The sequence below is a fragment of the Schistocerca cancellata genome, chromosome 1 (assembly GCF_023864275.1).
Source record: "Schistocerca cancellata isolate TAMUIC-IGC-003103 chromosome 1, iqSchCanc2.1, whole genome shotgun sequence".
In the NCBI taxonomy this organism is placed as follows: Eukaryota; Metazoa; Arthropoda; class Insecta; order Orthoptera; family Acrididae; genus Schistocerca; species Schistocerca cancellata.
In genome coordinates, this window is record NC_064626.1 from 256,449,280 (window position 1) to 256,737,637 (window position 288,358).

General features: G+C 40.1%; 1 protein-coding gene across 2 annotated transcripts; it reads left to right on the plus strand.

The window, feature by feature from the left end:
• Positions 1–11,724: 11,724 nt before the first annotated feature.
• On the plus strand, positions 11,725–232,699 carry LOC126170733 (probable ATP-dependent RNA helicase DHX34). 2 transcript variants are annotated; one of them, XM_049920748.1, is made up of 19 exons: positions 11,725–12,224; positions 17,455–17,692; positions 26,930–27,048; positions 38,122–38,288; positions 70,384–70,587; positions 71,256–71,388; positions 78,123–78,271; positions 79,732–79,936; positions 94,233–94,447; positions 106,843–107,037; positions 135,697–135,885; positions 154,836–155,078; positions 160,544–160,660; positions 170,408–170,574; positions 179,749–179,859; positions 193,698–193,819; positions 193,932–194,169; positions 199,706–199,833; positions 232,404–232,699. In XM_049920748.1, the coding sequence occupies exons 1-19, from the start codon at positions 11,957–11,959 to the stop codon at positions 232,529–232,531; spliced, it is 3,336 nt and encodes a 1,111-aa protein (XP_049776705.1). In that variant the 5' UTR covers positions 11,725–11,956; the 3' UTR covers positions 232,532–232,699. The 2 variants fall into 2 exon arrangements, with proteins under 2 accessions (XP_049776705.1, XP_049776706.1); XM_049920749.1 differs by having other exon boundaries at positions 12,096–12,220.
• Positions 232,700–288,358: the final 55,659 nt, after the last annotated feature.

Here is a 288,358-nt window from a genome sequence, read left to right on the forward strand (position 1 = left end):
TCCACAAGTGTGCCAGTTCGTCCTAGGGTTACATTAGTCCTACAAAAGCTACTGCCAATTGCTCTTCTGGGAGGATATTTTCAAGTCATTTAATTTTGTTTCTCTGCCATTTCGATAGTGAAAACCCATTTATGTTGAAGTGCATTAGAAACATATTTTTACTTCTTTGAATATTCTTAAGGGCATTTATTTTGAAAGGTTGTTTGTACTTTTTTCGATTCAGCTTTGTTACTAATTTTTATATTCTCATCTTTGTATGCTAGTTTCCCTTATTAAGTGTGAAGTCAGACATATTACTGCATAGACTAATGAATTTAGTTGAGCCTAACCTGTTTAGTTGTAGCCCATCTTGTCCTAAACATTTATTACTAATAAATTTATTCGAGTGCACTGCTCTCTGTATTGGCTGTCTATTTTGTCTATTTATTTGTCACTTGCTAACCTTCTGTGCAAGATGCCACTTACAATTAACTTTGATACTGGGTACACTTTTTCGACATCCATATTAGTCTTTGTGCTTCATTTACAATCTCTTCATCGCTGTTGTTTTGAAGCGAGCTTGTCCCAACATGAACGAATACAACTTTATAGTTTTCATTACCATTTCATTACCTGCATGATTTTTGAGTAATTAGTCAACATATCTGTCTTACATAGAAATAGGCTTAATTTGAGACACCCACTACTACTGTATGTTGAATATCTAGCTACAAGTAACGCAAAAGTAAGAGATCTCTGGAACAAGAACTGCCAACACATTGCAGATTACCAAGAATAGGAATCGTTCGAGAAATACAGCTGTGGTACTGTGGGTGTCGGATTTGATAGGAAAGTGTGGGCCAAATTAAACAGAAGCTGCACTGGATGTGGTCAGTGCTCTGACTCACACTATAAAAGGGATGTCATAGAGTCTCCCAGTTGTTACTGTGGTGAACTGAAACAATGTATCTCCAGATGTAAAAGAGAGGAGTGTGTCCTATGGTGTTGTAATGGCATGTGGAATGATTTTATGAATGCCTATGCCACAGTGGTGGAATGGATTAGGAACCTAGATATTAATATTTAGTCGATTTATTTTTGTTTTATTCAAATGACATTCATTACATATTATAAACATACTGCTTGTGTGTGCCATACAAATGACGATGATGAAGGAATTGGTTAACAGATGCACACTTATACCTAAACAGACATATCTTTTAGTATATGGTACTGCAACGTTTTTAATAAGCAAATCGACAAACATTAAGAAGTCCTTTATGGTGCTTTGTTGATCATTTTCTTGATTCTTTCCTCGTTTTTGAACTTTACTGCAAATCCATTTGTATCTGTTTGAGTTTCTTTGTCAGTTTCATTTTTTCCACTTTGCATTTCGCTTCTAACATTTTGTGGCTACTTTCCGTCACTGTTTCACTGTTTACACAAATCCATAAACTTTTTTCACTTAAGATTTCGTGTTTTCTGGTTTCAAGATTGCTACTTCTTTTCTGAGAGTTTTGATGTCACTATTTAGTAATCTGATAATTTCATCTTTTGAATTTACTGCAGTCAGAAGATCTCCACGTTCGTCACAATCACTTCACAACATAAGCAACTAAAATCGTTATTTACGAACTTCAGGTTCATATTTTGACATCTTTCATGGCCTAAGTTGCACTTCGCATATAAGATGCCTTTATCACTCTTACTTTTGTTTTCTTTACATGAAGAGTAGTTATAAAACTGCTTTTTAGTTAGTACTGAAGTGCTACCACACTGCCTTGTTGGTGTCATGTTGAAAAATGTTTATTTAATAAATAAAAAGACTAGTACTACAGTCTTCATTCATTTCTAAATACTGATCAGTAGAAACTTTATACATATATTAATTCATAATGTAATACATTTTGTGTACAGTACCTTTCCATTATGCATACAGTACCTTTCCATTTATGATTATGCACATTTATGCCACAAGAGGACCACACAAAACATTTACTTTACTTGATGTAGGACTTACTCAGGCACCACGTTTATTTCATCTTCTCACTGTGTATTTTCTTCCTTCTTCTGAGCAAGCTGTTCCTGTCTTGAATTTCTTGACCTCTTGGCTCATTTTCCACATAGGTACTTTGTGTCTGAATGTCTTTCTGTCTTGTGCACTTGAGTCTGTTACTTCAGCATCATCAAGTCTTTTCTAACTTCATCCTCATGAACTCCTTGCATTCCAGAATTTGTTTGTTTCTCATATATCCAGAATACTCTTGATATTCCCATGAACATTTTAGTTGACATTTCTTCATGTCATGTACTACGTAAAATATCTGTTAACTCTCTTGTCTACTCCACAATCTGCAGCCTTCTCCTGCCTTAGAGAGCCCTAAGGTTTTTCAGGTGATTCTTCTCTCTACTTTCTTGACATTTTCTAGCGCACCTTTCTGATACATAAACAATTTTTCTGATGTATATGAGATTTCTGAATTGATGACAGTGTTCTAATATCTCACTGCTACATTGCGTGGTAAGCATGGTTTATTTTAGATGTTTCCAATTTTCGAGAATTCTCTCAACACCTTTTAATTTCTCTGCTCACAAGCTTCTTTCTCTGTCCTATTTACCTATTTAATCTCCCCATGATACTTGATGAACTTGATCTCACAATATTCTGTCATAATATTTTTTCATCTATCTTTTTGGTTTCTGCTTTCTCAAAGCCTGTAGTCTAACCTTTTCAGCCTTCTCCTTCAGGAACTCAGTTTGCTTCAGCATTATCTTTGAGTATTGCACAATCATCATCATACCAGACAGCCAATCTCTAGTCATTTGATTTTTCTTCCTAGTTGTTTTGTCATTCCCTGACAACTTTGTTTAATAACATGTTCAAAAATAGTAATGAAATATGTTATTCTTATAGCCCTTTTCTGTAGTTTGAAAACGGTTTTAATATTTTGTGTATTTGTTCTATAGAAAACAATCCTTAGCTAAGAACTGAGTGTACATATGAATAATCTCTAACTAAAAGACACTGGCTATTACACACTGATAACATGACTCTAATGACATAACTAGGCTTACCATACGCCCAGGATTAGCCCAGACGTTCCTGGATTTTTTTAGTACTGTCCAGGTAATGTCTGGGATTGCAAAAATATCTGAGTTTTGACAATTTTATGAGTGGCTAGGAATTTCTTTTAATTTTAGAACTTTATGTTTGGTTGCAAGTTTTTAAACATTCTTTTATGCTCCTGCCTCTCAGCAAACCTTGAAGCAACTGTTGACTTCGATGGGAGGCGTGACTACTGGTTCCACCACAACTTTCCAACCACTGTTACTCATTAGACAACACAATAGGAGCAATATTTTTATGTTGTTTCATGTGTCAAGTAACTCACCTACATGTTTATGATAATTTTATTTCCATTCGTTTTCTGGCCTCATAGTTTAGCAATGAGCAAAAGAAAGTGCATGTTTAATCTAAACCTGCAACAGGAATATAAATTTCTGAAATTGTTTAATCACAATACTAATAAACATATTTATTGCACATCATGTAGGGAGAATTTACTGTTGCACATAAAGCAAAAGGTGTTTCCGAAGACCATATAAAATAGCTAAACATAGCAGTGTTATTGATGCTACTGCTTCACAAAACATAAGAGAATTTTTTAAATCGAAAGAAAGGAGTAACAGTGATCTGGAGTGTGCTGCCAACAAAGGAATTTTTAAGTTGTCAAAAAACTGGTTGAGTTTGCTATTTTTTGACTGGGACAGTTGAGAAAATGTTGTCAATTATTAGGAACATTTAGTCTGCAGAAAGGGACAGACATTTAGTTTCTACTATTTAACATCTGCTAAATGTTCAAACTATATGAGATCTTCCTTGTTTCGAATTTTAGTATGCAATTAAGACAAACAAACTATTTATGAATAAGGTTATGTGTAATGGAACACGCAGCTGATTAAATGAAGTTTAGTATTCCAGCACACTGTTAAGACTTTTCAGTAATATCAAAAATTTGTTCTTGCTTGGACACCAAAAATATTGTCACTTGTCCTGGAATGAACGCAAAAGCATATGGTAAGCTTAGGCACAACATGCTAACAACACGCAGTTTGTATCTTCAAGTATTCACACGAATTCAACTACGAATCGATATTCACTGCTAGTTAAATTGCTTTTTTATGCTGTTTATGCAGATACTATCTATATGCTATTGAACTGCGTCATTTTTACTCTTCAAACTGAAATTCGTGGTTTGTTCTTGGAAGGGGTCTGCCTTGACAAAACAATTTTTTCCTTTCTTCTATTCCCCAAACAAATTCAGTGTCATCAGTGCACTTCTATTTTCTTTCTTGTTACCACAGGCTGTTTTTTTTCTGTTCTGCATTACAGTTGTGTTCCTTTCACAGGCTGCCATTTTGTCCTGGTTTCCCCTTTATCTTCACTATGAAAAACAGCGACAGTTGAATTAAGTAGTTCAGTTTTTCAAAGTAAATATAAAGGGGAAAACAGTGGCAGTGGAAGTAAAATAGTTCAGTTTTTTATAGTAAAAATAAAGGGGAATCCTGAAAAAATGACAGATTGTGAAAAGAAAACAATTGTAATGCAAAACATAAAAACACAGAAAAACCACAGCACAAGGTAACAAGAATGAAAATTAAAGTCCACTGATATTACTGACACTACAGTGAAACATGCCTGAGTAATATAAGAAAAGAAAAAAACTGTTTCGCTCAAGGTGGACTCCTTCCAAAAACAAATTTATTTGTAAGCAAACATGGACAGAAGAGCTTCAATTTGAAGATGATGAAATTCATGGTGGTTGTTTTCTTGGCATCCACTGTAACTTTATTGTATTTTGACCAGTTGTTAACTCCCTACAGGATTTCATTTGCTTTCTCTGCAAGGAGCTCTCTTGCATTCTCTTGCATTTTCTCTTGTTGTGAACAGCAGAGAAAAAAATTCCACATAAATAAAGCTGCGTATCCACAGGCATGAATTTCTTACATGTGCATGCCCCCCTACCACCCTTACATGCAGGTTAGCGTTTCCATACGCCAAATTTGGAAACGCTACTTACACGACTTACAAGACGGCAGCGACTGAAATTTTCATATAGGAGTTGTCCAGCTTTTAGCAAAAGGGATTATAGTGATATTGACGAAGAAAAAAACAGACCCACAAGTGACGGGTAAGTAAATGGGCATCTCTTAGCAGTCATCTGGGTACCTCCAATACAATAAGTAAGGTTTTTGTCTCAACACTTCACCTTTGTTTTTATGTTTGGAGTTAATCAAGATTCTGTACATCACAATTGCTGTAATTATACCCTTATTTACCAGTAAAGTACTCAATTTAGTAAGCAATCTCGGTTCCGAGAGTTTCAGAACCTGTACAGAAAATTGTAATAGAGAGCAACATAAACATTATTTCTAGCGTTTTTATTGCTTATGCAAACCACACATTGCTTGTTGTACAAACATACAGCGATACCTGCAGACGTGGTGGTCCAGATTTATGTACACACCGGTACTTCTAATACCCAGTAGCACGTCCTCCTGCATTGATGCATGCCTGTATTCGTCGTGGCATACCATCCACAAGTTCATCAAGGCGCTATTGGTCCAGATTGTCCCACTCCTCAACGACGATTCAGCGTAGATCCTCAGAGTGGTTGGTGGGTCACGTCGTCTATAAATAGCCCTTTTCAATCTATACCAGTCATCTTCAATAGGGTTCATATCTGGAGAACAACCTGCCACACTAGGCGAGCGATGTCGTTATCATGAAGGAAGTCATTCACAAGATGTGCTCGATGGGGGCGCGAACTGTCGTCCATGAAGACGAATGCCTCGCCAATATGGTTGCAGTATCGGTTGGAGGATGGCATTCATGTATCGTACAGTCATTACGGCACCTTCCATGACCAACGGCGTACGTAGGCCCCACATAAAGCCACCCCAAAACAGTAGGGAACCTCCACCTTGCTGCATTCCCTGGACAGTGTGTCTAAGGCGTTCAGCCTGACCAGGTTGCCTCCAAACACGTTTCCTACGATTTTCTGGATGAAGGCATATGCAATGCTCATTGGTGAAGAGAACATGATGGCAATCCTGAACAGTCCATTCTGCATGGTGTTGGACCCATCTGTACCGCGCTGTATGGTGTTGTGGTTGCAAAGATGGACCTCCTCATGGACGTCGGGAGTGAAGTTACACACCATGCAGCCTATTGCGCACAGTCTGAATCGTAACAAGACGTCCTGTGGCTGCACGAAAAGCATTATTCAACATGATGGCGTTGCTGTCAGGGTTCCTCCGAGCCATAACCCGTAGGATGTGGTCATTCACTGCAGTAGTAGCTCTTGGGCGGCCTGAGCGAGACCTGGCATCGACAGTTTCTGTCTCTCTGTATGTCCTCCATGTCCGAACATCACTTTGGATCACTCCGAGATGCCTGAACACTCCTTGTAGAGAGCTCTTCCTGGCACAAAGTAACAGTGCGGAAGCGATTGAACCGCGGTATTGACTGTCTAGGCATGGTTGAGCTACAGACAACACGAGCCGTGTACCTCCTTTCTGGTGGAATGACAGGAACTGATCGGCTGTTGGGACTCCCTCCATCTAATAGGCGCTGCTCACGCAAGGTTGTTTACGTCTTTGGGCGGGTTTAGTGACATCTCTGAACAGTCAAAGGGACTGTGTCTGTGATACAATATCCACAGTCAACATCTATCTTCAGGAGTTCTGGGAACCGGGATGGTTTTTTTGATGTGTGTATATGTGCAATTATAGGGTGCACATATATCCAATACAAAATACTTTCAAATAATTCACACATGAAAAGAAATGACATTCCTTGATTAATGCTCCACTAAGTCCCTTATCTTAGGATGATAATAACTTTTCACACATATAAGCAAACGATTCTATATCTGTGCTGTCTTGGAGTAGAAAGAGAGTAGATTCACCTAATGGTAATTGCTGAAGTTCATAGTCAATGATGGGGGAATTGACATCGTGCAAGCGACTTTCAACTTTCGTAATTTACATATAAGTTGGCATGATAATGTGCAAGTTGGGTACTACCAAATGTAAACTGACGTCTGCGAGAGATGGTGAGGGATGCATGTATAAGAAATTCATGGCTGTGGAAACACGGCTTAATACTATTGGGAAAGTCGTATATGTATATCAAGAATATAATTATACCTAATGTGATATCCTAACGAACTCCTATATTTACTTCTTTTAAGCAGGGCTTGCAACATGCAACGAAAGTATTACCACAGCTAATGACATATAGCAGTTGCATGTATGAACTCCCAGTTGTCAGTGGCGCATCTTAAGAGACGCAACTTCCGTCATGCCACAAATTGCTGAACATGGCTGTACTATGTTACATCACTTTCCTTCCTCCACTGCTCTCTGGTGGCTTTATTTCGAGACACTAGTGTTGTGTCGTGGTCATCGTGCAGTAATTGCGGCTGTAATTCATTCGATTGCAGTGTGTTTTTATTTTATTTCTGAAAAAAGTCAAAACAATGTTCGGAAGGTACACTTCCACAGTTTCTGGAACTACAAGAAGAGCAACTTGCATTTAATTTTCTGTAGCTGTATGTGTGTGTGTGTGTGTGTGTGTGTGTGTGTGTGTGTGTGTGTGTGTGTGTGTGTGTCTGTGTGTGTGTGTGTGTGTGTGTGTGTGTGTGTGTGTGCATCATTTTCGAACCAATGATGTAGGTCTACCCCATAATCTTGATTTTTGGATGAATAAATAAACTTAATATTAAACCAAAAAACGACTAACTACTGTATAATTACAGATAGCATGCGAAAAATAGCCCCTGAGTGTGATGCAGCCACTGTTTAAAATTGGTTATTCGAAATGGGTATATCAACAAATACAATAATACTCTAAAATTTTCGAAGAGTGGTGCATCTGCAGATGATATTTACAACCCTGCTATTGTTAGCTTGCCACAGCGGACAACATTATCGTCTTGGAGTGTTATTTCTTTTCTAAACGTGTTTGTGGCCCCCGATTTATCCCTGTAAGAAGACCATTTTCGGATTTAACAGTTGGGTTTGGTCTTCCTTGTCTCTAACTCTTGTTGTTGTTGTTGTTGTTGTTGTTGTTGTGGTCTTCAGTCCAGAGGCTGGTTCGATGCAGTTCTCCATGTTACTCTATCCTGCGCAAGCTTCTTCATCTCCAATACCTACTGCACCCTATTTCATTCTGAATCTGCTTAGTGTATTCATCGCTTGGTCTCCCTCTACGATTTTTACCCACCACACTTACCATTATATTGGTGATCCCTTGATGCCTCAGAACTTGTTCTACCAACCGATACCTTCTTCTAGTCAAGTTGTGCCACAAATTCCTCTTCTCCCCAATTCTATTCAGTACTTCATCATTAGTTACAAGATCTATCCATCTAATCTTCAGCACTCTTCTGGAGCACCACTTTTCGAATGTTACTATTCTCTTCTTGTCTAAACTATTTATCGTCCATGTTTCACATCCATACAAATACTTTTAGAAAGGACTTACTGCACTTAAATCTATACTCGATATTAACACATTTCTCTTCTTCAGAAACGCTTTTTTTGCCATTGCTAGTCTACATTTTATATCCTCTCTAATTCGACAATCATCAATTATTTTGCTCCCCAAATAGCAGAACTCATCTACTACTTTAAGTTTCTCATTTCCTAATCTAATTCCCTCAGAATCACGTGATTTAATTCAACTACATTCAATTATCCTCGTTTTGCTTTTGTTGATATTCATCTTATATCCTCCTTTTAAGGCACTGTCCATTCCATTCAACTGCTCTTCCACGTCCTTTGCTGTCTCTGACAGAATTGCAGTGTCACCAGCAAACCTCACAGTTTTTATTTCTTCTCCATGGATTTTAATTCTTACTCCAAATTTTTCTTTTGTTTCCTTTACTGCTTGCTCAGTATACAGATTGTATAACATTGGGGATAGGCCACAACCCTGTCTCACACCCTTCCCAACTGTGGCTTCCCTTTCATGCCCCTCAGCTCTTAAAACTACCACCTGGTTTCTGTATAAATTGTAAATAGCCGTTCACTCCCTGTATTTGACCCCTGCCACCTCCGGAATTTGAAAGAGAGTATTTCAGTCAATATTATCAAAAGCTTTCTCTACATCTACCCATGCTAAAAACGTAGATTTTCCTTTCCTTAACCTATCTTCTGAGGTAAGGCGTAGGGTCAGTATTGCCTCACATGTTCCAACAATTTTACAGAATACGAACTGATCGTCCCAAAGGTCGGCTTCTACCAGTTTTTCCGACCGTATGTAGGGAATTCGTTAAGTACTTTTTGGAGCCATGACTTATAAGCTGATAGTATGGTAATTTTCACACCCGTTAACACATGCTTTCTTTGGAATTGGAATTATTATGTTCTTCTTGAAATATGAGGGCATTTCGCCTGTCTCATACATCTTACTCACCAGATGGAAGAGTTTTGTCATAGGTCGCTCTCCCAAAGCTAATGGAATGTTGTCTGCTGCTGGGACCTCGTTTCGACTTAGTTCTTTCAGTGCTCTGTCAAATTGTTCATGCAGTATCATACCTCCTATTTCATCTTCATCTACGTCCTCTTCCATTTCCATAACACTGCCATCAAGTATGTCGCCCTTGCATAGACCTTCTGTATCCTCCTTCCATCTTTCTGCTTTCCCTTCTTTGCTTAGAACTAGTTTTCCATCTGAGCTCTTGATATTCATACAAGTGGTTGGTTCTCTTTTCTCCACAGGTCTCTTTAATTTTCCTGTAGGCAGTATCTATCTTACCCCTAGTGATATATTCACCTACGTCCTTAAATTTGTCCTCTAATCATCGCTGCTTAGCCATTTTTCACTTCCTGTTGGTCTCATTTTTGAGACATTTGTATTCCTTTTTGCCTGCTCCATGTACTGCATTTTTATACTTTCTCCTTTCATCAACTGAATTCAGTATTTCTTCTGTTATCCAAGGATTTCTACTAGGCCTCAGCTATTTACCTACTTGATCCTCTGCTGCCTTCACTATATCATCTCTCAAAGCTACCCATTCTCCTTCTACACTTTTTTTCCCCTGTCCCTTTCAATCGTTCCCTAGCGCTCTCTCTGAAACTCTCTACGACCTCTGGTTCTTTCAGTTTATCCAGGTCCCATCTAATTAAATTCCAACCTCTTTGCTGTTTTTTCAGTTTTAACTACAGTTCAAAACCAATAGATTGTGGTCAGAGTCCACATCTGCCCCTGGAAATGTCTTACAATTTGAAACCTGGTTTCTAAATCTCTGTATTACCATTATATAATCTATCTGAAACCATCTAGTGTCTCCAGGCCACTGTTGCGTATACAACCTCCTTTCGTGATTCTTAAAATAAGTGTTAGCTATGATCAAGTTATGCTCTGCACAAAATTCTATCAGGCAGCTTCCTCTCTTATTCCTTATCCCCAATCCATATTCACCTACTATGTTTCCTTCTCTCCCTTTTCCTACTCTCGAATTCCAGTCACCCATGACTATTAAATTTTCGTCTCCCTTCACTACCTGAATAATTTCTTTTATCTCATCATACATTTCATCAATTTCCTCATCATCTGCAGAGCTAGTGGGCATATAAACTTGTACTACTGTAGTAGGTGTGGGCTTCGTGTCTATCTTGACCACAATAATGCGTTCACTATGCTGTTTGTAGTAGCTTACCTGCACTCCTATTTTTTATTCATTATTAAACCTACTCCTGCATTACCCCTATTTGATTTTGTATTTATAATCCCGTATTCACCTGACCAGAAGTCCTGTTCCTCCTACCATCGGACTTCACTAATGTCCACTATATCTAACCTTAACCTACCCATTTCCCTTTTTTAAATTGTCTAACCTACCTCCCTGTGTGATTAAGGGATCTGACATTCCAGGCTCCGATCCATGGAACGCCAGTTTTCTTTCTCCTGATAACATCATCCTGAATAGTCCCCACCCAGAGATCTAAATGGGGGACTATTTTACCTCCGGAATATTTTACCCAAGAGGACACCATCGTCATTTTACCATACAGTAAAGCCGCATGCCCTTGGGAAAACTTATGGCTGTAGTTTCCCCTTGCTTTCAGCCATTTGCAGTACCCGCACAGCAAGGCCATTTTGATTAATGTTACAAGGCCAAATCAGTCAATCATCTAGACTGTTGTCCCTCTTCAGGAACCACACGTTTGTCTCACCTCTCGATAGATTCCTCTCTGTTGTGGTTGCACCTGCAGTATGCCTATCTGTATCACTGAGGCACGCAAGCCTCCCTATCAACGATAAGATCTATGGTTCATGGGGAGCCTTTAACTCTTATCACAGCTCTAATGCCATAAGCTGCACAATAATATTAATATTAAGTTGACACCGTGTCGAAAGCTGCGCAGTTACGTAGAATTTGTGAAGTCCAGTGTGAACTGTAGCTCACGGTGCCACTATCGAAAGCCAAAAGCCGGGGCGCCACATTAGTTACATGTGTGAACCTGACTTTAGTTCTGATAGGCCTTTCGATAAAAGTTTATTCTTATTTGATGTGATTGTTACGTCTACTCTTTGTATGATTTCTGCTAAATATGACTGGAAACTATATAGCCCCAGTTGCTGATAGCAAAGTTCTTCTAGCAACTAAGTGTAGGAGAGTCTTGGAGGCTATTCCTCGGGAAAAGACGTATTCTTGGAACTAAGGTCTTTGTTTTTGTATACGCTACAGCTGTTACGTTTGTTTACCAACAAGTTATACTAGTAGAAAACAAAACGAAAGGCCAGTGATGTGAAAATAAAACAAGAAAAGGATAATAGTAATTGTTAATGCGTCACAGTGGCATGTTGTTTGTAGCTAAATAGCTTACTGAGGGATGTATCTTCTTTGCAGCAGTGTTTGAAACTTCTGTTTGCATTAATTCCTGAAACTAACAGCGAAAATAAATGAAACGAAGGCGACGCAGTCCATCAGAGGAACGCCCGTCCTGTAGTTATGATCGAAGACATAGTGATTATCATGAAAGGAAAAATGATAACACGAACAATGTTTCAGACAGCTTCAGTTTTGTTTCCCATCGTTCCTTGTTGGACAGAATTTTCTTTACCGACTCGGAGTACTCGTATAAAGAAGACTTCTGGAATTTCCTAAAGAAGTATGAAAATGTTGAACGCAGAACTAAACTGAAAATGAGTGGGAACACAGAGCAAGTAGGTACGTTTTGGACGAAAATATATTTTTCCGTTTGTTGATCTGTATATCAGCTTAATTGCTTAGAAGTGTTCGTTGATTGTGTCTGTCGCCTCGTCACTCTTACTGACTGACGTATGGGTTCACTACAAAATATTAAACAGTTCAATAGTATGACATTCCAGTTGTTGAGTTAGTTGTTTAATCACCCATATGTCATGTTTCAATGATATTTGACGTGTAAGTTAAAATTACAGCAATGAAACATAGTTACAAGTCAACACACATAATTATGTACAGTCTTAGTTTCCCAAGGACTTATGCATTGTCAGAAGTGTACTGCAAAATATACATACTTGCAAACAAAGTAGCTGATGATGTCAAACAGGTGTTATACTGTTCATTCATATCTCATTTAATCACTGGTTATTGCTTATATTGCACACATGTCTGTCTTAATAAATACCAATCAATATTGCTTTATACTACAGATGTTGGAAGATTGTATTATCCACTGCAATCTGAAATCCAGTAGCATGCAATATAATGTAGAAGTATATCAAGGAATGATGGAATGGATATATAAAACATTTCCATGTATGCCTGCTCTGTTTTAGCTACATAAACCAGAAGCTGGTATTTCACCCGTCACCTTTGATCCATAAAATCAGCAAGATGACTCTCGCCCCTATTTCGAGCTTATACAATGTAGCTACCATGACGTCACTCGTTACATGTTCAAAGGCAAATATTAACTCAAAAGTCAAGCATATGAAATTGTCAACATTCAACACAACCAGAAAATGCAAAAACGAAAACCATTTGTATCGTAAAATTTGCTTGAACTATATAGGCCTAGCTAAAACGAAGACGATGAGACCATTAACCCATAGACAACTCAAAAACCTAGTATCAGAAATTTCACTTGACATTCAAAGCTCAAACAAAGCCCTCAGCACCCAGAAGCCAACACCCAACGTAAGAACCTGGTACTGCAAATTGCACTTGACCTATACAGCTCATAGAAAGCACTCAGTACCGTGAACATACAAACGACTTGAAAATCCCATACTGTAAATTTTACTTGTCATGTATGGCAGCTAAAATGAACTTCACACAACAAAAATAACACATACAGTTCATCAAATCTGTTATCAAAACCTTCTTTTACCCTATCTATCTAAAATGAAATCCAGGTTCAGTAAACAAAAACTCGTCACATAATATTAAAAACATATCCTAACCAACAATGGTGAACCAATATCCTCAGTACTTACCAACCACAGCCCAGCACAATTACTAAACATTAAAACCCTGAAATGAAAACTTGCTTCGTCATGACTATCAGTATACACAAAGAACTGTAAACATATACACACATAGGATACTTATTATGATAAAAAACAAAGAAAACCACAAAAAATACCTACCACACAAAGCCACTGTAGCATAATTTGGTCTAACACAGACACACAAATGCACACACGAACGAAAAAGAAAAAAAAAATCATCTGCAGTTGGTCCAAGTAACTGTAGGAACTTAATATATGTTATTTTATGTTATTATTATATATTACTGTGCTATTATTATATATAATGCATAGGATACAACATATCTGTGCCCATTGGAACAAGCAATGACCTACTTATAAATTTCTGTGTCGTATCAATGACTGATAGAAAAAGGAAAATAATGTTAAATCTGTGACAACATGAACCATATGGCACCAACAGTCCTAAACACAAACATGACTCCATCACCCACAATACGCAAGATCAAAATAACTCACTAGCAAATCCATATAAACTCTTCCAATAACAGCCTGACACACCCAACTCACAACAGCTAATGACTCAATGACAAACAACTTCAAAATATAAACATCCAATACAAGAGAGCACCACCAAATCCTACAATACACCATCTTCGAACATGACCAGAATCAGAAACACAACACCACCATGACTTCACACTGTACAAAAAAGTTACATAACTGCTAAAAACAAATGGGTGGAACTTTCAGTTGACCCCATAGTAGTTATGAGATATACGATAACTGTATTGTGAAGTTTGTTGGTTTCAAATGCCTCTTTGATCTCACTGTGCAATTAATTATATAGTTTCAGTTTCTGGAAGAAAATACTATTTAGAGTTTTCATTTAGTCATTCTTAATAATTTCACTCTTGTTCCCTGACAGTGACTAGTTCTATCAGTGAATTAATATTTTCCTTAAATCTGCATTTAAAAAATGGTAAAAACACTCAGACGGTGGAATTAGTGTTGCCAAATATTTTTACTATGAGTCTGTGTGTTGTTTTTAGCTAGTAGGCATACTCTTTTTTATTGTTTGAAAATTGTGTCCATTTGACATTTGAACCCAAAAAACAAATCTGTAACTAAGAACTGGGTGTACGTAGAAATAGTACACTGAGGTACAAAAGTCATGGGATATCGATTTGGACATATACCAATGGTGATAGTATCGCATACACAAGATTAAAATGGCAGAGCTGTCATTTACGCTCATATGATTCATGTGAAAAGGTTTTCAACATGATTATGGGCATAAAACAAGAATTAACAGACTTTGAATGCGGAGTGCTACCTGGAGCTAGACGCATGGGACATTTCATTTTGGGAATTGTTAGAGATTTCATTATTCCAAGATCCACAGTGTCAAGAGAAAACTAAATGTCAGGAGTTACTTCTCACCATGGACAATATGGTGGTGTTTGCGTAAACTTGTCAGTGCTAACAGAAAAATCACGCTGTGGCCAGATGAGTCCTGATTTCCACTGAGTTTGTGTGTGGTGCAGATCCATGAAGCCATGTATCCAAGTTGTCAACAAGGCACTATGCAAGCTGGTGGTGGCTCCATAATGGTGTGGGCTGTGTACATGGAGTGGACTGGGTTCTCTGGTCCAGCTGAACCTATCATTAACCAGAAATGGTCATGTTCAGCTACTTGGAGACCATTTGCAGCCATTGATGGACATCATATTCATAAACAAAAATGCGTCACGTCACTGGGCTACAGTTATTTGTGGAGGGCTGAAGAACATTCTTTACTGTTCAAGCTAATGATTTGGCCACACAGATTCCCAACATGAATCCCACAGAACATTTATGGAACATAATCAAGAAGTCTGTTCATGCACAAAATCCTGCACCAAGAAGTCTGTTCATGCACAAAATCCTGCACCGGCAACACTTTCACAATTATTGATGGCTGCAGAGGCAGCACGAGTCAGTAATTTCTGCAATGGACTTTCAACAAGTTGTTGAGTCCATGCTGCATAGAGTTGCTGCACTGTGCTGGTCAAAAGGACATCTGACGCAATATTGAGAGGTATCCCTTGATTTCTTTCACTTCAGTGTATGTAAGTACAAGGGACATGTAGCTACACACTGATAACAGGACTCTGATAGCATAAGGTGCTGGTGACATTCTGTTTATTATTATCATCATCTTTCTGTACTCATTCCACTTCAAGTGGTAGGCCTACTTAATATCCATCCTTAAAAGATTTTTTGTTTATTACTCAGTGTATTGGTATCACTGTCTGTGTTTAAGACGACATCTTAATTTTTCTCTTCAAGCTGCAACTTATGTTTTTTCTTGTATATATTTTCGGTAGTAGTTTATTGCATATTGATCACTAACAATTATTTCCGAGATTTTAGTTGCCTTTCATTGTCAGGAGATTTTGTGTGTTATCTGTGTTTTCTTTTTATTTGATGAAATACAATCCCTTAAGAAGACTGGGACAATCTGAAGCATTTGATACTACTTCAACAACTCACATCCGAACTCTCAACTTTTAGCATAAGCTAGATATGAAACTATGTTACAGATCAGTGTGTTACCACATCTAAAGTTTCATCAACTCACAGCCAAAGTGGCACCTTCAGACCTAATGTAGACTTTGGGCTGTTCTGCAGATCATTCTACCATCACAGCCTACATCCAACCAATTAATACTGACACAAAACAAATATTGTCAGTGTTCTGTTCTCTTTCTGTTTGTTCACATATAGTGCCACATGCCATCTCTACATTGTAGGCTGAAGCCTGTATCTGGCATTGGTAGGTTCGATTGAGTTAAAGATTATTCCTCAGGAATGATAACATTTCTGGGTCAACCATATTTAGCAATACGATCCATCTGCTTTGACCTGTACTGTGTCTGTGTTATATTGTGTAATCTCATGGTGGCACAGTGTATTGAGACTGTATTGATGACATTATTATTGCTAACTGCTAGATTGTTAGATTTATGTGTATACTCACTTTGGTTGGTAATTATGGTTTTATGATTTGTTTTGAACTGTATTAAGTGTGGTATACACATTTACATGCATAATTGTGTGTTTCCTGTATATATAAATTAGGCTACTGTTAATTCAGTTTTTTTTTAATGAATGCATTGTGTTGTTAGTTGTGGGTAATTATGTTGGACTGTGATTGATAGGCATTGTGGAGTTTGTTTTATGTCCACTGTTGAGATTAGGTTTTCGATTTTAGTTATTTGAGCTAGCTTTAGTTTTGTGGTACCATACTGCGGACTCCACTTTAGCTCTGTGGTTCAAGTGAAGTGTTAGATACTGGATTTGTCAAATTCTGTATGGTTTTATGATATCATGGATTTTGCTTGAGCTTTATAGGTCAAATAAAATTTCTGGTACCAGGTTCTGGTACTATGTGTGGGTTTGTATGTCATGAAATTTGTTTGAGCTATATAAGCCAAGGACTGTTTCTCATGCCAGTTCTTTTTATCTCAGGCTTCTTAATTGTGGTTTTGTTGATTTATGAGTTTTTTGTTTGCTTGATCTGTGTGTTAGCATTTGTTCTTGTATTTCTTTGTTATTATAGTTGTCATATATTTAGTTTGTGCCCACCCAAAAACCCCTAGTTTCTACAATTGCCTCATTAGTTTTGTTTTATTTCTGTAGTTAAATATTTCTCACATCATCTGTGTGTGTTTGAGCTTGTAATTAGTGAGTCATGGTCACCATATTGTGTACACTTGAAATAGTGGAGTCCACCATCTTGATGATTTCGTGGGTCAAAGCCGATGGCTGGTATCATGGTCTTCAGGTGTGCCAGTATTTCAATGTTCAGTATACCTTGTTCGTGTCACTTGTCAGTATGTTACTATTCTGTTGACATGCTAGTGTGTTTTTAATTTTAGTTGTGTTTGGTGGAAAGTTATTTCACCCACTGAGAACTTATTTATTGTGTGTATGTACAGGTTCTGGCAATCGGAATGGTTTCAACAAGTTCCACTGTGTGTGTCTTTCACTTTCTCCGAAACTGAGGAAGCAAGTTCTGGAGATGGAAATGGTACATGATAAACAGCTTACACAAGAAAATATGGTACAGTTTCAGAATATTCTGTTGCTGTATCTGGACTTCAAACAGAAGGAGACATTTGCGAAACTTTACAAGTTGCGACAATCACAGAAGAATTTGCCTGTGGCACAATACAGGTAGTAGACAGTTACTTTTAAAACACTATTCTTTCTTTATTTAAAAGGCTACCATGTTCTGGTATAAATCACATCTGTGTAAATCATAAGCGTACTGGACAAAGAATTGATCATACCTAGAGACATCACCCTGATACTGCGTTAACACTGGCTTGAGCCTTGATGATGGCCTCAATTCAGTGAAGAAGAGAGTCCATAAGTTTCTTGAGGTTGAAGTTCGTTAGATCCCATAGAGCTACAAGATCATTTGGATGTTGATTGCTGCAATTCACCAACTATTCTGAATAGTCTGAAGCATTTTCTGCAGGATTAAGGCTGGGTGATTTAGCAGGCCAGTCAAGGTGGACAGTGTGCCTGAGTGTTCGTCAGACAAGGAAACCATGATCGCAGCCTTGATGTCTGCAGCATCTTATCATGAAAATGTAGATGAAAGGGAAACATTTGATCACAGACAATGTTTATTTAAACATTCTGATTGGTGTTCAAGGTAATGCAAATTGGGCCCAATTCATTGTACAAAAATACACCCCATACATCACGGAACCAACCCAGGTTCATAACTTTCTGAACAGCATGGCGGCGAGATGGTATGACATGGGCATACAAAAACTGCCACAGCGTCTACAAAAATGCATTGACAGGAATGGTGGTTATGTTCGAAAAATAGCTAAATGTTCAAGCTGTAAACTGATGTAAGCCATTGTAGAAATAAACAGGTTTATGTACTTATAAAAAAATAGAAGACCTTACTTTTGGGATTACCCTCGTATGGAACTGCAGGGCAGATATATTTAAAGATGCTTGATACCATGAGGTAATTAGGCTGGCAACTGGTGCATACTGGATCAGTGTGATACATAGTGTGCACCCTGAAATTGCTGTCCCAATTCTCACGATGAGGTGACATATCCTAATGTTGAACAATGCACTGAGAATTATGTCATTACTGACACATTAAAGTCTCTTATCTACCATGTAAACAGCTATTTAAAACTGGTACTGAACACAAGCAGTATGAAACTTCCTGTATGCTGGACTGAGACTTGAACTCTCAGTTTGGCACAAAGTTTTAATTTGCCAGGAAGTTTCATATCAGCTCTCATTCCGCTGCAGAGTGAAAATGTCATTCTTATAAGCAGTGTAATTTATAGTGTTTAATTATAGCAGCAAGAAACATTAAAGTGATAAAATACAGAAAGATATGTGAAATAATCTTATACGTCTTTATTAAGGAATTCATTTAAAGAGAAGAAACTTTTTCAAGCAAAAACTCTTTAGACTTGCTTGTAAATAATTGATTATTACTTCGGAGTAATATCACTTGGATATGACTTGAATACCAAGAATAGGTCTTCGGGCAAGAGTAGTAATCCGTGAACCATGACAGTAGCTTTAAAATTGCTACAAAGACGAAGCCTCCCATTGCTTATTTGAATCACTACCAGCAGCTTAGTCCATGCACTGACTGATACGGACTCAATGATAGCCAACAGCTGGCAGCAGTGAGAAATGGCTTGATGTATGTTGTCTGCCAACAGCTTCCAAACAGAGTTGGAGTTTTTGAAATGTGAAAGTGTACTTACTGTGCCTGCTAACTTCTGCAAGTTTCTTAAAAACACCGATTTTGATGGTGTTGCTGTGAACTCGAAAACTGCTAAATACCAATATGGGCAATACTAAAATTAGAATTTCCCCTATGATAAAGAATAATTAACATGCAATACTTGAACCACTAACACATCACCTTCTGTGGCTTCTAGCAGCATTTTTTGGAACTTTCTAGGACTTTGACCCTGAATTTAAGCCACACACATTTGTGGACCAGGAAAATCAGAAAAAGGTTGGCTTCCATTTGTGTAAATATCATATTTTTGTGCTAGTGTATTTTGAATTTGACCACATCCATAGCTGAATGATTAGCTTTGCTGCTTTCAGTGCAGTAGGACATGGGTTCGATTCCTGGTACCTCCTCAGTTTACCCCCATCCCCCTGTGGTAAGGAGGTCTGGAGCAGTGTCCATTCATCCTCATGGGCTCAAACGAGCAGCTGCTTGAATAAAGAAGCAGTGGTATCATCCAGATTCATCAATTGGTAACAATAGCTGGAGGGATTGATGACATGGTGATCACGTGTCCCATAATCATAGATTGTTTATCATGTGGCCTTGTTTGCAGGTAGCAGTCAGCCATTTGGAAGAAGCATAATGCCTAATTCATGAGTGATGTTTACATTTAAGTATGCTGCATCTTTTTGCACTAAAGATAAATTCTTCAGATCACTGTGTATGTCAGATTTCCTTATCGTGGTATGACTCATTAGTTTCATAATTAAAATATGGGTTTGGTTGTAAACATGCCTCTTCTGAATCAAAATAGGTTTTTTGCTAATTATGTCAAAGTTGTCAAGTGATAAGCTGAACAGTTTTTTGGGTCCTATTGATACATTCTGCACCAGTCTCACTCTTTATCTCCTCCTATCTTGTTTTGATTTTGTTATTAGGTTTATTAATTTTGGAGCTTAAACAGAAAATTTTAGATCCTGAAAAATTTTAATTATTATTTTACTTTACATTTTAAGTTACTTAGAATTTTACATTATGTTTTGTAGTGGCTTAATTGAGTGGAGTTGGCTGAATTTTTTGAATCAGTGTACAGCTCTCATTTTCTTTTGCGTGACACAATATAATGAAAAGGGTAGTAGCAGCTCACCATATAGCTGAGATGCTGAGTCGCAGAAAGGCACAACAAAAAGACTGTCGCAAAGCTAGCTTGTGGCCAACAACACCTTTGTCAAAAGTAGAGAATGTACACACATACACACACAAACTCACGCAAACGCAGCTCACACACACATGGCCACAGTCTCTGGCAGCTAGAGTGTGCCATGCAGTTTGTAAGGCGACAAGAGAAATGCAGGAAAGAAGAGAGAGAAGGACGAACACTTTGGTATAGTAATGCATTAGAAAATGGTAACAAACGAAAACAGCACCGAGTTAGGATGGAAGAAAAGCCGCCAAGAAAATCAAACTATGGGAAATCCAGGATGGAATGTAACAATGTAATGAGAAGAAGAGTAGCTACTCACCATGTAGCATACATGCTGAATTGCAGAAAGGCACAACAAAAAGACTGTCGGGGCTAGCTGCTACACACCATATAGCAGGGATACTGAGTTGCAAAAAGGGACAACAAAAAGACTGTTAGAAAATTAGCTTTCAACCAACAAGATCTTTGTCAAAAGCACACACACACACAAACACACACACACACACACACACACACACAGAGTCACACAGTCACACAAACGTAACTCACACACACATTACCATAGTCTCTGGCAGTTAGAGCTTGCCGAGCATTTTGCAAGGTGACAAGAGAAAAACAGGAAAGAGGAGAAAGAAGTATGGACACTGAGTATAGTGAAGCATTAGGAACTAGTAACAAAGGAAAATAGCACTGAGTTAGGATGGAAGAAAAGCCATCAGGCAAAATCCAACAATGGAAAATCGAGGATGGAGTGTAACTACATAATGAAAATAATAGGTGCCACTCACCATATAGCTGAGATGCTGAGTTACAGAAAGGTGCAACAAAAAGACTGTCAGAAAGTTGTCTTTCAGCCAACAAGGCCTTTGTCAAAAGTAGACAACATAGACACATACAAACAAACACACACACAACTCACACACACACAATCACAGTCTCTGGCAGCTAGAGCATGCCATGCATTTTGTAGGACAACAAGGGAAACACAGGAAAGAAGAGAAAGAAGTACAGTGATGCATTAGAAAATAGTAACAGAGAAAAACAACACTGGTTTAGGATGGAAGAAAAGCCGCCAGGCAAAATCAAAATATGGGTAATCCAGGATGCAATGTAATGAAGAGGATGGTAGCTACTCAACAAGTAGCGGACATGCTGAGTTACAGAAAGGCACAACAAAAATGTTGCTGGAAGGTTAGCTTTTGGCCAACAAGACACTTGTCAAAAGTAGACAACATACACACACTCACGCAAATGCAATTCACACACACATGTCCACAGTTTATGGGAGTTAGAGTGTTCCATGCAGTTTGCAAGGCGACAAGAGAAACACAGGAAAGAGGAGAAATAAGGGTGGATGCCAGGCATAGTAATGCATTAGGAAACAGTAACAAAGGAAAACAGCACTGACTTGGGATGGAAGAAAATCCGTCAGGCAAAATCAGACAATGGAAAATCCAAGATGGTATTGTAACAATATAATGAAAAGGATAGTTGCTACTCACCATATGGTGGAGATGCTGAGTTGCAGAAAGGCACAACAGAAACACTGTCAAAAAGATATCTTTTGGACAACAAGGCCTTACAAACGGCACGTCATGCTCTATGTTCCAGAGACAGTTGTCACGTGTGTGTGAGCTGTGTTTGCATGAGTGTATGCATGTGTGTATGTTGTCTACTTTTGACAAAGGCCTTGTTGGCCAAAAGCTATCTTTCCCGATAGTCTGTTTGTTGTACCTTTCTGCGAGTCAGCATCTCCGCTGTATGGTGAGTAGCAACTATCCTTTTCCTTATATTATTACATTCCATCCTGGTTTTTTCTTTCCAGGAATGTTTCATACCAGTGGTAATCCATTGCTTTTTGTTGGATTTTCCAGTTTGAGCCTTACCTATCTATTTTAGGAAGGTACTTTAAAATATTAATGCTACTTCATTCCTGAAAGAACTGTACTTGGACTTACTATTCTGTATGTTATACAAAGGCCTCCAATTTACATCTTGGACACGTGATTTAAAAATCCGGATAGTTTCATCATTAATTGTCTTAGGTACTTTGTAGTGGGGCCCAATTTTTTTCATTCTTTATCCGTCATGCTCATAGAGTCCATTCAGGACTTGCCTACTACATTTATCCCTTAATTTGGCCTGTTCTGTGAATATGTTGTCAATTATTGTGCTTGTACATGAAGTTATTTAAGTTGGGAAATCGACTACAAAGACTTTCTACATACAATCTTGCTTCTGTTGTCAGTTTCATTACTAGAATAACTTTATTTACCAGCAATCTGATTGACAATATATATTAACTGATCCTTTCTGGTCTGATAAGAGCTTCCAATCTAGGTAGAGTGAGGTTTCCCAAACTATATTCCATGGAACACTGTTATTCTGCAGGAAGTGAATATGTGCTCTGCGAAAATGTGATTTCTGTGTTATTAGTTATGATTTAAAATTGAAGTAGTCACTGAATAAAACAAGCTTTTCTCATTTTTAAAATATATTAACTTTCAAAATAAACAAGGTTTTCCAAGAGAGAATCAGAGCCTTTTTGTCAGAGAAAAAGTTTTGGAATCTCTGAGATAGAGGCATCAACTCTCAAGTGCTTAGGTGTCACTTGATTTATTAGTCCTTATGCCTCAATGTTATGATTTATTTGGTTACAGAAAAATAGTGCTGGTTGCTTCCCTCTGATTCATTGTCCAGTTCTCATGCTTCTCTGTAATTCTTGAAGGAGGACATGTAGTCCTACATTTACTTCACTTTCTTAAATATTTATTTCATGATTCAATTTCTGGAATTTTACTTTTTCAGCACTGCATTGTTTCAAAGCATCTCCACTTTGGCTATGGTTTTCTGAAGTCTCCCCACAAGATGATTCTTACCCATCCTGCTATTCTCTTCCAAAGTAGTTTTTGTTACCCTCCCAACCTGCACATTGCTCTTGTTACATCTTATGCCCCTCATCACCCTTTTCTTGAGCCTGCCTAAAACTAGTCCATTGCTCTTCGATGTCACTATTTACTCCTTTCCCACCACTGGTGACATTTATTCGATTAACTGGACAGTTATTTTTGTGGTTACCAGTTTACAAGTATACATGCAACCACTGTTAAGGTTTTATGATGACTTGGTGACCACTAAATTGTTAGTAAGGATGAATGGATGTAGTTTATATTTGTAACATAGAATAACTTCTCACAATGAACACATAGCAGCACGGCAGTCATGAACTTAGTGCCTATTTTACCATGTAGACATTCCTTTCAACCCCAGTACCTCATTACTTTGTGCTATCTCAAATGAACAAAATATCAACAGACGCTTGAACTCCAGGTCACATGCAACCTCTCATTCACAATTTTGCAAGTGTGAACTAACTGTGAGCAGTGTGCTTTGTGAAACCCTGAGTATCAAAGCTCAAGTGCTTCACTCACATTGTTGCATGTAAATGTTTCCCTCTCCTCCCTTCCCCTCCCCTCCCATCCTCATCCACATGTTACTTTCATGTAATGTTGTTCTTTCTGTCTTTGGCTGCTTCTTCACCTCTAATCTTATCGTCTCCCTCCCCTGCCTCCCTTCCACGTACATGCCCAGTTTTGTCTCATCTGTGTGTGTTGTTCCCCTGTATCTGCCTTTTTGTTTGTATTCATTGACTTACGAAGATTTCAAATACACTGAAGAGCAAGAAACATACACCTGCTTAATATTGTGTAGGTCCTCCGCAAGCATGGAGAAGTGCATGACGTGGCATGGGCTCAACTAATGTCTGAAGTAGTGCTGGAGGGAATTGACACCATGAATCGTGGAGGACTGTCCATAAAGCTGTAAGTGGAGATCTCTTCTGAACAGCACATTGCAAGGCATCCCAGATATGCTCAATAATGTTTATGTCTGGGGAGTTTGGTGACCAGCAGAAGTGTTTAAACTCAGAAGAGTGTTCCTGGAGCCACTCTGTAGCAATTCTGGATGTGTGGGGTGTTGCATTGTCCTGCTGGAATTGCCGAAGTCTGTCAGAATGCACAATGGAGATTAATGAATGCAGGTAATCAGACAGGATTTTACATACTTGTCACCTGTCAGAGTTGTATCTAGGCATATCAGGGGTCCCATGTCAGACCATCATTACAGAGCCTCCACCAGCTTGAATAGTCCCCTACTGACATTCAGGGTCTATGGATTCACGAGGTTGTCTCCATACCCATACACATCCATCTGCTCAATACAAATTGAAATGAGACTTGTCCAACCAGGCAACATGTTTCCAGTCATTAACTGTCCAATGTCAGTGTTGACAAGCCCAGGCGAGGTATACAGCTTTGTGTTGCGCAGTCATCAAGGGTACACGAATGGGCCTTCTGCTCTGAAAGCCTATATCGATGATGTTTCATTGAATGGTTTGCACACTGACACTTGGTGGCCCAGCATTTAAATCTGCAGCAATTTGTGCAAGTGTTGCACTTCTGTCATGTTGAATGATTCTCTTCAGTCATCATTGGTCACGTTCTTGCAAGATCTTTTTCCAGCCACAGCAATGTTGAAGTACCAGATTCCTGATATTCATAGTACACTCGTGAAATGGTCATACAGGAAAATCCCCACTTCATTGCTACCTCGGAGATGCTGTGTCCCATCGCTCGTGCGCCGACTATAACACCATGTTCAAACTCACTTAAATCTTGATAACCTGCCTCTGTAGCAGCAGTAACCAATCTAACAACTGTGCCAAACACTTGTTATATTATATAGACGTTGCCGACTGCCCCGCCATATTGTGCCTGTTTACATATCTCTGTATTTGAATATGCATGCCTATAACAGTTCCTTTGGTGCTTCAGTGTATCATATGTTAATGATGTATAATTGTTGATCCCCACGTAATCCCAGAATAGCCTTGTTTCCTCCTAATCTGTTCTGCCTTTCTTCTTCGTAACAAAACTTTCATTTGTGACTCATTTTATTTACTTGTAGCTTACATCTGCTGCCACCTGGTAAGTAAAACATTTCGTATTTTTTTGTAGTCCCTTTTTTGTGGCTGTAAATTGATAAAATATTTGTAATGGCATATATAAATGGGTGTTTTATTTACTTGCTACATAAAAGTAGTTTAAGAAACTGAGATACCAGAACCCTCTTTACAACCCACCTGGAAAAATATTGACTGTGTCATCTTGCACATAAAAAAAAAAAAGAAAAAAGAAAAAAATGTTTCTAAGATTGCTTTTGCATGGTTGTCACCTCTATTTTTTTTAACTGGTAAGGTACTGTGTGATATTAAATAACTGAATGCTGTTATGGCCTGAGACTGATGTTAGTCATCAGAAATTAAATGTTGGGCATATTAAAAAATAAAATATATTTGGAATTTTGTGAAACTATATATAAATATGGTGTGCAGTTAAGTTGTTATATATGCTATTGGGTTCATTTGATTACAGCTTCAGTGACATTGTCTGTAATCATACTGATTTTCTGAACCACTTTGAACTTTCTTTTATAGTAATGTCTGTAGTATCCTGCCCACTCGTCTATTATAGTGTGCCTAGGAAGCTATTTCTTGGATTTCTAGACAACAATTCAACCAAATCATATTAATGGAGTTTACTGCATTAAGTTAAATTGACTATACTTAACTTTGCTTTTTCACAAAGATGAGTCACAAGCAAATGGCGACAAGCAAATAATCAACGTCTTTCGGTATATACAGTTTCAATGCAAGCAAATAAATTAATCTTCTGTTCATCATCATAATGCCGGTGCTTGTCGTTACACTGGAACAACATCCATAATTATTTTGTTTCCACATGAACAGCAATGGTGGCCCCTGTCCCTGAGTATACATGGGACTAACCTACAATAACATGTATTGATGTGTTTCACATGTCATTATCCCAATATTGCAAGTACTCTGTGGCTGGCAGTGGCTCCCACTTCCCATATTCCATTTCCTCTGATTGTCTCAGTCACCTTCTTGTAGTCCTTTGGTATCCATTGCATCCTGGGCATCTTGACCCCAGCTCCTCCCAGGTTGCCTGCAGTTTCTTCTTTCTACTGGGGTTCACAGTCTCTTTTTCCATCAGCAATCCATCCATCCTTTCTAAACGTCCACACCATTTTAGACATTTTTTCTCTATGGTATCTGTTATTGATTTATTGACACCCTTAACCTCTCTTATAACAGTATTTGGTACACAGTCCAGATTGGAGATGCTTAAACTTCACCGCCAAAAGTCCATCTCTAATGCAAGCAACTTGTTTCTTTGACCCTTGTTCACTACCCCTGTTTCTGCTCCATATGTAGTGATGTTTTCAACAACTGAACAATCCATCACCTACTTGGTCCATTTTGTTATTCCAAAGTACAGTGTTCACACATCGCATTATCCTCGTGCCCTACCCTATTTTATTATCTATGTCATCTTCGCTTGTGTGTAATTCTATATCCATACTTTTGTTAGTAATTTTCTAATCCTTACAGATCAGAAATTGTTTCTGCTGTGCAGAATGAGAGAGTTGTTATTGTTGCTGGTGACACAGGATGTGGAAAATCAACACAGGTTCCACAGTTTCTGTTGAAAGCTGGCTACACAAAAATAGGTGAGACCAGAGTTTGAATCTCTGTAACTTATATTAACAGTTCACATTTTCATTATGTATATGTGACAACTTTATAGTTATGTTTCATAGAAAATTGGAGTGCTGAATTGATAACAGTGTTTGTATAAAAGACAGTTCCACCTCTTCTGCAGCTGTAAAATCTGAATATAGCCTATTGCACACATATTATAATGCAGCCATGCTTTTTAAAGATGTTGATTTATGTGGATCAAATGACCATTTATCAGATATGAAACTTCCTGGCAGATTAAAACTGTGTGCTGGACGAGACTCGAACTCAGGACCTCTGCTAACTGAGCTACCCAAGCACGACTCACGACCCATCCTCACGGCTTCAATTCTACCAGTACCTCGTCTCCTACCTTCTAAACTTCACAGAAGCTCTCCTGTAGGTTCTACAATCTCCATCCCCTGTGCTGTCACACTATTTTTCTCTTTAAATTTCTAATTCTTTCCTTATATCTTCTAACTAAATTGGTTCAAATTAATTATTTTTGCCAATTGTGTTTGAGTTATGCATGTGTGAATTGGTATGTATTTTGTTGTGCCTACATGTGATGAAAGAGTTAGTCCAGTAGCTAATATTATCTAGCAAAGTGTTTGTTGGACACTCGTCACCTCCTCTGTGCATTGAGGAGCAATCCATATTTTTCATATTGTTGTCATTCATCCAAAATTTTCCACTGTCCAAAAATATATTTATATGGCTGTATCTGTCATTTGTGAGGTTTTCTCTGCATGATTAGGTAACTGTATTTTTTCATTTTCTAATCAAGTCAAAAATTCTCTTCAGAGCCCAATATTTTGGCAGTTGTCCTACTTAGTTTCTTCAGGTGCTTTGAACAGATATTTTATATGTGCTTCCTGCTAGACACAACCAGCAGTCTCGCATGAGATCATTGGTCAGGACAACTGAATAAGAGGGCTAGATCAGACATCAAACAGGTGTGAGCAGAATGGAACTGTCATCTTAGCTAAAAATTCTAATACATACTATCATCTATCCAAGCAATTATTTGTATTCAAGAATTCCCCTACTCATACTGGCAGAATAGGTTATCAAAAATGGAGAGTTAATCTGCATTAAAAATGTTACTATTCTCGGTCAAACATTTTATTTCTGTTATTAGATTGTCAAACAGTTTTGCATCTTTGTATTTCACCCCTTTCTGTGCCAAAGTTAGATTCATTAGAGAGCAGTGCAGATCAACATTCCTTCTAGCACTGTATTTGTGAATACTATAATTACTCTCCAACTCAGATGTTTTGTGAAGAGTAAATTTCTTCAGTGATTAGAAGCACTGTAGTGAATACATTATTCCCAACTGCAACAATATATGGTTGTGAATCCCAAACAGAGCTCCATTATGCAGGAACTACTTTTTCATATGATTGGCCAAATTAACTTCTAATAATTCCAACAAAGAAGCATCCAGGAAACACAAGATGTCATCTTGAGGTGTCAGGCATTGTTGTGGATATCAGCATCATTCTTGCAACGATATTTTGAAAATGTGACTCATTATCTTCATCACATACTATGTGAGACTGCTTGTCAAGTGAAGCCAGTCCAGTATTTATACCTACGGCCTTCTTCCTTCAGGCATTCCATCTGCAGTCCAGTGAAGTACCCATAGGCGTTCCATTTCCATCTGGTGCACCAAGCCAAGCACTGGCATTCCAATTTCATTTTTGGCCCTGAATGCTTAGAGCCAACCATGGAGGGGGAAGGCTGTTGTATAAATACTGTTCCACTCAATGAGCAATCTCAGGTAGTATCTGTGAAGATAACAAGTCATGTTGATATCCAGCAGAATACCTGATTCCTCAATACCTGAAGATGTCAACAGATCGCTGGGAAAGCCTGATGAATCACACACAACATTACTTTCTTATCAGCCTTAGTGAGAGCACAGGTAGCCCTATGACATAATACCAAACCAGATGATGACATTAAATTTTTGGTTGTACACTTGTAATTTTGTGTGTGTGTGTGTGTGTGTGTGTGTGTGTGTGTGTGTGTGTTTTCTACTGCCCTGTTGAAACATACTGAGCGATATGACATAGTGGTAAGATATTGGACCCTTACTCTGGAGAATGGTGGTTCAAATGCCCATCCAGACATCCTGATTTAGGTTTTTGTGATTCTCCAAAATCACTTATGGTGTATGCTGGGATGCTCCCTATGAAATGGTGCTACCAGTTTCATTACCCCATCCTTTTCCACCTTATTTTGTGTTCCATCTCTAAGGTTCTCATCATCAAAGGTACATTAAATATGAAATATTCTTGAATAATGGTGATCTTGCATGTGATGGCTTGCAATGAAGTTGCTAAGCCCAGCCTCTCTGGTAGTCACCTAACAACAATGCTTGCAATATCTGCATGTGAAAGGAATGGAAATGGTTTCTGTTCAGTACTCAACCAGTGGATTCTAGTGTCTTTAGAGACTTGGTGCTTATTTTTTTGGTTTTATGCATCAGTTTGCACTAAATTCTCTCCATCCTCTACACAGTATGTCCTCTGCCCTGGCCACTAAATCTTAGAAGAGCCACAAATGAACCACATTCTGTCAAGAGTCTTTCAATGAGTAAAAATGTTTTTGGTAATGGGAAAAGACTTGGGAATTTTTTTTAAAATGATTGTCTTACAAAATCTGCTCCTCCTACATGCAAGTTCATAGAAGAAGTGTGTACTGTCATAATTATTGTTTGTCTAAGTAACACAATACCAGATGAATCATCAGCCACTCTTTCTGTTTACAACTCAGTCTTCACATGACACGAGAATGTACATCTTTCACTGACAGGAACGTTCTTATAAAATTGCTCGTGAGGTTCTCTTTTTTTCCCAGCTGTCACAATCATGGTGTGTCGTATGATGCATCTGTGTGAGAATAACTAGTCCAAATCTGGAGGTTCTTCACTGCCTTATTAAATAGTTAATGTTGCTCACAATCTATGATAAGATGGGTTTTTCCCCATATCTTCCCAGCTGATGCAAATCAGGACTGCAATATGTTGTGATGCATCTGTGGGAGAATAACTAGTCCAGTGCATATTCATCTATTTTTCCCGTCGATCTGTAACTTGCATTTTCTGTCTTTCTGTCATGTTTTTCACTGAATTCCTCTCCCACTACTTTTCAGCAACCTCACACACTATCTAAGACTGCTGCAAATCTTATTCAAAATGCAGCAAGATTTACGTCTAAAGCTAGATGACTTGCAAATGACAAAAACAGTATTTACTTTATGTAAAAGAGTTGAAATTCAGTCATCTTATAAACTGTTTTGGATCTGCAGGGGAAAAAAACACAAAATAAAAAGTAAATGCTCATTCCAAGCCTCTGGCATTTAATCAGGCCACCAAATCCACACCACCTCTGGATATACTTACCTTAGTTTGTGTTTTTTCATCCATTGTTACAAGTCTACGGATTTAAATGATATCTGGGTTTGATTTTAGATCCAGGCAATTGCCATTTTAGGAACTCTGTGAACTTCAGCTTATTTTGTTAAGAAAATGCATGTAGTTGTTGCTCACCTAGAATTGCTGCAACAGTATAAACCACACAATCATACAGTGTTTGGTCACTGACTTAAAAGACTGAAGTCACCAATGTCAGTTTGAATTTGCAAATCTGCAGTGCAAACAGTCTTATGCTGATTAACTGATTCATGACATTGTCATTAAGTGGCCTCCAGACATCGAGGTGTCCAACATTACACAATGCATCATATTGGAAATTTGAGCTTAGTTCCCATACTTGCTGTAAATAATGATGGATTAAACATGGAGCCATCTTTTCGCAAGTGCACACATTAGTGGTTTGCTTTAACACCCAAACATGTTTCACCACAGTTGTGGCATCCTCAGTGGGATTTTTTATTTTATTTTATATTGTTTGTATCCAACAGTTGCCAATGGGTAACTGTCACAAATCAACATTAGTACACTATGTCATCATTGCAGTATTTGACTAGTCCTGAGAGCTGTGACTGGTTTGTATTTGTGTGCCATATAATTTTTTATTGTTATTGTGTAATTGGACTGATGTTTTCCTCACAAATGAGCAAGAGAAAACATCAGCCCAGTTTGGAAAAAAAAGGACACGTTTGGTGCAAAAATACAAACCAGCCACAACCCAAGAGTAGCCAAATACTGCAATGAGGACGTGGTGTACCAATTTAAATCTGTGGCTGTTTTTCATTGGCAACCACAGGAAATAAACAATGTAGAATAAAAGAAAAGTAAAGGAAAAACCCACAGAGAATGCCAAAACAATAGTGAAATATGTTTGGGTGTTAAAGTAAAACAATAATTTGTGTACTTGGGAAAAAAATGCAGAGCCATCCATAATTCATTACTAGACAGTGTATTTGCTTTGGTACAGTCACACAAAATTCTGGCTGCAGAATAAAACCTACTGGATAGTTATACAAGTTGCTGCACTGGAGCAGCTGCAAGAGACAGGGCTGCGACCCACCGCAGCTGGTGCAAATTAACACAAACCATTTACCTTGCAACAACAGTGGGAGCCTTAGTGAAGCAGGTTCTTGCATCATCAAATACAAGGATCAGCAGCACATTTGTGATTGTTCACCAATGTCTACCTCATCTTCAGAACCTGAGCATTACATTCTGTCTTGCTGCAAGTTGTTGTCTTGCCCAAATGCTTCCACTCCCACTCAAGGTGGCACTCATTGCAGAATTGCCCCTACAAGAGACTAGAATGCCATTATTGACAGAAAAGATCATATATGTGCTCTCTGTATGAGCGAGCTGCAAGGAGTAGGAATATGGCTCAAGTGCACTCAATTCAGGTGGCTGAAAATCTGACAGAGTGCACCCCTCAGAAGTTAATAATTGCCTTACAAATATATTCCAAAGCCATTACTTTTCAAGTAGATACTGGTTACTCAGTAACTGTGGTAAATTGGGACACATGTATTAGACTGTGCTCACCTGCACTGTGCATGTTGATAAAATATAGCTGCCAGCAAATGCCCATAAAAGGCAGTTTTTGAATAGAGGCCTTTTATGCAAACATAACCCAGTGTTTAATATTTCTTGTAGCTCCTGTGTCAGGCACTTAGAATATTTTCAGCTTGGATCCCTTTGCAGATTTTAGTTTTACACTGCAAGATAATATTAGTCTGACATCAGAAGCCATCCCATTTTAGAACTTAAATCATGTACACAGGAATCTTGAAGATGCATTAAACAGTGGGATGCGATGCTTCAACTTTGTAACAGTTTTAAAGCTACTGCCACAGTTCATGGATTCCTACTATGGTCTGAAGACCTATTCTCTAAAGTAAAAGGTGGATAATGCCTTTAACTATTGATTTTTCATATGCGTATCTCAGAGTACCAGTTGATGAAGAATCACTGAAAATGCTAATAGTCAAAATACTGTTTGGACCATATAGATACAAACATTTAGCGTTTGACATAACTTGTGAACCAGTAATATTCCAGTGCTTCTAGGAAAACTGCTTCAGCCAGTATGCTTTTGTGCTGCTTATCTTGATGGTATCATAATGAATAGAACTACACACCAAGAGGACCAGCAGAATCTACATGCATTATTTATTATTCTGCAGCAGGCAAGCTTGAAGTATGATTTGTGCAAACCCTTGTTACTGGAGGCCAGTAACCTGGCCTCCAGTAACTAGGTTTTGTTCTCAGCAAAGAAGGCATTGCTTATACACAAAAACATGTCAAAGCTATCCATAAGTTGCCACTATGTCTCCATTGAAGGATCTACAGTCAAGTCAAAGACAAACATTACATGAGATTTATTCCAAAAAAATTGCTGGCATATCAATCCCTTCAAATCAACTTTTAAGAAAGGAGCTAAATTTCTATGGTTACCCTAATAAACAATGTATTTCTGCAGCTGAAGTCAGCCTTAAAATCTGTCCCTTGGATAGCCACATATGTTCCTTGAAAAATGCTTATTGTTGCAACGAACACCTCTTGCTTTGGCATGGAGGTGATGTTTTCACAGAAGGATAGTAAAGGAATTGAGCACCCTATCACCTTTACTTCTATGATTCTTTTAACAGTCCAGAAAAACTATTTGTAGATTGAGAAAGAAGCTCTTGCTGTTATAGAAAGAAGCTCTTGCTGTTATATTTGCTCTTCAGAATTTCCACATCTATTTGTACCATTACGTAGGTTAAGTTTATTACGAATCACAAGTCTTTGGAGCTGTAAGTCCAGCTTCCTAAAATAAAATCCCAGAGACTTCAACTGTGGACCCCATTTTTAATTAGATGTAACTATTAAATTTTGTATTGACTCACCAGCAAAGATGCAAATGCTGACACATTATCCTGGCTTCCAGTGGGGCTGGAACTGGAGTTCAGCACCCGAGAGATCTCATGTTGCCAACTAAATGGTGATTAGCTCTGACTGTGCAAACTTTCCCTGTTACAGCTTTACAGATAGCATTACTGACAATGTGAGACCCATTCTTGAAAACCGTATCCAACGGTTGGCAACAGAAATGCCTAACATGCTGGCCCAGTTCTTTGGACATTTTTTTCAGTGCACCATCACCTCATGATAGCACAGGGCATTTTATTGTTGAGCTCAGAAGGCAATGACTATCAAGTGGTGGTACTACCCCCATTACATCAACCAGTCTTGAAGATACTCCACCAAAGCCATCAGAGAGTCATGAAGCTATTGACGTGCCTTGTGGCCAGGTATTGAGTTTGCATTAAGTGTTCTCACCCCTTTATCAAGCCATCAGTGATGGAGCCTTGACAATGATTGCATCACCATTTCTCAGGCCATGTCTTAAACTGCATGTGGCTAAGCAGGATAACCACAGTCTTCAAAATCTCATTGTGATACTTATGCATAAGACCACAGCTGAAGCCACGATAGTGGGATTATCGAAGATTTTTTTTAATGAGGAGCTTCTGCAGGCTATGGTTTCTTACAATGTCACACAGTCTACAGCACAAGCCTTGCAGTATTTCTATACCCAAATTGTTATTAAGTACCTTCTAACTTGTGCAATCCATCTGCAATAAAATGAAGAAGCCAAGTGCATGGTGCCTATCTTTACATCTACATCTACATGGTTACTCTGCAATTCACACTTAAGTACAGAGGATTCATCGTACTATTTTCATACTACTTCTCTACCATTCCACTCTTGAATGGCGTGTGGGAAAAAGGAACACCTAAATCTTTCTGTTCGAGCTCTGATTTCTCTTATTTTATTATGATGATCATTTCTCCCTATGTAGGTGGGTCTCAACAAAATATTTTCGCATTCGGAAGAGAAAGCTGGTGATTGAAATTTCGTAAACAGATCTCGTCACAAAGAAAACCACCTTCATTTCAGTGACTGCCACCCCAACCCGCGTATCATATCAGTGACACTCTCACTCCTATTGTGTGATAACATGAAACGAGCTGCCCTTCTTTGCACTTTTTCGATGTCCTCCGTCAATCCTGCCCGGTAAGGATCCCACACCGCACAGCAATAATCCAGCAGAGGATGGACAATCGTAAAGTAGGCTGTCTCTTTAGTGGGTTTGTCGCATCTTCTAAGTGTCCTGCCAACAAAGCTCAATCTTTGTTTTGCCTTCCCCACAATATTATCTGTGTGGTCTTTCGAATTTAAGTTGCTAATAATTGTAATTCCTTCGAATTGACAGCCCTTAGATTTGTGCGATTTATCGTGTACCCAACATTTATCAGATTTCTTTTAGTATCCATGTGGATGACCTCGCACTTTTCTTTGTTTAGTGCCAATTGCCACTTTTTGCACCATACAGAAATTCTCTCTGGTTCATTTTGTAATTGGAATTGATCGTCTGATGATTTTACTAGACGGTAAATTACAGCATCATCTCCAAACAATCTAAGGAGGCTGCTCAGACTATCACCTAGATCATTTATGTAAATCAGGAACAGCAGAGGACCTATGACACTACACTGTGGAATGCCAGATATCACTTCTGCTCTACTCAATAATTTACCGTCTGTCAGGAGAATATGAAGCAACCTGTCAAGTATGCCACCACAGAGGGAAGTACTGACCAATTTTTTTAGTACTTACAGGGCCATGCTTCAGGGTGCCAAGAACTCCGCACAGGTACTCCACGGATGTCAGCTAAGGATCCTGTTACACCTTATGTGACTGATGCCAACACTTCTGACCTCCCAGCACAACAGGAAGTACAAGAGAGGGACTCCAGTGTCGGCCCAGACATCTAGTCACTGCACAGCCAGGACGGAAGCTGTCATCACTTAGTTCAGCTGTCACATGTTCACTGTCAGTTCTGATGGTGGTGTCTGGCACAGTGACTTAACTCCATCATTGTCTCCGCCAAATCCCGCCCACATACAGCACTCCCTTGATGATGTCAACCCACTGGAGATAGTGCTAAAGCTGCTATTGTTACTAGTTCCTCCGCAAAGCAGCAGACATAAATTGGGCTGCTTTTGTCCAAACATGCACAATTTGGTGGGAAGGAATGCTGTATCAGAGGGACCCAGTGATGAGGGGCCTAGCTACGTTATTGATGAGCACAATTCAGTGGGATGGCACTGACAGACACCAGAATATGGAGGAAACAGCACAATTAGCAGTCCACACATCCAAGTATTCACCAATAACAACAATCAGGTGCCTTTGCTAACACCAGATCACTTGTTTTCAAGAGCTTGTTTGCATGTCAGTTATTGCCTGCAATCCACATAACTTCAACTTACACCTCCCTAAAGACTTGGATTTAAAAGTGTTATTCTACCAGATGACATCAGATTTCTTGCCTGGTATTCTCCCTGTTGATTCTGATAGTGAATCACCTTTATTCCCTGCTTTTGGCATCCTGACCACATGGAGTGGCTGCGAGGTTAGAGGTGCCATGCCATGAACTGCATGACTCATCCCGCCTGAGGTGTGAGTCCTCCCTCGGGCATGGGTGTGTATGTTTTCCTTAGTGTAAGTTAGTTTAAGTAGTGTGTAAGTCTATGGACCGATGACCCCAGTAGTTTGGTCTCTTAGGAATTCACACACGTTTGAACATTTTTGAATTTTGTCAACCCAGTTAGCTTCTGTTTTGAGCATGGATTTGTCTCTGAAGATTTCTTGAAACAATATTTGCATGTGTGTGTGCGAGCTACAGATCATCTAAAGTGTAGTTTCAGCAACCACAACAACAAAATTCAGATTACACTGAAAGCCAATTTTGGTAAGATTCAGTACATAAAAATAAAAATTGGAGTTTCTCACAGGTTGCCAATTCTGTCTGCGTGTTGATCATGTTTATAATATGAAACTTCGTGGCAGATTATAGCCGTGTACCACACAGGGACTCGAACCTCAGACCTTTGCCTTTTACAAGCAAGTACTCCACTGACTGAGCTATCCAAGCATGACTCACAACCTGCCCTTGTAGCATAACTTCTGCCAGTACCTCTTCTCATACCTTCCAAATTTCACAGATGTTCTCTTGCAAAACTTGCAAGATTAGGATCCCTGAAAGAAAGGATATTGCTTAGCCTTAGCCTGGGGCATGTTTCCAGAATGAATTTTCACTTAGCTGCAGAGGATGCACTGATTTTAACTTCCTGGCAGATTAAAACTGTGTGCCATACTTAAATTTGAACCTTGGACCTTTATAATATGTTAACTGAATGATATCTACATAAGGATAGAAGGACTAAAAATTTGCAAAAACAAAAGCATTAAATGATTGAATTTGATTAGGAGAGTACAAATTGGAAGTCAGACTTTTTCAAGCCAGGATATCTTCAGTGTTGTCGACATGCATTTTTATCAGTGATTTAATTAAGTAATATTAATAAAAACATTGTCGTTTGGATGAAATTAGATATCTGAATTCTAGCTGAGGAACTCTGTCATTCCCACCATACGTGTTTCTTCCACATACATAGTCTCTCTCTCTCTCTCTCTCTCTCTCTCTCTCTCTCTCTCTCTCTCTCGCTCCCCCTCTCCCCCCCTCCCCCCTCCCCCTCCCTCCTTCCTCCCCTTACCAAGGAAGTGGCATAGGGCATAGTGATAGGACACTGTTTTCGTATTTGGGAGGATGGCAGTTCAAATCTCTTTGTGGTCATCCATATTTAGGTTTTCAATAATTTCCTGAGGCAAATGCCAGATCCTTCCATAATCCAAGCTTGTGCTATATCTTTAATGAGAAAATCATCAACACAGTTAACATCATCAACACAGTTAACAAAGTTTGTCAAGATGATTCTGTAGTCCCACATCTTCTTTCTTCCCTTCCCTTCTACTTAAAAAGATTAGCTCCTTCTCTTTACAGTTGTTTTTTTTCTACTTTTTTTTCTGGTGGATACTGAATAAAAGAAAGAGTTGCCCCAGGTGATGGACCTGGGGATAACGTTGAACAATCAGCCGAGATTAAAACTGCATCTCACTCAAAATCATATCCTATGTGTTGTGTCTCTCCTAATACATAGTTTGTAGAGGGTTTTGCACCCTTCAGCACTTGTACATCTGCCCTTTCTTTCTTCTGTTCATCTTGGCAAAGGCATTTCAAAAATTCTGTAAGTTGAAGATTCAGCCACACTCTTTAAGTATGCCTACTTTTTAGATCTCCAGTTTCGGTAGGCATTCAATGGGAGAAAACATTATAATATATATATGTGTGTGTGTGTGTGTGTGTGTGTGTGTGTGTGTGTGTGTGTGTGTGTGTGTGTGCGGTACTGTGATTAACTATATGATTTGGAAAATAATTACAGTTTAGAGAATTGGCTTATAAATCTGTATCTGTTTTGACTTGTTTTGATTGTAGTTTTTACCGAGTGGTTTTATGGATTACTGTAACTGCAGTTTACATACATTTATTTTTTATTCTGTGGTACAATCAGTTTCTGACCATCTTGTTTGAATTGGTACCAGAGATTTTTCTTTCTCAACACATTTGCAAAGTATCACCTTTCCTATTCTTTCACAAAGATATATAGTGCTTTTTGTTGAAACTAAATAATTATTGTTCAGAGTTCTAAACATATATTCACTTGTTTATCATTTCAGCTTGTACACAACCAAGAAGAATAGCTTGTATATCATTGTGTAAACGAGTTGCATTTGAAACTCTGAGTGAAAACAATTCTAATGTTGGTTACCAAATCCGTTTTGAAAAAAGTAAAAACCAAGCAACAAAAATACTTTTTATTACTGAAGGATTACTTCTAAGGCAGGTATGATCATCAGTGTAGTTACTCAGTTTTCACAAAGACATTGTTTTTCCATCATCAGTGCAATAGATACCATTTTATCACAGAGACATTGTTTTCTGTCTATGTATGACACTCACTTTTATATCCCAGTATGTTCAATTCTGTAGGTTTTTTCAGGTATTTCAGGAGTAACTTTCCGTGGTACCTTAAGTGAATTCTTATTTGAAAATTAAAACATAAGCCATAAATCACTTGATAAACTCACAATATAACAAATTTGTTGTATAATATTTATTGTTTACCAACACTTCTGTCCGGAATCTGGTTTCTTTGTTCAACGTTTTGGTTACTTTCACTTCACAACAGAGATTTTCAAAATTGGGGAATATTTGGACCAACTGATTTCATAATAGTAATCACTGTCCGTTACATGCATCATCACCTTCCCAATACATAATAATTCTGAACCATAAGGTCATTTAGTAGGTTGAAACTTGTAGACTAGAAGGATTAGCATATATCAGATTTTAAACACCTTGAAATGTTACGTATTGAACATGTGAACATATCCAGCTGATACTTGGCATATTCTGAGGCTTTGCCTGAATTGGTATTCATCCACTCTTGGAAATGCATTGTTTCATAACTCACAAACTTCTATCACTGGCAGTGGAATGGGTACACTCACACACTCTCGGCTCTCAACAAAGAGGGCTTGAAATCCCTGTGCCACAGTTGTGTAGCACCCTGGTGGAGAACCCAAAATAAAATGGAGTATTGTGCAGTAATATGTTTTTGGCAGGAGTGGAAAAATAGTATAGTACCTGTGTTAGGCTATTCCAGATGGCTAAAACACTTGACTGAACTGGCCTGATACAGCTGCAACATTTCCATTGCTGCCGAAAACAAATTGCTGCACAATATTCCACTTTATCATTGGATTGCACTGTAAAATAAAAAAAAAAAATCATATGCATCATGAAAAAATACATTTTCTTGTAAACCACTGTAATTTGAACAAACAATTAATTACATTTTTTTAAGAAGAAAAAGGTGTTAGTTAAAACTTTATGGTTCCATCTCATACTGACAACAGCCTTACAATACTTTTAATCCTCTTATGAAGTTTGTTGCCAACTGTCAATCAAAGTTTGAAAACTACGGTAACACCCATAAATATAACACTCAAAAGTGAAGTATCTTACACTTGCCATCACTAAGCCATTGCATGGCACGAAAAGAGTGAAGCATTCAGCATGGCACCATATTTCTGCAGGGGGCTTCCAACAACTTGTTGAGTCCATGCTACATCGAGTTCCTGCACTACGCCAGGCAAAAGGGGGTCCAACACAATATTACGAGGTACCCAATGACTTTTCACCTGCTGAGGAAATTTCCTGGAAACTTGTTTGTCACATTCTGTAATAATTTTAATTAGTACATCCAGATTTTGATTTATTGAATCATATTTAATTGTATACAGACCCTCGTAAGTATTGGAAATAAGAATGATCTTATTTATTGTTTACGATTCCATTCATTAATTCTACCAGAAAAAAAATAGAAACTGTCTGTTTAATGGTATTTAAAGTTAGGTAGCGCTGAACATGTTGCTGACATAACTACCTTCAGCATGCCTGCTACAGGATTAATCTGAGCATTCTAAAAGCAAGGACTCTTGACACTGGGAATGTCAGAATATTGAATTCCCTAATGATTCTGAGATGGAATTTACCATCATCTAGCTCCAGGTACTGTTCTGCATTTAAAGTCTGTTAATTCATATTGTGTGCCCGTAATCACATTGGAAACCTCTTCACATGAATCACCTGAGTACAAATGACGTCTCCACCAGCGCACTGCCCTTTCATACCTTGCATATGCGCCACTACTACCATCGGTATATGTGCTTATCGCTATTCCGTTACTTTTGTCACCTCAGTGTACTATAAATGTAACCATAGATTACAGTGCTATTATAGGCCACAACTGCCGGCCGGGGTGGCCGAGCGGTTCTAGGCGCTACAGTCTGGGACCGCGCGACCGCTGCGGTCGCAGGTTCGAATCCTGCCTCGGGCATGGATGTGTGTGATGTCCTTAGGTTAGTTAGGTTTAAGTAGTTCTAAGTTCTAGGGGACTGATGACCTCAGAAGTTAAGTCCCATAGTGATCAGAGCCATTTAAATTTTATAGGCCATTACTAAAGCAACTATCACAAAAATAATCAATAGAAATGGAAATACTGTATACATAATGAAGAACAAGACAGCCAATTCTAAAAAGAAGAAAAATCATGAACACATTTCAAGAATCACACACTTTCTTCCTCTGGAGAAGGTCTGCAATCATCACATATAAGTGTTGTGGCAGTGCTTGCAAACAAATATTTTGTAACTATTTCAAGTCACAGTTCTTCCATTATTTCTCTTACCACCACAATGGTGTCACCTCCGTCACCTAACGACCTCTTCCTTACTTTTGAGGACTGAACGATAAGCTGACAGAAATCTTTGGGTATTCCTTGGTAGAGTAGAGAGTTCTTTCAAATAGCTCTCCATTAGAACCAAGACCAGGTTTATTAGGTACATTCTTTTTTATGAACCTTTTTTTCTTGATTGTGTGTGAAGAACAACACTTTGGGAATTCATACCAGCAACATCCAGGAAACAGGAAAAAAAGGGCAGGGGCTGTCTTCTTGTCGTCCTTTGTGTGGAGTAGGATGTACACATCTAATCAATAATACCTACTCCATCTTTGGTTGTGTTGTAGTCCAAATTTACAGCAGACTTGTGTGTAGTAATGTCTGTTTCATCGATTTTGTGCATTGAATCCAAAAAGACAATTTCTAATTTCTCACAACGTGTTTGGCATAAGTTCTGGAGGAATTTCCTTCCTGTACATTTTCAGTGCCCCAGTGAAGATTAGCAAATTTCCTAGAACATGCTGTGCTAAAGGATAACTACTATAATAGTTGTCTATAGTTACTCCTGTGAGTGCCCTTGATTGGTTCAGCTAATCTCTTCACAACATCTATAGACTAGTTAGAAGCAAGATATGGTCCAGGATTCTGTCTGCCATAGTATACTGCAAAATTACAAGTTTAAAATGTCATGCTGTCACACAATGCATACAACTTCAAGTCCCACTTAGCAGACTTACTGGGCATGTTCTGCACAAAAGCACAACACCCGTGTAATGGGACAAGTATTTCGTCTATTGTTGTGAATTCCCCAAGGCTGTAGTTATTTTTGCAGTTGTTCAAAGCTGCAGACAGGAGGCCACAGATGGCTGAAAGTTTGTCAGTTTCAAATTGTTCATTTCTTGTTGAAGTATCATTGAACCTCATTGACCAAAGCAAGAACAGAAAGTGCTTGTAGGTAAATGCTGCCCTTATAAAATCATTCCTGTTCCATTTGATGCCCACATTTACACTATGTTTGTATGTTCGCCTTTTTGTACAGCAGTGAGAAACACTGCTCCTAAAAGAGCCATTATTTCAGAAGCATAAGTATTTCTACAATCTCTATCCCTCATGTAACTCACAGGTGGTCTCTTGTATTATGAAAAGGATAATTGCTACTCACCATATAGCAGAGAAGCTGAGTCACTGATAGGCATAACAAAAAGACTGTCAGAAAGTGAGCAACCAACAAGGCCTTAGTCAGAAATAGACAAAACACACACACACACACACACACACAGAAATCACATACACATGACCACTGTGAACAACAGCAGATGATGCAACTGGGTGGTGTGGGTAAGGAGGAGGCTGGGGTGGGGAGCTGCTGCTTGTGGGAGCATACTGGGACAAGGTGGAGAGAGGTGAGGGCAGCTAGGTGCAGTTGGGAGCTTAGGTGAAGGGCAGGAGGCTGGGGGCTGATGGGAAGGATCCAGATGGCACAGGCTGTGAAGCTGTCATTGAAATTGTGCATCATGTTTGGTGGTGTGCTCAGCAACAGGTCGGTCCAACTGTTTCTTGGCCACAATTTGTCACTGACCATTCATGTTGTCAGATAGCTTGTTGGTTGTTGTGCCCACGTAGAATGCAGCACAGTGGTTGCAGCTTATCTTGTAGATCACGTGGTTGGTTTCACAGGTAGCCCTGCCTTTGATGAGTAGATGATGCTTGTGACTGGACTGGAGTAGGTGGTAGTGGGAGGATATATGGGAAAGGTTTTGCATCTTGGACTATTATAGGTATATGAGCCATGAGGCAAGGGGTTGGGAGTAGAGGTTGTGTAGGGATGGACAAGGATATTGTGTAGGTTTGGTGGGTGGTAGAATACCACTGTGGGAGGGTTAGGAAGGATAATGGGTAGGACACTCTTCATTTAGGACACAATGAGAGGTAGTTGAAACCCTGGCAGAGAGTGTGATTCAGTTGCTCCAGTCCTAGGTGCTACTGAGGAACGAAGGGAATGCTCCTCCGTGGCCGGACAGTGGGAATTTGGGAGGTGGTGGGTGACTGAAAAGATAAGGGATTGGAGACCTGTTTTTGTACAAGGTTGGCAGGCCTCAGTAAGACCCTCAGTATATTTCGGGAGGGACCACTCATCACTGCAGATGCAATGACCAGGTGCGGTTGCACTGTATCTAACGAACCTCGTGTTGCAGAATGCGTCGCAGCTGTCCAAGTGGAGGTATTACTGGTGGTTGATGGTTTGAGGGGTTTGGGATTCTGGATGTTTAGGAAACATTACTCTAGATTGCCCAGGATTAGTTTGGCGTAGGATGGTGCTCTGCGGATGCCCATAGCCGTACACTGGGTTTGTTTGCAGGTAATGCCTTCAAAGGAGAAGTAATTGTGGGTGAGGATATAGTTGCTCATGGGGACCAGGATGGAAGTTGTAGATTTGGAATCCACTGATATTGGGAAAGGTAGTGCTCAGTATTGGTAAGACCATGGGCATTAGGGATGTTAGTGTAAATGGAGGTGGCACCAGTATGACGAGGAGGGCACCATGTGGTAAAGGAACAGGAACTGTGGAGGAACTGGTATCTTTTATATAGGAGGTTGATTCGTGCATAATCGGCTGAAGGTGTTGGTCTACAAGAGCAGAGAATCTCTCAGTGACGACACAGTAACCTGCCACTATAGGGCATCTGGGGTGATTTCGTTTATGGACTTACGGAAGCAAGTAGGAGATTGGAGTGTGGGGGGCTGTAGAGGGAGGAGAGAGAGATGGAGTCTGGGGATAGGTTCTGTGATGGGCCTAAGGATTTGAGTATAGACTGGAGATCCTGCTGGATTTCTGGAATGGAGTCACTGTGGCAGGGTTTGTAGTTGGATGTATTGGACAGCTGGCAAAGTCCTCCTGCAAGGTAATCTTTGCAGTTCAAAACAACTATGGTGGAGACTTTGTCAGCAGGTAGGATTATAAGTTCGGAATTGTGGTGGATTGTGGTTCTTTCTGTGATATTAGGTTAGTTGCCCCTATGGCTCACATCTCCATAGTAGACCTAGGTGCAAGACCTGTCCCATACATCCTCCCACCACCACCTACTCCAGTCCTGTTACAAGCATCACCTATCCCTTCAAAGGCAGAGCTACCTGTGAAACTAGTCATGTGATCTACAAGCTAAGCTGCAACCACTGCGCTGCACTCTATGTGGGTATGACAACCAACAAGCTGTCTATCCATATGAATGGCCACCAACAAATAGTGTCCAAGAGACAGCTAGACCACCCCAAACACAGCGCTCTCCATTTCAATGACTGCTTCGCAGCCTGTGTCATCTGGATCCTTCCCACCAACACCTGTTTTTCGAATTGTACAGGTAGGAACTCTGCCTGCTATATATCCTATCTTCCCATTACCTCCTATCCTCAACCTTTGTTAGTGACTACCCTTAGCCTTCATCCCCTTCCCTGTTCCCATTCCAGCACTACAAAGCCCTCTGTTCCACCAATACTGTATTTACTCTAATCTAAGCCATACTTTTTTCCAGTTTTTGTAATTAAAAAAAACCGCCTGCGGCTTAGAATCGAGTGCAAAGTAAGTGGAAGTTCTGAAAAATGTTGGTAGGTGCCGCTACAACAAACTTCTGCCGTCAAATATATGTAGCGCTATACAGGCATGCTTTCCAGTCACAAAGATAAATACTGGTACCAAAACCTCTGCGTCAGTAAATAAATTAAAAAAAAAAAAGTGGAAGAAGAGCTTTTTCTCCGCCCCGTGTTTCCACCACTGCATTTTTCATACATTATCCAAGGAAGTAAATACAAATTCCGTATTGTTCATCTTCGAATGTAGCAGCATTTCAATGTACTACGAAAATCCGACTGGCAAGACTGTTTAGGATGTTTATCAACATGGCCAACTCTACGTTCTGAATTTTTTCCTACCTGTGAGAAGAGATGGTTGCTAATAGTAATCTGATGAAATGTGAATCACAAGCAGTATTCTCTTCACCATTTACCATAAGAATAATACGAATATAAACATTTTGCCATGTGTTCTTCCGTGTTTGTTGCTATCTCATTTAAATCCTGTCTGCCTAATAAACTACGAAACTAGAGTGAGACAACAGCAAACGCGAAAGAATATACATATCATGTCATGTTTATATTCGTATTATTCTTATGCCTAGTAGTGGTACAGTCAGAAATGAAGCACGCCAATTGACTAGATTTTTAAATCTAAGATGACTCTAATTTCTGTGCAGAATGTAATGTACTAAAGAGACATCTGCAAAGATTTTCAGACGGAGAAAAATTTTCGCTAAATTCTCATTCAAAACATTTTCTATCATACACAGTCTATTATTTGGTTCTTGTTGTTCATTATCAAAGAAAGCAGGAGTGTAAGTAACAACAAATAGCAGTCTCTTGCCATTGTTTCGCTAATGAGACAATTCCTCTCTTTTTTTTATTGTAACTCGCGGTAACGCGCACAAAAGCAAGCCATGCCGCAAGCGGTGACAGGTCGTAAACACTCATTATCAGAATGCGACAAACAATGCATGACACAGTACAGTAATGCATTTTCAGCATAGAGTGATGTAAACACCTATAACACAGAGAACGGCACTTATCAGATCAAGGAAAAATAAGCAATCGATTCAAACCAGACAGAGCACGTGAAAAAGGAAGGGTACCCGTATAAATATGGATGGAGTGTCTGACGCATAGCAATGGCTACCTGGTGAAGCTTAACTGCTAAGCTTACGACTCGAACCAAACTACTGTAGCTGTATCGTCATTCATTCGACCTAAATGTGCCTCATATTACAATGGACCAACTTTGTTTTAATTTGGAGGTGCGGCCTAAAACTTTTCTCTCCCCTTGAATTTCGAGTCTCAAATTTCAGGTGCGGCTTAGATTCGGGTAAATTTTTTTTCATCGATTTCAAGTCTCATTTTTCAGGTGCGGCTTAGATTCGAGTAAATATGGTACACCCACAGTCTTTTTACTTCCTTCATTTTCCGCTGTCCCCTCCCACCCCCAGCCCTCTATCTAAGCTCCCGACTGCTCTAGCTGCCCTCACCACTCTCCACCTCATCCCCATACACTCCCACAAGCAGCACTTTACCAACCCTAACCCCTAACCTGCTATCCCTTTCCATCCCCACCCCAGCCTTCTCCTTATCACCACTACCCAATTGCCTTTTTGTTATTCCTATCTGCGAATCAGCATCTCCATAATATTATTACATTCCACCCTGGATTTTCCATTGTTTGACAGATGATATCTTGTTATTCATTTACCTTTTGGGTGTTTGCAACAACGGAGTTAGTTATCTCAGGATCAAAACAATTGAGAAAACTTTCAGTTTTAGTTTGCCTAGCATTGTGTTTTGGGCCAGGTAAGATCTTAATTATATTCTTATATTTTGTTTTCTGTGGGACCACTAATGGATTATTTACCCATAAAGTTTCCTTGTCCTTACCAGCATAAAAACTGCAGTCATCAATTGGTATTTTGTGTACTTCATTCCCATCATTGCATAATTGTTTAGATTCACTGGAATGATCTCCAGCCCCAATTGTTTCTCCTTCAGCATCACTGTCAAGGAAATCACTATAATTCTCTTTGTCAGATGATTACAGAAGAACATCAAATCAAAAACACCTTCAGTCATCTATATTTCAGATTTTATTTTATGTATGCGATCAGTTTCAGTGTTTCACTGTGCCATCTTCAGACCCCCTAACCAATGTGTCTAAGAATCCAACTTCATGTGCAGTTGAAATAAGGACCAGCACTCAGTATCTGGTATACTTAGACAATTTTTTTTAACAACGTGATCCTTTACTTCATCAGCAGTCTGTTATTGATGAAGGAAGAAATTGTAGTGAAATGTCAAAACTGGTAGCACAAGTAAAATAAAATTTAAAATACAGACAACTGAAAATGTTTTTGATTTGACATTTTATATTGAACCGCCAAGTCCCTCAACCATCCAGTCTAAAGATGGACTTACAGATATTACAGAAGAATGCGCTCAAGTTTCTTCTAGTGCCAATTCTCAATGTGTGTGTGTGTGTGTGTGTGTGTGTGTGTGTGTGTGTGTGTGTGTGTAGAAAACTTTAAGTTGGTGGTACTGTACACTGACACGTGCCCGCCGCAGGGTTAAATAGTTTCCCATCCATTCTGTAAGTTAACATTATTCTTGGAGGAAGATCATCTTTGACTAGCTGTATGGTAGTGGCAACATACAAGGGAAATAACGTGGGGGCAGGCACACATCCTTGCTGAACTCTGGTATTGTTGTGGAGTGGCTTACCAATAGAGTCGTCACCAGTGACAGCTGCTCATATATGTGTAGAGAAATAAATTTCTGTGGAAAACCATGCAAAGCTAAAATCTTCCATAAAGCTTCACAGTTTCTGTAGTCAAATGCCTTGGATTAAGTCAATAAAGGTAATGTAAAGAAAGGCAATGTAAAAAGGTCTATTTTGTTCCCTGCCTTTTTCCTGAAGCTAATCAGCTGTGACTATCACATTTGCAGTTCCTTTATAAGGCCTGAAGCCACAATGGCTCTATGGTAGTAATTCCTCCACTAAAGGCATAGCATAATTTGCAAGAATTCAAGTAATCAGATTTCTCAGATTAGACAGCAACGATATTCTGCGGTAGTTATTGCAGTCTGTGTGATTTATTACAGATAGAACAAACTCAATTTATGCAACATAGTACTTTATAGAGCCAACATTAAGATACAATGAAGTACAGGTTGTGCAGGATATTTAACACATCAAATGGAAACATTAATACAGGTTTCAGAACATGCTGAGCACTCATTTGCAATCACTTAAATAATACTGTTTCCTTGGTGGCTCACCAGAGCATGCCAAGCGGCCGACCCAGGCCGCCTCTATAAGTGGACCTGTGAACTGTGTGGACAAATGACCTCTGAAATTGTGCACATTGTGAGTGAAGGTACATCACTCCTCCCTTCTAGGGGGTGTGAAAACCACATACATAAATAAAAACATTATGCACAGAAAAATACTTGATACAGAAAAATACAGGGTACAGAAAGAAGCACTCGTACCGAAAAAGTACAGTTACCCTGAAAAAAAAAAAAAAGCACTGATATCACAAGGCATTGAGGTTACAAGTCACTGAAAATGCCAATGACAGCACTGACATCCATTTCGTGCCCTGACAACAGCGGCTGCTGCAGCATGTGGCAGGCAGTGACCAGCGAGTACTGTATTTACCCGAATCTAAGCCGCACTCGAATCTAAGCCGCACCTGAAAAATGAGACTCGAAACAAAGGAAAAAAAGATTTCCCGAATCTAAGCCGCACCTGAAATTTGAGACTCGAAATTCAAGGGGAGAGAAAAGTTTTAGGCCGCACCTCCAAATCGAAACAAAGTTGGTCCATTGTAGTATGAGACACAATTTAGGTCAAATGAATGACGATACAGCTACAGTAGTTTGGTTCGAGTCGTAAGCTTTACCAGGTAGCCATTGCTATGCGTCAGGCGCTCCGTCCGTATTTATACTGGTACCCTTCCTTTCTCACATGCTTCGTCTGGTTTGAATCGTTTGCTTATTTTGTTTGATCTGATAAGTGCCGTTTTCTCTGTTATAGGTGTTTACGTCACTCTAAGCTGAAAATGCATCACTGTACTGTGTCATGCATTGTTTGTCGCATTCTGATAGTGCGTGTTTACGGCCTGTCGCCGTTCGCGGCATGGCTTGCTTTTGTGCGCGCTACCGCCGCTTACAACTAAAAAGAGGCGAATCGTCTCATTAGCGAAGCCATGTCAAGAGACTGCTATTTGTTGTTACTTACACTGCTGCTTTCTTTGAGAATGATCAACAAGAACCAAATAATAGGCTGTGTATGATAGAACATGTTCTGAACGAGAGTTAGGCGAAAATTTTTCTCCGTTTGAAAATCTTTGCGGCCGCTTCTTTAGTATATCAAATTCTGCACAGAAATTAGAGTCATCTTAGATTTAAAAATCTAGTCAGTTGCCGTGGTTCATTTCTGACTGTATCACTATTAGGCTAAGAATAATACGAATATAAACATGACACGATAAGTGTATTCTTCCGCGTTTGCTGTTTTGTCACTCTAGTTTCGTAGTTTATTAGGCAGACAGGATTTAAATGAGATAGCAACAAACACGGAAGAACACATGGCAAAATGTTTATATTCGTATTATTCTTATGGTAAATGGTGAAGAGAATACTGCTTGTGATTCACATTTCATCAGGTTACTATTAGCAACCATCTCTTCTCACAGGTAGGAAAAAATTCAGAACGTAGAGTTGGCCATATTGAAAAACATCCCAAACAGTCTTGCCAGTCGGATTTTCGTAGTACATTGAAATTCTACTACATTCGAAGATGAACAATACGGAATTTGTATTTACTTCGTTGGATAATGTATGAAAATGCAGTGGTCGAAACTCGGGGTGGAGAAAAAAAAGCTCGTCTTCCACCTTTTTTTTTAATTTATTTACTGACGCAGAGGTTTTGGCGCCAGTATTTATCTTTGTGCCTACAAAGCATGCCTTTGTAGCGCTACATATATTCGACAGCAGAAGTTAGTTGTGACGGAACCTACCAACATTTTTCAGAACTTCCGCTTGCTTTGCACTCGATTCTAAGCCGCAGGCGGTTTTTTGGATTACAAAAACCGGAAAAAAGTGCAGCTTAGATTCGAGTAAATACGGTAGGGGCAGAAGTAAGGAGGGGTCGGTTTAGCGTGCCGTCCTCCTCTTGTGAGGGACTGTAGAGCAGGACCGGGGACAGCGTCCTGATAGCAACATCCTTGTCAGGTCAGCAGTCGGCGCCAGAGGCGTCATCAGGGGGCGTCAGAGGCGACATCCACACAGAACCCAGCAACGGAGGTGACGGTGGCAGCATCAAGTGCAGCAAAGGCTGCAGTGGTGATGGCAGTCAAGGAGTGGGGATAGAGGCAGAGACCTCAGACTCTGATCCACCAGGCAGAAACCCATGCTGCAGCACGAATTAGACCATTTACAGCACAGGTTCAGGCATCAGCAGTGTTGGGGGGGGGGGGGGGGGGGAGAGCAGTAGCCCCTCTGATGCAGACCCCAGCATGTGTGGCCATATCTGGCCGAAGTGATGGGACGCCTGCCCATCAGATGTGCAAACAGTGCACAGGCAACCGCCTCATTGATGTTCGATAATGGCAGAAACCCATTTCAGCCTGCAGCCAAAACCTCCAAGGCCAGGCAGATGCACCTGGCTAGAACCATCGCGGAGCCAGCAATGCTAGCCGACGCAGCATCGAATGCAGCAGGTGAAGCAGGGGCCATAGTTCGCATCCATGTACAGCTCTGCTGGGCTCTTGTCCCCCACTGGAGTGAAACAATACAAATTCAAACACTGGTCTAAAGCAACTTCAGGGGACATGACAGATACATACTTCTATGTCTGAGATTTAAGAGTCCAAATCAGGTTCAGCCTCATCATTAGATTAAGAATGAAAAGGGGGAGCTATGATACTGCAAACACCACTAGCCTGCAAAAATATGCAAATTTTTGGGAAACAAACTGGGAGCTGTTATTTGTAACCCCAGTATATGGAAATCCCTCAATTGCAAAAATCTTAGACAGGGCTGAAATAGTGGCGCCACAAAGGGAAACTTGAAATAGGCGTCCACTACAGTGAGCCAATACTGATTTAGGAAGGGCCCAGACATGGGGCAGATTGAAGCATTGATTTAAGCAAAGTGAACCCTCAGCCACAAGCTGGGGTGGGGGGTGGGGGGGGGGGGGGGTTACACAAAAACGTGCAGGGGCAGAGCAGCTGTGGATGTGTCCAGTAAAAACTTATCATAGTATGCAACTTTACCTATAAGTGCCTGCAGTTCCTTACCAGAGGTCGGCCGTGGCAAAGCCGCAAATGTGTCAACATGGTGACGCAACAGCCTCCTGTGCAAGAAACCTAGCTATTCAATTGATGGCTGAAAAAATTTGGATTTGGAAAGATTGTAGTTGAGACTCGCAGACTGCAGAACAGAGAACAATGGTTGGAGATTGTTAAGGTGGTTTCTGGTGGAAAAACCCAAAACAGTGATATCATCAAGGTAATTCACGCAGCCAGGCACAGAGGCTGCTCTAAAAAAAATGCTGTAAAACTGCAGATATGCTGGTGATATTGGTACAAGCTGAAAGGTGTATTGACAACAAGAAGACACCTAATGGGTTCTTCAAAGAGGAGCAGGAGGTACACTTCCAACAAATCAGTGTTGAAAATTAGTGACCACCTGATAATTTTTAAAGAAATTCACCTAGGTGGGACAAAGGGTATGTATCTATCAAGGACTGTGCATTAATTGTTTAAATCACCAGGGAGACAAAGCATACCCATCAGCTTCTTAACAATGACCAGTGGTATAGTCCATTCACTGAACGGAATAGACCAAATGACATCAAACATTGTCAAATGCTCTAATGCAATCTTGACAGAGTTGTGCAATGCAACAGGAATCTGCCACGCCTGAAAAAAATGAGGATAATGTGGGTCTGAAAACTGGTAGCACAACTGAGCGCATGGAAAACAGCAATAAAAACTCAGAGCAGAGAGTCTCCAGTTGCTGACACAGAACTTGATCCGACACTACATTTATTTCATCGGCAGTGGAAAAATGGAAAGCGTTAAATGCATCTAACCCAAACAGGCCTATGGTATGGGAATGATCCACAACAGCGTTGTAAGATACAGGAGGCAGAGAACTGACCTAAAATCAGAATCTACTGTTCATTACAGCTAACCAACTTCTGTGAAACCTGCATGAGGTGAGAGGAGCCCAAGTCCATGGACATTTGTGTATGTACTAAAATCATTGTTGCTTTGTGTCCACTTGCATTTTAGTGGTTTATTAAACACACACAAGTCAATAAAAAGTTTGTTCAGGGGGACAGTCACTGTAGAGATACAGTTTATGTTCATTGGTACTACTGTGTTTACTATGTTTGAAGAGGAGTTATACACTGGTGCATTGTGGCCTTTCTTTCAACAATTGTTGAAAACAGCCCAACATTTAGGGCATGCAGCACACTTGTTTTGGACAAAGCAGTACAGGCGAGATGGAAGGGTGGCACATGGTCGCTGTTGTGCCGCAGCCTGGCCATTACCTACGCTGCACCATGCAAAGCGAAGATTGTACTGCTGCAATGCCTTCCCCTTGTTCTGAACACTTGCGGTGTGCATAACAGGTTTTGGTATAGTAGCTTCCAATATGTTGCCCAATCTGATTGCCTGCAGCTTGTGACACTTCAAAGGACTGTCCTATATTGTGCACCATCTATTAACATCAGATTCTCAAATTGAAGCGCTTTTTCGCAGACTTCCCTATCTGGGACCAGATGAATACTACCATCACACACCATGCAATCAGTGTAGGATTCGTGATGGGTACTAGTGACAAATTTACAGTGTTGGTTCAACCCATGTACTTCTGCAGCCCAGGCTTTGTAATATTGGTTTGGGCATTTCTGACAGTGGTAAAATTCAACATACATCGCAATGACATGTGTTCTGTCACAGTAATAAGTTGGGAGAAGCATGCATATTTCATCAAGTGATAAGGTGGTCAGTTCTTGCAAAGGTGCAAGTTGGCACAACAATTGATACATGTGTGGCAAAAGCCAGGAAAGAAAGAAAGCCCGACACAGGTTTGCATCGCACACGTGAAAAAGCTGGAAATGTTGGCATAAATGTGTCTCTGAGGAGTCCCAATCTTCAGCCAGTTCATCATATGCTGGAAATGGTGATGGTTGCCCTGACGGAAAAGTAACGTGCCTCGAACACCAAAATGCCACTTGATTAAGAGTGGTGGTGAGAGCCTGTTGTTGTTCCATTTTCTTTTTTAGTCATCAGTCTTCTAACTGGTTAGATGTGTGCCTCCATGAATTCCTCTCCTTTGTCAACCTCTTATCTCAGAGAAGCACTTGCAACTTACTTCCTCAATTATTTTCTGGGAGAATTCCAATCTCTGTCTTCCTCTACAGTTTTTTTCCTCCGTTGCTCCATCTAGTACCATGGACGTCATTCCATGATGTCTTAACAGATGTCCTATCATCCTGTCACTTCTGCTTGTCAGTGTTCTCCACATACTCCTTTGCTCTCTGATTCTCCATGTAACTTCCTCATTCCTTACCTTATAAGTCCTCCTAATTTTCAACATTTGTCTGTAGAACCACATATCAAATGCTTCAGTTCTCTTCTGTTCCAGTTTTCTCACAATCCATGTTTCAGTACCATACAATCTGTGCTCAGAAATTTCTTCCTCAAATTAAGGCCTGTGTTTGATACTAGATGTGCCACAAATTGTTGAAGAAGTTGCCGTTGCCATGACTGAGAATGCTGGATGGAATGTGTGATCTTCAAGCAGTGCGCGAGCTGTATTATGACAGCTGAACATTCATTCAAAAATTGCTGTGAACAATGGTGAAATATTACTTGTACAAACTTAACATTACTCACCAACTTTTTCCATGTGACACAGACATTAGAATAGACTTTGCTCGTACATTTTTTGCAGCTGTTGATGTTGATGATGTGGCCTTGGAACATTTTGTGGAGTGATGACACTTTATGCTCACTGGGCAGTGAACACACCCAATTGTCATATTTGGGGATTGTCACTGTCAACAAATGTTCGTAAAGTTCCTATGCATAGTGACTGCATCACTGTGTGATGCAGCTTCATGACACAGTTCATGATTGGTCCATTTCTCTTTGAGGAACTCAGACCCTGGGGATAAGGATATGCAGCTTCAATGGCACATATTACTGTGAAATGCTTCACCAGCGGTGGCGCGCGCAGACTTGCGGCGATTTCCTGTATCGCTGGCGCTGCTTATGCGGACGGCGTTCAGACTTTGATGCTGCCAACCTTTTGGCAGCGGGCCCGGCTGGCACCACTGGCTAGGATATAACACTCCTCCCCCCCAAATCGCCGCACCGTCGTTGAATAATGACGTGGCGAGCGTCGACGGCGGGGGAGGGGTCTGGCCGCAGGTGTAGCAGAAGAGACCGGGGCGGAGACTGTTGTCGGTGGCAGTCCCCGGTCCGCACCCCAGCATTGGCTGCGCGGAGCCTCGGGAAACACCGACTGAAAACCGAGGTCAGGGTGCACGCCTGTGACCACGGGCGCAGCTTCTGGTACTGGACGCAACGGGGCGTCGGGACCCACGAAGAGAGGCAGCGTCTCCTGACGCTGCGTCGACGGCTGCTGAGTGGGTGCCGGACAAGGCGCTGCGGTGTCATACTCCTTGGGGGTGCCCAAGGAAAGCGGCTGCAGGACAGGCTGCACAGCCACCGCTTGGGATGGCGGCCCGGCTGAGGGGTCGACGTCCATCTGCTCCGAAGGTGGTCGCGACTGAAGAGGGACCGCAGGCGCCGGAGCGACCACCTGGGGCGCTCCCGGATGAAGCTGCGTGGGAGGCATCAACGGGACGGGCTGTCTGCGTGATAGCAGCGACGGCTGCTGCTGCTGCCCTGGAGGCGGCAGCGAAGTCGGAAGGCGTGGCTGGAACCCGCCGCGGACCAAATCTGTGGACAAAGAATGAGCGTCAGAATCCGGGCGGCCAGCGCGGCGCAACTAGTTCTGATGCCTCCTGTGCACCCCAGTAGCACCTTGAACAGTATAAAATCCATGACCCTGGACACTTATCACAGTGCCTCGTTCCCAACGACAGTGACCGTGATAAACTCTGAAAAAAACGGCGTCATTGCGCTGAAAACGCGTGCGATGCTCAGAAGCAGCGGGTCGATCCGGGGGGTGCAACAACCGTAGTAGGGTGCGATGACGACGGCCGTGGAGAAGCTCCGCCGGCGAAGGGCCGTCGCGTGGCGTGGTCCGGTACGACGACAGGAACGTGATAAGGGCCTGCTGACGAGAGTGCGTAGCACGAAGGCGGTCCATGTGATCCTTGAATGTGCGTACAAAACGTTCCGCTGCACCATTCGATTGAGGGTGGAACGGCGGAGTAAGAACATGGCGAATGCCATTGGCAGAACAAAAACTTTCAAATTCAGCAGAGGTAAATTGTGGACCATTGTCAGACACTAAAACTTCTGGAAGACCCTCAATACAAAAAATTGAAGTCAACGCCTGTATAGTTTGTGCAGACGTTGTAGACTGCATGGGCACAACAAACGGAAAATTACTAAATGCATCTATCACAATGAGCCAACGAGAATTCCAATATGGACCAGCGAAATCAATATGGACTCGCTGCCAGGGACCGGCAGGGCGTGCCCACTCAAAATAGCGTTGAGGCGGAGCAGCTTGGTGTGCGGCACACGTCGAACAATCTGTAGACATCTGCGTAATCTGCTTATCAATGCCAAACCATGTACAATGACGGCGGGCAAGCTGCTTGGTGCGGACCACTCCCCAATGACCTTGATGCAACAAGGCGAGGACCTTGGATTGGAGCACTTGGGGAACCACTACACGAAGCTGGTCATTCTCGGTGCGTAACAGCAAAACTCCTTGTGAAACAGACAACAGATGACGTTGCGGATAATAGCGACGAACCACAGGATCCGATATGTCCTTTGCCTTGGACGGCCAACCACGTTGAACAAAACGTAATAGTAAACTCAGATGAGGATCCGTAGCTGTCGCACGTGCCACCTGACGATAATCAACCAGAATATCCCGGAGGGATTGGTGCTCATCGGCGTCAATCTGATGGCAAGAGTCTTCAGAGGAATCGAAGACATCATCCGCAGCAATCGGCAATCGAGAAAGCGCGTCAGCGTTTGCATGCTGAGCTGTAGGGCGATACAGTATCTCATACTGGTATTGTGATAACAAAAGAGCCCAACGTTGTAGTCTCTGAGCTGTCCGCTGAGGAACTGGTTTAGACGGATGAAACAGGGACGTCAGAGGCTTGTGATCTGTTACTAAATAGAATGGTCTACCATAGAGGTATTGATGGTATTTTGTGACACCGAACACAATAGCCAACGCTTCCTTGTCCAATTGGCTATAATTACACTGAGCTTTGTTTAGCAATTTAGATGCGAACGCAATAGGACGTTCGGTGTCACCGACTCGGTGAGACAACACAGCACCGAGGCCGAAAGAAGAGGCATCACAAGCTAACACTAGAGGCTTGTTTGGGTCGTAATGGACCAGACAATGATCATTCAATAAAGCCTCTTTAAGCTGCTGAAAGGCTGATTGGCAATCAGCTGACCACACAAACGGAACATTCTTACGGCGGAGACAATGCAACGGTGCAGCAATCTGTGATGCATTAGGTATAAACCTAATATAATATGTCAATTTGCCAAGAACTGCTTGCAATTCCTGCAGATTGCGAGGGGCGGGCAAATCACAAATAGCTGCTAAATGTGACTGGGAGGGATGAATGCCTTGAGCATTAATAACATGTCCCAGATACTCCATCTCCATAAGGAAAAATGAACATTTATCGATGTTGCAACGTAGGCCTGCCTGAGACAACACTGTAAACAAACACTCCAAATTACGGAGATGTTCAGCAGGCGTCCGACCGGACACAACAATATCGTCTAAATAGTTGCAACACGATGGCACATTAGCCAGAAGTTGTGACAAAAAACGCTGAAAAACAGCTGGAGCTGACGCACAACCAAAAGGCAAACGCAGAAAACGGAACAACCCCAACGACGTGTTTATGACAAAATACTGTTGTGATTGCTCGTCGAGGGGCAATTGCAAATATGCTTCACGGAGATCAATTTTGGAAAAGAAACGAGCTTCCCCTAACTTATCCATCAGCTCGTCCGGTCTAGGCAAAGGAAAAGAATCAATGACAGTCTGAGGATTAACTGTCGACTTAAAATCAGCACACAAACGTAACTTGCCAGATGGTTTCTTTATAATAACTAAGGGAGAAGCCCACTGGCTCGCTGAAACGGGTTGAATAACACCGTTGTTTTGCCAACGACGAAGTTCATCTTCTACAGGTGCCCGGAGGGCGTGAGGCACTGGACGAGCACGAAAAAATCGAGGCTGAGCATTATCTTTTAACGTAATATGAGCGGCAAAGTTCGCAGCACAACCTAGTTCGTCTTTAAATATGTCACTGTATCGTTTACACAAATCGGGTATGCTGTCTTGAGGAACAACGACAGAATTAATTTGCAACACATTGTCTTGGATAGACAGGCCAAACAAGTCAAAACAGTCTAACCCGAAAATGTTTACACTGTCTGTAGCGCGGAGCACTGTGAATGAAACTGTTTTTGTATTGCCACGGAATGTGGCTGGCACGCTACATACACCTAACACAGGAATTTGTTCTCCACTATAAGTAGCCAAAGAATGTTTTGCCGCTGAAAGTTTAGGGCGGCCGATAGCCGCATACGTAGCACTATTTATTAGAGTCACAGACGCACCAGTGTCTAATTGAAAATTGAAGGTCTTATTCTGGATGCGTAGCTTCACAAATAGTTTATTACACTAATCAAAATATCCACGGGTATGCTGCCGGTCTATAGTGTCCAACGGGCACAATATTTCGGCGATCAAACATGTCGCCATCATCAGGTGAACTGACGGACTGAGCTCCTGTGAACGTGCCGGCACGGAGATCCGTACGCTATGGCTGCTCAGTTCCCTCTGAGCAGCCATAGCGTACGGATCTCCGTGCCGGCACGTTCACAGGAGCTCAGTCCGTCAGTTCACCTGATGATGGCGACATGTTTGATCGCCGAAATATTGTGCCCGTTGGACACTATAGACCGGCAGCATACCCGTGGATATTTTGATTATCAAATACGCCGGGAGAAACTCAAGAATCACAGTTTATTACACTGTCTCTGGATCGGTGCAGTGGAGGCGGAAGACACAAAATCAGCGCGTTTAGCGCGTGTGCGCTGCTTACGACAACTCGTGGGTTGGGTGGGTGGAACAACAACTCCCGCTTCACTTGCCGTCTGTACATTACTTTTTACAGCGTTTGAATTACGCTTGGGTCGCATAGCAGAAGACTGGGCGGGTGGCTTATTGCGAACAAGTTTATTACCCACACGAACCGTGGAAGAGTCTTGAAACGCGACCTTCTGGCCGGGCTGGCTTTGAATAACATGAATATCCATGGGCTGGGCAGCACTAGAATTGTTCCTGCGTTTACGCAAACAAACAGTCTGGATGTGTCCTTTCCTTTGACAAAAGTGACAAACCGCGTTTCTTAACGGGCAACGTTCACGAGGATGAGCAAGAACACACTTAGGGCAAGACTTAACTCTATCATTTTGCACACGCGGCTGACGAATGTTTTTAACATGACGCGGCCGGCTAGTGTTTACAGTCAGACTCTGCCGGTGGGGCCGCGGGCGTGACATAACGTGCTTAGCACAGGCAATTTGAGAAATACATGGCTGATCTAACTCACACTCAGCGTAGTCAAAAGTATCTTGGGCTTCAATGATGTTCAGCACAGTGTCTAATGACGGGTCAGGCAACTTTAAGATAGCAGCACGAATACGAGAATCTGCAATGTTTTGAGTAATAGCGTCTCGTAACATGACATCACTGTAGGAAGCTCCACACACACAATTAAATCGGCACTGACGGGTGAGGCTCCGTAAATCTGTTAACCACTGTTTATTAGATTGATGTGGCAGTTTCTTTAATCTGAAGAACTTGAATCTGGCTGCTGCCACATGAACTCGCGACTCGAAATACTCAGCAAGCTTGTTAACAACAACGTCATAGTCTAAAGCTTCTGGCTTGGATTCTGGGAACAACTTACAAAGTAGTCTATAGACTTCCACGCCTGCAGTGGAAATTAAATAAAGCTGCCGCTCAGTACCTGTGATTTTGTAGACTGTCATATGCGCCTGCAACTGCGCGAAATATTCCCGCCATTCTTCTCTTGATGGATCAAAAGCATGAAAAGGTGGTGCTGCCTGTGCTTGTTCCTTTTGTGTTGGAGGAATAGCCGCTTGTTTGGCGATTGCTTCCACCAGACTTTGTATTTGCTGACTCTGTAACAAGATCAACTGTTGTAATTCGGCAGACATAGTGAACACAAATTAAACCAGCCCCCAAAATTTTATCTCTATAATTAGTAGAACAAGAAACAAGTTGAACCAGCCCTGCACACGAGTTCGGAAGTCCTCGTTGCCAGTTTTATGGCGGTGGTGCCGCGACAAACACTTAGCTGTAGAAACGGCTTACGAAGTCACCGCCACACTTTTAATAGCGGGCCGATCGGTCCGCTGGAACAGTGAACAGAAAGATGAAAACCCAAACACTCTGATTAAATAACAGTCGGTACTTATCTTTATTAACGAAGATACAGAAACACAGTAGTGAACTCCGTGTCTACAGAAATCTGTCTAGATCGAGTCGGAGCGGCTATGTCAGCATCGGCTGACGACAAACATCAACTCTGCTGCGATGAACACACAACGTACTAGCAAGTACACAAATCGGTGGCGAGTATTCCACTGAGCGGCGAATACAGAACTGAACTGGCGCTCGCGACTCCAGCGCTTAAGAAGCCAGAAGCCAGTGGTGGCGCGCGCAGACTTGCGGCGATTTCCTGTATCGCTGGCGCTGCTTATGCGGACGGCGTCCGCACTTTGATGCTGCCAACCTTTTGGCAGCGGGCCCGGCTGGCACCACTGGCTAGGATATAACAGTTACTACATAACACACTTGCAGAAAACCGAATCATTGACCGATAGTTCCAAAGTGAATAGCCTCAATCATCAGATTTGGATCTGTGTGATTGGACAGGGTTTATGAACAGGACACTAACACACATTGGAGGTTCAAGAGCTATCTCTAGTGTGCTAGTGTGGTGCCCTTTTTGCCAGTGCTGGTCTGCTTTTGATGTCCTGCTTACTCCATCCATCATTGGTTATTTTGCTGTTCTCGATTTTCTTCTGTATGTTATTCTTGTCAGGAACTTGGATGCATGAGCTGTTAAACTGATTGTGCGATAATACTTGCACTAGTCAGCTATTGCAGTCTTTGGTATAGTGTGGATGATATTTTTCTGTAAGTCAGATGGTATGTTGCCAGACTCATACATTCTACACACCACCATCAATAGTTGTTTTGCCACTTCCGCCAATTATTTTAGAAACTCTGTGGAATGTTATCTATCCCTTTTGCATTATTTGATCCCATGTCCTCCAAAGCTCCCTTAAATTCTGATTCTACCTCTTCCAAATCAACTCCTGTTTTTTCTTCTACCACATCAGACAAATCTTCTCCCTCATAGAAGCCTTCAGTGTACTGTTTCTGCCTATCTACTCTCTACTCTGCATTTAACAGTGGAATTCCTGTTACACTCTTAATGCTTCCACCCTTGCTTTTAATTTCTCCGGTGGTTGTTTTGACTGTCTTATATGCTGAGTCAGTCCTTCCAACAAGCTTTTTTTTCCAATTTCTTCACATTTTTCATGCACACATTTCATCTTAGCTTCCCTGCATTTCCTATTTATTTCATTCCTCAGGGACTTGTATTTCTCTATTCCTGAATTTCCCTGAACGTTTTTGTACTTCCTTCCTTCATTGATCAACTGAAGTATTTCTTCTGTTACCCATGGTATCTTCGCAGTTAGCTCCTTTGTGCCTATGCTTTCCTTTCCAACTTCTGTGACTGGCTTTTTTTAGAGATGTCCGTTCCTCTTCAGCAGTACTGCCTACTGAACTATTCCTTATTGCTGTATCTATAGCCTTAGAGAACTTCAAACAGATCTTGTCCTTCCTTAGTACTTCCATATCACACTTGTTTGCGTATTGTTTCTTCCTGACTAATCTCTTAAACTTCAACCTACTCTTTATCACTACTACACTGTAATCTGAGTCTATATCTGCTCCTGGGTTACACCTTAAAATACAGTATCTGATTTCAGAATCTCTGTCTGACCGTGATGTAATCTAATTGAAGTCTTCTTGTATCACATGGCCTTTTCCAAGTAGACCTCCTCCTCTTGCGATTGGGGACCAGAATACCTGCTATTACTAGCTGAAATTTATTACAGAACTCAATTAGTATTTCTCCTCTCTCATTCCTTGTCACAATCCCATGTTCTCCTGTAATCTTTTCTTCTACTCCTTCCCCTACAACTGCATTCCAGTCCCTCATGACTATTAGATTTTCATCTCCCTTTACTTACTGAATTACCTGTTTATCCTCATATACTTTCTCTATCTCTTCATCTTTGGCATGCGGCGTCGGCATGTATACCTGAACTATCATTGCTGGTGTTGGTTTCCTGTCAATTCTGATAAGAGCAACCCTATCACTGAACTGTTCACAGTAATACACTTTCTGCCCCACCTCCCTATTCATATCAAATCGTACGCCCATTATACCTTTTACTGCTAGTGTTGATATTACCCTATACTCATCTGACCAGAAATCCTTATCTTCTTTCCATTTCACTTCACTGACCCCCTACTACACACATCAAAAAAAAGTTTTGCATCACCTCAGTTTCGAGAGTTCCGGAACCTGTACAGAAAATTGGAATAGAGACCAACTTAAGCATCATTTCCACCCTTTTTATTGCTCATGAAAACCACGCATGTTATACCACCTTAAGAGTTGGTGGTCCAGATTGCTGTACACACTGGTATCTCTGATACCCAGTAGCACATCCTCTTGCATTGATGTATGCCTGTATTCGTTGTGGCATACTATCCACAAGTTCATCAAGGCACTGTTGGTCCAGATTGTCCCACTCCTCAACAGTGATTTAGTATAGATCCCTCAGAGTGGTTGGCAGGTCACATCTTCCATAAACAGCCATTTTCAATCCATCCCAGGTATGTCTGATAGGGTTCATGTCTGGAAAATATGCTGGCCACTCTAGTCAAGTGATGTCATTATCCTGAAGGAAGTCATTCACAAGATGTGTATGATGGGGGCACAGATTGTCATCCATGAAGATGAATGCCTCACCAATGTGCTGGCTATATGCTTGTACTATTGGTCGGAGGATGTCATTCACTTATCGTACAGCCATTACAGTGCCTTACATGACCACCAACAGCATACCTCTGCCCCACATAATGCCACCTCCAAACAGCATGGAACCCCCACTTTGCTGCACTCGCTGGACAGCGTGTCTGAGGTATTCAGCCTGACCGGGTTACCTCCAAACACGTCTCTGACGACTGTCTGGTTGAAGGCATATGCAACACTCATCGGTGAAGAGAACATGATGCTAATCCTGAGCAGTCCATTCTACAGACAACATGAGCCGTGTACCTCCTTCCTGGTGGAATGGCTGGAACTGATTGGCTATCGGACTCCCTCCAACTAATAGGCACTGCTCATGCATGGTTGCTTACATCTTTGGGCGGGTTTAGTGATATCTCTGAAGAGTCAGAGGGACTGTGTCCGAGATACAATATCCATGGTCAATGTTTATCTTCAGGAGTTCTGGGAACCGAGGTGATGCAGAACTTTTTTTGATGTGTCTATATCTAGACTGAGCCATTGCATTTCCCTTTTCAGATTTTCTAACTTCCCTACCATGTTCAAGCTTCACCCTGACTCATAGAATGTTATCCTTTCGTAGGTTATTCAGTCTTTTTCTCATGGTCACCTCCCCTTTGGCAGTCCTTTCCTGGATATCCAAATGGGGGACTATTCCGGAATCTTTTGCCAATGGAGAGATCGCCATGACACTTTTTTACTTACAGGCCACATGTCTGGTCGATACCTGTTATGTCTCTTTAATGCAGTGATTTCTGTTGGCTTCTGAATGCTCATGTCATTGATCACTGCTGATTCTTCTGCCCTTAGGGGCAGTTTCCCACCCCAAGTACAAGAGAGTGTACTGAACCTGTGTCCACTCCTCCACCTTCTTTGGCAAGGCCATTGGAAGAATGAGGGTGACTTCTTATGCCGGAAGTCTTCAGTCACCAATGCTGGTTATTAATCAAAATTTAAGTGGTTTGCAGGTTTCGAACCCGGGAGAATGATTCAATTACTAATTAAAGCTGCTACCCCTGTACCACCAGTGACGAGTATTTCTTCCATCAAGATGTTTGTCAGGTGACTTAGCACGGTCACTAACATGCGGAGAAAACATAACCCTTACTCGTCACCAGTTTGTTATAGCTAGAAGAAACACAATTTATGGAAAATAGTACTTTATAGAGCCAATGTAAGATATGATGAAGTACAGATTGCGCACAACGGTGAACACATTTAATGGACAACAGTAATACAGGTTACATAGTAGCCAAGCACTCATTTGCGACAAAGTTATTAAAAAGAAATTTGGGCCTGAAGCAAAATGAACTGCAATTATTTGGCACATTGACATCACAATAGGAACAAAGCAAAGCACCGGCTGACGCAGCAAGCAGCACAAATAACTATTTATAACTGCATTAAGTTCTCATAAAATTACATTTATATGTTAGTAGAGGATGAAGAGTGCCACTGCTGGGATTTTCGCTTTTGTGCTGCTGCCGCCTTTTGCACTTTCAGCTACATATTAAGGAAGCACAAGTGAATGAAAAGTCTTATTCTAACATATAGTTTGATGATTTCTGGTGAAAAATCAGCATATTTAGTTTGCACTGTAGCACAGGTTGTTTTTACTATATTTCTTTCCTTCAAAATTCTTTCTAAACCATTAAATTAATTAAAAAGAGGTTCAAATTGTGACACTTTATGTAGCTGGTCACCTGTCGGAACTGTAAGCCCACTGTGAGATAGGACTTCAATCCAGCCAAAATATTCCGCATCTGTTGCAGGAGGACTTAAAATATCTCCAGACAATGTTCCCAGTGTGTCGTCATACTTCTTTTCATCATATGCTATGTGTGCAGCCAGGTATCGAAATCATTCTGATGAGGGAAAAAGAAAAAAAGGAGTCTGGTCACTTGCTGACAGCTGAATCTTCCTGTGCAGGTAGAAGAAGAAAGTTAATATCTTGCAGTTCTATTTCACCATCTCCTGTTTCCAGTGCTTCATTCATGCCGAGCAAAATAATCAATGTTTCACTTCTGTTGGAGAAGGGTTCAAGTGGAAATGACTAGATCCTCTTATCTGCAAGAAACAATTTTCCAGTGTGTCATGGTTCAAACATGCAATTAGAATACATCTCATCTGCGCTGGCTGAAGGTCTGAATACAGTTCAAATAATGACCGGACTGTTGTCATGATGACTTTCCGGAATGGGAGCAAATGATTTGTACTGTTGCTGTTTGCATGAAAATGGTGTGAGACAATGCAGCCATTTGGATGCACTTCTGATAACTTTTCTTATATCCTGACCACATTTTTATTTTTCCAACAACCTTAACGTGTTTCGACTATACGTCATTTTCAAAGGCTACAAAATACAACATGAAACTGGTATCAGAAGATATGAAAATATGATACATTTCACTATTAATAAGAGACATATTACAATGACAACAATATGACTTCCTAGCTTAGCAGTGATCTGTCAGTCATGTGAAATTGTTCATCAGATACATTGTATCACGTCAACATTCTCGATCATGAGACAAGTGCAAACTACTACCAAGGGAAAATTTTTGGAAGTCATAAATAATTAATAAAAGTTAAAATTATACGGATTACTAGAGGGTTGGAAGGGAATAGATTAAAGTTGACACACTTAAAATAACATACATGAGATCTTCTGCAGTTGTATGACCATGAAACTGTTTTCTGTGAATAACAAACATTGTGGATCACCATGACGCAGTTAAAGAAGGGGGTAGGATATCGGTACACAGCATTAATCTTGACATATTAAAAATCCTGCAAAGCTGTTTGTAATACTGTGACTACAAATATTTATAAAATGACAACTTAAATAAAATAATGTGATAGCGTTGTGAAAGAGCTATAATAACACTGTTGTCAAAAGTTTTCAATTTGTGTCTTGCAGCATCAAGCACTGAGCGACCGCTTGTGAATACTCTTGGCCTATGATCAATCTGCGAATATGACACTAAATATGTAGTAAATAATTAAACTTTTACTCATCTTGTGCACAAAATAAAACACAGGATGAAGCTACACGAAGGTGCAGAGTCTTGGGGGTAAAATACAGAATGGTATGTCATTCATCACAAAAAGAATACTATGTAGTGGTGATAAATGGTGTAATGTTTGTTACTCGCAGAAAACGGTTTTATGATCATACAACCACAGAAGATAACATGTATATTATCTGAAGTGTGCCAGCCTTGACCAATACCCATCCAACCCTGTAGTAATCTCTGTAATTTTGACTTTTATGAAATATTTATGGACTGTTACTGATGATAGTAATTTATGTGCTGTAAGTTAGAAGACATGTTAGTTATCAGACAGTAGGACCCAGCACCAATCAGTGCATTCTTCCAATGTATTAGTTAAAAAAGTTATCTGTTACACATTATTTTATAAAGTAATCTCTTTGTGTAAAACATTGTAATGTGGTTTCCATGTTTACTGATAAAATTGTTTTATACAATGTAATGATGAAAACTGTGGTTGTAAACAGAAACAAACTGCAATGTGTACCACATACCCAGCACCACCTAGTGGTTAGCCACTTGGCTTCCAAAAATTTTCCCTTGGTAGCAGTTTGCACTTGTCTCATGATCAAGAATGTTGATGTGTAGAATGTATCTAATGAACAATTTTGTATGAATGACAACCTAGGAAGCCATATTCTTGTCATTGTAATATGTCTCTTATCAATGGTGAAATGTATAATATTTTCTTCTGATACCAGTTTTGTGTTGTATTTTGTAGCCTTTGAAAATGACATAAAGTCGAAACATGTAAGGTTGTTGGAAAAATAAAAATGTGGTCAAGACATAATAAAAGTTATCAACAGATTTGTACCGCCTATGTGCATTTTTCTGCACACATGTACAGTTCCCTTAATATTCTTTCCTGAACATCCATGTGCAACCCCTAACCAAAGGATAACATATTCTTGTCACTGAATCTTCATGCATTCAGGATGACTAACGCATAGTTCGCAAGCTAAAAAAAATTTGCTGCTTCCGGTTCTCCGGACATCAGATATCGTATGGCTTTAGTTGTTGTACTCGAAAAAAGTTGCGTAGCTAAATAGAGCCATTGATATTCTCTGCCCTTCGCAATGAGGTGAATTTTTGACAGTTTAGGACACAACTTCATTTCACTCCTGTCTAATGTGAGCAGTCTTTCTACAGAAGATTTATTAACAGTTTTCCCTCTTGGAAGACTTATTCCCTCATCCAGGAAGTTTTATAGATGTGGCTCCTCCATGCCCACACTGGCATGATGGCCAATTCAAAAGGTCTACTGCCATCTCTGCATAAGGGTTAGTTTCACTAAAGTGAGGTCTCGTGTGATGTGGGTACCGTGATGTTTGCGCTCATCTGGAGCTAGATTGGGTCGAAAGGTGAACAAAAGGTAGTACTTTGAAGGGCAGAGGGAGAAAAGTGCCAAGGCAAGCATCAAGGGAAAAAACCTCTGTGGTAGTTGGGTCGGGTTGTAAGAGCAGTAGTGGTTTTCTTGCTGCATGCGACAGGTCGTGCAAGGTTGGGCTTTGTTAGTAGTGGGTATCATGCAGTTCAATACCTTTGTCATTGTGCGGTGGTGTTACTCAGTGGATGGCACTGGGTGCTGGTGTCGATTTCTCCATCAGCATCAGCATACCTGTAACAGTTAGGTTCATCATTGTTTTGTGTCAGATAAGTCATATATCAGATTCACAGCGTAGGGTAATATTGGCGGTTTGTTTGTGCATCATTATGCGAGCTTGTTGGTTTCACTGTTGTAGCCTGTGTGTCAGCTTTAATAGCAGCTGGAATATCCAGTCAACGTTGCTGATATTCAGGGGCTTGCCGATGTTGTCACTTGTGGATGTATGTTAGCTTGTCATAGGTGGTTATGCCCTAGCTAGTTGAGTCTTTGGCCACTTATGCTCCCATCTATGGTTGTGATCATAGTTTCCCAGATTAAAGATGAAAGGATTGTTCAAGTGTCTCGAGTTCTTGTATAGTTGTGTGGCATGTTTTTTGATTACTTCCTTGAGAGTTTCGAGGCAGTATTCATTGTGAAGATCCATGGTGCGTGTGTAGTGTGGAGTGTTGCTAATGATGCATATCGCTTTGTTCTGTATGATATGCAGGCAGTGGAGCCACGTAGGAGGTGCATATCCCCATATGTGAGGTGCATACATCATCAGAGATCTAATCAGTGTCGTGTATATGGACCTTGACACCCTCCTATTCAGTATACTTTCCCTGCTGAGCATTGGGTAGAGTTGCTTGAACCATGCATGTGCTCTATTGACAACGTGTTCAAGTGGTCCCCCTAGAAAGTGGTTCCTCATTAATTTAAATATGCATGGAACATCTGAAAATACCCAGATTCGTTTATTTTCATATGTGGGATTTGGAAAGCAGCTGCTATATTAAGACCTGTCCACACAAATTGATTTTTTGTGCCAAGGTCACACGTTACTGCAACAACATTGTAGCCAACATCTTGTATGGAGCAGATGATAGTGTTTAATTGATCGGCTGTTATCTGTGTGTCAAAGTTGTAGTAGATTGATTGCTTCCATCTTGCAGACAAAACCCATACCACAACAAACAACATGTTAGAGTGCAGCCCTACAATACAACCTTCAACAGACTCATATAAAGCACTGCTGTCTACATTCATTTCATTGAATGACAGCGCACATACACATTCAACTTTTGACAATACAGATGACTGGGCTTTCATTAGCTGTAAAACATCTGTAAACACACTAGGAAAGCATGAGAGAGGGCATGATTACCATCTTTCTGTCTTGGTAGTCCAGGAAGTGGGAAACCAGCCTGATTCCTTAAAAGCAAATAACACTTCCTAGATACAACACAAAGAGTAACTGCTTTTCGAATGTCTTCTCTTTGCCACTTTGCTTGTTTTTTCCACTCAGTAACCAGTTTATCTGTGTTCTTAGAATAGTTTGGCTAATATTTCAGTCACCTTCTCCTGCACTTGCTGCTTTTGATACTTCTGCTTATGTTTTATTTTCTCGACACAGGCTTTCACTTTTAGTTTCAGGCACTTCTCACTGTACTTCAGTTTTGCATGTAGGGCTGTCAGTTTGTTGTTCCTATATTCTAATTCTTCTGTGCATTTACAAAGATCACTGATTTGTTTATTGTCAATCTCTCACTCATCTGTAGCTGTTGTCTGGTCCAGTTTTCTTTTTTTGGGAGACAAATTAGCAAGGTGCTCAAGAGTAATTTGCATTGTTTTTCTTGTCTGCAACCTGTCTGCTTTATTTGGAGAAACTGCATCAACTGCACTTTCATTACCACTTAAACTAGGAACACTTCCTGGTATATTTACACTCCATACTGCATCTGGTTAAACACTTTTCTAAGTGGTTGATCAAGAAATTCTGCTCACAAATCATGGAAGTAATCATCTGGCATGAAATGTAAAGAACACACTGTTGGCACTTCGTAATCCAAACTTTCTGCAATTGAATGATAGACTACATCCAAGTCTTTTGTCTTCCTGCTGTATGACCTGCATCCCATTACAGTACAGGCAAGCATTTTAAAACAAAACTTTCATCAAACATCACAAAGCACCCCAAACAAGAGCAAACAACACAACTCTCTTACTCATCTCAATACACAATGGAGCTACACACTGCCACAGGATCCTATGGTGGTGACATGTGCAGAATGACAAATTGTACAGCAATCTGCACATCTCATTTAGGCTCCCCCAGGTTTACCGTTGCTTAAATAAAACTGTTTTCCTGGCAGCTTACTAGAGCATGCCAGGGAGCCGACCCAAGTGGCCTCCATAAGTGGGCCTGTGAACTGTACGGATGCGCGATCTCTGAAATAACGTGTGTCATGAGTGAAAGAACATCATGATCTTTCTAAAGTATGGGAACCACAAGAACATTTATGAAATCAGGAGGCATTTTCTTCAGTGTTCCAGGTTTTAATGATAAATTAATATATTTGTCTTGTGAGTTCCTCACCACCTTTCTTGAAAGCTTCTACTGGTATTCCATCAGGACCAGTGGCCATGTATTGTATTGCTTGAATGACAGCACACTTTACTTCACCTAATGTTGGTGGGGAGCCAAGTTCTTCTTTAGTAGGTTCTTGTTCTATTATGTTGTGAACTTGTCAAACAATGGAAATTCCAGGTAGGAATATCAGCAATGTGGAAAAGACAGATTGCTACTTACTGTAAAGAAGACCTGTCAAGTTGTAGACAGGCACAATTAAACACACACACACACACACACACACACACACACACACACACACACACACACTCACACACACACACACACACACTCACTCACTCACAAGCAAGCACACCTCACAAACAACACATGACTGCCAACTTGAGCATGTCATTCTGGAATGGCTTTTAAACAGAAGAGTAACATGGGAAAACTTCACAGTGTTGTTGGATGGAAGAAAGTCATTTGACAAAAATCAAACAATGGAAACTCCAAGCAGGAATATCAACAATGTAGGAAAACAGATTTCTACTTACTGTAAAGAAGACTTGCCAAGTTGCAGACAGGTACAATTAAAAGACACTCACATATATATTTCGGCTGCAGCCTTCATCAGTAAAAGACACACACACACACACACACACACACATACACACACACACACACACACACACACACACACCAGCACACCTCACACACGCACAACTGCCAATTCCAGCATCTTGAGCCAGAATGCCATTCCAGCACTCTGGCCCAAGATGCTAGAGTTGGTAGTTGCATGTGCATGAGGTATGCTTGCTTTTTTTCTTTTTTTTTTTGGTGTGTGTGTGTGTGTGTGTGTGTGTTTTACGGACGAAGGATGTGGCTAGAAGCTGTATGTGAGTGTCTTTTAATTGTGCCTGTCTGCAACTTAACATGTCTTCTTTATGGCAAGTAGCAATCTGTCTTTTATACATTGTTGATGTTGTGCACTTGTTAATTAGTAACTGATTTCAGAAGGTCTTCAAAATGCTCTTTCCACCTGTTCATGACGGAGCATTGATGTTTTAGAAGAGTACATTTCTCACTGGACCAAGTGCTTGGACTATAAATTATTGTTGTGACATGGAAGAACTGTCACATATCTTTATGAGTGAGATATTCTAACTCTCTGGATCTCATTATCTGGCACACATTCGTCGGCGCATGGGTAGTACTTTGTACTTTTGTTTTAGCAAGACAAAAGGCTTTTCTTTTAGCGATTAAGTTCAAGTCCTTTTGTTGTGCTTGCAAGGCTTTCCTCTTCTCTGAGATCAATGCTTCAAATCTTCTACCATTTTTTATGTTTCCTAGTTTTATATCCTAATGTTTCTTTGCAGGCATCCATAATATTAGTCTTTAAATTCTCCCAGTGTTGTGTTACATCATGACAACATCCCTTAGACAGTGCCTGATGAAGTTGTTTCCTGTACTGTGAGGTATTTTCTGATTTGCCAAACTTCTCAGGAACAAATTTGGGTCTACAGTTCTTCTTTTTTTTCCTTCTCTGGGCAGATATGACAAATGCATGACAGATCCAGTACTTCGGTGATCTGTCCAACAGTTATCATCATCTTCATAGCTTTATTCATGAAAACATTGTGTAGATCTTACTTGCTTACAATTATATATTTAATTAGATGCCAGTGCTTCATTTTGAACCTTTTATCACCTTGCAGGTGTCAACTGACTCATCACTGTCAACCTATGATGTAGTCGTCCTGGATGAAGTGCACGAGCGTCATCTCTATGGAGATTTTTTGCTTGGAGTTGTGCGCTGCCTGTTGTACCAGCGACCAGATTTAAAAGTTGTTTTGATGTCTGCTACAATCAATATAAAGTTATTTGTGCAGTATTTTGCTGGTGATGCAGTAGTAATTCAGGTGAGTAATTTGTCCATTTAGAAGCAAGCATCTTTTTGTTTCAGTCTAATATAATTTCCACTTATCGATTAATTACGTGGGTCCTACTGAACAAGAGTTTTAAAACAAATCAGCTTGGCTTCTTCCTGTTTAATTACATGAAACCATGTAAGTGGGTCAAAGCCGATGCATCAATTTAAAAAATAAAATTATTGTAGACACTTGAAGCAAGCTCGTGGTCGTGCGGTAGTGTTCTCGCTTCCCACGCCCGGGTTCCCGGGTTCGATTCCCGGCAGGGTCAGGGATTTTCTCTGCCTCGTGATGGCTGGGTGTTGTGTGATGTCCTTAGGTTAGTTAGGTTTAAGTAGTTCTAAGTTCTAGGGGACTGATGACCATAGATGTTAAGTCCCATAGTGCTCAGAGCCATTTGAACTTGAAGCAAGAAGTAAAACAGAAGGGGTTTATGTAACAAATTATGTAATGTTATGGATTAATGTTTGTTCTGAGAGGAAAAAAAATAACTTGAAGCTGATAAGAATTTTTGATGGAGTTAATGCCTTTTTTTAAAAAAAAAATAAAGCTATCCTCTGTTATTTGTCCAAGAACACTGCATATTATTTTCCCATATATTTATTTTTACCTAATAATTAGACAGCATCCGTATAACCAGTGCATTTGCATTTCAACAGGTTCCTGGAAGACTGTATCCCATAAAGCTTTATTACAGACCTATTTCTGTTGAGGAAAAATCTTCAAAATCTGGACGTATTAATCCAGCACCTTATGTCCGGATTCTTCAGCTTATTGATGAAAAGTTTCCAAGTAAGACCAGAATTGTGTTGCAACTATACTACAATCACTTTGTGTGGCCTAAACCCTCCCCCCTCCCCCTTTCACTCACATCGCCTGCTGTCAGTGATTCTATGCCTTCTGTGCCAAAGGGGAATTATTTTTACATATGATTTTAATATCTTGGTAATCATTTTTCTTCATAAGAGATCTTAGACTGGTGTAATTAATATTTGTACAACAGTTTATGGTGCATAAAAAATGTTTTTTGCTTTTGTACCAGGTTCATTGTTCTGTCTCTCTGTCATTACATATGATGTAATTAAACCAAATGAACATAGTACTTTGTTTCCTGCTTACCAGTAAATAGTGGGCTCACCTGAACAAAATCTGTAAGGATTCATTACCTTGAAGGGCATGTGACATCTTTAATGTAGTAAGAAGAAAGGAAGGTTTGTATGAAGTCACATTGTGCAAGGCTTACAAGGAGAGGTCCCTAGTGGTGGGTGGACTTTTTGAAATCATCTATATGGTGATGTAGGTTAAGTTTCCAGGTATAACTTCCAACAGCCAATCCCCAGATAGGCTCTCATTTGTAAGTAATTGATGAAAAAAATCAGAATTTTATGTGATGCTCTACCTACAGGTTTAAAAAGGTATAATATCTGACTCTTTGTGCGATGTAATGTTTAAGGTACAGGCCTCACACTCTAAAGGTTGTGGGTTTGAAACTCGTCAGGGGCTTTGAAATCTTTTATTTTTAAATGTTCTTCAAAATATCTTTGGTTGTTATTTTTATTCAGTTAATTGGATTAAATGTAATTTTTTATTTCCATTTCTTAGTCACACAATTTCATCACTGTATAATCTTTTTCAGTTGCTCTCATTTTTTCTATCAACCATTCCTTTTCCATTTGAAATCTTTGCACATGTGAATTTAATTATTTTTATTTATCTATCTTAATATTTAGACAATTGTAACTGCTGTTTATCAGTTAAAAGATGGGATAATCTATTAATAATGACAGAGAAATGGTGTCAGAAAGGTATTTTTCATTACAAGATGTAAATTTTTTTGGATAGTGATCATCATGCAAAGATTTAAAATAATGAATTCTTATTGCACTGTGGACAAAGTAATGCAGATGAAGATTTAAATGAATGAAGGGATTACAAATAAAACAAAATTCAAGCAGAATGTAAAAGAGAAATAAGGAAGGAATAACATGAAAGAAAAGAACATTAGAGGAATTAAATTGGAATTAATACATAAAAATAATGAAAATCACATGAACAAAAGTCCAAGTCGAAAAAGAATGATGGGGAGAAAAATGAGAGCAAATGAAAATTTAATATGAAAATTAAAATGACATGACAAAGGAATAGAAATAAAAAATTGCAGTTAAACCAATTAAGTGTATACAAATAACAACAAAAGTCATTTTAATAAAGATTTAAAACTGAAAAATTTCGAAACACTTGATGAGAGTCAAATCCACAAGCTGTCACATGTCAGGTCTGTACCTTAACCGTCCGTTGTGCAACCAGTCTGTATAAACCTCCTTTTATAAAATGGTAGCACATCATGCTAAGTTCTGATCTTTTCTGAATTTTTTGTCATTTACTTGCTAACAAGAGTCCATCTAGGGTGAATGGCTGCAGGGTATTATACTTCAGACTTCAATTTACATCACAGTACAGATGGTTTCAAAGGTTGATTGCACTGCTGGGTACCTCTTCTCATTAGAGAGGAAATTTACCCAGTGCAAGACATAGGGCAGACAAAGCTGAACAAAGCATGGTACTAATTAACAGTGAAATTCTAGCAGCAGAAGGACTCGAAAATCAGGGAATTAAAGAGTGAGTAGTTTAAAAGTAAGAGGGAGATAGAATAGGAAAAAACCTCCATGTGTATGAACACATAATCTATCAGTAAATACAGGAAAAAGTAAAGTGTAAACATTCACCATATGGTTGAGGCACTGAGCAGTCGACAGCCTCATAAAGAAAATTTAAAAAAATTGAAATTGTTGCTGATCTTTTTGACAGTGTTCTTCCTAAACTATGTAAGAAAAAGACATACACACATGTATTTACGAGGGTCGGTCAAAAAGTAATGCCTCCCATTTTTTTTCTACTTAAAGAAATTAAGTTAAGTGAAAAATTTGAATTTGGCGCCATTCCTCAAACCTTCTTCTGCAATCCACTGCAGTAGTAACTTTCTGTGTCAACAGGTGGCAGCACAGCAGAAGTTTGTAAGATGGCCGACATCGATGTTCGTTTGAGACAGCGTTGTGTGATTGAATTCTTGAATGCAGAAGGTGAAACGCCCATACGCATTCATGAAAGACTGAAGAAGGTGTATGGTGTTGTGACAGTGGATGTCAGCACTGTTAGACGATGGGTTCGTCGTTGTAAGGAAGCTGAAGGGCAAACACTGTTGACTGACGAAAAGCGGAGCGGCAGGCCGGTGAGTGCAGTGACTCCACACAACATTCAGCAAGTTGATGACATCATTCGTGGTGACCGTCGGGTGACTGCAAATGAAGTGTGTCGCATTATTTCTCTTAGTAAAGGCAGTGTGATCATGATTATTAAACAATTGGGGTACTCAAAAGTTTGTGCACGGTGGGTTCCAAGAATGTTAACCGATCAGAATAAAGAGGCAAGGAAAACAATAGCCTCCCAACACTTGCAGCGCTTCCGTTTGGAGGGAGATGAGTTTCTGAAAAAAATTGTGACCGGGGACGAAACATGGGTGCATTTTTTTGAACCCGAATCAAAGAGGCAGTCAATGGAGTGGCGTCACACAAGCTCGCCGAGGAAGAAAAAATTCAAAACTGTGCGATCGGCAGGGAAAGTTATGGCAACAGTTTTCTGGGATACAGAGGGTGTGATTCTGGTTGATTTTTTGGAGCAGGGATGCACAATAAATTCTGTTCAATACGTCACAACCCTCAACAAACTTAAAGCACGTCTTCAGCGAGTTCGCCCAACAAAATCAATGGCAGATGTTCTTCTTTTGCATGACAATGCAAGACCACACACCAGTCGTCACACCTCTGACGAGATTGTCAAAATTGGATGGGAAGTTTTGCCTCATCCCCCATACAGCCCTGACCTGGCACCATCAGACTTCCATCTGTTCGGGCCACTAAAAGAAGCTCATCGTGGGATTCATTTTGAAGATGAGGAGGCCGTCAAAACATCCGTGCGTCAATGGCTTAGGAAGCAGAGCTGTGATTTTTACCGTGCTGGGATACATGCCCTTGTTCAAAGATGGACCAAAACTGTAGAGATGGGCGGAGATTACATTGAAAAATGACAAAATGATCCTCAATGTTGTGGTTTTCAACCTATGTAATTGCATTTAAATTTCCTGACAATTAAACGTAGAAAAAAAAATAGGAGGCATTACTTTTTGACTGACCCTCGTACATTGTCTCAGCCAATTACATGATCCTGGCTCTGTAGCCCAAATGGAGCAAAACGTTGTGTGAGAGGAGCCTCCTTCCACATCATTTCAATAAAAAAGTTGTTCAAGTGATCTATGGAACATGTAAATAATTACCTAAGGTGAGCTGGAGGGAAAAGTGGCTGGCAGTTGCGAGGGAGAGGCAGCAAGAGAACTGGATAGGAACATGGCACCAGTGAGCCTGTCATGGCACAGTTGGGGGAAATCGTACATGACACATATATATGATGCGTGTCAAGAACGGAGAGAGGTTTGTCAGAAGTTACCTTCAGCAAATTCTTTCAGTAATACTTATCTTCCGAAACATGTAAATGGATTTTTTTCTTTGCAGAAAGACAAGCAGTTGCTTCAAAAAATGTCTTGATGCAAGGAGTTACTGCTTCTTTTTCTCTTTCTTCCCTCTCTCTCTCTCTCTCTCTCTCTCTCTCTCTCTCTCTCTCTCTCTGTGTGTGTGTCCTCTTTTTTAAGGAAGGGGGGGGGGGGGATTTTGTCTTGTCTTTGTACAAGATCAGGTCTTGTTATTCTATACATTCCATTGGTGAACTTCAGAAGTAGTTGTTTGGAGTTTTGTGTTATTGTTTGTATTCCCTTGTCCAAGTTTCCTTGACTGAGTTACTAATTCAGAAAGTATTCAGTTTGCCAGTACCATTGTACAATGATTGGATGGATGTTCACTGGTCTTCCATCAAGCATTGTCTAGATTGCTCATTGGATGTGACAAGAGTGAATATGATAGCTGGTGTTGATCTAGAAAGAAGAATTAAATGGTATGAAACTGGGGTGAAGAGGAGTGTAAGGTTTCAGCTGGTTGTTTGGGAGAGGGGCGGGGGCAAAGAATGGAATAATCTAATTTAGGTGATAACATGTAACATTGTTATTGTTTATCTGTTGGTTATGAGGTGATTATTCAACTTGGGAAAATTTGCTTGCAAGCTGAAGTGCTAACTAATGGTGAGAAGTAAAAGCAGTGCTATATTTGCTGTGTACTTGTATATAAAACCTGATTCAGAATAGATAGATTTGCTATGAATGGTGAACAGCTGGGAAGAGAGAATGTCACTGGGAAAAGCTGATGCCTGTCAAAATGAAGATATCCTTAATTGTTCTGTCAAATAACTTGTAGTGCAGTGCACAATATTCACAAGCAAGAGCAAACGAAGTGGCGTGGGTTCAGAAACAAACCATCTGAATTTATTCTTGGAAAATGCGAATTGAGGTTCAGTGAAATTGAACCTCTCAAGTCAATCATGAATCCATGTGGTGAAAATATCATTAATGTCTCAGAGTAAGATGACAGGTTTTGCAAAACCTGAACCTTAGGGATACTGTCTCTCAGCATCCCCTGAAAAGATCAAGATATTGAGCCATCCTGGCCCTGTGTTCATACCATTGATCAGTTGCACCTCAAAGGTGAAATGCCATCTCCAGTCCCATAATTAGCAATGTTCATTTAGAAGAGAGAATGTCGCTGGGAAAAGCTGATGCCTGTCAAAATGAAGATATCCTCAATTGTTCTGTCACATGTAAGACAATTCATGATACTTATCAGCAGATATACAACTATCCTTGAGCAAAATGTCAGTGCAATATACATAACTTTTGTAGTTTCGGTGCTCTACGTGCAATATGGCTTCTTGCTTCTAGCACCATTAACTTTATAGGTGTGGACTTAGCATTCAGTATGTGCTTGGTTCCTGTGTTTCAGATGGTTTCAGTATGTCCTATGTTCTGCAGTTGTTGACTAGAGAATGGAATGATGAATGTACTTCTTGTGTGAAGTTATTGCAATTAGACTGTGGGCGAGTTTTATGGTGGTTGTTGTGAGGTGTAATAAGGAGAATTTTTTTCATACTGTTGATCTGTGTATATTGAATTCCAACAGTAAGTACAGTGAATCCACCATAAATAAAATTCCTGCCCAGAAATTCCACTTAGAGGTCATCAGATAACTGTTTGACAGATTTCACAAAGATGCCCACGTTAGAGTGCAAGAAAACCAACACATTAAGATATCCCAACAATATTTGAGCATTCAGATTGACACTACCTGAAGTCTACATCAACTGGTAAAGTGGGAAGTGAAAGGAGGAGGGGGGGGGGGGGGGGGAGAGGGCGAGGGCTGGCTCATCCCATTCATTCTTTCCTTGTATGCAAAGGCAATATATGAGAATTAAGCCAATTTGTGAAAATGCCATGTTGTGTGGCACCTTGACCTTGTTTTACAAATCAACACACAAAGAAACATTACTTAACTTTATTTTCATATAATGATCATTCGTCTCACTGTGTTATTCTATTCTTTCAATGAAGCAGTTTTAGGTTTTCTTCCTATGAGTTTCACTCATTTCACTGTGGTTATTTTACCTCCTCTATATTTCCATAAAATAAATTGAGAAAGAAACTGCTGTAAGTGTGGCATAAACTCTGAAGTAGAGGGAGTACTGAACATGGCATACTCTTAAAATAATTACACCACAGGGACAAGCAGACACATGCAAAACAAACAGGCTCTTGAGATACTGGTGATTCTTGCACTCTACCACAGGCTGACATTGTGCTCCTGGTCATTGGACAGTGTAAAGGTTAATTTTTTTAATACCATTGCCCCTCAAACAGATATCAGGCCAGTTTATTTATTTGATAACAAGGTAGACAGAGCCTAATAATTAATTCAGTCTTTACTTTATCTGTGTTACCCTGTCACTAACACAGACTCCTTTTAAATGCCATTTCAGTTCATTACTTGTACTTATAAACACAGATACAAGTGCTTGTTTCTTTTTCTTCCAACTTCACAAGCATTGATTATTATCAACATTCCATGCTATACACCTAGGTAATGGAGCATTGCATGACAGCAAATAAGTAAATGAACTAAATGTCATGTTGCAGATTTTCTGTGCATTTGAACTTTCTTGTGTGTCTTTCTTTCTACTTACTCTTAAGTAGATCATAAAGCCTGTGATTTTATTTTTCAAATGAACAAATGAAAATAAAGGTGAAATTTGTAGGCAAATTAGAGAACATCAGTGTGCTAAAAATCAGTTTGAAGAACTTATGTGTCAAAGATATTATGGAAAGGAAAAAAAAGCAGTTTGCTCACTTAAATTCAGTTGTTACACTCACAATCTCACATAATATATTACAGGCACAATTTCTTTCCTGACAGTATTTACAGTAATGTGAGACATGTTCGCCAAGAAAGTATTTCTTATTGTTGTATACAGCAAGTCTTTTTTGTTTCTTATGTAACAAAGTTCATCTTTCACATTTTTTGTCATTCTGTTCCCAGAAGATGAAAGAGGTGATGTCCTCATGTTCCTGAGTGGTATGAGTGAAATTTCTACCATTGCTGAAGCAGCCCAGCAATATGCAGATAAAACACAGGCATGGATAGTGTTAACTCTTCACAGTTCCTTGTCACTTGCAGATCAGGATAAAGTAAGTCTCTCACGAAATTGACAGAAATGTTTCTGTGATACATAGATTCTGTGGAAATGATATAAAAAGAAGTCTTGAATGCATAATAAATAATTATTTGTTGTACCTATTTTTGTGCTTTCATCTGGAATATGAAAAGCATTATGGAGTAACAATGTAGGAAAAGATAGGTAGCTACTTACCATAAAGATAATGCATAAGTTGTAGACAGGCACGATTAAAAGACAAACTGCCGGAGTCTGCCAGTCATGTGTGCTTGCTTGTGTGAATGAATGGTGGGTATTTCTCTTTTTCTGATGAAAGCCATGGCCGAAAGCTTATGTGTAACTGTCTTTTAATTGTGCCTGTCTGCAACTTAATGGGTTATCTTTACAGTAAGTAGCAATCTGTCTTTTTCTACATTGTTGCTATTACTATTTGGAGTTTTGATTGTTCAAATTATGGAGTAATATGGATCAAAGTATGTGCAAAAATGTACGTTCCTCGTGATAGTTTATGTAGATGAAGCTGAAATGAGGGAGCAGAATATCTACTTAGTACTTATCTTCAAGAGACAGATTTCGTAGTTCTTTCAATAGAAACACTTAAAGTAGAAAATAACAAAAATATAAAAAGGATAGATTGCTACTCACCACATAGAGGAGGTGTTGAGTTAGAGACAGGAACATTGAAAAAGACTGCTAAAAATTTAAACTTTCATAAAAAGAAGCTTAAATATTTAGAACTCTTTTTCATTGTGCCTGTCTGTAACTTAACACCTCCTCTATGTGGTGAATAGAAATCTGTCCTTGTCATATTGTTGTTATTCCATCCTGGACTTTCCACTGTTTGTTTACAGTAGAAAATACTAATCCTAGCTTACAAAACTTGTATTGTTTATGTATATTGTTTGTGATAGGTTGGAGGGGGAGCAGGGGGACAAGAGGATATTCAAACCATATGTTGAGAGGGACGTATTTGTGAGGACAGAGGGAGAAAGATGGAGGAGATGGTGTCAAAAAGAGTTGTTGTAAGGCGCTATATTTATATTCATTAATGGCCATTGGGTGACATTAGTTAGTTATCAACAAGTGTGATGTTTTGCTACAGGTAATAAGTAGCTAGATAACTTTATAAAACTATAATGATCATATCATTTTCAAAACTTCCAAATCGGAAGAAAGAGCAAGCAAATCAGAATAACAGAACTGTGAACAATACTATATCACAAGATCAACCAATGACTAGTTTACTGAGACCGATGACCTCGCAGTTTGGTCTCTTCCCCCAAAATAACCCCCCAACTAGTTTACTTGGGATTACATTTCTGTGATTTCCAGTTTATAATATCAAACTGCACAGTTTTCTCTACATGTTTGTTTTCTTATGGTATTTTTTAATTTGTCTTTCTTGTGTGTCTAAACTAAGAGGATCCAGATTTACACAACTCAATTTATGATAAATATGTGTGTTGAATCCAGGTGTTTGATTATGCACCAGAGGGCGTACGTAAGTGCATCATTTCAACCAATATTGCTGAGACTTCTGTAACAATTGATGGTATTCGTTTTGTTGTGGACTCAGGCAAAATGAAGGAGATGAGTTATGATCCCATATGCAAAATGCAACGTCTGAAGGAATTTTGGGTTAGTCGTGCAAGTGCTGAACAAAGAAAAGGGCGTGCAGGTAAGTTTATTATAGTTTTCTGGTTAGTCCTGATCAGATTCCAAGACAAACCTGTTTTCCCTAAAAATCATAAATGTCATGATTGAGAACTCGCCCATACACCAGTGATCAAAACACTAATGTCAGTTTTATTTTTATTGCTTTAATATTTTGTTTCATTCTTGTTCATATTTTTATTATTGAAATTATTATCATTGTGAATATTATTGAAAACATTTTTGTGTCCATTTTGATAGTATTGTTAATTAACAGGATGCTTTTGGGCACAAAGCTGAGTTTTCCATTTATGTACAAGGTGTACAACATTGCTTCCACCGTTTTTTCCTCAACATTTGAAGCTTTAATGAAACAAACTGGTTACACATGTATCATTCAAAGTATTTTCCATCTCTGGCCACTACTTTCTCCCATCTTTCGGGCAGTGTACGAATCCTGTGTCGAAAAAATTGTTCATCTTTTGAAACGATTCACGAATCGATCCAATTTGTGACTTCTTCATGAGATCGGAAGTGTTGGTCATCCAGGCCATGCGCAATTGATCTAAGCAGGTGATAGTCAGAAGTAGCAATGTCTGGAGAATACAGCGGGTGGGGTAGGACTTCCCATTTTAACATTTCCAATTATGTTTTGACTTCTTTTGCAATGTGGGGTCGAGCATTGTCATGCTGACAATTCACTTTATCGTGCCTCTCACTGTATTGCGGCCGTTTATCTTTTAATGCTCTGCTCAAATGCCTTAATTTTGTTCGATAACGAGCACCTGTGATTGTTTCACTTGGTTTTAACACATCATAGTACACGGTGCCGAGCTGGTCCCACCAAATGCAGAGCGTGATCTTGGAGCCGTGAATATTCGGTTTTGGCCGTCGACGTGGAAGCATGGCCGGGATATCCCCATGATTTTTTGCATTTATGGTTATTATAACGAACCTTCATCCCCGGTCACAATGCCAGGCAGAAATCCCTTCCGTTTTGCCTCTGAAGCAACTGTTCAAAAAAAATGTCAACATCTCTTGGTTTCAGCTCACTTGGGACCCAAGTTCCTTCTTTCTGAATCATGCCCATAGCTAGCCTTGAGACTCTTTTGAAATAGCTTGCTGTGTCTCTCCCACTAATTGTGCCAATTCTTCTTGAGTTTGACGCGAGTCTTCACTCAGCAATGTCTCCAATTCTGCATCTTCGAAAACATTCTCTCTTCCACCACTATGCCAGTCTACAATGTTAAAATCATTGTTCTTGAAGCATTGAAACCACTCACAACACATTCTTTCACTAATAGCATCCTTACCACACATACTTAAGAGCATTCGATGAGACTCAGCCGCTGTTTTCTTCATATTGAAACAAAACAGTAACACCTCCCGCAAATGACAAGAATTAGGCTCATAAACTGACATTTTCAATCAAGAACAACTTTATGATGCAGACATACATCGACTAATGTTTGAATGAGGTTATGTTCACCGAGGTCGAAGCTAACTGCCTGATGTCTGCGATCTGTTTCTTTCGACTGCTGCTTACCGTTGTCGCCACTTATCACCAAACGGTGGAAGCAAAGTTACACACCTTGTACAATATTTTGACAGCTGACCCAGTCATATTTTTATGGTGAAACAAGCTGTGTTGTTTCGTGTACTAACTACCGGGACTCCAACCAGACTGTGAAGTATTGTTGGTGTCACAGCACTACAGGAAAACCCCATTTTTACGTTTTCACACTTTTTACGTTGATTTTTTGTTCATCGTAATGGAAGACATATTCTCTCAATTCACTGGTTTCACTTCATTAACAATTCCATGTATGGTAAGCAAGATTTTCATTCTTAACTTATTGTGTCATTGCTGCCTGTATTATAGGTTCGCAGTGTTTGGAAGCATGGGAAAGTATATTGAGTCACTGCTTTAATGATAATCACAATCTGGCAATAGTGATGCAAGTGGCAATCTTCCTTCTACTCATTGCATTGTATTACTGCAACTTTAATTTAATTTCACAGTCCTTTATACAAATAAGCACTGCTTTTGAAGACAGTTGTCTCTATAGTCGGTTTTCACGAAACGTTGTTACTTCCATGTGGAATACACTAATCCGTACTAGGTGCGCTGTCTCAAGATGCCACAACCTGATGTCAGATGTAAACATTCCTTCTCAAAATGCTCCACAACATGACGGCAATTTCGACTCCCTTTCTCACCCAGAACATCCCTGAACTGAGTGGTCTTATCGACAACAAGCTGCAAATTTAGTGCCTCTTGTCACAGTTTACAAAGACTGCAAACTTTAGTGTTTTAACCAGTGTTGTGTTACAAGTTTTATTTAGTGTGATTTTATAGTGATTATCAATAATGAGTCTCACATTAGAAAATGAATATCGTTTTCATGGGGTTTCATGAAATACTTTTGCTTCCATGTTTTATTTACACCATTGGACATGATTGGAATGAAGAGGGAAACCCTCACTCACATACATTCGTGTGTAGTGGTAACATACACAAACACGCATTTCCTTCTTAATTTCAATTGTATCCAACTGTGTAAATAAGACACAGAAGCAAAAGTCTTTTGTGAAACCACATTAAGAAGATATTAATGTTCTAATATGAGACTTATTATTGATAACTGTTATAAAATTATGGTAAATAAAACTTGTAATACAATTCTCGTTAAAACACTAAAGTTGGCAGTATTTCCTATGCTTTTCTGTATTTTACACTTTCCTGCATTTTATACTTTTTTGGGTCAGCACACTAAAAAGTGTAAAAAGGTCGTTTTTAATGTATTTTTACCAAGTTTGATTACTGTTGTTCACATCACCCCTTGATGCTCTTATGTTTTTCAGAGTCCACATTTTTATTCCATGAAATTTGCATTCTCTTAGCATTTTACAGCTGTGGTGGACAAATAGCATTTTTTATAAAGTCTACTTTCTGAATCGTTGGAACTAAACACAGAAAAATTTGACATTTATTTCTCTGAACTCTCTATGCATGTTTTCATGTCAACAAATTTTCTGTTTGATGGAAAGTATTATGAACATTCTCAAAGGCATGGCAGTGAGTAGTCCATTATCTCCTGTTGTGGCAAACTCATGCAAGAAGCACTTTGTAGCAAATGGAGTAGCATCTAGTTACACCTGTGTGTGTGTTTCTATCAATACACGGATGATGCTTTATGGCATGGCCACATGGAATGAAATAGCTTGAAGTCCCTAGGACATTTAAATTGATCCACCACAGTATGAAGTTTATGATGAAACTTTAAAATATGGCCAGTTACCTTTCCTAGACACGTTGGTTAAAAGGAGAATATGCAGATCCCTGGGAAACAGTGAATACACACTCTGCCCTCTATCACTGCATATCACGCTATCACCACCCATCATGAAGAAATTCTGTGCTTAAGACTCAGGTGCATGGAGCTTGAATGCTATCAGGCAAGGAAACTCTAGCAAAAGAATTACAAGATGTATGAATAGTGTTCTGAAGGAATGGGTAGTCATATCAAGAAACTGAGTGGGCAATGCAGTCAGAACCAACAATGTGTGAGAAAGAGATTGAGACTAAGAAAGTATACTATGTCTGGCATAATAGTGCCCAAGATACTGAGAAAATTTTTTTAAATTCTCGACAAAGCGTGTATGGCTGATTAATGTGGCTGCACCATCTATATACACAATGAGACAAATTATGTAGTGTACTGGAGTGTTCAGATCTGAAGATGGTCATCATTGACTGAAATTAATTACCTTGTTAATAAATTTTTGTGTGTCATGACTGGATTTATAGCAAGACAGATATTTCCTGGATCGCTGTGAAACCTTATTGTGAATATGTCGCAACTCGTAGACTGCTGGAGTTGTTTATCTGCCTTACTCTGGTCCAATCTCCAGAATGATCAGTAGACTCTTATGATAACATAGCATCCAATATATTTTATTCCTGCCAATGAAGATGAAGAGTTCTCTTTGTAGTGTTAAATGTTATCTAAGGCTCCAAAAACGAGGTGTGTACCATTAGTAACACATCTGACAGAAACAGTTAAACAAATCGAAAATCGCTGAGCACTGCCTCAAATATAATCAAGAAATGAAATACAATTACACCAATATGGTGGTGCAACTGCAAGTTTCTGGAATAGCATAATGGAGGGCTCTCTCACAGTAAAGATGCTACATATTTCACTACATATTTCTTGCTCATTGTAAGTGTCTCTGACACATTTAGAGTCTTTGGTGTAACAACAGTGCAGTACTGTCTAATTTTGGCATTTAAGGATACCAGTCTCATATTGTAGATACCTTTAGTTAGTGGAGAGGTGAAGTATCATGATTCAAGTTATGTATTGTAATTGAGTCTCAAGTTTGTATTGTAATTGTGATGGAGGGTTCAGTTCAAGTAATGCTTGAGGTCCAGCACTAGGTTTATTAAGATCTCACCAAAGAGGGCTGTAGCTCCATATTCCAATGGCACAAAGTCCTCAGAGACAAAACTCTAGTTGATATTTTACAAGGATGGATAAATGAATTGGTCATGGCTTTAGTTGAGGAATTATTTTGGGATTTATCAAAAGTGATTCAAAGTGAACATAAACCAGGATGACTAAAGACATATTTGAAAGCTGTTTCTCCTAAATAAAACTCCAGTGGCGTAGCCAGTGCGTCCCCATGCTTAGTTGGCAATCAAGCTTTTTTACGATCTGTGCACCATCCTCAGCCAACTGTCTGAACACCATTTACACCATTTTGTTGTGTCATTGTAATCTATTTACAAGTTTTTACTGCTGAACAGGCAAGTGTCCATGTTGATCTGGTCTCCTCATAGTATTAGCTTCCCATTACCTATTCTATTTTTGTGGCATATTGCTTTAATCTGACAAAATCCCTAATCCATTGCCCCCACTAGGTATTTTATAGATCAGATGTAATTTTGTTCTATAAATCCATACTGAATGGACCTTCAAGGATATAGTATATGTAATGAGAAGTCAAAAAGCAATCTGTCAGTATATTCTTCAGACCACCATTTTGTATCATTGCTTAGTTGATCTTTCAGCTGATGTTCATGTATTGTTCAGCGTCCTAGATTAATACAAGTGAATGTATACTTTGAAATGAAGGAAAGGGCACAGACAAAAGGTCTATAGTTTTTTGCATTGTCCACATCCACATCTTCCCTCTTTTCAGCTTTGGCTCTTCCAGGAAACCTTTGTGCATTCCTAATTTTTCCTTAAGTGGATCACACTCCTAGATATCTTTAGAAGAAATTTCCATTTCTTGTATCTTTTTCAACTTTTGTGAACCTTGCCCCTTTGGGTGTCCTATCTTCAAAGTAGGTTAATATAATTTTAGATATCCTTCCTGGGCACATTCACACAATTAGACCATAAAAGGCAATGCTTTTTTTTTCCAAATCATGTCCCATATCTTCTACATGTGTTTATTTGGTTCTTGGTTGAGATGCCATCTGTATGTGCACTGTTTTCTTTGATGGAACCTAGGATTTCTCTCAGAGTCTTTCTTTCTTTGGTCTCAAGTCTTTTCACTACATATTTCTTGCTCATTGTGAGTGTCTCTGACACATTTAAAGTCTTTGGTGTAACAACAGTGCAGTACTGTCTAATTTTGGCATTTAAGGATACCAGTCTCATATTGTAGATACCTTTAGTTAGTGGAGAGGTGAAGTATCATGATTCAAGTTATGTATTGTAATTGAGTCTCAAGTTTGTATTGTAATTGAGTCAACAACTTCACTAACGATCTGTCACCCAAATGCTTTTTGTGATAACTTTTTACCTTTATTTTCTCACAGTGCCTTCTCTTAGTTTCTAGAGGCTGTGGACTTGCTATGCAGTGCCACTCCTTTATCACTTGGTTTCTTCTGTATCTAAAATGGTAAAGCATTGTAAGAGAGCTCACATCTATGCCAACAAACTGTGAAGTGGCATAACTGCTTTTTAAAGAACTCTTTCATATTTTGTTGATCATATGTAACAATTACAACATATCTCTTATTAATCAAAACATCATCTCCATAGTAAGTATCAGAACAGAACAAAAGAGACTGGAATGACATATATCTTCAGTTTCTTTCAACTGTTTTTGGACATTGTCATTGTAGGCATCGCTTATTGTTTTCTGCCCTCCAAAACACCGCCAATCTGTGATGTCAAAGCATAAGCTCCAACTCTGTACAACCATCAAACCAACGTGTGCACAGTACGAAGTGCTCCATAATAAGTAAGTAAATAACTTTTTTTGTACATGGTCATCTTTCATTCTTTGTGAGGAAGAGGTGAAATATGTATTTCTAGATTAACAGCATATTCCCCCACAAAAGGCCATTTCCATTTTATTAATGTGTAGTACAAAGGCTATTTTGTCTGATAGGTTAGGCTCTATCCATGTACCTAGATTTTATACTTTTCTGCTTGCTTAATTTTCTTGGTCTGTCCTCAAGGTATCTTGGTCCTGATTTTATGTTTGTCATAAAGCACAACTTCTCAGAGGGGATTTGAAAACACAAGATTAAAAGATCACAAGATTGTCTACAAAGGTTGGACAGTTGGTTTTAAGACTCGTGCATGTACTCGTAGCCTACCTTACCATGTTTTCTACCCCTGAACTGTTCATTCCATTCTGTCATTCTCATGTTAGCCTTTCTAAACCACAGTTGAAGGGCAGACGCTATAGTCTATCTCATTATATCACTCCTGTCCTGATTTCAAAGGTATCAGACATCTTTCCCCTGAACTTCACTTTGGAGTTGGTATTGATTATGGTCTTCCAGATAATCACTTTTGACTTATTATCCAAGTCAATTCTTCAAGTATTTGAAAAAGGGTGGTTCAAGTAATTGAATCATACACCTTCCTGAAACCAATGAAGATCACCACAAATTTTCTGTTCCTGATGTAGTATTTGGCCACTCGCCTGGCCAAACATCAGACACAGAACGCATGCACAGGTGGCAGATTGCCATTCCCCTAGGTGTCCTCCATCAAAGCGAGACATATGTGGCAGTCCCAGCTTTGGTCATACACACCATTCCGTGTACACACCAGATGACAACAGCAACACATCCCACTGTGTGCAAGCCGGAGGGAAACAGCAACATAAGCATCTCTCTCTGTACTCACCAAACTCCAGCAGACTCCACAAGAGGCACCAGCATCACTTGCCAGCAGTACGCACAGTGAACCACAGTGCTACAAATCCACCAGCTCATTTTGTCTACATGACACATATCCACATCTCAAGTGTCCCTCAAGAAAATCCTTCTGTCAGATTACTTAACATCTTGCATGACCACAAGCCAGTGGCACTTGCTCTTCCCCAGGCTCAACACTGGTTGCTCCTTGCAGCTCATCCATTAGTAGTGATCTTCAACAGCAGTCTTCAGTACCATCCCAGTCTCTGATGCGATGTGGATCTAGCACGGCTCAGGACTCCATCCAACACACCAACCTGCAACCACCTGAGCACACCAGACACTGGCAGGATCACTGTCTATGACATCAGTTGGACATTGACCAGACACCGAACCAGTACACCAATTTGGACTATAGTGAGAATTCAGTCATTCAACCAGAAGTGGCTCTTATTTTTTTATTTCATGTCATAACTTGAACTGTTTGTTTGTGTGTTACCAGTGAAACTGTTCTTTCATTTTAACCAGTGAACCAACTTTATTATGTGCTGTCCCTACTCTGTAGAGCTTTTGAGAGGATCTCATAAGTTGTTGGCATAAGTGGCACATTAGTTATTCACATCTGTTGTGTCTGCATGTAGTAAATAAATTACGGTACAGCAGCGGTCCATTCACTTGGAACTTTTTTGCTCTCCCAAATTTTTTGGATAACTGCAACAAATTTATCAATTATCTTATCCCCGGCATGCTTCCACAGTTCAGCAATTATCTGATTTCCACTCAGTACCTTCTCATCATTCAGTGCTTGGATGTTCTTCCTGATTTCTTTCTTCATAGGTAGAGACGAATCTGAGTGAGTGTTTGGATTGTTTTCTTAAACAAATGCAGTCTGTAGAACCTTACAGATGAGGACACATCCAAAATAACTTGCTAGTTTTTCTTTGGAACTCTGTGTGTGTGTGTGTGTGTGTGTGTGTGTGTGTGTGTGTGTGTGTGTGTGTGTGTGCGCGTGTGTGATTACTTCAGATTGTGCATGAAGGTTTTGTAGAAGAAGTTAGCTGTGTTATTTTTAGAAGTTTTAATCAATTTGTACCAACTGATTCTTATGAAACACACGCTTCACCCTGCGTGTGGTTTTTTATGCAGATTTTCTCATGTTTAATAAGTTGACCCTGTTCATTTTTGTGACAGTTCCATTTCTGCCATGTAGCCTGTCTTAGCTGTACTGCTGCATCACATTCTTTATCCCATCTTTCTTGATTTTGCGAGTGGGACAGTATCATTAGCTGCTTTGTGTGTAACTTCTTGTACATGTTCCCAATTCTCCAGATTTAAAGTTTGCAACTTGTGGATGAATTCTGGGCTGCTTCTTAGCTTTCACTGTTAAACTTACAATTTTTTGTGGGAGTAACCATCTTGGTATTTCTTGGAGTTACTCTAACTCTGATCTTCAGAAGGTAGTGACTTTTATGTACTGGATCTCCCATTTTTCTTTCTGTGCTATGGTGACATGGTCAGTTTGGAATTCGCTTAGGTTGGAGTTTGGAGATGTCTAGGTCTTCTGTTTCCTGGGGAGGTGTTTGAAAGAAGTTGAGTTGAGAACCAAATTGAATGCTCTGCATAACTCCACTAGTCTCTCTCCATTACAGTTGGTTCTCCTGTGAGCTGGGTAGTACCCAATAATCTTGTGATATTTTATTTCTATACCATGCAAGGAACCGAAATCCTGTTGGGTAGCTTTGAAAAGATATCTTGTAGCTCTTCTCAGAATGCATCCTTATTTGTCTGATTGATTGGCACATCTATGTTCGCCATTGTATAAACTCTGTCTGCACACCAAAAAAGAAAAGAGTAGAGCTTCAGCTGTAGGGGAGGTTAACTCCATTATAAAGACTGAAATCTTCCTGCTTATCATTAATTTATTGATTAGAATCCATGTCCTTAACTTGTTCAGATCAAACAATGGAAGCACCAGCTTGGAACATCAACAGTATTAGGAAAATGATAAATTGCCACTCCCTAAAGTCCCACTGACTTTGACACTGTCTCAGTGAAATGGCTGTTGCACATTATAACTTTTGGCCAAAGCCTACATTGGCAAAGAAAGCACACACAAGCAAGTAACATGTTACAAACACATGATCACTACCACTGACACCTCTGACCAGAATGTGACTGTCATATGAGTAGCAATTTGGAGTGTGACGGGGAAGAGGAGGGATAGCTGGGTTTCCGGTCAGAGCTACCAGTGGTACCGGTTATGTGTGCATGAGGTTTGCTCGCTTGTGTGAGTGTGTTTGTGTGCCTTCTTTGCTGAAAAAGCCTTTGGCTGAAAGCTGTAATGTGTAGCAGTCTTTTAGTTCTGCCTGTCTGCAACTCAATGGGTCATTTTTACTGGTTCAGATCAAATCTGTCCATGAAGTTCTTACTGTTACACTTTCTCTAACTCCACCTGTTTCTTATAACATATTGGTGATTTCACACATCATCCACATTTCAAATACACTCCTGGAAATGGAAAACAGAACACATTGACACCGGTGTGTCAGACCCACCATACTTGCTCCGGACACTGCGAGAGGGCTGTACAAGCAATGATCACACGCACGGCACAGCGGACACACCAGGAACCGTGGTGTTGGCCGTCGAATGGCGCTAGCTGCGCAGCATTTGTGCACCTCCGCCGTCAGTGTCAGCCAGTTTGCCGTGGCATACGGAGCTCCATCGCAGTCTTTAACACTGGTAGCATGCCGCGACAGCGTGGACGTGAACTGTATGTGCAGTTGACGGACTTTGAGCGAGGGCGTATAGTGGACATGCGGGAGGCCGGGTGGACGTACCGCCGAATTGCTCAACACGTGGGGCGTGAGGTCTCCACAGTACATCGATGTTGTCGCCAGTGGTCGGCGGAAGGTGCACGTGCCCGTCGACCTGGGACCAGACCGCAGCGACGCACGGATGCACGCCAAGACCGTAGGATCCTACGCAGTGCCGTAGGGGACCGCATCGCCACTTCCCAGCAAATTAGGGACACTGTTGCTCCTGGGGTATCGGCGAGGACCATTCGCAACCGTCTCCATGAAGCTGGGCTACGGTCCCGCACACCGTTAGGCCATCTTCCGCTCACGCCCCAACATCGTGCAGCCCGCCTCCAGTGGTGTCGCGACAGGCGTGAATGGAGGGACGTATGGAGACGTGTCATCTTCAGCGATGAGAGTCGCTTCTGCCTTGGTGCCAATGATGGTCGTATGCGTGTTTGGCGCCGTGCAGGTGAGCGCCACAATCAGGACTGCATACGACCGAGGCACACAGGGCCAACACCCGGCATCATGGTGTGGGGTGCGATCTCCTACACTGGCCGTACACCACTGGTGATCGTCGAGGGGACACTGAATAGTGCACGGTACATCCAAACCGTCATCGAACCCATCGTTCTACCATTCCTAGACCGGCAAGGGAACTTGCTGTTCCAACAGGACAATGCACGTCCGCATGTATCCCGTGCCACCCAACGTGCTCTAGAAGGTGTAAGTCAACTACCCTGGCCAGCAAGATCTCCGGATCTGTCCCCCATTGAGCATGTTTGGGACTGGATGAAGCGTCGTCTCACGCGGTCTGCACGTCCAGCACGAACGCTGGTCCAACTGAGGCGCCAGGTGGAAATGGCATGGCAAGCCGTTCCACAGGACTACATCCAGCATCTCTACGATCGTCTCCATGGGAGAATAGCAGCCTGCATTGCTGCGAAAGGTGGATATACACTGTACTAGTGCCGACATTGTGCATGCTCTGTTGCCTGTGTCTATGTGCCTGTGGTTCTGTCAGTGTGATCATGTGATGTATCTGACCCCAGGAATGTGTCAATAAAGTTTCCCCTTCCTGGGACAATGAATTCACGGTGTTCTTATTTCAATTTCCAGGAGTGTAGTTCTGCAACTTCAGTTTGGTAGATACAGAAGGAAAAAATACTTCAGTTCAAACTAGTTAACTAAAAAATTATATTTAGTTTATGCTGTGAGAAAGCCCACATTTTTGCTCATACCTGTCACACATTATTGGTTAAAAGTAATATGTAGATGTGAAATAAATTAAATGCATTGAAGTGAAATGATTATATTGATAGAAATGAGAGTGTCAATTATCTGAAATAATTGGGAGACATGAGTGTTTGGAAAACCAGTTTATTCAGATAATCGAGCTCTATAGTTTTAATAACTAATAAAGACTACATAAATTTATAAAACATGAATCTGTTTTATTATTACAAAGCCAAATACAGTAGGAATGTATGCATTACAGCCAGGTAGACAGGAAATATGTAATACATATGCATTTACATGTACAGTAAATGTGTGTAGAACTACGCTACAAAATGTCCTTAATTTTGGTTTGTCTAAGCAAGCCTACCTGTTTATGAGCAACTAAGTCATGCACATTTTTCAGGACAGATATCTAATGTTGATCGCTTTTACTTGAGCCTCAAACTGTCACAAGGCAGTATTCAAACATGTAAATGTTCCAGAAACAGCTGATATATTTTCATCTTCACTTTCTGGACCACCAGTTGATGAGATGCTGGCTGTGTCAGCTTTATCAGTGTTGTGGTTTACAATTTCACTATCCTGCCTGTGTTGGTGCCCTGGGTCTGCATCATAAACACTTATCCATCCTTGAATGTCTTACATCTTCCCAATCATATTCATGGCTACTGAGTTCTTTTAACATATCAAGCATTTAAGGTGTATCATTCTGATCATTATTTACAATTATACTTTGAGAACTTTCCACCATATTCAAAATTTTATTCCAGGCTTTTTTCAAATGATGTTCCTTTACATTATCCCCTGCCGCTCTGACTGTGTATGGTGGATCTTTCAAATCAATATTCTTATGATTTCATAGCAGCCTTTCTTCTCCCTCCTCCTCTCTTTCTAACAATAACTTACATAACAATTCTTTTCTGCAATACTGTTTGAAACTCTCAATAACACCTTGACCCCTTGATCCACAGGCTGTAATAAGGAGGTTACATTAGGTGCACAAACAACTTTTATGAACGTGTCCTTTTTCTTTAAGATATAACATGTTGGATGAGTTGGTGCATTCTCAAGGAGCAGCAATGTTTTCTCCTGTATGTCATTCTATAAATGATGAACTTTTACAGAGAATACAAAACTTCCATAAACCATGCCATAAAAACTTACTCCATCCAATATAATGTAATTAGATAGATAAAAGATCTACTCACCAAGCAGTGGCAAAAGATGACACATACAAAGGTATTCAAATTTGCAACTGCAGTGCTACTTCCAGCTCCTTTCTTGCAGCTTTGTAATTCTTCTCATCCATATTTTGAAATTAATTTTTAATTAAAACTTATGATGCTTCTGTTAAGGCAGCTGCTTAAAAAAGTTTGGAATTCTGGAGACTCATCATCTCTTTCCACATTTGAATTTATTTTGAATAGATTCCAGCTGCAAGATTAGTAAATGTATTATAGCTGATGAAAATTTAAGTATGTCCAGTTATGGTGAAAATTTTCAGAGTTGAAAATGCTTTTAAACTAACAGAAATTGCTATTGCATAACATCCTCAAAATTCAGTTACTGTGGAATCAGAATACTTGTGGCAAGACTCAGAAGGGCAAAGAAAATTCACATTCATAGAAGCAGATTCATGTCATCCAGACACAGTATTAAACATGAATAATTTTTTCTTGAAAGACAGGGTTGAACTGAACTTATTATTACTGAATTACAAATTCAGCACACTGTACACTTTAATTAGTTTAGGCAGATCTTGCTGTAGCCGTTTACTGAAGAGCTGACTCTCTGTGATAATTGTTTGCTTTAATTTTGTAACCCACATTCCAAGAATTTTAATATGTATCACCTCTGTGCATGTCCCAACTAAATCAAAAAAGTCTTTAGCCAGTACATTTAATGAAACATTACATGTAAAATAACAACAAAAATATTCAGGTACTGACAATTAAATGTAAATGTAAATGGATAGATAAAAGATCTACTCACTAAGTGGTGGCAGGAGAACACATGCACAAAAAGGTTTAACTTTAATAAGCTTTTGGAGCCAGTGGCTTCTTTTTATGGCAGAAGAGGTGAAGGGGAAGGAAGAAGGATGAATGAAAAAGACTGGAGAGGTTTAGGCAAAGGGGTACAGTTGAGAAGTCACCCAGAACCCCGGGTCAGGGAAGACTTACCAGATGGCATGAGAAGGAAACGACCACAATCCCAACTTGATCCATCACCACAACCTCAGAATCATCCCTTACAAGCCTTCCAAGAATTCTTCACATCTAGCATTGCTTCACAACCCTTTCTCAGGTCCCTGCAAAATGACCCTAACCTGTCCCCTGCAGAACTCAAGGCTCTATGTTCTCTAAAAGCTTTGACTTCATCATTATCCTTCCAGCAGACAAAGGATCTACCACTGTGGTACTTGACTGACAGGAATATGTTAGTGAAGGCCTATGTCTGCTTTCTGACTCCTCTACATGCAGCTTCTGCCATCAAGATCCTATCCCTGTGATTCAAACTGACCTGTAGTCCCTCCTAAAAACCTCAGGCCCCTTACGAGGGCTTGCACCTCAATCCATAGACATTCTTACCTTACCCAAACCACACACCTCACCTTTTACCTTCTTCCTAAGGCCATAAACCCAATCATCCTGGCCATCCTATACTTGCTGGCTTCAAAGCATCCACAAAACATATATTTACCTTAGTTGATAAACAATGCATAGTACAAAGACTTTCCTCCTATAAAAGCTTTCCTTCTCATCCCGTCCGGTAGGTCTCCCCTGACCCTCCATTCTGTGTGCCTTTTTTGAACTGTACCCCAGTCCCTAAACCTCTTCAGTCCTTTTCCTTCACCCCTCTTCCTTCCCCTTCAATACTTCTGTCAGAAGGAGCCAGTGGCTCCAAAAGCTTGTGACACTTTGTGTGTGTGTATTCTCCTGCCACCACTTGGTGAGTAGATTTTTAATCCATCCATTTATATTTACAACATTACAAATGTATTTCATGAGATCCATGACTGCAGTAACATATATACATACATATAACTTAACCTTTTTCTGTAAATTATCCATTTAAAAAAAATCACTTACCATTGCCAATTTTTCTTTTAGGTCGCACAGGACCAGGAATCTGTTATCGTCTATATTCGGAAGAAGAGTATTCTCAAATGGAGGAATATTCAACTCCTGAGATAAGACGTGTTCCTCTTGACTCGCTGTTGCTGCAGATGGTAGCTATGGGTCTTCCAGATGCACGAAAATTTCCCTTCATTGAACCACCACCTGCTGATAGCCTCGAGAACGCCATCCTTTCTCTGAAACATCATGTATGATTATTTCTTTTTTGGTTCATAAAAATTGTAGATGGTACAGCTTGTATATTCCACAAATCCATGTTTATTACTGATTAATAAGTTCTTAATATAGTGATTCTTGATCAATATGCGTGTATACGTACCGAAACTCTGAAACAAAAGAAAACAGACTTTTCACATTATGGCCCTGGTAGTATAGGTGTAGTAACCAAATAATACATGAAACTGATCCAAATAACACAAATATGGTTTTATTTATAAACCTCTGAACAATGAGAGAAATAAGCCTCTTGTGACCCCATATGTAACAAGACAAAAAATATCATACAAAGGTACAACATAAGCAATACACAGAACAACTGATGTGAACGGTGCAAGCTAAAAGAACATAGTGAGGGTTAGTCAGCACTGTTCTGCACTTATATAGGCGCAGGTTACTGGTAGATGGTGCAGCGGAGACCATGCTGTGTGCATGCTTCCTACAAACAGTCTCTAGTGTCTGGCCCGCACTGATACAGTTGGTGGTCAATTTAAGTACACACATGCACCAATGCTACACTCATCGCACCAGCACTCAGTCACATACACTCATAGCAGGATACAGCATAGAGCTTACGAAGATTGTTCTGTATTCTGTAAGATGTTGGCTCAAGAGGTCTGCGTAACACATGGCATATTCACTTCAGCAATATGTAGGCTTGATTGAAACAACAAATTTACTGTTACAAGTCTCAAATTTCTCACTTGTTGTTTCAATTGATAAAGCTACAAATTTCTCACTTGTTGTTTCAATTGATATCAGTAATGGTTACTGTAAAGCCCAATTTAAAACATCCATATTTAAAATATGTGTAGGATACAGTGAATAGAAATCATGTGGTACTATTTTCTCCCTTCCAATCTAGAAGTGGGCAAGAAAGGATTATACAAGCCAAGAGTAGGAAAAGTTTTAGTGAGTAGGTAAGGAGGAAAGGGTTGGAAAGAGAGGTCTGACAGGTAGAATAGAATGCAAAAGAGGTACAAAATAATCAGAGACAGTATATGTAGTAATTAACTTTTTAATATGTGGAAATGACAATGGCTTGATATATGCCGATGTTTAATTATTGTTTTGTACACTAGCATTTACAGTTTTTGAAACTGTACGTACGAGGGGCGTTTCAAAAGGCCATGCAAAGTCCGAGAAATGGCACGACCGGCGTGTTATGTTTAGTTAGTAGCATCTTTGGAAAGATTGCACACCAAGTTTCAGCCTTATTGGTCTATTTCTTTGTGTTTGGCATTCGTGTGAATCAAGGAGTGATTGTCAAAAAATGGACAAAAAAGAATTTCGCGTCGTAATTAAACATTACTTTATAAAAGGCAAAACGCCTCAGAAGACTAAAGAGAAGCTTGATGAACATTACAGTGACTCTGTACCTTTGATTAGAACAGTTTATAAGTGATTTGAAAATTTTCAGATTGGCCATATGGGCACAAGTGATGCTGAACATTCTGGACGCCCTGTGGACATTACAACTCCAGAAATCACTGATAATATCCATGATATAGTGATGGATGACAGAAGAGTTAAGGTGCAGATTACTAGTGCTGTGGCCATCTCAAATGAATGGACATAATATTTTGCATAAACATTTGGACATGAGAAAGCTATCCGCAAGATGGGTTCCGCAATTGCTCACCAAAAATGGAATCGTGTGAAGTGCGGCAAGGATGGTTTTCAGTTGTCAGGAAGAATCTGCAGGACTTTAAGCATTATTTCATCACTGTGGATGAAACATGGATACATTGCTATACTCCTGAGACCAAAGAACAATCTAAACAAAGGGTTACTAAGGGAGAATCTGCATCAAAAGAGGCGAAGGCCGTTCCTTGGGCTGGAAAGGTTATGGCGACTGTCTTTTGGGATTCGCAAGGGATAATCCTCATTGACTATCTGGAAAAGGGTAAAACTATTACAGGTGCATATTATTCATCGTTTTTGGACCGTTTGAAAACCGAGCTGCAAGAGAAACGCTGGCAATTGGACCGCGTAAAAGTCTTTTTCCATCATGACAGTGCACCAGCACACACCTCAACAGTTGTGGTCACAAAATTAATGGAAATAGGATTCCAACTCATTTAACATCCCCCATTCTCCAGACTTGGCTCCCTCGGTCTACTATTTGTTCCCCAATTTGAAGAAATGGCTGGTGGGACAAAGATTTTATTCAAACGAGGAGGTGATTGCAGCAACTAATAGCTATTTTGCAGATTTGGACAATTCGTATTATTTGAAAGGGATCAAAAAATTAGAACAGCGTTGGACAAAGTATATAAGTCTAAAAGGAGACTATGTTGAAAAATAAAAAAGGTTTACCCCAAACACGTAAGTATTTTTTATTCTTGCACGGACTTTTCAAACGCCCCTCGAATTAGTTTGATGAATGTAGAATATTAATTTGAGAGATGATATAGAACTACAGTAAAACCTCTGTTTTATGTTAATGTGTGGTCCAGACTTAAAAAATGCAAAACTGAGGAAAATGCTAAAATCCCCCAAAATATGAGCAAAAACACAAGTAATTTACATATCTGATTAAAAATCACAATCCTCTTCAATAATTTGTATAAACTCTGTCTAAGTGAATGAAATTTAATGTACAATACAATGTTTATGCAATAATTTGTGCTAATTAATTTCATCAGTCCCTAAAAAATCACATATGTGTACCAGCAAGTAAAAACTCATCAGAAATTTGAAATTGGTATCTGGGTAGAAGGTATTGACCTGTTTTTCGACATGCTATGACTACAAATTATGCCTTCAAAACTTGTATTTTGTGAGGTTGTCCTTTGTGCCCACCCAGAAAAAAGCAAAAATTGATGAACAAGGTGAATTAAACCATAGTGATTAAACCATAAACATAAATGTGGTCATCTGCTTAATGACACTTTGTTTCATTACTGTTATCGTTTAATGCTTTTCTTATGAGCTGCACTTCATATGCTCACCACCATTAAAGTGTTATTTTAAGCTGGATGAGAGAAACAGAGAAGTGAAGAAATGAGATAAGTTTATTCCCAAACTGAAGTTGCAAGCTTATTAGAAGTCAGCTCAGTGAATTTTGTTCACTGTGTAAAAATGTAAACTAGAAAGTAAGCTCAGGTGCTACAGTTTCGCTCCATACTCACTATTACTGCTGCCAATATTTATTATCTGCAGTGAGTGGTGTGTGCAGTGCAAAGTATATACATGAGTAGTGTATGTAGTTGTTGCAGCTGTATCATGTCAGATTTGAACACGAAATGTGCTATCAGAAAACCCTTGTTCTATTTACGTGTAACATTGCTGTCATAGCACATCGTTTGCACAAAAAGTACATTTTCAGCAGTTCACAAAATGCTTTCATGCCTATCTGCAGTCGCATTGGAGAAGGGCCACTCACCCTCTCCACACATCCAGTAGGTGAGCTCATTTTACGTGTGTTAGTGTGGTGTGGTGGCTGCACTGGCTATTGGGTGACTTAACAAGTCACCAGCCAATAAGAGTTCCCGAGCCGGAAATGGGAAACACTTCCTCGATAATGACTGAGCATATTCTTCAAGACTCAGTGTTTGAATTTAAAAAGTGAATGATTCATATTGTTACTGAATACGGTATGTTGGAAATACATGCAGAAAGATGAGACAAGGAAAGGTGGTGTTTGGGCCCCTTCATCACGTATTGGCTCAGTCTGGAACACTTCCGCGTCAACTGTCTTGTTTCTTCATTACTGCTTGAACCTAGCAGTAGTTGTATCATAATATGGAGGTGAAGCTAAATTTTGCAAGTTGTGTTGACAATAATAATCATGGATTACTTCCACATTTCCTCTCTCACATCTCCCCTCTCCACAACAGCCTAAAATATTTCCTTAATTCCAGCACCACCCATGGTGTGAACCATCTGTCGTTTGAGTCACTTAGTTGTTCGGTCACATCATATGTCAATAGGAAGAAAATGGGACGAAGTCAAGCGAGACGTTGAGTAAGAACTTAGATCGAGGCAGACCTTGTGAGGAAGAAATGTAAAATCAGGGAATTTTTAGCATTGATCTTATGCGTTCTTCATGTGGGTTACAAAGTTATGGTGCAGAATCACGAAAAATGTAAAATCGAAATTCCACTGTACATGCTTCTCATTATATATACAAACTAGTCACTACAAAGTGTACATCAGATACTACGTACGTAACTGCACGTATATTTAATCCATAGAAAAATGTACTGTATTTTATTGTAATTAATGCAGACTTGTCTTCACAACCATGAAACACAAGAAGTTGGGTAGGCCGTTCATTTGCTTTTGATCTGATTTCTGAACTTCCTAGCTACTTACTGCTGCAGAACTGTTGTCTATAACAGCATCTTCAATAGTACTTTTATGCCAGTATTTAGGAACACGTACACTGTCCAGTCGCATTAATATAGCAACCTGTCAAAAGCCTGAATAACTGCCTTTTGCAGCCTGGACCATGCGAGACATAAAGGAAGAGAGTCAGTGATGTTTGGATGCACTGTCAGGGATGTGGAGCCATGCCATCTCAAATGGCTTGGCCAGCTGTGCTGGGTTTCTTGGTTGAAAATCCATGGTGCAAACACCTCAATTGAGGTGGTCCCACAAATTCGTGCTTGGGTTTCAAGTCCAGGGAGTTTGGTGGCCATAGTAGTGCAGTAAACTCATCGTGGTGCTCTTCAAACCAGCATGTATACTCCGCGAGCTGTGACACATTACATTGTACTGCTGGTAAGTGCCATGTGCCAAGGAAAAACAAACTGTATTTAGGGATGAACAAGATCCCCAAGAATAGATGCATACTTGTTAATCCATTGTACCTTCCAGAAAAATAAGGTCACCCAGGGAATGGCACAAAAAATTTCCCAGGCTATAATGCTCCCTCCTACTGCCTGGACTCTTCTGACAATCCAATGACCATCAGTTTGATGGAGCATTAAACATCATTCATTCAGAAAGACCACCTGTTGCCATTCAATAGACATCCAGTTGTGGTATTGGCATGCAAATTTCAGCCTTCATCACTAATAAACAGCAGTCAGCATGGGTGCATTAACCACGCGATTGCTGCGGAAGCCATACACAACAACGTTCGCTGAATGTACATTGAGAAGGCTCTGTTCCTAGCACCTTGGTTCATCTGTGCCTTCAGTTATCTATTCGCCTATACACATCTCCACAGCTGTTGTTCAGCCCTGTCATCTATGGCCCGTGGTGTACAACAGTTGCTTGGCACTGGTTTTAGGTGGTGCCTTTTTGCTATCCTTGGTATACTTCAACACGGCGGCATGCGAACAGTCCACAAATTTAGTTATTTTGGAAATGCTTCCACCTGTGGCCTAAAAGCCAGTGATCATATGCTTTTTGATGTCAGAAATTTGTTACCAAACATCTCAAAAACTTTGTGACATTTGCCTGCTTTATTTCTTTGTTGATGGTCCTCGGTGTCGACGTACTGTGTTGTGATACTGTCTGAAAAAGGGGGGGGTGGGGGGGTGGAAGTTCAACACTGACTACTATAAATGATGTAGCACACAGTTTCTTAGTTCTTTATTTTCACTGTTCCCAACCCCCCCCCCCTCTCCCCCCCCCCCCCCCCCCCAAATATACACAGTTAATATGGCCAGTTCCCTATTGGTTAACTTTCAATAAGCCTCATTAATAGTTTGCAGGCAATCATCAACATACTGCTACAATAGTTTACTGTAGAACATCTATGAGCAGTAAAAAACTAACCACACATTTCACAGTCTTTCAAATAAATTGAACAGAAACTGTCATTGTATTAACACACGGCCTATTGGTGTACCACCTATTTCACGATTAAGTTGGCGCATTGTTGTTGACCTAACGAGCATGGGTTTCTTGTCTGAAAATCGTCCATGGACTGACTGTCTCAGGACCAAAAATCAGGCCCTTATATATCATCACAATAATAGGCGCTGAAACTACACATTTTTTGATGATTAATTTACAGAAATTAAAATTCAAACTGAACTCATTAAATTAACTGAATACATTGAAAAATTCTGTCTTTTTAACAGTTTCTCCTACTACAAGAGTTAGACCAAATTAAATGTTTAAATGATGAAATTAACAGATATAGTTACATGAACAATACTTTGGACAAAACTGGTAATTACTTTGGAATTAATTAAGGGCTGGCGTTGCTAACATGTTTTCGAATAGAGCCAAATAAATACTTCTAGAATGCTGTTAGTTGTTTCTCCAAATGTTTATAATTAGTTGTTGTTGTTGTGGTCTTCAGTCCTGAGACTGGTTTGATGCAGCTCTCCATGTTACTCTATCCTGTGCAAGCTTCTTCATCTCCCAGTACTTACTGCAGCCTGCATCCTTCTGAATCTGCTTAGTGTATTCATCTCTTAGTCTCCCTCTATGATTTTTACCCTCCACGCTGCCCTCCAATGCTAAATTTGTGATCCCTTGATACCTCAGAACATGTCCTAACAACCGGTCCCTTCTTTTTGTCAAGTTGTGCCACAAACTCCTCTTCTCCGCAATTCTATTCGATACCTCCTCATTAGTTATGTGATCCAACCATCTAATCTTCAGCATTCTTCAGTAGCACCACATTTCGAAAGCTTCTATTCTCTTCTTGTCCAAACTATTTATCGTCCAAGTTTCACTTCCATACATGGCTACACTCCATACAAATACTTTCAGAAATGACTACCTGACTCTTAAATCTATACTTGATGTTAACAAATTTCTCTTCTTCAGAAATGCTTTCCTTGCCATTGCCAGTCTGCATTTTATATCCTCTCTACTTTGACCATCATCAGTTATTTTACTCCCCCAAATAGCAAAACTCCTTTACTACTTTAAGTGTCTCATTTCCTAATCTAATTTCGTGAGCATCACCCGACTTAATACGACTACATTCCATTATCCTCATTTTGCTTTTGTTGATGTTCATATTATACCCCCCTTTCAAGACACTGTCCATTCTGTTCAACTGCTCTTCCAAGTCCTTTGCTGTCTCTGACAGGATGACAATGTCATCGGCGAACCTCAAAGTTTTTATTTCTTCTCCATGGATTTTAATACCTACTCTGAATTTTTCTTTTGTTTCCTTTACTGCTTGCTCAATATACAGATTGAATAGCATCGGGGAGAGGCTACAACCCTGTCTCACTCCCTTCCCAACCACTGCTTCCCTTTCACGTCCCTCAACTCTTATAACTGCCATCTGGTTTCTGTACAAATTGTAAGTAGCCTTTCACTCCTTGTATTTTACCCCTGCCACCTTCAGTTTTTGAAAGAGAGTATTCCAGTCAACATTGTCAATAGCTTTCTCTAAGTCTACAAATGCTAGAAAGGTTGGTTTGCCTTTCCTTAATCTTTTTTCTAAGATAATTCGTAAGGTCAGTATTGCCTCACGTGTTCCAACATTTCTACGGAATCCAAACTGATCTTCCCTGAGGTCGGCTTCTACCAGTTTTTCCATATGTTTGTAAAGATTCGAGTTAGTATTTTGCAGCTGAGATTTACTAAACTGATAGTTCGGTAATTTTCACATCTGTAAGTACCTGATTTCTTTGGATTGGAATTATTATATTCTTCTTGAAGTCTGAGGGTATTTCGCCTGTCTCATACATCATGCTCACCAGGTGGTAGAGTTTTGTCATGACTGGCTCTCCCAAGGCCGTCAGTAGTTCTAATGGAATGTTGTCTACTCCCGGGGCCTTGTTTCAACTCAGGTCTTTCAGTCTCTGTCAAACTCGTCACGCAGTATTGTATCTCCCATTTCATCTTCATCTACATCCTCTTCCATTTCCATAATATTGTCCTCAAGTACATCGCCCTTGTATAGACCCTCTATATACTCCTTCCACCTTTCTGCTTTCCCTTCTTTGCTTAGAACTGGTTTTCCATCTGAGCTCTTGATATTCATACAAGTGGTTCTCTTTCCTCCAAGGGTCTCTTTAATTTTCCTGTAGGCAGTATCTATCTTACCCCTAGTGAGATAAGCCTCTACATCCTTACACTTATCCTCTAGCCATCCCTGCTTAGCCATATTGCACTTCCTGTCGATCTCATTTTTGAGACGTTTGTACTCCTTTTTGCCTGCTTCATGTACTGCATTTTTATATTTTCTCCTTTCATCAATTAAATTCAATATCTCTTCTGTTACCCAAGGATTTCTACTAGCCCTCGTTTTTTTACCTACTTGATCGTCTGCTGCCTTCACTACTTCATCCCTCAGAGCTACCCATTCTTCTTCTACAGTATTTCTTTCCCCCATTCCTGTCAATTGTTCCCTTATGCTCTCCCTGAAACTCTTTACAACCTCTGATGTAGTCATTTTTTCCAGGTCCCATTTCCTTAAATTCCCACCTTTTTGCAGTTTCTTCAGTTTTAATCTACAGTTCATCACCAATAGATTGTGGTCAGAGTCCACATCTGCCCCTGGAAATGTCTTACAATTTAAAACCTGGTTCCTAAATCTCTGTCTTACCATTATATAATCTATCTGATGCCTTTTAGTATCTCCAGGATTTTTCCATGTATGCAACCTTCTTTTATGATTCTTGAACCAAGTGTTAGCTATGATTAAGTTATGCTCTGTGCAAAATTCTACCAGACGGCTTCCTCTTTCATTTCTTAGCCCAATCCATATTCACCTACTATGTTTCCTTCTCTCCCTTTTCCTACTCTCGAATTCCAGTCACCCATGACTATTAAATGTTCATCTCCCTTCACTACCTGAATAATTTCTTTTATCTCATCATCCATTTCATCAATTTCATCATCATCTGCAGAGCTAGTTGGCATATAAACTTGTACTACTGTAGTAGGTGTGGGCTTCGTGTCTATCTTGGCCACAATAATGCGTTCACTATGCTGTTTGCAGTAGCTTACCTGCACTCCTATTTTTTTTTATTCATTATTAAACCTACTCCCTCATTACCCCTATTTGATTTTGTATTTATAACCCTGTATTCACCTGACCAAAAGTCTTGTTCCTCCTTCCGCCGAATTTCACTAATTCCCACTATATCTAACTTTAACCTATCCATTTCCCCTTTTAAATTTTCTAACCAACCTGCCCGATTAGGGGATCTGACATTCCACGCTCCGATCCGTAGAATGCCAGTTTTCTTTCTCCTGATAATGACGTCCTCTTGAGTAGTCCCCGCCCGGAGATCCGAATGGGGGACTATTTTATCTCCGAAATATTTTACCCAAGAGGATGTCATCATCATTTAACCATAAAATAAAGCTGCGTGCCCTCGGTAAAAATTACAGCTGTAGTTTCCCCTTGCTTTCAGCCGTTCGCAATACCAGTACAGCAAGGCCATTTTGATTAGTGTTACAAGGCCAGATCACTCAATCATCCAGACAGTTGCCCCTGCAACTACTGAAAAGGCTGCTGCCCCTCTTCAGGAACCACACGTTTGTCTGGCCTCTCAACAGATACCCCTCTGTTGTGGTTGCACCTACGGTACGGCCATCTGTATCGCTGTGGCACGCAAGCCTCCCCACCAACGGCAAGGTCCATGGTTCATGGGGGGTTATAATTAGTACAGAATTGATATTTGTTTATAAGTCAACAATAGAATTTAAGTTATGATACAATTACTGATTTCACCCTATAATAAAAGATATTAACTAGTAATTGTCAAAATAAAGTAGAAAATCTATTACATACACAGAACTAAGCACAAAGCTAGATCAGGTACTATATCCTTTAAGACTGAGGGCCAACCTTTCTCTCCTATGGAAATGCAGATTATACTCATATATGTTAACAGCAATCAGTCAAAAATGAAAAAATGAATTCTAAGGAGGCAGATGGCAAAACAAGAGGGGAAGTAAAAAATGTACTGAATGTACTGTGTATGATATGTAAATATATATGCAATATAAAAAGGGGAAACATTGTTACCAAAAATCTCAAAAAGAACTTGATCAATTTACTTCATAATTTTACATGTTACTCTAACAAACATTTAGATGAATATAGAATATATATTTTTAAGGTACATAATACATAAATGTGTGTAACATACGTGATATGAAATGTTATTCACAAAAATCTCAAAAAGTTCATGACCAATTTACTCCAAATTTTAAATAGTACTGTTGTATTTCTGGCTTATCAGCTCATGGTTAGAATACTACTGCAGAATCTAAATTTGCAGTAACAATAAATAAGGCTAAAAGTGAGAGGGAGAGAGATGAAATAACAAAGTGGAATAAGGAAATGGACATAGAGAATGGAAAGGAGGCAGTGGACAGGGGGAGGGAAGGGGAGCCAAGAGAAGTTGGAGAGAAAAGAGGAAGGAGAAGGTGGACAGATCGAGGGGGAAGGAGGAGGAGATGGACAAAGAGAGGTGGTAAAAGAAGATTAGGATGGATATCCAGTTCTCATACGTATTAGAAACTGTGCTTTCTCTTTTCTTTCTTTTCCATTTCACCAGACTGAACCACCACAACACATGGCTGGGTACAGCTAGTAATCTTATACAAAATGAAGAGTAATTTATTTCCACTGCATACTGTATTTCCAAGTGTGGAATGGTTAAATTATAAATTCAGTTTTGGGGTTTCAAGTACTATAGTTTTTTGTGGAAAAAATTTCCAGAAACATCAATAATGTTTATGTAGACTGATTGTTTCAAAAAGTAGTTACCTCTAATACACCAGTCAATGAAAAACGAGCCAATTTATCTGCTGCGGTAGTGGTGAAGCGGCGGCTGCCGCATCGTTTTGCAGTGCACGTTGACCCTGGACGAGCTGTCCAAGGGCATCCAATAAGGCCTATGTCTGCTGATTCTGCAAGCGATAAAATTCGGACAGTAGATTCTGGAGATTGTGGCGAAGCCATGACACAAGTAAATTAGAACAATACGAACGCAAAATCCTCATCGTCAATTGTTGTGGACTGGCAAGACAGCCAATCCACTAGGACGGGAGGCCGAAGGGCACGCGTTTAAGCTCACGCAGGATGGCGTGAGGTCTGGAACAGGACAAGGTCTTTATAGTAGCAAAAATAGTTCCTAGCGTCTGGAATACTTAACTTTAATTCATAATTGGTGAACATCGGTCTGACGGTACATGCATCACAAGATAAATAGCAAATGATAATGGCGCCTTGCTAGGTCGTAGCAAATGACGTAGCTGAAGGCTATGCTAACTATCGTCTCGGCAAATGAGAGCGTAATTTGTCAGTGAACCATCTCTAGCAAAGTCAGCTGTACAACTGGGGCGAGTGCTAGGAAGTGTCTCTAGACCTGCCGTGTGGCGGCGCTCGGTCTGCAATCACTGACAGTGGCGACACGCGGGTCCGTCGTATACTAGCGGACCGCGGCCGATTTAAAGGCTACCACCTAGCAAGTGTGGTGTCTGGCGGTGACACCACATTATCTATGTTGTTCATTTTGATATTGTCTTCACTAACTTCCATAAGATGCAAATTTTTTGACTTAATGTAGGAATGACCATGAATTCTGTCCAATATGTGAGCCGTCATTTAAGTTACAGTTTTGTTTCAAGTATTGCCCTTTTCAATGTCTGCATTATCTACAAATATCATAACAACAAAGAAATAAAGACCAAATACATTATGCTCACCAGAAAGGAACATAACAATCTGAATAAATTATGAGCAGCATGCCTCAATTTTGAACATATGCAGAACTTCAGAAATCTGTAATTTAATATTAACTGGACCAATTCCATATAAACTGAAATAAAATCACACATCTTGAACTCTAATGAATACTTCCATGCAATTAAGACGCTACTGGTCTCCGTTATATTAAACAGACAGATTAAATTGCAAATATGAAAGTTCATGATCAGGCCAGTCATAAACTACTGACGTGAAACATTGACATTAACAAAGACTGATGAGCAGCAGCTGAGAATATCTCAAAACCTGTGATCCAGTACAGTATAATAATGATAAATGGAGATCTAGCAGAAATGCTGAGTTGTACCACCTTATACAAGGAGCTGATATTGTAAGATTGTTAAAAAGTAGGATGATAGGCTGACTTGGACATGTTCGTAGCATGGATGCTGGAAGGAAAACTCCTGAATAATGGTCACCAGTAACATGATAGAGAGGGAGACCACAAAAGCGGTGGATAGGCATTGTGGAAAAGCACGTAAAACTTGTAGAGGATGATGAAGAACTACTCTAGAGAGGAAACTTATTGCAGAGGGTAATACCGACACAGAGTTGTAATGCCATGAGAAAGAGTAGCTCAAAATGCCATATTTTGCCATTCACATGTGTGTCTACATATCTATTTAGTACCATTCTAAATTTCTCTTGTTCTGAATTGTGCTTGTCTTAGAAATTCTTTGATAATCAGGAGTGTATTTTTTCCCAATCCAGGGTGCGATGGATGATAAAGAAAAACTGACAACCATTGGCCGTGTGCTCTCCAATCTACCTGTTGACATCAGTCTTGGCAAGATGTTAGTAGCAGGTTCACTCTTCCACCAAATTGAACCTGTGCTGTCACTTGCAGCAGCACTTAGTGTTCAGAGTCCATTCACAAACAGAGCCTATCGAGATCCAGATTGTGAGGTATGTAAAACAGTGTTAATAACACTTTGCTTTACATGTTGATGTTTGATATGTCCCAGATGTTTGGTTCCATTTATGAATTCCACCCACATTCCAGTGGAGATAGATAAATGAGACTGGAGAATAAAAATATTGTTACATTTTTTGGAAATTTGATTGGTACTTTTTAACATGAAAATTAACAAACTTTTTTCCTCATTCTCTGGTGTAATGTACTATGTTTCTAGTTAAACAGTCAAAGTATGTTGATTGTTTATCTTGAATTTTTTTGAACTCAGTTTTTCAAGGAATGTACAGAGATGCTTCATATCCTACCACAGAATCATAGATGATTCTTTGTATCAATTGATGTCTCACATCATTTATCATCAGGCATACTAGTACTCACTATTTTATGTAGTCACATAATGAAAAGTGAACTTTCTCCTAGAGCTTTAGCTCTCCACTTCAGTTGTTCCTCTGTTTGTTGAATCTGTTACTAGGTGTTATCACACGCTTTCAGTATTTTGACCCAGATTTTTCTGATCCTCTCAAATCATTTTCATTGTCATCATGTGTTTTCAGTATTGCATCCAAGTAGAAAAATGAACTTGAAGATACAGTATATTATCACAGCAGTTGAATTTTACAGTTATTTTACATCTGTTTGAAAATTCAGTGGTTAAGTTGTTTAAATTTCTAGCATCTCCATCATATAACTTCACGTTACTGTTTAAGCTAAAAAGCCATCAGTGTGCAGCAGGTTCCTCAGTACAATACAGGCTTCTCAACAGAAGTAAATTTAATTTCCTCTGAAATGTACATGCTTGTTTCATCTCACACTCTATGTCAAGAGTGTTCAGTATTTGTATTGGTACATAAATTTTATATTAAATATTTAGTTAATCAGTTTTTGCTGATAGTTGCAACCTCAGAACAGCAGTAATATTGAAAGCAAGTTCACTGCAAATAATGATTGTGGCAGGACATACAAGAATCTGAATAGACTTGTATTTGAAAACATGATGCAGAATTCAAAAGAAAGCCTATTTAGAAAATATTTCCTCTATGTCAGAATTCAGGGCACAATCTTGTCCTATGATTGTCCTTTTGACCATTTTCTAAACTATATTCGTATTTCTTTATGTTCATAATTTCTGTTTCTTATACAACTACACCACAGGTTTCTCAGTTTCTATTGTTTCAGAGAGAATATGATGCTGCTGTTGACACTGGACTCACATATAGAGTAGCACAATCCTAATTCCCATATGTCACACTCATCACATTTTCTGTAGTTTGCATAATTCAATTTGAGAAAATTCTGTGGGAAAATTTCTTTGGCAAGACCACAGACTCTCCACTTCCCCAACTGAGCTAGTGCTCCATTTCTAATGAACTTGATGCTGAAGGACATGTAAATCTGAAAGTTTCTTGCTTACTTCTACCTTTTCAAACTGAAACCTTTTGCTACTTCTTCTTGTTTCACACTCTCCCTCCTCATTCTTCATGATTTTTCCCAGCATACAAGTGAAATAGATTTAGTGGTTATGTTTACTTAGGCCACTGTGATCTTTTCTTTCACAATTTAACAATGTTACTGGCAAGGAAATAATTTATGAGAAGTCCAACCCCTAATCAGACTGTGTTAGCAACAAACTGGTTCAACATATTTATTCTATTTTTCCACTTCTTTATTTTCCTGTTTGTAACTGTTTACAATGTTTTACCTCTTCTAAGCTTGTACTGACAGCACATCTTTTTCTCTTTAGTAAAAATAATGTATACTTAACATGTTGCAATTAGCTGTCATTTTTTTTATTTATTAGTGTAAAATGTCGTAATTAATTAATATGTAGCACTTATCTTCAGACATCTATATGACTGTTCAATTAGTCAACTATGGGGACTGTTGTATTATGCTGATAGAGCATGTGACTCTGAGTGTGCCGATTGTAGTGTCGCCACACATGTGTACTTAAATCAGTTGCCAACTGTATATCAGCACTGGCTGGCCACTAGAGGCTATCCATAGGAAGCATACAGATGACACGTTCTCTGCCTGGCCGTCTATCAGGGATTCGCACCTACACTACATGATTATAAGTATCCGGACTCCCCCAAAAACATATGTTTTTCATATTAGGTGCATTGTGATGTCACCTACTGCCAGGTCTCCAAATCAGCGACCTCAGTAGTCATTAGACACTGTGAGATAGCAGAACGGACTTCGAACGAGGTCAGGTGATGGGTATCACTTGTGTCATATGTCTGTAAGTGAGAATTCCACACTCCGAAACACCCCTAGGTCCACTGTTTCCAATTTGATAGTGAAGTAGGAACATGAAGGGACATGTACAACACAAAAGCGTACAGGCCGACCTCGTCTGTTGACTGACAAAGACTGCCGACAGTTGAAGAGGGCCATAATGTGTAATAGGCAGACATCTATCCAGACTATCACACAGGAATTCCAAACTGCAACATGATCCATTGCAAGCACTATACAGTTAGACAGGAGGTGAGAAAACTTGGATATCATGGTCAACCAGCTACTCATAAGCCACACATCACACCAGTAAATGCCACATGACGCCTCGCTTGGTGTAAGGAGCATAAACGTTGTACGATTGAACAGTGGAAAAATGTTGTGTGGAGTAATGAATCATGGTACACAGTGTGGAGATCTGATGGCAGGGTGTGGGTATGGCTATGCCTGATGAATGTCATCTGCCAGCATGTGTAGTACCAACAGTAAAATTCGGAGTCATGGGTGTTATGGTGTGGCCATGTTTTTCATGGTGGGGGCTTGCACCCCTTGTTGTTTTGCATGGCACTATCACAGCACAGGCCTACATTTATGCTTTAAGCACCTTCTTGCTGTTGAAGAGCAATACAGGGATGGCAATTACATCTTTAAACACGATTGAGCACCTGTTGATAATGTGCAGCCTGAGGCAGAGGGGTTACACAACAATAACATCCCTATAATGGACTCGCCTGCACAGAGTCTTCACCTGAATCCTATAGAACACCTTTGGGATGTTTTGGAACGCTGGCCTTGCTGATCGACATCAATACCTCTCCTCAGTGCAGCACTCTGTGAAGAAATGGCTGCCATTCCCCAAGAAACCTTCTAGCACCTGATTGAATATATGCCTGCGGGACTGGAAGCTGTCATTGAGGCTGAGGGTGGACTAACACCATATTGAATTTCAGCATTACCGATGGAGATCGTATCGAACTTGTAAGTCATCTTCAGCCAGATGTCCGGATCCTTTTGATCACATAGTGTGTATACGCACAGAGCAGTGCTGACTCACTCTCACTATGTTCTTTTAGTTTGTACCCCTCACATCAGTTGTTCTGTGTATCACTCAGGTTGCATGTTCTGTATGATACTTTTGTCTTGTTACGTGTGGAGTCACACAAGGCTTATTTCCCTTATTGGTCGGAGGTTTATTCATAAAGCCATATTTTTGTGACTTGGCTTGGTTTCACGTATTACTTGGTTACTACACGATTGGCAAAAAAGATCGGATGGTTCACACGTGTGCAGATTTTAAGTGCCACTTCATTATGTTTAATCATCAAGGACGCTGTGCTACCTGCCATGATTGAACAGTTTACATCACTATCGGCCACTTTGTCGTCCTCCATCAGATAGGGTATCATTCCACTTTTCCTCCATATGATGTTTCAGCTGAAAATTGGGAAGCTTACAAAAAAAGACTGAGACAGCATTTTTTGGCTTTGGTAGTGACAGACTCAAATCTACATCTACATCTACATGATTACTCTGCAATTCACATTTAAGTGCTTGGCAGAGGGTTCATCGAACCACAATCATACTATCTCTCTACCATTCCACTCCCGAACAGCGTGCGGTAAAAACGAACACCTAAACCTTTCTGTTCGAGCTCTGATTTCTCTAATTTTATTTTGATGATCATTCCTATCTATGTTGGTTGGGCTCAACAAAATATTTTCGCATTTGGAAGAGAAAGTTGGTGACTGAAATTTCGTAAATAGATCTCGTCGCGACGAAAAACATCTTTTCTTTAATGACTTCCATCCCAACTCGCGTATCATATCTGCCACACTCTCTCCCCTATTACGTGATAATACAAAACGTGCTGCCCTTTTTTGCACCCTTTCGATGTCCTCCGTCAATCCCACCTGGTAGGGATCCCACACCGCGCAGCAAGCACTATACAGAGGACGAACGAGTGTAGTGTAAGTTGTCTTTTTAGTGGACTTGTTGCATCTTCTAAGTGTCCTGCCAATGAAACGCAACCTTTGGCTTGCCTTCCCCACAATATTATCTATGTGGTCTTTCCAACTGAAGTTGTTCGTAATTTTAACACCCAGGTACTTAGTTGAATTGACAGCCTTGAGAATTGTACTATTTATCGAGTAATCGAATTCCAGCAGATTTCTTTTGGAACTCATGTGGATCACCTCACACTTTTCGTTATTTAGTGTCAACTGCCACCTGCCACACCATACAGCAATCTTTTCTAAATCACTTTGCAACTGATACTGGTCTTCGGATGACCTTACTAGATGCTAAATTACAGCATCATCTGCGAACAACCTAAGAGAACTGCTCAGATTGTCACGCAGGTCATTTATATAGATCAGGAACAGCAGAGGTCCCAGGGCGCTTCCCTGGGGAACACCTGATATCACTTTAGTTTTACTCGATGATTTGCCGTCTATTACTATGAACTGCGACCTTCCTGACAGGAAATCATGAATCCAGTTGCACAACTGAGATGATACCCCATAGGCCCGCAGCTTGATTAGAAGTCGCTTGTGAGGAACGGTGTCAAAAGCTTTCCGGAAATCTAGAAATACGGAATCAACTTGAGATCCACTGTCGATAGCGGCCATTACTATGTGCGAACAAAGAGCTAGCTGCGTTGCACAATGTAATGGTCGCCTGGTCGTAGATATTGCTAATTGCTATAATCGCACTATTTCACTCCCATTTACGGAGCTTGTTAGCACTTGATGTTAGGTTGGCGCCATTAAAATGCATTGTGTTGTAGTAATCTCTGCTACTTGCTGGATCGCTGCTGTCTCTCGATGCTGATGCTGGCTCTACATCTGGTTGTCTAGGGTTAAAAACATGAGGTCCCATGTTTTTTACGTGCTTTTGATGATAAAGAATGAGCGAAACCAACAAATATGTAAACTTCAAATATTTATTACTCTGGTGGCCATCTTAATTCTACTGCCCACCAAAGACCATGACACAACACAAAGTAGTACTTCCGTTACATGTTCTTTGCATTGTTTATCCACATCAAACAATAACACACAAACACACTTTACCAAAGTGACATTCCGACTGCCTCCCAACCGTTCTTGCTGCTTGTATTTATAACATTGTCAAAGAACTACTAAAAAGAGATATAGTTTACAAGTCACATGTACATCTGTTATCATAATTTGTGCAGAAAAGTTATTAATTTGCATTGAGTGACATAATTTAACATGTTATTAAAATGACAGACAGATTTGTTGACTTGACAGAATAATTCTTTGTTACCAAAAGGCCGTTTTTTAGAAGTTTGTCAATTGACTTCTCTAATTTGCATAAATAAGTAAATAACATGAATTATTAAGAATTACATTGGTTTTCGTCTAAAATAGGATTGCTTACGTGAATACTGAGTGAAAACGCTCCTAGTGAACAAATAGGTTTCACTGGGTGATGTTTATTTAAGGAGATCCAAAATACCTAAGTTGGCCACTATTTTTCGTACTTCATATTAATTATTTAAGATGAACTTAGTGTTTTTACATGATGACATTTGCTGTATCAGTGATCAAGTGATATTAACTTTTGTGTGGGTCAGTTACTCAGTATAATTTAATGGGTTGGCTGTTTATGCAGACATGTTATGCAATCATTGTTAACATACACAATAACTTTTCTATAATCATAAATACTCGTTAAACTGGTTGAATTTGGAGGGTATTGCATACTTCGGTACAGTAAAGCCTTTAATATGTTCCGTTACAACAAGAACGATGTTTTCTGGAACCATGCTGATTACGTATCAATAAATCGTTCCCTTCGAGGTGATTCATAATGTTTGAATACAGTATATGCTCCAAAATCCTACTACAAACCGACATCAATGATATAGGTCTGTAGTTCGCTGGATTACTCCTACTACCCTTCTTAAACACTGGTGCGACCTGCGCAATTTTCCAATCTGTAGGTACAGATCTATCCTTGAGTGAGCAGTTGTATATGATTGCTAAGTAGGGAGCTATTGTATCAGCATAATCTGAAAGGAACCTAATCGGTATACAATCTGGACCTGAAGACTTGCCTGTACCAAGTGATTTGAGTTGCTTCGCAATCCCTAAGGTATCTACTTCTAAGAAACTCATGCTAGCAGCTGTTCATGTTTCAAATTCTGGAATATTCCATTTGTCATCCCTGGTGAAGGAATTTCGGAAAACTGCATTCAATAACTCCACTTAAGCGGCACAGTCATCGGTAACAGTACCATCGGCACTGCGCAGCGAAGGTATTGACTGCGTCTTGCCGCTTGTGTACTTTACATACGACCAGAATTTCTTCGGATCTTCTACCAAATTTCGAGACAATGTTTCATTGTGGAACCTATTAAAGGCATCTCGCATTGAAGTCCGTGCCAAATTTAGCGCGTCTGTAAATTTTAGCCAATCTTCAGGATTTCGTGTTCTTCTGAACTTTGCATGCTTTTTCCATTGCCTCTGCAACAGCACTCGGACCTGTTTTGTGTACCATGGGGGATCAGTTCCATCTCTTACCAATTTATGAGGTATGAATCTCTCAATTGCTGTTGCTACTATATCTTTGAATTTGAGCCACATCTCGTCTACATTTGCATAGTCAGTTCGCAAGGAATGGAGATTGTCACTTAGGAAGGCTTCTAGTGACACTTTATACACTTTTTTAAATAAAATTATTTTGCGTTTGTTTCTGGTGGATTTGGAAGAAACGGTATTGAGCCTAGCTACAACGACCTTGTGGTCACTAATCCCTGTATCAGTCATGATGCTCTCTATTAGCTCTGGATTGTTTGTGGTTAAGAGGTCAAGTGTGTTTTCGCAACCATTTACAATTTGCATGGGTTCGTGGACTAACTGCGCGAAATAATTTTCGGAGAAAGCACTTAGGACAATCTCGGAAGATATTTTCTGCCTACCACCAGTTTTGAACAAGTATTTTTGCCAACATATTGAGGGAAGGTTGAAGTCCCCACCAACTATAACCGTGTAAGTGGGGTATTTATGTGTTACGAGACTCAAATTTTCTCTGAACTGTTCAGCAACTATATCATCGGAGTCTGGGGGTCGGTAGAAGGAGCCAATTATTAACTTAGTTCGGCTGTTAAGTATAACCTCCACCCATACCAATTCGCACGGAGTATCTACTTCGACTTCACTACAAGATAAACCACTACTGACAGACACAAACACTTCACCACCAATACTGCCTAATCTATCTTTCCTGAACACCGTCTGAGACTTTGTAAAAATTTCTGCAGAACTTATTTCAGGCTTTAGCCAGCTTTCTGTACCTACAACGATTTCAGCTTCTGTGCTTTCTATTAGCACTTGAAGCTCAGTGACTTTCCCAGCACAACTACAACAATTTACAACTACAATTCCGACTGTTCCTTGATCCAAGCACATCCTGCATTTGCCATGTACCCTTTGAGATTGCAGCCCACCCCGTACTTTGTGCAAAGTCGTATTCCTCTTGTGGATTCCATGTAGGGTGTATCACTTACTGTGTCAGCTTTCTCCTTTACAAGAACTGGCTTCTCTTACTTTTGATCACATGTGCAGTGTACCGTATTTACTCGAATCTAAGCCGCACTTTTTTTCCAATTTTTGTAATCCAAAAAACCGTCTGCGGCTTAGAATCAAGTGCAAAGTAAGCGGAAGTTCTGAAATATGTTGGTAGGTGCCGCCACAACTAACTTCTGCCGTCGAATATATGTAGCGCTACACAAGCATGATTTGCAGGCACAAAGATAAATACTGGTGCCAAAACCTCTGCATCAGTAAATAAATTTAAAAAAGGCGGAAGACGAGCTTTTTTCTCCGCCCCGAATTTCGACCACTGCATATTCATACATTATCCAACGAAGTAAATACAAATTCCGTATTGTTCATCTTCGAGTGTAGCAGCTTTTCAATGTACTACGGAAGTCCGACTGGCAAGACTGTTTGCGATGTTTGTCAGTATGGCCAATTCTACGTTCTGAATTTTTTCCTACCTGTGAGAAGAGATGGTTGCTAATGGGAACTTTTGTGAATCACATGCAGTATTGTCTTCACCATAAGAATAATACGAATATAAAAATTTTGCCATGTATTCTTTCGTGTTTGCTGCTATCTCATTTAAATCCTGTCTGGCTAATAGACTACGAAACTAGAGTGAGACAACAGCAAACGCGGAAGTATACACATATCATGTTTATATTCGTATTATTCTTATGCCTAATAGGGATACAGTCAGAAATGAAGCACGGCAATTGACTAGATTTTTGAATCTAAGATGACTAATTTCTGTGCAGAAAGTAATGTACTAAAGAGGCGTCTGCAAAGATTTTCAAACGGAGAAAAATTTTCGCTAAACTCTCGTTCAGAACATATTCTATCATACGCAGTTTATTACTTGGTTGTTGTTGATCATTAACAAAGAAAGCAGCAGTGTAAATAACAACAAATAGCAGTCTCTTGCCATTGTTTCGCTACTGAGACAATTCCTCTCTTTTTTTTTATTGTAAGCGGCGGTAGCACGCACAAAAGCAAACCATGCCGCGAGCGGCGACAGGTCGTAAACATTCATTATCAGAATGCGACAAACAATGCATGACACAGTACAGTAATGTATTTTCAGCTCCGAGTGACGTAAACACCTATAACAAAGAGAACAGCACTTATCAGATCACAGAAAAATAAGCAATCAATTCAAACCAGACGAAGCACGTGAAAAACGAAGGGTACCCGTATAAATACGGACGGAGCGCCTGACGCATAGCAATGGTTACCTGGTAAAGCTTAACTGCTAAGCTTACGGCTCGAACCAAACTACTGTAGCTGTATCGTTATTCATTCGACCTAAATTGTGTCTCATATTACAATGGACCAACTTTGTTTCGCTTTGGAGGTGCGGCCTAAAGCTTCTCTCCCCTTGAATTTTGAGTCTCAAATTTCAGGTGCGGCTTAGATTCGGGTAAATTTTTTTTTCCTTAATTTCAAGTCTCGTTTTTCAGGTGCGGCTTAGATTCGAGTGCGGCTTAAATTCGAGTAAATACGGTATGTCCAACTACCATTGCAAATGAACACGTCATAGCAGTGCAAGTTAAATTCTACTGATGCCACAAAAAACCAAACCAGTCACACAGGATCTGGGCAGCCAAACTTCACGGCCTGAGCCATAAGTGTCAGTTTGTTACTGATGCCCATAATGACTCTGTTCAGACTCTGTGGTGCACAACACAATTATCTGCATAGCTCCAGAGAAGGAAGTGCGCCAGATGGCTTTACTCTTTGAAAATCCACTGTTGGGAGAAGTTTTACAAATACCACAATCTTTTGAAGTTTCTCAAGCAGCAAGTGACAAAACTGACAGTAGCGTCACAAGATGTGCCCACTAGGTCGACAGCTAGCTTGCATAAGGAAGCCGCAGTGGCGGCAGTAAACATGCGGGCCCAGTGCCTAGAAGACCAAGGCCAGACCGAGCAGCTGCGACCGCCACAACACCAGCATCAGCATTTTCTGTTTCCTTGTTCTTTCTTGTTTGTCCAGCATGGACATTCGGTGTGCCCTAAGCACTTGCAGAGAAAAGGCCACATTGCCTCTGTGTATCGTCCGCCAAAGGTTACTCAGGATATGGACATTTGGCTGCAATGCTTGTGACTTCTCCCAAGTTGTTTATCGAGTTAAGAGTGTTTTTTCCCCAAATGTTCCAGCTACAGGTTGACACAGGTGCTGCAGTTACGTTATTGAATTCTCAAACCTATGTGAGTTTAGGCTCACAGCCATTGCCACCAGTCCTGCTTAAGCTGGTCAGTTATAACAAACAGAACACAGTGCTGTTGGGACATTTTCAGAATCTGCCTCTTACAAATCAGTGGTACGTTCCATTACATTTTTGGTAGTCGCTGATGCCAGTGTTGAGAACTTGTTCAGGGTCAATGCATTTCAGGTGCTTAGATTTTCCATCACTGACGCAGTTCACCTTATGTCCAGTCAGGTACCCTATTCTCAATTGGAAACACTGTGTGAGGAGTTTTTGGATTTGTTTTCGAAAGGTATATGGTGTACTATGAATTTTTCTGCTGTCATTTCTTTGGAGACCATGACTCATTTTTGTCGGGTGTGTCCTATTCTTGTCACTGTGAGAGATCAGGTGAAAGCAGAATTGGACAGTCTTCAATCTCTAGGGGTGGTGCAACCTGCTATGGCTAGTGAATGGTTGTCTCTGATGGTTGTAGTTCAGTAGCCGCTGGGGAAACTTCGCCTCTGTGGTACTTCAGTACTACTGTCAATGTGTAGTTGATCATGGATAAGTATCCTCTCCCATGCCAGGAGGAACTGTTGACAAAAATATCGGATGGTCAGTGCTTTTCTAAAATTGAATTGCCTGAAGTGTACCTGCAGGTTCCTGTGGATGAAGAGTTTTGGCGCATTCATGTTTTGAATGCTCTTTTTGGTCTCTATCAATATTTGCACCTTCCTTTTGGTGTGGCTAGTGCAGCAGCTATTTTCCGACAATTTTTAGAGCAAGTGACTATGCCTGTCCCAGGTTGCATTAATTATCTGGATGATATTGTTGTCACGGGCTCCTTCATAGCCGATAACTTGAAACATTAGCACACTATGTTTTCTGTCTTACAGTCCACATGCTCAAAGTGTAACCTCATGAAATCTCAGTGTTTTTCAACCGTCTATTGTTTATTTTGGGTTTGAGGTCTCACGGGATCGGATTCGATCTCTGCTAGACCACATCTCCGCTGTTATGTTTATGCCTCACCCCTCATCCACGAAGAAGCTTCAGGCCTTCCTAGGGAAGATAGCCTACTATCATAAATTCTGGCTAGGGCTGGCCACATCAACCCACGTGTTGCATCTCTTGTTACACAAGAATGTACAGTCTTAGACAATAAAACTGACCGCCGGCCGGCCACCACAGAGACTAAGTCCGAGTCATTCACTTAAGGTGGCCAATAAAACTGACCACCCCTGACAACTCTTAAGTCCGGCCATATGCACAATCTGGCAACACTGAAAGGTGCGGAAGTGTTAGGAGGAAGTGTTGCCTACTTCCGAGACATTGTCGGACTATGTGAGCCCGTGGTCTAGCGGCAAGCGTCGTGCGTTCTAAACTTATAGTCGCCTGTTCCCGTCCAACTGCATTTTTTTTTTTACCACATTTCGGTCTAAAGTTATGAGTCTGATTGAACATCGAAGATAATTCGCTTAGCATTCTACCCACCAGCAATAACAAGTATTCCAGAAACAATTCCGCAGGACAGCTCGTGGCTACGCCGCGATCATAACATCTTACGCTCTAGCGTTTCCACGCGCTGCAGCGGCTACCGGCCACTGGCCAGACGCCACCCGCCACCTGTATAATCAGGCGCCACCCATGTGAACGCGGCGCCACGCTGTTAGTGTATCTATCAACTGTCATTTTCGAATTTGAAGTTCTAGTTATCATCTTGCAGTTAACCATTGGATTTTGCATACATGAAAATCATGAACTACAGTTAAGCATTATAAAATTGAGTCGTGAGTGGAAATAGGTGTAACATCTGCAACACAACATTTACTTTTGTTATAACACAGGGGTGAATGCAGAGGAGGCAGCTAGAAAGATTTGAGTTGTGTGTGGAGCGAGTGCTTTTGGGAAAAATACGACAGAAAAAGATATTCCTGTTTCAACAAAGATCGTTCTGGCATGAATGATTTTCCACATTAAGGAAGTCTCGACTACTGATATATGTGATGGATTACCATTTTACCATCAAGCCACATTTGCATTCAACAGGAAAAGTTCAGAAGTCTGGTGTAGGAGTACTGCATGCTCTAATTCGAAACAACAAAAATCAACGGAGTGACTATTATTGAACGTCATCAGGTCGCTCATTGAGCATTCGTATGCAGTACTGTTACTGGTGACGTGTTATGATGCCTTTATCGTTAACTTCCTAAGAAGAAATGAAAGGCTGAGCCCCTCCAAAAGGCATAAACTCGAGCAAAGAGTAGTGTGAACATAATATTTTACATCTGATAGCTCCAAAAGTGTGTTTTGGGCTACGAATTCTGCCCCAAGGGCTGTGTGCAACACAGCTGGAATTTGTTGCCAACAACTGAGAAACCTTTCGGTCTAAGTGTAAGAAAATCGAGCAACACAACTACATTACCTGTGCTACTGCATGATAACGCACTTCTTGATTTGCGAAACAAAACTATCCAGGAGATTGATAGGAAAGTCGTTTCTCAGGCACTTGTATTGATAGAGAAGTCCTCTCTCAAGCACTTGTCCCTCTCGTCATATATTCGTAAAGTTTTACCTTTCCCGCTCTTGATCGATCAACCGTCAATGCAATTCATTTCTAGACGAAAATACTCTTAAAACTACTCTGGTATAATGATATCGTTGGAACCAGTAGGTTTCTACTGGCGTAGAATTTGTAAACAACTTCAGCATTGTCAGATCGTTTTAGATATCGGGAAAGAAAATTCTGCTGCTGATTAATTTCTCTTTCATGATTACTGTCGCGTTTAGTAAACGAATGGAAAATCCAATTAAAATATTCACTGTACTAATACAAATTAAATTCAGCTTACTACAGAAACATCACGACGGCAGACTATCTTTATAAAGCATTAAGTGTCTGTAAGACGATTGAGCCTATTGTAACACGAATTAGTAGGACATTACCGACTTTTGACTTCGAAAAGATGTGTATTTACTTCATTTCCTGTATCATTCACAATTATTATGAAAATGTGGCTTTTCATTGATATAATTAGGACCTCAGACACATCCATGTCCGAGACAGGATTCATATTTAGTCAAATAACGAATGGTCAATATACAAGTATGCCGGCCGGGGTGGCCGAGCGGTTCCAGGCGCTACAGTCTGGAACTGCGCGACTGCTACGGTCGCAGGTTCGAATCCTGTCTCGGACATGGATGTGTCTGAGGTCCTTAGGCTAGTTACGTTTAAGTAGTTCTAAGTTCTAGCGGACTGATAACCTCAGAAGTTAAGTCCCATAGTGCTCAGAGCCATTTGAACAATTTATGAAGTATATGAGTATTTACGAATAGTACAAGCAGGATTGCAGCGAACTGATCACTTAACCATGTGCAAAATGGAGTACCTGTGTGATGAGTTATTCCAGCTGCATAGCTGAGGGTAAGATTTGTTAAGCATTTCATTGCAGAATTAATGTAATATCAGCACGATAATCTCTGCAGTCATATTGTATTAAAGTGCGCGTCATTTACGACGGCGGCCGAGTTTAGGTTCGTTCTGCGCATCTAACGTCACAAAACACAGTCGGCCAATGAACAGAGAACGACGTTGCCAGAGCTCAACTGCAGTACAAATCACGGACAAGTGTCTTCAGTTTAAGAAACGTTCAGTCATAAATAAAGTAATTGAACAAAAGCAATGTCTCGATAGCAGACTTTCTGTAAATGAAAGTTTGGAAAAAGCATTCTTTATACCAATTGCTTCATATTCTATTAATTAATTAAACCAAACAAGCATAAGCCTCCTAATTCAGGCGACAGCAAGGAAATTCATTCTCACTAACCGCTTTTTCGCAATAAAGAGCAGCTTAATTGTTTATTTCCTATTGAACTTCGACGAAACGTGAGCAATTCATAGTCATACCAACAGTGTTTGTCGGTATTTTGCGTGACTCTTTAAAGTCCTCCAGGACTGCGTTAGCATAGTGGTTAAGGTGTTTGGCTTTCCAACAAAAAGTTCTGAGTTCAAATCTTGTTCGGAGCTTCATATTTTCTTTATTTAAAAACAATATCGAAGTGTCTTACTTCATGAATTTTATTAGTTTGAATGTAATTTTTTTTAATTTCTAGTGGCAACTAAAATCGACCATACGGAAAGTATACGCTCTGGACTTTAACCACTGCAAACTCTTCAAAATTTCGTGCAATGGTTTGCTAAATTTAATGCTGCACAATAACTGCGCTGAACATCGAAACAAAATTAAGTCATTTATGGGGGGAAGGTATCAATCAAGAAGATGTGTAAAAATCAAATTTTTGGGCCAAATAGTTTTTGTGAAATCGAATAAATGTGTCAAAGCGGTCGGAACACCATGTGTCTGCACAGGCGAGCAGTGCAGTGATGGCAAAATCGTGTACAGCGCGGAATGCGGGGAGCACGTCTCTGTAGCAGCGAAATGGTTAATGCGGCCGTGGTGGCTTTACTTCATAAACTGCGCGTAAGTTTGCGAACTATGCTATACTATGGCGCTGCTTCTCTTGGCGCGTGCAACTAGCAACGCAGCAATCTCCCGCATCTGGGCGGGCATGCACGAACTGCCAAGATAAAAGAATTGAACTATAGGAGCCCGCGATTGGAGTACTACGTTCGTTAAATCGGATTACTCAAGCTGAGGCCAAATAAATACAAGCGACGATGCCACAACACTATCTTTACTTAAGTAGGTAGTCAGCGCTAAATTATGTGCGCCACCATTAACGTTACTCCAAGCAGTTTGACAGCATAACACCACCACAACTACTGACAACCTGAACATTATCAACACGCAGTTGTGACACTCAGTGATTACAGGTTGCTGATGTTTGTCAAGAATAGCGGAAAGCGCCTCTGAAGTTCCATTTGCATTACAACTAGGACGGAGAGAATGCTAAATAACAGTAATAGGTCACCCAACGAAGAGAAGAGTCCACGTATTGTCTCAAGTTCTTGCAGTTTGATATTAATGCAGTTCCCAATAGCTTCACCCTAACGGGTTCTTTTGGCTATTGAAATACTCATATGGGAATTATAAAAGTGTAATTGCTAAAACGCTCAAGTACCTTAATAACACCTCATTCTGAATTGAATACGACTCGGAAGGCAATGTTAATTTGACGTTTTCATCCATCTCCTGACATATGAAGTGCACGCACAGTTGTGTTGCCTGCCGCAAGGATTCTGTGAAGTGTTGTGGCAGCTGGCAGTCATTGCTGAATACAGACATGTGCAAATGTCCTCACTGCTCTAGCGGAACTCATCTTTGTTGCATTTTTTCCATACCGTAATTGGAAAAAATAACATAAGGCTTGTTCTGATGAAGAACTTGATGCCCACAAGTCCTTAAATAAGAATCTCCTAGCGGGAGTAATGCATGAAAGGAAACAGACTGTTGGACAAAATGGACAGCTCCCTGCTTTTGGCGTTTCCGATAGCGCCTACGATAAGAATCTGGTGTCATATTATGCTTCAGAACCCTAAACTGTTTATTTTTTTACTTCATACTAAAACAAAAGTTGTGATATGAGAAGAGGAAATGACTTATATGCTTCTCAGGAACTTTAGTTTTTCGTGTTTATTTTCTCACTTCATATTAAAACAAGGGCGTTAATATGAGAAGAGGAAATGAAATATACGCTTCCAAGACATAATATTTCCTTGTGTGCTATTACTGCATACATGAAAGCCCTGCAGTTAATTTTTGTATGTTGAATAAATTTTGATAGCACCTCACATTCCCTTGTGAGAAGGTTCCTATTTTCTTGGAATTCAAATAGAGTGGACATTTCATCACTGGTTAATATTCTGATGACTAATTACATAATACCCGTTGCAATTGCTCCATGGCACCTGTGAGTAGAGTCTCACGTTGGTTACTATAAGAACACGCAGGCAGTGATATCCGCTCACTGCAGTCAGAGCCAAGGTGATTTCTTTCTGTTGAGGGCGAAGCGTCTGCTGCAGTATCCACGCTCAGCCAACATAAACAAAGCGCGGCGGCATTGGGCACTGCTAATCGCTGCACATGTCGCGAGCCTCGACAAGAGCGCACAGTATCTGCTAACGATATTATGGAGTTAATACATCTTACTTAACGTAATACGCAGGACATGGGTTGGGTAAAAATTCAGTTTGTAACTTCCCATCGCATTAAAATACTTTACAATCATATTTGATGCAATATTTATTGTTGGTTGTCTCTCTAATGTTAATAGTATTAATTCAGATTGTGCGTTAACACGAAAACACACACACACACACACACACACACACACACACACACACACAGTCATTGATTCCAGTGAGGGTGACAACTACTGTGTGTTGAACAACACATGCACCAGTCAGTTCCTCCGTTGGCGTCGAGTGGATGAGATTTTTCAATTACCTTGCATTGCAAGAATTGTAAGGAGGGGACTGAAAGTAAATGGACTTGTTGTATGCTAAAGAGCTGCGACAAAGCAAAGCTAGACCGATTATCAGATAATAGTCCACATGGGTTTTGTGGACGAGTATACTTTTAGTAACCAACCCACCCACGATCATTACGTAAGATTTCTTGAGGGCATAAGGGAATTGATTACATTAAGTCGTCGACAGTGTAGCGTGATGGTTTACTTCCCACCATACGTTTTCTATATTCGTCCAAATGTCGCTTGCATTTGTAGGTCCACGTGGCAATGACCTTGTTACCTCTGCCCACATATTCTCTATCTGGTTGATGTTCGGTGTTCGTGGAACAAACGGCAACAGCTTTATACTCTCTTGGCCCTGAAACCAATCTCGCATTGCTCTGCTGTGATGGATGGGGCTCTGCTCCTGTAAATAAACTGTTACCTCCTTAGTACATATATTTATATTTAAATAATGTATTTGTAACAAGCACATTGGATTATTATTTTCCACAGTGTTTAAGAATTCGGGCCCTGTCATAGACAAGTGATCTGGATTCAACAGTCCAATTAAGAATGTGGTTCACCCAGTCTATCATATGATGAGAGAGAGTGGTAGTCGGATATCCACATTAAGACTGACTGGCTGAATCCGATTAGGACGATCTTGTACCGAAATGAAATTACAGAAGTCGGATAATTTGAACGTCTGTATTGCAACAATGCTTCGCACATAAATTCCTATGATGGAGTAACAGCTAGCAACTGTCTCAGAAAAAGTGAGAAATATGTCTACTAGCAGCAATGTAACGTAATTATAACCCATATTTATGTGATGGAAATATTGAATCGAACAATACACATCTATTTCAGTGGTGGAAAGATAGTCCATAGCAGATTTGCTGATGACATAATGACAATAATAATAATAATAATAATAATAAAAATCCCGTGTGGCCGATGGGGTAAACCCTCCCCCATATGGGTGGTACCGAGGAAATCAAATACTTGGGGTGAACCAAATACTAACACAATCCTGAACGGCTTACTCAATCCGTTGAACCCAAAATCCAGACACATCTGAGTGAAAATCACCGCTACTCTGGTCACCATCTGTTAGCTCAATGAGCTTGGCTGAAAATAGTTGCTTCCAAAGGCTTCAACACCCTCTGGTCCTGTCCAGTCCTGGTATCGCCCAGGCCAAACCAATGAAACACAAGAAAACATCAACTATGCAAGCAAAGGTAACTTTACCCCAGGTGGTACACAACCTGGCCACCGATAGGCAGCAGTTGGGTTTTCGCACTCTGGGGAGTCCAGGTTAGCACGGCAGAGAATATCGAAAAACTCTGGTAAATTTCCCTACAAGCAGAAAACATTCAATTGAAAACTAAACATCGATACATTGATCCAAATAAGAAACCTAAATAATCTCACAAAAGAAATCGACCGCCAAAAAATTCTCATCCTTGCTCTTCAAGAACCATGACTAATTGACAATTAAAACTTGCATTACAGAAACCATTGCATCTTCAAGAGCAAAATACAACAAAAGGTAGCGAAAGGCGCACCAGTCTTCAGCATTGCATTTCTCGAACACAGATCTACCATCAGCTCTGTCGAAGAAATCACACCCATCAACAATCGAGTTATGACTATGCTCATTCAGAGCCCCTATAAAAAATATACACTCATAAATGCACATGCCCCCACCAACATCGAAAATATGGAAAACACCGAAAATCTCGAAAAAGTCTGGAACACCTCGAAAATACTATGACGTGAAAATACTAATGGGAGGCTTCAACTCTCTATTTGGGACAGAAAAAACCTGCAGTTCTAATCATTGGTACAAATTCAACACACCGAAATGATTAGACCAACGGCACATGTCTGACTGACATTTGCCAACAATTCAACCACAAAAGAATGTCTTGCCACTTTAGGAAAAAGCCTGTTCCCAAGAAACATGTTTGGCTACCAGGAGCAAGCTGCTTTCGTTCACCTTTCGAGACTCGCTCAAAGCCAGATTTTTAATTCTTATGGAGCAGAGCTACAAGCAGGCAGATACAAACGCAATAAGGGAATCGTAAGACAATGTTCGAGCAAAATGCGCCTTGCTACTTTCAGTAACCCTCAGTGTCAGAGCGAAATCCTTACGGTACTGCCAAATTCATGACGACGACATATTTTTTGTTGTTGTGAATACATAATTATATCTATGAAATGCCACATTTTCATAACAATTGGGAATGATACAGGAAATGAAGTAAATAAACATCTTACAGACACTTAATGCTTTATAAAGATAGTCTGCCGTCGTGATGTTTCTGTAGTAAGCTGAATTTAATTTGTATTAGTACGGTGAATATTTTAATTGGATTTTTCCATTCGTTTACTAAACGCAACAGTAATCATGAAAGAGAAATTAGTCAGCAGCAGAATTTTCTTTCACGATATCTAAAACGATCTGACAATGCTAAAGTTGTTTACAAATTCTACGCCAGTAGAAACCTACTGGTTCCAACGATATCATTATACCAGAGTAGTTTTAAGAGTATTTTCATCTAGAAATGAATTGCGTTGACGGTTGATCGATCAAGAGCGGGAAAGATAAAACTTTACGAATATATGACGAGAGGGACAAGTGCTTGAGAGAGGACTTCTCTATCAATACAAGTGCCTGAGAAACAACTTTCCTATCAATCTCCTGGATAGTTTTGTTTCGCAAATCAAGAAGTGCGTTATCATGCAGTAGCACAGGTAATGTAGTTGTGTTGCTCGATTTTCTTACACTTAGACCGAAAGGTTTCTCAGTTGTTGGCAACAAATTCCAGCTGTGTTGCACACAGCCCTTGGGGCAGAATTCGTAGCCCAAAACACACTTTTGGAGCTATCAGATGTAAAATATTATGTTCACACTACTCTTTGCTCGAGTTTATGCCTTTTGGAGGGGCTCAGCCTTTCATTTCTTCTTAGGAAGTTAACGATAAAGGCATCATAACACGTCACCAGTAACAGTACTGCATACGAATGCTCAATGAGTGACCTGATGACGTTCAATAATAGTCACTCCGTTGATTTTTGTTGTTTCGAATTAGAGCATGCAGTACTCCTACACCAGACTTCTGAACTTTTCCTGTTGAATGCAAATGTGGCTTGATGGTAAAATGGTAATTTATCACATATATCAATAGTCAAGACTTTCTTAATGTGGAAAATCATTCATGCCAGAACGATCTTTGTTGAAACAGGAATATCTTTTTCTGTCGTATTTTTCCCAAAAGCACTCGCTCCACACACAACTCAAATCTTTCTAGCTGCCTCCTCTGCATTCACCCCTGTGTTATAACAAAAGTAAATGTTGTGTTGCAGATGTTACACCTATTTCCACTCACGACTCAATTTTATAATGCTTAACTGTAGTTCATGATTTTCATGTATGCAAAATCCAATGGTTAACTGCAAGATGATAACTAGAACTTCAAATTCGAAAATGACAGTTGATAGATACACTAACAGCGTGGCGCCGCGTTCACATGGGTGGCGCCTGATTATACAGGTGGCGGGTGGCGTCTGGCCAGTGGCCGGTAGCCGCTGCAGCGCGTGGAAACGCTAGAGCGTAAGATGTTATGATCGCGGCGTAGCCACGAGCTGTCCTGCGGAATTGTTTCTGGAATACTTGTTATTGCTGGTGGGTAGAATGCTAAGCGAATTATCTTCGATGTTCAATCAGACTCATAACTTTAGACCAAAATGCGGTAAAAAAAAAAATGCAGTTGGACGGGAACAGGCGACTATAAGTTTAGAACGCACGACGCTTGCCGTTAGACCACGGGCTCACATGGTCCGACAACGTCTCGGAAGTAAACAACACTTCCTCCTAACACTTCCGCATCTTACAGTGTTGCCAGATTGTGCATATGGCCGGACTTAAGAGTTGTCAGGGGCGGTCAGTTTTATTGGCCACGTTAAGTGAATGACTCGGACTTAGTCTCTGTGGCGGCCGGCCGACGGTCAGTTTTATTGTCTAAGACTGTACCTATTTGCTAGACTCTGGATTGTGAACATGTCTTTCAAATGTTGAAATCCAAACTACTGTCAGTGCCTTGTTTAGATATGTTCTCTCTGGACCAGCCCATAGTTTTGGTGACTGATGTCTCACAGTACGGCCTCAGCAAGGTCCAAATACACTGAAATGTCAACAGCTGTGAACAACAGGTTCTTTTTGCCTCTAAATCTCTTTACTCTGGCCCAGCAGCATTACTCTAATAGAAAAAGAGGCTCTTGCCATAGTCTATGCTCTCCAAAAATTTCAAATTTTTTTGCATGTCCCCAAGATTCACCTTATTACTGATCATAAACTTTTGGTTCCCTTGTTCAACCCTCGCACTTGCTTGCTTGACAAGGCAGCACACCACCTACAATAATAGGCACTATTCTTGTTGTACTACAATTATAAAATCCATTTTCAACCTACATCAAACCTACCAATGCTGATGTCTTCTCCTGCCTTCCTGTGGGTCCTGATCCCACCTTTCATCATGAAGAATTGCTTTGCTTCCATCTTCATATTGAAATGCAGGCCACAATTCAGGGTTTCCCAGTTATGAACTCTTGCATGGGAACTGCCGTGTCCACTAACCCAGTTCTCTGCCAGGTGGTTCAGTTGTTCAACATGGCTGGCCTGATAAACTGCCACATCAGGCTTCGGACTCTCTGCACAACAATTTTTCCTTATGGTGTCACCTCTTTGTTTTCAATGGTGTTTTGCTGTTATCCATCCAGACCTCTCTCCCAGAGTAGTCATTCCTGCCATATTATCACGTGAGGCTCTACTCATTCCCCACCAGGACCATTGGACAGTTTCACAAACTAAACTGTTAGCTAGGAGACATGTATTTTGGCCAGGGATTGATGGCGAAATTGGCCACTCTGCCTTGGTCCGTGAACAGTTGCCTGACAACAGGCATCTCTCAGGGCATCTCTGTTCCACTGGCCCACTCCATGCCAACCATGGGAAAACATTCATGTAGACTTTGTGGGTCTCTTCTTAAATTCCTATGGGCTCTTGGCTGTGGATTCATTTTCCAGGTTTCCTTACATCCTACGGTGTATGTCAACTTCAGCTGAGGTCACAGTTCATACACTTTTGAGGGTTTCTTCTGTTGACGGTTTTCCTTGTACCTTAGTTACTGATAATAGGCCCCAGTATTTTTCTCGCACCTTTCAATTGTTTTGCTCCCAACACGGCATTCTTCATGTTATGGTTCTGCCATTTCACTCTCAATCAAATGCTGAGGCGGAACAACTGGTGCGTACATTCAAGTCCCAAATAAAAAACTTTTTTTGTGAATTGTTTGCCAGACTATGCTCTGTCCATTGTATGAGCACCTGTTGTTTCATGCCTATGGGAGAGCAGAGCCCAGCTGAGTTGCTTTGTGGCCATCAGCCATGCACGCTCCTCCACATTATGCCACCTGTGCCACACCTGCCATTGTCAGGTTCGTCCGGCCACTCCATACCAGGATTTCCAGTATGGGCACAAGACTTCGGTTACCAGTCCAAATACATGCCAGCCACTGTTGTCTGCCACCAGGGAAACTGACTTTGTGAAGTCCATATGGCCAAAGGGCTGGTCATGCATTGCTTTCATCAGTTGCACTCCTGCTCACCATCAGAAGCTACCAGTTTGCAGGTGCTGCTCCCATCGCCACAGCCCTCCACCGACCTCCACTTCAAGTCCGTTGTTGCATGCTGTGAAGGTGCCCCTGTCCCATTGGCTGCCTCCTCTACGTGTAGAGCCCTGGGGTTCCAGCTTCCTGGCACCAGGTGCCAATCTGTCTCCGGCCTTGGCTCCATTGCCACAGCTTGCTGTTTGGGTCAGGCTGCCTCCAACAGTTCTCTCACCATCATTGCCTCAGCCATCATTGCTGGTGGATACAGCCTTATCTCATCTACACTGGGACCTTCCTGCTGATGGTGATACAGAGATGGCTGGTGATGGCACCTCCTCTGCCGTACTGTCGTGGGGCATCTCAGTGCGTTCCAGCCCTACAGTACAGTGCCCGACCGGCACATCATCCCGCCATTTGCACCAGCTGCTGCCACTACACATCCAATGGATGTGGCTCTTACCAGGTCACTGGCATCTCCTCTATTGTATGGGCACACCCTCTCCGCATGAGGGAGAGGTTTGCTACATCAGCTCACTATCGGATGTGTGTGTGAGAATGCCAAGTGTAGTGTCACTGTGCGTATGTACTTAAATCAACTACCAACTGTATCAGCATGGTACAGCCTCTAGAGGCTGCCTATAGGAAGTGTGTGCACAGCACAGTCTCTGCCATGCCATATATCAGTGAGTGGTGCTTATATATATGCCGAGCAGTGCTGAATCATTCCCACTATGATCTTTCAGTTTTTACTCCTCACATCAGTTGTTCTGTGTATCGATTATGTTGCACCTTCTGTATGATTCTTTTGTCTTGTAATGTGTGGAGTCACAAGAGGCTTATTTCTGTTATTGTTCAGAGGTTTATGAGAAAAGCCATATTTGTGTTACTTGGATTGGTTTTGTGTGTTACCTGGTTACTACAGACACAGTGAACAAATAAGGACAGTCTTATATAATGCTGAAATCAATCACATATGGTTCATATAAATAACAAAAATAAAGGCAGTTGATTGGAATATGTCAAACATATATTATTAACATACAGTTTCGTGCCCAAGAATTCCATTTTTCAAAATGGATCCCACAAAACATGCATTCTCTCCTTTTTTAGTAATATATTTCAGTTTTTGTGTCTGTGTTGTTGATGAGGTTTCATTATATTCTTTTTCATTATTATTGTGATTTAATAATTACCAGTTTGCTTTTGAGTCCTGTTTCTCTGTGGTTGAGGGCATCATCAGATAACATTTCTGTGTTCTCTGTATATTTCTGACTGATTTTTTCTGTATTTAAATAATACAGATTGCCCAAAAATGTTCTAGAAGCCAGAATCTGTTTTTAAAAGCATTTTCTCACTCTTATGTAGTTTAGTAACACAAGCATCTGTGTGGATATTAAAGCAAATCTTTTCCATCCATGGTTTTCCTCGACGTGTATTCATAGATTTATTGTTGAACCTTATAATAGTATTCCCCTTTTTTGTTGACTGGTTTGACGTGGCCCACCATGAATTCCTCTCCTGTGCTAACCTCTTCATCTCAGAGTAGCACTTGCAACCTACATCCTCAATTATCTGCTGGATGTATTTCAATCTCTGTCGCCCCCTACAGTTTCTGCCCCGTACAGCTCCCTCTAGTACCATGGAAGTCATTCCCTCATGCCTTAACAGATGCCCTATCACCCTGTCCCTTCTCCTTATTGTGTTGTTCACATATTCCTTTTCTCTCTGATTCTGCGCAGAACCTCCTCATTCCTTACCTTATCAGTTCACCTAATTTTCAACATTTGTCTGTAGCACCACATCTCAAATGCTTTGATTCTCTTCTGTTCCGCTTTTTCCACAGTCCATGTTTCACTACCATACAATGCTGTACTCCAGACATACATCCTCAGAAATTTCTTCCTCAAATTAAGGCCAATATTTGATATTAGTAGACTTCTCTTAGACAGGAATGTCCTTCTTGCCAATGCTAGTCTGCTTTTGATGTCATCCTTGCTCCATCCATCACTTGTTATTTTACTGTCTAGGTAGCAGAATTCCGTATTTTCATCTAATTCATGACCATAAATTCTGATATTAAGTTTCTCGCTGTTCTCATTTCTGCTACTTCTCATTACCTTCAATTTACTCTCAATCCATACTTTGTACTCGTTGGACTATTCACTCCGTTCAGCAGATCATGTAATTCTTCATCACTGCCACTCAGGATAGCAATGTCTTCAGCAAATTGTATCATTGATATCCTTTCACCTTGAATTTTAATTCCACTCCTGAACCTTTCTTTTATTTCCATCATTTCTTCCTCAATGTACAGATTGAACAGTAGGGGGAAAGACCACATCCTTGTCTTACACCATTTTTAATATGGGCACTTTGTTCTTGGTCACCCACTCTTATTATTCCCTCTTGGCTGTTGTACGTATTATTTATGCTCTGTCTCTCCCTATAGCTTACCCCTACTTTTCTCAGAATTTCAAACATCTTGCACCATTTTACATTGTCAAACACTTTTTACAGGTTGACAAAGCCTATGAACATGTCTTGATTTTTCTTTAGTCTTGCTTCCATTATTAACCGCTACATCAGAATTGCCTCACTTGTTCCTTTACCTTTCCTAAAGCCAAACTGATTGTCATCTAGCGCATCCTTGATTTTCTTTTCTATTTTTCTGTAAATTATTCTTGTCAGCAACTTGGATGCATGAGCTGTTAATCTGATTGTGTGATAATTCTCGCACTTGTCACCTCTTGCTGTCTTCAGTATTGTGTGGATGATGTTTTTTCGAAAGAGATGATATGTCGCCAGATTCATACATTCTACACACCAATGGGAATAGTCGTTTTGTTGCCACTTCTCCAAACGATTTTACAAATTCTGAAGGAATGTCATCTATCCCTTCTGTCTAATTTGATCTTAAGTTCTCCAAAGCTCTTTTAAATTCTGATTCTAATACCGGGTCCTTTATCTCTTCTAAATTGACTCCTGTTTCTTCTTCTATCACATCACACAAATCTTCCCCCTCATAGAGGCTTTCAGTGTATTCTTTCCACCTACCTGTTCTCTCATCTGCATTTAACAGGGGAATTCCCGTTGCACTCTTCATGTTATCACCCTTGCTTTTAATTTCACCGAAGGTTGTTTTGACTTTTCTGTATGCTGATTGTCTTACCTTCCCTGCACTTCCTATTTATTTCATTCCTCAGTAACTCATATTTCTGCATTCCTGTGTCTCCTGGAACATTTTTGTACTTCCTCCTTTCGTCGATCAATTGAAGTATTTCTTCTGTTACCCATGGTTTCTTTGCAGTTACATTCTTTGTACCTATGTTTTCCTTCGATCTTCTGTTATCACCCTTTTTAGGGATGTCCATTCCTCTTCAACTGTACTCCCTACTGAACTATTCATTATTGTTGTATCTATAGCCTTAGAGAACTTCAAGTGTATCACATCATTCCTTAGTACTTCCGTACCCCACTTCTTTGCATATTGATTCCTCCTGACTAATGTCTTAATCTTCAGCCTACTCTTCATCACTACTGTGTTGTGGTCTGAATCCATATCTGCTCCTCAGTATGCCTTAGAATCCAGTATCTCATTTGGGAATCTCTATCTGACCATGATGTAATATAACTCAAATCTTCCCGTATCACCCAACCTTTTCCCAGTATATCTCCTCCTCTTATGATTCCTAAACAGAGTATTTGCTATTACTAACTGAAGTTTATTACAGAACTCAATTAGTCTTTCTCCTCTCTCATTCCTTGTCCCAAGCCCATATTCTCTTGTAACCATTTTTCCTACTCCTTCCCCTACAACTGCACTCCAGTTCCCCATGACTATTAGATTTTCATCTCCCTTTACATACTGTATTACCCTTTCAATATCCTCATACACTTTCTCTCTTCATCTTCAGCTGGCGATGTCTGCATGTATACCTAAACTATCGTTATCGGTGTTGATTTGCTGTTGATTCTGATAAGAATAACCCTATCACTGAACTGTTCACAGTAACACACTCTCTGCCCTACCATCCTATTCATAATGAATCCTACTCCCGTTATACCATTTTCTGCTGCTGTTGATATTACCTTATACTCATCTGACCAGAAATCCTTGTTTTCTACCCACTTCACTTCACTGACCCCTACTATATCTGGATTGTGCCTTTGCATTTTACCTTTTCAGATTTTCTAGTTTTCCTACCACATCCAAGCTTCTGACATTCCATGCCCCGACTCGTAGAATGTTTTTATTTCATTGATTATTCAGTCTATTTCTCATGGTAACCTCCTCCTTGGCAGTCCCTTTCCCAGAGATCCAAATGGGGGACTGTTCTGGAATCTTTTGCTAAAGGAGAGATCATCATTACACTTCTTCAGTAACAGGCCACATGTCCTATGGATACACGTTATGTGTCTTTAATGTTGTGGCTTCCATTGCCTTCTGCATCCTCATGCCTCTCTATGGCAATATTATTCATAAAATGTTAATCAGTCATATAATATTACAGACGTTACATTACGTGTCATTAATGCAGTGGTTTCTATTGCCTTCTACATCCTGATGCCATTGATCTTCATTGATTCTTCAGGCTTCAGGAGCAGTTTCCCACCCCTAGGACAAGAGAGTGCCCTGAACCTCAGTCCACTCCTCTTTTACAAGGCCCTTGGCAGAATTAGGGTTACTTCTTATGCCGGAAGTTTTCCTACCACATCCAAGCTTCTGATTATTAATGAAAATTTAAGCAGTGACAGGATTCGAACCCGAGACCAAAGACATTTTGATTATGAATCAAAGACGCTGCCCCAAGACCATGGGACCTTAGTGACCAATTAATCCAATGGGTTTTATTCTCATCATCTATTATTTTATCACATGATGCACTCTTGACATCTTTAATTAGTTCATATGTTGCATTCACTAAATTCTTATTTAATTTCCATTAGCATGTTGTGTGAGAGTTCCATCTGTGCCAAATATATGACAACATTTCTAAGTATTCAGATAAAAGAAATCATGGAATAGCTAACATTAATAGTAATTGTCATTTAATTTTCTTTTGTATTGCTAGTATTTTTACAGTATCATTAAAATTAAGAGGTACATAACCTACACTCCTGGAAATTGAAATAAGAACACCGTGAATTCATTGTCCCAGGAAGGGGAAACTTTATTGACACATTCCTGGGGTCAGATACATCACATGATCACACTGACAGAACCACAGGCACATAGACACAGGCAACAGAGCATGCACAATGTTGGCACTAGTACAGTGTATATCCACCTTTCGCAGCAATGCAGGCTGCTATTCTCCCATGGAGACGATCGTAGAGATGCTGGATGTAGTCCTGTGGAACGGCTTGCCATGCCATTTCCACCTGGCGCCTCAGTTGGACCAGCGTTCGTGCTGGACGTGCAGACCGCATGAGACGACGCTTCATCCAGTCCCAAACATGCTCAATGTGGGACAAATCCAGAGATCTTGCTGGCCATGGTAGTTGACTTACACCTTCTAGAGCACGGTGGGTGGCACGGGATACATGCGGACGTGCATTGTCCTGTTGGAACAGCAAGTTCCCTTGCCGGTCTAGGAATGGTAGAACGATGGGTTCGATGACGGTTTGGATGTACCGTGCACTATTCAGTGTCCCCTCGACGATCACCAGTGGTGTACGGCCAGTGTAGGAGATTTGCTCCCCACACCATGATGCCGGGTGTTGGCCCTGTGTGCCTCAGTCGTATGCAGTTCTGGTTGTGGCGCTCACCTGCACGGCGCCAAACACGCATACGACCATCATTGGCACCAAGGCAGAAGCGACTCTCATCGCTGAAGACGACACGTCTCCATGCGTCGCTCCATTCACGCCTGTCGCGACACCACTGGAGGCGGGCTGCACGATGTTGGGGCGTGAGCGGAAGACGGCCTAACGGTGTGCGGGACCGTAGCCTAGCTTCATGGAGACGGTTGCGAATGGTCCTCGCCGATACCCCAGGAGCAACAGTGTCCCTAATTTGCTGGGAAGTGGCGGTGCGGTCCCCTACGGCACTGCGTAGGATCCTACGGTCTTGGCGTGCATCCGTGCGTCGCTGCGGTCCGGTCCCAGGTCGACAGGCACGTGCACCTTCCGCCGACCACTGGCGACAACATCGATGTACTGTGGAGACCTCACGCCCCACGTGTTGAGCAATTCGGCGGTACGTCCACCCGGCCTCCCGCATGCCCACTATACGCCCTCGCTCAAAGTCCGTCAACTGCACATACGGTTCACGTCCACGCTGTCGCGGCATGCTACCAGTGTTAAAGACTGCGATGGAGCTCCGTATGCCACGGCAAACTGGCTGACACTGACGGCGGCGGTGCACAAATGCTGCGCAGCTAGCGCCATTCGACGGCCAACACCGCGGTTCGTGGTGTGTCCGCTGTGCCGTGCGTGTGATCATTGCTTGTACAGCCCTCTCGCAGTGTCCGGAGCAAGTATGGTGGGTCTGACACACCGGTGTCAACGTGTTCTTTTTTCCATTTCCAGGAGTGTATTTAATATGTATCAAATCATTTTCAGACATCGAGAAAAGAACTGGAGTCAGATCATGGAGACCCTGTGACATTGCTGAATGCATTACGTGGATGGCTGGAGGTAAAAGCAGAGAGAGGGAGCAATTCTCGCACTTGGTGTCGTCGTAGAGGATTGGAAGAGCAGCGCTTTTATGAAATGGTAAAGTTGCGCAGGCAGTTTAAAGAGCTGCTTCAGGTGAGAACATTCCGCTATAATTCTCTTATATTAAAGTAACACCACTTTTTAGATATGTATGTTAATGTAAAAACAGTTTTCTCATTACAATTGTCAGCTTAAAGAGCTGCTTCAGGTGAGAACATTCTACTATAATTCTCTTAGACTACAATAAAATAATTCAATGTCCAAATGTTTGTACAAGGAGCTGTTATTCTTTAGCTATACAGTTCAGTTCAATAATAATTCAGTGATACAGTTCAGTAATACAGCGGTTATAAAAATGATTAGTATAATTTATAATTGTATAAATGGTGTTCTGCTCTTCTGTCTGTTCATTATTTCTTCATTCTTTCAGAAATTATTTTTATTTCCTCATTTGAGATCGCCCTTCCTGTAGTCATTTCATTGATATTTGCTTGTAGTCTGGTTTGTGTGTCTTGCAGTATTTTCATTTTGTCAGTTTATTTTTTAGGCTATCTAATGTAACTTGGAGTTTTATTATACTTTTTTAATTTCTGTAATCTATTTAATGTTGTGCTTACTGATCCACATTTTTTAATATTATTCTCTTACTAATTCCGTTTTCTGGTGTTCTCATCAACTATCTAAAGAATTACCTCCGTCTCTTGCTCATCGTGCTCATTACTGGCTCTATTTTGTTGTATACTGTTTCATTTGAAGCTATTCCACAATGTCCATTTGCTTGACATTGTTTGTTTATACATGTTCTAAGTATTATTCTTTCCATCAGTTTCTGCTGTATTTGATGTTTTGAAGACAGTTTCAGCCGCATATGTTATCTCTGGTTGTGCTGTTATAATGTTTTAATTTTCCAGTTGTCGATAGGTTTTTTTTTTTTTTTTTTTTTATGTGTTTCTGGTTATGTAATTTACTTTGTTCAGGTTTTTTATTCTTTTTTGCCTTGTCACTTTCCTATTTCCTTTATGATATGACATAAATATTTATATTTATGAACAGTTTCAATTTCCAGTTCTTCTATTGTAATTTTGTTTGCAAGTGATGGATCAGTTAACATAATCTTTGTTTTTTAAACTATATTCTGAGACCAATTTTCTGTGCTATTTCTTATATTGATTTAAATTGTTGTGGGTTTTGTGAACATTATTGGCAAGGAGAGCCCAATCATCAGTGCATCCCAAGCAGTTCAAACATATCATTTTTCACTCTTCCAATTCTTATGTTCTTTGGTTTATCCCTGTACCATACTCTCATTTATATTCCAGAGCTCAGTTGAATAGTAAAGGTGATAGGTAGCCACCATTTCTTAGCTTGTTTCTATGAGGAATCAGAAATTTGTCCTCTAAACTGGACTTTTGATTTGGTGCGGTTGGAGTAAATTATATTGGTTTAATTAGTCTTGGCTGAAGTCTTAGATTCCTTAGAATGTTTAAGAAGATCTACAGAGACAACCACATGCCTTCTTAAAGTCTACAAGTGTTACTGACAGATGGTTGTTGCATTTCCTGTAGTATGCCATAATTTTAAACTAATGATCTTCTCTGCATAGCTTCTCCATCATCTGAAATCTGCCTGGTATTCCCCTAACTCCTTATTCTAATTGTTCATTGATTCTTCCACTTATGATCTTAGATAAAATCTTGTGTGTGTTGTCTTATTGGTGAATGATTGCCATGGTCCAGTGTTCAGGGAATTGTTCAGTTATCCAAATTTTTGTTAGAGGTATGTGTAAGGAGGTCTTGACTGTGTCACTGGAATATCTTCCCATTTCAACAAAGCTGATTATCTTAATATACTTTATATTTTTCATCTTTTCAGTGTTTTTTCTATTTGCGAAGTTGGAGGGTCTAATTTGTTGTGTTTAATTTTTATTGAGATATGTACATTGATTTGTCAGACTTTTTGGTTCTTCTCCGTTCAGAAGTTTATTGAATGCTTTTGCCATGATTTCAGCATTTTGTTCATTACTGTGTGTCATTCTTCCATCTCCGTCTTTCAGTATAAGCGTAGGGGATTCATTTGGTTGTAATTGTTTCCCAAACATTTTGTAGTAGTTCCTGGGATAGGTTTTGTGGTAATAACCATCTATACCATATAGTGGAGATGCTGTGAGCTGAGTCACAGCATCTCCACAATATGGTGAGTAGCAACTTTCCTTTTCATAGTATTGTTAATCTTGTACAGAGTTTATTATGTCTTTATGAAACCTTCTCTCGATTCCCTTTAGTGTTTTGCATGAATTAGTTGCTTTCATTTTTGAGGTTGGTGGCATTTTCTTCTGTTTTGTGTGTTTGAAACTTTAACTGTGCTTGGTGTCTTTCTTCATGGAATTTGCCACATTCTGGTGTCCACGAAGTGTTTCTTCGTGGGTTTGAGGAAGATAAATTCTCAGCTTGTTTTTTGAGACTTGGCACCATTTCCTCTAGGTCATCCATCAATTTGTTGTTTTTTGTCATTTTTAATGAGCTGTGTTGATCATAGTTCCTGAGTGTGTTATTGGGTTTTCCATTTTTTTCCTTTATGGAGTGTATTGGAGTTTAATTTTAATTGTGTAGTGGTCTTGGCCTGTGTCTGCTCCTCTCAATACTTTAATATTGTAAATTTCCTTACAAAAATTTTTGTCTGTATGGATATGATCTAGCTGCCATTCTCCCTTTCTCCAGTGCAGATGTTTCCACGTTTTAAGGTTATTTGGTTTTATATTTTCTTTCTTTTCCCTACTGAGCATTGTAGCCTTACAATTTGTTCAAGACCAAAATTCAGCTACCTCAACCTTTGATTTTGCTAGATTTTTTGTTTTTGTTTTTTTGTTTGTAGGAGTGTGAGCACTTATTATTGTGTAAGTGTTATACATTGTTTTAAAAGTTAAGAATTCCAATTCTTGGCATTATTGCTTGAAAATCAATCATTGTATTTATTATTTTTATATTTACTATATATCATGTTGCAAATTGAGAACATTGCTTCATGACCCTCTGCCGTGGCATCCCTTTGTAAATTCTGTATCCTTATGATTCAAACAGGTCTTCTGTCATGTTTTTTATTTCTTGAAGCTTCACTATTAAAGTTTTTCATTGCTGAATCATCTGTGGAGTTCTTGACTTTTCCAGTGTTAAGTAGTGAGTTTCTGATGTGTGCTGCTGTGTAGGTTATTTCCTTATGTTGAATCTTCTTATTGTGTGTTAGTGTGCATCCGAGTGATTGCAAACACTCCAATTCATTGCTGTCTTCTAGTTGGCTACTCACTGAATCTGACACAGCCTTTACTTCCATTTTTGGGCAGGGTGGTGGTATTTTTTTCCTAAAAGACCATTCCATATCAGACTTTCAAAGATATTTAACCTTAGTTGAAGTAAGCTATGGTTTTTAACTGCAGATGGTGTATTTAGTCCACAAGAGCTATTTTATTCTTCTAAAGTCTGACAGCAAGCCGGTGAGAATGTGCCACATAGGAGTATCATTACTCCTGCTTCTATGACAGCATTAATAGGTATGTGGAAAAAACAAGCCTCTTTAAAAAGATTTTTCTCTTTAGCTGTCTTCCCTGTCTTGTGGCTGTACTCAGTGTTTCTACACCTCCCTTTGTTGATGCAACAATTACATAATTATTATTGTATCTCACCCCCTGCAGGTTCGGGGGTAAGAATAGGCCCGCGGTATTCCTGCCTGTCGTAAGAGGTGACTAAAAGGAGTCTCACATGTTTCGGCCTTATGTGATGGTCCCCTCTCGGGTTTGACCTCCATCTTTCTAAATTATTCTGAAGAGCGAGCCAATTGGGGAAGGGCGCCTTACATGGTGCACTGTATCTGTCGTGCAATTAGACCTTTAGCCGGCTTTCTCGTCGTTGCAATGGTGTCCCGCTCGTTTTCGATCTCTTGGGCGGGGATACGTCCCTGGGTGCGATTACCACACTGCACTCTGCAGTGTTTCTTTTAACTGTGACAACGACCTTGGACATTTTTGCACCTAAGATCCAGCACGGTAGCCAGTCCGTTGTGGTGGGGCCGCCATGTACCCTGTTGGTTGTAGCCCCCTGACAACACAGGGATCGCTCTACTGATGCCTGCGCCGTTAACTCCCCACGTATGCCAAGGAGTAGATGCCCATCTCCCTGGGGCATCAGGACTCCCGGCAATGGCCATCCTGCCAGGTGGCTATTGCTGTGGCTGGGTGGCGCCCATGGGGAGGGCCCTTGGTCGGAGTAGGTGGCATCAGGGCGGATGACCCGCAATGAAGCGTGGTACATCATCTCTCGCTGGTGGGCCTCCACCAGCAGTCTCTAAGCGATCGAGGTCTAACCTCAATGGAAAGAAATTTGATCTGAGATCATTTCCCTCCCTGGCCACTCCATGGGAGGAACGTATGGCAAAAGAAGGCAGTGGAGAATATTCACCCCGGTTCCTTGTGTGTACGCGAGTTGATGGGGAATCGTTTATGTCAACCAAGCCCCAGTTTTTTGTGGAGCATTTAGAGGACAAGTTCGGGGAGGTGGAGGGCTTGTCCAAAATGCGCTCTGGTTCAGTACTCATCAAAACAGCATCCTCTGCCCAGTCACAGAGGTTGCTCAATTGTGACAAGTTGGGGGATGTTTCCGTTAGCATCACGCCACATAAGAGTCTTAATATGGTCCAGGGTATTATATTCCACAGGGATCTTCTTCTGCAGTCCGACGATGAACTACGAGCCAACCTAGAACGACGAGGTGTTCACTTCGTCCGGCGCGTCCATCGGGGTCCGAGGGATAATCAGGTGGCCACCGGTGCCTTCATCTTGGCCTTCAAAGGTGATGTTTTACCCGAAAAGGTCAAGGTGATGGTTTACCGTTGTGATGTGAAACCATATATCCCTCCTCCGATGCGGTGTTTTAAATGCTGGAAGTTCAGGCACATGTCATCTCGCTGTACTTCCAGCATCACGTGTCGGGATTGTGGACGTCCTCCGCATCCCGATACTCCATGTGCCCCGCCTCCTATCTGTGTTAACTGCGGAGAACACCATTCCCCGTGCTCGCCGGACTGTACGATATTGCAGAAAGAAAGAAAGATAATGGAATATAAGACCGTGGACCGCCTGACCTACCCCGAGGCTAGACGGAAATATGAGAGGCTCCATCCTGTGGCAATGACGTCGACCTACACCGCTGCTGCAACGACGGTTCTCCCATCCTTACGAATCGGCTCTAAGAGCGGTCAGCATCCACCAGCCCCCTTGCTTGTGGGGGGCACTTCACAACCTGTTGCTCCTGCTCCATCTCCTTCAGGAGCAACACCCCCCAAACCATCAGGGACATCAGTTCCCCCTTCCCAGCCGGAGAAGAGTAAGACTTCTTCGGCTACTCTAGCAAGAAAGGAGTCCCTTGGGGACCTCCCTTCGCAAGTTCCGACCAGCGGCACAGCAGACACCCGCAAGTGGCTCAAACAACCACCAGTCCCTGGTCGTAGGGCCTCATGGTCGTCCTCCGTCCCTGAGACTGACACTGTGAAGCCCTCCAAGCCTGAACCACCAAAGGCACAACGAGAGAAACAGAAACAGAACCAGAAGAAAGTCCCCAAGAATACCAACATTGCAGTGGCACCCGTCCCACCGCTTCCTACAAGCTCTGCATCTGAGGACGAGGTGGAGATTCTGGCGTCTGCTGAGGACCTCGATCTCGCCGATCCTTCCGGCGCCATGGCAAGCACTGGCACAGGTGCTCAAGCGGAGGCAGAAGGTGACCCAGCGGCGTAATCTGCCTACCCAGTCCCGTCACGCCTTTCTCAGACATGGACAATACCATCCTTCAGTGGAACTGCAGCGGTTTCTTCCAACATCTAGCTGAGCTGTGCCAACTTATCAGCCTTCACCCTTTCTTCTGCATTGCACTTCAGGAAACATGGTTGCCAGCAATGCGAACCCACGCCCTCCGTGGCTATCGGGGTTATTATAAAAACCGGTTAGCTTATGAAAGGGTGTCTGGTGGCATCTGCATCTATGTCCTTAACTCTCTCCACAGCGAGTCTGTCCCTCTACATACAGCTTTAGAGGCTGTCGCTGTTCGGGTGTGGACGCCACAGGCTGTTACTGTCTGCAGTCTGTACCTTCCACCAGAGGGTGTTGTCGCGCAGCATGTCCTGGCTGCGCTGATAGCCCAATTGCCGCCACCTTTCTTGTTACTGGGCGACTTTAACGCCCATAACCCTCTGTGGGGTGGGTCAGTGGCAACAGGTCGAGGTGCCACTATTGAGTATTTATTGGCGCAGCTCGATCTCTCAATCTTAAATGACGGTGCCTCCACACACTTCAGTGTGGCACATGGCACATACTCCGCCATTGACCTATCGCTCTGTAGCCCTAGCCTCTTACCATCTGTCCAATGGAGTGTGCATGACGACCTGTGTGGTAGTGCCATTTTCCAATCTTTCTGTCACTGCCACGGCGCCACTCTTCTGGGCGCCCCAGCAGATGGGCTATGAATGAGGCTGACTGGGACTTGTTTTCCTCCACTGCCGCTATTGAGCCTTTCTCTAGTGCTGACATTGATGTGGTGGTTCAATTGGTCACCACCGGCATCATTACTGCTGCCGAATCTGCCATTCTCCATTCTTCTGGGTCACCTCGGCGGAGGGCTGTGCCTCGGTGGTCGCCTGAGATCGCTGAAGCGATTAAAGATCGCTGGCAGGCGCTCCAGTGTCACAAGCGACATCCCTCCATAGACCACCTTATCGCTTTTAAACGGCTGCGTGCGCGGGCCCGCCTCCTTATCCGCCAAGGCAAGAAGGAGTGCTGGGAGCAGTGTGTGTCCACCATTGGCCTCCATGTCACTCCATCGCAGGTCTGGGCAAAGATTTGACGCGTCTACGGCTATCGGTTTTATGGCGGTGGTGCCGCGACAAACACTTAGCTGTTGAAACGGCTTACAAAGTCACCGCCACACTTTTAATAGCGGGCCGACCGGTCCGCTGGAACAGTGAACAGAAAGATGAAAACCCAAACACTCTGATTAAATAACAGTCGGTACTTATCTTTATTAACGAAGATACAGAAACACAGTAGTGAACTCCGTGTCTACAGAAATCTGTCTAGATCGAGTCGGAGCGGCTAGGTCAGCGTCGGCTGATGACAAACATCAACTCTGCTGCGATGAACACACAACGGACTCGCAAGTACACAAATCGGTGGCGAGCATACCACTGAGCGGCGAACACAGAACTGTCCTAGCGCTCGCGACTCCAGCGCTTAAGAAGCCAGAAGCCAGCGGTGGCGCGCGCAGACTTGCGGCGATTTCCTGTATCGCTGGCGCTGCTTATGCGGACGGCGTCCGGACTTTGATGCTGCCAACCTTTTGGCAGTGAGCTCGGTTGGCATTACTGGCTAGGATATAACAATCGGACCCCTGCCAGCGTCCCTGCGCTCTGACTGAATGGAGCAGTTTGTACAGACTCCGACGTCATTGCAAGCCGCTTGGCAGAGCATTTTGCTATGAGTTCCGCTTCTGCGAATTACCCCCTGGCCTTCCGCTCCATTAAAGAGCGGATGGAACGTCGGAGCCTTTCGTTTCGCACCCACCATCCAGAATCGTACAATGTCCCATTCAGTGAGTGTGAATTCCGCAGTGCCCTTGCCGCTTGTCCTGATACCACTCCTGGACCAGATAGCATCCACTGCCAGATGCTGAAACACCTCTCAGTGGACTGCCAGCGACGGCTCCTCGACCTTTACAACCGTATTTGGGTCGAGGGTGAGTTTCCGTCGCAATGGTGGGCAAGTATCGTTATCCCCATTCTGAAACCAGGCAAGAACCCTTTGGAGGTGGACAGCTACCGCCCCATTAGCCTCACCAACGTTCTTTGCAAGCTTCTTGAACGGATGGTGAGCCGGCGCTTGAATTGGGTACTGGACTCTCGGGGCCTTCTGGCTCCGTCTCAGGGTGGGTTCCGTAAAGGCCGCTCCGCCGCCGACAATCTGGTGAGCCTGGAGTCGGCCATCCGTACTGCCTTTGCCCGCCGTCAGCACCTGGTCGCTGTCTTTTTCGACATGCGGAAGGCATACGATACGACATGGCGTCATCACATCCTTTCTACGCTTCATGAATGGGGTCTTCAGGGCCCTCTGCCGATCTTCATCAGAAAATTTCTGTCGTATCATACCTTCCGCATGCAAGTCGCAGCCTCATATAGTTCCACCCATGTCCAGGAGAACGGTGTGCCACAGGGTTCCGTTTTAAGTGTCTGCCTGTTTTTAATAGCCATTAACGGGCTCGCTGCGGCCGTGGGAAATTCTGTCTCTGCTTCCCTGTATGCTGACGACTTCTGCCTTTATTACAGCTCTACTGGCATTGCAGCTGTTGAATGTCAGCTACAGGGTGCTATCCGCAAGGCACAGTCTTGGGCTGTAGCTCATGGGTTCCAGTTTTCGGCAGCCAAGACCTGCGTTATGCATTTCTGCCGGCGACGCACTGTCCACCCGGAGCCGCGGCTTTATCTTGCCGGCGAACTTCTTTCAGTGGTGGAATCACACAGGTTTTTGGGGGTGGTTTTCGATGCCTGGTTGACTTGGCTGCCTTATATCCGGCAGCTTAAACAGGCATGTTGGCGGCATCTAAACGCTCTGAGATGCTTGAGCCACACCCGCTGGGGCGCCGACCAATCTACCCTGTTGCGGCTCTACCAGGCGTTAATCCAGTCCCGTCTGGATTATGGGAGCCTGGCCTATGGCTCAGCATCCCCCTCTGCGTTGAGGGTGCTGGACCCAATACTACACAGCAGGATCCGACTTGCCACTGGTGCCTTCCGCACCAGCCCTGTGGACAGCATCCTTGTTGAGGCAGGTGTGCCTCCACTGAGGTTACGACGCCAACAATTACTGGCTGCTTATGCTGCCCATGTTTTTAGCTTGCCCGGGCATCCAAATTACCGTGTCCTGTTCCCGCAGTCAGTCGTCCATCTGCCAGACCGTCGGCCCCGGTCCGGTTGTCCGATCGCCGTACGCGTCAAGGAGCTTCTCTGCGGGCTTGGGTTTCTCCCTGTTCCACCTCCTTTCCGGGCACCTCTGCGCACACCCCCGTGGTGTGTTCCTCGCCCTTGCCTTCGGCTAGACTTGGCACAGGTCTCAAAGGATTCGCTCCCTCCAGAGGCCTCCCGCCGCCGCTTTTATTCCATCCTGGCCACGTATCAGGGCTCTGGAATTGTTTACACCAACGGTTTGATGGTTTCTGGTCGTGTCGGGTATGCGCTAACTCTAGGGGACCATTCCGAACAACGGTCCTTGGCGGCTGGCTGCAGCGTTTACACTGCTGAGCTGGTCGCCATCTTTCGTGCCCTAGAGTATATCCGCTCCTGCTCAGGTGAGTCCTTCGTTATCTGTAGCGATTCCCTGAGCGGTTTACGAGCTCTCGACCAGTGTTTTCCTCGTTCTCGTCTGGTGATGGCTATCCATGAGTCCCTGCATAGTCTTGCGCGTTGCGGCCGCTCTGTGGTCTTTGTGTGGACGCCCGGGCATGTCGGTATCCCAGGCAATGAAAATGTTGACCGCCTGGCCAAACAGGCCACCAGTGAACCCACTCTAGACATTGGCCTTCCGGAGACTGATTTGAGGGCAGTCTTCCGCTGCAAAGTTATCTCGCTTTGGGACGCTGAATGGCGCGGTCTGGCCACCCCTAACAAACTCCGTGCCGTCAAGGAGACGATGACTGTGTGGAACTCCTCCTTGCGAGTCTCTTGCAAGGAGTCTGTCATCCTCTACCGACTGCGTATTGGGCACGCGCGGAAGACCCATGGCCACTTATTGCGCCGTGAGGTCCCTCCTCTCTGTCGCTGCGGCTTGGCATTGACAGTGGTCCAAATTTTGTTGGACTGTCCACTTTTATCTGTGCTCAGGCAGTCGTTTGTACTGCCTGACTCGCTCCCTGCCCTTTTAACCGATGACTCTGCTATGGCTGACTTAGTTTTACATTTTATTCGAGCAGGGGGTTTTTATTATTTAATCTGAGTGTTTCTGTTTTATTTTATTGTTTTGTGTTGATTCGGGCCTTTGGCCTACGGTTTTAAACTAAGTTTTTTTAATGTGTTTTCGGTAGTTGGCTTTTCCTTTTTTTATTCCTATGGTCGGCCAACTACCGTCACACTCCGTGTGATTTCATTTCGTTTTGTCTGGTCCTTGTCTATGTTTCTTTTGTTCTGTGTCGTCTGTCTCCTATTTTGTTGAACATTTTTTTTTATTCTCTGTGGGTATTTTTAGTATTTTGGAAAAATGGACCGATGACCTCTGCAGTTTGGTCCCTTTAATCCTTAAACCAACCAATTATTGTATCTCACCAAAGTAACTCCTTGGTTCGGACCAGTCACCAGGCAGTGAAGTGTTATCAACTCTGTTTGATCTGATGGTACTGGTGCCATTATATCCTGGATTCGTCAGTGCTTTCAATGTTGTTGTTGTGGTCTTCAGTCCAGAGACTGGTTTGATGCAGCTCTCCATGCTACTCTATACTGCGCAAGCTTCTTCATCTCCCAGTACCTACTGCAACCTACATCCTTCTGAATCTGCTTAATGGTCTCTCTCTACGATTTTTACCCTCCACGCTGCCCTCCAATACAAAATTTGTGATCCCTTGATGCCTCAGAACATGTCCTACCAACTGATCCCTTCTTCTAGTCAAGGTGTGCCACAAATTTCTCTTCTCCCCAATTCTATTCAATACCTCCTCATTAGTTATGTGGTCTACCCATCTAATCTTCAGCATTCTCCTGTAGCACCATATTTTGAATGCTTCTAATCTCTTCTTGTCTAAACTATTTATCGTCCATGTTTCAGTTCCATACATGGCTGCACTCCATACAAATTCTTTCAGAAACGACTTCCTGACACTTAAATTTATACTCGATGTTAACAAATTTCTCTTCTTCAGAAATGCTTTCCTTGCCATTGCCAGTATACATTTTATATCCTCTCTACTTTGACCATCATCAGTTATTTTACTCCCCAAATAGCAAAATTCATTTCCTGCTTTAAGTGTCTCAATTCCTAATCTAATTCCCTCAGTATCACCCAATTTAATTCAATTACATTCCATTATCCTCGTTTTGCTTTTGTTGATGTTCATCTTATATCCACCTTTCAAGACACTGTCTGTTCCGTTCAACTGCTCTTCCAGGTCCTTTGCTGTCTCTGACAGAATTACAATGTCATCGGCGAACCTCAAAGTTTTTATTTCTTCTCCATGGATTTTAATTCCTACCCTGGATTTTTCTTTTGTTTCTTTTACTGCTTGCTCAATATACAGAGTGAATAACATCAGGGATAGGCTACAAGCCTGTCTCTCTTCCCAACCACTGCTTCCCTTTCATGCCCCTCGACTCTTATAACTGCCATCTGGTTTCTGTACAAATTGTAAATAGCCTTTCACTCCCTGTATTTCACCCCTGCCACCTTCAGAATTTGAAAGAGAGTATTCCAGTCAACATTGTCTAAAGCTTTCTTTAAGTCTACAATTGCTAGAAATGTAGGTTTGCCTTTCCTTAATCGTTCTTCTAAGATAAGTCTTAGGATCAGTATTGCCTCATATGTTCCAACATTTCTATGGAATCCAACCTGATCTTCCCCGAGGTCGGCTTCTACCAGTTTTTCCATTCATCTGTAAAGAATTTGCGTTAGTATTTTGCAGCCATGACTTATTAAACTGATAGTTTGGTAATTTTCACATCTGTCAACACCTGCTTTCTTTGGAATTGGAATTATTATATTCTTCTTGAAGTCTGAGGGTATTTCACCTGTCTCATACATCTTGCTCACCAGATGGTAGAGTTCTGTCAGGGCTGGCTCTCCCAGGGGTATCAGTAGTTCTAATGGAATGTTGCCTACTTCCAGGGCCTTGTTTCGACTTAAAACTTTCAGTGCTCTGTCAAACTTTTCACACAGTATCATATCTCATATTTCATCTTCATCTTCATGCTCTCCCATTTCCATAATTAGTCTTCATGTACATTGCCCTCATATAGACACTCTATATGCTCCTTCCACCTTTCTGCTTTCCCTTCTTTGCTTAGAACTGGTTTTCCATCTGAGCTCTTGATACTCATACAAGTGGTTCTCTTTTCTCCAAGGGTCTCTTTAATTTTCCAGTAGGCAGTATCTATCTTACCCCTAGTGATAAATGTCTCTAAATCCTTACATTTGTCCTCGAGCCATCCCTGCTTAGCCATTTTGCACTTCCTGTTGATCTCATTTTTGAGACGTTTGTATTCCTTTTTCCTCCTTCATTTACTGCATTTTTGTATTTTCTCCTTTCATCAATTAACTTCAATATTTCTTCTTTTACCCAAGGATTTCTACTAGCCCTTGTCTTTTTACCTACTTGATCCTCTGCTGCCTTCACTATTTCATCTCTCAAAGCTAACCATTCTTCATTTGCTGTATTTCTTTCCCTCATTCTTGTCAATTATTTCCTAATGCTCTCTCTGAAACTCTGTACAACCCCGGTTCTGTCAGTTTATCCAGGTCCCATCTCTTTAAATTCCCACATTTTTGCAGTTTCTTCAGTTTTAATCTACAGTTCATAACCAATAGATTGTGGTCAGAGTCCACATTTCCCCTGGAAATGTCTTACAATTTAAAACCTGGTTCCTAAATCCCTCTCTTACCATTATATAATCTATCTGAAACCTTCCAGTGTCTCCAGACCTCTTCCATGTATACAACCTTCATTCATGATTCTTGAACCAAGTGTTTGCTATGATTAAGTTATGCTCTGTGCAAAATTCTGCCAGGCGGCTTCCTCTTTCATTCCTTACCCCCATTCCATATTCACCTACTACGTTTCCTTCTCTTCCTTTTCCTACTATCGAATTCCAGTCACCCATGACTATTAAATGTTCATCTCCCTTCACTATCTGAATAACTTTTTTTATCTCATCATACATTTCATCAGTCTCTCGTCATCTGTGGGGCTAGTTGGCATATAAACTTGTACTACGGTGGTGGGTGTGGGCTCCATGTCTACCTTGGCCACAATAATGCGTTCACTATGCTGTTTGTAGTAGCTTACCTGCACTCCTATTTTTTTTATTCATTATTAAACCTACTCCTGCATTACCCTTATTTGATTTTGTATTTATAACCCTGTATTCACCTGACCAGAAGTCTTGTTCCTCCTGCCACCGAACTTCACTAATTCCCACTATATCTAACTTTAACCTATCCATTTCCCTTTTTAAATTTTCTAACCCACCTGCCCGATTAACGGATCTGACATTCCATGCTCCGATCCATAGAATGCCAGCTTTCTTTCTCCTGATAACAATAGCCTCCTGAGTAGTCCCCGCCCGGAGATCCAAATGGGGGACTATTTTACCTCGGGAATATTTTACCCAAGAGGATGCCATCATCATTTAACCATACAATAAAGCTGCACGCCCCTGGGAAGAATTACAGCTGTAGTTTCCCCTTGCTTTCAGCTGTTTGCAGTACCAGCTCAGCAAGGCCATTTTGGTTAGTGTTACAAGGCTAGATCAGTCAACCATCCAGACTGTTGCCCCTGCAACTACTGAAAGGGCTGCTGCCCCTCTTCAGAAACCACATGTTTGTCTGGCCTCTCAACAGATATCCCTCCATTGTGGTTGCACCTACGGTACGGCTATCTGTATTACTTAGGCACGCAAGCCTCCCCACCAACAGCAAGGTCCATGGTTCACTATTTTATTTTATAATTCAACCAAAGGAGCTTTAGACACACTCGATCAGCTAACTGGTACATATACCGCAAACAAACAAAAAACAGTAGATGGTTCTTGGTAGTTTTCTACAATACTCTTAATGTTTCTGCTTACAATGCCTATGCCTTGTGGACGTTGATTGACCCTAACTGGAATGCAAGAAAATTGACTAGAAGGAGAATGTTTTTGGAGGAACTTGGAAAGTCACTTGTTGCAGAACACACTGCATCAAGAAAGCATTTTCCAAGAACAGAACTTTCTTTGAGAATGGGCAGGAGCATCCAAGACCCTGAAGGAGTGGCAGGTGTGGCCAATCAGTAACAACAAGAAACTCTACTAAACATGCACATTATAAGTTCTGTCCTTCAAGTAGTGACAATTAAAAAAAAAAAACATGTTGTGTGGAAAGTGTAATAAACATGTATGCAAAACACATGTTTTCTGCTTTTGTCCAAACTGCAGCGAGCCAGAGGGAAATAAAGTGATATGGGCAGACAGACAGATGGTTGTTGAGAATGATGTTTTTGGTGGAAATGTCTGCTGTTCCTAATATACTCTGCATGAGCATTAAAATAATAAATTTTCTTTTGTGAAGTTCTGTGTACTATTATTATTATTTCGTGCCTTTCTCAGATGTTATGTCTGGTTAAAAATGGAAAGTGACGTGGACCTTTATCAAGTGTGACTTCCTTTTAACTGTACGGTGTATGTTACATTGCATTTAGGAACTTTCGGATAATTGAACATGTATCAATAATTACAGATTTCTGTAGTTGTATATATACATTTGGATGTAGCTGTATTGTGTTGATGTACTGGTGGATATTGTGTGGTATGACTCCTGTAGTTGATAGAATAATTTGTATAATGTCAACTTTATCCTGATGCCACATGTCCTTGACTTCCTCAGCCAGTTGGATGTATTTTTCAATTTTTTCTCCTGTTTTCTTTCGTATATTTGTTGTATTGGGTATGGATATTTCGATTAGTTGTGTTAATTTCTTCTTTTTATTGGTGAGTATGATGTCAGGTTTGTTATGTGGTGTTGTTTTATCTGTTATAATGGTTCTGTTCCAGTATAATTTGTATTCATCATTCTCCAGTACATTTTGTGATGCATACTTGTATGTGGGAATGTGTTGTTTTATTAGTTTGTGTTGTATGGCAAGTTGTTGATGTATTATTTTTGCTACATTGTCATGTCTTCTAGTGTATTCTGTATTTGCTAGTATTGTACATCCGCTTGTGATGTGACCTACTGTTTCTATTTGTTGTTTGCAAAGTCTGCATTTATCTGTTGTGGTATTGGGATCTTGAATAATATACTTGCTGTAATATATGGTGTTTATTGTTTGATCCTGTATTGCAATCATGAATCCTTCCATCTCACTGTATATATTGCCTTTTCTTAGCCATGTGTTGGATGCGTCTTGATCGATGTGTGGCTGTGTTGGATGATACGGGTGCTTGCCATGTAGTGTTTTCTGTGATACGGGTGCTTACAATGTAGTGTTTTCTTTTTCCAATTAACTTTCTTTGTATCTTTTGATGTTATGTGATCTAAAGGGTTGTAGGAGTGGTTATGAAATTGCAATGGTGTAGCCGATGTATTTATATGAGTGATTGCTTTGTGTATTTTGCTAGTTTCTGCTCGTTCAATAAAGAATTTTCTTAAATTATCTAACTGTCCATATTGTAGATTTTTTTATGTCGATAAATTCCCTTCCTCCTTCCTTTCTGCTTAATTTGAATCTTTTTGTTGCTGAATATATGTGATGTGTTCTATATTTGTGGCATTGTGATCGTGTAAGTGTATTGAGTGCTTCTAGGTCTGTGTTACTCCATTTCACTACTCCAAATGAGTAGGTCAATATTGGTATAACATAGGTATTTATAGCTTTTGTCTTGTTTCTTGCTGTCAATTCTGTTTTTAGTATTTTTGTTAGTCTTTGTCTATATTTTTCTTTTAGTTCTTCTTTAATATTTGTATTATCTGTTACTATTTTTTGTCTGTATCCTAGATATTTATAGGCATCTGTTTTTTCCATCCCTTCTATGCGGTCGCTGTGGTTATCCAATATGTAATCTTCTTGTTTAGTGTGTTTTCCCTTGACTATGCTATTTTTCTTACATTTGTCTGTTCCAAAAGCCATATTTATATCATTGCTGAATACTTCTGTTATCTTTAGCAATTGGTTGAATTGTTGATTTGTTGCTGCCAGTAGTTTTAGATCATCCATGTATAGCAAATGTGTGATTTTGTGTTGGTATGTTCCAGTAATGTTATATCCATAATTTGTATTTATTAGCATGTTGAATAGTGGGTTCAGAGCAAGGCAGAACCAGAAAGGACTTAATGAGTCTCCTTGGTATATTCCACGCTTAATCTGTATTGGCTGTGATGTGATATTATTTGAATTTGTTTGGATATTAAGTGTGGTTTTCCAATTTTTCATTACTATGTTTAGGAACTGTATCAGTTTAAGATCTACTTTGTACATTTCCAGTATTTGTAGTAACGATGAGTGGAGTACACTACCAAAAGCTTTTTGGTAATCAATGTATGCGTAGTGTAGCGACCTTTGTTTAGTTTTAGCTTGATATGTCACCTCTGCATCTATTATCAGTTGCTCTTTACATCCTCGTGCTCCTTTGCAACAGCCTTTTTGTTCTTCATTTATAATTTTGTTCTGTGTTGTATGTGTCATTAATTTCTGTGTAATGACTGAAGTTAATATTTTGTATATTGTTGGTAGGCATGTTATTGGGTGATATTTTGCTGGGTTTGCTGTGTCTGCTTGATCTTTAGGTTTCAGATAAGTTATTACATGTGTAAGTGTATCAGGGAATGTGTATGGGTCTGCAATGTAACTGTTAAATAATTTGGTTAGATGTGCATGTGTTGAGGTGAACTTCTTTAGCCAGAAATTTGCTATTTTATCTTTTCCAGGGGCTTTCCAATTGTGCGTAGAATTAATTGTTTGGGTGACTTCATGTTGCAAAATTATCACTTCGGGCATTTGTGGTATCATCTTGTATGTGTCTGTTTCTGCTTGTATCCTCCGTGCATGCCTGTTATGTTGTACCGGGTTTGACCATATGTTGCTCCAGAAGTCTTCCATGTTTGTTATGTTTGGTGGATTGTCTATTTTAATGAGTGTGTTATCTATTGTCTGATAAAATTTCTTTTGGTTTGTGTTGAATGTTTGGTTTTGTTTCCTTCTATTTTCACTTTTTTTGTATCTTCTAAGTCGTTTGGCCAATGCCTGTAATTTCTGCTTCTTTTCATCTAATTGCTCTATTGCTTCTTGTTGTGAGATTTTACCTAACCTTTTTCGTTTTTTGTCTGATGTTTCATTTCTTATAAATTGTGTTAGCTGTCCGATGTCTTTTCTCAGTTTTTCTATTCTGTTCTGTAGCCTGTGTTGCCATACTGGTTTTGTGGGTTTCTTCTGTGTGTTGGTTTGTTCTGATCTATGCCTAGTGTGTATATTTAGTGTAGTGAGTGCTCCTATATATACCAGTAGTTGTAACTCTTCCATAGTTGTATTTTCATTTATTTTGTTGTGTATGATTGTGTTGATAGTTGTTATTGTTGTTTCAACTTGTGGGTTATTTGGTGGTCTATGCAAGAATGGTCTAATGTCTGTATTTGTGTCTTTGTATTCTATATATGTTAGCTGAAATTTTTCTTCTATATCTAACATGTGTGTCACTTCATGTTCTATTTGTGCTTGTTCTGGTGGCCATCTTAAGATTTCGTTTTCCTCTGATTGTTTAATTGATGTATGGTGTTCTTTGTTTGTTTGCTCTGGGATGTTTGAGTCCATTACTGTATTTTCTTCTTCTTCTGATTGCACATTATTTTGTTCCAGTATTTGTTGTACTTGTTGTTTGATGTTTTCAAATTCTGACTGGGGTATCCTGTTATTTTTGATTATTACACGGATCCGATCAGCTAGTCGTTGTTCTGTTAAAAATTTTAATTCTGGGTATCTGATAATAAATTTTGTGTATACTTGTGATCTGTATCTAGTTGTGTTGGTTCCTAAGTTTGTTGCTTGGTAATAACAGAACATGAGGTGTCGGTTAACTTCATCTGACCATCTCATCCTCTGTATTTGTTTTCCTTCTAGAGTGGTTGCAAGAAACATATCCTGCAAGACACCTCTATTTGGATTTAAATCATTTTCCGTGTGGCTAGTAGTCTCGTTACCATTGTGGACGGGCATAGGGTTCAAGCGTCATCCCCGACCATGACAGCGCTTGTCCGAGGCTTCATTAGTTCTGTCCTGAACCAACTAATCACACTAAAAGGGGGGTTAGCCCTATTAGCGGTTTGTTCTTTTCGTCGCCTTTTACGACTGGCAGAACATACCAGAGGCCTATTCTTTTCCCAGGCCTCCACGGGGTTTATTATTATTATTATTAAATCACTATGATCACTGTAATATAAAAACAGAGTCAGTGGCTTGTAACTGTCCAAAAAATACATGTGAGTAGAAGTTTTTTACAGCATTTTATTGTGTTGGGTCATATTGACCTGAACAGTACATTTGTAAAGTAAAAGTTAACAGAGCAGCAGGATTAAATCATTTCAATAAACTTACTTTCTTTCATTTGGAGATATGTTGCATAAGTGATTCCTATAAATTCAAAGTCTCCCTCTTAACTAGGGTGTTTAACTGATAAAAATTATGTTTATCAAAATTTACCACATGAACAACATAATGTACTGAGAGTGTTCATTGTATACACCTGCAGTATTATTTGCCGTGTGGCATTGAAAATTATGAAAAAGTGCTGTCTTGCTTGCAATACACATTCACCTTGTGACTGTTAGCAACTGACAAGGTCTGAAAATCTGAGATGTTCAGAGTTTCAGAATAAAAAAAAGTAATCTACAAGTCAGAGATAAGAGTAGGGAAGACTGAAACCAGTAATATAGCAGAAATAAAGATGAAAAGCTACAAAAATAAGCAACAAATAATATAGAAGAAGAAGCCAATGTAAGAAAAAGAAGAGGATCAAAATTGCAAAGTAAAGAGAGACAGAAAGGAAAAATAAGTATATAAATATGAAAGAGTAGAAAGCTGAAGCAGATTCCTATGCCACAGTTCAACAGAGTATCCATTGATACATCATTTTCTATATTTCTGAACAGCAGTGCTATCTTAATTAGATACTTTTTGTTTCTGAAAAATATTAAAAAAGAAAAGATGTTCTTATGCTTAGCTATCAATTTACAGATTTGTAATACATAGTAGAAGAAAAGTTTTATGCATATTTGATTGTGTACACAGGAATGTGGCCTTCTTCAAGAAGCTGACATGCCATCATTGAGCAGTGCAGAACGCAGTTTACATCATGGTGAGCGTCGCTTGCTGAAAGAGATGCAGCGTAACTACAAAGAGAAAAGCATTCACAAACCCCGCAAATTAAAACTTGATGTGTGGAGGCTGGGAAATGAAGAAGATGTGAAGGAAGATGATGTTGACATAAGGGATATTGATTTTAGGTTGAGCAATGACAGCTCAAGGCTACAGGTAACTAAATGGTTCATTATTTCATTGTAATTCTTCACATCTCCTTGTTATATTTCCCATTTTCTCCTGTCTGCCACCCAACTACAATCACCCCTCTTCCTCAACAAAGAAAAGTTAGATCTATCTTTGGTCCTAGAGGTGTATGTCAATACAGCAAGAAGTTCCAGTCAACATTCAGGTCATGATGTAACTATAAAGGCTCTCAGTAACAAAAAGCAGTGACATAATGTCACTTTATACTTACAGTGTGCTGTAATCTATTGCTAACTACTTCCTGCAACTTAACAATAAGAATCTAAGTATTAGGCTTGTTACCCAAGTAATTTGAAATGGTTCCTTTTCTTGCTAGCAGATGCCAAAATTCAAAACTGATTTCACATCACTAACTTGAACCTCACAATCCCCGTAGTTTTGTCTTTGGTAATTCTTGCTTTCAGCTCTTGGTTTCATGTTTCTCCCTTTGTGTTATTCAACTTCATTTCATCATTATGCATCATCCATGACTCTTCTTCTCAAAATCACTCCTTTTTCCGTGCTTTTTTTAGTGATCTGTTGCCATTATCCCCTTTGCAGTACATTTTTCTATCTTTTTTCCTTTTGACTATCTATCTTTCTTTTTAATGCTATTTATCATATAGTGGAGCTGCAGAGTTGCAGATAGGCACAACAAAAAGACTGTCAGAAAATGAGGTTTCGGCCAACAAGGCCTTTGTTGATAAAACATATACAAACACACACACATAAACGCAACTCACACACACATGACCGCAATCTCTGGCTGCTGAGGCCACACTGCGAGCAGCAGTGCATGATGGGAGATGCAACCAAGCAGTCGGAGTAAGGAGGGGGCTGGGGCAGGGAGGGGAAGGATCGCAGGGTAGGGGTGGGGGACGGTGAAGTGCTGCTTGTGGGAGCTAACAGGTACGAGGTGGAGAAAGGTTAGGGCAGCTAGGTGGAGTAGGGAGGTTGGACAGAGGGTGGGGGAGGGTTAGTGGAAAGGGAAGGAGGTAAAAACACTGTGGGTGCATTGGTGGAATAGAGGACTGTGGTGCTGGAATGGGAAGATGAAATGGGCAAGAGGGTTAGGACAAAGACTAAGGAAGGTTGAGGTCAGGAGGCTTCGGGAACATACAATATATTGGAGAGAGAGTTCCCAAATACACAATTCAGAAAAGGAGGTGGTGGGAGGGATCCAGATAGCACAGACTGTGAAGCAGTTTGTTGAAATGAAGAACGTTGTCTTGGGTGGCTTGCTCAGTGATGTGGTGGTCCAGCTATTTCTTGGCCACTATTTGTGGGTGGCCATTTACTGGACAGACAGCTTGTTGGTTGTCATCCCATGTAGAATGAAACACAGTGGTTGCATTTTCACTTGTAGATACCACGACTGGTTTCACAGGTAGCCCTGCCTTTAATGGGATATCCCTCAGCCTCTGTCTAACCTACTGTCTGCACCTAGCTTCCCTATCCGCTCTCCACCTCATCCCTGTATGCTCCCACAAGCAGCACTTTATCATTCCGCACCCTACCCTGTTATCCCTCGTCATCCCTGACCCAGCCCCCTCCTCACCCCTACCACATGGTTGCATCTAACATCATGCAATGCTGGTTGCAGTGTGGCCTCAGCAGCCAGAGGCTGTGGTCATTTGTGGGTGAGTTGTGTTTGTGTTTGTGTGTGTGTGTGTGTGTGTGTGTGTGTGTGAGAGAGAGAGAGAGAGAGTGTGTTTGTGTGTGTGTGTCTGCGCACGCACGCGCTCACATCCAAATGTCTATACACACACACACACACACACACACACACAAATCTGTAATTGGGTGCATGGTACTTTCATAATTGTATGTAACTGTGTTTTCTTACTGTTTGTGGCAGTTGTGAAATGCCTCTGGTTTAGCCTCTTTATTCAAATACACTATCACTGCTTTAGAAAACACTGTTCATGTCATGAAAGTTAATTAATTCTGTTATCATACTCATAATCATCTTTTGCAATTCCTGATAACTTTGTTCAAATTTCTGATTACTCTCAAAAGTGGATTTCTCAATTGCATCTACTTTTCCATGTTTCTTTTCATCTTCTGGATGATCATTTTTCAGAACTTGAGCAGATTATATGATGGAGTCTACTCTAGACATTTTTTATGTATTTCTCACAAAATATGTTATAAAGTGTCCTCTTACTTGCTGTGGGGTGCTGCTTATGCAGCAGAGTTGAAACCTCCACTGTCAAATTCGTTATAGGATTTCCCAGCTCTTTTAAGTTTCCAAAACATCATGTTATGTTGTGTTGTGTCCTGCCTACTCGTCGAATATGGCATGCCTAGGAAACCTGCATTCTTGGATCACTAGACAACAATTCAAAAAAATCACATTAATAAATTTTTAATACAGTAAGATAAGTGACAATATTTAACTTTGAGAATTTACAGTGATGTGTCGCAAGCAATAGGCGACAGACAAAATAAGAAATCACGTCAGCATTGAGATTGCCTAATACAAGTGAAATTATACAGTTCCTAAGTCGCTGCTGTAGAGTTCGTAGAATGGCTAGTCTTCAACTGGTCTACGGCCAGGCGGCGCGGCACTTATGTCCTCTTCACCTAGAGGCCACTGCTGTCTCATTGTTGTCCTAGAGAGGGGTCAGTCAGCTTACTATTGACTGACGTCTTCTTCACAGCTCTCTCTGCTCTACCATATTCTCCTGGCGTGCTGGCGCCTGACATTATGCTGGACCATGTTGAATTCCAGATTCATTGCTTAATCCAACTTTAATTACCATGTCCACAACTGTTTCACTCTCTTCAGAAAAAAATTTTTGCTTTAGTTTTCATCTTATGGAAATGACAAACAAATACTGTATGTAGTCTCTAATGGTTTTTAAATCTATTGCAATATAAATTTTAAGTTTATGTCCCAAATTCACAGCCCACTGTCCCAGAAAACACATATATTTAATGTTGTTTTGACTCTACTCACGTCAGTGCCCTATGGTACACTGAGAACGCACTGTATTCTGTTGTGAAGATCACTGGCCATTATCCAGAGATTACGAAACTAATGCTGTGGAGCAACTGTCACTGTAACTGCGAGCATCTATGTTTGGGTGTCTGTGTGGTTGTGTATGTGAATGTGTGCCCTCTTACTATCAAAACAGCAAGGATTCAAAAGCTGGTGTTAACTGTTTCTGTTACATGTTTCCATTTGGCAGACACCAACCTCTATAGGTAAATAGCTGCCTTTCCCTTATTTTATGTATTAAAGTTTTACAGACATTTACAGATTGTAGTAATGTACACCACAGAGAAGTGGATACTAATATGAAAGACTTATTCTGCCACAGCATTAAAGTAACTGATAGTCGTCCACCAAAAGAGAAGAAGTCAATTTTGTATACTGGAAAAGTTATAACTTATGTTTTTCCTGGAATGCAAAATGGTCCTTGTTAGTAATAGCTTTGTCAAGGAGAATCAATTCCAGATGAATACTTTATAAACCTTGAGTGTTGGCTGGGCGAAATCTCATCATAAAAGAGGCCTGGATTGTTCGTCGTAAAAGAGGTGTGAATTGTAAGACAGAAAAAAATATTTCATCTACTCATAAAGGTGCTTTGTCAGTGGTAAAATCTAAGTTATTTGAAGTAGGCTATGATTCTTTGGAATATCTATCCAATTCACCATATTTTGTGCTCTCTGACTATCACGTATTCCCACATCTAAGTAAGTTTTGGCTGGAAAATTGTTTGAATCCAATGAGTAGATTATATCCCTCCTGTGTACTCACTTTGCAGGTCCTTCATTACCACATCCTAGACATAGCCATAGGGTTTTCTAATTGGAAAATTACTGTAGTATTCATATTTGCCCTGAAGTCATGTAAGGCAAGAAAATTTATTTTAGTTAAACACTTTAGAGAGAAAAGATAAGAAATAGTAGCTTTTGGTTTACATTTTAAAATTATTTTTTCTTATTTTCTGCATTCACATTTGAGTAGGCTGTTTGCCCATAAAAAGCTGTATTTAGCGAAGTATGTGCACTAGCAGAATAGAAATGCAGAAAACACAGGTCTGAAAACAATTTATTGGACTCACCAAAATGAAACAATAATACAATCTCCAAAAGAACAGCAGACTCGAACCCAACTGCAGATCGACGCAAATGTAAAATAACAAATAATAATAGAAAAGACCCGACTCTTCATGGGGAGCATTCACAATAAACAATTCTACAATGTCAAGAAATTCAGCAACTATATTAAGTCCATCTGCAACAGATCGACCTGCTAGAAGAGGCATCTGGCTGTGGCTGCCAGGATGGCAGCTCTGTATACTTCCAAGTGGTGCATCAAACTGCCTTTTGCCAGCAGCGTGCTACCCTATAAAACCCGTTGGCAGATATATCTGCCAGAACTATTTGTGATCACATACCTGGCTTATCATAGTAGTCCCTGGCCTAGCTGCGACCTCTGGGGAAACTGTTCTGCAGGCTCCACAAATGGGTAGCGGTCCCTGGAGGCCATTGATTGGTGGAGACCTGGTGTTGTGTTGTGCCCACCGGTAAATATGTGAATTGACAACACAGACAACGTAGGTTTTCCTGGTGAATATATGCCCTGTGATGCAAGCATCCTGTGTTGGTTGGTTGTGAAGCAGAATGTCCATGCAGTAGGCACAATGTGTGTGAAGTGGGCGGCCACAGCATTTAGAGACATATCAGAGTATATGTTTATATTGCTAATGTAGCCATCTGTCCATAAGTGGTAACATATTCTTGTTGAATCTATAGAAATTTCTGTTTCTTTTCTTCATAGGCCCACAGCAATCATTTAAAAAATCGTAGACTTCATTCTCAAGCAGAGGTCAGTTACATTTGCACTCATTTGGAGAACATGTAACACACACATTCGTGTCCCAGCGAGATATCCGTATTGTTTTTTATTCCTTCAGACTTTGTTATTTAAATTGAATTGACATAATCTCATTTTATGCTTTAAAAGGCAGTCCCAGTTGCTTCACATTGCTTGGAAACTTCTTACACATGTATTGAGGAGAATTAAAGCACTCTGGTAAATTTTATTTTATTTGTACTGCTCAATGCCTTTCTGTTTCTTCTGTCAGTCCTTACTTCATAAGGTGCAAAAAGTGAGGTATTATTCCTGATAATTCTCATCCTTATTCCTGCACACTGTACATTGTACTTTCAGTTTTTTTTTCCGTTAAATATCCACTGCACTCACTAAACAGCTATTAGACATTAAATCCAATGTTGAAACAACACACTCATTACTTTGCTTTTAAATTCAATATTGAAACAACACACTCATTACTTTGCTTTCCTTTCTTTTTGATGTATGGACTGTGAGTGATAAACTGCTTATACAGTTTACCTCGATTTAGATTTGTCCAAAAATGTGCATAGTGTATACCTATACACATATACAGTTACCATTTTTTCTTTTTTCTCTCCAACAGGAACTCTTATCTGGTGCAACAGCCTGTAGTTACAAGGATCTCACCATGCTCAAAATTATATTGTGTGGTGGCTTCTACCCACAGTTGGCCATCCCAGATGAATTTAACAGTTGTAAGGTATTTATGAAGATAGATTTTCAATTCTAGTTAGTTGGTTCACTGATTTTTAACTAAACAGTCTTTCTTATTTTTATGCACCCCGCTTTGTCAACAACAAAAATTTTACCAAGCACAAATTATTTACAAATAAATTACAGAAAGTAATAGTTCCTGGTTCTTCCGGAAATATACTATGAAGACTTCTGGAGGTGGATACTTCTTGGCCAGTACAGTATTTTGAAAGCCTGAATAACTTACTCATTTAGTTCAGGAGAACACTGTTTATAGCTTCAAGTGGTAATCACCTGAATATGAACCATGATGTAAGCGTAGGCTTCCGCGGCCGTTGTCATCTTCAATAAAATTCTTCAGGGTATCAGACCGCATCGTCATAATTTAAAATGCGCCAACGTTTCGGCCAGCATTGCAGTTAGCCTTCATCAGGGCCTTACGTTAAACTGCTAAATGAAACACACTTGGCTCCTTAAATAGCTGCACGAGAAAACCGTGTCGTTACTTGATTGGCTGTAAAAGGGGGGAGGAGGAGGGGTGAAAGGTATGCTTTATTGGTGTTTCCTTTATTATCTGTCATTGGCTGAAATAGCTGTTTTCTATTGGTCTTTATATTAATCCACACCATTGGAGGAGACGGACGAATAGCGAACAGGTGATAGCTGTGACGTCACACTGTTTACATGCTGTCCAGAAACCGGCTGCGGCGTGCCACTGCTTTGCGCGCTCGCGACCACTACTGCGGCTCTCCGCGTGTCTGCATGGGCCGCCACGGCTCTGCCGCCGCTCCGTAGCCCTGCTATAGCAGGCAGCCAAGACCTCGGAAGCTTGTACCCGTCCTCTCTATTCATGAGAATTTTATATAAAGTACTGTGCTCTTTTTTACACTGATGTGTATGCAGTGTTTGTTCAACCTCATAAAATCGAGTCATACATTCAGTGAAAATCAGGAATATGTAAGTCAGTTTTTGAAAATGTAATATAATTGAATCGATAAAAAATCTACTCGCCAATCACAGACAGGAGGAAACACATATAAAATTTATGAAAATGTGCAAGCTTTCGGAGCCAGTTGTTCTGGGTGGCTTCTCTGTAACTTTTCTCATTTTTGAAACATCACCAGTCTTTTTCCTTTATCCCTCTTCCTTTTCATACCGCCCTTCTGCCAGGAAAAGGAACCACTGGATTTGAAAGGCTGCATATTTCTGTAACTTTTATATGTGTTTTCTTATTCTTCTGTGGCCACTTGGGGAATATCTAATTTGCTACCCACATTTTGACAGAAAACAACTACTTATACTTGGACAATATTGGTCTTGAAAACATATGGCGTTCATAAGCATAGAACCAAGTAGCTAGTACCATGGTTCCTCCAGATTATTGGAGTAATTGAGACAAATGAGAGCACTTGTGAACCCAGTTAATTATTTTTATAGACACTTTAGGCCAAGGGAAATGTGGTGACCATATATTCCACAGCTATCAACAAGATTGTGCAATATAGGATCCTCCAACAGTGTAGCAGGAAGGTAAGCTGGAGCTTAACATTCTGTCAGCATTATGATCGTTAGACGTGAAACTCAATCTCAGTTTGATAAGGATAAAAAAAGAAAATTGAACATGGGCTATTCAGATGAGCTGTCCTGTCATTTACGTTCATTCATTGTGTTCTGTAAATATAATCATGAAGGAGAGCCTTCATAGATGTGAAGTGAATTGTGAATCAGGATGTTTACTTTGACACTCTCCATCACCAAGCATTGCCCTTTCTTCTACACCTTCGTAATGAGCATGCTGTAGACACTCGTGTCGCCAAAGATGATAACAGGGGTGTCAATAGGGCAGCATTCATGTGTTCCTGGTGTTAAGTATTCCCATGTACACTTTCACACTCTGTCTGGCCCACTAAATGCTCAATCTTAATCACATACAAAATGTCTGGGACTGTTTGAAATGATACCTGAAGCATAGCAGTCAACATCCCTGCAGTTTGATGGACCTACAGGCTCAATCACCAATGAGTGGATTCACATGGATATGGCATACCTGAAGAAACCTGTGTTCTCTCTTCCTCATCCAGTTGAGGCCATAGTCAAGGTTAGAGGCAGTGTTTCACAGTGACAATGTGATCTCTCCTGAGGGATGTGCAATTTTTTATATGTACAGGGTGACAATTATAGGACTGTAGGAAATAAAATCATCATAACTTGTGAACTTTTGCATTAGCACAGTCAAACTGCATGGTTGGCTGGAGAGCATCAGAATTAGTATGCACATGCACATGTGCCTTCTTGTTGTTGGCCATTTGCACATGAAAATGTCACGGTACAGCATGCCTGAGTGTATAGTGTGTTGTGATTTGAGAATTTCTGTGTAAATTCTAGAACCACTCATCCTTCTACCATCTCGAACACACGGTATTCTGAATATGAGTGTGGGATGGTAGAATCATACCTACTGCATGTCACATGTTTAAAATCAGTCATGGGAAGAAAGTAGACGCAGCGGTCGGACGCCAGCGACAAGAACCTGTTGGGCAATCCATATATGTTTTAGTGAGTATGTAAGGAAGAACCACAGAGATATATGCAGCTCTATGCTTATTGTGTCATTGACTATTGTTATTAAAACAAGAACAGTTGAAAAAGTACTCTTGTGTACTCTTAATGCAACCTTGTTAGAGGCAAGGCTCATTTTATGATTCATGTTAAGAAAGGTCATGGTATCCAAGCCAACTTTCTTTTAACTGTAATTCAATTTGTTTCTAAGATCCAACTGTATGAGAGACTTGCAGGAAGTTACATATTCATGTGGAAAGTGACATTTTTATTGTGCATGGAGGTCAAATACATCATTAGTTGACAAAAAGTAAAGTTTGTATGTCTGCTTATTTCATAAGTAGAAAGAGTCTAAAAATTCCTGTACCTAGCATTATTTGATGGAGAAGAAGCCAAGAGGGTTTCCAGCAGCCGGCTATTCAGTAAAGAAGAGTGGCTGCAAATTCCAAGTAAGTCACCTCGTAAAGAAGTGGAAGGTGGTTTGGGGGAATAAGCCAATATAACCCAGATCCGCACTCACACTTTAAGTTGTCAGAACATTAGAATGTTGCAACCTGTGTGAAAGGATCAAGAAAACAGGAATTTTAAGTCAAAAATGAGAGAAGAAGCTGTTATATGTTGCCATAGCAACCAAACATAATAAGACAAGGGAATTACTCCGAGACATTGGAATATGTCCAAGTATTCAGTGGAGCAAAATTTAAATGGAAAGCATTGAAGAAATGAAAAATTCACAACAATAAAAATAGTAAAGAAGATTTTGATGTATTTGTCTAAGAAGAATTACGCATAGAATGCTTCAGCTAAGAAGAGCCAGTGTGGGGAGTATACAGCTCGCACATACATCGCGGGGACACAGACATGGAAACCAAAATACATCTGACGCCTCTGGCACCAGCTGCTGTTCACCGTTACTGACCTGCCTCCACATCCGCTCACCTATGCAACGAGAATTCTACACTGGGTGAGCGTGAAACAAAACTTGATTACTTTAGTATGAAGTGGTACAAGATACTGTTGAGTGAACTGTTATTGTGTAATTATCATAACTGAAGTTAGTTTTAAATGCTTACAAGAGCTAAGGCATATAAAGGTATGGAAAATATACAACAGGTTGGGGGAACTCAAGACCCAGCTATGGCCATGAAGATTAGCAAAGAAGTGCCTCACTGGGCTGAGTTGATGAATTTAATCAAAGCTAAAAGTCTTAAGTTAAACTCATTAAATTCTCAATTAAATACTCAAATGACAAATTTAGGTTTGTTAAATGCCAAAGTCAACTCTCAAAGCAAGAAATTTTGTAATCCATGTGAAGGCATGGGTGCCTTGAAGACTGAATTCAACGCCATAAGTAATAAAGTAGAGAATTTAAAAGTAGATTTAAAGAACGAGTTAACAAATTCTTTGACCACTCATATAAATCATATGTTTTCTGACCTTAGTCAGAAACAGAATGACACTTTTCAAGATTTATTGAAAATATTGGAACTTGACATTGAGAACAAATATAGTAATGTAGAATCAGAACTTGCTGAATAGTTAGGGTCTTTTGAAAATGTGCACAATATTAAATATAATGGTGTAAGACAGGGAATGAATACTTTAAAAGAGAGTGTAGATAAGTATAATGAATTAATGCCAATTATTCAATCACAAATTACTGGTGTCAAAACATGGGTAGATAATGTAGAAAGGAATTTCAAAGAGAAAATAGCTAACTCTGATATAAATGTAATTAGTCTGGAGGAACAATTTGGAGAAATTATGAATCGGAAGGTTACCGAGAGAATAACATCTGGGAACGTTTCGTTTATTCCTTCTTCCAAACTTAATGACACCAGGAAGGGTATGGAACACCTGTGGAAAGAAATTATTTATTTATTTAATAAATTGCAGCCAAATAGCCATATACAGTTACTTTGCTTAACATTTTACATTTACATTTTACAGTTTTGCATATTCATTTATAGATTTCACTCTTTTACTGCACTGTTCTATGTTATATCATTCACAGACTTTGTTACACAGTTCACACTCACTTGTTGTGGTTGGGTCATGATAATTTTTGTTTTTGCAAGTTAGACGCTGAAAGCCGTGAATAGGTAATCTAGTTATGGCATGTCACAGTTCGAAGTTTGGTGCTATCCATGAGCGGTTCGTCATTGTTCGGTGCCATAGAACTCCTGTCATACTTATCTCGTTTATCCTCCATGATCTTCAGTTGATTTCTGGAAGCCTTGGTGTGCGGCATCATATATCGAAGTTTGATGTCTTCGATTAGAAATGTCTCTCTTGCTAGCAGATACACTATTCTAGATCTTGTTGTCTTTGAGAGACTTAGTGCTCTTTTTAGATAAGTCGATTTTACCTTTTCTAGTGTTTCTAGATTTTTTTCTGTCAGGTGGTCCCGTATAACCTCCATCCCGTGGGCCAGGATTGGCAAGATTTTTGCGTTGAATAATTTCATGGCCGTTTCTAGACTGAGTAGGCAGATGTTTTTGATGTTCTGTATTGCTCTTATTGCTTGGGCTGCATGTTCTGTTGTATGTTTTGTGAAGCATTTGGCTGTTGGTTGCAATGTCACCCCTAGGTATTTAAAGTCTGATGAGATTTTTATTTTTTATCCTCTGATGTTGATTTCTTGGGTGTTTCGCCTCCTCCCAGTGATTTTCTGCAGCTTCTGTATTTCTGTTGATCCTCCAGCTATGTCATCTGTGTATGCTTATATGTATACATCTTTGTTTTCTCCAATTCGCAGTACTTCTTCAGTGGCAAGAATGTACAGCAAAGGGCTCATTGGGTCACCATGTAAGACTCCGTTAGATTGCAAAATGAGGTTCACAAAAGAAAGGTTGTCTGATATTGTGATTAAGTTGTATTCGAGGATTGACTTGATTATACTTGCCTATACGCTATCTTCACCCATTGTGTTTTAGTTTTCAGACTATAAGATCTCTTTCCAGTGAGCCAAAGGCTTTGGTCTATGAACACTGTGTAGAACATTTGTTTCTTTTGTAGTGCTTCGTCAATGTTGTTTAGAAGAAGTCTGACTGCCGCAAGTGTTGATCTTCCAGATCTGAAGCCCATTTGTGGTTTTGGGAGGTGACTGTCCACACAGGCTTTGATTTTTTGTGTAATTATCTTTGAAAACATCTTGAACTGAGTATATTCTAGGGCTATGCCCCTGTACTTGTTTGTGTGCTTTGGTTCTCCTCTACCTATGTAGAGAACTTTTATTATTGAGTGTCTCCATTGGGTCGCAGTTCTTCCAAGTACCAGGCATTTGTTCATTAGTTTGATCCATACGTGTTGGAGAGTGTCTGTCACATCTTATATATGTTCATTATATATATTATCAGGTCCTGCTGCTTTTTTTTCTTCAGTGTTTTTATTACTTCTTCTACATCTTCTTCATTTAGAGGATCCCATACATTGTCTTTTTCCTGTGGAGAGAAATTAAGCTTAGCCAAGACAAAGTATAAAAAAGGGTAACTTCACCTAAGGTTGTGTTAACTAGTGAAACAGTGACTGATTTGCAATGGGGAACTAATTCAGGGTTATCTAGACAATTCCCTAAATTTAAGCTAGACGGAGATGTACATCCGACCCATTTCTTAAAAAGATTTAACCAAGCTTTGCGAGAAAATTGGGAAGATTCCAAAAAGATCAAATTTGCTGTGGGATACCTTCTAGGGGAAGCTTCAAAATAGGGAACAGTAAATATTGAGAATTTTTTATCTTGGGGAGACTTTCAAAAGAAATTTAAATAGAAGTACTGGTCTGTCAGTGCTCGAGAAAAGTTAATATCAGATCTATGGGACCAAAATATTATATTAATACTGGGGGTGCTATAAGGAAATATTTTGATCATCATTTAACACAAGGGGGGGGGGGGGGGGGGGGGGAATGGGAGATACAGTGTAAAGGATGTAAAATTGTATATCCCCCAGGGACATTAAAATTCTAAGTTAATGGGCAGAGTAACAACCGTTGGATTCCGAGTTGTTTTCGGTGTTTTTTCCTGCATCGAATTTCTTGAAAATCTAGAACTATTCTGTAATCTTATTGCTTAGAAAACAGGATGTGACTATGAAATTGGAGAACAACTTAAGAGAATCACAGAAAAAAGTGATATCTAGACGAAATAAACTAATTAGAGCATTATATTTGTGGAAAATATAATAAGATGTAACTAGCTGAACAACTGTTATACAGTAGTGTATAGATTTTCTATTTTGTGTAGAGTATTTTATACCTTTTATGAGATGTGATATAGATGGGAGGTTTTGTATACATTTTGAAAGGGGTGGGTATTATAGCTAAAAGCATGATTTACAAGAACAGATAAATCATGATTAACACAAAACTCACATCACACCTTTCGAACAACCCTCACAACTTTTGAACAACCCTCACAAACAAGCGTGCCTGATGTTTCATCATTTGCTGTTTCCATAGGGTTCCTAGAATTTCCTTTGGGGACCTCAAAGGGTAAAGGTGGGACAAGTCCGTTTCGTAGGAGACGATTTAACACCAAACCTCCTCCGGTGTCTCACTCAAGTACCTGAGGGGTAGGGATCCTAGGGAAGGGGGGCTATCTTCTTTCTCTTCTTCGATCCTAGCATCTAGATCTATTTTTTCCTTTCTTACTTCTCATTTGAGGACCTGTCAATTTTTTCCTTCTTTCCAAATTCACAAACTTCTATCACTGAAGACTTTCCTTATTTCCGTGGTTACTAAAAACCTAAATCGTATCTTTAGATAAAAAGACCGAAGAATCAGACTACACAAACACACATCCACATATACCCAAATATACACTTCTACACAAAAATTAAATCACAGAAGAGGAAGCCAGTTACGATGAGAGAACCGCCAGGTGTTGTAGGGAAAATGTGTGTACATATGGAAATATGCGCACATATATAGGAAGCTATGACAGTACTACATCAGATATACATAAGAAGAGGTGCACATACATAAAGAACAACTATAAAGCAGTAATGAGGAATGGATAAGTAAGAGAGAGGTGTCAGCAAAGAAAAAAAAAGTAGGAGTAGAATTAGTCATGTTGATCATTAAGAAATATCAGAATAACAAGTATTCTGATGAACTGAAGGATAGTGGGACGTAAATAGTATATGTAGACATAGTATCTATTGAAAATATAGATGTTGATAAGTAGAGGAGGACTCTAGGGAGTAAATGATATATTAAGGAATGAATGTGAAGTTTAAAATAGATTTATATCTATACCAGAAGATACTTAATTTACTTAATTATGGTATACATGAAAATATGTACTAGGGTAATGAACTGCGAGGCCTACTTAGAAAGGATAAGAGAAATGTATCCGGCATTCACTAAGTATAAAGGGCAGGCATACCTAGCATTATTTGATGGAGAAGAAGCCAAGAGGGTTTCCAGCAGCCGGCTATTCAGTAAAGAAGAGTGGCTGCAAATTCCAAGTAAGTCACCTCGTAAAGAAGTGAAAGGTGGTTTGGGGGAACAAGCCGATATAACCCAGTTCCACACTCACACTTTAAGTCGTCAGAACATTAGAAGTGCTTGTGAAGGCCTACCATGCGAGCAATAACAGGCTAACTGCAGCTCAAAGGAAGTCTGTGACTGAATTCAAGCTGAAGACAAATGGTCCACGTGTACTCAAAATCAAGAATTTGTTTTGCAAGTTTGAGAGAACAGATAGTGTTCATGAATACAGTGTTGGCAACGTTGGTTGTCCAAAAAGCGTGAAAATGCCTGAAAACATTGAAAAGATATGCACTGTGTTTCAAACCAGCCCCAGGAAATAGATCAGGTGAGCTATACAACAGGTGGGAATCAACCACGAGACACTGTGACAAATTGTTGTTGAAGAACTGCATCTCTTCCCGTACAAAGTTCAAACACATCACCCATTAAGCCCCAGGGCCATGGAACAGTGGTTGCATTTCACCAACACTATTGTCCGTAGAATTGATGAACAGGACTTTGATTTGAATATGGTTCGGTTTAGCGATGAAGCTCGCTTTTACTTGGATGGGTTCATCAATAAGCAAAATTGGCACATTTGGGGAACTGAGAATCCACATTTCACAATCAAGAAGTCTCTTCACCCTCAATGGGTGACTGTGTGGTGTGCAATGTCCAGTCACAGAATAATTGGTGCAATATTCCTTGATGGCAAAGTGACTACTGAATATTATGTGAAGGTTTTGGAAGTTGATTTCATTCCCGTTATCCAAAGTGACCCTGGTTTTACAAGATGTGGTTCACACAAGATGGAGCTCAACCACATCAAAGTAGGAGAGTGTCTGTTGTCCTGGAGGAGCACTTTGGGCTCTGGGGCCTGGGCTACCCAAAGGCCACTAGCATGGGCATCAATTGGCCTCCATATTCTCCGGATCTGAACACATGCGACTGCTTTATGTGGGGCTATATTAAAGACAAGGTGTACAGCAATAACCCCAAAACCATTGCTGATCAGAAAACAGCTGCTCAGGAGGTCATTGATAGCATCGACTTTCAGACACTTCAGCAGGCCATGCAGAATTTCACTGTTCATCTGCGCCATGTCATCACCAATGACAGCAGGCATATCAAACACGTCATAACCTAAATCCTAATATCTGTAGTGTCCTTTACATAATAAACTGTGTGCACACTGTAGTTTGTAACTAATTTACATTTTTTTGTTTTCCATATATTTCAATAATTGTCATCCTCTATATAAGAGAGCAGCTACTTTGAAAAAAAAAAAAAAAAAAGGCCACTGTTCCACCTCTTCAACTATTCTGCTGCTATTTTTATCACATCTTCTAACAAAAGCATTTTCAGGGATTGTGTTTATCAGTTTTTGTAGATTGTAGATGCTGTTCAGTTTATTCTGCTGTTTTTTCATGGCAGCTCAGTAGTAATTGCTTTATTTCCTTTTGCACTGAATTTGAAAGTGATTTATTTGGGAGGGTAGTTATTTTCTTTGGATTAAATGCTTTACATTTCAATTTATTAGCACTGAAATAAGGTGCAGTTAATTGAGTATGCGTACATAGTGAAAGTGTTCAGTTGCTGATTGATGAGGTGTTTTGGTTTGAAGCACATATTATATTTCTTTGTAGTGTATTGAAGTTTGGATTTGATTATTGCCATTGTTATAATAAAAATTATTATCATTATTGTTGTTATTATTTTGCAGTCATCGGCTGAGCAACTGTTTCACACATATGGCAAGCCATTTGTAGCGCTGCATCCACTGAGCTTTTTCAGTCATCATCCTGATGTGTTACAACTACAAGACTCTGATGTTATGGGTGGTGATTCAAGGACTCCCTTCTCTACAAAGCATCAGATGCTGTGTTACTTGTATGTTATTATCACATTTTCAAAATCTTTTATTTATTTATTTTTATTTAAACAAACAAGACTTTTGTGAGAATCTCAAGTATAAAGCAAAAACCATGAAAACTTAAGATGTGAAAATAGTTACGAGAATTATTTCATTCAGGTAAAACCCTACTGTTTATTACTGTGGGTTGTACCAAAAAATAATGTGGCTCATAGTTTGAAAGAAATGGCCTCTACAACATTATTTTCTTTCTGCAGTGGCTTTTTAACTTCAATCCAAGCATTTCCAATGGCATGAGGAGAATAAATATGAATAATACAAAATACACTCAAAATGGTAATGAATGTCCAGAACTGGCAGGAAGTGTAGGGCAAAGTATTGCATCAACAATTGTCATGGGTATGCTTTTTTTATATATCTCTCTTCAAAACAATACCTTTGTGAATGTCCCCCAAATAAATCTTTCAGGTAGGCCACAACCAGAAAACACACAGTTCAAATGATTAGAGTGACCACACATTTAAAAGTTAATGGGTAAAAATTCAGTTCTCATCATACATGTTACAGAGAAGCTTTTATACCAGACAGTATTTGCTGGACTCTCATCTTGGATGAAAAATGGCTCTTTTCTCTTGGGTATCATTTGATGGTAGAGCATATCACAGCAAAGTTGACAAATAATGCAGTTCTTAGGACCTTAAACATCAACCTCTCCCAAGAACAATGGACAGAAAATGAAATTGTTTATACTGCTACACTAAAATGACCATCCAAATGAATGTCATGCTTAAGACAAAAGATTGAGATTCCCAGACTTGCTAGTTTTGTGCGTCACTTGACTTCTAAGAAAAAGTGTTTCAGTGCCTTAGACTCTAAGACTTAGAGGGTAGTCCAAGACCAGGTGTCATCAAGATCAAACATTGTTAAGAAACTAAGAGCAAAGTCAACACCCATGTTTCACTGCGAAAATAAAGATTAACTCAAGAAGCAAACTCAAGGCTGTGGCTAAGTTATTCTCCACAATATCTGTCTGCAAGGAGGAGTTTGGGGAATTAGTGTAGAGGAATCGACAAAGCACGAGTTGGGCTGCGTAGCTCAGCTAGTAAGAGTATTTACCTATGAAAAACAAGGATCTGGGTTTGAGACCCATTCCATCATAAGGTATTAATCTCTTGAGATACTGGAAGCAAACAGTAGGCTGTGGATTAGCAATTTTTTGAGTAACACTTTCTCCAAGGTACACAGGTGAGCCTCAGAAGTTGGAAAGTAGAAGAGAGGAAATCACAAATGGAGTCTCTGAAGTTGGGTATGATTCATCCATGGACAAGTCAAATGATAAGTGTATGGTTGTGAAAGGCTACAACCATTGCATCCATGACAATCATGTAAGGATTGCTCAAAGACTTCTCTCATCTGTCCTATCCTCATAAAAATATATAGTCCATGTGAGCTATCTGTTTTCATTGTATTATAGTGACAAATACTGTATCACTTTGAGATGCTCTCTGGATTAATAGATAAATAAATGAACAATGGAAAATCTAGGTTGTAATATCAACAATGTAAGGAAAAAATAGATCACTACTTACCGTAAAGATAACATGTTAAGTTTCAGACAGGCACAGTTAAAAGACACTTACACATTAGCTTTCAGCCACAGTCTTTGTCAGAAAAAGAAGGAGAAACACACACATTCATTTACACAAGCAAGTGCACCTCATGCACACTTGACTGCCATCTCCAGCAGCCCAGACCAGACTGCAGCTTTTATGTAGAGTGGAAGCAGCAGTCTGAAGGATATCCTTACAACACATTCCTCACTCCTAAAATTATTCTGGCCTCAATTTACGGTAACATATTGTCCCCACAACCTCCACCCAACAGTTTCCACCCCCTCTGTCCTACCACCTTCTCCTTATTCTCATCTCCCACACTCTTGTGTGTGCCACCTCTGCCAATGCACCCACCCATCTTTCCCCACTCCTCTCCTTTTTCGCTCCATTGCCCCCCCCCCCCCACCCTCCCCCCTCGCCATCTCCCTGCCCCACAGCTTCCTGACGCTGTGCCTGGTGGTGGCACTCTGCCAGACAGTGTTCCTCTCCTCCCGCCCATACATGGCTATCCCTGTCCCTTGCCCTTTCCGGGTATGCTTGCTTGTGTGAATGAATGTGTTTGTTTTTCTTTTTCTTTTTCTGATAGAGCCTGTGACCAAAAGCTAATGTGTAAGTGTCTTTTAATTGTGCTTGTCTGCAACTTAATGTGTCGTCTTTAGAGTTAGTAGCAATCTATCTTTTCCTTACAATGTAAATAAAATAGTACATGAACTCTTTGTGTTTACTGCAGTGGTCCTGTCCCCAATTGTCATGAAATGGTTTGCTCCCTGTTTGTGTCATGTGTGGTGGCAACAAGCCTTGCCCCTCATGAGAGATCCATTAGATGGTCTGCTGATACTGATATTGGTCCTGCTTGGCTGGTGGCAGAAGTTGTGGGAGGGACCAACATGACTGTAGCTAATTTTGATGGCATTTGAAGACACCTTCTTTGAATACCTATGTGTGGCTTCCATCTTTGCTGATGACTCATCCTGGTGATCTCCCAGATATACATGCCCACACCAGAGTGTCAGATCAGAATCAGAGAGCTCTGTGGCCCTGGGATTGCACTGGCTGTGGATGTAGGAGGTGCACAAATGTTCGTCGTTGTCTTGCATGGTTTATCTCAGCAGAATTCTCCATTCATTGATGAGGCTGCTCCGGCTGCCATACCCACCCTTGGGCAGCTTAGCAGACATGGACATGGGGCAAATGGCTATTGCATGGGAAATCTTTCAGCTGTGCCATGGCATACACAATTATACTCCACTGACTGAGCCCACACAGGAAAGGGTGGCCAAGCAGCTCACACATGCGTAGAATGCTTGCAAGAGGGCTGTCTGGCCGGTAGCCTGTACTACCTCCCATGCTCACAAGCATGATGAGGGGTGGGAGGGAGTGTGGGAGTGCTGGAGTGTTGTTGCCGTGTGAGACAGTGTTGGGACAGCCATTGCTAAGGGATTTAGTACTGCCTCCATTGAAACTTCCACAGCTGCATTTGATCAATGGCTGCTTCAATTATTTTCATTCCATTTACTCTGCCTCCCCATTGCTCACCTGCATTTACTAACTCTTCCGTGGCTAAAATTTTGATAAGAAACCCAGTGGTCACTTAGGTGGTTTAGAATGTACAGAGTGTCTCAAAATAATGTATCACCCTTTGAAACTTAATTCCTCTGTCATCAGATTAAATAAAAATAATGTTTTGTGGGAAATAATTCAGAATTCAGTGAAAAACCAAGCCATTTTACTATTTGTTGCAGATTGGATATAAATTTGGCATTATTATTTGAAAAATGGAAGTGGTTGCTAGAATGTTACTGGAAAACAGAGAATGTGAGTGAGGTTCAGCATTCGAGAGTTGGATTTGGAACACTGCCACATTCATTGTTAACAATTACAAAAATCCAAGACAAGTTTGAATGGTGCATGATGTAAATAAAAGACAAAGCAGAAGAATTAGATATTCAACAGAAAATGAAAGTGTTGACGCAGTGATTCAGGCATTCACATGACCCCGAAAAAGTGTGTGTGGGTACGTTCTCATGAGAATGAGATCAGCAAAACCAGTTTTCATAGAATTTTGCAGAGATACACAGGATACCTGCATGTTCTGATACTTCTCCATGCTCTGAATGAAGGTGATCCGGATAGGCAAATTGAATTTTGTGAGTGGTTCATCAACGTGTGTTAGGAAGAAGAACATTTCCAAGATCTCATTCTTTGTTTAGATGAAGTGACCTTTAAACTTAATGGAACAATTAACCACCATAATTACATGTCCTGGTCTAATGAAAATCCATATGTAACTGAAGAAAGGCATGTCAGTCATCCAGGAGTGGTCTGTCTTGTAAAAGATTGATTGGCCATACTTGTTTGAAACTGACACAGGTGATTTTTATATAGAAAAGATTGACATTACAACTCCATGTCTTGCCAACATTTTTGACAATGACAATTATTATTTTCAGCAAGGTGGGGCACATCACTCTGGTCCAAGTCTTTGTCGACAATGTGTTGCAGTGGAAGGTATTCATTTTGAGCATATCCTGTGTAAGTTACACGTTAATATATATGGCTCAAAAACTTTTCCCTACTGTCTGCTGTAATTAAAATGATAATTAGTTTCAAAGAGTGTACACATTATTTTGGGACACCCTCTACTCTGGCTGTATACAAAAAGCTGGAGAGTGCATCTACCACCAGCAAATGTGGCATGCATGAATGGTGTAGTAATATCTACCTTGTTACATTAAATGTATTGTCTGATGCTCTGCTCTTTTGTGACAACTGCAGATAATCATTTCTATGGCAGCCATAATTGTCAGCCTGTAAACATGTTAGTGTGCTAGCTGTTTCATTTGCCTTGTTTCTGAGTGGCTTCTACATAACAAACTGAGGACATAATGTTGCAGAACCTAGGGAATGGCCACCTGCTGCTGTGTTTGTTAAGTCAGTGTCAGCACCCTGCCAACCCTAGAGAGCTGATGCTATTGGGCAAAGAATGTTTGCAGTAAAGGTTCCATTATAGTGTAGTTTGTCCACCTGCGAGAGATCAAAAGAGGCCACCTTCACTACAGCATAATACTTGCTGGCGGCTTGTACAATGGTATGTTGCATGTACTGAAAACTATTTATAACCTTCTGCAGTTCACAAGTGCTAAATCCATTTGGAAACAGCACAGAAGCAGATCTAACAGCACTTAGGGTGGATCAGATACCAGTTATTTCCCAGAGGTAGAGCTAGATACCACATGGACTCTCAAAAGGACTTAGGTAATTTTATATTTCCTGGAGTGTAACAAGAACAGTTAACCATAATTCATGTTTAAAATGAAGATCTCTAATATTTTAGATCAATGCCACAATTATTTGATACTTTGCGCTGAGGGTTCTAAGTATGGGGATTGTCTTGGCTACTCTGTCATTTGCCCCATTAGTGTTCCAAAAATCCTGATACCAAACAATTTTACCATGCAGTTTTGTGGGTGTTGGAGCAGATGAGATGCATCAAAGTACTAAATTCTTTATGTGCTCTGATTTCCCATGCAATATATGTGCCCTGAATAGAAACTTGTCCAGGCCATCCAGAAAGCCCTCTTACACCTGCAAAATGAAGTGAAATTGATGTTCTGAGGTTATCAGGAAATGTGAAAATCTGGAACATCAAACTGGAAAATGTGAGTCCAAGTTGGTATATGCAGAATCTCCAATGCCAAATTATAATATCCCCATATTGACACTTGGTTCCTCCTGTGAAAAGAGAACCAATTGGCACATGGTGTATGTAGTGTGTGAAGATCAGTACACCATACACAGTACAGTTCACCTAGTTTGCAAATGAGAGGGCAATCCACAGTTGGGACTTCTCCTCTGTTTCTAATGAGACCAATGAAATTGTTATACAGTCAAAGGAGTTAAGATAACAGCTCTACTTATAATCCAGGTGTTGATCACTTGCTACATTCATAAACTAGATAAAACTTTGGGAAAAAAGTTATGAAGTTTCTGCACTAATAATTATCATTTGGGTGGGAAAAAAGTCATTATTGTTAGCAAAATTTCATCATCAAAGTGGATGGAAGTCAAAATATCATTAATTTCTATTTTCCTTATGAAACAAACAAAGAAATCTTACAAAACACCGGACATTCTGCAGATGTAATATAACTGTCATACAAACCAATGTACTGAAGAGTTATGCAGTAAGAAAATACTGCAAAATGATTATATGAGAGTATGAAATTCAGAAAACACCATTTTAGCAGTGTCATTCTGTCAATACTTGGCCACTAGAAGAGATTATTATAAACTCTGCTCGAATCCTATGATGTTGCTTCAACCATGTTCTCCATATCTTCCAATTTTTTGAAATTCACTTGAATAGCCCCAAAAAGGTAACAAAGAGAACTATTTGTTGACAGTTACTAGGCCCTTGTGTTATGAAACGTATCCATGTATTTGCTATGCATATAACTATGTCTAGTGTTTGACTTGTAATGGTATTCACTAGTACTTCGTACGTGTTCCTCGGAAAGGGGGGGGGACCTTTTTACCAATACAAATGTTGTACTTACACTTTTAAAATGTGCAGAAAAGTATTAAAATAACATTTTCAGAAGGTCACAGTACTGGAAACTCTATGAATCAAGCACCAACTATATCTATATGTTTACGCTGCAGTTCACACTTAAGTGTTTGGCAGAGGGTTTGTAAGCCATTTTCAGACTTTTTTCTACCATTCCACTCTGGATTAACAAGTGGGAAAAATTTGTACCTGAATCTTTCTGTGTGGGCTTTGACTTCCTTATGTTATCATGATGGTCAGGAATGTTCATTTGCACTAATTCCACAACTAAAGGAATGTTTTTGTTGTAGATTTTCCATCAATAACAAAAATCCAGAATGTATGGGAATTCAAATTTTATCACATGAAACTTAACACATGATTGCATATATCTTCATGCTCTTCTTACAAGCAGTCATATTTCTTGGGTTCTTTTCTTTATTGTACCAAAATCTCAGACATTGCTAAGAAAGGAATAATTTCTAGTGAGTAAGTAATGCATTATTTTGTAGAAGTGCCCACAGCTGGTTAGAACAAATCAAATTTGAACCATTGTGCTGTTGTTGTGTTGTACAGGATAGCCAACAGAAAAAAGGTTAGAGATAAAAATTCATGTCTGTATTTGAAGACCGTTCTACAAACTTTATTGCATCTTTTGTTTGCTTCACCTTCATAATACAAAAATAACCCAGATTTTTTTGTCTTTAAGTTGCTGACACAGAAGTAACTGACCCGTAATGGACATACTTCAGTGTCTTATATGGAAATTTTTGGTGATGGAAGATTCTCCAGGAAGTTAAACATGAGACAGACACTGTCATTACAATCTCAGCACAATTCAGTTATGTGCCTCAGTGTCTGGTTTGGTGTTCTGCTCTTTTTGTGTACTTGAGATGAATACACTAAGCAGATTCAGAAGGATGTAGGTTGCAGTAAGTACTGTGAGATGAAGAAGCTTGCACAGGATAGAGTAGCATGGAGAGCTGCATCAAACCAGTCTCAGGACTAAAGACAACAACAACAACATAGTTCTTGTTCAACTACCTCTTTTTCCAGAGAGTTGCAATGAAAGATCTACACATTCTGTAAGTTGTTCCTAATGTTTCATGCAGGTATCATCTTGGATTTGACCAAATTTCAAATTAAGATTTTTGTTAAAATAATGGAAGTAAAACTCATGTTTCACATTTGAGTCCAAATACAAGAGAAGAAAAATTGAATGCATTTTCTTCAAATATATGTATTTCTTGTCTGGAAACAGTGGCAGTTGAGATTATTTGGAAGTGTTTCAATATGGCTGTGAATCTGACAACGGGTTTCTGGCTTATTTAATTTTTCTTAGGCTGTTTCCCTCACTTATCCTGTGAACTACTCCTTCTAACAGTGGCAGCAGCAGCAGGTCTGTCAACTGCCACATCCTGTTTTCTGTTACACCAGCAGTGATGTAAATGCTACTTTGCATACAAAATGAAACAATGGAAAATCCATTGAATAACAACAATATGGAAAGGATAGATTGCTACTCACCATACAGAAAATGTGTTGAGTTGCAGACAGGTACATTGAAGAAGAATGCTAGAAATATGTTAGTTTTCGGAGAAGGTCCTCCTGTAGAAGTAGAAAACACATACACATTCACACAAGCACAACTGTGTGCACATGACCTTTGTCTCCTGGAGTCAGTTGCAGTCGGGTCTTGGTGCCTGAAGACAGTGGCCATGTGTTTGTGAGTTGTAATGGTGTGAATGTGTGTGGATTTTCTACTTTGAAGGAGGAGTGTTCTTTTGCATTGTGTCTGTCTGTGACTCAGGACCTTCTTTGTGTGATGAATAGCAGTCTACACTTTCCATATTGTTGCTACTTTTCATACATTAATTTTTTACTATTAATCAAAAATATATTTTGTTTATATTTTTCACTTCTTCTGAGGTGAATTTTCAACACTAATTTCACTGGAACTGATTATGAAATATTCCCACACAATACAGATTCTGAACTAAACTACAGAGTCTTTGAAAGTTGACAGTGAGCACATCCTATGTTAATACCAAACACACTACTACAATATTGAATATTGTACCATAGTATTGTGATGCCTTTCACTTGCTGGACCAGAAGCCACATGAGCCGCTGACTTATATTGCTACTGCACTCATTGCAGTTTTCTGTGGATCTTAGTGATGAGGTTGCTATCAACAATTCTGTTATTCTGCTGAATATTTAAATTGATTAATGGAGCTGTCTTTTGTCCCAAAAAGTAAGCCTCTTACTGTGTCGGAAAACCTGAGCCCATCGTTAGTGCTGAGCTGCACCTGCACCTGGCTTAAAGCTACAGTTTCACGATTGAACGTAAGAAGTATGGAACTATCAAGTGGATATGAAGTTAGTGACTAAGTTTTTATGCCACAAAGTTGTACCACATATGTCAACTTAGCATTCTACTTCGAAAGTGTATAGTTGCTAGTAAACAACTGTTCTGCCAGTGTTTGAAAAAGGGTACAGGGAAGCTTGCTGCTACAGATGTGGACCTTCTGTGTGACTGTCTCTCATAACAGTGCTGTGAACTGTTTATTAGTCCACATTCCAGAGAACACTACCTCTGATATTATTTATAAAATAGTATTGTACTAATTTTCATAGCTTAGTGTGCTTACATTTGGGTTCTATCTTGAGCTAAATACATTAATTTTTCTTTCACCTGTTAAATCATGTAAGGGTCACATGAATAAAATCACGATCATCGCTAATTACAAATTATACATTTATGTGTCTGTATAATATGTAGGTAAGTGGGAGGTGCTTAGTTTATTTCAAATAATTGTTTGAAGATCCATCAACATGCACATCTCTTCTGAGGAGGTAGTAAACAGTAACCTTGATGGAACAAAGAACTGATAACTGCATTTCTTCTTTCAATTGTCATGTTGTATTCAGTATTGAATTAAGGTTATTTAATATATCTTGCATCTAAGAAGCTAAATGTTGAGAGAAAAAATAATTGGGCAGTTACTAATTTCAAAGCTGATTTGCAGGTCTTTGTTGGAGACAACAAAACCTTACTTGGTGACATGTATGAGGATGCCTACACTCCCAACATTGCTTTTATTTGCCCAAACCATTGACACAACTGGCAAATTTTCCAGGTATGTTAAATGAGTATTTTATTGTGCTGTATATTATTCTTTAAATTTGTGTATTGTAACAAATTGCGCATGCAGCATCTGCCTCCTAAAATATATGAGTGTGAGTTCCAGAAACTAAATTTTCAGATGAACTTACTATTTATGATAGTAAAAAATACTATTGCAGCTCCCACTCTCTTCCTAACCATGGTAAACAACAATGGATATACAGCAAAACATTACAGAGGCAAGGGATGAAAAAATTAGGGATCAAACCAATCAAGAGACTGATAATTTAAAAAAGAGTCAGCAATGAGACAATGCAGTGCCTGCCTTCTACCTGGTTGCATTACACCTGTTTTCTGCTCTATCTTTGATAACTTTCATGCTACTTAAAATTTCTTCTTCTTGAAATGATACTGGGAAATCCTGCTTGGAATTAAAAAACTGTATAGTTGAGACATTGAGTGATTGGCAGTTAGATAAACAAGATTTGAATCATTGCTAAGCATTTGACACTGTTCTACCTCATACTTAATTGGCTAACAAAAATATGCTCATGGCTGAGTTATTCTGGCGAGCTGAATTGGAAACAACTGGAATGAGGTGCAATAATGATGAAGCCTTCAGCTGTGTGTAGTAGTTTTTATTTATTTACAAATGACTTCAGTGTTACAGTTAAGCACCTTCATGTCCATAGGTACAACAAACATGTTGTTCAACTTATTATACAAAAATACAGTACTAAAACAGTGAAGACATCAACTACAGTCAGTGTGTCTAGTGTAACTATTTTTTTTCTTTTTCCTTCAGCCACTGAATCATTATTTGCTTTCCTTGTAAATTATATACACCATGAAGGAACTTTATTTCGTGTTCTTTAATATTCTATGAGGGCTGCTCAGAAAGTATGGAACATTTTGGGGGGGGGGGGGGGGGGACCTAAGTACAAGAAGTACATTTTATTATATACATCTGAAAAAGCGACTGACATACTACTTTTCCACACAGTCACCAAACACATTGAGGCTCTTATCATAGCAGTGGACAAGCTTTGAAAGACCTTCGTCATAAAATTCTGCCGCCTGAGAATTCAGCCAGTGAGTCACACCTACCTGGAGTTCCGTGTCGTCATTGAAGCGCTGCGTTGCAAGTCAGTTCTTCATATTGGGAAACAAGTGGAAGTCGCTTGGCGCAAGATCGGGGCTGTGAGGTGGATGAAGGAAAATTTCCCATTTGAATGAATTAAGGAGTTCTTTAGTGCAGTTTGCCATGTGAGGTCAGGCATTGTCGTGCAAAAACAAAATTTTGGAAATCAGCTTTCCTCAGAATTTGTTGGAAAAGAAAGCGAAAGCTCCGTTATTGTGAAGCGATGGTTTTAATTAATCGTTTCAGCAACTTTAGCGATAAGATTATCAGTCACAATGCTCGGGTGTCCACTCTTCTCTTCATCATGAACGTTGATTCAGCCATTTTTAAACCAAATGCACCATTTCCGGATGGAACATTCGCTCATTACGTTGTTTCCATACACTTCGCACAGTTCACGATAAATTTCTATAAGTTTTAGGTTTTTTGCCAACAAAAACCGTATCACAGACCGCACGTCACAATTGGCAGGATTTTCGATTGCAGCGCACATTTCAAATTCGAATATCGGAAAAACCAGATGTGCAGAGACATTCCTGCTGCCATGGATGGATGCCGACTGAACTGCCGAGGAAGCACATACCAAAACATACGCAATCGGCATGCACCTAGCAGCATCAGACAGAAGTGTTCCCTACTTCCTGAATAGTCCTTGTAGTAGAACTACCCTTGACTGTTTATGTGGGCAGTGTTCTCAATGCACGTCTACCTGCACACAACCACATCAGAGTTGAACAGCATGTTTGCTGTACCTGTGACCTGAAGGTAGTGAATTGTACCACCAAAAGTGGTGGTAAATAAATAAAAATAAATACACAGCTGAAGGCATCATCATTATTGCACATAAACATAGCAACCAATGTCCCTACACCTGTCAGAAGATGGATGTATATAAACTGGAATAAGGGGTTGTCTGGTGGACTGGATGAGAGGATTGAAGAGAGATGGCAGCAAGAGAGACTGATGGCTGGGAAAAGATGCAGTAGGAGAATGGCATACAAATGTGAGCTGGTTTGTCCACAGTGGCACGAGCAGGAGAATTTGCATGTGGCACACAATGAATTGGAAGCATGAGTTGGAGGAATTTAGGGTGGGTGGTGGCGTTGTATGTAGACAGAGAACCAAGAAAGAGGGAGGCTGTACACCCCCTCAGTTACCAGCTTCTCTGAACTATGTAGGTGAAAACTGTCTCTACAACACATCCTTCATCCAACATACATCCTAGCCCCAATCCCTGTCCTATATTCACCTATGTCCCCATGCCTCCCATTTCACCAAAACTATTCTCGCCTTGTACCATCTCTCACCATCTGTTCTATCTCCCCCATCCCCCCAATCCAATTGTTATCTTCAGCATGTGCCACACACAGCTGTTGCCTGAGCAAGAGGGGAGGGGGTAGGACCTTCAAGTTACTGATAGCACATATTTTTATCCCATTCTCTTGCTGCCTCTCCCTTACAGCCATCAATCTCGCAGTTCTTGAACCCCCTATTTCCTAACGCTCCTCCTTTTTCTTCTCCCTCACTTCACCTGACACAGCCCTCAATTTAGTCATGATCCAGTGCTCAGTGATATAGCTGGTAGGCAAATGCAGCCATTTATTTGTGTGGTTTGTTTTATTACTCAGTTAGATCTGAAGATGAACATTGCTGAAAAGCTTAGCAACTATTTCAGTCTTATCTGTGTGCTTCTCAGTTGCTCAACATGTCAAATGTATGTTATTTATTACCTTATAGTATATAGTACATCATCATCTGGTGGCTTCTGGAGCATAGAAATAGATGTATTTGGAATCCAATTCAGTGTAAAGGCATCCTCTATGATATCCAGTGTATTAGTCTTCAGCGGTACACATTCACTGTGCTTCTGATTTTTTTCTGATGTCATCTATCCAAATTGCATTAGGTCATCATTTTAGTCTTTTCCTGTTTCATGAAACCCAGCAAGGAATTTCCTTGGCCAGTCTTTCATATGCCCACCTGGCTACATGTTGTACCCTGCACCCACAATGCATCTCTCCATTTCTCACTGAGAAACCCTCAGTTTTGAATAATTTTCACAATAGAAGCCCGTGTTTCACTGCCATAGATCAAAGCTGGTAATACACACTGATTGTAAACTTTCCATTTCAGACACACCAGAATCTTCATTTTGAAAACTATTTGTTCACCAACACTCCACCCATTTTTACTTTTCTGTTATGTCATTTTGCTATCCATTCGCTCTTTCTATAATTTCATTGTTAATTTGTACAATTTTCTTTTCAGTGTGTTCATTACATATTATTTTTGTCTCATTATAGATTATCTTTAGGCCTACTTTCAAACTTTATTGAGATCTCTTGTTAGTTGTTGAAGTTTATCTGAAGTAGATGAAAACAGCACATTTTAATCAGCAGGGTCAAGTAATTTCAATTAACATAGTTAGTTAATTAGTTGCATGTTCCATGGATAATAATTGCGGCCTCTCACTGTGATGTGGAACACACCACTTTTACATTTCTAGTACATATAGTCTAGTTGCCCTTTACCAGTAGTATGGAAGAAAACTTGGGAAATGTGAGACTGAGCTTGGGTTAGCAGAAGAATGGGCTAACATCAGAGATGCAATGCTGGAAAATTTAGAGAAAGAAGTAGTAAAAGCAAAGAAAAGGAGGAATAAAAAGGAATTGATGACCCAGAATGTATTAGGTAAAATGAATGAGCTGATAAAATGGAAATGTGACTCTTCAAAAGATGCAAGAAAATAAAATAGAAAACTGAACAGTGGCTGATGATGTAGAGGTAGTCTTAGAAGATGAACAAGAATGTGACAAAAATCACTGGGAACCAATAACAGAAAAATGAGAGGTGGGGAAAGGATCTTTGGGGAAGGAAAGTGATGGGCCGAGATCATACCATCTGAGGCAACGAAGGCTTTAGGGAATGAAGCTATAGCTAGAATTACAAATCTGATCAATAATACAAATATAAGATGCAGGTATCTAGCCGCCTTAAGTTCATAATGGTTCCCTTACCAAAGAAATGCAATGCCAGTTAATGCAAAGATTATAGGACAATTAGTTTTATTTGCTGTGTTACCAAGACTGTGATCAGAATAATTCTGAGAATAACAGAAAGGAAAATAGTGGAGGATATAGGAGAAGATCAGTTCTGATTTAGAAAAGGAAGAGCGACCAGAGATCCAATTTTTAGAAGTGAATAGAGAGATGTGTTGTGGCGTATCAAGACAGCCACGCCACTCTGAAGTAGCCGAAATGCACGCGTTACACACGCCGGCTGGCGTGAGGTCTGAAACAGGATACGTAATGAATGCTATAAAGAAAAGTACGTAGCTTCTGGAAATACTTAACTTTAATCTATCATTTGTATACAGCATTCTTGATGATACAAGTGAGACTCTCTCCAGAAATGGTTAATGGCGCCTTGCTAGGTCGTAGCCATGGACTTAGCTGAAGGCTATTCTAACTGTCTCTCGGCAAATGAGAGAAAGGCTTCGTCAGTGTAGTCGCTAGCAAAGTCGTCGTACAACTGGGGCCGAGTGCTAGTAAGTCTCTCAAGACCTGCCATGTGGTGGCGCTCGGTCTGCAATTACTGACCGTGGCGACACGCGGGTCCGACATGTACTAATGGACCGCGGCCGATTTAAAGCTACCACCTAGCAAGTGTGGTGTCTGGCGGTGACACCACATTCCTCCCCCGCAAATCAGCGAACGGTTGTGTTATAAGGCTTCCGCCCGCCGTGGGGAGGGCCCCATGTTGACGTATGCGATGAGGTGGGGAGCCTAACAACAGGCGAGGCTGTGCCACCCGCACCCGGCCATTCGGTCCGAGGGGAGCTAGGAAACGCCTGAAAACCTAGTCCAGGGTGCACGTCAACATGCGGTGTATGCGCCTGTACTGAGACAGGAGGGGCCGAAGGGTCGACCTCCATTGCGTCGGGGTATCCGACGCGCGATGACGCCATGTGGTCCGGAGCGGGCAAGAGTTCCATGGCGGAGGACAGCTGGTCACGGGAAGCGATCGGCGGCGCGTGACCCAGGGAGGCGCGTGGCGGCTGCAGAGAAGCGTCCACTGCGGGTGGCGCCGGTGGGAGAACAGACGGCGGCAGCGCGTCACCATGGGGCAAAATGGAAGGCATCGTCGGTAACACCTGGGGATGAGGCGAGCCAGTAGATGGGTCCCCAGGGCACTGACCGGACGGCACCGTCGCTGAAAGCAGACGGGGAGCGGCAGAACCCGTGCGATGACAGAGGCGCAGCTGATTGAGATGCCGACGCACCTCACCAGAGGCCCCCGAAACCAAATACATCACGCGGCCGAGGCAGTGAAGAATGCACCCTGCGAGCCAACGCCGTGAACCGCGATTGTTGCGATAGAATACAACGTCGCCCGGAGCAAAAGCAAGAGTCTGCCGCTGCACAGGAACCTGATGCGGCGGATGCAGCAAAGACATCAAGGTTCGATGAGGACAACCGTGGAGCAACTCAGCCGGCGAGCGACCATCCCGGGGCTGAGAGCGATACGAGGACAAAAAGAGCAACAACGTGTCCTCCCGAGAATGCGACTCTTTCAACTTCAACATCTGTGACTTGAAAGTCCGGACCAAACGTTCAGCGGCACCGTTTGACTGAGGCGAAAACGGCGCGGATGTCAGATGTTGAATACCATTGGCCTTGCAGAATGACTGAAATTCTGCGGACATGAATTGTGGGCCATTGTCGGAAACAACAGTCTGTGGTAGACCTTCAATGCAAAAGATAGCAGACAACGCTTGGATTGTGGCTGATGACGTCGTGGAAGACATCCGGACAACTAAAGGAAAATTACTGAAGGAATCGACCACAACCAACCATCGAGCATTCCAGAATGGACCAGCAAAATCTATGTGTAAGCGTTGCCAAGGGGAAGTGGCTTTTGACCATGCAAAGAATTTCTGCGGTGGCGCGGATTGTTGTTCGGCACACGCCATGCAAGAAGAGCACGTATGCGTAATCGCAGCATCGATTCTGAACCAAGTACAGTGCCGACGAGCAAGTTGTTTCGTTCGCACTATACCCCAATGTCCTTGGTGGAGAAGCTTTAAGACAGAGGACTGTAACGAACATGGGACCACGACTCTGGACTGATCATTTTCAGAACGCAACAGCAAAACACCACGTCATACAAAAAGCCTCTCCTTGTGAGCAAAAAATCAGCGAACCAACGGATCCTCGATCCGCGACTTTGACAAGGGCCATTGCGTAGCAACAAACGCAAAACGGTAGCAAGAACAGGGTCGGCAGCTGTGGCTGTAGCTACACGACGAAAATCAATCGGAAATGATTCGACCACGTCATCAGTTTCCGCATCAATGAACATGCAAGCAAGTTCGGAAGAATCGAATGCTTTATCCTCGGCAACAGGCAAACGGGACAACGCATCGGCGTTTCCGTGCTTAGTAGTGGACCGATACAAGATATCGTAGCGGTACTGCGAGAGGAAAATAGACCAGCGAATGAATTTCTGCGCCGTACGCGGAAGTACAGGCTTGTTCGGATGAAAAAGCGATGTCAAAGGTTTGTGGTCTGTGATGATGGTAAAGTGACGACCATACAAGAAATCATGAAACTTTGTAACACCAAACACGAGAGCCAAAGCTTCTTTCTCGATCTGTGAATACTTTCTTTGCGCCGACGACAGCAATTTGGACGCAAAGGCAATAGGGCGATCATGCGAACCATGTTTGTGCGCAAGCACAGCACCGATCCCGAAATCCGATGCATCTACCATCAACAAAAGGGGTTTCTGGGGATCGAATGGCGTAAGGCAAGTATTTGAAAGCAACGCCAATTTCAACTGGCGAAAGGCGCATTCGCATTCCGTCGACCAGACGAACGGAACACATTTACGGCGTAAGCGATGAAGCGGAGCTGAAATGGAAGAAGCGCGCGGCACAAATTTATGGTAATAGTTAATTTGTCCCAACACACTCTGTAGCTGCTTCAAATTCTGCGGCGAAGGCAAGTCCTGTATGGCACGGAGGTGCTCTGGACTCGGATGTATGCCTTGAGCATTGATTACATGTCCCAGATATGGTAAGTCACGAGCAAAAAACACACATTTATCCTTCCTCAAGCAAAGACCATTTTGTCGCAAGACCTGAAATAATGTTCGTAGATGGAGTAAATGGTCGTCTGCTGTCTTTCCGGAGATCACACTATCGTCCAGATAGTTTGCTGCAGTAGGGACCAACGCACAAACAGTTTGTAAATATTGCTGAAACAATGGAGGGATGCACACCCGAATGGCAGTCGTTTGAATCTGTACAAACCAAGATGCGTGTTAACCACCAAGACGCGCTGGGATTCGTCATCCACCGGTATTTGCAAGTACGCATCTGCTAGTTCCAACTTTGAAAAATATTTTCCCGGGCACAGTTTGTCAAAAAGATCTTCCGGGCGGGGCAAAGGTAAAGTAACAGTCACTAGTTGTGGATTCACTGTGGCCTTGAAGTCCACGCAAAGTCTCAATTTTCCGGAAGGTTTTTGCAAAATTACTAAGGGTGAGGCCCAGAGAGAAGCCTGCACACGTTCAATTACACCTTGTGATTCTAAATCATTTAATGTTCTTGCGACCTCATCACGCAATGCGTGGGGAACATTGCGCGCTCTGAAAAATTTCGGTTGCGCGTTTACTTTTAGTTCCAAATGAGCTTCATAGTTATTAGCACAACCAAGGCCCGGTGCAAAAATGTCTTCAAATTCTTCACATAGACGAGAAACACTGGCGGAAGGCACAGTCTGGTTCACTGATAGGACCTGATTTACAATAGACAAGTTAAACAACTGAAATAAATCTAAACCAAACAAGTTCACTGCAGAAGAAGAACGAAGGACGTAAAATGACACAAGTTTTGTTTGTCCCTTGTATGTAGCAAGAAGGCTGCACTGTCCTAACACAGGGATATGCTGTCCTGAATAACTATTGAGCTGAACATTTGCGGCACGCAAAGGAGGTGCGCCCAGTTGATCGTACGTGTCTTTATTGAGCAATGAAACTGCAGCTCTGGTATCGACCTGGAACGGTATCACTTGTCCGGCAAAGTCTAAATCTACAAAAAGTTTATTGTCCTGCTGACGACAAGAGCGACTGTCTCGTGCAATGTGAACTGTTTCTGGGACAGAAGCACTTGCGACTTGACGGGATTTCCGTCAGCGTCGACGCACACTTGTTGTGGGACGAACACAGTCACTGTAAGAGAGAGAAGCACTGGGCGGAGTGGAATTAACTACATGAATGTCCATGGGCGAAGGGTCACGAGCCTGAGTGTCCTTGGTTCGATTCCGGCGTGAAGCAAAGGGCCTGGAATGGTTGGTAGTGTCCGATCTAAGCTTTTTCTGGCAAACACTTTGAACATGTCCTTTCTTATTACAGAAAAAGCAAATAGCTTGGCGCGACGGGCAATTCTCACGCGAATGTCTAGTTGCACACTGCGGGCATGATTTCAGCACTGCATTTGCTTGCTTTCGCGGGACACGTGGCTGTGCGGACGTGCACGAAGGCTGTTTACAGTTCCGTGCAGCTCGCCCGGCGGGCCGGTTAATGTGACACACAGCAGGCGAAGTTTCAAATGATTCCTGAGCAAAGTCAAGTGTGTCTTGCCTATCCAATATGTCTATCACTTGTTGAAGGGAGGGATTGACTAGTTTCAAAATCTGTTCCCTTATGCGAACATCAGAAACGTTCTGTGCAATTGCATCACGCACCATAGTATCTGAATAAGGGAGTCCACATTCACACTCAAAAGCACAATCCCTTGTAAGGCCTTGCAATGTTGCAACCCACTCCCGATTAGTTTGACCGGCCGTACGTTTTGTACGAAAGAACGTATACCTTTTTGCAACGACATTGACTGCTTCTTTGAAATAGGCATCTAAAGCAGACAAAATTTCTTCGTATGACAGAGTTGCTACGTCGTGTTGGGGAAACAATTTCACTATCACACGGTACGTCTGCACCTCGACGGATGCTAACAAAAAAGGCTGCCACTCGTTACCTTGAATTCTGTAGGCGGCGAGATGGAATCCAAATTGGTGTGACCACTCCGTCCAGCTTTCTACATCCGGGGCAAATGGCCGGAACGAGGGTGCAACAGCATGTTGTGGCTGCAGTAGCAATGAAGTGGCGGCGGCCGCATCGTTTTGCAGTGCACATTGACCCTGGACGAGCTGTCCAAGGGCATCCAATAACGCCTGCATCTGCTGATTCTGCAAGCGATAAAATTCGGACAGTACATCTGGAGATTGTGGCAAAGCCATGACACAAGCAATTTAGGGCAAAACAAGTAGAAAGAACAAGATCCTTTTTGATCCTCGTCGCCAACTGTTGTGGCGTATCAAGACAGCCACGCCACTCGGAAGTAGCCGAAATGCACGCGTTACACACGCCGGCTGGCGTGAGGTTTGAAACAGGATACGTAATGAATGATATAAAGAAAAGTACGTAGCTTCTGGAAATACTTAACTTTAATCCATCATTTGTATACAGCATTCTTGATGATACAAGTGAGACTCTCTCCAGAAATGGTTAATGGCGCCTTGCTAGGTCGTAGCCATGGACTTAGCTGAAGGCTATTCTAACTGTCTCTCGGCAAATGAGAGAAAGGCTTCGTCAGCGTAGTCGCTAGCAAAGTCGTTGTACAACTGGGGCAGAGTGCTAGTAAGTCTCTCAAGACCTGCCGTGTGGTGGCGCTCGGTCTGCAATTATTGACCGTGGCGACACGCGAGTCCGACATGTACTAATGGACCGCGGCCGATTTAAAGCTACCACCTAGCAAGTGTGGTGTCTGGCGGTGACACCACAAGATGTATGTTTGTTTTGTCGTCTAGGAAAAAGCATTGACAGAATTGACTGGTGTACATTGTTGAAGATTCTGAAAGATACTGGTATAGATTGGAAGGACAGAAGATTGATAAAGCAACTCTAAATGTGACAGAAAGGGTAGCTCGAGTAGAAGAAGATGAAACTGAAGAGGTGGGTATTGGAAGAGGTGTGAGACAGGGTTGCTATAGTCAAATTGGTTCAAATGGCTCTAAGCACTATGGGACTTAACATCTGAGGTCATCAGTCCCCTAGAACTTAGAACTACTTATATCTAATTAACCTAAGGACATCACACACATCCATGCCCGAGGCAGGATTCGAACCTGTGACCGTAGCAGTCGCGCGGATCCAGGCTGAAGCACCTAGAACCGCTCGGCCACAGCGGCCGGCTTGCTGTAGTCTCCAGCACTTTTCAGTGTATTTGCTGGAAAGCTAATCAGTAATGTCAAAAGAACTTGTAGTGGGAGGACAAAGAATAATAATCATTAAGTACGCTAATGGTATGACTAATTTAGCAGAAACAAAGGAAGAGCTCCAGGTAATGGTGCAGAATATTGTAAGTGTGGGTAAATAGTTTAGAATGAAACTGAACATTGGCAAGACCAAACTGATGAGAACCAGAAGATGAGACAACATTGTTAATATATCACTAGATGGAATGGTATCAGGACAGGTTCCATCATTCCAGTATTTGGGAAGCTTGATAACTACCAGCAAAGCTGTACAGAGGAAGTAAGAGGCAGAATCTTCATGGAAAAGAGAGGTTTCAGGAGAGTGAAAGGTTTTCTGACTACCGTAAGCATCTCCATTACACGTAAGAAGAGGTTTGCCAAAACATTTTGTGTGGTGTGTAGTGTATTATGGTTATGAAATGTGAGCAGGCAGACAGAAAGAACACAAAAGTCTTGAGACTTGGTTATGGAGAAGAATGGAGAAAGAGAAATGCCAGCCGGGGTGCCCGTGCAGTTCTAGGCGCTACAGTCTGGAACCGCACGACTGCTACGGTCGCAGGTTCGAATCCTGCCTCGGGCATGGATGTGTGTGATGCCCTTAGGTTAGTTAGGTTTAAGTAGTTCTAAGTTCTAGGGGACTGATGACCTGAGATGTTAAGTCCCATAGTACTCAGAGCCATTTTAAAAGAGAAATGAATCAACAGAATGAGAAATGAGGAGGTGCTGAGTAGGGTATGAGAGGAGAGGAACTTCATGAGGTTGATACAAAAAAATAAATAAATAAATAAATAAATAAATAAACATCTTGGGTGGGACACATGTAGGAATTGTCTGCTGTAGAGAATCATGGAGGGAAAAGGAGAAGGAAAAAGAGTAATGGAAGAAGGTTTGGAATGTTGATAGATATGAAGAGAGGAAGAATTTACAAGAAAATAAAGGAAGTTGCTCTGTCCAGAAAGATTCAGAGGACATCTAGTTGATACCTATCTGAGACAGATGTACTGGAAGAAGACATTTTCTCAGCAAAAAACTATGGAAACACACTGACTTTTACACAATTTCTTACGTTATGGCAGTTTTACCTACATACAATGATTTATACATGAAGTCATTTTCCACTTAAAATATATTTATTCACAAGCATGATTTTGGCCTATTATGACATTCTAATGTGACAGTTCACTTTGAAGGGCATTGATGCATGATCATTCCACTTAAAAGAACATTGTCCTTGTGTCAACCATGTTTACACATTCCATATGCGTAATAGGAAGTTATTCATAAAAAAGAGTGTAACACTTCATGTAAAAATTACTATTGAATGCATGTCATCTGTGCACTTAATTTTCAGTGTTTCTCCAGAAGTCGTGATATTGTCAAAGTAGATGCAACTTTGCCATGAAATCCCACATTTTGCTGTAGCTCCCTGAGTGCTATTCAAGCAGTCCAGCACATATTTGCAGCAGAGAAGCAAGTTCAGACCATAAAGAACTTTCTCGTCTACCTACATAAGCAGGGGAAGCGAGTATAATTGTATTGGCTACAAGAGAATATGTGAATTCATGAAAATGAGGGTGTGAACAAAACTATTAAGAATTTGTGTCCAATCCTCACTGTGACAGCTTCCTGTTTGCTGTAATCAGTGGACTATACTCCTCTGCCATAGTATACTATCTGCTAAAATAGAATGGAATGGTTCTTGCTCGCCTTTGAGTAGGATATTGCTCTGTGGTACATGATTTCCTATTCTTGAAGGAAGATCCAGCAGCTTGCAGTGCATTATCTGCATCTGTCTGTACATTATATTTTATGAATAAAGCCATCTAGATCACTATTAAAATTTTCATTATATATCATGCTACGTCAGCTACTGCCATCATCTGATATCTGCAGTTAAGATTAGAGGAACATAAGGAGTGACAGGCATTTGTTATACAACAACAAGGTACAGAAGATAAAAAATTAAAAGGTTAAAAATGTTTTAAAAAATACACTCACCAAAAGGCTTAGAACCTGTAGAACAAGGTTTAGTGTCAGTATTAAGATCTAATGTCTAATTGATGTGTCAGTCAGCAGTTGGCTCAGAAATTTGTACAAAGATTTAATGAATACTTGTGAGTTTAATGATCTCTACATGTCTAATTGGTGCCATCTGAAAAGCTAATTTGATTACTATGCAGCTATAAAATTTTATTTTATAATTTGAATGTTTATATTTGAAAGACTGTCTTTTGATAGGCATAAACACAAATATAAATAAGAAATTAACATTTGAAGGCAACATCCCCTACACTAGTGCCACCTGATGGCTACTACTTATATGTTTGTACAAATTTTTGAGCTAATTGTTAGGTGACACCCTGATAAGGAGTAGATTTTAATACTGACACTGAACCTTGTACTGCAGGTTCCAAACTTCTTGGTGAGTGTACTTTTAAAAATATTTCTTGATATTTTTTCTTATAACAAAGTCCTGTTGCTCTTTAAGTTCCTCTAATCCTAATTGCAGATCTCTGTGGGATGGCAGTAGCTGAAATGGCATAATAAATAATGGAAGAATGTAATAGTTATCTAGAAAGTTTTATTCACAAAATGCAATGATGGCAAACTAATACAGAAAATTCTTTACCTTATTATTCCATGAGTTATATTTTAACTGACTGTACTTCATATTCTGACAATAGGGCAGTGATCAGTTTACTTCCCAATCTGCTCTGTATTGTAGCATAAAGTGAGATGAATGTCATAATTGTTTCAAATTTTTTGATAATATCTGGTTTTCCTAAACTAACAGGAAGTATATTTTAATACATTTCCAAGGTAGCTGGCTGACCCATTATTTATTGTCAAAGTCAGCTATATTTTATGGCTTTTGTAGCCTTTGTACAATATGTGTAATTCCGTTAATGAAACTTTAAAAATTAAAGACTCAAATTGTGGTCATTTGAGTATGAATGTACATAGAGATTAGAGTGTGCCAGGTAAAAGTGACTCTGATTTTAAGCAGTATTCCATTTTATCAGTGTTTGATTACTAGCAATTTCAGCAATTGTTGTACAGTATTTTAGTATAACCATGCTGTTCAGTGTCCTAAATCACTAGTCACTATTGTTGTCATCTACTGCATTAAATTTGGAGAACCATTTTGTAGATCTTTTTCTTAACACACATTGGCAAAGCTACCATTTGTGCAGTATTGCACCCTTCAGTAAGAAACAAAAGGAAGTGCCTTGTGCCTAAACAGTCACATAAAAAAAAGCATTTGTTACACACTTGTAGATGTTAAATTTGTGAAGAGAAACAATTTATTTTCCAGTATTAGCAACAAATTAAAGAATTTTTTTTATGTTATAACTGGGACACTGATTTCGTCAAATTTTGTTCTTTGAACAGGTTAGTATTTGATGGTTGGCTACAGTTGGAGTTTACTGATGCTGGAGGTGCTGGGCGGTTGCTGGTACGGGCAGCTCAGTTACGCAAAAAGTGGGACCAACTTTTGGAATTTAGGCTCCAAGGTATGTTGTCTTTCATCTTGACTTTTTTTTTTTTTAATCCATATTATGTGGTAAGTTTATTTGAGGATCTAAGCATTTTCAGTAGATCACAGTTTATGGTTCTCATTGACAGGTACAGGATCCGCAGACTTGGAGACAGAGCTGTCACATGCTTTACCTGCATTCATGCGTGCAGAGCTAGCATACTCTGTAAAGAGGTTACTGGCAGCTGACCAGAAGGTCCTGTACATCGGGCCAGACTGTAACTCTGAGTTACTTATGGGCAGAAACCCATTTGACCATGAATGGCAACCTTGTCCTCACGAGGAGAAGGGTGGTATCCGTATGACAACCAACATCACCTATAACTGGTAATTTGTGTAAACCTCTCTGGTCTAACACATAAATTTTAATTCATGGAATACCCATTACAAATGACAAATACCAGTGTTTTAATCTGATAAAACTAAAGACATATTTTTGAAATGAGCAGCAATATTTCATTCAAATTATAAACCAAAATGTCACTTAGGCATACAGACTACAGACGGAAAGCAAATACGAGAAAAATAATTTATTAAAATACAGATTTCTTATCAGTAGAACAAGATTAGGTTCAGTATCCAGAAATGTGGTGCCAGAAACACGGTAAAAAATTCCTGGTAGATTAAAACTGTGTGTCGGACCAGGATTCAAACACAGAACCTTGCCTTTTACTGGCAGTGGTCCTAAGAACTGGGCTACCTTGCTGGAGTTATGCAAAAGGCCAAGGGAGGTAGAAATTTAACTGGCAGGCCACTCTCAGCTAATACACTGCCATTGACTAGTGCACCCTGATGCCACCAGGGAGCTGGCAGTGTGGTGGAATTCAGTTCTTCGTTACACTGAGCAGTGACCATATGGTAATTTCTCGGTGTATTTTTTGCACTGATCATAAACAGTTATATCTTTTAGCTGTGGCACAGTTTTAAACTACTACTGTCAAGCTGGAAGCATCGTATAATAGTAAGCTTAAAAATAGAATGAGGCTGCTCACAGTAGCAGTACATTGCACAGCCGGCTTTAACATTTCTTGCAGTTGCGTATGTTTGCTGTTTATAATAAATCTCGGATTAACATGAATACCATTAAAATGAATGTAAATACTTTTGGATTAATGGAGACCACTCACTGAAAAGCAGACGCATTGAGTTCTCTATTGGCACACACAGAAATAAAAGAAACTTGCTAGCTTTCGGAGTAATCCTTTTCCGAGGTAGAATACAAATTCACACAGAAAACACACTCACGCACACATACACATGCATGCCTGCACACTCCTATTCCCCCACATGGCACCGTGTGGATGCACAATGCTGTATTTCGACAGGTGGATTATGTTCTGGTGGGGATTGCGTTGAATGGGATGGGTAGAGGGAGAGAGAAGTGGGAGGCAGAGAAAGGGATTGGGGGTGGGTGATTGCAACAATATGTAGTACTGTTACACATCAGACATGTTATTCAAGTTAATAAGTAACAGTTATGTCACATTAAGGGATATTTGTGTAAACTTGTTCGGACTCCACCAAAGTACCTAGCCATTCAGGCATATCATGATAACCAGTGATGATCTGTGATTTCTTTTGTAGCAGACTCACAATTTATTGTTTGACCTCCCAATGAACTGCCAATGTTCATGCATTGAAAGATACACCATGCCAGCTACTTCAAATGTACTAAGTGGCACAAATTCACTTCGACATGCTGAACAATAGAACACAATACATCGAAGTGACCTCCTTTATACCTTTGACATTATTATAGCATGTATTACTGATTAAAATAGTGCCTAGTTTGACACATAGTTGACTGGAAAGGCAGCTTTTGTAATATGCTTTGGTTTCTTCAAAACCATACTATTATTTGAGAAGACAGAAGTATCCTTTGTCCTCCCAATCCACACTCCAAACATGGACGAAGCAGCTTGAATGTATTCCAGGAATTTATAGAGGTAACAAACTTAATTAGAGCTGGAGGAGAACTGTTTCAAATCTGCAAAGATATATGCTTTCTTATCCTTTATAAAATTAACATTGATAGTCTAATAAGTTATATCTGCTGATGTAATACTTCAGACGGTGATGGCCCACAGCTTATTTGCAGAATGGAAGTAGTCTGTGAAAAGTTCAGCCATATTGAGATAGGACCTACCAGCACTGTAGGTCGCAGGATAAGATATGCAGATTATTCTCATTCACCCTGTGCAGTGGGTAGTTGTCACAATATTGCCCAGCTTAAAATTGGAAGGCAATTAACTTTTCCATATGGTGTTAGATTTCATTCAAAAGTTTACCAGAAACACCTCCTGTGCAGGAAGCTCAGTGTCTTTGCTGTACTCCACATATAGTTATAGCACAAGTCCCAGAGAATGTGTTTTGGGCCAGAAGACATTTGAATGTCACGAGATACAGTCTTATCTTTCATAAAGCCAATAACAATACCAGAGAAGGAAAGTTGCTACTCACCATATAGCGGAGATGCTGAGTTGCGATAGGCACAACAAAAAGATTCACACAATTATGGTTTTCGGCCATTAAAGCCTTTGTCAGCAGTACACTTGCATGCACGTCTGCAGTCTCAGAGAACTGAAACTACTGTTCTCTGAGATTGTTGACGTGTGTACAAGTTGCGTTTGCGTGAGTGAGTGTGTGTGTGCGTGTCTACTGCTGATAAAGGCCTTAATAGCCGAAAGCTATAATTGTGTGAATCTTTATGTTGTGCCCATCATGACTCAGCATCTCTGCTATATGGTGAGTAGCAACTTTCTTTCTCTGGTATTGTTACATTCCATCCAGGATTTTCCATTGTTTGATAAAGCCAATAACAGTTTTACCATATAAAAGGCTGTTTAAATATTTGTCCAGTGACTGTTCATACAAATCTGTATGGGTGAATATAATGAGGCTTTCATTCACCGTTAGTGTAGTTGTGGAATACATGCTAATGAAAATGCAGATGACAGTCACACAAGTGGTCCCATCCCTTAAATGATTTAAATTCCAAAACATTGGCACAGTTTTGTGACTGTTTCTATTGATAATTTGTGCACTAACATCCAACAGGTTTACATTTTTGAGCTGAAAATTATCGTTTATGTCATGACAGCTTATTTTGTGCTCACATTTCAAACAGTGGAAAATCCAGGATGTAATGTAACTATATTAGAGAAGGAAAGTTGCTTCTCATCATACAGCAGAGATGCTGAGTCACAGATAGGCGCAACAAAAAGATTCTCACAATTACAGCTTTTGGCCATCAAGGCCTTTTTCAACAATAGAGTCATATATCTGTGTGTGTGTGTGTGTGTGTGTGTGTGTGTGTGTGTGTGTGTGTGTGTGTGTGTGTGTGTGTGTGAATTGTTGAAAAAGGCCTTAATGGCTGAAAGCTATAATTGTGAGAAACTTTTTGTTGTTCCTATCTGTGACTCAGCATCTCCGCTATATGGTGAGTAGCAACTTTCCTTCGCTAAATTTGTGCTCAAATTTGTGACTTACCACCCCCCCACCCCACCCCCCATGAACCATGCACCCTGCTGTTGGTGGGGAGGCTTGCATGCCTCAGCGATACAGATAGCCGTACTGTAGGTGCAACCTCAACGGAGGGGTATCTGTTGAGGGGCCAGACAAACGTGTGGTTGCTGAATAGGGGCAGCAGCCTGGATGACTGACTGATTTGGCCTTGTAACACTAACCAAAACGGCCTTGGGGTGCTGGTACTGCGAATGGCTGAAAGCAAGGGGAAACTACAGCCATAATTTTTCCCGAGGGCATGTAGCTTTACTGTGTGGTTAAATGATGATGGCGTCCTCTTGGGTAATATGATCCGGAGGTAAAATAGTCCCCCATTCGGACATCTGGGCAGGCACTACTCAGGAGGCCATTGTTATCAGGAGAAAGAAAACTGGCATTCTATGGGTCGGAGCGTGGAATGTCAGATCCCTTAATCGGGCAGGTAGGTTAGAAAATTTAAAAAGGAAATGGATAGGTTAAAGTTAGGTGTATTGGGAATTAGAGAAGTTCGGTGGCAGGAGGAACAAGACTTCGGTGGCAGGTGAATACAGGGCTGTAAATACAAAATCAAATAAGGGGAACGCAGGAGTAGGTTTAATAATGAATAAAAAAAATAGGAGTGTGAGTAAGCTACTACAAACAGCATGGTGGACACATTATTGTGGCCAAGGTTGACACGAAGCCCACACCCAACACAGTAGTACAAGTTTATATGCCAACTAGCTCCACAGATGACGAAGAGATTGATGAAATGTGTGATGAGATAAAAGAAGTTATATCGGGTGATGCTAAGGATATTAGATTAGGAAATGAGATGCTTAAGTAGTAAATGAGTTTTGCTATTTGGGGAGCAAAATAACTGATGATGGTCGAAGTAGAGAGGTTATAAAATGTAGCCTGGTAATGGGAAGGAAAGTGTTTTTGAAGAAGAGAAATTTGTTAACATCGAGTATAGATTTAAGTGTCAGGAAGTCTTTTCTGAAAGTATTTGTATGGAGTGTAGCCATGTATGGAAGCGAAATGTGGATGATAAATAGTTTAGACAAAAAGAGAATAGAAGATTTCAAAATGTGGCGCTACAGAAGAATGCTGAAGATTAGATGGGTAGATCACATAACTAATGAGAAGGTATTGAATAGAATTGGGGAGAAGAGAAATTTGTGGCACACCTTGACTAGAAGAAGGGATCAGTTGGTAGGACATATTCTGAGGCATCAAGGGATCACCAATTTAGTATTGGAGGGCAGCACGGAGGAAAAAAACTGTAGAGGGAGACCCAGAGATGAATACACTAAACAGATTCAGAAGGATGTAGGTAGGGGAGATGAAGAAGCTTGCACAGGATAGAGTAGCATGGAGAGCTGCATCAAACCAGTCTGTGGACTGAAAACCACAATAACAACAACAGCATTTGTTACTTGTGGGCACAGACTACAGTTAATAACACATACTAAGCTGAAGGTTTATAGAGTTTCCTGTCCATAAACCCAGTATCATTCCACATGATACATTCTGTTCTCTCATGTGAAGAGCAAAGTAATCTCAGTTAAGCACACAGTTTTGTCACATGTGATAGACAAAGTAAAAGTCAGGCGCTTCCTGGAGAACATTTTGTTGGATTCATATGACAAGAATAGAAAGCTCATTGGTAGAAATGGTTTGATCACTGGACATGAAGGATGCACTAGTATTAACTGAGCCATACTGAAAACCCTGTGTGAAATTGAAAAACATCATTAATAAAATAACACGTTTTTGATACTGCTGTTTATGAGTTTTTGATTTGTCTATATGAAACAGCTTGTAGGAAAGCCTTAACACTCAGTTGTCAAAGTAGAGAGCTGCGATCTTAAACTGGTCTTGCTTTGTGGTACAGCCATTTCCAAAGAAAAACTACATCCATATACCAGTGTGAACAATATTTTATTTCTTGTCATGTGGTCATTAATATTATCAAAAATTTCAGAATGAAATTCAGGGATTTTCTATTTCAAATTATAAGATCAAAACAAAATATATTCATATGGTGTCATTGTTGTGCCTTTAAGATTTGTGGGACTAATTATCGTAAAGCTCTCAGTGTTGTAGCCAGTACAAATTTCTGTAGTCTCAAGTATCAATTATTTCACTTTGATGAAGTAATTGTGAGGACAGAAGGCAGTATTTACAACGGTGTTGCAACCGTGATTCAGTTAAAGAAGCAAAATTCTATTTTGACATGTACTCGATCTGAAATTTGTTTACAGAATTCCCACTAGTGTCTCTTGTTTACCCTACCTGCAAAAAAATTTATGAAAATTAACTCACTTTTGTGTTGGGGCATTAAGTCTATACAAACACATTTCCTTTTATATTTCAGTCTTTATGAAGGAGATGAGGTTCTGAAAGAGGAGGATGAGGAAGATTTTGACTGTCCAAATTGTGGGCTCACGGGAATGTTATCACCTATTGAAAGGTTGGAACATATAGAGACATGTCAGACAAAAGGTAAGAGAAGAAACGCTATAGTTAAGATATTTTCATTATATTACTTCATACTGTGAAGATAAATCATACATAAGGAAGAGCCCTTTCTGCCTTCCTCCTCATAGTCATAATTTGCATATAGAACTATTTGAGGGAGAGATCCCTCAAGAGAAAAATCACCACCAGAATTTCAACTGCTTTTCGCAGGGAATGATTTTATTAAAGACAAGGCTCTTGAGCTGTGAATTAGTTTTAAATATTATTATGTATTCTATTTATACGTGAGTAACAACATTTTGGTAATATATTGGAAAGTTGCAGGTTGCAGAGAAATCTGAACTTCATTCTGCAGATAGAAATGGTGCTAATATTAATAGCTTTTAAATTAAAAGTTTTAAAAAGTTTTACGAGGTCTGTTAAAAAAATTCCAGAACTTAGTCCACAAAATTTTTCTTCTCTTATCTTTTACTTATTGTGCATGATCTCCTTCAAAATACTTTCCTCCACAGTTGATACATTGCTCCCAATGTCATTTTCACTTCCGGAAGCAATCTTGCTATGCCTCTTACTGGATCTTGTGAAGCTCCGTCTGTGAATTTTCTTTTATCTCATCTGTCATTGCAAATCTTCGTCCTTTCAACGGAATTTTGAACTTTGAAAATAAAAAGAAAAGTCCACAGGGTCCAGGTCTGGAGAGGACAGAGGATGGGACAGCACAGTCTGTAAGGAGACTGACGGACCGGTACATCGTTGACTACGCGGATGGTGTATTCAGCCAGATTGGTAACACCCAACTTATCGCACAACACATCAGAATGTTGTCCTAACTGCTCAAATACCTGCCTTGCCTGATCAAGTGGTAGATGACTCAACTCAAACCCAGTGCCGTCACTACTAACTAAATTAACCCACGAAGGGTGATGGCGAGAACAAAGGGAAATCTTTTGAACTGGGGAAAATTTAAAGAAAATAGCACCACTCTCATAATCAAGGACCAGACCAGAAGCACTGTTTGAAATCACAACCCATTAGTAAAGGTAATTTAATATCCTTTACCAAAACCAGATCAACCAGCCGAGAAAAATTCCCGTCAGACAAGCTGCCCCACACCTTGCCCACTAAAGGTAACTCCCACCCATCGTCTACATGACATCTCTGAGTGATAGGATGCAGGGAAGAGAATTTACACAAATGGCGGAATTCCAGATACCTCTGGTAGTCTAATAATGACACCGAACTGCACGAACCAAGGAGCACACACACAGGACACCCATGCACTAAATGATCTGGCTCTTTACATCGATAACACCGTCTGTAATCAGAAACCCGATTTACCACTCACGCCACTGGGGGTTGATTACTCAAGGGCAACATCCACATTCTACCCTCCCTCTCGCATTGTTTATCTAAAAGCAAAAGTGCCTGTATAAAGTTAATCAGCTCTCAAAACTGATTAAAAGTACTAGGCTGAGGGGAAAAGTTCAAGCGAGAGTGATCCTGAGGTCACATCCCATCTAACACATTAGAAATGCTCTCCGCCCCAGTCACACACAAATTGGGAGCTGACACTGCCGTATGCACATGTTCAAAGTACTGACTTCCTGTTTCTGAAGTCCCTTGCACCCTCCAGTAAAACTCACGCTCCGGCTCGACACTTCAATCCTGCATCCGCCGATCCTGATTTAGGTTTTCTGTGATTTCCCTAAATTGCTCCAGGCAAATGCCAGGATGGCTCCATTGAAAGGGCATGGCCGACTTCTTTCCCCATCCTTCCCTAATCCGATGAGACCGATGACCTCGCTGTCTGGTCTCCTCCCCTAACAACCCAACCCACGAGACTTCAGAGACTACAGTACTAAAAAAATAAAAAACTCATTAAGGGATACAACAAGGACAAAATCACAGAGTGAGGCACGCGTAATACATCAGCATGAACCTGAAAACATACCAGCAACCAAAGGACTTGCTGGACCTGAAGTAAACTCTTAACTGCCAATTCCAAAATCCCACTAAGAAGACCACTGATGGGGTTTGGTATTTTACCAAAATGACCCAAGAAACTACTGCTCAGAACCCGAACCACCGCGTTCTAAGCTCAGTGGCACTATCCTGAACTGCAACTCACTGACTCTACCAGCAAACTGCTACCAAGGCTGTCTATTGGAATCTTTAAGATCTATAAATCCAAGATCAGTTAGACAGTTACCTAGGTGAGCTAAATGTGCCTGCAGACGACACACTTGTTTTGAGTGGGCTGACTTGCCTCAAGAAATGAAATATTATGACACAATTCCTCCAACACAGTGGAAATGCTGGAGAGAAAGTCACGTACCCCACCAAAGGTGTCTGCTGAGGGTGAAAGGGGGCAACCAACCACTGCACTCAGCTGGGTCACTAACTTGGGTACACTTCCATCCACGAGAATCCCATGAATTCGCATTTCGTAGAAAAGATGTTCACGTTCAGGGTGGGAAATTCGGAGACAAGCTCCGAAGCTCATGGTGCAGGCAAACCTTCTGAAACCAAAGAAAAATTAGTGCACTGGTACGAATACCATATTCTAACAACTACATAAGGTGAACTACATCAGTTGAAACGACAAACAAGCCAGGATGGAAAATATGAACCATCCCCCCCCCCTCCTTTAAGCTAGCAGATTGTTCTGCTACCAATTGAAACCCAGGTAACAGGTTCAGGATAGGAACGGATCAAACATCAACACGTGGAAGGGAGACCCATCAGATAGTTCATTGTTTTCACCAAATTAACTCCTCTTTAAGAAAAACATACTTATCAGTTAAATTCTAGATTAATAACAACATGTAAACCATCAGAATTATAGCAACATTTACAATGACAAACTACTGAAATTTACCAATATAAGCAAAAGGAAACAGTAGTCAATAAACATAAGGCATCTGAGTTTATGAACAGTAACAATGAAATTTGAATCGTTCAGTAATTTACAAAAGTTTGTGAGTTAATTCCGCTAAACTCCAGAGTCTACAACTCTGACAGCAGTCGCCCAACCCAGGTATAGCTCCAAGGAACAAGACAACTACTCAACTTTTGCTAAGTATGACAGAAGACACAGCAGAGCACTCCCATGGCAATAACTTAGACCTCAGGTATTGGGCAGGATGGCGCCAAGGTAGCGGCCCAGAAGTCACGGCTGCAAGCACCAAGTCAGACTCGCATGCTTTGCAATCAATTGTGAGTATAAATCACAAGCGAGGCAGTGCCCATAAACAATAACAGAATATACACTCACAAATGATGAGACTCACTTTAATGAGATAAATACAACTCGTAACCTTAGATAAAACAATTAGTTAAAGATATATACACCTTCACAAGGATTTTAATCAGATCAGGGGAAACTCGTTAAGATTGACAGAGACAATTAGAATGGATTTTGTCATACACAATAAGTACATACGTCTCCGTCTAGGTAAGATGAAAAAGCGAGTACATGTAACTGACAAAGTGCAGGTACAAACAGAGCAGTTGCAGTTAAACCACCCCTGAGGCATGAGTGAGTACTGCTAAATTGCCTTAAGAAACACTAGTTAAGGTGAGCTTAAGCAAAGCAGAAAATTTCAATCAGTAGTACCCCTACATAATTCAATTAGGACTAAAACACATCAACGTAGGTTAGAATAAATGCACTTTACTAAATCACAGTTAGATTTCAAATTCATTCCAAATACCTGATACATTACCATGACACCAGTGTTACCACTTCAATTCATCACATTGCACTCCAAGCGGGTGCTCACAAGCAATTAACAGAATCATGTGGCTTCAAAGAAGACGCACTAGCAACCATTGGCCACTCTCAGGCCAAGGCACACTGCAGAACAAACAAATATGTATTATTTACTGAACAAGAGACACAATAATATTGTGCCAATTTTCCTTTAAACAATAAAACCACAGGGCTAGAATATCAGTAGTCAGTATGTTATGGTGCACTCTCCCCACTGTCAATTATCCTTTTAACTCCTTTTCAAATAACAGAAGGAGGCCCCTGTCAACAGAGCTCCAGAGCACGATCTTCATCACCTTCTTTAGTGGCTGTCCAACATTTGACAAGTCGCTCAGCGATCAGGCTGGGGTACATGTATTGTCAAACCCAAATCGGCCCAACCAAAACCCCCCTGCCAGGCACAAGGCAGGTGACTGTCGATACCGGTGCCAGAGGTAGTTAGGCCAGCAAACCAAGCCGCCACGGCTCAACAGTGATTTCATTTTTTGTGCAATAGTCATGCAACAGGGATGAATGTGCAGGTGCGTTATTGTGCTGCAGAAGTCAGGTATTGTCTCGCCACATTTCAGGCCGTTTCCTTCTCACATTTTCTCGCAGGTGTTGCAACACATCCTGATAGTACCATTGATTAATAGTTTGTCCCAGTGACATGAATTCATGATGAACTAATCCTTCAAAGAGCCAAAGAAAACTATCAGCATGGCTTTGACATTTGACCTAACCTGATGAGCTGTTTTTGGTCTTGGAGAACCTTTCCCAACCCATTGTGGAGGTTGTACACTGGTCTCAATGTCATAACTGTGGACCCACATCTCATGACCATTTATGATTCTCTTAAGGAACATTCATTCTCATTTGCAAGATCCAAAAACCCTTCACAGATTGTGAAGTGAATGTCTTTCTGGCCTTGAAGCATGAGCCATGAGACGAACTTCGTGGCAACATGATGGATTCCAAGATGCTGTGTCAGGATTTCATGACATGATTCAACTGAAATGTTACATTCTTCTGCAATCTCTTGGACAGTCTGTCTTCAATTTCCTGAACAAGGGTCATCTTTAACTTCCATCTGGCCATTTTAAAACCATGTGAACCATTCATAACACCTGGCACGGTCTAAGTACTCATCACCATAGGCTTTCTGCATCATTTGGTGTGCACCTGTAAAGGTTTCCATGAGGTTCATGCAAAATTTGAGCAGACATGTTACTTCCCTAACTCTGCCATCTCGAAATTTGCAAACTGTGCAACACAACATTCGACTCACTACAGCACTGAACAATAACTAACAGACATACAACAATGAAACTTCTGCAAGTTATACATTAAACATAGGTGTGTGCGGGGATGCCAACCACATTTCACTCCAACATACCATTGGGATGAAATTACAGATATACTGGAATTTTTTGAATAGACATCATGTGCTGCTGTTTGTCAAAACATTTTTTGCATACGTGATATATAAGAACTCTGTGGTCTGAGAATTTTTGTTCTAATAAGCTTAACAGATTGAAATGTCTTATGAGTGATATTTATATGATTTTGAGATGTTACTTCAGAAGAAACTGATTGTGTATTATTATCTTACATATAATACAGTCCAAATTGTACTAAATTCATCCCTCCCCCCTTCTTCCCTCCCTCATTCTTTGGTATTTCGACTGTTTCAAGGACTTTTCTTGTGCTTTACGTGTCTAGCATGCGTATATTCTTAAAATCCATAACCTGATTAGATTGTTCTTACTGCTCTGCTATTGCTCATCTTAACTTCTGTCCTAAACATATAGTGTTCTTGCTCTTTAACACTTTCTTTTACTGTCCTTCCAGTTCCATCAAAATGTACTGTGCCACAACCACACATATCTTCAAATATTCCCGCATTGTGGTAGTGGTGAGGCACATCTGTTGTGGGTCAGAAGAAGTCTTTTATCTTGTGTTGACTAAAAAATGAAGTCATTAAACCATTCTTCTGGAGGATCTGTATATGAATTCAGTTACTCTAGACAAAAACAGTAATTTTATAGAATGTGCAGGAGGTTACTCGTTCTTCTTATTTGTATTATTATTTCTTTCTTTTCTCAGATGTTATGTCTGGTCAAAAATGGAAAGTGACGCAGACCTTGATCAAGCGTGACTTCCTTTTAACTGTGCGGTATATGTTAAATTGCATTTAGGAACTTTCGGGTAATTGAACATGTATCAATAATTACGGATTTCTGTAGTTGTATATATAAGTTTCGATGTAGCTGTATTGCATTGATGTACTGGTGGATATTGTGTGGTATGACTCCTGTAGTTGATAGTATAATTGGTATAATGTCAACTTTATCCTGATGCCGCATGTCCTGGACTTCCTCAGCCAGTTGGATGTATTTTTCAATTTTTTCTCCTGTTTTCTTTCGTATATTTGTTGTATTGGGTATGGATATTTCGATTAGTTGTGTTAATTTCTTCTTTTTATTGGTGAGTATGATGTCAGGTTTGTTATGTGGTGTTGTTTTATCTGTTATAATGGTTCTGTTCCAGTATAATTTGTATTCATCATTCTCCAGTACATTTTGTGGTGCATACTTGTATGTGGGAACATGTTGTTTTGTAAGTTTATGTTGTAAGGCAAGCTGTTGATGTATTATTTTTGCTACATTGTCATGTCTTCTGGGGTATTCTGTATTTGCTAGTATTGTACATCCGCTTGTGATGTGATCTACTGTTTCTATTTGTTGTTTGCAAAGTCTGCATTTATCTGTTGTGGTATTGGGATCTTTAATAATATGCTTGCTGTAATATCTGGTGTTTATTGTTTGATCCTGTATTGCAATCATGAATCCTTCCGTCTCACTGTATATATTGCCTTTTCTTAGCCATGTGTTGGATGCATCTTGATCTATGTGTGGCTGTGTTAGATGATACGGGTGCTTGCCATGTAGTGTTTTCTTTTTCCAATTTACTTTCTTCGTATCTGTTGATGTTATGTGATCTAAAGGGCTGTAGAAGTGGTTATGAAAATGCAGTGGTGCAGCCGATGAATTTATGTGAGTGATTGCTTTGTTTATTTTGCTACTTTCTGCTCGTTCTAGAAAGAATTTTCTTAAATTGTCTACCTGTCCATAATGTAGGTTTTTTATATCGATAAATCCCCTTCCTCCTTCCTTCCTGCTTAATGTGAATCTTTCTGTTGCTGAATGTATGTGATGTATTCTATATTTGGGCATTGTGATCGTGTATGTGTATTGAGTGCTTCTAGGTCTGTGTTACTCCATTTCACTACTCCAAATGAGTAGGTCAATATTGGTATAGCATAAGTATTTATAGCTTTTGTCTTGTTTCTTGCTGTCAATTCTGTTTTCAGTATTTTTGTTAGTCTTTGTCTATGTTTTTCTTTTAGTTCTTCTTTAATATTTGTATTATCTGTTCCTATTTTTTGTCTGTATCCTAGATATTTATAGGCATCTGTTTTTTCCATCCCTTCTATGCAGTTGCTGTGGTTATCCAATATGTAATCTTCTTGTTTAGTGTGTTTTCCCTTGACTATGCTATTTTTCTTACATTTGTCCATTCCAAAAGCCATATTTATATCATTGCTGAATACTTCTGTTATCTTTAGTAATTGGTTGAGTTGTTGATTTGTTGCTGCCAGTAGTTTTAGATCATCCATGTATAGCAAATGTGTGATTTTGTGTGGGTATGTTCCAGTAATATTGTATCCATAATTTGTATTATTTAGCATGTTGGATAGTGGGTTCAGAGCAAGGCAGAACCAGAAAGGACTTAATGAGCCTCCTTGGTATATTCCACGCTTAATCTGTATTGGCTGTGATGTGATATTATTTGAATTTGTTTGGATATTAAGTGTGGTTTTCCAATTTTTCATTACTATGTTTAGGAACTGTATCAATTTAGGATCTGCTTTGTATATTTTCAATATTTGTAGTAACCATGAGTGGGGTACACTATCAAAAGCTTTTTGGTAATCAATGTATGCGTAATGTAGTGACCTTTGTTTAGTTTTAGCTTGATATGTCACCTCTGCATCTATTATCAGTTGCTCTTTACATCCTCGTGCTCCTGCAACAGCCTTTTTGTTCTTCATTTATAATTTTGTTCTGTGTTGTATGAGTCATTAATTTCTGTGTAATGACTGTAGTTAATATTTTGTATATTGTTGGTAGGCATGTTATGGGGCGATATTGTTCTGTGTTGTATGAGTCATTAATTTCTGTGTAATGACTGTAGTTAATATTTTGTATATTGTTGGTAGGCATGTTATGGGGCGATATTTAGCTGGGTTTGCTGTGTCTGCTTGATCTTTAGGTTTCAGATAAGTTATTCCATGTGTAAGTGCATCAGGGAATGTGTATGGGTCTGAAATGTAACTGTTAAATAATTTATACCTAAAAACAAAGATGATGTGACTTACCAAATGAAAGTGCTGGCAGGTCGACAGACACACAAACGAACACAAACATACACACAAAATTCAAGCTTTCGCAACAAACTGTTGCCTCATCAGGAAAGAGGGAAGGAGAGGGAAAGACGAAAGGATGTGGGTTTTAAGGGAGAGGGTAAGGAGTCATTCCACTCCCGGGAGCGGAAAGACTTACCTTAGGGGGAAAAAAGGATGGGTATACACTCGCACACACACACATATCCATCCACACATATACAGACACAAGCAGACATATTTAATGGTCTTTAAATATGTCTGCTTGTGTCTGTATATGTGTGGATGGATATGTGTGTGTGTGCGAGTGTATACCCGTCCTTTTTTCCCCCTAAGGTAAGTCTTTCCGCTCCCGGGACTGGAATGACTCCTTACCCTCTCCCTTAAAACCCACATCCTTTCGTCTTTCCCTCTCCTTCCCTCTTTCCTGATGAGTCAACAGTTTGTTGCGAAAGCTTGAATTTTGTGTGTATGTTTGTGTTCGTTTGTGTGTCTGTCGACCTGCCAGCACTTTCATTTGGTAAGTCACATCATCTTTGTTTTTAGGTATATTTTTCCTTCGTGGAATGTTTCCTTCTATTATAACCATATTGTTAAATAATTTAGTTAGATGTGAATGTGTTGAGGTGAACTTCTTTAGCCAGAAATTTGCTATTTTATCTTTTCCAGGGGCTTTCCAATTGTGAGTAGAATTAATTGCTTGGGTGACTTCTTATTGCAAAATTATCACTTCAGGCATTTGTGGTATCATCTTGTATGTGTCTGTTTCTGCTTGTATCCACCGTGCATGCCTGTTATGTTGTACCGGGTTTGACCATATGTTGCCCCAGGAGTGTTCCATGTCTGTTATGCTTGGTGGATTGTCTATTTTAATGTGTGTGTTATCTATTGTCTGGTAAAATTTCTTTTGGTTTGTGTTGAATGTTTGGTTTTGTTTCCTTCTATTTTCACTTTTTTTGTATCTTCTAAGTCGTTTGGCCAATACTTGTAATTTCTGCTTCTTTTCATCTAATTGCTCTATTTCTTCTTGTTGTGATATTTTACCTAACCTTTTTCGTTCTTTATTTTTTTTTTTTTTTTTTTTTCTGACATTTCATTTCTTATAAATTGTGTTAACTGTCCAATGTCTTTTCTCAGTTTTTCTATTCTGGTCTGTAGCCTGTGTTGCCGTGCTGGTTTTGTGGGTTTCTTCTGTGTGTTGGTTGGTTCTGATCTCTACCTAGTGTGTATATTTAGTGTAGTGAGTGCTCCTATATAAACCAGTAGTTGTAACTCTTCCATAGTTGTGTTTTCATTTATTTTGTTGTGTATGATTGTGTTGATAGTTTTTATTGTTGTTTCGACTTGTGGGTTATTTGGCGGTCTATGCAAGAATGGTCTAATGTCTGTATTTGTGTCTTTGTATTCTATATATGTCAGCTGAAATTTATTATTATTATTATTATTATTATTATTATTATTATTATTATTATTATTACCACTTCATTAGAAGGCCCTATTTATGGAGAGGTTATCATGGCCACTGGCCATCACTCTTTCCCTAAGGATATCTAGCTTTGATCGCAAGCTCTGTCACTGGTTCAGAATTCCTGGAAAATCAGTGTTCAGAGCAGTTTGCGTCTGGGCTGGGTAGTGGTGTGATACAGCATCTAGATATTTGTTGGTGTTGGTAAGTTTTCTATAAAATCTGTGGGCTAGAGTATTGTCAGGCCTTCTGTTGGCCACCACATCTCAAAACAGGGGGCCTATCTCACTCTTCATCTCCATGGTGAATCTGATAGTTGGATAATTGTTGTTCAAAAAATTGTAGCATTTTTCTAGCTCTTTCCTGCCACATGGTTATACAAGAAACATGTCATCCACATAGCAGACCCGGCAAGATGGTTTTAGTTCCACATTTCTTCAAAATCCTCCAAAAAAATGTCAGCTTTACAGCCGACAGAGCTGAGCCCATAGCTAAAACTCCCCCGTATATTGAAAATAACTCAACTGCAAGCATAACTCAATCAGGTCAAAAATTTCTGGAGCAGATTTATCCCCAATGATGTTCATGGTACCTGTTACTAGGGTGCTAGTAAATAGAGATTTGACCTTGGAGCTCACCATTATGCCAGTTGTTGGTACTTATACTCTAAGTAAATTTCCAAAAAGGTTTTGAATCCTTCAGAAAGGAGTTCATTTTTTCAAGAACATGTTTTATTTTCTAAAAAAAAACCTAAAAAAATAAGTTGAAGAATTAATCCCATTCAGTATAGGTCTCAGTGAACATCATTCTTTATGAAACTTCGGTAGACAACCTGGCTTCAGACTCTGTGTGTGGATGTTTCTTTCCATGACAACAAGTAACCTGTAGCTGCCATCTCTACTGAAATCGCATGCATTCTTTGATATTTCAGCTGTTTCACAGGATTTCTTTCTATAAGTATAACTTTCTCTGGTTGGCATTGAGTTATTTCTGAAAATCAGAAACCTGGTCATGTTTTTGGTGCTCCATTACTGCTGATTAATTTTTGTCCCAAATGTGTGGTGTTTAAGTTCCCAATGCACCATTTTACTTTTCTTCTTGTTTTGCCAATATATAGTTTGCCACAACCACATGTCACTTCATACACTCCCACAGTGTGGAGACAGTCAGACACATGCATCATAGATTGGAATACATGTAACATGGTCAAATTATGCTTGCGATTGAGTTATTTTAAATATAAGGGTCAATTTTATTAACAGTGTGATGGGTTACAATGAGCTCACTTTTCTCACCTGTAGCAGCTGAATTTGTTATGAAGCACTAGCTGAGAACCCATTGTTGCCTGGGTTTATATTTATTCCCTGTCCTCCCTTTGCCTGTCCATTTCCTCCTTTTTCCTTTCTCTGTCCATCTGCTCTTTCCCCCTGTCTTTATGTCTACTGCTTCCTCCCCCCTCTCTCTGTCCATTGTCCATCCCCCCCCCCACTCTCCCTCCCTCCCCCCCCCCTCTCTCTCTCTCTCTCTCTCTCTCTCTCTCTCTGTGTGTGTGTGTGTGTGTGTGTGTGTGTGTGTGTCTCAGTAGGTTGCTGATTCTTATCACACAGTATTTCTTTCCAAATGGTAAGTAATATGTGTACCAATTTAGTTTTAAATTAATCCAGGATTTTAAGAGAAGCTTTTCGCTTGCAGTTATGCCTGTATATGCACATGTCACATATGTTTCATCATATTTCACACATATTTGTACACGTATTTCAATTGTATCTTTACCGAAATTTGCACTGCAGTTTTGTCTTCATGCGGCTCAGTGTTAATGACATCATATCTTCTGAATTATGTGTTGTACAATGATATAATTTTGTGAGTACATTCAGTGGTATATGTGGCTACTGTCTGCGAAATGTGTGCAAATAGAGTTAGAAGTAAAGAAGGAATAAATTAAAAGGTCTAGCCTGATGTGGCAGTTTTACTGCATGACAGTGAAAGTATTGTAAGTGGTAAACTCTTTTCATTTCATCATCGTTTTGAGGCAGGTGTCAGCAAGGAAAAATCTCATAAAGATTTGAAATTATGTGTAAAGTTGGCTGCCAGTCACTAAGTGCTCTCACTCTCAAATACTGGATGAAGATAGCCCTGGTATTTGTGCACTGTGAGCTGCACTACTTTTTCACCCCATCCCTCTGAGAGGTAGATGGTTCTTACACCTACAGTGATTCTTTCCGAACAGTATGTATGTATGTACCAAGTTTGGTTGAAATTGATCCAGTGGTTTAGGAGGAGATGGCATATGGGAGGCAGTCTAAAAGTTTCTAAGCTTCTAGTCTGAGATAGTTACCGTAATATCTCGCACAAACGACATCACCTACTTTTATAGTGACCCTTTGTGGGTAAGCAAGTCAAATTTTGCGGCTCCAGCTTTGTTGATTTTGCCGCTAGAATGCATCATATACCATAGTGTAAGGAAAATGACAAATAACGAGAGAATCAAGAACAGTGATGTGATTGAATATCTTCATTTGAAGGGAATGACGCCCAAGGAAATTGTGGAGAACATGCGAAATACATTTAAGGACAGTGCTCCATCTTGTCTAACAGTGAAAAACTGGGTGTCCAACTTCTAACGCAGAAGAGCGAGTGTGGAAAGTGTGCCAAGGAGCAGAAGAAGGCCTGTCACTGTTGCCACTGATGAAACAGTGACTCCAATTCATGGTATGATTTTGCAGGATCATCAAATAACATTGCAGCAAATTGAAACAACATTTGGAATTTCCCATGGGCATGCTCATGATATTGTTGTGAATATTTTGGGCATATGGAAAGTTTCATCTCGGTGGCTCCCAAAAGATTTGACTGCAGATCAGAGACGGGACCATGCGCAGTGTTGTGAAGAAATCGTCTGCCAATTTGAAGTGGCTGAAGGTGGCATTCTTGCAAGGTACGTGACCATGCATGAAATGTGGGTTCACCACTGGATCCTGAAACAAAACAACAGTCACAACAATGGAAACATCCTTCATCCCCTACCCCAAAAAAATTCCGGGTGTAAAAATCAACGGTAAGGTGATGGCATCAGTCTTCTGGGATGCATACGGGTAATTATGGTGGATTACTTGCAAAAGGGTGTAACTATCAATGCATTATACTATTGCATCTTCCTGCGCCGTTTGAGAGAAGAGATAAAGAAAAAAAAGGCGCGGAAAATTGGCGCACAGAATTCTTTTGCATCAGGACAACGCACCAGCACACAAAGCCCTTGTAACACTGGAAACTCTGCATGACTGCGGGTTCAGATTGTTACGTCATCCACCATATTCTCCATATTTGGCTCCATCAGGCTTTTTTCTTGTTCCAAACTTAAAAAAAGATGTCAAATGATGACGATTTGACAATGATGCTGCAATGATTGATGCTGTGAATGGTTAGTTGGGCTTGATATCAAAGACCTTTTATTTGAATGGTTTGCAGAAGTTATCTGAGGATGCTTGCAAGTGTATTAGTGTACACGGTTATTATATTGAACAATAAATTGATATTATGAAATATCTGCCATTCTATTCTTTATTTGTTAGGCTAGAAACTTTTCGACTCCCTATTGTATACTTTTATAATAGCATGCATTTCAAATGAAAAGCATTACATAATGCAGAACTGAAACCACCTTGCTGGCTCCAATATGTGGGTGCCACGTTTCTTGTATAGTCACCAAACAAAGAAGAGCTACATAAATTCTACAATTTCTTGAACAATGCTAATCTGAAAATCAGCTTCACTGTGGAGACAGAGAATGAGATAGGTCTCCTTTTTTTAGATATGTTAATCTACAGAAGACATAATAATACTCTAAGGCACAGTTTCTATAGGAAATCTACCAACACAGACTAGTATCTAGACATTGCTTCACGCCACTACCCAACCCAGAAGCTAGCTGCTCTGAACACACCATCTTCGTGTGCATTCCTCACCAGTGACTGTAAGAGTTTGTGATCAGAGCTAGATTTCCTTAGGGAAACATTGACAACCGATGGCTATGATGACCTCTCCATAAAGAGGAAAATGAATTGAAGTGGTGGTAATAATAGTAGTAGTAGTAGTAGTAGTAGTAGTAGTAATGTAAACAAGAAGAATGAGGAACCTCCTGCACATTCTGCAAGGTTACTGTTTGTGTCTACAGCAATCGAACGCAGAGACAGAGTCCTTCAGAAGAATGGCTTAAGGAAAAAATTTTTCAATCAACACAACACATAATAAGAAAATTTGGTTTTGCCTTGAGCAAACATATTTTTTCTTGTTTTAGTACACATACATGTTTCAGAGAAGTTTCTTCATGTTCAGTGGATTTTATTTATTATCTGTTGAACAATCTACAAAGAATTTATGCATTATGATATTTACAAATTTTTGAGATTATATTGTTTACATTACCATAAGTATAGCTAGAAATATCAACATGAAGAATAAGTATATACCTTATTATTACATTTTGGTGTTCACAAGTCTGATTGGTATTTGCAGCACAGGTATAATTTTAATTTTGCCTTCCAGTATGTCCTCTGCAGCTGAAAAGCATATATCAATGTTTTCCTGTAATTTCTCAAGTCTTAGGCCTAATCTGATACTATTGAATTTTATATGTGTGTGTGTGTGTGTGTGTGTGTGTGTGTGTGTGTGTGCGCGCGCGCGCGCGCGCTAGTGTATACCTGTCCTTTTTTTCCCCCTAAGGTAAGTCTTTCCACTCCCGGGATTGGAATGACTCCTCACCCTCTCCCTTAAAACCCACATCCTTTCGTCTTTCCCTCTCCTTCCCTCTTTCCTGACGAGGCAACCGTTGGTTGCAAAAGCTAGAATTTTGTGTGTATGGTTGTGTTTGTTTGTGTGTCTATCGACCTGCCAGCGCTTTTGTTTGGTAAGTCTCATCATCTTTCTTTTTAGATATATTTTTCCCACGTATAATAGAAGGAAACATTCCAAAAATATACCTAAAAACAAAGATGATGTGACTTACCAAATGAAAGTGCTGGCAGGTCGACAGACACACAAACGAACACAAACATACACACAAAATTCAAGCTTTCGCAACAAACTGTTGCCTCATCAGGAAAGAGGGAAGGAGAGGGAAAGACGAAAGGATGTGGGTTTTAAGGGAGAGGGTAAGGAGTCATTCCAGTCCCGGGAGCGGAAAGACTTACCTTAGGGGGAAAAAAGGACGGGTATACACTCGCACACACACACATATCCATCCACACATATACAGACACAAGCAGACATATTTAAAGACAAAGAGTTTGGGCAGAGATGTCAGTCGAGGCAGAAGTGCAGAGGCAAAGATGTTGTTGAATGACAGGTGAGGTATGAGTGGCGGCAACTTGAAATTAGCGGAGATTGAGGCCTGGTGGATAACGGGAAGAGAGGATATATTGAAGAGCAAGTTCCCATCTCCGGAGTTCGGATAGGTTGGTGTTAGTGGGAAGTATCCAGATAACCCGGACGGTGTAACACTGTGCCAAGATGTGCTGGCCGTGCACCAGGGCATGTTTAGCCACAGGGTGATCCTCATTACCAACAAACACTGTCTGCCTGTGTCCATTCATGCGAATCGACAGTTTGTTGCTGGTCATTCCCACATAGAATGCTTCACAGTGTAGGTAGGTCAGTTGGTAGATAACGTGGGTGCTTTCACACGTGGCTCTGCCTTTGATCGTGTACACCTTCCGGGTTACAGGACTGGAATAGATGGTGGTGGGAGGGTGCATGGGACAGGTTTTACACCGGAGGCGGTTACAAGGGTAGGAGCCAGAGGGTGGGGAAGGTGGTTTGGGGATTTCATAGGGATGAACTAAGAGGTTACGAAGGTTAGGTGGACGGCGGAAAGACACTCTTGGTGGAGTGTGGAGGATTTCATGAAGGATGGATCTCATTTCAGGGCAGGATTTGAGGAAGTCGTATCCCTGCTGGAGAGCCACATTCAGAATCTGATCAAGTCCCGGAAAGTATCCTGTCACAAGTGGGGCACTTTTGTGGTTCTTCTGTGGGAGTTTCTGGGTTTGAGAGGATGAGGAAGTGGCTCTGGTTATTTGCTTCTGTACCAGATCGGGAGGGTAGTTGCGGGATGCGAAAGCTGTTGTCAGGTTGTTGGTGTACTGCTTCAGGGATTCCGGACTGGAGCAGATTCTTTTGCCACGAAGACCTAGGCTGTAGGGAAGGGACCATTTGATGTGGAATGGGTGGCAGCTGTCGTAATGGAGGTACTGTTGCTTGTTGGTGGGTTTGATGTGGACGGACGTGTGAAGCTGGCCATTGGACAGGTGGAGGCAACATCAAGGAAAGTGGCATGGGATTTGGAGTAGGACCAGGTGAATCTGATGGAACCAAAGGAGTTGAGGTTGGAGAGGAAATTCTGGAGTTCTTCTTCACTGTGAGTCCAGATCATGAAGATGTCATCACTAAATCTGTACCAAACTTTGGGTTGGCAGGCCTGGGTAACCAAGAAGGCTTCCTCTAAGCGACCCATGAATAGGTTGGCGTACGAAGGGGCCATCCTGGTACCCATGGCTGTTCCCTTTAATTGTTGGTATGTCTGGTCTTCAAAAGTGAAGAAGTTGTGGGTCAGAATGAAGCTGGCTAAGGTAATGAGGAAAGAGGTTTTAGGTAGGGTGGCAGGTGATCGGCGTGAAAGGAAGTGCTCCATCGCAGCGAGGCCCTGGACGTGCGGGATATTTGTGTATAAGGAAGTGGCATCAATGGTTACAAGGATGGTTTCTGGGGGTAACGGATTGGGTAAGGATTCCAGGCGTTCGAGAAAGTGGTCGGTGTCTTTGATGAAGGATGGGAGACTGCATGTAATGGGTTGAAGGTGTTGATCTACGTAGGCAGAGATACGTTCCGTGGGGGCTTGGTAACCAGCTACAATGGGGCGGCCGGGATGATTGGGTTTGTGAATTTTAGGAAGAAGGTAGAAGGTAGGGGTGCGGGGTGTCGGTGGGGTCAGGAGGTTGATGGAGTCAGGTGAAAGGTTTTGTAGGGGGCCTAACGTTCTGAGGATTCCTTGAAGCTCTGCCTGGACATCAGGAATGGGATTACCTTGGCAAACTTTGTATGTGGTGTTGTCTGAAAGCTGACGCAGTCCCTCAGCAACATACTCCCGACGATCAAGTACCACGGTCGTGGAACCCTTGTCCACCGGAAGAATGACGATGGACCAGTCAGCCTTCAGATCACGGATAGCCTGGGCTTCAGCAGTGGTGATGTTGGGAGTAGGATTAATTTTTTCCCCCTAATTTTTTTCCCCCTAAGGTAAGTCTTTCCACTCCCGGGACTGGAATGACTCCTTACCCTCTCCCTTAAAACCCACTTCCATTCGTCTTTCCCTCTCCTTCCCTCTTTCCTGATGAGGCAACAGTTTGTTGCGAAAGCTTGAATTTTGTGTGTATGTTAGTGTTCGTTTGTGTGTCTGTCGACCTGCCAGCACTTTCATTTGGTAAGTCACATCATCTTTGTTTTTTTATATATATATATAGCAAAGATGATTTGACTTACCAAACAAAAGCGCTGGCACGTCGATACACACACAAACATACACACAAAATTCTAGCTTTCACAACCAACGGTTGCCTCATCAGGAAAGAGGGAAGGAGAGGGAAAGACGAAAGGATTTGGGTTTTAGGGGAGAGGGTAAGGAGTCATTCCAATCCCGGGAGCGGAAAGACTTACCTTAGTAGGAAAAAAGGAATGATTATACTACAATTGATGTATCTTACCACAACCAAATTGCAGGAGTATATGAGGTGACATGTTGTTGTGCCAAAGTATGAGGGCTATCCACAAAGTACATTACGTTTTGGAATTAAAAATAAATAAAGTATTGGAAATTTTTTTTATTATATACAGATGAAAGCCACACTTAAATGCTACTTTTCTACATAGTTGCCATTTAAATTAAGGCACTTATCGTAGCGATGGATGAGCTTGGAAATTTCTTTGTCGTAAAATTTGGCCACCTGCGCCTTCAACCATGTGGTTACCTCTTCTTGAAGCTGTGCGTCGTCATCAAAACGCTGCATAGCCAACCACTTCTTCATTGCTGGGAATAAGTGGAATTCGCTCGGTGCTAGGTCGGGACTGTACGGCGGATGAGGAAACAACTCCCACTTAAAAGATTCAAGAACTTCACGAGTGGCATTTGCCGTGTGGGCCCGAGCGTTGTCATGAATCAGCAAGATCTTTGAGCCCAACTTTCCCCTGCACTTGTTTTGTATTGCTCTTCTGAGGTTGTGCAGAGTTTGGCAATACCTTAGAGAGTTTATTGTATTGCCTTTTTCCAGGAAATCCACAAAAGTCACACCTTTTCTGTCCCAAAAGACAGTCATTACGCGGTTGAAGGCGCAGGCGGCCGAATTTTACAACGAAGGAATTTCCAAGCTGGCCCATCGCTACGATAAGTGCCTTAATTTAAATGGCAACTATGTAGAAAAGTAGTATTTAAGTGTGGCTTTCATCTGTACATAATAAAAAAATTCCAATACTTTATTCATTTTTAATTCCAAAACATAATGTACTTTGTGGATAGCCCTTGTACATATTGGCCAAAAGAAAGGGTTAAAGAGTATTAAGACAAAAGGTAAAATCAGTGATAGAATAGCACCAAGCAGAATGTGACCAGATTATGGATTTTAAGAATATACACATGCTTCTCAGGGAAAGTAATATTTATAAAAGGAAAGTCTGTAAAGCAGTTGAAATGTCGTATCGTGTATAATTTCAATGGAGATGAAAACTACAGGCTTCTGTCTTCTTGCCTACCTGTTATCACAGAATCAAATACCCGGTCATGACAAACAAGGAACCTTATCAGGAAACAACCAAGGTGGTATAACAACAACAACAATAATAATATTCTGAATTCCTCTCTATGTCAGTATCTGGCTCCAGCATTTACTCAATGATGATGGTGCACCAATAGCAACTGAACAATTTTTACCCAGTTACTCCACTCTCCAAAAGAGTGCTCAAAAACAGCCATTTATACAAGGGATGTTCAATAAGTAATGTAACACTTTTTCTGAATGCAAGTTGGTTTTATTTAGATATTTCAATACATCATATTATTCCCCACTACTTTAGCTACAAAACTCAAGTTTTCAATGTAATCTTAGTTCATTGCCACCTTACTGGGAGGGCCTGTATGCCTAAGCATGATACCACTTTACTGGACGACATTAGCACCAATGTTGTGCTGCATCAATAACCTCCCTATCATCCATGTGCTGCTCCCATAGAGTGCATCCTTCATTGGGCCAAGCAGATAGAAGTTGGAAGGTACGAGATCGGGCTGTAGAGTGGATCAGGAACATAATTCCAAAGAAGTTTCATGAGCTCTTCTTGTGTCATTCACTTGTGTGAATCCTTACACTGTCATGGAGAAGGATATTTCATTTGCATTTTTGTGGCAACGAACAAGATGCAGACGTTTCTTCAGTTTCGTGAGCATAGCACAATACACTTCAGAGGTGATTGTTGCATCATGAGGGAGGACATCAAACATAATAACACCGTTAGAGTCCAAGAAGAGTCACTATGACTTTACCAACTGAAAGTGCAGCTTTGAAATATTTCTTCGCCGGCTGGGGTGGCCAAGCTGTTCTAAGCGCTACAGTCTGGAACCGCACGACCGCTACAGTCGCAGGTTCGAATCCTGCCTCGGGCATGGATGTGTGTGATGTCCTTAGGTTAGTTAGGTTTAAGTAGTTCTAAGTTGTAGGGGACTGATGACCTAAGAAGTTAAGTCCCATAGTGCTCAGAGCAATTTGAATCATTTTTTTAAAATATTTCTTCGGAGGAGAGGTGGTGTGACGCTACAGCATGGATTGCCATTTTGTTTCTGGTTCAAAGTGATGAACTCATGTTTCATTGCCTGTGATGATGTTTGACAAAAAAGTATCACAATCAGCCTCATAATATTCAAGCAATTCTGCACAGATGGTTCATTGCTCTTTATGGACTTCTGTGAGGCAATGAGGAAACCAGCAGGCACACACCTTTGAGTATATGACTGGGGGTGAATGTGTCAGCACTACCAACAGAGATGTACATTTAAGCATCAAGACGTTTGACTGTGACCCATCAATTATCTCAAATGAGAGTGTCTACACATTTCAGCATTGCAGGACACAGTTGTGGGTGGCTTGCTGGCATGCAGGATATCGAACAGGTATGTGTGAAGTTGTTGTGATAATGACATATGCATTGCCCAACAACTCACCCTGCTTTTGTCCACTGCTAGGTCTATGTAGATATTCTGTAAGCATCCATGAATAAACTCTGTTACAGATGCCATTTTGATGGCCATATATAGCACCGACACCTGTTGGAGCTTCATAAAACTAGAGAGGCTGAAGCAGAAATATGCCATGATGTCCTTAACATCTGAGGTCATCAGTCCCCTAGAACTTAGAACTCCTTAAACCTAACTAACCTAAGGAATATCACACACATCCATGCCCAAGGCAGGATTTGAACCTGCGACTGTAGCGGTCGCGCAGTTCCAGACTGAAGCACCTAGAACCGCTCGGCCACAATGACCGGCGGTCATACAACAAATTCTGCATTTTTTTCTACTGAACATGAAACTGTCTCTTGACAGTGTTCAGATATCCAGAAACACTGTTGAATGCTGAACAAGATCCCAGTGGAGGAATTGAATCACCAAGCAGTGAAGTAGACTGAGGAAGGACGTGAGATGGGCTAACAACACAGATGCTTTCATAATCAATTACAGCAGCCACGAGAGCCTACAGGCTTACACCTGTAATGCAAATCCTAATCACAGTGTAGGTGTAGCGAAATGTGGATGTTTCTCTTGCACACACTTATTATTATAGTGCCCATAGTTAAGGAATTGGGGTTTAACAGAAAACAAGTTAAAATGGAGTTAATACATAGCTAAACTAATTGCGAGTGAACGTCATTTAAGTAAAAACACGGGAGAACTGCCGGATATCAGTAATGTCCTGCCATGATATTTCAGCGCAGAGTCTTCTGGCCATCTTCAGATGAGTGCCACTGTAGTAGTACTGGTGAGTACGCACTGAGCTCCGCTATTTAAAGCCGTATTGAGGTGACATTGCACATGCGCTGCTCAGCATGCGCGTTCATAACGGCTCCGTGCACTGTGCCTCGGGCCCTCCACTGTGGAAGCCTGGCGTATCAGTATCAGGTCGATTTCCATCTTCATGAAGATAACTACGTTGACTACGAAGTTTCTCTATAACAGGATTCCAAGCAGAGTTTAGCTGATAACCGTTATCTCGATTGATGAGAGTCTCATTGTCATACAATCTTATTTCCACAGATTCATTGATAATCAAGCTCCAAAAGTTTGATGTATGCGCCAAAATTTTTGTGTCGTTGTAATTCATGGAATGGTCTGTGGAAATACAATGTTCGGCGATTGCGGACTTGGTGGGTTGGAGAAGGCTAGTATGCTGTTGGTGTTCCACAGTTCGTGTTGTTTGCCCTATATATGATTTGCCGCATTCACACAGAATTTTGTAAACACCTGGTTTACGCAGGCCCAGGTCGTCTTTAACGGATCCCACCAGTGATGAAATTTTGGAAGGAGGGCAAAAGATGACTCTCACTTGATACTTTCTCAATACTCTGCCTATCTGTGAAGAAATATTCCCAATAAATGGTAGATACACAGTCGACCTGAAGGCCTCTAAACATAAAATAATGTAGAATAAGTTGTAGCCAATCAGATGGACAGCTTCAGGAAAAGGAACTGCCGTAGTCAGTTGAGTGAGGAGGTTCGGTGCATGGGAAAATGCGGCCGGAGACGGGCAGAGGGACAGTGCTGGTGGAGCCGCGAAAGTGGACAGTCAGTGTTTAGGTAGCTAGGAAGTGAAATGACTTCGAAAATTTCATGTTGTGTGGTATCGCAGGACTTAGTCTCTGAGCAGTGAGCAGCCGCACGCCTGGTGTGAACCCTAACTTTTCGCGTAGTTAACGAGGTGGAGTATTGGACTTGTAATTCGCGATGAGATTGTGAGTGATTGAACTGTGTCAAATGGATATGAGCTCGAGTGTAATAGTAATCCTAAATAAGAGCACTTCTGCTATTAGTTTGCTTTCTGAATAAACATTATTCTAACCAAATCACAAGTGTGTGGCCTACGTCATTTATAGGTCGTTAATATAGCTCCCGATATTCTTATTACTGTTGTTATATGTTATATTAACTTCGTATGTTTATACAACTTTGCAAACTTGCCATCAGCCAGACAATTTAACCAAAAGGTCAAAACTGTCTAATTTAGGGTGTGTAATGCAGCACTTGCAGTTCAACCCCTAAACGAGTTTGAGCCAAGACATTTTGACGAAGAGGAACTGTATGTGAGCCTGAACATCTTTGGAATGTTAGCTCACATAATCAATAAGCTCAGTTCAACAGGTTTTGCTTTTTAAAGTGTTTATCATTGTGGTGCCTAAAATTAGGGTGTTGGTTTATTTTGCAAATTTCACTTACTGTTGTCTTGCCCACCTGGTTAGCCGTGTGGTCTAACGCGCGGCTTTCTGGATTAGGAAGGAGCGCCTGGTCCCCAGCATAAATCCACCCAGCAGACTTGTGTTGGGGACCAGTTTGCCGGCCAGTCTGTGGATGGTTTTTAGGCGGTTTTCCATCTGCCTCGGCTAATGCGGGCTGGTTTCCTTTATTCCACCTCAGCTACACTATGTCGGCGATTGCTGCACAAACAAGTTCTCCATGTACACGTACACCACCATTATTCTACCACACAAACATAGGGGTTACACTTCTCTGGTGTGAAATGTTCCCTGGAGGAGGGGGGAGGGGTCCACCGGAGGCCAAACCACACAATAACCCTGAAAGAGTGATGTGATTCAGTGTGGGGCAGCAGAGGGGTGAAGTGAACTACAGTAGTCATTGTGGGATTGTGGACCACTGCGGCGACGACAGAGCATCTCCGTCATTTCTAGGCCCGCGGTTAACATACAAGAGAATACAATATAATATTGTTTTCTTAATGAATTGTCTTGGGTAGCAGTACACCTTTTAGTGAGAGAAGTATATATTCAGCAGCAAGAATATCCTGTAAAGTAAATAACCACTTATCTTGCTTTATATATTTATAAAAATTATTTTTTTAATCAAGGTACACTCCATCTTTCCCCTGACTCCTCTTACATATAGTATTCGAGCTCATGTCCAGAGAAGCATCAATCTCTGCTGGCTATGATAGACAATATCTGTTATTGCACCCTGTTCAAAATTATTTTTGGATTGACAACTCCAAAGGAAGTGGTGGGGATAAGACTTGCGTGGGAGGTACTGCACACATTTGTACAATATCAGGAGGCCTGAATCTGCAGCAACGGCTTATGGTTGTCAAACCTTCATCCACACCACTACAACCCTTGCCGCTTACATTATGCTTCAGTTTCAGACAGCTTGCTAGCCTTTGGGATCATTCATTGTGCTCTCAGATTTTGTTTGTTTTTAGGTCATACAGTTGTGATGTTTAAATTCTTTTACTTCTGTTGTTTGTTGTGTAATATTAGACAGTGTCAGAAGCAAGTTCATGAAATGCTTGTTAGTGCAAAATTTGAATGTGACTCTATTGGGTGAAATATTGCTGTACAAGGCTGTCGAGTGGCAAAATGCCTACTTCAACAAAGAAAGTTTAACAGTGACCGACTTCTCTCCATTACCAAGTTGATCAAAATAACTGCTACAGCATTGAATGCAAACAAAAGCAATGTTGTGAAAACCATCAACAAAATGTGTAGGGAAAAAAAAAGACAGGAAGATGGAAAATCAGGGGAAAACATTGTATGGGCGAGCAGATTACCAAGATAGATTCATTTCTCAAGCATGTGATACATTTGTATGTTTATGATTATAATTGCAGAAAGGAACATCTGGCACACAGAAAATCACCAAATTACAGGCCATCATTAAGAAAGGAGGTTTTGTTAAGGCATTACCACATTGCTGTTTACAAATATGCTCAACCAAGACTTTATTATGGAAATTTGTGTGACCTTAATCTGTGGATGAACAGAAAAGATATAGCTGGGTGACATGCTCATTTTTAAGACAAATTCATAGCATGACATCAGTTAAGATGCTTGGCTTGAAGAAATGTGGATAAATTGTGGCTGTTTTTTCAAGCAGGCCTGAACGGATGACAGTTAAAGAAATTATGGCAGTGCCTCCCAATAAGGATGGCTGATGTATCCTCTTGGATGCAGGTACCTCACAAGGTTTACTTCTGAACTGTCTTCAGCTTTTTTATTGAATAAAGACAAAAGATTATCATGAAGACATGGATCATGATTGATGTATTAAGTGGTTCTTAATCTTGGCAATACCAAATATATAAACACCATTAGTTTTGCTCTTGATAATCCCCATAGTGATTCTGCTTTAGTTGACAAGATGCCTACCATGACAAAGCAAAAGGATGAAATAATCGATTGGCTGCACTATCACAGCATTGAAATAAATGAGAATCTTAAAAAGGTGGCGCTTATGGGACTAATATCTCTCCATAAACCGTTGTTCTCAAGATATGAAACTGATGAACTGGCAAAACAAATGAGCATACTGCTATTAGGCTGCCACCTTTTCACTGCTGTTGCAAGCCATTAGAATTGATCTGGGCCCAATTTAAGTTCACATTCCTAGAAATAATATCAAAAAATTATTCTGTCTGCAGTCAAAGCACTCTCCAACAAAGGTGTTCGGAAAGTCACCTCTGAAGATTGGAAAATAGCTCACAATTGTATACAATACACTTTTTGGAAAAAAATCAATTGTATGATGCTATTTTAGGAAATTTTCAGAGGAAATTTTTCTTTCACCGCCACAAGAAAGATGTACATACCAATTCAGCTGAGTGTTTGGATTGCACAGTTTAAGTACTTGCATAGCAAAATTACATTTTTGTAATTTTTCACTGTTACTAAGAAGGCTGTTACCAACAATTGAATCCAAATAAGGTCACCCGAGGAGCTCAGTCATTACCACACAAAATAAACTTCTCTCATCATTTACATCATTATTGCTGCAATACTGAAGTAATGTATTTTGTTTCAGTAGTCTTCTTGCTGTCAAACCTTTAAGTTTCCTGACCCTGATTAACATGCACACATTTTTGTTGCTATGTTAGAAATAAGTAAAAACTTTGACAGATAGTATAACAAAAAAGTTAATTATGAACCTAGCGACCTGTGGAGCACTGCGCATCATATTCATCACACTTCATTCAAGTTAACAGCGTGGTTTGATAAGTCTGGTAAATAGCAAGAAAAAATGTTTGTTGCATAAACAACTCACCTTACTTCTCAACATAGCCTTCTTTGATGGATATACACTTGGTCCAGCAATCCTCCACCTTTTTCATTCCATTGGGGAAAATACTCATTGATTGACTTTCTCATTCGATGAAAATTTCCTCCCAGCAAGACAAAGTTTCAAGTTAGGGAACACAGGTAAGTCGCTTAAGGTTAAGTCTCATGAGTAGAATAGATGAAAAACAATTCAAAGCCCCATGCATGCATTTTTGCCACTGTTATTGCTGATGTATAAGGTTGGGCATTATGCTAGTGAAAGAGCACTTTTTGATGCCAGCCTTGGCCATTTTTCTGCCACCGCAAGTTTCCAACGCTCCAACAATGAAGTAGAATAGGTTCCAGTTATGATTCCGACTTTTTCTAAGTAATCTTTATGGATTATTACTTGGGAATCCCAAAAAACAGTTGTCATCACCTTATCAGCACACAAAATGGTCTTTGCATTCTTTGGCACACTTTCACCAGGCTTTGTCCATTGTTTCGAGTGCCATTTTGACTCTGGCGTATAACGATGGATCCGAGTTTCACAACAGTCACAAACTGGGACAAAAGCATAGCAGAGTGCAACTAAACATTGCCAGACATTGTGCTGAAATGTTGTGCTAGATGCACTTTTGATCAACTGTGAGCAATTGCGTCACCCACCTCGCACAGAGGTCCTTCATAGACAATTCTCTGTACAGTTCAGATGCCTACAGTCTCAGCAACCTCATCAACTCTATGGCAGTCTTGCATTACCGCATCATGGATTTTATCAATGGCTTCCTTTATGGTGATCTTAATTGGATGGCCAGTGCGAGTGCTTCATCTACAGCGCTTCTCCAACCACATTTAAATTTGTTAATCCAAAAGTAAATGGTCTTCAGTGATGGTGCAGAGTCTTCATGAACTTCATCCAATTCTGTTTTAATTTGTGCAGCAATCGAACCTATCAAATAAAAATGTTTAGTAAGAACATGACATTTGTTTTTCTCTACTTTCAAGTACAGTCGACACACTGACCAATTCAGGTGGCTGTCAACAATAAACTGTTTGATATACATTGTTGAAATTCTTTAAGCGATCCTTGGAATGGTCAAGCTTACGAAACATGAAGGCACACCAGAGATGTTCCATTATCAAACCACCCTCATACACAGCCCACTGCCACCAATGTAAATTCGGCATTGAATGGGATCTAGCAGAGGATGGATGTCTGAAGTTGTGAGAGATTGTTGTTTAATTAATTTGATATGCTGTATCTTAACTATTGCTAGCAATCCAACTTATTTTGATGTGCCATTGTTTAATATGACACCTGTTTGGCGTGCCTTCCTTTAATACAACACTTTCACTATCATTGACAGTGTCCCCATTTGATCCCCTCAGTACTTAATAAATCTCTCATCGTCAGCAACTATTTGACAACTGTCACATATTTACCACGTGAAAGAACCTGGTTAGTAAATTATAGTGACTTGAGTCCAAAGCTAACTGGCTGCTAATATAAGGCAGAGAATAGATGGTAGAATTTGGCTGGGATGTTACTTCCCTCTTTTCCTTCATTTCATTCTGCTCTCTTGCTTGAGAGAATAAAAGTAAATTACATTTCATTGTCTTTCATTATAGCCTTTTCACAGTAGTGTTATGATCTGAACTATAAAATGCTTTGTCTGAAATCAGTTGTAATATTTAATTTCTAGGCAAAATATACTCATAGGAAACACGAGAAACAGTGTCACATAAAATCTTGTATGTGAGGTGCTCTACAGATTGTTTATATTTGATAAAAGTCATTGTGCTGTATACCATGAGCAGCATTTTTATAAGTATTTAATTGCCAGACCAGTATTCAGGCATGTAGCCCATCATCAGTGGCATCTGATACAGAGGACAAACAAATAAGTGTATACATATTGATGTATGTAACATAACAGTGTATTGTATATATTACAATAGAAATATATTAAAAACCAAGATTCCATGACTTACCAGACGGGAAAGCGCTGGTAGATAGACACAATAAAAAAACACACAAACACACACACAAAATTTCAAGCTTTCGCAACCAAGGGTTGCTTCGTCAGGAAAAAGGGAAGGAGAGGGAAAGACTAAAGGATGTGGGTTTTAAGGGAGAGGGTAAGGAGTCATTCCAATCCCGGGAGCAGAAAGACTTACCTTAGGTGGAAAAAAGGACAGGTATACACTCGCACACACACACATATCCATCCACACATATACAGACACAAGTAGACATATTTAAAGGCAAAGAGTTTGGGCAGAGATGTCAGTCGAGACGGAAGTGCAGAGCAAAGGTGTTGTTGAATGACAGGTGAGGTATGAGTGGCGGCAGCTTGAAATTAGCGGAGATTGAGGCCTTGAGGGACTTTAGTCACGGAATCTCTGTTTTTAATATATTTTTCCCATGTGGAATGTTTCTATTTTATTTATATCATTAATTTGAACCCAATAATTACATTTGTTATTGTCACTGTTGCATTTCGAAATCTTTTCTGTCACCTTACTTTCTCTTTTTGTTTGTACAAGTAGTTTCACTTTGTATTCATCTTCCCTTTTTTCCGTAATCTACCATACATTTTATCCTGCCTACAACAAACTGTCCATTCGCATGAATGGACACAGGCAGTGTTTGTTGGTAATGAGGATCACCCTGTGGCTAAACATGCCTTGGTACACGGCCAGCACATCTTAGCACAGTGTTACACCATCCGGGTTATCTGGATACTTCCCACTAACACCAACCTATCCAAACTCCGGAGATGGGAACTTGCCCTTCAATATATCCTCTCTTCCCGTTATCCACCAGGCCTCAATCTCCGCTAATTTCAAGTTGCCGCCACTCATACCTCACCTGTCATTCAACAACATCTTTGCCTTTGCACTTCCGCCTCGACTGACATCTCTGCCCAAACTCTTTACCTTTAAATATGTCTGCTAGTGTCTGTATATGTGTGGATGGATGTGTGTGTGTGTGCGCGCGAGTGTATACCTGTCCTTTTTCCCCCTAAGGTAAGTCTTTCCGCTCCCGGGATTGGAATGACTCCTTACCCTCTCCCTTAAAACCCACATCCTTTAGTCTTTCCCTCTCCTTCGCTCTTTCCTGACGAAGCAAGCGTTGGTTGCGAAAGCTTGAAATTTTGTGTGTGTTTGTGTGTTTTTTTATTGTGTCTATCTACCAGCACTTTCCCATTTGGTAAGTCATGGAATCTTTGTTTTTAATATATTTTTCCCATGTGGAATGTTTGTTTCTATTTTATTTACAATAGAAATATATGGATAATTACATACTGCATATGTGTATACCAAATCATGTGTGTATGTAATATGAAATCTTTGTATAATTACTAAATTGATGTGAATCTCGAAAGTATAAAATGCTGTAGCTATTTAAAATTTCATTATAACCATATCCATGTGATCACAGTAGGGTTCATTATCTGTCTTACCTCTGTGGCACATAGGTTATCGTGCGTATATGTTACAGCTGTGAAATGCTAAGTGGCCACACTTCTTTGGCATGTTGGACACAGTTCTCGTGGGATGAAAACATGGACTGGTGCTCAGGACAAAGAGTCTTACTATAGAGGTCTCTTGTTATCTGTGAAATCAAATTGAGAAACATTTGTGGCATGCACTCACGATGTGTAGTGATTCAGATTTTAAGTATAATAATAGTGGACAAGAATATTACAATAAGTTACACATTCCAACAAAGTGGACCAGCAGTTTACAACTGTCAACATTTGCTGACTAATAAATAAAGAGGATTTTTAAGGGTTATCAAAAGGGAAAAAACTTGTCTTGTTTTAGGTTTAAATATCCTGTTTTAACATTTGTTATTAAATATGTTTATTTTTTTTAACTGATATTAAAATAATGAACTTTAATACTACCAGTTTTGTAATCACATTATCATTTAATGGAATGACTCCTTACCCTCTCCCTTAAAACCCACGTCCTTTCGTCTTTCCCTCTCCTTCCCTCTTTCCTGATGAGGCAACAGTTTGTTGCGAAAGCTTGAATTGTGTGTGTATGTTTGTGTGTCTGTCGACCTGCCAGCACTTTCATTTGGTAAGTCACATCATCTTTGTTTTTAGATATATATATATATATATATATATATATATAGACATTTGTAAAGGCTGCTTGTGTCTGTGTATATGCGGATGGATATGTGTGTGTGTGCGTGAGTGTATACCTGTCCTTTTTTCCCCCTAAGGTAAGTCTTTCCACTCCCGGGATTGGAATGACTCCTTACCCTCTCCCTTAAAACCCAAATCCTTTCGTCTTTCCCTCTCCTTACCTCTTCCCTGATGAGGCAACCATTGGTTGCGAAAGCTTGAATTTTGTGTGTATGTTTGTGTTTGTTTGTGTGTCTATCGACCTGCCAGCGCTTTTGTTTGGTAAGTCTCATCATCTTTCTTTTTAGATATATTTTTCCCACGTGGAATGATTCCCTCTATTAATATATATATATATATCTAAAAACAAAGATGATGTGACTTACCAAATGAAAGTGCTGGCAGGTCGACAGACACACAAACATACACACAAAATTCAAGCTTTCGCAACAAACTGTTGCCTCATCAGGAAAGAGGGAAGGAGAGGGAAAGACGAAAGGACGTGGGTTTTAAGGGAGAGGGTAAGGAGTCATTCCAGTCCCGGGAGCGGAAAGACTTACCTTATGGGGAAAATGTATATATATATGATTGATGATTCCCACGTGGAATGTTTCCCTCTATTATATATATATATATATATATATATATATATATATATATATATATATATATATAAAAAGAAAGATGATGAGACTTACCAAACAAAAGCGCTGGCAGGTCGATAGACACACAAACAAACACAAACATACACACAAAATTCTAGCTTTCGCAACCAACGGTTGCCTCGTCAGGAAAGAGGGAAGGAGATGGAAAGACAAAAGGATATGGGTTTTAAGGGAGAGGGTAAGGAGTCATTCCAATCCCGGGAGCGGAAAGACTTACCTTAGGGGGAAAAAAGGACAGGTATACACTCGCACACACACACACATATCCATCCGCATATACACAGACACAAGCAGACATGTCTGTGTATATGCGGATGGATATGTGTGTGTGTGTGCGAGTGTATACCTGTCCTTTTTTCCCCCTAAGGTAAGTCTTTCCGCTCCCGGGATTGGAATGACTCCTTACCCTCTCCCTTAAAACCCATATCCTTTTGTCTTTCCTTCTCCTTCCTTCTTTCCTGACGAGGCAACCGTTGGTTGCGAAAGCTGGAATTTTGTGTGTATGTTTGTGTTTGTTTGTGTGTCTATCGACCTGCCAGCGCTTTTGTTTGGTAAGTCTCATCATCTTTCTTTTTAAATATATTTTTCCCACGTGGAATGTTTCCCTCTATTTTATATATATATATATATATATATATATATATATATATATATATTATGCGACTTATTATCATTTAATTCCTTCACTCTAAAAATGCATTTCTATGAATTAAGTTTGACAATTCAGTTTCTATTTGTTTGCCATAACCTTTTATATTCATGATAAACTAATAATTCTGCAAGAAGTAGTATCCATCAGTAATCATCCATTGCTTGTATTTTGTTGTGCTTACACTTTTGAAGAAGAAATTATTTCATATAAAAAGATAAATGAAAAAATTTGCTGGCAACATCAGAAGTTACTGATAACTTAAGAACTTTTTCTAGCAAAATATTCAAAGACCGAATCTATGTCTTCCACAAAAACTGTATAAAAAGGAGAACTTACTTGAGACAGCTGTTAAATTACAGTGGCTGGCTTCAGATGCTGAAATTCCAGTGCTGCCAATAGACAATTTTAAAATTAGGTTTTGGAATTGTTGGTCCCTTTCTCAGTTATGAAAGAGGGGTATTTTAGGAAGGAGAGGCAGCTCATTGAGACCCCCCCCCCCTCCATTGAGAGCGATCCACTTGTCATGAAGACAAGTGGAGACGAAGAGTAAGGGGGAGGTATCAGAGGCAGTAGGAGGTCAAAGATGCTACTTTGGTAAGCACTGCACCAACATCAGTCCAGAAATGACTGAAGGACAAAGCTGTCTTGGGGGCGCCTGCTGCTCAGCTGGTGAGCATGATCTACAGTGTGACACAAGGACCTGAGTACCTGCTACACTGCATGGACCATTTGGCTCTTCCCATCCAACATTGAGAAAGGAACTAATAGTGCCAAAAGCTGGAAACAGTTTCCTCTGTTCTTAAATTTGCCTGTGGCAGAATTGTAATTTCACTACCTGAGGGTAAACACTGGCCAGCCATTATGTATCCTTGTAATTTTCCATGACATGGTCAGTTATCCAAATACATTACTGCTGGGAGTTTTCACCATCAGAGTAGTACTCATGAAAGCTATTCTGTTTAAAACAGTTAAGATCTTTTCTTCATATTTGTTAAGGTAATATATTCAAAAGATTTTCTTGCACATCTTCTATATATAGAAACAGCATTTGCAGATTCATTCCTTTATACCAATACAGCAGTTGTAGGGCACCATAGACAGGATAAACAACAGGGATATCCAAGTGATTTTCAGTTCTCAATTGATTATATTCTGGGATTGGTACTGTTTGTCAATGATATACTTTTTCTTTTGTAATGTTGTGACTTAACATTCCCGTTGGTCATTAGATAGGTTTAAGACATTAAGAAGGAAATCATATATCAGTTGAATATTCAAATCCTGCAGTTTATTTGTTAGAACTGAATATAAAGTATAAATTTTGTACTATGAAGCTGCAAAACAATGTTATAGAGGGACAGTTGATAATAGAGTGAACCTACTCTTTGAATTTAGAGATGATAGATTTGTGTAATACTGTTGCCATGAAGAGCAAAAGATGTAATATATGAGTGGCATATACACAGTGAATGAATAAATAGCTGTAAGATCATATTAAAAAGGTTTATTCAGCCGACAAAATTAGTTATCACACTCGTGTTACTGATTATGGTTTTCACGGCAAACGTCTTGGGATCATATTACTGCCATGGCTGTATATTAACAAATTATTATGTGTTTAAATACATGTGATTACAAAACTGAACACTAAATTTATCTGAACATCCAATAAATTCGTAATATACCACCATGGCATTTTTATTATTATGATCCAAAGGCAGTTGCTGAGACACCAGAAACCTGTAATAAACTGCAATAACTGACTTTGTCAGTTGAATAAATATTTCTGAAAGACAATCAAATCATAGTAGACTTCTCCATTGAAACACAATATCATGCTTTGCGAAGCTACAAAATTTTTGCCGTCAGTAGTCAGCTCCCATTAGTTTCAAGTCTACACATCTTTCCGGCTTCTTGGTACACCATCAGGTGCTGATTCCTTTCAGCTTAGTCGGCCAGCAAACTAAACCTCTGTGCTTTGCAAACAGTGAGTTTATTGTGTACTTGATTATTTTACAACAGTAACCATGTAACTTTGATATATTCACATACTATCACATCATAAATTGCATTTGTATTGACATATACAATTCTATTTTGCAGAAACTAGTGAAGATACTAATCAGCCAAGTGGATCTGAAGGGTATTACTGTAATATATGTCAAAAAACTTTAAATTTGACACCAACTGAAATTCTGCGACACAAAAAGCATCACCAGAAGAAAGACTGATAGTTTATATGCCATAAGCAGTAATCTTGAAATATTATAATAAAGGTAACAATAATCCCACTGCAAATAATGTCATAAATGACAGATTGAATGTTTTTTCAGTCATTGTATTCATGTACAATTTTTGCAATTAACGTGTGAAACTGATACTGTTAGAAATAAAGTGTACAGAGCAGTACCGTGTTTCATTATACTAACATTTATGAAGAGGGTTTATTTCATTTGGAAATAAAACCGTTACCAGCGGTGGATAAAGTGGTCACTTTTTTCTAGAACAATTTTTGTGATTCTAATTGCACAGAATGACAAATAATCTTCCTGTTTCCTCTTTTCCTGCAGTTTTTAACAACTCTTATTTCATGTAATCTACATTAGAACAATTAGCCGTTCTTATTATCTTCTGTGGGGAAATACTGTAGCCTAGAGGAAATGTTTTTAAGCTAAAAGTACTATCTGATGGCTGTACTTACCACCACAGTGATAGCACTGTAGGTACCAGATCAGTAACAGTCTGTAGAACTTCACAGGAACAACTTTCTCTCAGTATTATTTTCGAGTTACAAATACAACAGTGTCTAATGAAGTAATATAAGGCAAAACATATGTAACTGTTTCAGCAAGTGCTTCATATGTTTAATTTCAGGACTGGAAATGTTACTGCATGGAACAAACCAAAACTGGATATCAGTAAATTTAAATTCTCCCAATCAGGATTATCAGAGATGGAATCACTAATGAAATCTGCGTGTACAATAACTTCCTAGTTGTTTCTTCTATGTCTTATAAGTAACTTTTATTTTAAAAAAAGACTGAGTGGTGACATGTCCATTTCGAAATATCTGATTAGTGCATCAGTGAACAGAACGAAGATTTTAGGCAACCTGCTGCAACAATGTCCCATGAAGCATGTTTAATTACTTGCTAAGGTATAGAACATAACGGTAAGAAATGGTTTCCAAACTGCACAATAATCTGCTATTACTAAGTGCATTTATTTTCAGCTATCAAAAGATTACAAAGTGAAAAAAGATCAGTATTTCAAAATACTCCATAACATAGAAAACATATTTGCACAATATATTTCCACTCGTAATTTGAAAAGAAGATATCATATTGCAAAAGCCCAGTGAACAGTTACACAGTTTTGACCAAATTGTTGAGTGCAGTATTTCTTTTACTTTTTCTCCTTTCATGGAGCACTGCATGCAGAATATGTTATCAGAAATCGTGTGAGACAAACAAGTTGCGATCTTCAGAGGCTGCCATGCCAACTCTCTAGACAGTTCACTGTGAGTGATGGAGCAGGGAACACCCAGCATCTCACTTGGAAGAGTGCGAGCTGCAAGGAGCTGACTTGCAAGAGCCTTAAGCAAACTTTCTTAAATGCAAGGTAATTTAATAAAAAAAAAAAAATGAACTCAAATGGGGTGTCCTAACAGACTGAACATAGTTGTGACATGTTGCAAGAATTTATTTTTAAAAATAATTCCCTAATTTCTTTCCTTGCTATTTCATAGAGAAAGTCAATCACTTTGAACTAAAAAGATGCAGACTGGGAACTAATGCAATAGGTGATACCTATTTTGAAATTTTTGAAGGAGTTAACTAAACAGATGCCCCAGAGATAACAGCTTCACTGCCAAAAATTGAATCTTGTCAAGACATGTAAGAGCTTTTAAAGACAAAAATTAAAAATGTCAGCTTGGAATTATCTCCAACAGTGAATTGATTTCTCAGACATCTACAGATCCCTAATTCAAAAAGCAAGGATTTGAAGAAATTACATTCCAGGACTGTTACAAAAACTTTGTAACAAAAATGAAAGCATTGGGTGTTCAACAAGAACAAATACACATAACTCCCCAGCCAGTTACCATCATAGCAGATAGGAACTCTTCAGTTTGGGAGGAGCTCAATAAAACCATCAGTCAGTGCCAAATAACCCACAATCTGGGATCTGTAGTGACTGTTAAACTAAACAAACATTTATCTAGAAGCAATATCTTAAAGTGGCGAGAATCTAGAAAATAGTTGTAACAAATGCTACACTGATTTTTTCTGAAAAGTAACTCCTGGCAGGGTCTTGCAAGTCATGCAGGGCTCCACAGAGGATCCAGATAAAGTGTGTCCCACAATGTCCTGTCTTTTTATCCTTTTCCCCTCTGTGAATGTGTGGCTAGAGAACAGTTATGGTCCCCTGATGTGGGAGCACAAGATCCTTGGTGAGCATGACAATGATGATGCACATAGGATTTACTGTAAAGGAATGGATAGTGTTCAGTATTCAAGATGAATACAAGCTGTTTAAGGGCGAAGGCCCTGAAATAATAATATCCAGAACATGAGGGGACAGTGCCAGCTGGACACTTGGGGGCTGTGTACTAATAACCCACATCATCAAAAAAATTCAGCTCATGGAAAATAAAAGGAGAAATAGCTGGATGAATCCTAAGGATATGATGTTTGGCATGAAAATGGCAACCCATATTGGATTATGGAATGTAAGAGCATTGAGAGAGGTAGCATAGTGGTTCCTACCCTACTGCCTAACTAATTAACTACACAAGAATGTTCCTGGGGCAATTTTAGTCAACTAGAACTTTCTAGAAAAAAAAAATAAATCAAGGAATACAGTTGTTGCTACAGTGCCTCATAGGCACGATCTAATCTATAGTTCGTGCGTTAATAAAGAAATTCGATGAACGAATATTAAAATAAAGAAACTGTGCTCTGAATACGCAAATTATGCTGTGGTCAATATAAGTAAACTGCAGCGTAACCTTCACACCAGACATGGGCACCACCTAAACTATGAAGGGAAAAAGTTTGTGTGCGAACGTGTCAACTAAATAATTAAAGAAAGACTCACACGGAATAAAACAATCTATGAAAGTAGCGGTTTGAGTAATACCTGGAATGTACGTCATTTTTTAGTATAAAAGTCTGTGAATCGGCGGGTAATAAACCTCCTGTACTTGAAGTAGGTGCTAAAAGCGACATTCGAATGAGAGAGTGTTCACAGACAATAAACAATAAACATAAATCTGTTACTGTGATGCAAATGAACATTCGCTGCATTAGGAACAAAGTATTACAATTAGAACATTTTTGGAGTATTGAAAACGTTGATGTTGTTTGTATCTCAGAACATTGGCTGACAGAAGATCAAGTACAATATTTTGTTCCTCAAGGGTATGCTGTTGGAGACATTATGTGTAGAAGTGAAAGAAAGAATGGAGGTGTCCCAATATTTGTTAAAGATAGTATAATGTTTACCAAAATAGATGTTAGCTCTTACTGTGCAGAACTAGACGGAGAATTTAGCTGTATAAGACTGAACGCAGAGAATACTATAATTGTTAGCTTATATAGATCACCAGGAGGAGATGTAAATACATTTTTCGAAAGATTTGAGCTGCTTATGAGGAAAATACTAAAATCTAACATAAAACTAATTATCTGTGACGATTTCAACATTGAAATGGCCAACATTGATGAACATGTTACTAGAACATTTTTTAATATCTTAAAATCATTAAATTTACAATGTGCAAATTACACACCAACACGGGATAATGCGTGCTTAAGTAATATTACAGTAAATTTTTCTAGAGATATGTATGACGTCAGACTTGCCAGTGGAGCCCTAGCTGATCACGAACCATTGATTTTAAAATTCTGCTGTGATCAGTTGCCTAAATCAGACAAATCAGTCAAAATCAAGTCTAATGCCACATGGGTAAGAGGGCAGAAAGATGAATATATTAATTTATTTATTGACAGAATATCTGATATTAACTGGGACTTTGTATACAACACGCAACCTGAGAAGGGTGCTGGTGAAATGGTGTTTAACAACTTCCTGGAAATGCTCACAGAGTTATGGTACTCCTGCTCACCATTAATCAAAGGTAGCCCTAAGCATAAACAGCAAAAGAAACGGCTAAAATGGTATACAGATGAGCTAGCTCTCATTAGGGAGGAGATGTTCAGACTGTACAGAATATATAAAAATTCTTGTAAACAAGGACCTGAGCTAGATAATACTTCTCATAGAGCTTATCTAAAATGTAAAAAAATCTACAAAGACAAACTGTCCTTGGCCAAAAAACAGGCATGTGAACATTACATTGAAAGTGCTCCCAACAAATGTAAAGCAGCTTGGGATATCATCAACCAATATAATTCACAAACCCATACACAAGATGCAATGCTGGTCCCAGAAGAAGTAAATAATTACTTCCTAACCTCGGCGAGCGAGCTGAAAAACAAAATCAAGCAAAATGACACTAGTGCACTAGATCATCTTGGTGCTGTGCCCCATAGGAGGTATACTTCCCACTGGAATATTGTCACCCCAGAGGATATTGTAAAAGCTGTGGTTCACCAACTCCAAAAGTATGGACTGTTATTGGTTTTCTAACTATGTAATGAAAAAAATAATACACGTTATCTGTCAACCTCTTTCTTTCATTTTTAATATGTTTTTAGAATCTGAAGTTTTCCCAGATGCACTCAAAACTGCTAAAGTGATACCAGTCTTTAAAAAGGGAGATAAGCATCTGCCCCAAAACTATCGATCAGTTTCTATTGTCCCAATTTTCTCTAAAGTTTTTGAATATGTAATGTACAGTCAGCTAAATAACTATTTTGATAAGCATGATCTCCTCTCCAACAGACAGTTTGCATATCAACATGGTAAAAATACCACTACTGCTGTCACTGAAGTTGTTAACCAGGTGTTAACTGCATTTGAAAATAGGGATCTAGTATCAGTCGTACTTTGTGATCTTAGCAAAGCCTTCGACTGCATACCATCTAACACCCTACTTGCAAAACTGGAATTTTATGGCATACAAAAACCATCTTTAGATGTAATCGAATCATACTTAAGTAACAGGAGACAGTTTGTATCAATTAAAAATACACTCCTGGAAATTGAAATAAGAACACCGTGAATTCATTGTCCCAGGAAGGGGAAACTTTATTGACACATTCCTGGGGTCAGATACATCACATGATCACACTGACAGAACCACAGGCACATAGACACAGGCAACAGAGCATGCACAATGTCGGCACTAGTACAGTGTATATCCACCTTTCGCAGCAATGCAGGCTGCTATTCTCCCATGGAGACGGTCGTAGAGATGCTGGATGTAGTCCTGTGGAACGGCTTGCCATGCCATTTCCACCTGGCGCCTCAGTTGGACCAGCGTTCGTGCTGGACGTGCAGACCGCGTGAGACGACGCTTCATCCAGTCCCAAACATGCTCAATGGGGGACAGATCCGGAGATCTTGCTGGCCAGGGTAGTTGACTTACACCTTCTAGAGCACGTTGGGTGGCACGGGATACATGCGGACGAGCATTGTCCTGTTGGAACAGCAAGTTCCCTTGCCGGTCTAGGAATGGTAGAACGATGGGTTCGATGACGGTTTGGATGTACCGTGCGCTATTCAGTGTCCCCTCGACGATCACCAGTGGTGTACGGCCAGTGTAGGAGATCGCTCCCCACACCATGATGCCGGGTGTTGGCCCTGTGTGCCTCGGTCGTATGCAGTCCTGATTGTGGCGCTCACCTGCACGGCGCCAAACACGCATACGACCATCATTGGCACCAAGGCAGAAGCGACTCTCATCGCTGAAGACGACACGTCTCCATTCGTCCCTCCATTCACGCCTATCGCGACACCACTGGAGGCGGGCTGCACGATGTTGGGGCGTGAGCGGAAGACAGCCTAACGGTGTGCGGGACCGTAGCCCAGCTTCATGGAGACGGTTGCGAATGGTCCTCGCCGATACCCCAGGAGCAACAGTGTCCCTAATTTGCTGGGAAGTGGCAGTGCGGTCCCCTACCGCACTGCGTAGGATCCTACGGTCTTGGCGTGCATCCGTGCGTCGCTGCGGTCCGGTCCCAGGTCGACGGGCACGTGCACCTTCCGCCGACCACTGGCGACAACATCGATGTACTGTGGAGACCTCACGCCCCACGTGTTGAGCAATTCGGCGGTACGTCCACCCAGCCTCCCGCATGCCCACTATACGCCCTCGCTCAAAGTCCGTCAACGGCACATACGGTTCACGTCCACGCTGTCACGGCATGCTACCAGTGTTAAAGACTGCGATGGAGCTCCGTATGCCACGGCAAACTGGCTGACACTGACGGCGGCGGTGCACAAATGCTGCGCAGCTAGCGCCATTCGACGGCCAACACCGCGGTTCCTGGTGTGTCCGCTGTGCCGTGCGTGTGATCATTGCTTGTACAGCCCTCTCGCAGTGTCCGGAGCAAGTATGGTGGGTCTGACACACCGGTGTCAATGTGTTCTTTTTTCCATTTCCAGGAGTGTAGATGCTCCTCACTGAAGGAAGTTCGGACTGGAGTGCCTCAGGGCTCGGTCCTAGGTCCTTTTCTGTTCATCATTGCAATTAATGACTTACCTTACTATGTAGGAGCAAATTCAATTGTGTGTTATGCAGATGATACAACATTACTCAATACACACCATGACACAACAGAACTGCATCAGGCAACACAGGAAAAACTAGAACTGTAATGAATTGGTTTTCTTCTAATGAACTTCTATGTAATCCTGATAAAACACAAGAATTAATTTTGCGTTTAACTACAGCTGTTGAAAGCAAATCAATAAAATTGTTAGGATTCCACATTGATTCAAAATTAAACTGTGAGGAACACATTAGCCATATCTGCAAGAGACTAGCAAGAGTGTGTTATCTCATCTGGAGACTGACAGATGTAGTCACTGATGAGTATCTAAAGGTGGTATATTTTGGCCTCTTTCAATCACACATTTCCTGCAGCATATTGTTATGGGGACATTCTTGCTTTGTCAGTGAAATTCTGAAAATTAAAAAAAAAGTAATCAGAATAATGAGCAAAGTTAAGCCCAAGGAACACTTTATCAAGCACATGATATTAACTGTTGTGAATCTATACATCTACACAGCACTGCTTTATGTCAAAAGCAACTTAAATGAGTTCGAGACCAGAGAGAACATACATCCCCACAACACCAGAGGCAAACTGGACTTCGACATACCAAGACAAAGACTCACAAAGACTGCAAACTCACACAAAATAATGAGTTTAAAACTCTTCAATAAACTTCCAGCATCTGCTCGGTCACTGACCAGTAACATTTTCAAACGTAAGATTTATGACTGGTTACTCAAACACCCATTTTATAAGATAACAGAATATTTTGAAATAATCATTGACATTAGTATATAAGAATATTCCTAAAAGAAAAGGAATTAAATTGTAAAAACTTTACTGTAAAATTATTGTTAACTGTATATTTAATGTTCAGACCTAGTCCACTGTAAGTGGTCAATGGTGAATAAACAATATTGAACACTCACTTTTGTGCTAAATAACATAACACCCTCTGCACACACATATTGTCTCTCAGAGTACTACCTGCAGACTGTGTTTACAAATGTGTTGCAAGGCTGGTTAAAACTTTAGTTCAGTTTTAAGTACATGGTACTAGACCATGTAGATATGTTGTAACCACCTTGCTGGGGATGACTGTTGTTAACTGAAAATAGTTCACAGTTAACATCTTTACAAAATACTAATCTTGAAGAAAGTAATAGAATTTAATGTTCTTCAATATGATTGGATGTGCCTCAATTTGTTTAAAATAATAAACATTGTCCAGAATTTATCTTCATTTTGATGCTACACTGCAGATGGCTCCTCCTGTAAGTTTCTTAACCCTTCCAGGCTTGAATTTTTTCTGGAGCAAGAAAAAATTTTTATGTGATAATGCTCATAGGTTTTTTTTTTTTTTTTGACAATTTTAGGTGCAAGATTCATACAAAAATATGTACCCATTTTCAAAACATTATTTGTACACTTGGTTTCACCTTATGAACTAAAATAACTAATTACACAATATTCTCTATTGTAATAAGTAGTAAAATGATAATTCAATAATTACCATGCAAAATAACAATTACAATATTCAGCCACACTGTGGAATATAGCGAACCAACCACATCCACGTACTCTGGTGGTCACAAGCTGCTGCGTGCTGCAGCATTGACTTGTGGATATTTTCATAGTGATGCCCAAAGTTGTCAGCACTTGCACATGATGAAAAGATAGAACATTCGCAAATGTGTACTTTGAGTTTCCATTGGGAAAAAATACTTCTGTTGTAACTAAGACACAGTAGAAGTTAATGTACACAATTGTAGCCAGAAGAACTGAAAGGGTTATGTAAAGATGAGCCAGAGAACACCTTGGTTCTCAAAAGACATGAAAAGTCAGTCAATGTTTAATTTGTACAGTTCATTACATCATACAGTGCTGTCCACGACCTTACATCATACTGGACACCCACACGATTTTGTGCAGGCCTTATATACTCTTTCTAACATTTTATGTATTGTTATGTATAGTAAATTCACTAATTACAATTACAGAAGTTGTTGATAATGACAAAAGAATGGTATCATTCTGTAGTTAAAACTGAAAAGCATGGAATAAGATACAAAAACAAGTACAGATCTCTTGTTTTCATGGAAATACTAAGTGAAATGATACAAATAAACAATACTGAATACATTTTTGTTAATTATACTGGAAGTACATTAACCTAAATATTCCTAACATGTTTCCTGTTTCAAACTATGAGTGCATTATTTTTTAGTGTGAACAGAATTTCAGTGTCTAATACAACAGCCCAAATAAACACTTCACTTATATAGTTAATCTGGTTCCGTTTTTTGAATTTCAATAAATATGAGGTAATTATTTGTTGTTATGTTAGTCAATAGCATAGTAAGCTGACAGCATGATAAACAAAGTTGTTACAGGTTTCAGACATTATAATTACAATATATTTGGTATCTTTTTTTGTTGCTTGATTGTTTGTTAACGAGAAACTTTAACTGCAACTACATGAATTGACAATATGTGTTCCTACAAATGGATGGATGTAATATTTGGACAAACTTTGACATGAAACTGTAGAAAATTACATTACAGAACTCATAAGATAAAATTACTTATATAGGTCTTATCTAATGACATAAAAGTTAATCACACAATCCAAATTAGTTTCAAAATTGTAAGAAAAATGAGCTGTTAGGTTTCATAGTGTACACTTACTACTACCGAACAATCAGTTTAATAAGCCACAGCTGCAAAATACTAACACGAATTCTTTACAGATGAATGGAAAAACTAGTAGAAGCCGACCTCGGGGAAGATCAGTTTGGATTCCGAAGAAATACTGGAACACGTGAGGCAATACTGACCTTACGACTTATCTTAGAAGAAAGATTAAGGAAAGGCAAACCTACGTTTCTAGCATTTGTAGACTTAGAGAAAGCTTTTGATAATGTTGACTGGAATACTCTCTTTCAAATTCTAAAGGTGGCAGGGGTAAAATACAGGGAGCGAAAGGCTATTTACAATTTGTATAGAAACCAGATGGCAGTTATAAGAGTCGAGGGGCATGAAAGGGAAGCAGTGGTTGGGAAGGGAGTAAGACAGGGTTGTAGCCTCTCCCCGATGCTATTCAATCTGTATATTGAGCAAGCAGTAAAGGAAACAAAAGAAAAATTCGGAGTAGGTATTAAAATCCATGGAGAAGAAATAAAAACGTTGAGGTTCGCCGATGACATTGTAATTCTGTCAGAGACAGCAAAGGACTTGGAAGAGCAGTTGAACGGAATGGATGGTGTCTTGAAGGGAGGATATAATATGAATATCAACAAAAGCAAAATGAGGATAACGGAATGTAGTTGAATTAAGTCGGGTGATGTTGAGGGTATTAGATTAGGAAGTGAGACGCTTAAAGTAGTAAAGGAGTTTTGCTATTTGGCGAGCAAAATAACTGATGATGGTCGAAGTAGAGAGGACATAAAATGTAGACTGGCAATGGCAAGGAAAGCGTTTCTGAAGAAGAGAAATTTGTTAACATCGAGTATAGATTTAAGTGTCAGGAAGTCATCTCTGAAAGTATTTGTATGGAGTGTAGCCATGTATGGAAGTGAAACATGGACGGTAAATAGTTTGGACAAGAAGAGAATAGAAGCTTTCGAAATATGGTGCTACAGAAGAATGCTGAAGATTAGATGGGTAGATCACATAACTAATGAGGAAGTATTGAATAGGATTGGGGAGAAGAGAAGTTTGTGGCACAACTTGACCAGAAGAAGGGATCGGTTGGTAGGACATGTTCTGAGGCATCAAGGGATCACCAATTTAGTATTGGAGGGCAGCGTGGAGGGTAAAAATCGTAGGGGGAGACCAAGAGATGAATACACTAAGCAGATTCAGAAGGATGTAGGTTGCAGTAGGTACTGGGAGATGAAGAAGCTTGCACAGGATAGAGTAGCATGGAGAGCTGCATCAAACCAGTCTCAGGACTGAAGACCACAACAACAACAACACTTACTATCAGCATTGAGTAAAAGAGTATTCATTGTACAAAAGCATGTAATCAGAATAATTGTTGGAGCTCATCCAAGATCATCCTGCAGACACTTATTTAAAGAGCTAGAGATCTTCACTGTAGCCTCACAATATATATATTCACTTATGAAATTTGTTATTAACAATCCATACGAATTCAAAAGTAATAGCAGTGTGCATGGCTACAACACTAGGAGAAAGGATGATCTTCACTACTCAAGGTTAAATCTAGCTTTGGCTCAGAATGGGGTAAATTATGCTGCCACAAAAGTCTTTGGTCACTTACCTAATAGCATCAAAAGTCTGACAGATAGCCATATAGCATTTAAAAGGAAATTAAAAGAATTTCTTAATGGCAACTCCTTCTACTCATTAGATGAGTTTTTGGATATAGTAAGTGGGTAATTTCCCCAACACCCACAAAAAAAAAAAAAAAAAAAAAAAAAAAATAATAATAATAATAATAATAATAATAATAAGAATACTGAGTGTCATTCAATGTTTTGTGTAATGTAATATCTTGTATAGACACCTTTTATTAACCTGACATGTTCCACATCATTACGAAGTGTCGTATTCATGATCCATGGAACAAGTACTAATCTGAAACTTCCTGGCAGATTAAAACTGTGTGCCCGACCGAGACTCGAACTCGGGACCTTTGCCTTTCGTGGGCAAGTGCTCTACCATCTGAGCTACCGAAGCACGACTCATATGATTGGTAGAGCACTTGCCCGCGAAAGGCAAAGGTCCTGAGTTCGAGTTTCAGTCGGGCACACAGTTTTAATCTGCCAGGAAGTTTCATATCAGCGCACACTCCGCTGCAGAGTGAAAATCTCATTCTGGAAACATCCCCCAGGCTGTGGCTAAGCCATGTCTCCGCAGTATCCTTTCTTTCAGGAGTGCTAGTTCTGCAAGGTTCGCAGGAGAGCTTCTGTAAGGTTTGGAAGGTAGGAGACGAGATACTGGCAGAAGTAAAGCTGTGAGGACCGGGAGTGAGTCGTGCTTCGGTAGCTCAGTTGGTAGAGCACTTGCCCGCGAAAGGCAAAGGTCCCGAGTTCGAGTCTCGGTCGGGCACACAGTTTTAATCTGCCAGGAAGTTTCATATCAGCGCACACTCCGCTGCAGAGTGAAAATCTCATTCTGGAAACATCCCCCAGGCTGTGGCTAAGCCATGTCTCCGCAGTATCCTTTCTTTCAGGAGTGCTAGTTCTGCAAGGTTCGCAGGAGAGCTTCTGTAAGGTTTGGAAGGTAGGAGACGAGATACTGGCAGAAGTAAAGCTGTGAGGACCGGGCGTGAGTCGTGCTTTGGTAGCTCAGTTGGTAGAGCACTTGCCCGCGAAAGGAAAAAGTCCCGAGTTCGAGTCTCGGTCGGGCACACCGTTTTAATCTGCCAGGAAGTTTCATATCAGTGCACACTCCGCTGCAGAGTGAAAATCTCATTCTGGAAACATCCCCCAGGCTGTGGCTAAGCCATGTGTCCGCAGTATCCTTTCTTTCAGGAGTGCTAGTTCTGCAAGGTTCGCAGGAGAGCTTCTGTAAGGTTTGGAAGGTAGGAGACGAGATACTGGCAGAAGTAAAGCTGTGAGGACCGGGCGTGAGTCGTGCTTTGGTAGCTCAGTTGGTAGAGCACTTGCCCGCGAAAGGAAAAAGTCCCGAGTTCGAGTCTCGGTCGGGCACACCGTTTTAATCTGCCAGGAAGTTTCATATCAGTGCACACTCCGCTGCAGAGTGAAAATCTCATTCTGGAAACATCCCCCAGGCTGTGGCTAAGCCATGTGTCCGCAGTATCCTTTCTTTCAGGAGTGCTAGTTCTGCAAGGTTCGCAGGAGAGCTTCTGTAAGGTTTGGAAGGTAGGAGTCAAGATACTGGCAGAAGTAAAGCTGTGAGGCGTGTGAGTCGTGCTTTGGTAGCTCAGTTGGTAGAGCACTTGCCCGCGAAAGGCAAAGGTCCCGAGTTCGAGTCTCGGTCGGGCACACAGTTTTAATCTGCCAGGAAGTTTCATATCAGCGCACACTCCGCTGCAGAGTGAAAATCTCATTCAAGTACTAATCTAATCTAAATCTAAAAGCATGACGTGTATCACCTCTCTGAAAGCGTGTTCTAGACTCGAATTCCCCAACCTTTTATTACCTATGGCATATCCAAAGGGACGTAGACTGAGCAGGCCACACCAAAATGTGTCCCCACCCCCCTCAAAATCATATGTATCTTAGTATAATTATGAATTATTACATTGTAAGTAATGAGTTATAATTATTATTGTTGTAGTTGCTGTAAAACAGGAATAGACTCATGCATATATTAACAACTTGTTGACTTTAATTCGCTGTAGAAAACAGACATGTCTAGTGTGAATTTTAAAGTAAATAACTCTGCTCATACCTTCACTGTGGTATTTGAGCCTGATTATCTGCACACAGATGGCCAATTCGTGGCAGAATCACTGATGAAGAAAGCCTCATTTCTTCATCAATGGATTTGAGTGTTCGTTTCTCTCTCTTTGATGATTTAATTTCTATCAGTATTGAGAAGCCAGTTCACACATATATGTAGTTGAAAATGGTAGCAACACATTTACTGCCATCTCAGAGATAGGCAGTTATTCACTGCTTATTGACAGCCAAAATGTGTCCAAAGACACTTCAAAGGTATTTTGAATCCATGAATTAATCACAAATCCACTCAAGATCTTAAACACTCTCACCAAAATATCTTTTGAAATTCTGCTGCATCATCATCATCATCATCATTTAAGACTGATTATGCCTTTCAGCATTCAGTCTGGAGCATAGCCCCCCCTTATACAGTTCCTCCATGATCCCCTATTCAGTGCTAACATTGGTGCCTCTTCTGATGTTAAACCTATTACTTCAAAATCATTCTTAACCGAATCCAGGTACCTTCTCCTCGGTCTGCCCCGACTCCTCCTACCCTCTACTGCTGAATCCATGAGTCTCTTGGGTAACCTTGCTTCTCCCATGCTTGTAACATGACCCCACCATTTAAGCCTGTTCGCCCTGACTGCTACATCTATAGAGTTCATTCCCAGATTTTCTTTGATTTCCTCATTGTGGACACCCTCCTGCCATTGTTCCCATCTACAAGTACCTGCAATCATCCTAGCTACTTTCATATCCGTAGCCTCAACCTTGTTGATAAGGTAACCTGAATCCACCCAGCTTTCGCTCCCATACAACAAAGTTGGTCGAAAGATTGAACGGTGCACAGATAACTTAGTCTTGGTACCGACTTCCTTCTTGCAGAAGAGAGTAGATCGTAGCTGAGTGCTCACTGCATTAGCCTTGCTACACCTCGCTTCCAGTTCTTTCACTATGTTGCCATCCTGTGAGAATATGCATCCTAAGTACTTGAAACCGTCCACCTTTTCTAACTTTGTTCCTCCTATTTGGCACTCAATCCATTTATATTTCTTTCCCACTGACATTACTTTCGTTTTGGAGATGCTAATCTTCATACCATAGTCCTTACATTTATGATCTAGCTCTGAAATATTACTTTGCAAACTTTCAATCGAATCTGCCATCACAACTAAGTCATCCGCATATGCAAGACTGCTTATTTTGTGTTCAAATATCTTAATCTCACCCAGCCAGTCTATTGTTTTCAACATACGATCCATAAATAATATGAACAACAGTGGAGACAGGTTGCAGCCTTGTCTTACCCCTGAAACTACTCTGAACCATGAACTCAATTTACCGTCAACTCTAACTGCTGCCTGACTATCCATGTAAAGACCTTTAATTGCTTGCAAAAGTTTGCCTCCTAGTCCATAATCTTGTAGAACAGACAATAACTTCCTCCTAGGAACCCGGTCATATGCCTTTTCTAGACCTATAAAGCATAGATACAATTCCCTGTTCCACTCATAACACTTCTCCATTATTTGCCGTAAGCTAAAGATCTGGTCCTGACAACCTCTAAGAGGCCTAAACCCACACTGATTTTCATCCAATTGGTCCTCAACTAATACTCGCACTTTCCTTTCAACAATACCTGAGAAGATTTTACCCACAACGCTGATTAAAGAGATACCTCTGTAGTTGTTACAATCTTTTCTGTTTCCATGTTTAAAGATTGGTGTGATTACTGCTTTTGTCCAGTCTGATGGAACCTGTCCCGACTCCCAGGCCATTTCAATTATCCTGTGTAGCCATTTAAGACCTGACATTCCACTGTATTTGATGAGTTCCGACTTAATTTCATCCACCCCAGCCGCTTTATTGCACTGCAATCTATTGACCATTTTTTCCACTTCCTCAAATGTGATCCTATTTCCATCATCATTCCTATCCCATTCTACCTCGAAATCTGAAACATTACTGATCACATTTTCACCTACATTGAGCAACTCTTCAAAATATTCCCTCCATCTGCCCAAGGCATCCACAGGATTCACCAGCAGTTTTCCTGACCTGTCCAAAATACTTGTCATTTCCTTCTTACCTCCCTTTCGAAGACTGCTAATTACACTCCAGAATGGTTTTCCAGCAGCTTGACCCATAGTCTCCAACCTGTTTCCAAAGTCTTCCCATGATTTCTTCTTGGATGCTGCAATTATCTGTTTGGCTTTGTTTCTTTCTTCAACATAACTTTCTCTGTCTACCTGGTTCTGGTATGTAGCCATTTTTCATACACCTTCTTTTTCCTTTTACAGGCTGCCTTGACTGTATCATTCCACCAAGCTGTTTGCTTCATCCTACTTTTACACACTACTGTTCCAAGACATTCTTTAGCCACTTCTAGTACTGTGTCCCTGTACCTTGTCCATTCCTTTTCCAATGACTGTAATTGACTACATTCAACTAACTGGTACCTTTCTGAGATCGCTGTTATGTACTTGTGCCTGATTTCCTTATCCTGAAGTTTCTCCACTCTTATCCTCCTACATATGGACCTGACCTCCTGCACTTTCGGCCTCACAATCCAAATTTCACTGCAGATTAAATAATGATCAGTGTCATCAAAGAATCCCCTGAATACACGTGTGTCCCTCACAGCCTTCCTGAATTCCTGATCTGTTATTATATAGTCAATGACAGATCTGGTTCCCCTGCCTTCCCAAGTATACCGGTGAATGTTCTTATGTTTAAAAAAGGAGTTTGTGATTACTAAGCTCATACTGGCACAGAAATCCAAGAGTTGCTTCCTGTTCCTGTTGGCCTCCATATCCTTTCCAAATTTACCCATAACCTTTTCATACCCTTCTGTTCAATTTCCAATCCTGGCGTTAAAATCACCCATGAGCAGAACACTGTCCTTGTCCTTTACTCTAACAACTACATCACTGAGTGCCTCATAAAAACTATCCATCTTATCTTGATCTGTCCCTTCACAATGCGAATATACTGACACAATCCTAATTTTCTTGCTGGACACTGTCAAATCTATCCACATCAGTCGTTTGTTTACATACCTTATTGCAACTATGCTGGGTTCCATTTCTTTCCTGATGTAAAGCCCTACACCCCATTGTGCTATTCCTGCTTTGACTCTTGACAGGTAGACCTTGTTTCTCCCACTTCCTCTTCTTTCTCACCCCTTACCCGAATGTCACTAACAGCTAAAACGTCCAGCCCCATCTTACTTGCAGCCTCTGCCTTCTTCCCATTCTGCTGCATGAATACTAAAATTTCTTTAACTAATTCCATCAATACCTTATTATCAACATTGCAAAACAAGAAATCACTCGCAGTTACATGCCCAATAACTTACCTTATGAAGGAAAGAAGTTGTGCATGAAAGCCAATATCAGTGGACTCCTTGATCTGATGTGAGAACTTACAACTGCTCTTTATTATCTCCTGCAAAATGTCTTCAATGTCACTGAACATGTCACTAACATGGTGGCTGATTGTGTTAGCAAAGAAGAATTTTTGAAATTTCAGTGGCAGCTTCTGAACAAAGGATTATTTTTACCATTTGTTCACACGCGGGCCTTATCAACGTTTCTGCTCTTATATGCAGTTTTTTGGCCTTTATGATAAGTTCGGTTACTTTATAGGCACAGCACACTGGTTGCAGACTGGTGTTGTAAACTGCTTAAGTGAGCTAACCTACAGTTTTGTGCCTGCCACTCAGGGCATGCTCACAATTGGTCGGTTCAGTCGACTAGTGATAAATGACAACACAGAAAACCTTTAGTTAATTTTGGAGAATGAAGTTGGAGTTACTGAAATCCTAATTAGAAACCCATCAGTGAGCAATGAAACAGCATTGCAGGTTGGGGCAGGTGGAGAAATCGGCCGTGGCAGAGCACGCACTGAATGAGACCGACCACGTAATAAAATTCGCCGACACGGAAGTTCTGGCTGTAGAGAAGCACTATCACACGCGCTTGTTCAGAGAAGCTGTAGAAATCCAAAAACACGCGAACAGTTTCAACAAGAAAGAGGAAAGCCTTAAGGTAAACGGATCCTGGCTTCCCGTACTGCAGCGAACGACCGTCGCAGGTAGCAAGAGGAGAACCGCACTGTAAATGACCGTGGAGAAGCCCTCGGACATTGGCGCGCCATGTACATATAGTCTGCGGCCGCAAGCTCGCCTCCAGTTCACCACCGGCAATGGAGGGTGAAGCTTTGACAATGCCAGCCACTCGTGCTGGCGAAACGTCAGAAAAATCATTAGATGAACGTCGGCCGAAGAACCCGAGACAGAAGCCAATAGGCAGTTTGTCATTCAACATAAGCTCAACTGTAACTGAACCAACTCAAAAAACAGCAACCTCTGCATTTATGTAAACGTAGGCTTTTGCGGCTGCTATCACAGTTTATAAAATTCTTCTGGGTTTGGTACTGGATTGTCAACTATAAAATTCTGACATTTCAGCTATTATTGCAAGATGCCTTCCTAAGAGTGTATTGCTAATTGCTGAATAAAAGATGTTATTTGCTCGACAAAAGATACAATTGATAAGTTTCATGCCACCGGAGTTTATGAAATCGGGTGCAAATGTGGACTGGAGTATGTTGGCGAGCTGGGCATCCAGTAAGCACAAGGTTAACTGAACATGAGAGATATATCCATCTTAAACAATACAACAAATCAGCAGTGGCAGAACACCAAGAACACTGCAGGAAGAAGATTGAATTTTGAGAGCCCTGCATACTGGCAAAACAGCCATTTAGCTTGAGGAGGTAGATCAGAGAGGCTATAGAAATAGCCAAGCAACCCAACAACATGAATAGAGAAGATGGGTACTGACTCCCAGGGTCTTGGCTGCTAGCAGTGACAGCTTTGCAGAAGGACAGTTATCACAAAGCAACAGACATGTGGCAGGGCACAGCGGTGGAGGGTACACAGAGTGCTGGCGCCCCTAGTCGATACTAGGCAGTTAGTAAACAGTACTGCGCAGCAGTAGCCGCTCAATTTCCTATTCTCTAATTTCCACCAATAGCAAGCAACAAAGGAAACTCAAATGAAAAATGCCTCTTTCCACCAATGACAACACACAATGCAAAGAACAACAAAAGAACACCTAATACCCTTCCTCCTCACCCCCATGTCCAATGACAGCACTCCTCCATAGTATATAAGAAATCAAACTAGTGCCCATTCAACAGTTAGCAATACACCCTGAGGACGGCGTCTTGCAATAGTCACTGAAACGTTGGAATTTTATAGTTGACAATGTGGTCCCAAACCCAGAAGAATTTTATTCACTATGCCTTTACCATTGACCAAATTTTGATTAACAGGCACAAATAAGGCCATATAATACAAGTTGTAAGCATAGGTTTTTCTGATCACTGTGCTCAAATTCTTACAGTGAATGTTGAGGAAACTCAAATTTCAGTACATAAACATTTGGAGTATTTTCATTTTCACATGAAGTTTATGGCAATATTTAAGCATTTTTTTTAAATAGCTTTCCCCAAGAAAACAACAACATTTAGCTCTGTTCAAAAAAACAAACTAGTGGATCACAAAAGGGATACAGATATCATGTCGAAATAAGAGCAGATTGTATGATTATTCCAAGTAAAATACTAGTCCTGATTTTACTTATTTTTTATTTAAAAAAGTAAGAAAATGACAAAATACTGTCTAATTCTGAGAATAAAACTAAAGCAACCTAGCAAATTATAAGAAGAGAAATGAGTGATAGGTCAGTTAATCCGATGCCACCTAGAGAAGGCCTGTGCGCTGAGCAGTCTGCCTACCAAGAGTAGTCACACAAGTCTTTTCAATCCAAGAGCAGTTTGTACTGGCAGGAACTTCTAGATACGCTTTTCTGTGGCTAAATATTATATTTCTAGTTGCATACATTGCTGTTTTAACAAAATTAGTCATATCAATTATTTCATACAACTATACACTGAAACTTACCTGTTTCGATACTGAAAATCTGAAATTTATACATGGACTGGTGGCTTCATTAGGCCTATACACATGTTTTTAACTACACACACATTAGTGTGTTTAATAATGAAACCATCAGGGTCATTCCATGTGTAATCAAACAATAAAAAATTTGAACATTGATGATTTAGAGTTTTGAAGTTATTTGTCATTTTTATTCTACCTGTCAGAATAATGAAAACTCCAAAGTTAATTTTTTTTGTCTTTTCATTTTAGTTCTTCATTTTTTAAAGTGACCAATAATTGTGACATTTTTATCATGCTTTGAAATTTTTAAAAGGCTACATCGCCAAAACTATTTGAGTTACAGAACCGAAATTTGTTCTACTTTATTTAGTTTCTTCTAAGGTTTAAAACTGTGTGCTACTTTAGTAGATTCAGAATACTGATTTTTCCAAAACCAATTCTTTTAATTCTTAAAATTTCAAAATTAAAATTTCTTGTTTTTAAAAAAGAAAAGTTTCTTATACACTTTCTATAACATATGTGCTAAATCTCATGATAGTTTTCCAATGGGAGCATACTGAAATACATTCAGTTTTACTGAAATTTGCTTTGCCATCTATATCACAACATTTGCAGACTGATTGACAAAACTATGGTTCACAAAGCTAAATTTAAAATGATACTAAAGAGTTATTTGTGGTGCCATTTTTGCAGCAGCTGTATGTAAACTGCACTAGTTTAAAAGAAAAATGCCTTCTGCAAGCTGCACATTAAGTATTTCTTATTTTACTTGTGCACCCAGACCCATTTCACCTTATTTACGAGGTCTGTTCAGTGAATGTCAAATTAGTGTTTAAAGCTGTGACTATGTAGACTTTCCTGGCGTATTAGTATATAAAATTCTTGTCGGGTTTCCAGCCGGATCAAACTGTTATCTGAACACAATATTTCAATGGTCCACCTGGCTGCTATCATCAGGTGAGAAAAGCTACGCTGCTCTCACTGATAACAGATTCCACTCACAAATGACTGCATCTTTATATGCATCAGAAGTACAACAGCCGCTAGATACAGTGCACATGTGCTCAATCATTCCTGCTGCCCCCTGGCGCAAAAAGAGTTGCTGTGCCTCCAGTGGTGAATACTGTTGAAAATGATATATCATTACAAACGATTATTCATAGCCAGCTGATGCAGATGCTGTTGTTTCTTCATATCTGATAAAACAGGATTCCACATTTAACTTAGTGGGTATCCATTATCATGATTAATAATATTTTCTGCTAGTCTGATTTTGACAGAATCTTTTAAAACATAATCCCAGTAATGTGAAGCATTTGCAACTACTTGTGTCTCATTGTGTAGCATCCTGTGTCCCTCTGTAAGGCAATGCTCAACCACCGCAGATTTATCTGGTTGTAATAATCGTGTATGGTGATTATGTTCAATACACCTGTCATTGACAGTGCAAATAGTTTGGCCAATGTAAATTTTCCCGCACTCACACAGTATTCTGCAAACGCCAGACTTCGTCAACTCTAAATTATCTTCAACAGAGCCAAGAAGTGCTCGAATCTTATCTGACAGACGAAAAACACATCTGATCTCATATTTCTTCAAAAGTCTACCTATCTTGGCAGACACATTCCCAGCATATGGAAGAAATGCCACAGACCTAAAGGTGTCTTCAGAAGGTTCAGGTAGAGTCCAAACTCCAAAGCACGTCGAATTTGTCGGTCCATATAGCCATTATTATTGAACACGTCCTTAAGATGTTGCAGCTCCTGTGGCAAATTCTCAGCATTCGAGATGCTGATAGTTAAATTTTGCCTGGGGATAGCCCACTTCCATTTTTCTAACAACTCTTCTTGCTTTGGAAACAAAAAAACTTGCACTTTCAAGCCTGTAGGGTAATTGCCTTTACACCCAGTCACACAACAACAGATTTTGTCTCTCACAAACACAAATTAACACTGTGTATCACAGAAATAAAGTTAAAAACATTATAGAGTAGTTACATTGTGTAGCATTCATGCACTCCTACGCTCAGCACAATATGAGTCGCTTCTTTTTGTAATGACTACTGTTGGTATACCCATCATGCTGTTCACAGGCAGTGCACAGGCCTTCTCAATCTAGGTGGCGTTGGTTAATCACAGTAATATAGAGCTGATTATGAATGACAATAAACTAAATTACCCCAAACAAATAGTTAGTGCATTCAGCCATTATTTCTCAAGCATAGCACATCAGTTGATAAACATCTGTCATGACGAAATAGCCAGACAGTAAGAGAGTACAGTCAGATAAGAAAATTCATGCAAACAGATTATTGTATGTATCAGCACTTGAGGAACTGTCAAACATTATTAAAGGATTGTCTAAATATTCAATAGGTGCTGATGAGATGCCAGATGCTATCATCAAAGCTAGTGCAACATTTACTGTGGAATCATAGTAATTGCATCATTTAAGAGTGGTGTACTTCCAAATAGTCAAAAAACCAAAAGTAACACCTCTGCATAAGAGGGGAATAAAATGTGTAATTGATAATTGTAGACCAGTTTCAGTTTTGTCGGGGTTCGGCAAAATTATGGAAAAAATATTCATTCGAAGATTAACATCCTTCTTAAATAAAGAAAGGCTGTTAAATGACACAAGACATGGCTTCAGAGATGGAAAGTCAAACCAGTCAGCAATTTTTGCCTCTTTAAATGAAAAACTAAAAGCAGTGAATGATGTTGTTGTTGTTGTGGTCTTCAGTCCTGAGACTGGTTTGATGCAGCTCTCCATGCTACTCTATCCTGCGCAAGCTTCTTCATCTCCCAGTACCTACTGCAACCTACATCCTTCTGAATCTGCTTAGTGTATTCATCTCTTGGTCTCCCCCTACGATTTTTACCCTCCACACTGCCCTCCAATACTAAATTGGTGATCCCTTGATGCCTCAGAATATGTCCTACCAACCGATCCCTCCTTCTGGTCTAGTTGTGCCACAAACTCCTCTTCTCCCCAATCCTATTCAGTACCTCCTCATTAGTTATGTGATCTACCCATCTGATCTTCAGCATTCTTCTGTAGCACCACATTTCGAAAGCTTCTATTCTCTTCTTGTCCAAACCATTTACCGTCCATGTTTCACTTCCATACATAGCTACACTCCATACAAATACTTTCAGAAATGACTTCCTGACACTTAAATCTATACTTGATGTTAACAAATTTCTCTTCTTCAGAAACGCTTTCCTTGCCATTGCCAGTCTACATTTTATGTCCTCTCTACTTCGACCATCATCAGTTATTTTGCTCCCCAAATAGCAAAACTCCTTTACTACTTTAAGCATCTCATTTCCTAATCTAATACCCTCAACTTCACCCGACTTAATTCGACTACATTCCATTATCCTCGTTTTGCTTTTGTTGATGTTCATCTTATATCCTCCCTTCAAGACACCATCCATTCCGTTCAGCTGCTCTTCCAAGTCCTTTGCTGTCTCCGACAGAATTACAATGTCATCTCCATGGATTTTAATACCTACTCTGAATTTATCTTTTGTTTCCTTTACTGCTTGCTCAATATACAGATTGAATAACATCGGGGAGAGGCTACAACCCTGTCTTACTCCCTTCCCAACCACTGCTTCCCTTTCATGTCCCTCGACTCTTATAACTGCCATCTGGTTTCTGTACAAGTTGTAAATAGCCTTTCGCTCCCTGTATTTTACCCCTGCCATCTTTAGAATTTGAAAGAGAGTATTCCAGTCAAAATTGTCAAAAGCTTTCTCTAAGTCTACAAATGCTAGAAATGTAGGTTTGCCTTTCCTTAATCTTTCTTCTAAGATAAGTCGTAAGGTCAGTATTGCCTCATGTGTTCCAGTATTTCTACGGAATCCAAACTGATCTTCCCCGAGGTCGTCTTCTACTAGTTTTTCCATTCGTCTGTAAAGAATTCGTGTTAGTATTTTGCAGCTGTGGCTTATTAAACTGATTGTTCGGTAATTCTCACATCTGTCAACACCTGCTTTCTTTGGGATTGGAATTATTATATTCTTCTTGAAGTCTGAGGGTATTTCACCTGTTTCATACATCTTGCTCACCAGATGGTAGAGTTTTGTCAGGACTGGCTCTCCCAAGGCTGTCAGTAGTTCCAATGGAATGTTGTCTACTCCGGGGGCCTTGTTTTGACTCAGGTCTTTCAGTGCTCTGTCAAACTCTTCACGCAGTATCGCATCTCCCATTTCATCTTCCTCTACATCCTCTTCCATTTCCGTAATATTGTCCTCAAGTACATCGCCCTTGTATAGACCCTCTATATACTCCTTCCACCTTTCTGCTTTTCCTTCTTTGCTTCCTTCCCTTCAGTGAATGATAAGCAACATATATCTGGAAGATTTCTTGATCTTGGTAAAACTTTTGATGTTATTGTTAGTCACATTCTCTCACATAAGTTAAATAATTATGGAATTAAGGCCAATCTGAGAGGTGGATTGAGTCAAACCTCAATAATCATCAATATATTACAGAAATAAATTACAAGAATATTGAAAGGCAAAAAATTTCTATTTTTACAGTAATGAGCATAAAAATCAAGTATGGAGCCCCATAAGGGTCAATTCTGGGACCTGTCCTATTTCTGCTGTATGTGAATGACTTGGCTGATAAAATACATGATGGAACCACAGTATTCTTTGTAGGATGATGCTAATATTCTAATTAAATTGCACAGTGAGGAAATCTGCAAGAAGCTGCAACATTAGTCATGCATAACCTGTGAGCTTGAGATCACTACGACACACTCACACAAGGAGAGAAAAACAATTGACTAACCTGGGCCTGCATTTGATGGCATCTTCTGGACTTAGGTGATCAATAGACACTATTTTAATGCAGAGAATGAATGTTATATCATTTTGTCCCATAACTGTGTGGGCCTTTGTAGGCTGGCACTATTGATCTGCAGAGTGGGCTGTGTCATAAGAAATGTGCTTTCTCATTTCCAAGTCTTTGAAAACAACGGCAGCCTGCTTTCTGTGCTGTGGACTTCTACTCGGTTGCATAGCCTCCATTTGTCTCCAGAGTTCTGCGAGCAAATCTTGAGTATTGTGTGAGAGTCTGGAATGTGGAGGCCTACAAGTAGTTTTTTAATGCATTACACAACTCCAAAAACATTACAGGGAGGGCATCGGTCCATGAACCCATCATATGGTGTAGGCGCTCCACAATGCTGTTTGCAGCTGTGTGATGTGGTGAAGACCTTATCATGTGTATCATGTACAGCCAGGTCATTGCATGAAATATTTCACCTCCAACTGCCAACGATGGTTTGAAATTACTTTTTGAGGACAGCCAAAATGTGAAATATAACAACAGGTGAACATGCACAAGACATTCTCAGCAGTTTGTGTTCCCAGTGTGAATTCATCTGGCCACAAGGTGTATCTGCAATCCCTGTGAGGCAGTGCTGATAGTTATGTGTGACCTAGGAATGGTCCTACCAATTGAAGTGGACATATAAGCTACAGGATGTGGTCGACGTGTTGTAAGGTGGTGTTTATCCCCTTCACCTCTTCCTCTGGACTGTGACCAACAAACAGCAGTACTGTGGAACTTAGTTATCCAGAAAATCTGGACAATCAAAATGTTCAGAAAAAAATAGTATAACCCTGGTTAAACACCAGAAACATACCTGCTATACTTACTTTCACAGCAATACAATTTACACATTACTTTATACAGTGATAGTCAGAAATTCCTTTTGAGCCACATTCACACATTATTTATACACAGCACAATCATGCAGGTGTTTCACCAATATCACTTCAAACAATGTTGTTTCAGTCTGGTGTTCCAAGTAAAACATTATTTAATAGAGCTGAGTTGTTGCCTCTGCATATGTCATATGTCTTCAGATTGAGTGCCAACTTCATCAGCTAGTCCATCATTGCATGGTCTGGAGATGAACAAACTGCAAAAATTTCATCATCAGAAATCATACCATACGCTGTCAATCATTTACATAACCAACGCCTATATCTGAGTATTCTAAAATGTTTGCAAATGATTCAGCAGTCTCTGATGAGGCAACACTGTCACCAGTTTCTTCATACAGTGTGCAAACTGTGGCAGTGGATTCGCAAATGGTTAACCATAGACTATTCTTCCAATCTGACATCATTAATGTTCCAACACCAAATTCACAGTTATGTTTTGCAACAATTCTTTATCCATCTTATGCAATGCATCTTTTTGTCCATGAACACTACCACCTTCTTTCTCTTTGACGTCATTTTACTCTCGTAACAAAAGGGGGGACTACAGAACTCTGTAGCTCAATGTTAACTTTTTAACTGACACCAATTCAGGTTCCACATATGGTGGTTGGCTGAATTTTAAATTTAATTATTGTCATCACTGATTATTGCTGGAGTATCAAATACTGTACCAATTTTTTTAAAAAAAAGTATAGAAAGGTCCAAATGAGATCTGGATAAACAAAGTTCATCTGTACTGGAATATGAGCATAATATCCCTGAGATGAACAGGGTTTCTGATCATCTCATACACAGTTGACTTCACAATTCACACAGATAGAAATCTAATGAACTTAAATCTGGGAAATGTGATGGACACTCCAACAGACCTATCCATCTCCATTAAAATCAGATATCCAGAAACGCCCAGGAAGTTGGCCAACAATACAGTGGGACACCATCATGCTGAAAGAAAGCTGGAAATGCCCTGTCTACATATATCAGCGAAGGCAGTACATCTGTATCCAACAGCCTACAATTAATGTTCCCTGAAAGAAGAAGGGTCCAACAATACTCAAACTCCATATTCCACATCAATGTATACTCCTGAGCTCATCAATTACCTTTGATACATCCAGCTAGTAAGCGTGGATCAATAACTATGATTACGTTTATTTACCTCTCTATACACTCTAAATTAGCGTCATCCATAAACACTACATCACAGGGGAAATAGCAGTTTTTGTCTAGCTTGTGAATCACCTACTCTGCTATAACTGGATTGCCCTGGATAAAGTGAAAGAACAAGAAGTTTCTGAGAGTTTCAAATGGAGCATTAGGCAAATATTGAGTGAAACAAGAGAAAGGAATATAACAGAAGATGAATAGGTAGCCTTGAGAGATAGTGTAGTGAAGGTATCAATGAAACATTTAGGCAAGGTTGAAATTGTCACATACCACATGAGATACTAAATTTAATTGATGAAAGGAGTAAATATAAAAACACAAGTGAAACAGGGCTAAGGGAATACAGACAAATACACAAAATGGGATTGACAAGAAGTGCAAAACAGCAAAGCAGGAACGGTTAGGGTCAAAATCCAAAGCTGTAGAAGCATGCATGACTATGGAAAAGATAAATGCTGCTTACAGGAAAATTAAAGAACCCTTTGGGAAAAATGGTAGTAGTTGCATGAATTTGAAGAGCTCAGACTAGAAGCCAGTACCAAGAAAAAAAAGTAAAACTGAAAAGTGGAAGAATGTGTAGGACTATAGAAGGAAACCAACTTGAAGACATTATTATGGAAAGGGAGTAGACAAATAGGAGATGGGAAATATGGCACTGTATAAAAGAAAATTGATAGGGCATTAAAAGACCTAAGTCAAAATATAACCCATGAAGGAGATGATATTCTCTCAGAATTATTTATATCCTTGGAGAATAAACCATGACAAATCTATCCCACTTGGTATTCAAGATATACGAGCCAGACAAGAATGTAATAACCTAATTCCAAAGAGTGCAAGTACTGGCAGATATGAATATTACAGAAGAACTGAAGCCAACCTCATGAATGATCATTTTTGGTAACTAATGAACATGTACTGAATCAAATTAGAGAGAAAAGAAATTTATGGTACAACCTGACTAAAAGAATGAATCAGTTGATAACACATGTACTGACACATCAAAGAATCATCAGTTAGGTGATGGTGGGACTTGGGTGGGGTGGGGGTGGGGGGGGGGGGGGGCGTGTAACAACTGTATGGGAGGCCTAGGTTTGTCTACAAAAACAGGTTCAAATGGACTTAGTTGCAATAGGTATGCAAAGAAGAAGAGGCTTGCACAGGGTAGACTAGTGTGGAGAGCTGCATCAATCCAGTCTTTTGATGGAAGACTACAACAGCAATAACATTTCATGTGAACACTAATAATATATAATAATTTATAAGTTAAAACAATGATCACTAGAAACAGGCACTTCCAACTTGGCCAGTGCCAGCCCAAAGTCTAAATCCAACAGAAGGATGGAAAATATAAGTTTCATACCACTCCATGCAGCTATCAACAGCATTAAACGGAAATGAAATGAGCATATGGCATCGCTGGCTGGTAGGCCCCTATTTGGGGAAGTTCAGCTGACAGGTGCAAGTCTTATTTCATCCAATGCCACATTGGGCAACTTGCACACCAGTGATGAGGATGAAATGGTGATGAGGACAACACAACACCCAGTCTCCAAGTGGAGAAAGTCTCCGTCCCGGCTGGGAATCGAACCTGGGCCCGCTTGCATGAGAGGCAAGCACGTTACCAGCCGGCTAAGCATGTAGACATCTGCATTAAATGATTAATGGATACTGTAGTGATCAAGGCAGACAAGACTATCAATACATTTAATTCTGGCTTCTACTTTACAGTGTATAGGATCTTCATGGATGGCCACCTCTTTCTGTCTGCAACTATTGTCTGTCTCATTTTAACCCTCCCTCTAACACATTGTATTTGCCCCAGTTGTGGCCAGTTATTGTGCCACGCACTGAAAGAATTTCAGCCCTCATTGACCAACACCTCCAACCAATTGCCCGTAATCTAGCATCCCACATCATAGATACCAACCACTTCCTTCACTGACTCTCCACCATCCACACTCCTTTACCTCCTGGATCCCTACTCATCACTGTTGATGCCACATTCCTATAACCAACATCCCTCATGCTCATGGTCTTACCACTATTGAACACTACCTTTCCCAATTACCTTCGGACTCCAAACCCACTACCTCATTCTTCATACACCTTACTGACTTTATTCTAACCTAAACTACACTGAAGCACCAAAGAAACTGGTACAGGCATGCATATTCAGATACCGAGATATGTAAACAGGCTGAATATGGCACTGTGGTCTGCAATGCCTATATAAGACAAAAAGCGTCTGGAGCAGTTGTTAGATTGGTTACTGCTGCTACAATGGCAGGATATCAAGATTTAAGTGAGTTTGAATGGGGTGTTATAGTCAGTGCACGAGCGATGGGACACAGTATCTCTGAGGTAGCTTTGAAGTGGGGATTTTCTCATACGACCATTTCATGAGTGTACCGTGAATATCAGAAATCCAGTAAAACATCTAATCTCCCACAGTGCTGCAGCCGGAAAAAGATCCAGCAAGAACAGGACCAACAGTGACTGAAGAGAATCATTCAGTGTGACAGAAGTGCAACCTTTCTGCAAATTGCTGCAGACTTCAAAGCTGGGCCATTAACAAGTGTCAGTGTGTCAACCATTCAACGAAACATCATCAATGTGGGCTTTCAGAACCGAAGGCCCACTCATGTACCCTTGATGACTGCACAAGACAAAGCTTTATGCATTACCTGGGCCCATTGACACTGACATTGGGCTGTGAATGACTGGAAACATGTTGCCTGATCGAACGAGTCTCATTTCAAATTGTATTAAGCGGATGGACATGTACGGGAATGGAGACAACCTCATGAATCCATGGACTCTAAATTTCAGCAGGGGGATGTTCATGCTGATGGAAGCTCTGTAATGGTGTGGGGCATGTACAACTGGAGTGATATGGGATCCCTGATACATTTAGATACGGCTATGACAGGTGACTCGTATGTAAGCATCCTGACTGATCACTTGCATCTGTTCATGTCCTTTGTGCACTCCGACAGACTTGGGCAATTTCAGCAGGACAATGTGACACCCCACACATCCAGAATTGATACACAGTGGCTCCAGGAACACTTTTCTGAGTTTAAACACTTCTGCTGGCCGCCAGACTCCCCAGACATGAACATTATTGAGCACATCTGGGATGCCTTGCAACGTGCTGTTCAGAAGAAATCTCCACCTCCTCATACTCTTACGGACTTATGGACAGCCCTGCTAGATTTGTGATGTCAATTCTCTCCAGCACTACTTCAGACATTAGTCGAGTCCATGCCACATCATGTTGCAGCACTTCTCCGTGCTCGCAGGGACCCTACACAATATTAGACAGGTATACCAGTTTCTTTGGCTCTTCAGTGTACTTTGCCTTTGAAGAGAAGGTATACAAACAAATCTGCAGCTCAGCCATGGCATTCTCATATGCCAACCTGTTTATGGGCCTTCTAGAGGGGACCTTCCCAGCCTTCCAAAATGCCAAACACTTAGTCTGGTTCAGGTTCATTGATGATACCTTCATGATCTGGACTCAGGGCCAAGACACACAAGCTGCATTCTTTCACAACCTCAACACCTTCTCTCCTGTCTGCTTCACCTGGGCCTCCTCAACAAAGTTTGCCACCTTCCTAGATGTTGACCTTCTCCTCTCTGATAGCTCCCTCCGCACCTCCGTCCACATTAAACCCACCAACCACCAACAGTACCTACATTTCGACATGTCATCCCTTTCACACCAAAAAATCCCTCCCATACAGCCTGGCCACTAGGGGTGATGTATCTGCAGCGACAAGAATTCCCTTGCTCAGCATACTTAGAGTCTCAGGAAGGTCTTCACAGACAGCCACTATACTCCAGACTTAGTCTGCAGACAGATCTCCCATGCCATTTCCTCCACATCCCAAATCCTCCCACAACCCCCGAGAACCAACCATAAAGGATTTCCCCTTCATCACTCACTATCATCCCCGACTTCAACAACTGAACCACATCCTTCGCCAGGGCTTTGTTTACCTACCATCATGCCCTGAAGTGAGGGACATCCTACCGAAGACCCTTCCTACTTCTCATAAAGTGGTGATCTGCTGCCCACCCAACCTCCATAACATCCTAGTTATCCCAGTGTCACTCCCATTCCCAATTCTTTGCCACAAGGATCATATCCCTGTGGAAGACCCTGCTGCAATACCTGCCCAGGGCACCCACCCAACACTTCCTTTTTCCACTCCTGTAACAGGTTTATTCTGCCCCATGAGGGGCTGGCCCACATGTAAAAGCAGCCATGTCATTTACCAGCTCTGCTGCAACCACTGCACAACTTTTTATATTGATATGACTTCCAACCAGCTATCCACCAGGATTGACGGCCACTGCCAAACTGCGGCCAGAAGCAAAGCAGACCAACCTCTTGACACAACAAGCAGATGTTTGATTTGAACAGCTCCTTCACTACACGAGCCATCCATATCCTCCCCTCCACCATCAGCTTTTCTGAACTGTACAGATGGGAGTTATCCTTACAACAGCTTCTCTGATCCCGTAAGGTAACATAATGTTCCCACATCCTCCCAGCCTCTTTGTTTGCCGCCCCCTACCAACACACCCACCCATCTTTCTCTACTCCTTTTCTTTCCACCCCCCACCTCCCTGACCCACAACCTCCTGACACCATGCCTGTTGGCATTCTAATCCATGCACACTCTGCCAGACAGTGTTCCTCTGTCCCCCTACCCATACACTAACATCCCTCCTCCTTCCCTGCCCCCTCCAGATTGCTGCTCACATCTCACATGATTGCTGCATTCTGGCCTGAGCTTCTGGAGTAGGCAGTCACGTGTGCATGAGGTGTGTTTGCTTGTGTGAATGAATGGTATGTTTCTCTTTTGCTGATGAAGGCTGTGACCGAAAGTTTTGTGTAAGTGTCTTTTAAACATGCCTGTTTGCAAACATAACATGCCTTCTTTACGATAAGCAGCAATCTTTTCCTACATTGTTGGCATTGCATTTTTAGTTCTTTCTTCCTATGTCTTGCGTAGCTGCCTTTATCCACTCTCACCTTCCGCCTTTTCCTCCTCCAATAACCTTGACAATCGATCCACCAGCCGTGTGTATAAAGCATTGACTTTGTTTGCTTGCTCATAACTGAGAGGCACAATCATAGGTCAAGACTACAATATAATTGGTAGTTTTTCCCCTTTTAAGTATCTCTTGCTTGTTGAGAAAGGTTTGCCTGATGGCATCAGTCTCCAAGCTTCTCTGATTCTTTCCCTTTCTTCTTCTCATTGTAATTGATTAGTGCACACAAATACCTAAAAATTAGCTCAGTCTTCCAGTAGCCCTGCATCCAGTTTATGCTACATCTTTCTTCTCCTCCTTCAGCCATACTGAAGGCACACGCTGCGCTTGGTGAGAGAGTTTATATGCTGCAGTGAAGTTAAGTATGTGCCAGTGTACCTATCAACAGGGCCATCCAAAATGGCCAATTCTCAGCAAAGGAGTCAGATGAAGGATGTTTCACAACACAGAGAAAAAATGTAGTGAAACCAATACATATACAGTGGAAACATCTCTCCCCTCCCCTCATTCTAGGATACTGTGAGCTCATGTCCTATGCCAGCCTGAACCTGTTAAATCTCACATGTATGCCTTACCTGTCTGTAATATTAGACCTGTTAAAGACAAGATTATTTTGTTCAGCCATTCCCTTGGAATGTCACCAAAGTTTATCATTCAATTTATTTTCTTCTCAGAACAATTATTGTAATTTCTTATATAGTTCATTATTTAATGTATAACATATTTTGTTTATGTTCAATAGTTTTGCATCGCATATTCACTGAAATAATTCCTTTCGCTTTTGTCTTAATCAAGCATCACCAGTTTGCCAGCTTTGGTAACCAACTTAGATACTCTATAGTTGCACTAGTTTATAATCTTTGATCCTACAAAATTTTCACAGCCATCCACATTTATCTTTGTATGTGATGATGGCATACAAGCTGAAAGAAAGTTGATAACATAAAATAATAAATATTGTAGAATATTACACCAGTGTCGTGTGTGTTTTCATTCATAGTGTATAAAATATTCTACCAAGGATCGACAGAACAGTGAATCAATGTGAGTAATTATTTGATAAATAGCTAATAAAAAATATTTGAGTCTAGCAGCAAAACTGTGAAACTGATGAACTGCCAATGTGTCTGATGCGTACCACTACTGAGATATTATTCTACATCTGAAAAAAAGAAGAACTGACGAAGTCCTCAGTCCAGTTGCAATCTACGGATAAAAAAAGATAAATGTTTCACAGAACTAATTTTACAGAAAGATCTGTTTGGTCTAATTATTTTAAACAATTTGCAAGCCTGCGTTACTCAGAGTGAGAGCATTACAAACTCCACAGTGGTGCTTATTTACGCAGCATCCACAAAGAAATTTAAATTGACAATAGCAGTTGACATGTCTGCTATTCCAAACTATCGTAGACATGGAGGAGAATGAAAACCTTCATCAAAAGCATAAATGTAACAGACAGAAAAGCACCGGGAGGGGTGGTGGTGGTAACTTGGAGTAGGACACAGGATAAGTTATGTTTAAATGATCAGCACTTAGCACAATAAAGATACAACTGTACCTGGAGAATATTCTTCTCAAGTGAGCTGCAAAAAATTAGCTATCACTGTGTGACAGCAACGGCTACACAGGTAGGAACAAAGAAAAAAATAATCAAGGAACTTAAGTGGAATCACTTCATCTCTCTGTCACATGAAAAACAAATTCATAACAGGAATGAAGGAGCACATTTCGTGATCAGTATGGCTAACAGAAACCGAGTACAAAATGTTTTATGAAGCCAAAAGCTGCTATTCAAGTACTTACATTACTGGAAAGGTGTAAGTTTATTTGCTGACAATATGTTTTTATGCAGCATTAACAACTGACATAAAAATAAGGTGTTTTTTTTCCCAAAAGAGAGTTATTATCTGGTCAAATGAAAATGTAGTACCAACTCAAAAACTACCCTCTTGATGGAGGCAGAACGGCACTGTGATCCCTTATTAGGAGAGTACAGTATAGTGGATTATTCTGGAGGTTTCTCAGGCATCCCAGATGTTGAAACAGGCAAGCTTCTAAGGTTTTCTACAATTCTGCAACAAATTATGAACAGTGATCAAGTTCTACAGTTCTGTCACAAGGCTGTTCCTGAAAACTGGAAATTAGTTACTATACATTTTCGAATTTTGAAAAATATCTTTACTGTTTTAAATGAATCCTTCTATCAGATTATATAATCATTTTAAATTTTTCTGTTAAACATACTCCAGAAATTTAAGTCCTGAGCAGTAGATGTTGCTTTCCCCATTGAATGCCGTATTAAATATTTTCAGGTTCAGGATCTTTCTTACACATGAGTATCACTTTAAAAAGTATGATGAGAGTTAAAATCCACAACGATTAACAAATTTTGCAATTTTTAAATTTTTCCATGGCGAGCATAAAGTACCCCCCACCCTTCCCGACTGTGGTTACATTATTGAAAGTGTGCTGATATTGCTAAGAGAAAGCTAAAAGACATTTTTAGTATCTGGACTGTTCTTACACATCACTATCACTTTTAAAAAGTATGTTGTTAATATTAGTCAACAACAATTAACAAATTTTGCCTATTTTCATTCTTTTAGGATGGACATAATGTTGTCCTCTCTGGCAACATGCTGGTGTTGCTGGGTTTAAATACCTGTGTGTGCTCTGCAATTAGCCTAATTTTGTCTTCACAACCGCTGCAGGAGTGACACATGAAGGAGGTTGCAATATACACCTAGATCATCACTTACAATTGCTTCTTGAAACTTACTGAATGGGCCCTTGCAGAATAGTTTTCTTCTATGTTCAAGCGTCTGACAGTGCAGTCCTATCAGCATCTCTGTCACCCAGTCCTGTCGGTCAAACAAACCTGTGACCATTCATGGTGCCACTCTTTGTATATGTTCAATATCCCATTAGCCCTGAATGGTATGGGTCTCAGACACTTCAGCAATATTCTAAGATGGGTTGCTTGTTTTTTTTTCTAAGTGATCTCCTTTGTAGGTTGACCATATTTAAGAACCTTCAACATCGCAGCGCGTCAGCAATCGTTAGTTAATATATTAAAATACTAGAAACCTGCGTCGATTGCATAAAAAGCACCTAGTGTTAACCTAGGTTTCGGCGTAGATAACTACACTTTCTTCAGAACAATAAAACCCACAAGTGCCTAAGAAGACCTTTGTCAATGATTAAAAGAACACAATAGCTATACATTTATAAACGAATGAAAGGGAAAACACAAACAGTACAAAGTCTAAACCACTACTTAACTTAATGGTGTAACCTCCACCTCACACCGGCCTATGTTCAATGGGCCATGGCTGGTCATGGCCCATTTTTAGTTTTTTAATATATTGACCATATTTCCCTACTATTGTACCAATGAATCAAAGTCAAACATCTGCTTTAGCTGTAGTGAGCCTATGTGATTGTTCCACTTCGTATCCCTACAAATTATTACACAAAGGTAAATTTAAGAGTTGACCAATTCCAATGGTGACACACTGACACTGTAGTCATAGGACACTAGATTTTTTTGTTTTGTGAAGCACAGAGTTTTACATTGCTGAACATTTTAAGCTAGTTGCCAATCTTTAGGCCCCTTTGAAATCTTGTCAAAAATTGACTGAAAATTTGTGTGCTTTTTTCAGATATTTCTTCATTAGAGATAACTGCATACCTGCAAAGAATCTGAGGTTACTATTAACATTGATTGCAAGGTCATTAATATGCAACACAAACAGTAACAGCCCCAGAACACTTCTCCGAGACGTACCCATAATCACTTCACATCAAGATAACATTCTGTGTCCTCCCTACCAAAAAATTCTCAATCTACTCTCAAACTTCACTTGATATCTCAAACAATCATACTTTTGATAATAACTATATGCCTTTTTTCAAGTCAAGAAATACTGCAACTATCTGACTGCCTCGACACATGGCTCCTATGGAGCCACATAATATGTAATTAAATAATTATTCTGTACCTCCTGCATGACTAATATAACTGCCACTAAAGTAGATAAACCGAACACCTGCCACAATGGGGCCATGGAATGGTTTCATTCAAAAGTATTCACCACATGCATTACAACATTTATCCCACTGAGAGACAATATGATCAATTCTTGTTTCGTAGAATGCGATCAACTGCTGATAGATACACAACCATATCCACTCTTACACTTCATCTCCTGATTGAAACCGACATCCACGTATGTTGTTATTGAGGTCACCAAAGATATGGTTATCATGCAGGGAAAGAGCCAAGCTGTATGGAGGATGCTGCAGTGTTTCCCAACTAAATCACTGATGTGCAGCCGTCGTCCAATTGGCAGTATAAAGGCAAGCATTACTGTGTAACAGAAGATATTCCATCTGACAACACTCCTGAGCATTTTGACTTTATGTAGCATTATAAGTGCCTTCATAACACTTTTCATTGATTTTGGTTCCATGCTCAAGGCCCTTGGCGAGCAGAGGGCCTCTGCATTCAAGCAGGAACTAATCATGAAATTACTGGAACTTGTGTGAACCACAGATGAAGGCTACAACTCAGCTATTTCAATGGGAAACACTGCAACATCTTCTATATAGCTCAGATCTCTCACCGTATGATTTTCACATCTTTGGCAACCTCAAGAGATACATGTATGGATGTTGCTTTCACTCGGACTAGGAAGTGCAAGAGTGGTTGTAGTTGGGGATCTGTCAGCGGCGATCATGTTCTATGAAACAGGAACTGATTGTCTGATCTCTCAGTGGAATAAATATCTTAACAATGTGACGATTACTTTTGAAAGAACCATTCCATGGTCCCCTTGCGATGGCTGTCTGGGCTTCATCTGTCTTTCCCTCATTAAAGAAAAAATTTGTGCACCAACTAAGGAAGCTGTATAAAATGTGGACAAATTAACTGATAACTTCTCAGTGAATGATACATCTATCATTATTAGTGGCTCAAATGACATTGAAAAACCTGTGAAAGAATTACAGAGGTATATGATGGAGACTATGGAATGCATACATAAACTCCCACACAAAATGAACACAATTATTCACTCAGAACCTCTTAGAAATGACACCCAAGACACAAATGTAAAAATCAAGTCTGTGTATCACGTCACGTTAGATAAAATCAGTACCGCTACAAATGTGAGTAAGAAGAGACTGACCGAGAATTTCAAAATCAAATGGCTGGAAGGAAACAAATACACAGCTCATGGTTTACATTTACACAAATGAGGAAAGATTCGCGTTTGTAATAGACTTGCTTCTTCGTACACGTGGGGAAAATAGAAAAGCCAAATACAGAAATAAAACATATACAAATGGACAAACAGATAGAAAGCAACTCTCTTGAAGTGAAAGTACCAAATAACAAAAGACATAACAAAAGACACAACAAAAAGGCCGTCATTAATGGATAGATGGGTGAAAAAGGACTGTTAAAAGTGGAAATTGGAAACATCTCAACTGAAGAAAGGCAGAATACCACACTTAGTGAAACAACAAGCCACGAATCAAATACCAAGAATACCATGCTTGAAAAAAAATGAGGATTTATTTTTCTATTAGATACACTAGTGTAAAAAGTGACTTAAGTAGTCAAGCAAGAAATTATGTTTTCCCTATACCTAATTTTAAATTGCTGCATCAGAGTGTTCAATCACTGTCCAATAAACTTAATGAAATAGAAATAATGTTAAAATTATGTGAATGATATTTCTGTCTTATGTGTTTCCAAACACTGACTTTAACAATATACGTTAAACCTAAAATACGTCTCTCAGTTCAAACTTCCACACGTTTTGTCGGAAAATGTCAAATCATGGGGTTTCTGTAAATATGTTAAAAAATATTGAATACTACCCAATGACAAAAAATAAATAAAAATAAAACACTGAATAGTTTAACTACCAAGGCAAAATACAGTTATTATTTGTATTGTATTTGATTTATCAGAACCCAATAAATACAAAGATGATATAAATCTACTCCAGTCATTCAACATAAGCTCAACTTTAATTGAACCAACTCAAAAAAAACAGCAATCTTTGCATCTATCATTTAACATGTATGCCTATAACATAGAAGTGGTAAACACAGGTTTTTGTGATCATTGTCCTCAAAGTCTTACAATGAATGGGGCAGGAAACTCGAAACTCCCTGCAATATTATGCACTAAATATATAAAAATTACGTAATTCGTGTTTCCTCTTGAAGGGTGGAAATTGGAACGATTTATACAACTGTAATAATACCAATGAAAAAAATTTAGCTCTGTTCAAAAATCAAACAAGTGGGTGACAGAATGGATAAGGATATCATGCCAAAATATGAGGCGATTGTGTGATTACTCCCAATAAAGTACTACTCCCTATTTTTTACCTATTTCAAAAGTTACAAATTAATACTTAACAAAAGTTACTTAAAAAATAGAAAATAACAAAATACTGTCTAATTCTGAGAATAAAACTAAAGCAGCCTGACAAATTATGAGAAGAGAAATGGGTGCAAGGACAGTTAATCACAGTAATATAGAGCAATTATGAAATGCAATAACTATCTGATCCCAGACACATGGCTACTACATCCAATCATTATTTCTCAAACACAGCACGCCAGTTGATAAATACACATGAAGACAAACAACTGGACACTAAGAGTGTACAGTTAGATTAAAAAAATCATGCACATACATTGTTCACTTATCTAGTGACATCTGATCAATTCACAAAATTTTTTTAAGGATTGCCTAGTACACACACAGGGAATGCTGATGGGCTACCTGATGCTATCATCAAAGCTAGTGCAACATTTATTGTCGAATCACTAGCACAAATAGTAAATTTATCACTTGAGAGCAGTGAGTTTCCAAATAATCAAAAAACTGCAAAAGTAATAGGCTGGTTTCTGTTTTGTCAGGCATCAGCAACATTTTGGAAAAATGTTCCTTTAAAAGATTAACAGCCTTCTTAAAGAAGGTAAGGTTAATATATAACTCACAACATGGGTTCAGAACCGGAAAATCAAGCTCTCAGGTTTTCAAATCTTGCGCACTGAAGTCCCCAACAATCAGTCTTTCCTTCCTTTTCAACCTGGCCAGTAAGGCCCCCTTGAACTGAGAGTTCCAGATGACTTGTCCCAGTTCCAGATGCCTTTCCCTAAACCTCATCAGCCCTTTTCCTTCACCCCTCTTCCTTCCCCTTCTACTCTCATGCCAGAAGAAGGAACCATTGGCTCCAAAAGCTTGCATACATAATACCCATAAAATATGTTTTCTCCTGCCACTGCTTGATGAGTTGTCTGTCCAGTTACATTAAACTAAAAGCAGTGGATGATAAGCCACATGTACCTGGAATATTTTTTGATCTTAGCAGAGCCTTTGATGTTACTGACCATGACATTCTCTTGCATAAGTTCAGTAATAATGGAATGAATTAGTGGCCAATCTAAAACATGGATCCAGTGATACCTCAACAACTGTCAACAGATAACAGAAATAAAATACAAAGACAAAGAAACAAATTCTAGTTTATCCAGTAATGATGGGCGTAAAAGATATGTATGGAGCACTGCAAAGGTCTAATCAGGAACCTCTCGTATTTCTGCTGTATGTAAATAACTTGACTGGATGGAAAAAATGTCTCGCGTGAGTCATACAAAATTTTTGAGCACATACACATAGGAAAAACAGAAGTGGGAGGTGCGTCTGAGCAATCTAAATAAAAAACAGAATACACTTACCTATGCTGCTAGGATTCTTATTCAAAATACTACCTGCTCACCAGGGATGACAATATACCGCAGTATTATACAATCACAACTGATGTACGGAATAATTTAAGTTTTGGAGAGACTTGCATAATGTAAAAAAATTAAAATACAGAAAAAAACTATTGAGGTAATAGACTCCTCTTTAAAAGTTTCAAAATATTGATTCTGCCTTGTTTGTATACATTTGAAATACATAATTTGAAAAGACGGAGTATCTAGGGGGAAAAAAAAAATAACATCTTCAAACATAATTATGATATAAACACATACGGACAAGCTGAACCTAACCATAAGCACACTAAGTACAATCTTATGCAAAAGTGTGTACCATACTGGAGTTATATTGTATAACCATATACCTTCTCACTTAAAATGCATACCAACATTAAATACATTTAACATAATAAGTAATCATCATTAATTAAGTATTACATCACTGCACACTGTAACGTACTCTGTGTTTATCATATTGCCTCACTCAGTAACTACTGGTATCATGTGTAGAAGCAATGTGGTATGTCCATGTATCTTACTATGGATTTTGATTGTGTTGACCATCCCAAGGACTACGTGTAACTGTAAATTAATTATCTTTAACCTTGTCCTATATAATGTGTACAAACAATGTTCTGTAAATGATTCTTGGAACAAATAAATAAATTAAAAGGGTAATGATGAAAATAGACCACAGTTTTATCCTCAACACTGATGAAGTGTGTAAAACTCTAAGAATTATAAAGTTAAAAACTCAGTTCCTGATCCGTTTTTTGTTGCACAGAAATATTGTGATTTTCCAGTCTAACACTATAACAAAACATCCCAATATTAATTTACAATTCTTGTCTGCGACTGAAAACTTGTGCATTTGATAGCTGGTCCAATTTCTATTTTTATGTAAAACAGTAGAGGACACACAAATTAAAAGCTGCAGGAGAAGATTATATTGTGTTCTATAACTGAACTTACTAAAAATAATAATAATAATAAACCTCTCCCCAACAATCTGAGTTCTGTAATATCACAGTCTGGAAATTACATGTTATAAATTTCATTCAATAACATTTTAGCTTTGAGTGAGTTAAACATGGAATGTCCTATCTGGGATGTTTTGTCTTACTACTTCAGCACACACAGAGTTAAAGAAAAAAAGCATACAAGTATATCAAGAAAATATGGCACTATGTTAAGAAAGAAGACATAAGTAATTATATAGGAGTTACTTGTAATAAAATATAAGGCAATCTCATGTGGACCTACCAATTGACAGCAGGTAAAACAAGAAAAGCACTTAGTAAACACACTCACTTTGGTTCATACATGTGTGATCCTCAGACCTTCCAAATTCAAAGTGAACAAATGCAAACAGTGATATGTATGCATCATTGAAATACCTGCGCTGCTACGCACATTGCAAAATGCTGTAGTACCCATTAAAAGGTGAATATATGCCAATGTTGAGTCTACTCCTCAGTAGGAGAATACGAGGCATGGTAAATCGCTTGTTGAAAATAACAAACGTAAATAAAATGATAAATATGGGTATTAGTTATATTAAAAAGCATATTTAGCAAGGAAACACTAAAGAGCAATCTGTTACAGTGACCTAACACTTAAGAGACCCCCCCCCCCTTGATCAATCTGACCACAATCAAGATTCTGAGTAGAGAGAGAGAGGGACACCATAACACCCTGTATATATAGTATTAAACAGACCTGCATGTGTGTACAATCTAGCAATATTCTGAAAAAAGGGAAAACACAAACAGCATTAACTAATTAGAACTGGTATACTGCATATACCAGGAATTACAAGAATACCCCACAGAAATATGACTAGTTTTGCAAGCTTTCACGAAATAATACCTCATCAGTGGAGAGAAACTGGTGTAATGAGATGGTCAGGTCACATTTCCATGGAGTTGACCAAGCAGCTTCTTTTTCCATGTACCTAACACACATCAGTAATTCCAGTTTCGAGAAGGAATCGCAGCCTTATAGCCTAAATGTACCAGGAACTGTTTTACATGTTTCTTCTGCCATTCTTTGCATGTTACCACGTAGTTTTTTCTGCAAGTGATCACGATTTTCATTACTAGCTTGGGTTTCCCCCACTTCAGTGTCATATTTACGAAAACAAATAACCAAGTTAGCATTGTCCCTGAAATCCAGTCACAAAATTAAAAAAACTTTATACGCCTCAATATGCAGAGCAAGTAACGATGGACTGCTGTTAGAAAAGTCACAATTCAAATTATTGTGAGCAATCTACCCAACAGAATTTAGACCTCTAAAGTTAAGACTATGCTCCTATCAATTTTTGGACTCCGTTTGTAAGTTATTTTCTAGCAAATAATACGTTGCCATCTGATTTTCAACGTGTATTTATGTGAGCATTCCCAAACACCGGCCGGTGTAGCTATACACACAAAAGCTATGCATTCGGGTGATCGTGAAATGACTATACAATTTCAATAATCAGTATTTATTAAACCATCACACAGCTCGATAACAATAATTCTAATGTCAACACCAGTACCAGATTTAGAAATAATTTCACACTATACTTCCAGCTGCTGCAAGTCTGCCACATTTATTTCAAATACAAAAAAGTATTTTACAATCACAATAAAACTAGAAATTCACTGAGAAGTCGTTTCTTGTTGGTTTATAAATCATTTAAATAACAGATTACAAATAATGCGACAGTTCTGTAAAACTGCCCGTCGTTCCGAGACAGCACATGATTTGATGAAAGCCGTCTATATGGGCTTAATTTTAAAGTGAAGACCGATCAGTGAAAATACCAAACACTTGAGGTCTTGCACCAGATAGTAAAAACAACGTAGTCCTTCGGGGTCTCTCGACTGGTTAACGTCAACCAATGACCCAGTCTTCGAAGTGGTGAAGGAGATGTGCTCATCGCCAATGACAATTTCCAGCTCCTGTCTTCCCACTCTGTCGGGCTGCGGCCACAACGAATCATCTTCCTGCATTATCTCAGAGTCATGAATAATGCGTTTCAGCTCTTCCATAACACAATTGTGCACATATGCTTCCTTTCTTATCATAGTATCGTTCTTGTAATTTGAGTTATTTGCATATCGTAGTTTCCCATCCGGCCTAAATTCGAATTCCAGGAATTCATGCCCGAATTTACCTTTGTGACCAACGTAATAACGGATGTAGAAGTCCGTAGACGACATTTTCAACCCGCTTCATGCACAGAATTCACACACGCTTCACATTCAAGCATAAACAAACCCCACAGATATACAAGTGGAAATTCGGACGCTCGCCGTGTCAACGATCATTCGCAGCTGTGCTTGAGTAGAAATATCTTTGGTGGTTGCAATAGCGCACTGCCACAGCCGAATCTAGAAGTCGGCTCTGTAATTATGCATTTTCTAAGAAGCGTCCATATGATGCCGTTTTTTATTCAAATTTGCGCATGTGCATGAATTTCCAGTAGTGCGTTTACCCATACGTAATTTCCAATAAATTTCCTGTGGTTGGAATCTTCGCGCTTTTCAGCAGACGACAGGCGGATAGCGCCCATGCATGGTTCTATAGTGTGGTGAGGTTAATGCTGAGAAGCGATTTGTGTGCAAGACTGTCTGTTGACTCCAAAGAAAGCACGCTTAAATTTAAAGATGATTACGGATAGGTAAATGCCGCTCCCAAGGACTATTCGAATAAAAATTTGGGTATTTCTACACGATCCCTCTTTCCTCGTACGCAGTCGCGGCTGCACGGGAACAAAAGCGCATTCACAAAAAGTAGTAGAGGGAACGCACATCTGATGCACGGTCTCGTGTCCAAATGTTGTCTGATTGCTGCAGCCGTCTGTTATAGATCCGCTTCTTTTCTTGGCAGTTTGTGCTGTATTTCCTGTGATCAAAATGCGACAGAAAATGAAGAGACAAAGGCAACTGTGGATGAAAAGTTATCTACAATGCAACAAACGTACTTCACTGCGAGGTTCACAAAGTGACAGCGATGTTTTGTTTGGAAACTTCACATGTATGTCACAGTTATATTTTGATTTTTTAACTGCAAGATTGGAAACCCACATCCCTTGGCATGATACGCTTTTGCGAGTTTGATTCTCTGTAGATACTGTGCTGCAAATAAATTTTATGTCGTGTTCAAAGAATGCTTGCTTGCAAAGGCCATCCCAATATTTATTTCATTTATTTGTGTACAACCATCGTGTGATGGTTCCAACATAATAGTTGCTGCTAGAGAGTTTTTTGGTTCTCAGTTTAAACTTAAGGTAAATGGTGTTATTCTAACGCAGTGCATTTGTCATTCAGTAGCCGTTGTAGTTAGCAAACCTTGTGAAAACTCGCTCATTTACAAGATCGACTTCTAAGAAATATATCTTCACAGTTGTCTCATAGTTCCAATCATTGTGTCCAGTTGATTGGGATCCAAGAATATATGAGTATGGAAAAGAATAGGATACTGAAATCAGAAACTACAAGACGGTTATTAATGCACCAACGCGTATACCTTATAACTGATTACTGCTCTTCATTACAGTGTTTTTTTTTAATGTAGCTGCATTTGAAGAAAAATTAAAAAATGTTGATTTTATCTTTGGTGATCTAAATAACCATTACACCAAATCTTACCTCTTGTTTCTCAAATATGCTCTTAATTTTCTAAGCAGTTTCAATGCTCTCTTCCAGAGTGGAAAACTTCTTATTTGTTCCCTAGCAGAAAATTGTATTAAACTTTGTAAAGAAATAGAACATAACATTTTTCCAGTAAGGGTACTGCAAGAAATTGAAATTCATCATCCATGTTGTACTGGAAAATTACCTCCCTAAAGTGCAGTACAGTTAGGACACAAGTGTGAAACATTGCTAAAGGAGCTACCTGCTTCTGGCGTTGATGAAATCAATGCAACGATTCTTGCCAATTTGGGATCCAGTGTATTAAGAAATGAAATTGTCAAACCTTACTGTAGCACTGGGTTAGGATGGGTCTGGGCTGGCAGAAGTGTGGCATTTAACTAAACATTTCAGTAAATTTGTCAGTGGAAATAATGTCTCTGTAAAGTGGCGGTTGATGTCCCATTTCTTGGTAAATAGAAGACAAGTCATTTAATGGGAATGGAGACAGATGAAATATGGCAACTTACAATTAATGTTATGTTATGTTAACTGGGGACCTAGAAACGACAGAGAGGCTCTGTCCCCACCGCAGCCGCAGTGCTCCGCAACCCCACGACGACTACTGCAGTCCACTTCACCCCTCTGCCGCCCCACACCAAACCCAGGGTTATTGTGCGGTTCAGCTTCCGGTGGACCCGCCAGGGAATGTCTCACACCAGACGAGTGTAACCCGTATGTCTACGAGGTAGAGTAATGGTGGTGTACACGTACATGGAGAACTTGTTTGCGCAGGAATCGTCGACATAGTGTAGCTGAGGCGGGATAAGGGGATTCAGCCCGCATTTGCCGAGGCAGATGGAAAAACGCCTAAAAACCATCCACAGACTGGCTGGCTCACCGCACCCAGACACAAATCCGCCGAGCGGACTCGTGCCGGGGATCGGCGCTCCTTCCCGCCCGGAAAGCCGTGCTGTTGACTGCATGGCCAACTGGGCGGGCTACAACTAATGTTAAAGACTTTAGTGATAAACTGCAATTTCCTAACTTAGGAAAACTCGCAAAATCGGTACTAGCATAACCTAATTCAAATATGGAGTCATGAAGGAGTTTTTCAGTACTGAGCTATGCACAGACAAAGAAGAGGAATCGAATAGGTGATGTAACACTTGACGCAGTTGCAGTCCCTTACAAGCGAAGGGACAGGAATGCTGTTTGTCTAAGGTAACCAGCGCCCATCTGAAACTTCACAATCCAGACATGTTGTTTTCGATTTGACAAGTAAAATCGATATAGGTTAAGTACTTTAGATATTTTAGTAGGCTTGTAATTACCCAGTTTCCTTATACGATTTCTAAAAAATTTTAATATGTTGGAAAAATCTTGATCTTGTGGAAAATTATGTGCATATTTAAAGGAAACTTGAGAAAGGGCTCTGGCATCAATGGTTGACGTGCTTGTTCACACAAATAACCAAAATTTGGTATTTTGTGCATTCACCCAAATTTTCCACATTTGTTTTATTTGTAAAACTAATGAAGAATTGCTACTGCTGATACAGATGCAAAGAAAGATGTATGAAAGTATGAACAATTACTTTCAGCAGAAAAGTCTCCAAAGGTCTAATTAGCGATATATAACTAGTAAGAGGCACCACCAAACCGACATTCACAAATACTATCTGCGGACACCTCTCTGAAGTAAGATGATGCTGCAGACAAATTTTGATAACAACGTATCCTTGAACAGTTCCATCAGAATCCACCACACACTGTCCCCTTTGTTTCAGATAACAGTAACTGCAGCCTAAGGAAAATAACTGTGACATTTTCCATTGCTGCAATGAATTTTTTTTTTTTTTAAATTTGTGCTGAGGTCACCGGTCCCTACGCTGACGCACTACTTAACCTAACTTAAACTAACTTACGCTAAGGACAACACAGATACCCATGCCTGACGGAGGACTCAGATCTCCAATGGGGGGAGCCGCATGGGCCATGACAAGGCGCCTCAGAGTACATGGTTACCCCATGCGTCTTCTATAATGAGCATTTCAATTTTGTAATTATTTTCTTATATCAGTTATAATTGTGGTAATGTATTAACGGTTTTGTAATTGTATAGTCTAACTGAAATTAACTATCTAGGTCCAAACAGAACATGTTGTGCAAGTAAAATTATTTTTAATTAGTCTCTTTTGCACTCTTCCATTCCCACATGAATTAAGGAGTACTACTATTGGCTAGTAAATCCCTCCCCCAACTGAATCATGGTTCTTCCTGTGATTGGGTTGGCTTCCATGCCTCAGTGATACAGAAAGCTGTACCATAGTTGCCACCACAATTGAGGGATATCTGTTGATAGGCCAAATAAATGTGTGGTTTCTGAAGAGAGATGGCAGCCTTTTCAGTAGTTGGATGGACATCAGTGTGGATGATTGATTTGGCTAAAAGCCAGGGGAAACTACAGCTGTTAGTTTCCCAAGGGCATACAGCGCTAATGTACAGTTAAATGATGGTGATATCCTCTTGGGTACAATATTCTGGAGGTAAAATATCTCCCCTTTCGTATCTCCACGTGGATGTCATCATCAGGAAAAACAAAACTGGCAAACTACAGGTCAGAGCATGAAATGTTAAATCCCTTAACTGGGCAGGTTTGTTAGGTAATGTAAAACAGAAAACAGATATCTTGAAGTGAGATGTAGTGGGGATTAGTGAAGTCTGCTCCCAGGATGAACAGGACTTCTGGTCAGGTGAGTATAGGATGACAAACACAACATAAAACAGGAGTACTCTAGGATTAGGTCTAATAATAAGTAAGAAAACAGAAATGTAGGTAAGCTGCTACAAATAGCACAGTAAATGTATTATTGTAGCCAAGATAGACATGAAGCCAACACCTGTCACAGTAGTGTAAGTCTATATGTTAACTAGTTCTGCAGATAATAAAGAGATTGAAGAAATGTGTGGTGAGACAAAAGAAATTATTCAGATAGCGAGGAAGGGGAAAATGTTATAGAGGACTGGAATTCGAAAGTAGGGAAAGGAACGGATGGTAGAACAGTAGGTGAATACAGACTGGGGCAAACCACAATTTATTGGCTATAGATTAAGACTGGAGAAATTGCAAAAATCTAGGAAGTTAAGGAGTAGGGTCTGGGATAGGTTTAATAAACCAGAGATTGTTGAGAGTTTCAAATGGATATTGGGTAACAGCTAACTGAAACAAGGGAGAAGAATACAGAAGAAGACAAATAGGTAGTTTAAAATATCTTGATGGCAATTCGCCTGTTTCAACCTGGATAATACTGTGCACTGTAGCATGTAAAGTAGCAACTCTTATTGAAACCTCGATTCCCATCGAAATGAACTATTCAATATCGTTTTGAATGGTACAAGAAATAGGAAATCTCTATGAGCAAATATTGTAGCCATGTGGAAAGGCGGACTTGACTTTTTTGCGTACTTAAGACATAGTTATGATGATTTATAATCAAAAGATGGTGAAATATACATTATTTTCAAAACTATTCATAGGATAGATGTGTAAACATACCTAAAAATTATACCTGTAACGTTTATACACGAAAAAAATCGTAATTACTGTACAACTTAATCAAAAGACCTAAGAAACATGATAGCAACAAAATCCAGACTGTAATTAAAAAGTTATTACGCTCTGTATAACAAATATATTGTGAAACTCTATTTTCAGTGTTTTGGCAGTATTAATCATCTTATTTCAGTTTGTCTGTTATTCTGCAGAATATAATAATAATTTATTATCATAACTCTGTCACTTTGTCTGGAAAACTATTCAACTTTTAACCATAAAATACAAAATTAACACTTTACACAACACTTGTACTCAAAGTTCGTTTATTGCAAACTACAGAAACAGTGGCTACAACAGCCGAGGGAAGTCAATGTTACGTCAACATTTAGACACGGAAACCTGCTTGACTTTGTGATGCAAATAAACACTAATTCTAAAGCTCAACTGTTTTGGCCACATCATTTCACAACACCTGATTAATCAAGACACGTAGATCCTGAAATTGTGGAGAACCCAACACTTTTTTTACAGGTGGAGGTAAACTATGGGGAAGAAGTACACAAGTATCTTCAACATTAATAAACTTACGCTGACTACCAACTTTCTTAGCATAACAACACAGTTACATGTGTAAGGTAGCAACCATCTTCTAAGACAGATTAGCAACAGGGAGCAAACGATTTTGTGACATTCTACAAGTTCCTAACCAGGAGCGAATTATATAGTTTCATATGTGTGCTTTGATAGTTTAGTTTTTGAATCCCTGTGTGTTAACCTAGTTTATGAGAGACAACTCTTGCGTTTTTGTTGGTGTCTATGGTAGAGTTTCGTAGCACGTAATGATAGTCGTTCGTTTGCCTGTGTAGTGTAGTTTTCCACCGTCTTTGGTATGGATATGGACTGTTATTGTTATGTGTGGATGTGAGCTGAGTTGGTGACACTTCACTCTTAGCTCCAGGCTGTGTTGGCTTTGGTTACACAGCTTGAGGCTGCAGTGGATGGACATCATTGTTCTCGACCTGCCGTCAGGATCCAACAGATGTCCAGCAAAACCCACAAGTCTGCCGATCTGTCCACACTGGTGGCCAGACCAGTTACTATGTAGCCTCCCCACTATGTTTGGTTTCTGACTGTAATTGAGCCAAACTTTAAAGAACCTAATATGAACTGAACTGTAACTGATCTGAATGCAGCTTGACTTTGTATGAAATGTGCAATGGAAATAAAAAAATGATCTAACCCTATTCAAAATTTCCACTTACTTCACACCATGACAACACTGCTGCAGATTTCTCAAAAGTACAGCAGTAAACAGCAAGCACCAAGCATTGGCTAAGCTAGATTTCTGTTTCTAAACATTATATACAAACTTTTGCATGTGGTAATGTGTAATGACAAACTGTGGGGTGGAGAGATTAACTATTTATATGAAGTGATATTCCAAGACAACGATTTTAGAATGAAGTATGTATTCAAAAGATAGAGTAAAACTTCGCTTGATCTTCACACATAACAATGGTCTGAACAATAATGTGCTTAACAAAGTGAACAATGATTTAAAAAGTGCACAAAGATAACAGAGAATTTCTATAAAAATCTAACAGCTTAATCAATTGATATTTCACTCCATGATTCTGGGAATCCAGCTCTGAGCAAGTTAACTAGCTGACAATAATCATTCCTAGCTGTGCAATGCTGCAGTCTTTGCTCAAACTTCTTCTCTTCAAAAATAATAACATTGTTCAAAATATATATTCCTTTCATATCTCAATGTATATATTATATTCATCTTTGGTGTCCTTTCTTTGTCTAACGTATATGGTCACAAGTCCACACAGCACTACTAAATATGTCCATTATTTACCACCACACTTCAACTAAGACTGAGCATGGTCGTGCAGTGATTAGCACACTGGACTCGCATTTGGAAGGACGATGGTTCAAACTCCCTTCTGGCCATCGTCATTTAGGTTTTCCATGATTTCCCGAAATTGCTTCAGGCAAATGCTGGGATGATTCTTTTGAAAGGGTATGGCCGATGTCCTTCCCCATCCTTCCCTAATCCGATGGGCCACCCAGTGACCTTCCTGTTTGGTTCCCTCCCCCTAAACCAACCAACAAAGTGAGAATGTATCAGACTGTGCAGAGGCGATGACAAGACCAACGATTGTTTAACAGTAACATAAATTGCTCTCTCTATCTGATGTGTACAGCGATGACAAACAAAAATAAAAAATGACATGGCTACCTTGCAACTGCTCACACTGAGGTTGACCCCTCACTCGTGTTAGAGTGGGAGGTCGCCTCAGGATGTGGTAAGTTGTGAAAAACTTTCTAGATGACCAAACATAATGCCTTCCTTGTTAGTCCGACAAACAGGTTCTAGGTCCTGTCTGTGGCTGACACTATCCCTCGGCCAGATACAGTCGCTTGTCCTTTTTCAGAGGAAACCTCTCTGTCTGGAAAATCCAAGCAGCCACAGAAGGTGGAATTACTGGTAGTTGGAAGCTCCAATAACGATAGATGCGCTGCGGCTGCCAAGAAAGGGAAGAAAGGCAAAGTGCATACTGGGGGGAGTCATTCCAGATGTGGAACAGGTCCTTCCGGACGCCATGAAGAGCACAGGGTGCGGCTAAGTGCAGGTGGTAGCTGAGGGCGGTACCAATTCTGTGTGTCACTTTGGATCAGAAGAGAGCAGCTACCAGAAGTGGTAAATGCGCCAGTCTTGCTTGTGAGAAGAAAGCAGAGCTCACCATTTGTAGCTTAGTCGACAAGACTGATTGTAGAACTCTGGTATAAACCTGAGTGGAGGGTCTGAATCAAGCTCAGAGGGTTCTTCGACCACGTAGGCTGTAGATTTCTCTACTTGCTGCATAGGGTGGTGAGATTTTGGGCTTCTCTAAATAGGTCAGAAGTCCATCACATGCAGGAGGCGGCTACACGAGTAGTGGGAGCTGTGTGGCAGGGACTGGGAGGTTTATTACATTACAGGGACACTGGGAAACACAGAAAGAACTTCAGTATCAAAGGGTACAGCTCTAACACAGGAAGGACATAGAACTCAGAACAATCGGACAAGAGCTGTGAATTGTTGTAGCTGTGTTGGAAACGTACCACAGCTCCAAGTACTAATAGAACGCCCTGATGCTCGAATCTTTATAGACACTGAAAGCTGGCTAAAACTGGAGATAATTCAGCCGAAATTTTTGTGAAAGACCAAACAGTATATAGAAAGGATACCCTAAATACAGTTAGCGGTGGCCTGTTTGTTGCTGCTAGAAGTAGTTTATCTTGTGGTGAAATTGAAATCATTAGTTTCTATGCTTTAGTATGGGTACAGGTCATTCTTAGCAACTGGAATAAAATAACGGCTGGATCCTTTAACCGACCTCCCACCTGATACAACTGCTGAAAGTTTCAAAGAAAACTTGAATCTAATTTCAGACACATACGAGACTCATACAAATACATGGTGTTTTCAATTTACTCTCGATATGTTGGCGAAAATACATGTTTAAATCGGGAGACACTCATAAAACAACATCCGAAATTGTGCTAATTGCATTCTCTGAAAATCATTTCGAACAGTTTGTTCATGAGCCCATTTGAATAGTAAATCGGCATGAAAATACGCTTGACCTCTCAGCAACAAGTAATCCTGAGCTAATAACTAGCATCCAAATGAATACTGAGATTATCGAACACTGGGTGGTCGTGGCGAGACTGAATACCAGAACTCCCAAAGAACCGAAAAATACAACTACCAAAAAGGCATATACAAATTCACTAGACACCTTCTTGAGAGACAATTTCCATCCCCTCCAAATTAACACTGTAAGTATGGACCAGATATGTCTTGAATTCAAAGAAATAGTATCCACAGCAATTGAAAGATTTATATCAAATGAACTAAAAAAAAAAAAAAGACGGAGCTGATCCCCTATGGTCAGAACACTGTTGCAGAAACATCAGAAAATGCATGCCCATTATAAACAAACGCGAAACCCCCAAGATTGGCAAGCTTTTACAGAAGCTCGAAATTTAGAGCGGATTTCAATGTGAGATGCTTATAATAGTTTCTACAACGAAGCTCTGGCTCGAAAGGTGTCAGAAAATCCAAAGAGATTCTTGATGTGTCTAAAGTATGCTAGTGGCAAGACACAATCAGTGCTTCCTCTGCACAATAGCAATGGAAAAATTATCGATGAGCTGCTATAGCAAATTACTAAAGACAGCCTTTGGAAATTCCTTCCCCAAAGAAGATGAAGTACATATTCGAGAATTCAAATCAAGACTAGCTGCCAACATGAGTAACTTAGAAGCAGATATCCTCAGAGCAGTGAATCAACTTAAATCCCTTAATAAAAGCAAGTCTTGTGGTCCAGATTGTATACCAATTAGATTCCTTACAAGAGTATACTGATGGAATAGCTTCACACTTAAAAATCATATGCAATCAGTAGCTGACGAAAGAGTCATACCCAAAAACTGGAAAGTTGCACGGGTCACACCTATATTGAAAATAGGCAATAGGAGTAATCCACTAAATTACAGGCCCATAACGTTAACGTCGATATACAGTAGGATTTCGGAACACATATTGCGTTCTAACTTTATGATTTACCTTGAAGAGAATGATTTATTGACACATAGTCAGCCCGGATTTAGAAAGCATCATTCTTTGAAACACAACTACCTCTTTACTCACGTGGAATGTTGGGTGCTGTCGACAAAGTATTTCAAATTGATTTCGTATTCTTAGATTTTCAGAAGGCTTTTCATATTCACCTCACATTCGGTTTCTAATCAGATTGCATGCTTATAGAATATCGCTTCAGTTATGTGACCAGATTCATGATTTGCTGTTAGAGAGGTCACAATTCATAGTAATTGATGGAGAGTCATCAAGTAAAATACAAGTGATTTCTTGCGTTTCCCAAGGTAGGATTACAGGCCCTCTGCTGTCCCTTATCTATTGAAACGTTTTAGGAGACATTATGAACAGGTATCTTACATTATTTCCAGATGATGCTACCATTTATCGTCTAGCAAAGTCATCAGAAGATCAAACCCAGTTGCAAAAGAATTTAGATAAAATATCTGCATGTTGCAATAATTTGCATTTGAGCCTAAATAATGAAAAGTGTGAGGTCATCAATATGAATGCTGAAAGTAGTCCATTAAACTTTGGTTACACGATAGATCAGACAAATGTAACAACCAAAAATTCAACTAAATACCTAGGAATTACAATTACAAACAACTTAAATTGGAAAGAACACATAGTAAATGTTGTGGGGAAGGTGAACCGAAAACTGCATTTTATTGACAGAGCTGTTAGAAGATGCAACAGATGTACTAAACAGTCTGCCTACACTATGCTGTCCATCCTTTTTGGAATGCTGCGCAATTTGGGATCCTCACGAGAAAAATGGAGGGCAGTTCAAAGAAGGCAGCACATTTTGTATCATCGAGGAATGGGGAAGGAAGTGTCACAGACGTGATACAGGATTTGGGGTGTACATAATTACAACAAAAGCGTTTCCCATTGCAGTGGGATCTTTTCAAGAAATTTCAATCACAAACTTTCTCCTCTGAATGTGAAAATATTTTGTCGACGTCGACTTACATAAGGAGAAACTATCAACATAATAAAATAAGGGAAAGCAGAGCTTGCACAGAAAGATATAGGTGTTCGTTTTTTCGCGCGCTTTTCGAGATTCGAATAACAGAGAATTACTGTGATGGTTGTTAGGTTGTTTGATGAAACCTCTGCCTGGCACTTAAGTGCGGAATAGTCATGTAGATGTAGATGTAGATGTAGATACTACAATAGGGTGGAGTGTAAGCTGGGATCTGTTGAAAATCGTTAGAACACTCTTGTTAGTAATTTTTAAATTTCAAGTATCTGTGCATCACAAAATACTAATTTCAGAATTCTAAGGCAAAGTTACGAATGGCACTGACAACAATAAGGACTAAAAGTGAAATGTAAGGATAGACAAGGAAAATGACAAACGGAGTAAATGGAAATTAATTACATGGAACTTTGACAACATGGACAACAAAGAAAAACAAGCACTTGAACGTTTTCCTGTTTTGTGCAATAGTGACAGACAATGTGAGGGGTTCTGTGGACTGTAAATCAACATTTTTGATGTGTTAGGCAAAATTGTTCGTTAAGGCAAAGCAACACAGGGAGGCAAATCAGTTTCTATGTGATTACTACAAAAATTTATTTAACCAAATCAAGAAGAATTGGATTAACCAACTAATAATTTGGACAGTAAATTCACACTATGAAAATGAAGCAAAAATGTGAGAAAAGGGATTACCAACCTCAATTCGATCGTGAGGAACTTACGGTAGACCCAGAACACAAACCATCGGATGAACAGTTAGGTCCTACTGAAAACAATGTTCTACATGTAGAATCAGATCTGATAAAAATGTTGGAAATACTTGCACCATATAAAATGCAGTTTTATTTAAAACTATCGAAAATGTAAATTTTAATGAAGGCAGGGTGGTAGTATTGGATGCCCATAAGCAAACTGTTATGCGTGTCATGACCAGGATAGAAAGTTTTACCAAAAGTTACTCAATAATTAACGAACACAGAAGCAAAAACACTCAAATAAAGTTAAAATATCCGAAAATGATACTAGAAACAAAATTTCTAAGTAAACTCGAAGTTGTGGAGAATATATATATATATAGAGGTATTTTCGAAAGAAGACATCCTGGAAGTTGTAGACTTTAACTCAAACTGTGAAACAAAATGTTATTCCAATGGAATATTGCAATGAAAATGATTATTTGTTTAAGGGAATGATAAACGTAGAAATGATAAAAAATGAATCCATAAACACTGTAGGTTTAACTATTGCAAAAATGAATAGTAAGCATATAGTGTAGAGTAATAGTAAGAACTATTTAAAGTCAAAAGCATATTCCAAGCCAATTTTATATTTTTCAATGTGTATATGTAATGTTAAACCAAAACAAATATATTCAAAGAAATTCGTGTCAGAGGTAGAAGCAAATGAATACAACAATAACAATGAGTTATGTACACCATAACTTTAATGACTAGAGGGGCATGTATCTTCTGTTGTATATCATGTGTTTGTTCAACACAATGCTCTGAGCTGATGTGGATCTTACTTCAAAAATTTCGTTTTCCAGAGACACTTCCATTCCCTAACTGTCCTGTCAATTTTCAGATTATCTTGTGCTGTCATGCTATCGTTCTTTAATAGGTGCACATATAGTAGGTTATTTCAAATGTAGTTACATAGCCATAATAATGATAAATTTATTTTTTATTTTCCCAAGAGTCATATAAACGTATTTAAAATCGATGAAGGCGGAGTAATTTTGAAACGTGTTAACACTAACGATATTTTACACTGGTTTAATTGAAAGATACATTTACGTCGTGGCAACCCATTCCAGTGCAAGAGCACTCGCCACCCATCCGCTTCAGGAACGACAACAGCAGACTATGTAGATCGTCAGTGAGCAAAGTCGACCAAACTATTGGAATCTCTCTCTGCCATGCACTGCTTTGTGGCAGCCCTGAGATTTTTCTGGAGATAAGTATGTGGTGAAAAGAACTCACTGGCTAGCACTTTTCTTATCGACGTTGAACGATTGACATGCTCCCCTGAGCGAGATAGTTTTGTATAGTGAGTATCTTTGCATTGTGTAAACTTGAAGGCAAGGTGCAGTGATAATATTCTGGACGACGCTGGTTAGTCTGTATTGCAAGGTTAGCCGAACAATGATTCAGGCATTTGCAAAAACCTTGCTGAGCGCTAGTGGCAGACTGCTAAAATTTTGTTCATTTGGCCCTGATTGAGACATGTTTTTCACACCACCCTGTCAGTTTCGCAGGATCGGTAGGCTACTTCTGCATCACGGACTTCTCAGAAGCGTTTGGATCACGGCGGATATTCTGTCATGTGTCGTCTGATTGCCATAGTCTACCATGTGTGTGCCCACAAATTTCCTTTTCTTGTATTTGCTAGGTATGGAATACGATTTGTTACTTGCCACTCACTGAAACCTATAGTTCTGTGAGGCTACTGAATGCCATAGAAATTATTTCCACTGTGTCCATTTTTATCAATATGTAACTTTACTTTGTTAATGTCCTGTGTTAATTTTTATGAAGTTGTGTCCTGTTCCAAAACAGGAACCGAAAAATCAAGAATACTTTCCATGTCCTGTTAATCTTTTTTTCCCGCAAACGCCTATATGTTAAGTATACCATAGGGCTGTTGGTGCAAGGTCAGTGAGGAAACGATTTCACACAACTTTTTTGCTTATATAGTGAGGAAGTTGTCCTACATTTTAGAAAGATACATGTTTTGATTGTCTTTGAGAAGAAATCTATTTTACATTAGCTGTTCTGTGAATTACTTTGCTGTTTGATTTCATTGAAGTTACATAAACACGAATTTTGGAAGCACTTAGAGAACATTTACTCTGTACTGGATCTGTAAAGGAAGAAATGCGGGATTGTTAATTAAATACTGTCGTTTTGAATGTCTATTGTCAGCAAACGAGTAAGACTATTATAATGAGAGCACTGATAAAAAGAATATATTATGCAGGGTGAATAATAAGGTGAAAATTTCAAGAACATGTATTGGTTACTTCAAGTGCAGTTTACTATGATTTGTCAGGACAAGTATGTGATATCTGAAAGCTGTAATGGGTGAGAATTATGTTTTGTATGAGTAACTTTATGTGTGAAGTGGAACAATATTTGAAATACGTTAAACATGTTTTTCTATTCTTGAAAGTAATGGTACTGAACATGCGCTGATATATAGTATGTTGTGTAACACCCCTCCCGTCCCTTAGTTTTGGCGTGTGTTAACCCCAACTAATTGACTAACAGATCAATAGAGAGTCCAAAACTGCCTCAATATCGGATAACGCAAAAAAGTAATATGACTCCTGATTGAACTGCGGTGGCAGTGTTGACATTAATTTATTCAGAACTGATCACTTTTAATTAAAAGGGGTGCACATTGATGTTCAGCTATTGAACA

What these genes read in the sequence shown, in the direction of transcription:
- LOC126170733 (XM_049920748.1), top strand. Translation starts at nt 11,957, where the DNA reads ATGAAACGAAGGCGACGCAGTCCATCAGAGGAACGCCCGTCCTGTAGT. An exon ending in ATGAATTTAACAGTTGTAAG is followed by an intron (nt 160,661 to 170,407) that starts GTATTTATGAAG and finishes ATTATTTTGCAG; the next exon opens with TCATCGGCTGAGCAACTGTT. An exon ending in ACCAACATCACCTATAACTG is followed by an intron (nt 194,170 to 199,705) that starts GTAATTTGTGTA and finishes TTTATATTTCAG; the next exon opens with TCTTTATGAAGGAGATGAGG.